Source organism: Haliotis cracherodii, unplaced genomic scaffold (assembly GCF_022045235.1).
Source record: "Haliotis cracherodii isolate W230 unplaced genomic scaffold, xgHalCrac1.p SCAF_11, whole genome shotgun sequence".
NCBI classification, from domain to species: domain Eukaryota; kingdom Metazoa; phylum Mollusca; class Gastropoda; order Lepetellida; family Haliotidae; genus Haliotis; species Haliotis cracherodii.
In genome coordinates this window covers 21,234,769-21,495,100 of record NW_027266266.1, presented here as the reverse complement: position 1 = coordinate 21,495,100, position 260,332 = coordinate 21,234,769, and the positions used below count along the sequence as shown (strand labels likewise).

The 260,332-nt window shown below is 40.0% G+C and overlaps 9 protein-coding genes and 1 pseudogene across 10 annotated transcripts; 4 read left to right on the top strand and 6 right to left on the bottom strand.

Annotated features, from left to right (window-relative positions):
* Positions 1 to 3,110: 3,110 nt before the first annotated feature.
* Positions 3,111 to 46,273, top strand: LOC139456329 (NADPH--cytochrome P450 reductase-like). The gene is made up of 15 exons (XM_071237967.1): positions 3,111 to 3,239; positions 20,472 to 20,638; positions 22,095 to 22,149; positions 25,447 to 25,575; positions 28,666 to 28,815; positions 29,610 to 29,734; positions 30,611 to 30,700; positions 32,234 to 32,332; positions 32,594 to 32,710; positions 34,229 to 34,347; positions 35,532 to 35,713; positions 36,415 to 36,564; positions 37,744 to 38,008; positions 38,512 to 38,740; positions 40,572 to 46,273. Exons 2-15 carry the CDS (start codon positions 20,508 to 20,510, stop codon positions 40,714 to 40,716), a joined length of 1,986 nt encoding a protein of 661 aa, XP_071094068.1. The 5' UTR covers positions 3,111 to 3,239; positions 20,472 to 20,507; the 3' UTR covers positions 40,717 to 46,273.
* A 3,762-nt stretch (positions 46,274 to 50,035) lies between these two features.
* On the top strand, positions 50,036 to 66,300 carry LOC139454935 (fucolectin-like). The gene is made up of 4 exons (XM_071236533.1): positions 50,036 to 50,087; positions 51,961 to 52,176; positions 53,119 to 53,349; positions 66,074 to 66,300. Exons 1-4 carry the CDS (start codon positions 50,036 to 50,038, stop codon positions 66,298 to 66,300), a joined length of 726 nt encoding a protein of 241 aa, XP_071092634.1.
* Positions 66,301 to 73,564: 7,264 nt separating this feature from the next.
* On the bottom strand, positions 73,565 to 77,305 carry LOC139455566 (gustatory receptor for sugar taste 61a-like). The gene is made up of 4 exons (XM_071237117.1): positions 76,331 to 77,305; positions 75,581 to 75,649; positions 74,586 to 74,675; positions 73,565 to 73,666 (listed from the first exon to the last, which is right to left on the bottom strand). The coding sequence occupies exons 1-4, from the start codon at positions 77,303 to 77,305 to the stop codon at positions 73,565 to 73,567; spliced, it is 1,236 nt and encodes a 411-aa protein (XP_071093218.1).
* Positions 77,306 to 82,355: 5,050 nt separating this feature from the next.
* Positions 82,356 to 83,387, bottom strand: LOC139454934 (uncharacterized). Its single transcript, XM_071236532.1, has one exon. It carries the CDS (start codon positions 83,385 to 83,387, stop codon positions 82,356 to 82,358), a length of 1,032 nt encoding a protein of 343 aa, XP_071092633.1.
* A 16,549-nt stretch (positions 83,388 to 99,936) lies between these two features.
* LOC139454933 (uncharacterized) lies at positions 99,937 to 100,950 on the bottom strand. The gene has a single exon (XM_071236531.1). The coding sequence runs from the start codon at positions 100,948 to 100,950 to the stop codon at positions 99,937 to 99,939; it is 1,014 nt and encodes a 337-aa protein (XP_071092632.1).
* Positions 100,951 to 105,874: 4,924 nt separating this feature from the next.
* LOC139454932 (uncharacterized) lies at positions 105,875 to 141,609 on the bottom strand (annotated as a pseudogene).
* On the top strand, positions 132,226 to 157,640 carry LOC139456327 (potassium voltage-gated channel protein Shaw-like). Of its 2 annotated transcripts, none has more exons than XM_071237965.1 (4): positions 132,226 to 132,398; positions 143,504 to 143,550; positions 144,670 to 145,499; positions 155,557 to 157,640. In XM_071237965.1, the coding sequence occupies exons 3-4, from the start codon at positions 145,059 to 145,061 to the stop codon at positions 156,454 to 156,456; spliced, it is 1,341 nt and encodes a 446-aa protein (XP_071094066.1). In that variant the 5' UTR covers positions 132,226 to 132,398; positions 143,504 to 143,550; positions 144,670 to 145,058; the 3' UTR covers positions 156,457 to 157,640. The 2 variants fall into 2 exon arrangements, with proteins under 2 accessions (XP_071094066.1, XP_071094067.1); XM_071237966.1 differs by having other exon boundaries at positions 132,226 to 132,402.
* A 5,341-nt stretch (positions 157,641 to 162,981) lies between these two features.
* LOC139454931 (excitatory amino acid transporter-like) lies at positions 162,982 to 188,261 on the bottom strand. The gene is made up of 9 exons (XM_071236530.1): positions 188,187 to 188,261; positions 173,112 to 173,316; positions 170,270 to 170,480; positions 168,494 to 168,690; positions 167,475 to 167,601; positions 166,673 to 166,906; positions 164,970 to 165,164; positions 164,298 to 164,432; positions 162,982 to 163,153 (listed from the first exon to the last, which is right to left on the bottom strand). The coding sequence occupies exons 1-9, from the start codon at positions 188,259 to 188,261 to the stop codon at positions 162,982 to 162,984; spliced, it is 1,551 nt and encodes a 516-aa protein (XP_071092631.1).
* A 2,707-nt stretch (positions 188,262 to 190,968) lies between these two features.
* On the bottom strand, positions 190,969 to 199,414 carry LOC139455565 (potassium voltage-gated channel protein Shaw-like). Its single transcript, XM_071237116.1, has 2 exons — positions 198,857 to 199,414; positions 190,969 to 191,929 (listed from the first exon to the last, which is right to left on the bottom strand). Exons 1-2 carry the CDS (start codon positions 199,307 to 199,309, stop codon positions 191,078 to 191,080), a joined length of 1,305 nt encoding a protein of 434 aa, XP_071093217.1. The 5' UTR covers positions 199,310 to 199,414; the 3' UTR covers positions 190,969 to 191,077.
* A 42,745-nt stretch (positions 199,415 to 242,159) lies between these two features.
* LOC139454930 (uncharacterized) lies at positions 242,160 to 250,652 on the top strand. Its single transcript, XM_071236529.1, has 2 exons — positions 242,160 to 242,177; positions 246,171 to 250,652. The coding sequence occupies exons 1-2, from the start codon at positions 242,160 to 242,162 to the stop codon at positions 246,885 to 246,887; spliced, it is 735 nt and encodes a 244-aa protein (XP_071092630.1). The 3' UTR covers positions 246,888 to 250,652.
* The last annotated feature ends 9,680 nt before the right edge of the window (positions 250,653 to 260,332 follow it).

Here is a 260,332-nt window from a genome sequence, read left to right as displayed (position 1 = left end):
TTTCCGACTGCAAGCGTATGTCGCACACGGGCCCGGCCAGGCCATTTAATGTGTTTCCGAAAAGGGGAAAAGTGAGTTTGTGCAACCCAGGAGGGGGGCTTTAGGGGTTGCTTATATAGTAATTTTGAAATTTTGAGATTTGGAAAGAATGCCAAGAGTGGGTGGGGGACGAACTAAGGGAGCTGTGTGAGTTGGGTGGTTATTTAATAAGGTAGTTTTGGTTTTAATATTTTATTTGGGGTTTAAATGCGACTAATTAGTCCTGTTTTTATTAGGTATATGCCTAAGGCTTTGAATTTTTCTAATTTATTTTGTGGATTTAGGATTGATTCTAGTGTAAGTCCGGTTTTAAGATTTAGGGTGGCCTGTAGTGTTGTTCGGTGTGTTTCGTAGTGTGTGCAGTGACAGACCCCGTGTATGTTACACACCACCTTTATAGTGACAAGTCCATAGCTTTTATGAAACAACGACTTGTGTGTAAACAAAATATTTTAACGGGTCGAATGTAAACTGAGGAGCAGAAGAATGTATACCGAGTTTGTTTTTATGACACTGAGAATGCATGGGAAGAGCAGTTGTTAGTTTTATTGTGTCTATTTCGTCATCCCTCATTCCTGCGACAGTCTGTAAAAGTATTCTGTGGCTTGGTTTCAATGAAAGTAGTATCTTAAAAAAATACATGTAGATGTATTCTTTGAGTGCACAGGCCTAAGTGCCAGTACAATTCAACTTTTTATTCAGTTGTAATCAATTGTAGATCTTGAATGACATTGTGTCTGCGTGTGCGCGTGTGTGTGTGTGTGTGCGCGCGCGCTTGTAATCAATTGTAGGTCTTGAATTACATTATTGATTTGATTGTCATCAATTGTGCATTACGAATTACATTATTGATAGCCATCATTTGAACGTCTTTAAAACATTATTTATACATGCTTGTGATCAATTGTACGTCTCGAATAATATTATTTGTTAAACAACACCCCTTAAAAGTTGTTCACTGGGATTTACGGTACAAAGTACCCAGTTTTAACCCATGACTGTACAGTCTTCTGTGCACAGATACGCCGAATGTGACTGACCCCTAAACGGTTGGTGGCTGTTAACACAGGAATACCTGTACGAGAATCTGTACTTTACAAAGAAAGTTATCCCAAATATAATATTTGGAACATTTGACCACTTTCTAAATGGCATTGTGTGTTCATACCTGGCCCGCTGTTGAGTCGTCGTTTTTCTTCCACAGACATAGCCTGTGTGTATGACACAACGAACGTTAGATTATCAAAATTTGGGAGAACGGAGTCAACCACGGTTATCATATTTCTTGCAGCCAGGGTTGGGGTGGCTATAGATTCAACCTGACAGTCACTGTCAGTTAGGACGTGTTAATCAAGGGTAACTTGGGACAGTACGAATAAAACGAATAAAATGCAACCACGGGTCAGACAACATGGCTGCAAGGAGAGATAACAAGAGACGTGTACTCCAGTAACAATCTAGACAGGTCAACGGGTGTTCCATTTGTTTGACAAAGCTGCCACTGTATACCTTCACTATTTAATGTATGTAAAACAACACGGACATTCTTAATAACGCGTAGAACGGTAAACTGAGCTGAAGACGGGTTTTGAAAGCGAACGGGTGCATGCACTGTCATGGACCTGACGAACTGGGAAATATATGTTTGGGTTCAGGTGAGGTGAAATGGGGTTTAACGTCACGTCCAAGATTCATAGATTCTATTTTATGGTCTCTGGATAAATATAGCAACACTATCTGGAATTAGGTGAATATTGTAACACCCTATTGTTTACAGTGTACACAGCCTGTATTAATTGTTATGTGGTTTTACAAACTATTTCATTCATTAACTGTTGTATCAACTGACGTCACACACATACACACATACTTGCTTTGTAGGGGTGGGGTGGTCGGGGTTTGGGAACAATTTATCTGTATCCAGCAAACTATTTATTTACTGAGCACTATCAAACATTCAGTTTGTTAACTTTCTGGTACTCACGGGGGAAAACAATAACAAACGCAACAACCAGTCCCGGGGAATTGCTTTAGATCAGTGCCCCTTCAACTCAAAGATTTTGAATTTTGGGTATCATCAACAAAACACAATATTCATTTTATTTCACAACAAACTATTTATTTGGGGCATATTTCTAAATAAACTATTCATTTACAATCCCAGCGTTACACAAATACACAGAATTAAGGTATCTGAATATGTAAATAGTGAAATAAACACCATGCAGCTTTTACATACAGTTGCACATAGGTTATCGTTCAATAACCCTTACTTATAAAAACATTACTTTGCAATTGGCTTTGTCAACATTTCGCAAGGTTCCCGGCTAACGCACTGAAGCTATAAAAGGGTATTCACTCCCGCGACAGGCCATCAACAGTGATACCGTAAATATCACCGAAATAACCCACTAACTTGTGTGCATATATATTTAGGAGGTAAACATAATACTGTGTTTTCAATGTAGAGCTAGGTTACCTGTATATTTAACCGCGCTAAATTGAATTTGGAACCGAGCGCGTATGTTTATCTCCTAAATATCACTCATTATATCACTGAAAGCTGTATAATCCAAACAACCGATGTACCTCTGACAAGTGTAAAATGACACGGCTCCCATGATTCTCCCATGGCCGAAAGCTATGAATACACGATGCCATTTAGAATGTTGTCAAATATGTAACAAATGCAATATTTGAGATAACACTTTCTTAGTAAGGTACAGATTCTAGTCCTTTTTGGTAGCTTTCGGCCATGGGAGCCGTGCCAATTTACACTTGTCAGAGGGGTAGACAACGTACGTGATCTAGACTACCATGCATGCAGTTAGCTGAATCCCCCCCCCCCCCAAAAAAAAAAAGAGTCCTAGAATTTGTACTTCATTAAGAAAATGTTATCCCAAATATTTATAAAGTACAGTGAAAAGTGCAAACATAACCACGCTAGCAGTCCGACACATCTGTACCCATTTGAGCATGTAAAATCACACAGCTGATAAAAATAATCCGTGTCCACGAATATACAATGAATGGTCCCTTGTCAACAAAATCTTGTCATGTGACGTCACAGGGTCATTTAGCAGGTGCTCTGGTAAGAGCAACTCGGTTAAAGTTTTCATCAGACATGCGTCATAGATGTATATAGACCACACCGATTTTGACTACTACCATCGTTCAGTCACAACGTTTCAATCAAGAAGGTATGTATGCAGTGTTAAATTCGTTTCATTGCAATTGATCTCCATTTTTACTATCGCCTACTTCTGGTGACCTAGTCTAGTGCTTGTGAAATAGAACTCATCGTTTGCCTACGTGACTGAATGGCTTCTCTAAATCACTTGGGGAAATTTGTTTCTCACGGGTTGTAATAGTGTAACTTGCAAAAAGACGTGAACCCGAAATGCATTGAAGATCATTGTCAACATTCAGAACAGCTGATGTATGGCTTTGGGATAGCCTTGTTAATCGTTATTCGTTAACCAAGTTTCATCCGGTTGACATTAGGCCTAACAGCTGAGTCGTAAAAAAACAGAATATAGGACTGTTATGAAACATGTTATGTCCGATCTCATTGATGAATATGAATGACAGAAATTATAGAAAATCCTATATATAATACGATTATCAGGTATTATTATTTAGCTAATCACTTTCACCCTCCACTAAAAGTATAAAAACTTTATCAGTACAACCGTTACGTCTAGCAGTAGTAATGACTTTACTATTTGATGCATACTTGACCGCTACCAGACTACATAAACTGGAAACTAGAAGAAATGCTAGATTCATGACAAACTGAAGCATAGTCCTACAACACAAACTCGCTTTGTGCTTAAGCTTTCTTGGGTCATTGACCCATGAGATCCATATGACTATTGTTGTATCCAGTGTCCTACAACCTCTTGTATTTGTTAACACAGGCTCTTTGACCCTTAGTTTTCTGACACCACACGCTTCTCTTTCACAGGGAGCCATGTCATATCTAAATATATGTGGTACGCTTCATATTTTGGCATGGCTTCGTCATTGATAATAGACTCAGCTTATCTCACCAAGATCCTCTGTTTCACATTCACATGCTTCCTGTTCTAATGTTAGAACTGGGATGGATAATTGTGACATGGCATGTTACTTCACGTTAAATATTATGACATAATTTGTCCATACAGACCGGTCAGACAACTTGTATGGTGTTGACAAGGACATGCCAGACTAGCCAAACAGGTAGCTAGAATATTTTAAGAGTGATGATGATGATGATGATAGGAATTTCAGTATCATGATATTTCTGGAATATTGCTAAAAGCGGCGTTACACCATACTCACTCACTGTCCCTGACCCATATTATTTTCGCTTGCACACAGCCCTTACTATAATGCTATAGCCGACGAAGCAATTGTCTAGATTTTCCGGAGGTTCTGTATCTTTTATCCCACTGGAGCTCCTTTTCAAATTTTAATAAAGTTCTTTGTTTCTATCAAAATTTTAGATTTTCAGAGACTAATCTTTAATCTACATGTCACCCCTACAGAGCCATAACAATGGTTCTAACTAAAAATAGGGTATGTATTGAGAAATTTGGTAATTCCAGTTTGGTGATTAAAGCTCACATTTTCTGCTGACTTAGAGCCAAATATTGGCATCAGAGCATGTCTGTATAAATGTCTCTAAACGCATTAATAATACAGTAAACTACGTTATAACGAACACGCTTGTAACAAACTGATGGATATACAAACTTATTTTATAGTCCCAGCCATTTCTTGTATATATGCTGTATACACGCTTATACTGAACTACGGTTATTACGAACTAAATTTAGTGATCCCTTTGAGTTCGTTATAACCATAGTTTACTGTAAGTTGAATGTTGTATCAGATGAATGCGATTGATAATAATGATTAATAGGGATGGGTATTTAAAGTGTATCACAATATTTTGCAATACACATGCATGTTGCTGTATGCATCACAATATATTGTACAATTCTACATTTGGAATTCAAAAATGATCTAAAACATCAATGTTGAATTTCATAAATGGAACAAAACAAGATGCTGGTACAATATAATGTTTTCTCGTTCAATAATTACGTAGACCTCTTGGGGCCCCTGGATGCACGCTCCGGGGCATTAAAGGTATATGGTAAGTGTATGACATGAAACACATATAATAAAATTGCCCGATATTCTGTGCTTGAAAAAATGATATTGTGATACCTATTGTGGGAAGGGTGTTCGGGTAGCCTTGTGGTTAAAGCGTTCGCTCGTCGCGCCGAAGACCAGGGTTCGATTCCCGACATGGGTACAATGTGTGAAGCCCATTTCTGGTGTCCCCCGCCGTGATATTGCTGGAATATTGCTGAAAGCGGCATAAAACCATACTCACTCACTCACCTATTGTGGGAAGAAGGAACCTCAGTTTACGACTGTTACAATTCACTCGTGTATTCGGTGAATCAAACCGTATCCTTTCATGAATTGAATTTGTTATTCTTAGCCACTAGAATCAAATACTTATGAATATGCAAGCATGTGCATTTACATTAAAATACCCATAAGAACATATATTATGTGCATAGATTTCTTCAAAAGACAACACGCTTATGCTATTTACTTTGACAGTATTGTGGTAACTGGTCATTGTCGCATTTGAGCAGTTACTAGTACCTGGATAAGTGCAGTATAAAATTGTATAATATATTAATTAACAAAACATGTCAAATACTTTAGGTTCTTATTGCTTCACTGAATATAACATTAAAATGTATCAGCTGCTGATTTGTTATTGTATTTCGTGAATTAATATTCATATTCATTACCCTATATTCATGATACGAATCGTATTCGCCACATAGTGTATTCGTTACAGCCTCTTATATTTTACTAACTTATCAACAACTGAGGCTACAAATCATCTTGTGAGATCACTGGTACTATCTAGAAGTGACTATGGTAATAGTCTACTTATCAACATCCGACAGGGTCTCTGCTACAGCACATGGAAAATGCAGCTCCAATTGGGTGGTCAGGGTCAGTGGCTTTCAGAGCTCCAGATACCTTTTTGAGCAATTGAGTTTTTACTCTAGGGTTTCTGCTTTTTTTGGGTTATTACATTCTTCATTGGGTAACCAATAATTTTTCACTCATCTAATCATCACTCTATTGGGTTTTTCCCAAAATTAATGAAAATTTTAAGATTTAAAAAAATGAAATAATAATTCGCTCATAATTGTGTTTCGGAAATTAGGTCCTTTGTATGCATGCTGAAAAAGGTTCATTGGGTATTTACGCAAGCTGTTTTTATACATTTGAGTTTTTCATTAAATGCATGCGTTTCTGTATGCAAGTTAATTGAAAGTAAGTTTTATAATATTTTGGGGTGGGGGTATTTTACGCAAATAGAGTCAAGTCTCGTTAATCCGACACTAGTTAATCCGACAATCGGCTTTACCCGACACTAATGATGGGAACCGATTAAATCAGTGCTATTTAGACCCGTTAATCCGACAGTCTCGCACTCCGACACACCTAATTTGCAACGAACTACCGAAATCACTCATTCATCAGTCTGGTTAATCCGACACAGTTATCAGCGTACTCCGTGGTCATCTGCCTGCGTGTACATAGCGCGTGTTTTGATGCGAGACGAATCGGCTGGTAGCTGCATATTACAACGGCTGCAGAGATAAACTTGCTTAACAATGAACAATTAATGCTTTAAACAAAGAAAACAGGATAATTCACATGCTTAGATAACCTCAATCTTATTAAAATCAGATACAAGTTCTCGCTATCGATGAGGACATCCCGTTACAGGTCACATCAGAACAACCTTTTGCGAACTATGACCTACCAATGAAATGACCAACAGGAAGTCTACGTTAGCCACTTATAAAGCAGCTTTCTTAAGCTTTGGGTACCAGTTGCGACTTCCATTCCAGACTATGCTTTTTAAAGTATTTTGAATCGGTCAACAGTCCGTAACAGTTGTTTTGTGTTAAACTTTAGAGGTTGCATGATTAGAAAACATATTCCACCAACAATGTAACATAACAATATGAATGTGTATTGTATATTTTTTATTATGTGTTTGAATCCTTTTCTATCATGTAGTTGTCAGATTTTCGATCTCGAACGTTGATACTACTTAATTTTATTTATCCGTTAATCCAACATAATCATATGCAACCGGGGCGGTCGGGTAGCCTAGTGGTTAAAGCGTTCGCTCGTCACGCCGAAGACCCGGGTTCGAATCCTGACACGGGTACAATGTGTGAAGCCCATTTCTGGTGTCCCCCGCCGTGATATTGCTGGAATATTGCTAAAAGCGGCGTAAAACCAAACTCACTCACTCACTCATATGCAACCATCGATGTCTGATTAACGGACTTGACTGTATGCTGCTTATCTGTAGCTCTGAGGTTTGGTACCCTGTTGCAGCAAGGATTAGATTTAAGACACTAACATGAACCAACAGCTCATAACGTGGATTGGCCACAGCCCATTTCACAGACCTGGTTCAGAAGTACAGCCCCACCAGGAGTCTGCGATCTGTTGATAAGATGTTACAAATGTTACTATATATCATTGTATTTGCTCTGGAATAGAAATGACTATTCAAGTGATACTACATTAGAATGTCATGCATGCTGATGTGTACATGATGTAACCATGGAAACCTGTTCACGGCGTCATGGCACTGCATGTTCTTTTGTGGTGGCAGACAGGAGTAGCAGAAGGCAGGTTGATCAATAGTCATATCCTACCTAGCCTCCAGTCTATATATGAAAATGTGCCCCTTGCTCCCATTACATGAAAAATGACATCTGCACATATTGGAGTTTTGAGTCACATCATGTTCACCATGATCTGAGTGTGGTTATTTCATTTACACAAGTGGATCAAGTTATGACATTTGCCAATCATGTACAACAGCATCTTTGTTCTCGGTAACCTTGTGAAAAAATCTTATGATTACAAGCAAACACTGGTTACCTACTTTGGGAAAATGTCCTGGGCCCTGTTCCACAAAGCGATCTTAGAGCTAAGACTGTTGTTGGTCTCTGTGTAAGTATGGGAGATACGATCATCTTTGCACTAAGATGGCGCAAGCCTTTGTTAAAGTATGGGAGTTATTTCATCTTAAATCTAAGACTCCTGCAAGTCTATGTGAAAGTATTGGAATTGCAATTGTCGTTGGAGTTGGAGTGTTGGAGTTATGATCATCTTAGCGCTAAGACTGACGCAAGTCTATATGAAAGTATGGGAGTTACGATTGTCTTAGTGCTAAGACTGCTGCAAACCTATGTGAAAGTATGGGAGTTACGATCGTCTTAGTGCTAAGACTGCCACAAGTCTATATGAAAGTATGGGAGTTACGATCGTCTTAGTGCTAAGACTGCCGCAGGCCTATGTGAAAGTATGGGAGTTACGATTGTCTTAGTGCTAGGACTGCTGGAAACCTATGTGAAAGTATAAGAGTTACGATCGATCATCTTAGTGCCAAGACTGCCGCAGATCTATGTGAAAGTATGGGAGTTACGATTGTCTTAGTGCTAAGACTGCTGCAAACCAAGTGAAAGTATTAGAGTTACGATCGATCGTCTTAGTGCCAAGACTGCCGCAGGTCTATGTGAAAGTATGGGAGTTACGATTGTCTTAGCGCTATGATCACTTTGTATAACAGGGCCAGTACAGTGACAGGAATCATGGTGAATATGCAACACTGCTCATCCATTTCATGTGTTCAAGGGATCATGTCACTTCATTTGAAACCTGTACATCTCATTTGAATATGCCTTATTTTGACCTTCCTGCCCATTGATTTCCTGGAGGTTAGATCACATGTCATCATGATCAAGCAGGCGAGACCAGTGAAGATTCCGGGGAAGAATAGGTCTTCAGCAACCCATGCTTGCCGTAGAAGGCGACTATGCTTGTCGTAAAAGGTGACTAACGGGATCGGGTGGTCAGGCTCGCTGACTTGGTTGATGCATGTCATCATATCCCAATTGCGTGGATCGATGCTCATGATGTCAATCACTGGATTGTCAGGTCCAGACGTTATTATTTACAAACCAGTGTCATGTAGCTGAAACAACAAACAAACAAACAAAATCAAGCAGGCGAAGTTCAGTTGGTGAAGAAAGCAAACCATTTTATTCAATCTGTCTTTGCGTTATCGTTTGCTGATTAGTTTCAAAAGTTCAAATGCATTTTGGGTTAGGAATTATTAATTTGGTGATGCATTAATTAAATGAATTACAGTATTTATTTTGTTGATATTAGGGGTGACTAATGGAGGCTTTGTTTCACAACTATCGATAGGATTGTCATGATTAAGTTCACAAACAAGATAGACACAATTTTTATGGATAACAACTTCTTAATACTGGGAAAAGCAGTATTAAAGGAGTTGTTATCCATAAAAATTGTGTCTATCTTGTCATCCGTCAACTTCTAAGTCATGCCTATCAAACAATTTAAGTTCACAAAATCTTTATATCATTAAAATATGCCCCAAAATAAAAATAAATCACAACACACCATATTTCTTGACCTATTTATCTCAGATACATTAACGCCAGGGCTTGGTATTGAAACAGATAAAAGAGATTGATAATCATTAACGAAATATCCATTAGTTATCAATAAATATTGGAGAAGTTACTTTGGGCAAATATACTAAAAATAAGTCCGAAAGAAATCAACAATACTTCACGCCACTGGTGAGTGGTGACACAATTATGCATGGATTACTTTTTGGACATTTATGATATAACAAAAACAGATGCTCTCCGTCTTTGGCAAATGACCTGATAAACAATAACAAGACGGTTTCGGTACACTTTAACTATATATCATCACTAAAGTTTATGTAAGATATTATTGATGACACAATTTCCATTTCGATGATTGTGAATATTTGTTCCCATCAACGATTATCAATCTCTTTAAGTCAGCTCTAATTATCTCATCTTTCCGAAGGAAGGGAGTTAACTGACTATAAAAGTCAAGTTTCCACCCTTGCCAAACTAGGTTTGTATAATGGAGTTACATTTTGGCTGGACTAATGAGTCTATGTATAATCCAATCAAAATCGCTCAACGAAATCGAAATCTGGTTCGTAAACTGTCGTACAGATTCAGGTCGATTACAGGATTTGCAAAGCATGTGCACCGCCAACTCGCTGTCAACAGATATTTTCCAGATTGTTTCATGTTTTTAATCAAGGTGCTTGCATGATTTGATGCACTTTGCTATGTAAGACCCGTTTTATTGCAATATAGATCTTGATTATCGATCAGATCATCTTGACTTGGCTCCGCCATTTTGTTTGAAATAAATGCCAGTAATACAAGAGGTGGAATCTGATTTATCCACAGGAGAGACATAGAAGGGACATAACTCTTAATAGACACTGGTGGCACTACGATTGAGCCCAGGAATTCCAGCCTAGTTCGACAAGGGTGGAAACTGGACTTATATAAAGTCAGTCAACTCTCTTGCCTCGGGAAGATATTATCTCTACAGCAGTGATTATGCATAAACGTGCCACACGTGGGTCATAAACTGATGCCCACTTGAAGCTACCTTGCTAAAAACCATGGAAACAACATTATAAGCAGAACTATTTACAAACAAGGCCAACTCAATACTTTGGACCCAAGGGAGTAAATATACGGTATGTAGAATAGTCAAAGATAACTATCAGTACCGAATTTGAATGATTACGTCTGGAACCATGATATTGTAATCCCCATTCTAGTTCTGTAGTTATGGCTTACTAATCCTCTTTGTTACCATGGTTACAGATTTATCAGGTTGAGATATACATATAACTTTTTGAATCATTGATGCACCACTCATTCAGAGCCTCATCCTGTTGTACAAAATGAACTGAAGTGAGGTACGTTTCTAATCGTTTTCTAACTGATCATTGTCATTCCGACTATTTCATGTGCTCGTGTCAAGGCTTAAACTGTTACGGGTAAATGTTTTCTTGTGCGCGATGCCATTAACACCTATTAACTTGTAGCTTCATGAAAGCAGTTATTTCAGGCACAGTGCTTTTGTTATTCTCAGCTCTGTGCTGTTGTTGACAGATCTTTGTGATTTACAAATTGTCAATATACAGCTCACACAGATATAGTTTTGGACTACACACAATTAGAATAAACGAGAGATCATAAAATGGAGGCAGCATTAATGTTTTACCTATTTCCTCGGTTATTGTGTGTCATTAATGAGTCTGTTGACATGGATTGACAGTGTGTGTTCTGTGTGATACACGACCTGGTGGTGTTGCAATTACTCAAGCTGGTTTTCTCTTGACCAAATACAATTATTAAACACGCATTTACACAGAAACAATGACAAGTGAGACACTAATTGGTTATTGGAGACAACTGTTACCGTGGCAGACTGATGTGGCTTTCTGTTGGTCCATGATGAGATTTGATGGCTGTGGGACACTGGGTGGAATGTTCATTGAAGATGGAAATGCAGTGAAACAGTATGATTAATCCGATATTTTATTCCGGTACGATACCTGTCACAGACAATTGTGTCAGATGAACCCTTGAGCAAACTTTGGTCTAAATAAAGGATGAGTGGGGTCTTGAGCCAATCAGATAATATTCACTTAGCAATATTCCAGCTATATGACGGCGGTCTGTAAACAATTGAGTCCGGACCAGACAATCCAGTGATTGACATCATGAACATCAATCCACGCAATTGGGTTGATGACATGAATCAACCAAGTCAGGGAGTCTGACCAACCGATCCCGTTAATCGCCTTTTACGACAAGCATAGTCACCTTTTACTGCAAGCATGTGTGGTTGAAGACCTATTCTACCCCGAATCGTCACGGGGGACCGGCATGGGTTGCTGAAGACCAATTCCACCCAGGATCTTCCTGGGTACATGGACATGGACAAACCCTCTCAGTATCAGTGCCAGTTTATTCATACATCATGTGTCGGGCTATGTTATCATGGTTATCCTTGCCAAAGGTGTACAATGGCTTCCTCTACAAAAGCTGCAATTCTATGACCACACAGTATGAGCCCAGACCATCCATTATCGTGAATATAACACCTCTTAGAGGAGTATAAGTATGCATAGGAACTATCATATAACCCAGACTTCCCATGGGCCTGTCGTTGTACACGACAGAGTTGGTGATGTGTGCCAATACATTCTGACATGCCTCAGTGCCCAGCAGATAAGATTTAGCAATAGGTATGTCACTTGGCGAAGCATGTACTTCCCTTTGTATACATATTGAGACTACTTCACGAGTGTCTGTCAGATAACATTTATCTTACGAGTTGTTTCGAAACGTATCTAACAAATGAAAGCAATATGCCAGCTATGTGATGGCCGTCTGTACATAGTCAGGACCAGACAATCCAGTGATTGACGTCAAGAGTCTGAAAACAATTTTTTAATGTCCTCTTCGACAAGCTTGTGTTGGTGAAGTCCAATTCTAACCCACATCTTCACCGGGAAACACTCTAAAACCAAAACATTTTGACACAGACATAGGTGAATTCTGCAGAAGCACACAAAAATATAAAATGAATTACAATCATGAAAGTAGTTTGTCATAATCTGACCTTAGGTCTGGGGCTGGGACAAGTCCAAATTTACAACCCGGGTACCCAACCCCCCTATTACCTGAACCTACCAGGGTACCCTGTAGGTCTCAAGAGATAGGTCCAAATGTCTGACTGGGAATACTTTGACCATAGCCCTTGCAAAATGTATTTAGACACTCGTATAAAAGGATCTGCATAGACTGAAGTTAACTGAAGTTTTATCTTTATGCAAACATATTAAGTCAGAAGGAATACAAACATTCTAGAGTTATCGATACCTTTTGTCATTAAACAATATATCACATGATTAACCACGGGTCTGAGTAGTCCTGTGGGTACCAGGATCCTACTCAGTACCCACCCGACCTGACTACCCGAGTTACCCGTCCCAGCCTTACTAAGGTCATCACCATGGAACAGCCAATCACCGACCTGGAATTCAGTCTCACACACGTTTGATACCAGTTACCTCAAATGGGTTTTTCATCCACATGTGTTTAAGAAAGAAGAATAAATAACCGAAGAAAAACTAGTTGAAGTTTGAGCCATTGATGAGCATTTCGTGTACACAATTGGACGAATGATGTAATTTATGAATACATTCTGACATTAACACGCTAACAGACTGTACCAAACTTGCTGTACCACAAAGATCTAGATAAGATGTTGGCGTTGTGTTAGCAAACAAACTTTATAGGACAGCATCTGGATAATCAGCCACCTTGGGACTATGAGAAGTGAGGGGCGGTCGGGTAGCCTAGTGGTTAAAGCTCGTCATGCCGAAGACCCGGGTTCGATTCCCGACATGGGTACAATGTGTGAAGCCCATTTCTTGTGTCCCCCGCTGTGATATTGCTGGAATATTGCTAAAAGCGGCGTAAAACCATACTCACTCACTCACTCACTATGAGAAGTGATGACAATAGGATGTGCAAGTTGTTAACTGACGAGTAAAATGTCATAATTGTGCTGCAGAGGCACACAGGGAAAAGGTCATCACATGGTAATCTTTTATGTAGGTTAATTTGTTTAGGCTAGCATGAACTCAAGTTACACCGAGGCTGCAAACAGTGGCAAAAGAGCCCTCAGTAATGTACATATTAACATACTATAGTGCCGTTGTTCAAAACAACCTTAGCACTTCCGCTGTCGTAAGTCTATGTTAAGGTATGGGAGTTACGATCACCTTAAGGCTACCATCTCTTCATACAACGGCACCCTGGGCTAGACACCATTGGTCATATTTATGTAGTCTGCTGCTCATTTAGGACAAGTGGCTCGTACAAAATAACTAGATTTTGGGCGAAAACAACTAGTCACAATGGTCACTTGCTAGATTTTCACTATTCTTGGACTATTTGACTAGAGGCAGCGTTTAGCCCTTGCTAGATTTTACGTTTCTTGGACTATCGGACTAAGAGGCCATGTTTAGCCCTTGCTAGATTTTACGTTTCTTGGACTATCGGACTAAGAGGCCATGTTTAGCCCTTGCTAGATTTTACGTTTCTTGGACTATTGGACTAAGAGGCCGTGTTTAGCCCTTGCTAGATTTTCACTATTTTTTGACTATCTGACTAGAGGCTTGTGGGTTTCACCGAAGTGGTAAACGTCTGAGACCTGCATCACCTTGGGCTTTCTTCCCACATATATGTGATATAACTGGAATAATGTTAAAAGCGGCGTAAAACCTCACTCACTCACTCACTCACTCACTAAAAGCAGACATGATATGCTTCATGTATGAATGTATACTGGGATAGTTTAACAATTTGCACATGCTTGATCATATTGATACGTTAGTCATATTAAATCAATTGTTCTTTTTGGTTACATAAGATAAATAAATAGTGATAATTCTTCAACAGTATAATTTGTCTGTTCTTGGTACAGATTGTGCATTTCTTATAGGGAAATGGTATCGTTTTCAATCTTCCCATTCACACAGGTGCTCTATAAGGCAGACATGTATACAGGCACCATCTCAGCTTACTGGGTACCCATTCCCATTACAGTGAACAGAGGCATATTTTGAACAAATTCATTTGCCTAAAAAGACACAACGTTTAAGGTATCATGTTTCAGTGTGGCGTGGGGCCAAAGCCCTAGAATGTAATGGGAGTCAAATACCGTCACCCATCTACTTTCCTCGACCAACATTGCTGAATTCAGCCTAGTTTGTGACCTGTGTGCAGTGCACAGGTGCCTGTGCCGTCTGTGAGACACCGCCTGTATCTGTTCTTACTGTTCACAGCTACAAGGCTTTGTGGACAGATCATAATGCGGTACTGTGTTTACTGTCTCCAAGGCATTCACATTCTTATCATGGAGACAAGGAATAGTGTTTGGACTGAATACTAGCAATAATTCTGCAACAACTGCTTGTGAACTGATATCATGGTGACATGACATGGACGAGCGTTTGACTGACTGCAATCAAATTCTTTAACAGTTGCACATATACCAATATCATCGTGACATGACACGGAAGAGTGTTTAGATTACATGCAAGGAACACTTATACAACACTAGACTGACAATTAGTCCCAGAAATAATGATATCTTATTTAAAAATATATATCTGCAAAATGAAATAAATAATCCAAAAGGAGCCCAGAACAATCCTTAATTTCAGGAGCTGAGTTAATCTAGACTTGCCAAATCATTGTAGACTTGAGTTGGACTCCTTTTTTAATTTTTTTCTTTCGGGTCTGGGATACATTCTAATAATTTTTTAATTTGATGTTTACACAATATGCGGCTTTCCCATTGGACGAGAGGTTGGTCACATGACAGCGAAATTGACGTTCATAAGTGTATGAACGACACAATTTGATGTTCATACGTTTTTCACGAGACAGTGTTCTTGAAATGACGTAAACACTGATGGACTAAAGATGTTGTTCATCCATAGAACTCGTCTTACAGCACTGACGGACTACTTCCACATTCCTGGGGAAACCCCTGGGAATTCCCTAGCACGAAAACATACATTAACATTATTTCTGATCATTTAGAACCTTTAATCTTGGTTTCAGAATTTTAGTATAAATTGAGAAATGTAAGAGAGCTTGACTGCATGATTCTTCATGAATTTCCTTGCTACGGCCCATCCTAATGAACAAACGAAAAAATGCACATCCAAACATTGTCAGTATCGATTCGATCTGTGTCTAGGCTGACAGTGATTGTCTCCAGCAATCTACGAATTTACCTTTGTGTCTGTTTGACGCATCTTTAATCACCTTTCAATAATCAGTCAGTTGATCAATGATGACTAACACATGTCACCGCCACAGGTTCATTAACAACTTCGGAAATCCTCCCGTCACGTTTATCATGTCGGCCATTTTGACGTCTTGTACTTGATGTAAATGTATTACGACGCGCTGTCATTGTGACTGACTTACTGAGGTAGTTCATTACAGACCTTTCTCATCTAATGGGGATATTATATGAACACATGTGTTGCATAAGATGTTTCTGAAGAGCAAGTTCTGCATCCATACGCTCATGTGACCTCTATTTTTGGGGAACTATTTTATTCCGCGATATAGCTGGTTGTTGTTTGGCTGTCAGTGTAAACATGAAGTCACACGTACTAAATAATAAAATTGTGTTTAGATCTTGGCCTACATCCTTTGAGGTAAGAAATTGTGATAAAAAATTATAAGAATTGACCTTCACTTTGTGTGAGTTTATTGGAGTATGAACCTTCATAGAGTGAGGGCCAAACATTGTATGAACGTTGTCGCAAGTACAGTTTGGCCCTCACTCTGTGAAGGTTCATACTCCAATGACCTCACACAAAGTGAAGGTCAATTCTTAAATACAACACCTGCACATGGATGTATATCATGGCATAGGCGAATAACCAATGAGTTATAAGGAAATACAGATTAACTGCCAACAGAAATTTTCATTTTGTGATTTACATGTTTGAACACAAATCAAAAATCCTTTTTTTTCATCAAACAAAACTTTTAGATTACCGTATTCGACGTAATAAGCTCTAAAAATTAGAAATAGGGGGTTCTTATTAGAATATTATAATGGTGAGAAAAAAACCCATTGAGTTGAAAGATTGTAAATTTTGTAGTTAATGCTGACAGCCTAAAATGATACAAAATAAAAGTATATGCGTATCATACACGACAGATATATTTTCCAGAATTTAATTGCCCATAATTAAGGGTGCATATAACACACAATGCATATTATACACGTATAAATAAGTCTTGTGTACATTGATCAATCAGAAGAGGTGCTATTTGGGATTGTTCACTATCCAATATATTAGCAAATATCGCCGTGGGCACTTATCATGCTTATTACGTCAAATACAGTATTTGATTATTAAACAACTTTAGGGTTGGCTCATTTGGTAAAAAAGAAAATAAAGGCCATTACAGTAAATAAATAAGTTGTTATCCATAAATTGCCTCTACTTTGTCATCCATCAACTTCAAAGTAATGCCTATCAAACAATTTAATAATGACTAATGATTTACTTATTTTTAGCAATGCAAAGTTGGTTAGATTCATTGTGTTTATTATGTTTATATAAGTCTGAAAAAATGAAAACGTGTCAATTTATAGTTCATCACCTAATGGTGTTGTTGGTTGGAGGACTGTCAACATGTTGCCCTTATGACAGCCATCCTGCTGCTGTGATGGACCTGAGCATCTGGACCATTATGTGTGTGTGTTAACAAACTCAGCATGAAGGATCACATACAATGGACACTGCTCCATATATCCGACACCAGATGGTGCTGGTGACTGAACTTCATCAGCAGCAATATCATTTACCTGTTAAGTGTTAGAGCTTACTCATTTGGCTGATGACTGTTTGAGACAACAGGTAAAAGGGCATATTTCACCAATGCTTCAGTGACGTTTTTGAGACTTTGAATATTTACTAACATGCAGGCCTCAAAGTTTAAATTTTTACCGGTAGCCATATGGCAACAAGTATTTTTTTTCAGGTAGCCAGTGGTAAAATCAAGAGGTCAAGCCAATATTGTAGGTAGCCAAAAGCATTTGAAATTATCTTTATCAAATAACTATTATAATATGTACAAGTTACACTAGTCTTGAAATTGTATCTTAATGGAAACTGTACTTGAATTTTGTTTCTTGTGACTTGAACAATGATGCAATTTATGTTACTATAGATTATATAGGTATATCCTCGCTTATCAAAATGGGCATTGTCAACTAAAATTAAGTACTACATGGTAATTACATTAATTTTTCTGTATTTTGGTTCATTATCGACTTTAGAAGGAATTATTTGAGAGAACAATTATTAGCAGGCATGTTGTCCAACATCAGCTGTTATTTATTTTTCTGTCTACAGATGTGTAGCAATAGAATTAAGTCGCCACAAGATATTTTTCTAGGTAGTCATTTGGCTACCTCAGAATTTTAGACAGTAGACAAACTGAAATTTAGGTCGCATTGGCGGACGTTTTAGTCGCAACTCTGAGGCCTGACGTGTGATGAGTATTTCTGTTTGTGTTTGGGTATTCAATATATTTTTACTCCCTTTGGTTCAGTCTTTTAGGTATTCATAAATATTTCTTCTTATATAATTCTTCTTAAGATGTAACTCTCAGCTGAGTCTGTTCATATGCTGCCCAAAGTGTGTCACATGTTCCTATATAAAGCTCACAAGCATGATCTTCAGCAACCCATGTTCTTCATAAGAGGCGACTAATGGGAATGGGTGGTCAGCCTTGCTGACTTGGTTGATGCATGTCATTGTGTCCCAGTTGCGTTGATCGATGCTGTTGTTGTTTATCACTGGATTGTCTGGTCCACTCGATTATTTACTGACCTGACATTGCTGGAACATCGCTGAATGCCATGTTGAACAACAAACAAACAAAATAACGCTCACAACTGCGATGAGACTGTATTATCCCAAGGGAAATTAATATTGCACAGTTGATTAGCGCTACAATGTGAAAAGGATAACGTATGATATTAATATATGTACATAAGAAAATAAGACACTTACTGATACATTGTATAACCACAGGTAGAACGTGATGATCCCCATTTGTGTCATCTTTTGATGAGATGGGATGCCAGGGTATGTTTGTTTGTTTGTTTGTTTTGATGTTTAACGCTGCACTCAGCAATAATCCAGCTATAAGACGACAGCCTGTAAAAAATTGAGTCTGGACCAGACAATCCAGTGATTGACATCATGAGCATCGATTAGCCATTGATTAACACAAACTGAGCAATGGCACACACATGCACACAAGATAAAAGTTATGGATGTTTAACATATCAGTGAAATTCACAAACATGGGTATGGTTAGGGCTTGGACGATACATCAACTGTGCGATCCAATCTCATATATATCACAGTACCTTGCACACGATACAATACGTATCGGGATACTTGCATGTGCTCTTATCTGTGGTGCGTAACCCATCTTTTTCACAGACAGGATTGACAAATACCTGCCACACTAATGATTAACAGTTGGCAGTGTCAGGTTTGGTGCAATGGTCAAAATGTTTTACGTTTTTACTACTCATTTTCACTAGTAATTAGTGTTTTGTGTAACGCTTAGTTTAAGAAAACATTTTAGGTAAAAATCAATACTTTTTACTTAGTGTGCGACTTTGACGATATTTATATCGAACAGTACCAAATCACGATCCACCGATGCATCAGTGTATCATCCAACCACCAGGTGGTGCAGGCAAACCCAGAAGCATGATCAGTTCAAACCAGGCTTCGAACCCACAATCATAGGTTTCTTGCACACCTAAGCAACACAACTGCAACTTGTGTAACTACTGGAATGTATTTTGTTGGCTATGTGGTGAGCTCACAGGATACTGTGTAACTCCTAGAGTTGTGTTGCTGATGTATAGAGTATATGTGGCTTTTCTTGTGAAGCCCAGACCACATTAATTACGTGTTTTACTGGAAATGGTTATATTGATGTTCCAATGTAAGAGGGGAAAAACCAGTGAATGAATTTGTTCAAGAGCTCGAGGGAAACAATCTTGAATTCTTAAAATATGCAGTTTAGAATTTATGTTTATCACAAGTTTAAGTTTTATATTAAGTGGTTCGTGTTTTACCTATTCTGACATTCTTAATGATTGCTTTGTCACGATCACAGCAAGACAGGTCGCACACAGTGTTGTCATCGGTCATGACAATGTGTACTCATTACCAGTGTTGTGGCTTTGGGCTAAAAAAACCACACAATCTGATTGGCTGTTGGTGGAGAATTTGGCAAGGGTTATTATGTATGAGGTTTTTATATCAATTACAGAAATGAATTACTTGAAATACTAAAACTTTCGGCAATTCGAAATACTTGTTTCCAGCAGGATCAAATCATGTTGTTGTTTTTTTTTAATTTAAAAAAAAGTATAGTCTTGAAAACAAATAAATAATTTGATATGGCCCAAATAATATTTATGTCATCAAGTCATTTAATAAATTTGATATTTTTATGAAGTTGGCTCATTTAAAATGAAACAGCTGAAATACATATGCAATATCTTGAATGGACTGTAAGATGTCACTTGACGGTTGTAGTGGCAGAGATACTATGCTGGTTGCATGGAACTCTGGGTAGGATAGTGAATGTAGTCCGGACTAGGACAAGCAGACACACAGACACGCACGCAGGTAGCACACACGCACGCACGCAGGCATGCACACACACACGCATGCATGCACATCACTATGTGAGTGTAATAATCTTCAATGTGACTACAAACCCCAGTTATCAGGGTGTCATGCTAGTAACTGTGGCAACTGATAATGACTTCCTTCCTTGCAGGTAATATCCTCGTGTGACCCAGGCTGACACACCAACATGGGCGATGGCACTTTGTTCTCCACTATGGACCTCTTCATCCTATCGGCTGCAGGGGGAATTGCAATCTATTGGTTCTTTTTTCGAAAAAAGAAAGAAGAGGCACCAACATTTAAACGTCTCACAGTTGTGTAAGTATATTTTTATCAAGATTTCATCATGTTCAGATTGACTTGAAATTTAATCCATGATTCCATCGTTCCTGTTGTTTCCCTCTATCCATTCATCTGTCTGTGGCTGTCTCTCATAAATCTCGTCTCCGTCTGTCCCTTCATGCCTTCATTGCCATTCACCTGCCAATGCCTTGCACTCAATTGGTCATTTCATATTGGTGGGGCATATGAATATTTCATGCTTGTAATTATTAGTATGATTTTTTTGGAGGGGGGGGGGCTATCTTTTCTTCTCTGTTCAATTAATCTGTTCATCATCCATCTGTTCATCCATCTATCCTCCATCTATCATCCGTCCATTATCTGTCTATCATCCATCTGTTCATCCATTTATCATCCATCATCCATCTGTTCATCCATCTATCATCCATGTTTTCATCATCCATTACCTTGTCTCATTCCATCAATCCATCAACCTTATTGTTTGTCTCCATCATCCATCTCTCCATAAGTGTTTTCATCCATCTACCTTGTCCACCTCCATCCATCTGTCCGTCTACCGATTTTGTCCACCTCCATCCATCTGTCCGTCTACCGATTTTTACCTAAAATAACGGTAAAATGAATATTTTGGCATTGTTAGATTGCCTAAGTGAAAATTTCAGTCATTTTACACATTCACTGATTCTACACATTGACTGTAACATACATACTAAAAAATGGCATCAGCTCATCTTTGTAAATGCTTAGAAGTCTGGAACTGGACAAGAGCCTTACACTTGCCAGTTATTGTTACACCGCGATTCACTGTTGCGTCCCTTGGGCATGTTGGGAACGCCAGAAACCTATGATTGTAGGTTCGAATCTCGGTTTCCCCGATTAGGTTTCTAGGTTTGTCAGCACAATACCCGTGCTTGTGGGTTTCACCGAAGTGGTAAACATCTGAGACCTGCATCACTTTGGGCATTCCTCTCACATGATGGTGACACGCCGCAATATAACTGGAATACTGTTTAACGCGGCGTTAAACCCAACTCACTCACTGTACAATTCTGAGACTTGGACTTGCTGGATCTCAGGAAGGTGTCTTGATTGGCCAAGGTCTGGAGGAAATATGTTCAGACAGGAAGTACATTGCAATAGTGTGTTATGAGTTTGGCAGCTTTGAGGATATGGGGGTGAAGGAAGAGCTGTCTGTTTTTACTATTTTCTCGAAAATATGAGTCACTATGGGCAATTACAGAGAAAAATATTTGTGAAGTTGCATTGAATAACATATGCTGCAATGTCTGACAAGTGTGAAGTTGGAGAAAATGGTAGGTGTTTATGTCACAGATTGGTCAGACATGTTTTATTAACAGATGGCTATACTGGTTGATCATTGACGATGCTAGTCATCAATGGTATAACATGTCTCTCTATGTGTTTATATGTCTTGGTATGTGAACTATGACATGACTAATTGTTATTTCAGGCCTCAAGCCAAAAATACTCCAGATCCCAGCTTTATTAATAAGATGAAAAATACAGTAAGTGATAATCTCTGCAGTGTGTCTTTGTTAGTTGGAGCATTGATGGCCAGGCGGTCGTGTGGCCTAGTGGTTACAGCGCTCGCTCGTCACACTGAAGACCCAGGTTCGATTCCCAACATGGGAACAACGTGTGAAGCCGATTTCTGGTGTACCCCGCTGTGATATTGCTGAAATATTGCTCAAAGTGGCATAAAACCAAACTGACTCACTCGCTCATATTCGTGGTCTGTCAGTTCATGATTCACCAAAAGTCACTAAAGGGATCAAGTGCTAGATTTTGGCACAAGCAACCTAAGATTTTCATACATGGGACTAAATGTATCAGTTGGTCAGGCTCAGTGTCATGAAACAAGAATATGTAAATCATGAAACAGAACATATGTAAACCATGAAACAGAACATATGTAAACCATGAAGAAGAAATATGTAAATCATGAAACAGGAAATGTGTCAGCCATGAAACAGGAAATGTGTAAATCATGAAACAGAACATATGTAAACCATGAAACAGAACATATGTAAACCATGAAACAGAACATATGTAAACCATGAAACAGGACATATGTAAACCATCAAACAGAACATATGTAAACCATCAAACAGAACATATGTAAACCATCAAACAGAACATATGTGAATCATGAAACAGAACATATGTTACCCATGAAACAGGACATATGTGAACCATGAAACAGAACATATGAAAGCCATGAAACAGGACATATGTAAACCATTAAACAGAACATATGAAAATCCTGAAACAGGAAATGTGTCACCTATGAAACAGGAAATGTGTAAATCATGAAACAGAACATATGTAAACCATGAACCAGAACATATGTAAACCATGGAACAGAACATATGTAAACCATGGAACAGAACATATGTAATCCATGAAACAGAACATATGTGACCTTGGTAAGGTTGAGGATGAAGCTGGTCCTTGGTTTAAGAACCAGGACAGACATTTATGTTATATACTTGAAACATTTGTGGGATTCTTTTATGTCATTAGTGCCCTGATGTTTCGTAAGCACCGGCAGCACAAGGTGAAATGCAAATGCATGACATTAAGCTTCCTCATTAACCAGTAGAGGACGTAACGTGTACACGAGACTGTCTGTACAACCGTGGATTTCTGCATGTTGCACAAAAATGTCTCTACAAGTGTTATGTATGAAAATAATAAAACAAAATTAAGTTAACACAATAAAAAAGTCCTTGTTTGGCACATGCATTAATGCATATCCTGTGTAAATGTATTCATCTAATCTTAATTGAGGTACAGCTTTATTCATTAGAAAAACATATAACATGTACCATGGATATATCGAAGGGTAAGATGTGTTAATATACAGGGTGACATTGTTGATGAATTGACTTGTTTTGGGTGCATCGAGTGTTAGAATATGAAATATTCTGTGTACTCATCAAGAAAAACTTGCTGTTTTGAGTTTTCAACCTTCAGTATCTAATCCAAGGTTGAAGAAGTGCAAATACTACATGACAAGAACATGCAAGTCATAGTCTCTTGAAAAACCTTGGATTTCACGTATTGGAGAACACCCACGGTATGTAAGCTAGACTGAAGTTGGACTGTTTGCGTAATAGATCTCACATAGCCAGTTCGGCATGTTTTTCTTGCCCCACTTAACATTGAGTTTAAAAAATAGGTCAGCTTCTGTTGGAGAGTGTTCATAGATTTCAACTGTATATTGTTGGGAATAGAATAAGGTTCATCTCCTTACAGCCAGATTTCAGTTGTATATTGTGGGAAATATAATAGGGATCACTTTTTTACAACTAGATTTCTGTTGTATATTGTGGGAAATATACTAGGGATCACTTTGTTACAACTAGATTTCTGTTGTATATTGTGGGAATTATACTAGGGATCACTTTCTTACAACTAGATTTCTGTTGTATATTGTGGAAATGAACTAGGGATCACTTTCTTACAACTAGATTTCAGTTGTATATTGTGGGAAATAAACTAGGGATCACTTTGTTATAACTAGATTTCAGTTGTATATTGTGGGAAATATACTAGGGATCACTTTCTTACAACTAGATTTCAGTTGTATATTGTGGGAAATATACTAGGTATCACTTTGTTATGACTAGATTTCAGTTGTGTATTGTGGGAAATAAACTAAGGATCACTTCCTAACTTCCTAACTAAGTACCTGTAGATTTCATGATGCAATATTAAATTTTGAACCAAATATATTGCCTTCGACATACATTTTCTTATAAATGTAAGCATCAACCGTCATGAAGCCGTTACATTGACTGCTTCAATCAGAAACAAGTATTTTCCAAACTGGTAAAATTCAGTTTAGAATTAGTATCTCATGGGTTTTACAAAGTCTAAGGAAATGGGTATCATCAAACGTTTGAATTTGTAGAATTTCACTTGAAAGTGTGACAGAGATATCGGCTGGAACAATTGTATTGTGTTTTAAATGCCCTGTTTGATCATCCTGTGACATGATAATGGCAGCAGATTGTCTATTTGCATGACTAAGTATTCTCTAAATACACTGTGAACTGTGTTATGAATATATGCAACCCTTAAATAGCAAATATGATAACTGGATATTGGAAACTTATTCTATTATGACGCAAAAGAAGCTTGATTAAAGATAGCAAACAGATAAAAACTTCAACACAAAAATGTACAATTTGCAAAGAAACTCGATGTAACAAGTATATTTATGTACAACTTGTGGACAGAGATCAAGTATTAAGTTTAAAGCCTGACATCAATACATCACGGGTTTGTTCACCATGTTTCTCTATCACCAATGAATACATATAGCTACTTGCGGTGTTATCGCTATGTTTAACTAACAAATCAACTTGTAGGGGTTGGACGATACACCAGTGCACTTCCCGATACAAATATAGGTCACAATCACTCACTAAGTAAAATATATCGATTGTTACCTTAAATGTTTGCTTTGATAACTGTGACACTAAACAACACTAATCAGAAGTGAATATGTGAATATTTTCATCCATTGTGCCATATTTGACTTGTCGTAAGAGGCGACTAACGGGATCGAGTGGTCAGGCTCTCTGACTTGGTTGATGCATGTTATCGATCCTAATTGCATGGATTGATGTTCATGATATCAATCACTGTATTGTCTGGTCCAGATTCGATTATTTACAGACCGCCATCAAATAGCTGGAATATTGCCAAGTGCGGGGTTAAACAACAAACAAACAAACCTTAAACTTGTTTTGTTATAACTGGGACATGGCCAAAGATTCAACTTCATATTTCAGAACCGCAATGTGGTGGTATTTTACGGTTCTCAAACAGGCACAGGCGAGGAGTTTGCCAATCGTCTTGCGAAGGATGCGAGCCGGTACGGGATGAAGGGCATGGTGGCCGACCCTGAGGAGTGCGAGATGGCAAGTTTTGTTTTTTCATTTTGTTTTCTGGTAATGGTAATATATATTTGTGGTAACATTACCTTACCACTGTCACAAAAACATGCTATATCTTATTGCATCATACTATGAGCGAAAGGCGAGGATAATAATCCACAGAGTATAACACAAACTCTTTATAGCTGACCCACATAGAAAGTTAATGCAAAAATGGCGTAAATGAAGTCTTCGCATTGTATGTGTATATTTGTGTATAAGGAGAGATACCTGGGGTATATTTGTGTATAAGGAGAGGTACCTGGGGTATATTTGTGTATAAGGAGAGGTACCTGGGGTATAAATGTGTATGAGAGATACCTGGGGTATATTTGTGTATAAGGAGAGGTACCTGGGGTATATTTGTGTATAAGGAGAGGTACCTGGGGTATAAATGTGTATGAGAGGTACCTAAGGTATATTTGTGTATGAGAGGTACCTGGGGTATATTTGTGTATAAGGAGAGGTACCTGGGGTATATTTGTGTATGAAAGGTACCTGGGGTATACTTATGTATTAGAAGAGGTACCTGGGGTATATTTGTGTATAAGGAGAGGTACCTGGGGTATATTTGTGTATAAGGAGAGGTACCTGGGATACACTTATGTATTAGAAGAGGTACCTGGGGTATATTTGTGTATAAGGAGAGGTACCTGGGGTATATTTGTGTATAAGGAGAGGTACCTGGGGTATATTTGTGTATGAGAGGTACCTGGGGTATATTTGTGTATAAGGAGAGGTACCTGGGGTATATTTGTGTATGAGAGGTACCTGGGGTATATTTGTGTATAAGGAGAGGTACCTGGGGTATATTTGTGTATGAAAGGTACCTGGGGTATACTTATGTATTAGAAGAGGTACCTGGGGTATATTTGTGTATAAGGAGAGGTACCTGGGGTATATTTGTGTATAAGGAGAGGTACCTGGGATACACTTATGTATTAGAAGAGGTACCTGGGGTATATTTGTGTATAAGGAGAGGTACCTGGGGTATATTTGTGTATAAGGAGAGGTACCTGGGGTATACTTATGTATTAGAAGAGGTACCTGTGGTATGTTTGTGTATGAGAGGTACCTGGGGTATATTTGTGTATAATGAGAGGTACTTAGGGTATATTTGTGTATTAGAAGAGGTACCTGGGGTATGTTTGGGGTCCCGTATATCGCTGTGTATAAGGCGAGTTTTTCTTACCTAGAACTGTAGAAGTAGGGGGCTTTCAAGATGGGTCGTCTTATACATAGGGTTGAAGAGTTTTGATTTTTTTTTATTCCAATACAAAGACATTACTGTGAGCATGTAACACCGGAAATACCATGCCAACAAATCTGTCCTGAAGTACGCAAACTAATCATGTAATTACACTGTCTGGTTATAAAAAGAGTTCCTTATATATCTGGACTTATGTCTGTAATCTTTTTTATTAATTTTATTCAAAATTTCTTTTAATATTGTTTATATTCATTTCGGCGAAATCATGTGTGAAGTAATTGGAAGATCGCACAACTCACCGTTATTTACAGCAACCACGGTCATATTACTGCAATTGAGGCCTTGAAATGAACTTTAGTGGATAGAGAATGGATATAAATATATCATAAATACCATACTTTGACACGCTGAAAGTAATATTTGTTGCAGTTTGACTATTATATGCCATCATAAAGTTTTTACTATCGCGAACGTGGGAGCATCTATCATGTCTATGGTTATTGGTCAAATTGTTCCATTCGGAAAGTGGCGATATCCTCAAAGGGGGTTGAAGTAGCGTAAATTTTTTGTCCCCCTAAGAGGATATGTAAGTCCACATCATTCAAAGTACATTTATTCTTACCTCGGTTTTAAAACGTAGTATATTTGTTTCTTTTAATGGTTGGCTCAAATTGCATACCATTACCAGCAGCTGAAGGGTTGGTGTAAATCCTACTGGGGAGCCGTGCAGGTAGCAAAAGTAATATAAGTCCCCTCGGTCCCTTGTAAGGTGGCCTAACTTTGGTTGCTGGTGATCTATAGCCCATTTTTATATTGTCTTGTTGATTTTGATGTATTGTTTTATCTGTTCTCAACTAGTTTTACAATTGAACCTGTGATATTCTAGTTATCTTACTGTCCATCGTTGACAGCTTTTTATTAAATCAGATTGTAATTATTATGACTGTTTCGTCGCGATATGGCTGCAATACTGCTGATGTGACGATAATTTTCACTCACTCACTCACTCCATTCGGAAAAAATATCCAGCAATAGCCATCAGCTGTACTAAAGTGCTTAGCTTATGGTAATTAATTTATTTGAAATAAATATAGTAAAATACTACTAAAATAACATGATACTGGAATAAATTATTCATATATTAAAATAATAGTTTCAGATACAATTCTTTCAATAATTGTATCAAAGTTCTTTGAAGTTATTACTGGCTAATTATTAACCGATCACCGGTAGATTCCGAGAAACATGTGTACAGTTGATTGCTACTTCCGGCTTACGAGAAAATACACACGGTAATCTTATTCTCTGCATATATAACAATGCCTATCAGAATAGGAAATACAATTTATTCGGTAAATCATCATGTCTAGTGTATTTTTATCTCAACTTTTAAATTTGTATTGACCAAGTTTAATCGTTATGATCTGTTCGATTCCCTGAATTTGCTGAAGGGATATGATGTATATTTTTTCTGCAGTAGACAAACATGTTTTTATTGCAAATGTAGGGATTGTGTGTGCCCTGGTGACGAGCTTCATTCTGATTCGCTTTATAGACGGGGTACATAAATTAGAATCAATTTTAAAGGCTTCTACGGGGGGGGGGGGGGTCGTCTTATACGTAGGGTCGCTTTGTAGACGGCGATATGGTACCTATGGTATGTTTGTTTACACAGAAAGCTACCTGGGGTATATTTTTGTATACAGAAAGGTACCTATGCCAACCTTGACCCAAGACAAGTGCACTGGGTATTTGTGTGTATTCCTGGATACAGAAACAGTAAAGAGACATAAAAACAAGGTAAAACCAAAGACATTCAGAAACAAATGTGACGTTTCATTGAGTTTTGCACTGGAACATTTCAGGAGGACTTGACACGGCTGAATGAGATTGAAAACTCCATGGTCATATTCTGCATGGCAACTTATGGTGAAGGTGATCCCACAGACAATGCCCAGGAGTTCTATGACTGGCTACAGAGTGGTGATGCTGAGCTTCAGGGTATAAAGTACGCTGTAAGTATACAAGGTCAACAGTGCCAAGGCCAGATTCATCCTCGATACCTCACTGGCTTACACTAGTTTCCTCATCCATGAGAACATATGTCGTTACCATGTGTGTTTGTGATCTATCTCTCATTTTAGTCGGGTAATTAATCGAGACTGTGTATCAGCGTGATCGCTATCGGATGTCAAATGATCCTTATTCGGTGCATGAACTTAATGCAAACCGTACCATTGCCTGACACTGAAGCAGTGTGTGGAGTAGAGGCATAAGGATTGTCACACGTTGCATTAGAAATATTTACCAATGTAATCTGAGTTCTCATTGTAGAAAGACTCGCTGGAACCAGGCAGTGGCTTCATTTGTTGGTTAAAAATAGGGACAGACGTCTCCGTGGTCTATTGGTAGAGCGTCCGCCTGGAGAGCGGAAGGTCTGGGGTTCGATCCCTGGCCGCGTCATTCCAAAACACGTTAAAAGATGGTACTTGTTGTTACCCTGTTTGGCTCTTAGCATTAAGGGGCTAAAACAAGGACCGGTCGAGCCGAGTAGCCAAGTTACCAGTCCCAGTCCTAACAGAAACAGTACTTTTAAAAAAACATCTATTTCCCCACTTCTTATGTTTCATTCTCTGGAACAGCCTCTTCGTGTAGTGACAAGTAACTGTTTAATGGCGTTTACAGGTAGCAGGACAGAGATACGGTTACCCAGCTATGGTCGCAGTTCATATTGAAATATAGCAGTCGGAATCATGTTTATGTCAGCAGTAAAGTGTCCCAGCCAGTAATCTTCCATTCTGTGTTGCAGGTGTTTGCGCTGGGGAACAAGACGTACGAGCACTACAACGAAATGGGGCGCTATGTGGACACTAGACTGGAGGAGCTCGGGGGCATCCGAATCTTTGAACACGGAGAGGGGGACGATGATGCCAAGTAAGTTGGTAATGGAGGAGGTCCAGTTTGAAATTTACCCACACTGTGGACATTCTGGGAACCTATGTCTTTCGTTTTGAGTGACCCTGTGAAGTTTCTGGGTTAGAATTGGTCCCCAACAACCTATGGTGGTCTTAAGAGGTGACCCTGGGGGGATTCTGGGTTAGAATTGGTCCCAAGCCACTTATGCTGGTCTAAAGAGGTGAGTCAAGGATCGGGTGATCAGACTTGCTGACTTGGTCAATTGTGTGTCATCACACCCTGGATCGTTGTTCGGGGGCACGGGTAGCCCAGTCGTCTAAGGCGCCGCGATTCGCTTGGCAGAGTTGCGTCCCCTTGGCACGCCAGAAACCTATGATTGTGGGTTCGAATCCCGGTTCGCCCCGATTATGTTTCTAGGTTTGTCAGCACCATAACCGTGCTCGTGGGTTTCACCAAAGTGGTAAACATCTGAGACCTGCATCACTTCGGGCTTTCCTCCCACATTAAGCTGACACGCCGGCATATAAGTGGAATACTGTTAAAAGCAGCGTTAAACCCAATTCACTCACTCACTGGATCGTTGTTCACAATATCAATCACTTGATTGTCTGGAAAATTTGTAAAAAGGCATAGGGGTCCAATAGTTGACTGGTGTAGCAAGCTTCACTTAATTGCCAAGAATTTTACTGATGTCTGACTCTTTATCATGTTTCTATTGATCAAATCAACAATTGACACTCTGAACTAAACTCTACGTCTACAGTTTATTTCCTTTTAATGATTCAAACAGCCATACTTTTTTGTGTCCCCCCAAATTTGTGATGTAGATTATTTGCGTGCATTCCTACATGCATCCAGTCAAACCCTGTTTTACAATTCACGTACTGTTGACAGCATTGAGGAAGACTTTGTGACTTGGCGTGAGAAGTTCTGGCCAGCTGTGTGTGAACACTTCGGTGTGCAGCCTACGGGAGATGATGTCAGGTTGGTTGGCAACAAATATCCATGCGACTGACAGTAAAACCAGATTCTACACTCTTTGTTGAAATAGGGCAAGTTGTGGCCACTTGATTAGTTCTTGAATGTGCAACACTAAGAATGGGAATTATGTGGCCAGAATGGTGGTTGGAATCGGACCTGACTGTGAATGTGTGGCTCATGTTCAGCTCTGAGCTGTGGATAGAATGGGGATTGTGTGGCTCATGTTCAGCTCTGAGCTGTGGATAAAATGGGGATTGTGTGGCACATATTCAGCTCTGAGCTGTGGATAGAATGGGAATTGTGTGGCACATGTTCAGCTCTGAGCTGTGGATAGAATGGGGATTGTGTGGCACATGATTAGCTCTGAGCTGTGGATAAAATGGGAATTGTATGGCTCATGTTCAGCTCTGAGCTGTGGATAAAATGGGGATTGGGTGGCACATATTCAGCTCTGAGCTGTGGATAGAATGGGGATTGTGTGGCACATGTTCAGCTCTGAGCTGTGGATAAAATGGGAATTGTATGGCTCATGTTCAGCTCTGAGCTGTGGATAGAATGGGGATTGTGTGGCACATGTTCAGCTCTGAGCTGTGGATAAAATGGGAATTGTATGGCTCATGTTCAGCTCTGAGCTGTGGATAGAATGGGGATTGTGTGGCACATGTTCAGCTCTGAGCTGTGGATAGAATGGGGATTGTGTGGCACATGTTCAGCTCTGAGCTGTGGATAGAATAGGGATTGTGTGGCACATGATTAGCTCTGAGCTGTGGATAAAATGGGAATTGTATGGCTCATGTTCAGCTCTGAGCTGTGGATAAAATGGGGATTGTGTGGCACATATTCAGCTCTGAGCTGTGGATAGAATGGGGATTGTGTGGCACATGTTCAGCTCTGAGCTGTGGATAAAATGGGAATTGTATGGCTCATGTTCAGCTCTGAGCTGTGGATAGAATGGGGATTGTGTGGCACATGTTCAGCTCTGAGCTGTGGATAAAATGGGAATTGTATGGCTCATGTTCAGCTCTGAGCTGTGGATAGAATGGGGATTGTGTGGCACATGTTCAGCTCTGAGCTGTGGATAGAATGGGGATTGTGTGGCACATATTCAGCTCTGAGCTGTGGATAGAATGGGGATTGTGTGGCACATGATTAGCTCTGAGCTGTGGATAAAATGGGAATTGTATGGCTCATGTTCAGCTCTGAGCTGTGGATAAAATGGGGATTGTGTGGCACATATTCAGCTCTGAGCTGTGGATAGAATGGGGATTGTGTGGCACATGTTCAGCTCTGAGCTGTGGATAGAATGGGGATTGTGTGGCAACAATGGCTGCTGAGGGAGGCCTACTAACATTTAGACTTTGCTGCTAAACAACTCTTTGCACCAGCAAACTGTTACTAAAACAAGCCTGGCTTACTCATTCACTGATTCAATGATATTTTCCTGCTCGATCCTTATATCTGAACTTTTAACATGTTGAATCCCAAGTCAACCTACTTGTAACGTCATGTCAATGTGATATTTGTTGTGTTTCACAGTGTTCGACAGTATGCATTGAAGGAACACGAAGATCTGCCTAAAGAGAAGATCTTCTCGGGAGAAATTACCAGATTGAATTCCTTTAACCTGCAGAAACCGTAAGTGTCAATCATCTTGGGTTATCTCCCCTGATCTAATTCAATAAGACAATTAATATTATAGATCAGGACTGGCACCATCAACCAATCAATTCTAGACTTGCACTGTTTATTTTTCCTTTACAACTCAACTGTTATTTTTCAAAACTATTGTGAACACACTGGCAGATGTCTGTTTGCACTGCTGTGAACTATCTCGTTACAAGAGTAATCCCCCTTTGGTCATACTGTTTGATAAATCTGAGATTGTGTTTGTTTCAGGCCATTTGATGCCAAGAATCCATTCCTAGCACCTATTATAGTCAACAGGGAGCTCCACAAGGGCGGAGGACGGTCGTGTATGCACATTGAAATCGATATCACTGGATCCAGGATCAGGTCAGTGTTAATTAAGTTCTGTACAAAATATGTGAAATAAATTGCTATGACGCAATTATTTTCAGAAATGTACAATTATGCATCAAAAACTATAAAGTCTCCAATAGTGTTACACCCAATGTTGTCTTTTAAGCTTGGTATCTATATTTCCTTACTGATGTGTATGTACTCATTGAATACAGGCATTGCGACATTACTGGTATAATTCCTGCGCAATTAATGCTCTCCTCTGTTCGAGGTCCTTCTGATCATGTGAGTTGTGCACTGTGCTGTGACTAGTGTCTGCTGTTGTGCTTGTATAGTGTAAGAGAGGCTTGTATATACAACTCTGTCATAAATATTCTTCCCATGCATGAAGTAGTCAATAATAGACAAAAGATCCCTCTCTCATTTGCTGGAAAAAAACATAAAGACTCACTGACAAAAGAAACGTGAATACTAGATTGGTATATTAGATTGGTTCGATGCACAAACGAACATACTGTTATGTTGTGTGAAGCGACGCTCATGAACGTATTGGGGGCACGGGTGGCCCAGTCGTCTAAGGCGCAGCGATTCGCTGTGCAGAGTTGGGTCCCTTGGGCATGCCAGAAACCTATGGTTGTGGGTTCGAATCCAGGTTCGCCCCGATTATGTTTCTAGGTATGTCAGCACCATACCCGTGCTCGTGGGTTTCACTGAAGTGGTGACACGCCGTGATATAACTGAAATACTGTTAAAAGCGGCATTAAACCCAACTCACTCACTCACTCACTCATGAACGCATCACATGTGATGTCATAGACTCGAGATGCACTAATTATCTCGTGCAGGATTAATGTGAAAAGTTTGGAAATCATGTCCAACATATCATGATAAGAATAAAGACACTTGAGTGATTTTAAGTCATTAAGTGGTACACATTGAAAACATCTCTTCTTACCGTACAAATTTATCTAAATGTTTCCATGGTTCGCGTTTCTTTGGCGATGTTTCAATGTTGCGAAAATGAAGTGTGAGGTCACATGATAGCTTGTTTAATCCTACTAAAGAGGCAGGTCAGTTTAATCTCTGCAGCAAACAGCACAAAAAACACAATGTTTGTACATGCAAGTGAAATTGTTTTAATGCCCACTCATTGAATACCCAAATTAAAATGCTGTGAGAATTTCATGAGAGCAGTTGGTCACGGGTGGCCCAGTCGTCTAAGAGGCCACGATTCGCTGTGTAGAGTTTCGTTACCTATGATTGTGGGTTTGAATCCCGGTTCGCCCCTATTATGTTTCTAGGTTTGTCAGCACCATACCCGTGCTCGTGGGTTTAACTGAAGTGGTAAACATCTAAGACCTACATCACTTCGGGCTTTCCTCCCACATTAAGCTGATACGCCGCAATATAACTGGAATACTGTTAAAAGCAGCGTTAAACCCAACTCACTCACTTATGCGAGCAAATACTCCATTGCTCCAAAAGTTATCTGGAGTAGTCTCCCTTGTTTAATGGAGAGTTCCATGCAATGTCAACCTTCTTACTTTGTAGGTATGAGTCCGGAGACCATGTGGCTGTGTATCCCATCAATGACCCTGAGCTGGTAGAAGCTATAGGCAAGAGGCTGAATGTTGATCTGGATCAAGTCATCACTCTCACAAATGTTGATGGTAAGGGAACCTCGTGAGACCTTGTTGTAGACAGAAACAAGATGTCATGGTTGTGGTGTGTGACGGGACGGGACGATTCACTGATGGGTGGGTCACTGCATCATGCCACTCGAAGCTTCGAGACTACACAGAGTTTGAGTTTCCTTGTATTAGAGTGCCAATGGTATGGTTAAATTGTAAAGGCGGTGGTCATGTAGCCAAGTGGTTAAAGCGTTCGATCGTCACGGCTAAGACCTGGGTTTGATTCCCGACTTGGGTACAATGTGTGAAGCCCATTTCTAGTGTCCCACACCATTATATTATTGGAATATTGCTAAAAGTGGCATAAAACCATACTCGCTCACTCTATTAAATCCTGAAAGGTCCTCATAAAAATCCTCTTTTTAAATTGGCTCATGATGCATATTATATGCAGCTAGTGATAAATGTTCCCAAGCAAAAGTAGGTGATTCAAAATGAATATACAAACACACTTAATACACAGAATGATTCATTAAATATACCTAGAGATTCAGAAATTGAAAAAATTGTTATCAGTCTCATTTAAGGGAAGGAGGCAAACGTGTACATTACAATGGTGTATTATTAAGCTCATGTTGAAGTGACATTCACTGAGTATGGAGATCGAAAAGTATTCTTTTTGGCACACTGAAATTCCAAAGAGTACACGAGAAAATCTTTGCAGGTGCACATTTAAAAAAAATATTTTGTCCCAGGATGTAGGTTCTCGTTTTTATGTCATTAGCCCATGTCTACTATACACTTCCCTGAGGGGGTTTGGGTGGCCCCGTCCTCTTCAGTTTACTAATGTATTTCACCAAAGTGGTAAATGACATCAGGCTTTCCTCCCTCAACAAGCAATCATATAACTGAAATACTGTTCAAAGCTGCACTAAGTCAGACACACTCACTACACCGTGAAGATCCATCTTCAGCAGCCCATGCTTGTCGTAAGAGGCAACTACCGGGATTGGGTGATCAGGCTCACTGACTTGGTTGATGCATGTCATCCCATCCCAGTTGCGTTGATTAATGCTCGTGACGTCAATGATTAGATTATCTGGCCCAGACTCAATTATTTACAGGTTGTCAGCATTTAGCTGAGGGCAGGGTTCAACTACTAAAAAAACTTACTCGTTTAAGCACTCTGACCCTCATAACCCTGACTTACTTTTGTGTTTCAGAGGAGGCCAGCAAGAAGCACCCATTCCCCTGCCCCTGCTCATATCGTACTGCCTTGTCCCACTACCTCGATATCATCAGCCCCCCTCGTACTCACGTCCTACGTGAGCTCTCTGAATACGCAGAAGATGAGAAAGATAAGGCTTTCTTGCAGAAAATGCTGGCACCTACATCAGAAGGCAAGGTAATAATGAAGAATTGAGTGTATTTGTTTCGTATAATACTTTGGTGACATAATGCCATTTGTTAAGGGAGAGGTAAGAGTTGTCTTCCTTCAAAATGGAGGAAAATGGCTGTCATGTTTTGACTAATTTTTCACATATTGGTTTTAATATATTGTTTTCTGATTTTTTTGCCCTCACATATGAACAAGGCAAAATAAAGAAAAGTGCATCTGTATTGTATTTATTTTTAGTTGGCATAAAACCTTTGGGCAGGAGTGACCTCACCAGTAAAACTTTAGGCTTACACCTTCAGTTTTACTGATCAGCCACTGCATCCCTCAGGTTTTTTACTATGTCAACCAAAACCCAAACTTTGTTTTTTTCAAAGATATGTCTTAAAACAATAATAGTCTTGGTTCTCAGGCACCGCCTACATCATCATAAAGTCTGCCGCACTCTTAGTTTTTATTTCCATTTTTTTTTAAAATCTTTAAATATCCTTCCTTCCCCCCACAAGGAAAGAATACACCGCCTGCCCTGCACTCTATTTTCAAAAGCCATTGCCTGAGAACCAGTTCTGTTATTTTTTTTAAGCCTTAATTTGGTATTTTATTTACATAGCACAGTGGCCACGCTGGGATCCCATTTAATGCCATTGATCCCCAAAATTTTATGCAGAGAGTCTCCAGTACGGTGCTACATGGCATTGCTCTTGTTCCAGGCCCTCTACAGTGAGTGGGTCCAGAAGGACCATCGATCCATACTGGCCATCTTGGAAGATCTACCATCCCTCAAGCCTCCCATAGACCACATATGTGAACTGTTGCCACGGTTACAATCCCGTTTCTACTCCATCTCATCCTCACCAAAGGTAAGGATGTGTAGTGTTTCATGAGTGAGTGAGTTGGGTTTAATGCTGCTTGTAACAGTATTCCAGTTATATCGCGGCATGTCAGCTTAATGTGGGAGGAAAGCCCGAAGTGATGCAGGCCTCAGATGTTTACCGCTTTGGTGAAACCCACGAGCACGGGTATGGTGCTGACAAACAGTTGGGGTGACTAGTGATTTGAACCAACAGTCATAGTTTCCTGGCGTGACCAAGAAATGTAACTCTGAACAGCCAATGGCAGTGCCTTAGACAACTGGGCCACCAGTGCCCAGTGTTTTATGGAGATATTGTGGCTGAGAGCTGTGCAGCTAGAAGGATTTGATTTAGGCAGTGATATCATCAGGCTGAATTGACTTATACTAGTTATAGTATGGTAACTTGAAGTGCAAACAGAACTAAATTTTGACAAGCAAGGAACATCATGTCAAACATTGTGTTGACATGGTTTCTGCAGAGGGATTTGTAAGACTGCAATTTACCCAGAAGTCAGTACATACAGAACTAGATTGTGAAACACCCTCATCATGCTCTTGGGGAGGTCGGGTAGCCTAGTGGTTAAAGTGTTCGCTCATCACGCCGAAGACCCAGGTTCGATTCCCAACATTGGTACAATGTGTGACGCCCATTTCTGGTGTCACCAGCAGTGATATTGCTGGACTATTCCTAAAAGCGGCGTAAAACCATACTCACTCACTCACCCATCTTGTTCCTATATCAGCACAGTGAGAAGCCCATGTCTCATGTTCAGGTCATATGTTATTTGAGGCCTTCCAGTCTTCAGGTCACACTTGATGGCTTCCTTTCTGTCTCCGTGGTCTCGTGGTAGAGCGGAAGGTCGGGGTTCGATCCCCCGCCTCGTCATACCAAAAGACGTAATGATATGGTACTTGTTCTCACCCAGCTTGGCGCTCTGCATTTAGGGGCTAAAACAAGGACTGGTCGGTATACTGTGTCTGAGCGTGGTATTCATGTTAAACTGCGACTTGGTATCTCAGTCGGCACTATAAATCAACCTCAGTCAGGACTAGTACAAGCAGCCACACTGACACTCATGCGTATACGTCGCTATATAATTTAAACCCCATTTCATCTCACCTGATGGCTTCCTTTACATGTATTATTATGCCCAAGTAAATACCATGTCAACAATGTCTGTGCCAGGTTCACCCACAGAGTATACACATCACCGCTGTACTAGTAGAATACACCACCAAAGCAGGACGCTTGACAAAGGGCGTGGCCACAAACTGGCTGGCCAAGAAGCACCCAACCGAGACCCTCAAACCCACCGTCCCTGTCTATGTCCGGAAGTCCCAGTTCCGACTCCCCTTCAAGCCCAGCACGCCCGTCATCATGATCGGACCGGGAACTGGAGTAGCTCCGTTCCGAGGATTTATACAGGAAAGGAACTTCTTGAAGCAGGAGGGTGAGTCCTCATTGGAAGGCGTTGTCCATCTCATCGTGGAGCATCACTGACTTTTATCTCACATGAATTTTCAGGCTGGTCATCCAGCTATATGTCTGTCTTTCTGTTGAAAACATTTTCATCACTCTTGAAACAACAGAGTTTATGGAGCTCAAGGACTGTCTCTTAAAAGTGCTCACAGAATTCTGATCAAACTTTAAACATGACCCCCATGGCAGCCATATGAGATGATTACTGTACTCTTTAAAACAGATGTAATTTGATTTTGTATCTTTGATACTCTTAACACAGTGAGAGCACTCAGTCCTCGGATTATGCTCACCAGTTCGAAGATTCTTGCCCTTCATCTCCTGCCTCAAAGTTCCAGAGAAAACTGGAAGGGCAAGGGCAAGTAACTCCGATTTGGTGAGCGTTGTAAGAGGTGCTTTTGACTGAATGTTTTCACTCTGTGAAAAGGATTGTATTTTGGACAGTGGATTACCACATGTTTTCTGGTGCTGCAGGTAAGCCGGTTGGGGACACCATCTTGTATTTCGGCTGTCGCTATCAGGCCCAGGACTTCATCTATGAGGAGGAGCTGAAGGACTACAAAGCCAAGGGAAGTCTGAGCAAGATCTACACGGCATTCTCCCGGGACCAAGAGAAGAAGGTCTACGTCCAGAACCTTATAGAGCAGAACATGGCGGAGTTCTGGGAGGTTTTAGAGAATGGAGGTCACGTGTACGTGTGTGGGTGAGTACATACCAATGTGGGAGTCACATGTGTAAGGTCAGGGGTCAGGGGTGGTTCTAAGCATTTATGTTTTCAAAATCTTCAGAACTTTGCATGGCTAATCCCAACAATGGTGTCGTGAAACACACAAAAATATGATTCAGTTTCATGCATGGCTGCCTTGGTGACCATATTGGATTTTCCGTATATTATTACCTTTCTCAGTCACAAATGGAAAGCAATAGAAATGCCATACAGATATAAACAGAATATATCCTTCACATTATCAATGCGTAAATCTGAAAGATCTCTTTTCCTGTGTCAGCGGGCATCTTATCATCAGCTATTTGAAAGAAATTGGTTTGTATGATAATTTTTAAATATGGATGTGAATGATTAAATGCTTTTTTTATATTTGGTGTGATGCTATTATCAACTGAATTTATTGAAGGCTCTGTCCAGGAGGTTAAAGTATTGTAAAATTATTGTCCCCACTGTGTGTCACGTAATCCTATCATAATCGGTGTAACTATCATCAACAAGTGTTTTTAAGCCAACTCATTGCTGAGTATTTTTTAATATTGGCACCACCAGTGGCTAAAGTGATGACGTAAATCCTGCTGGGATATCATGCAGGAAGCCGAGGTACTGTAAGTCCCCATGATCCACAGCGAGGTGGCCTAGCTTTGGTTACTGGTGGCCAATAGCCTGTGTTTTAAAACTGTATACCTCATATTGTTATGCACAAATATGTTTCATAAATTGTTTTGAAATATTACTTTGCATAGATTACTCGATTGTGAATACATTAACTTGGTCTCGTCGCTATATGGCTGAAATAATGCCGATGCGACTCACTCACAAATGTAGCATGTATGCAAGACGTACACAGGTGCAGTCCGCTGTACTCTGTGAAGCGCATGGTGCTAATTAACACAATCACCATGACAGGCCGAGTCAAGTGCAGCCCCGGCAAGCATGGTTTAAGCATCCCGTCAAATGCCCCAAGTGTAATAGTTATTGTCAATCATAAATAATCAGGAATTTCCCGATCACAGATCACATGATTTCATCCTTTGCGCTAAAAAGATTACTAACGATGCACCTTGTAGTCTACAAGCAGTTTTATGTAGTAAAAATTTACGGTCATAACAAACTCTCTGCAGCGAACTTACAGATACATCAAACTGATATCTGATCACCGACAAACCCATCTACCACTTATCAGTGACGTGTATAGCAAACTAAGAAATTTCACTCAGTGTCAAGTGTCACTGACAATTGCGGAGAATCAACACAATCAGTGGTGACAGATCAACCTTGTTAAACTTAGGTGAATGTTATGAAACATTATCAATTGAATGCTATGAAGTGGTCACTGCTAATACAAGCCAACATTGCGTTTTGTTTTATCCAAGACGGCAGATGTTTCCGAGCGAAAGTGTATATATAACGAACAACGGATAAAACAAACTGATTTCTCTGGTCCCTTGTAGTTCGTTATATCCATGTTCTACTGTATTTGGAAATGAAGCCGTATCATTTACACACTTTATACTGGAGGGGTGGTCAGGTAGCCTAGTGGTCAAAGCATTCGCTCACCACGCCGAAGACCCGGGTTCGATTCCCCATGGGTACAATGTATGAAGCCCATTTCTGGTGTCCCCGGGCATGATATTGCTGGAATTTTGCTAAAAACGGGCTAAAACCATACTCACTCACTCACTCCTATCATTGGACCCCATTTGATATCTCTACTTATTCAAATACGTCATTTTATTATGTTTTTGTTTCCCCCAAAATAAGCTTTTTCCTATACTCTCTCTCAAGTGACTGTATTTCATGTTGGCAGTGATGCGAGGAACATGGCAAGAGAGGTTCATGGCTTACTAGAGAAGATCATCATCGAGAAGGGCAACAAGGATAAAGCTGGTGCTGCAGATTACATCAAGAAATTACAATCCAAGGGCCGCTACTCCTGTGATGTATGGAGTTGAACCGTTCGACAACATACCTACTTCAGTTTGATCAATGCAAGTTCCAATCCAAAGCACCATCATCACGAGTGGAATCATGTTGTCTCGTACCTAGTCGGACCACAGAGTTTATGGAGATTGGGACGTTTCCATGGTTGCTGACCCAATTTCGTTACCAAAAATGATTCAGGCTTATTAGATTAAAATTTTGTTTCTCATGAACTGCTGCCCATAAAATAACCACTGACCCATTTCTTATTATATTTCTAAGCCTTGTTCAGGGACAATTAATTTCTAAGTCAAATTTCGTTTTTGCACCAGAATCCAACTTTTTGCACTAACATTTCAAATTAGTAGCCATGGTTACCCTGACCTCAGGCACTGTCCTTCTATTCACTGCAGGCAGTAAGGGGCTTAACTAAAGAGGCTGCGTTGGATAGTAGAATCAAGTTTACCATGTGTTTACTTTTATGGATTTCTGACATGAGTCCAGAACAAAAACATTTTGACAATGAAATGCTGTTGTCAGATTTTAGATTTATAATATTTATAAGGACCCAAACAAGGCAAAGATTTTTAATTTTTTTTATCACCTGTTGAACTAAATCCAACTTTAAGATGATTTCATAAATCCTGTACAATGCATTTTATCTAATTTATTGTTTTGACCTAAGAACCAAAGGTTACACTCCTGAATTCCGTAAAAAATAAGTCTGACCTGATAAATAATTATTTATTTAAAGAATCTTTCCTACCCAGTCAGTGTTGATAAAAGTCATGAGAAACAGGAATGTTATTTTAACTGGCCTAAAGATTCATCAAATAAAAAAATCACTTTGGTGGTACTATGTTCTAGAAACTGATGTACTCTATATTTTATAAGATTTTGCTCACAAAGCAATGAAGCCTAAGTAATGATTACTCAGTGTTGCTGAAAATATATTTATTAAAGCCAGACAAAATATCATTTCTTGTTAAACATTATGACTCATATTGCTCACAAAGCAATGAAGCATAAATAACAATTTCTCACAATGTTGCTTAAAATGTATTTATTAAAGCCAGACAAATTATTTTTCCTTGTTAAACATTTTGACAAAGATTACATTTTGTATTTAATAGATAGAAACCTGCTGTTAGTGTAGTGTCATTTATGTTGTTATAGTTATTTTCTGCAGAGTAGCACAGTTGCCGAGTGGCTATGACACCATTATTCATTATGCAGAGTTGCCTCCCATAGAAGTGAAAGGATCTGCTGATTTGACCTGCTTATATTCCATGGTCTTTCAGCAAAACTAACATCCTTGTGCTAATGGGTTTCAGCAAAGGGGTAAACATCTACAAGCTGTGTCATCTGTGGCCTTCCTCCCACAACAAGCTGATACACTTGGATATGACTGAAATACTGATCAAACTGGCATTCAAATTGAGCTCACTCACTCTTCTTTTCAGAATGAATTAACTGTTGTTGTTAAAATATATAGACCAGGATTCAGCCTAGCCATGGGGAAAAATATTTGAATAATATTTAATAGATATTTATTTCCTTAAAACCTTCCTCAATGGTCGATATGAACACAAAATTTGACCCTTCTATATTTAGTTAGAGAATAATTGTAAAAAGGATTAGTCATGGTATGTGAAAATAAATATTTTTAATTTATCTATTTTGTCATTTATCATTTTGGTGAAATGGTACAAGAATGTTTAAAGATTTATAGTGTTTACATTAATGCAAACACTGCTTGGAAATATGCAATAAAACGCTTAAGTAGTGAGTGAGTGAGTTTCTTTTATGCTGTTTGTAGCATTATTCCATCCATATCACGCTGGGGTGACACCAGAATTTGAATTATTGTACCCATGTGGGGATTCGAACCTTTGCCCCCGTTACACAAAGTAATCTTTACACTACAATTGTTGAAAATCTATGTTCAAGTATTGGAGTTAGCGCTAAGATCGCTTTGTGGAATGGATTCCCTCCCCATCCCAGTCAAGGTTGAAGATTCTCACACACCATGATTCCACTACTTGAGGCCATTTACATGGAACATTTACACATATAGCATCTTGTATTTCTGTAGTTTTTTATTCTGAAACATATGCTCATATTATGATTGAATGTCAGGGACAGACTTTACAAACTGTTGTTCAGGCAAATTTATGTGAGTATTTTGTGTACTGACAAACATTAGAACATGCAATTTTCTGGTTTCTATGGACCTAGCAAGAAGGCTGTCCTGTCTATTGAAATATGAAATTGGCATGTCTAAATATGTTATGTCCTGCATACACTGTCTTTGATTAAACACATTTGATAACAAGGTGATATACCGTACCAACCGTTATAAGCACCCTGGGCGCTTATTTAAAATATACATGTTATTAAATAAGTTAAACTTGTTGCCAGTGGTCAAACAGTACTGAACAAAATTAATTCAAACATCAGTGAAACTAACATGTTTTCGATAATAATTAATAGGTAATTATATACACATTCTATGCTGCTGTCTTCTTTTAAAAAAGCCGTAATATATTCAAAATTATATGGACTGTCAAGTTGTTCAATGATGCTTATTGGAACAAGGTGTTTAATAGAGTTAATACGGCATTGATATTGCACTACAGTAGCCAAAGCAAGTAACCAATGCCATGTTTTGTAAGTTAATTTTTTACCCTTTCTGGTGCTTTTCCATGGTATGCCTTAAGGTTTAAAAAAATAAAAGAATTGGTTCTCGGACAATGTTTTTTTTGAAAGTATAGTACATGCGGTCAGTGTCTATTTTTCATTATTTTTTTTGCTTGTTCAAACTAGTATGTAACCAAATAAACAGTTATGTAACCAAAGAAACAGTACAATCAACCTGGGAAAGGGTCTCCCTACATCTATGTATTCCTTGAGTAAAATGCTGGAATACAGTATTTGACTCATGTTGGATTTTGAATATTTTAGTATTTTTTTGTTTTTGTGTGGCAAACTTTATGATAATGCAGGGAGTCCCTGAGAACCAAGACTTATTTTTTTTAGCCTTAGTAACATATTTTCCATGTAATTCTTCAATCAAAGAATCTGTGTTCCTTGTTTCAAATGAGGAATTAAGTGCTGTTTGGAAAAAGAATTTGGTTTAAGACCAATTATTGTGAATTTCTAAAGGATAGTGGGGCACGGGTGGCCAAGTCGTCTAAGGCACCGTGATTTGCTGTGCAGAGTTGTGTCCCTTGGGCACGCTAGAAACCTATGATTGTGAGTTCGAATCCCCGTTTACCCTGATTATATTTCTAGGGTTGTCAGCACCTGTGAATGTAGTTTCTTTTTTCATTAGGTTTATACAGACACACACACACACACACACACACACACACACACACACACACACACACACAATGAATCCATTCATTCAGTGGCACTGTCATAAGACAAGTATATTTTGTACAAACAGTTGTAAATATACTTTTTGATGTTTCTCTGGTTGTTATGGTTACCCATGGCACCTGTGTGCTCATCTGTACTCTGTAAGAATGTGTATATTTTGAGCTATTTCATAAACTGAGCATGTTTTATTTGTACTGACACTAGGTTGTCAGGTGATAGACATCTGTGATGTAGATAGTAGATTTTAGGGCCCACGATTAAAACGGTCAGTCCTCATGTGGACTTTGTATGTTTATTGAAAATATAGTATTGGATTCCAAAGATTATATAGTCAAGACTGTACAATCATATGGTAGATCTTTATGATGTTAATCTTCATATTTCTTTGTTTAGCATAGTTTTATGTTTAGACAAGATCAATTATATTACTTGTTTCACAGCTGAAAAATATAAAATTCTTGAACTGGAAAAAATCATGTCATGAAATCTTTTTATTTCAAAATTTGCAGGTATACCAGTAATTGACATCCTTATTGTCTGGCTGACTTTGGCAAAAACTTCATTTAAAGTGAAAGGTTAACACTGTGCCCCTCAAATAAGGAACCACAAAAGCTGGGTTTTTATTATGCACAAGAAAATATGATAACAGGCAGACTGATTTTAAAAAAATCTTAAAATTGTTTGAATTTATTTTTTGTACTTTTCAGGCTCATGCTTTCAGCTATTTAACAAAATTAAATAAAAATCTGTAAAACAAGTAATTACATTGGTTTTTGTTATTTTTATGTAATGGTGATTTTTTTTTCTGAGTGCAGCTCCAAACAAACTACCTGTGACAGTGTTATAGCGTCTAGTGGCAGATTTCTGTCAGATTGTGTGGTATAACCAGAAGTGAATGAGTGAGCATATAATGTGGCATCAGCATTATTTCAGCAATATAGCGACCATACCAGAAAGAATGGGACATTGCTCATACTATCAATCACTGTTTTTTTTCTATCCAAATAGCTGTATTATTGCTGATCAACTGAAATTCAAACATTACTCTACTTTGCTGATGGAGTCCCAAAATGCTGAAGATTGATAGTGAGTTTCCAACCAATCTGATTAAAATCACACCTTCTTTACTCTGGTAGGATACCTCTCTGTGTGGAAGTCTGACATCCTCTCCATTGGAGGTTGCATCAGGTGAACTTTCCCGAACCAGGTAATGAAGCATTCAGAAATGCATATATTTTTTCTGTATCGAAAAGGAATATGATCGGGGAGTTTCGAATGCAAAAACATAAAGCCATGCTTTCATTATTGTGGATATATATTCTGCCATTTCGGATATATCGAGGTGGTAAGGAAATGAAATCGTTTTAGATAAACTGACATGTGATTGGCTTAGGATCCCACACATCTTTCATTAAGATTGGGAGGTCAAAGTTCGATCAGGATTCAGCTGATACAATCTTTATGCAGGTGTCGTCAGATCTTATGCAGAGAGGTATAGTATCAAAGTAAACGATTGTCAACTCGGCTTATGGCAAGACTCAAGATTATAGAAGCCATGACAAAGTATTGCTCATATGTCACTCTTAGCCTCATCGTATGGCATGGCAGCAGCACGGCTCTTCGGCGTCAGGCATCAAACACTTTTATTCAAATTGTGTTAGTGGTGAAGTATTTTGCAGTCAGATTTTGCAGTTTGTTTCGTAACAGGCAGGTAAAGATTTTGCAGTTTGTTTCGTAACAGGCAGGCAACGCCAGCCGGTTGGATATGGGGCCTGTTTTGTAAAACAATGAAAATAGTACATTTTGATAATGATACAGAATTCAATCACGAATCGATGCATGGGCTGGCATATCATGTATCGTATCGCCAAGTATCAGTTTGAAATGCGTCAATAAGTGTTTGAATTGTGACGCCTCTATGCCAAGTTTTCTCCAAGATATTTTACACGAGCATAATGGAAAATTGTTCTAATTTTTGCTCCTTTGTGTTCAGTTGTTTGATTCAATGTCACAATTTACGAAAACATTTTATTAGGGGTATTATTCATATGGAAGACGAAAGCTGCTTTATGTCAACCAAGAAATATTTTAAAGCCACAATCATGGAAGGGATTTTTAAAATCCTTTTATCATGAGTTAATGTTTTGTTTCATCCTTTTGCACTGGCAATATGATTATGTAATGACTAAAAAAATAAAGTTTAGATGTCCTAAGAAGCTGTTGTTATTTGTCAGTTATTCCTTTAAGTCACCTCCCTGAGGGATTCTTGGATAGAATAGTTTCCAAGCAACCTGTGTTGTGTCGTAAGGTGTAACAAAATAGATCGGATGGTCAGCCTCAGCATCTCAGTCATTGTACCCTGCTGGCATGGATCGTTGTTCACAGTATCAATCCCTGGATTGTCTGGTCCAGACTTCACTCTCAAATAGCTGGAATGCTCCCGATTGCGACGTTAAACAACATTGATTGATTGATTGAGTATTGTTTTACGCCGCTTTTAGCAATATCAAGGCGGGGGACACCAGAAATGGGCTTCACACATTGTACCCATGTCGGGAATCGAACCCGAGTCTTCGGCGTGACGAGCGAACGCCTTAACCGCATGGCTACCCGACCGCCCCTAAACAACAAACACCCATGATTGATATTGTTGTAACTGGCTTTGGGATTCCCAAGGGAACCTTCAGCAGCCACTTACGTATTGCCGCTCCGTGTACCCGCACAGACTCTTCAAAGTCAGCGTCTGTTACTAGTTCATCCCGGTCACCATACGGATCCCGCACAGGGTCAGCCAGCCACAAGCCCACTGTTTCACGAGCTTTCCAGTAGCACACCAGATACTAACCTTATAGAAGATAGTCAGTACCAAGCCGACCGTTCTTGAGCCATTGACCCTTATAATTCCGGAAGCTTTGTCGCCTTCGGACGATGACACGCTTGAAGACCAAGACTCCATAACAGCTATGACAACCAAGGATATGTCATTGTCCCTCCTCCCCCCACAACAACCCCTTCTACCCTGTGTGCCATGTATGACGGCCCTATGCCAACCGGAGATACAGGATACATCTCATACTCATGTCTGACCAGAGGGCGAGAGTTAAGGATAGCAGCTCTGGATCGACAACATGATCAGGATCGACTGACACTGTGAGTAACCAAACATCTTTGAAACAAAACACTGTAAGTAAATAAAGGGAACACTCTTTCATCTTTTCCCCTCTGTCGCCCTGTGTAAAATGAGAACTTTGAAACAACACACTGTATTTAGCCTGCAGACAAACTCATTCATCTTTTTTGAGACCGTAGAATATACTTTTTTCAAATGTGAGCGAGTTTGGTTTAATGCATCAGTATTATCAAGGTATGTCGAATGGAAAAACAGGCTGACCAATGCAAGAACAGAGATGATTTGCCAAAATCATAGATATGCGTATGTAATTTGTCGAATTTGCACACCAAAAAACAAAATACACAAAACAGCTTGCTGTGTCCATTATGAAACGACCAAACAAGGACATGCATTCCTTGCACGTTTCTAGACAAGAAGGATGACTTCAACTTTTGAATAGTCAGCTTTCCCTTTGTGTGGAGCAGTATTCCAGTAGCTCCAGCCTTTGGTATGTACATTTCATAACTTTCGAGTTGTTGAATCAGGTTTACAGCATCCAGGGCAGTGTACAGATTCTGAATATATACTAAACCGCAAAAGAAACGTAACCATGGATAGATATATGAAAAACCTTATTTGTCCAAACACTGTGAACATACTTTGAGACATATAAAAAAGATGAAACTTGGCAAAACTGATCATCAAGGTTGAAATAAAATTGTCAAATGTTCTTAAAGTGAAACACAACACTAGTCTCTGAGAAAATAGCATCACAAGTCAGTATCTCGTGTGTCCGCCATGTGCATTGATGACTGCCGTGCAACGTCGATACACGGAATGGATGAGGCGGTTGATGAAGGCCATAGGCACTTGAGCCAACATTCTGAGCTGCAGCTGTCGGCCTTGGTCGGACGTCATTCAGCCGTCTTTGAATCTCGTCCCACAGGTGCTCAATGGGATTTAGATCGGGACTGAGGGCAGGCTACTGCATGGTTCTGATGCCATTCTGCTGGAGGAAGTCTCTTGTTGCTCTCGCAGTGTGGTCACTGGCGTTATCATGCTGAAGCTCGTGGTTTGGTGCGACGTGCCAAATGAGGTATGGCGTGTGGTCTCAAGACTTGATCAATGTACCGAGCTGCTGCGACACCATTGTCTCTCCCCGGACCGATGTTCTGGAAGACCACAGGGCCGACCCTCTGTGCAAGACCAATTCCACCCAACACCATGATGCTCGGACCACCCCACGAGTCTCTCTCAACAACACAAGCATCCCAATAACGTTCCCCACGGCGTCGCCAGACTCTTTCTCTGCCATCTGCTGTTGAGATACAGTAACGGCTCTCGTCTGAGAAGAGGACACTTCTCCACTGCTGGTGGCGCCAATGCTGGTCCTGTGTTGCACACTGAAGACGGTCCCGGCCATGACGTGGTGTCAGAATGGGTCCTCGGTGTGGCCTGTGACAGTGGAGGTGTCTGCTCGTCAATCGTCGCCGCACGGTGTACCCACTAATGTGTCGCTGGTGTACCCACTAATGAGTGGTGACTACGTGGTCGGTCATCTGTAGTGTTGGTGACTGGTACCGTTGCTGGAGCCTGTATATGGTCCTTAAGTGGCCTTGAAATGCATTGGCTACTTCCCGGGCGGTTTGTCCAGCTTGCAATCGTCCAAGGGCTTGGTGTCGCATGTGGTAGCAATTCAATAACGAATGAATGTTATCCGATCTGGGTGGATTTTTATAGGGCAAGAAATGGGGAACGCATGTGCATTTCAATTTGCACGGAACTCACGTCGGGTAACCATGGCCGTTGCCGTGATGCGTTTGGGCGATCGGTTTTATTGTCATCTGCTTTGGGGGTTTTTATCATCAAATTTCATATTTCCGGACAAGGTAATTTTAGAAACTTTGACAAATATTACCAAGATATTTAAATGACAACTTTTTCTGCAAAATTACTTGGGGTGACGTTTCTTTTGCGGTTCAGTATAGTCCTACTTCTTGTAAATGCAACGATTGTAAACGGCGAGTACACCAATATCATGATATACATACACTTTATCTATCTATTATCTATCTACATGCACACTTTGCCTCATCCTTCAAACAAACATTCAAAACAACACACATTTTACAGGTTTGGTGCACGTGAACTTGATGATCAAGGCCGTCGTGGTCGCCGAGTCTGACCACCCGATCCACTATCACCTACTCACTCTAAGTTTTACTGCACCTAGGCATCTCCTCTAGTCTTGCTGTTGGCAAAACTACAAGATCTTTATCATATACTGGAACAACTGAAAGGGTTGCAATTAGCAATAACAATGATCTTACATGTAAGTGCCACTTTACCTTACAATTTCTTTAGGACACAGCATCATTTAATGCACCTTATGTATGCCTGAAAAATGATTTATATATTGTCGCAATAATGAACGAATACAGGACATCCATGAACAAAACAGATGTGGCTTTCACGAAGCAAATTGATACGTTCTTTATGGTTCCAGAAACACATTAGTCAGATTTCTGAAACAAATGTTAATCGTTAACCCCAGAAAATGACATGTCTCGAGTATTCATTTTGGCGTAACAGGCAAGTTTGTAGCGACTATTATATGAATGGATATGGATATTTCAATGGTTCTCCCAACATATTTACTCGAGTACTTAATGCTAGATATAATTCTGAAGGCACTTAAATCATGACGCTGCACTCCCTCTACTTATATATGAGTACGAAAATGGCTAAGGGAAATTATTTTCTGAGAGCCAGATTGGACCACTCTGCTATCAGTGCTACAGTGTGAAAATAAGTGTTAACAATTTTGTTATGAAGTTATGAAGTCTCCGCAGAGGATGTTTCTTCTGGATATAGTTCTACTTCTTGTAAATGCAACGATTGTAAACGGTGAGTACGCCAATATCATGATATATACTACTCAAAATAAGTTAAGGATCACCCGATTCTTTTACATTACAATGATAAATCTGTCATGGCATGACATATTAAATATAGTAACATGAAAGAATCGGGAGGTCCTTAACTTCTTTTGAGTAGTATACATCCACTTTATCTATTATCTATCCAAAATTGACAATTAATTTAAAAATCTAACGGAAGAGGATTCTAGTGAACATGTGGTGGGTATTTCATGAAGTTTGCCTCTTTCATTGATAAAATTTGTAACATTTGTATGCATTATTCAACGTTAATTTTACAAAAGTTCTGATGTGATTATTCGTTCTTAGTTCGGTTTTTAAACTGTCATTCAACATTATTGACGTCACTCAGGATCCGGTGGTCGTTGGTTTGAATGTTGGTTTTCACTAGTTATGATCCTTGGCGTGTTAGCACGTACGTGTTGGCTCCATCAAGGGTAAAATGACCAGCATTTGAGCAATCGACCAACGCTTAGTTGACTCGACGTAATATGACTGTTCAAAGAGACATTAAACTGAACTCACTCACTCGCTGTTTTATATAGATCGAGCCATCTGTTTCTAAGCTTAATTTAGCAAAGTTACACCATTTTTATTAAACGATGGCAAAACTGACCTGGATGTTGATGTCAAGGTTTTATTATTAGATATTGTATTCATGTTTTACATGAGAATATCAGTCGAATCGCCTGATATTGTATATAAATTGCTTAAAGACTTTGCTCATTTTCTGTACTGTAATATCTGGAATGTCATATAGGGTACTAGAAATTGCACATATGCTGGTGCAACTGATCGGAAGATATTATAAATGTTACACCGCCCAGTTCTTTGTTTATCATTACGTTCAAATAGACACCATAAAGGAGGCTGTGTGTTTGTGTGTGTTAGTGTGTTCTGTGTGTGTGTTCTGTATCTGTGTGTGTATGTGTGTGTTGTGTGTGTGTGTTCTGTGTGTGTTCTGTGTCTGTGTGAGTCAGTATATGTGTGTGTTCTGTGTCTGTGTGTATGTGTTCTGTGTGTGTGCCTGTGTGTGTGTTCTGTATCTGTGTGTATGTGTGTGTTCTGTGTCTGTGTGTGTCAGTATATGTGTGTGTTCTGTGTGTGTGTTCTGTGTCTGTGTGAATGTGTTCTGTGTGTATGTGTTCTGTGTGTGTGTTCTTTCTGTGTGTGTTAGTTCTGTCTCTGTGTGTGTGTCTGTCTCTGTGTGTTCTGTGTATGTGTGCATGTTAGTGTGTGTGTTAGTGTGTGTGTTCAGTGTCTGTGTTAGTGTATGTGTGTGTTCTGTGTCTCTGTGTGTGTTAGTGTATGTGTGTGTTCTGTGTGTGTGTGTTCTGTGTGTGTGTATGTGTTCTGTGTGTGTGTTCTGTGTGTATGTGTTCTGTGTGTGTTCTGTGTATGTGTGTTCTGTGTCTGTGTGTATGTGTTCTGTGTGTGTGTTAATTCTGTCTCTGTGTGTGTGTCTGTCTGTGTGTGTTCTGTGTATGTGTGTGTGTTAGTGTGTGTGTCCAGTGTCTGTGTTAGTGTATGTGTGTGTTCTGTGTCTGTGTGTGTGTTAGTGTATGTGTGTGTTCTGTGTCTGTGTTGTGTCTGTGTGTGTGTTCTCTCTGTGTGTGTTAGTGTGTGTGTGTTAGTTCTGTGTCTCTGTGTGTGTCTGTCTGTGTGTGTTCTGTGTATGTGTGTCTGTGTTAGTGTGTGTGTGTCTGTGTGTGTTCTCAAGCAAGGATATGTTTTCTGAATATCACAGGTTTGAGGAAATTGATGATCAACGCCGTCGTGGTCGTCGAGTCTGACCACCCGATCCACTATCACCTACTCACTCTAAGTTTTACTGCACCTAGGTATCTACTCTAATCTTGCTGTTGGCAAACCTACAAGATCTTCATCATATACTGGAACATCTGGAAGGGCTGTTGATGGTGACATGAACACCGACTTCTTTGACCGTTCCTGCTGGCAGAGTTCCGGTTCAGAGACAGACCCCTACTGGATGGTGGACCTTCAAGCAAACTACTTCCTGGGGCATGTAACGCTGACCAACCGAGGCGATTGTTGCGGTGAGGACATTCAACATACATTTCCTATCTTTGTGTGACAGCTATGATAAATAGGTCCACCAACGCATAATTCTACTGTTGTCAATACCATGTGTAGCAGTATATGTGTGCATCGCTGAAATATGTGACAACAATGGCTGACACAATGGAGTTGATAGGGTAGTGACTGACCCAAGTAAACTAGTGAGTGAGTTTGGTTTTACGCCGCTTTTAGCAATATTCCAGCAATATCAAGGCGGGGGACACCAGAAATGGGCTTCACACATTGAACACATGTCGGGAATCGAACCCGGGTCTTCGGCGTGACAAGCGAACGCCTTAACCACTAGGCTACCCGACCGCCCCCCAGATGTTATGACAAGAGCTGACAAGAATCTTTGAAGAGATATACAGCCTTACAGGTGACGAGCACTAAACCACTAGGTCACGAGGGCATAGGGGTCTGTTAGGTATCATATCAAAGCGACGGTAATAAGATCGGAAATAACATCCAATAAGATGTAATAAGAGACCTACCAGAGACTAACCACAGATATAACGTTTTGTTTGTTTGTTTGTTGTTTTACCTATGACTATGACTTGGAAAATATCTGTTGACAACGAGTTGACGGTGGACATACATTGTAAATTCTGCAATCGACTGAAGTCCAGCCAAAATGTAGCTCCATAATACCGGCCAAATTCGGCAAGGGTGGAAACTGGACTTTTATAGTCTCGGGAGGATGTACAAGGAGGGTAATGAAGGCGTTACACGCTGTGAAGGCACCTGTTGAGAATCCAACCAGGGGAGATAACTCACATCTAAAATACACGTACACGTCTAAAACCTCCATCACTCCGCGCATTCCTCCGACATCAAACTCACACGCCATGATATCACTGGAATACTGTTCAGATGTGTTACCCCCCAATCACTGACTTCTTCACATTTCATTTTGTCAGGAGAGCGACTTCATGACTTGAAGATTGAAGTATTTGCGGAGGACCCAGTGGAGTTTCCAACCACCCCTTCTACCCTGTGTGCAATGTATGAGGGACCCATGCCAACCGGGGCCACAGAAAACATATCTTGCTCATGTCTGACCTATGGGCGATATTTAAGGATAGAAGGTCAGAATCGACAGAATCCTGACGATCGACTAACCCTGTGTGAGGTGGAGACCTACAGTCAGTGTAAGTACCCTAAGGTCAGGTGAGGTGAAATTGGGTTTAACGTCGCGTCCAAGATTATTGCACATATATAGCGACGTGCCTGTACGTGTGTGTGTTTGTGTGGCTGCTTGTACTAGTCCGGACTGATGCCGATTTATAGTGCTAGCCCACTGACATACCATGCCGCAGCTTAACATGAATACCCCACTCAGACACAGTATACTGACTCCGAGCCGACCAGTCCTTGTTTTAGACCCTTAATGCCGAGCGCCAGACAGGGTAACAACAAGTACCATCTTTTAACGTCTTTTGGTATGATGCGGCCGGGAGTACCCTAAGGACACACTCTGTCATCTTTTTCGGAGGGTCTGGCATTATATTTTTATTGAAAGTGATAGAATTTAGTTTAATGGCGAGTTGGAGAGCATGAGTAATGTTGTGGCATATCATTTGGAAGAAATGGCCAACCAATGCAAAAAACACCACAGATTTGTCCAGATAATAAATATACGTATGTATTTTTTCGAATTGCAAATTTGCATACCAAAAACACAAATAAGCGGAAATATACTTTGAAGCCGCACACACAACTACTTGCCGTGTCCTTTATGAGACGACTGGGATAACCAAGGACATGAGTTCCTCTGTGACGGTTTACTGTTTGTACCTTCTCGCGAACTACCTGATTATCACTATTTCATGTGTTTCTTAAAGTGATGTGTATGGTGACCGAGAGGGGACATCGCTTTTTCGCTCTATCGCTTTCTCTCTTTATCGCTCTATCGCGGTTAGGAAATATCCCCTCTTGACAACTATAGGGTCTGCATGTGCTATCTGCTGCAATTGGGAGGGAATGTTGAACTTTTCTCACTATTTACTTAAAAAATTATTTAACTGTACAGACGTATGTGATTTTAAAACAATCCAAATGTAATTGAGTTTTCGTAAAATGTAATTGATTAATTTACGGCCCTATTTAGTTGTATGAGACCATCACGCCGAAAGCGCGTGGAAGATCATGGCAATACGCTCTAAATAAATCAGGTTAAAATCGAAGTATATACTTTTTTTAAAAGAAGTTAAGAAGACTAAGGTTCCTTTTGACATTTGATATATGATCAACTTGAATTGTGTCTCTTGTCTTGTGCAAATCTACAAGTATATGTACTTGCATATAGTAATTTGATAAACACCGCTGTGAGTGAGAATGATTTTACGTCACATTTAACAATAATCCAGCAATATCACAGTGAGGAACACCAGAAATGGGCTTCAAACATTGTACCCATGTGGGGAACCGAACTGGGTCTTTGGCTTGACGAGCGAACGCTTTAACCACTAGGCTACCCCACTGCCCCCATTGCTGTGGCGTTGTCACAGTTGATATGGGTACTTGTGTAAACTACACATATGGAGAGACATACTAATTAGTGTGGCCACATAGCTACCACAATATGACAACAATATGACGTGCATTATGATTATCTATAACATATGTTAAATCAGCTATCATTGTAATATTTTATGTATATCTTAAGTATAGTTTTGTCACAATTATGTACGTGTGTGTGTTTGACTCATTGTCTGTGTACAAATGTAGGAGGGCTAACTAACTCACATCAGAACGCACAATTGTTAACCATACAGTTTAAAACAATAGATAGAGAATTGTTACATAAATATGTATATTCCCTCTTGAGCCTATAAAATAATCGGATATCTAGTCTCCCCTGGCGGGAAAGTTAAACTCCATTTTACAAGCACTTTAGAATTAAATTTCATTCCCGATTGTTTAATCGAAAGGAATTATGAGTAACGAGTTGTTTTTAAATCATATGTGTGTGTGTGTGTGTGTGTGTGTGTGTGTGTGTGTGTGTGTGTGTGTGTGTGTGTGTGTGTGTGTGTGTGTGTGTGTGTGTGTGTGTGTGTGTGTGTGTGTGTGTGTGTGTGTGTGTGTGTGAAAATATGAACAGCGACTATTCTGTTGTAGTCTGTGAATCCTGCTTATTTACTACACTATAAGAAAATATACATGTGTGGATTCAAACTAAACGAGATAACATTATGTACATGTATTTGTAACATATTTATCTGCTACAAGATGTTGAAAAAATCTAGTTATAAGAGGCAAAATAGCGGTGATAATTATAGGAATGGGTCACTGAATATCAACAAAAACCGTTTTAATGTACGGCATTATGGGAAATATCGTTTTCTCGCTCTATCGCTTTTTCTAATGACTTACCATAGTCATATGAAAGAATCGGGCGTTCTTTAACTTCTTTTGAATAGTATGTACTGTAAATCTTGAAATTAACGTTTGAGTTAATTTTAAGTGCAAAAAATGAGAGTCGACTTAATTAATTAAACTTTGCATTTATGTCTCAGAAATGACTGTCCATAAGACACTGCACACTTTGAATAGCGGAAATACCAACTTGACTTTAAAACCAATCAACTATCTATTTCCACATAACGGTTTACTGAGAACAATATGTCATTCAAACACTAGAAATTACATAATTGACATCCGGTAGTATTCCCATTGCTGGGGTGAGGACTTCCTGTTTGATGACATCTACTCCGCAAACAGAATAAACATTGATATAACCTAGTGTTGTTTTTAGGAAAACGCTATTGTTTTTAGGAAGTACACTACACAGCGCTAAAAAGCGGTGTTATTTGTTGATTGTTTTGATAACTAGGCCTGGGGGCGGGGGCCCAATAAAACTCCTAAATAGGGCCATAAATCAATCAGAAACCTTTTAAGCAGAAATCCGTGGATTGTTATAAAAGCACCTACGTCTGTACTGTTAAATTATGTTTAAGTAGATAGTGAGGAAATTTCAACATTCCGTCCATATGTATAATTTGAAATGTGACTGGAAAAATGTCAGATCTCTTTTATGATCAAAACCCACCTCAGCCTTCGCCCACTGAGGTCAGGTTTAACAGTTCATTCATGTTGTTTTATGTATATACTTTTTATCGTACAGAAACACATAACATATGCGACCCCTATAGTGGCCAAGAGGGAATATTGCTAAACCGCGAGAAAGCGATGTCCCCTCTCGGCCACCATAGATTCGAGATATACTCGGAATTGTACAATCGACCGCCTTTTTGACGTCCTCTTTTCAAATACGTGGTCTCGTTAGGACACACCAAGCTTTGTGTGGTAATAGTTCTGTATTTTTGGCCTTCAGCGTGACGAGCGAACGCTTCAACCACTTGGCCACCCCATTTTCTCACTATTTACTTAAAAAATTATTTAACTGTACAGACGTATGTGATTTTAAAACAATCCAAATGTAATTGAGTTTTCGTAAAATGTAATTGATTAATTTACGGCCCTATTTAGTTGTATGAGACCATCACGCCGAAAGCGCGTGGAAGATCATGGCAATACGCTCTAAATAAATCAGGTTAAAATCGAAGTATATACTTTTTTTAAAAGAAGTTAAGAAGACTAAGGTTCCTTTTGACATTTGATATATGATCAACTTGAATTGTGTCTCTTGTCTTGTGCAAATCTACAAGTATATGTACTTGCATATAGTAATTTGATAAACACCGCTGTGAGTGAGAATGATTTTACGTCACATTTAACAATAATCCAGCAATATCACAGTGAGGAACACCAGAAATGGGCTTCAAACATTGTACCCATGTGGGGAACCGAACTGGGTCTTTGGCTTGACGAGCGAACGCTTTAACCACTAGGCTACCCCACTGCCCCCATTGCTGTGGCGTTGTCACAGTTGATATGGGTACTTGTGTAAACTACACATATGGAGAGACATACTAATTAGTGTGGCCACATAGCTACCACAATATGACAACAATATGACGTGCATTATGATTATCTATAACATATGTTAAATCAGCTATCATTGTAATATTTTATGTATATCTTAAGTATAGTTTTGTCACAATTATGTACGTGTGTGTGTTTGACTCATTGTCTGTGTACAAATGTAGGAGGGCTAACTAACTCACATCAGAACGCACAATTGTTAACCATACAGTTTAAAACAATAGATAGAGAATTGTTACATAAATATGTATATTCCCTCTTGAGCCTATAAAATAATCGGATATCTAGTCTCCCCTGGCGGGAAAGTTAAACTCCATTTTACAAGCACTTTAGAATTAAATTTCATTCCCGATTGTTTAATCGAAAGGAATTATGAGTAACGAGTTGTTTTTAAATCATGTGTGTGTGTGTGTGTGTGTGTGTGTGTGTGTGTGTGTGTGTGTGTGTGTGTGTGTGTGTGTGTGTGTGTGTGTGTGTGTGTGTGTGTGTGTGTGTGTGTGTGTGTGTGTGTGTGTGTGTGTGAAAATATGAACAGCGACTATTCTGTTGTAGTCTGTGAATCCTGCTTATTTACTACACTATAAGAAAATATACATGTGTGGATTCAAACTAAACGAGATAACATTATGTACATGTATTTGTAACATATTTATCTGCTACAAGATGTTGAAAAAATCTAGTTATAAGAGGCAAAATAGCGGTGATAATTATAGGAATGGATCACTGAATATCAACAAAAACCGTTTTAATGTACGGCATTATGGGAAATATCGTTTTCTCGCTCTATCGCTTTTTCTAATGACTTACCATAGTCATATGAAAGAATCGGGCGTTCTTTAACTTCTTTTGAATAGTATGTACTGTAAATCTTGAAATTAACGTTTGAGTTAATTTTAAGTGCAAAAAATGAGAGTCGACTTAATTAATTAAACTTTGCATTTATGTCTCAGAAATGACTGTCCATAAGACACTGCACACTTTGAATAGCGGAAATACCAACTTGACTTTAAAACCAATCAACTATCTATTTCCACATAACGGTTTACTGAGAACAATATGTCATTCAAACACTAGAAATTACATAATTGACATCCGGTAGTATTCCCATTGCTGGGGTGAGGACTTCCAGTTTGATGACATCTACTCCGCAAACAGAATAAACATTGATATAACCTAGTGTTGTTTTTAGGAAAACGCTATTGTTTTTAGGAAGTACACTACACAGCGCTAAAAAGCGGTGTTATTTGTTGATTGTTTTGATAACTAGGCCTGGGGGCGGGGGCCCAATAAAACTCCTAAATAGGGCCATAAATCAATCAGAAACCTTTTAAGCAGAAATCCGTGGATTGTTATAAAAGCACCTACGTCTGTACTGTTAAATTATGTTTAAGTAGATAGTGAGGAAATTTCAACATTCCGTCCATATGTATAATTTGAAATGTGACTGGAAAAATGTCAGATCTCTTTTATGATCAAAACCCACCTCAGCCTTCGCCCACTGAGGTCAGGTTTAACAGTTCATTCATGTTGTTTTATGTATATACTTTTTATCGTACAGAAACACATAACATATGCGACCCCTATAGTGGCCAAGAGGGAATATTGCTAAACCGCGAGAAAGCGATGTCCCCTCTCGGCCACCATAGATTCGAGATATACTCGGAATTGTACAATCGACCGCCTTTTTGACGTCCTCTTTTCAAATACGTGGTCTCGTTAGGACACACCAAGCTTTGTGTGGTAATAGTTCTGTATTTTTGGCCTTCAGCGTGACGAGCGAACGCTTCAACCACTTGGCCACCCCATTTTCTCACTATTTACTTAAAAAATTATTTAACTGTACAGACGTATGTGATTTTAAAACAATCCAAATGTAATTGAGTTTTCGTAAAATGTAATTGATTAATTTACGGCCCTATTTAGTTGTATGAGACCATCACGCCGAAAGCGCGTGGAAGATCATGGCAATACGCTCTAAATAAATCAGGTTAAAATCGAAGTATATACTTTTTTTAAAAGAAGTTAAGAAGACTAAGGTTCCTTTTGACATTTGATATATGATCAACTTGAATTGTGTCTCTTGTCTTGTGCAAATCTACAAGTATATGTACTTGCATATAGTAATTTGATAAACACCGCTGTGAGTGAGAATGATTTTACGTCACATTTAACAATAATCCAGCAATATCACAGTGAGGAACACCAGAAATGGGCTTCAAACATTGTACCCATGTGGGGAACCGAACTGGGTCTTTGGCTTGACGAGCGAACGCTTTAACCACTAGGCTACCCCACTGCCCCCATTGCTGTGGCGTTGTCACAGTTGATATGGGTACTTGTGTAAACTACACATATGGAGAGACATACTAATTAGTGTGGCCACATAGCTACCACAATATGACAACAATATGACGTGCATTATGATTATCTATAACATATGTTAAATCAGCTATCATTGTAATATTTTATGTATATCTTAAGTATAGTTTTGTCACAATTATGTACGTGTGTGTGTTTGACTCATTGTCTGTGTACAAATGTAGGAGGGCTAACTAACTCACATCAGAACGCACAATTGTTAACCATACAGTTTAAAACAATAGATAGAGAATTGTTACATAAATATGTATATTCCCTCTTGAGCCTATAAAATAATCGGATATCTAGTCTCCCCTGGCGGGAAAGTTAAACTCCATTTTACAAGCACTTTAGAATTAAATTTCATTCCCGATTGTTTAATCGAAAGGAATTATGAGTAACGAGTTGTTTTTAAATCATATGTGTGTGTGTGTGTGTGTGTGTGTGTGTGTGTGTGTGTGTGTGTGTGTGTGTGTGTGTGTGTGTGTGTGTGTGTGTGAAAATATGAACAGCGACTATTCTGTTGTAGTCTGTGAATCCTGCTTATTTACTACACTATAAGAAAATATACATGTGTGGATTCAAACTAAACGAGATAACATTATGTACATGTATTTGTAACATATTTATCTGCTACAAGATGTTGAAAAAATCTAGTTATAAGAGGCAAAATAGCGGTGATAATTATAGGAATGGATCACTGAATATCAACAAAAACCGTTTTAATGTACGGCATTATGGGAAATATCGTTTTCTCGCTCTATCGCTTTTTCTAATGACTTACCATAGTCATATGAAAGAATCGGGCGTTCTTTAACTTCTTTTGAATAGTATGTACTGTAAATCTTGAAATTAACGTTTGAGTTAATTTTAAGTGCAAAAAATGAGAGTCGACTTAATTAATTAAACTTTGCATTTATGTCTCAGAAATGACTGTCCATAAGACACTGCACACTTTGAATAGCGGAAATACCAACTTGACTTTAAAACCAATCAACTATCTATTTCCACATAACGGTTTACTGAGAACAATATGTCATTCAAACACTAGAAATTACATAATTGACATCCGGTAGTATTCCCATTGCTGGGGTGAGGACTTCCAGTTTGATGACATCTACTCCGCAAACAGAATAAACATTGATATAACCTAGTGTTGTTTTTAGGAAAACGCTATTGTTTTTAGGAAGTACACTACACAGCGCTAAAAAGCGGTGTTATTTGTTGATTGTTTTGATAACTAGGCCTGGGGGCGGGGGCCCAATAAAACTCCTAAATAGGGCCATAAATCAATCAGAAACCTTTTAAGCAGAAATCCGTGGATTGTTATAAAAGCACCTACGTCTGTACTGTTAAATTATGTTTAAGTAGATAGTGAGGAAATTTCAACATTCCGTCCATATGTATAATTTGAAATGTGACTGGAAAAATGTCAGATCTCTTTTATGATCAAAACCCACCTCAGCCTTCGCCCACTGAGGTCAGGTTTAACAGTTCATTCATGTTGTTTTATGTATATACTTTTTATCGTACAGAAACACATAACATATGCGACCCCTATAGTGGCCAAGAGGGAATATTGCTAAACCGCGAGAAAGCGATGTCCCCTCTCGGCCACCATAGATTCGAGATATACTCGGAATTGTACAATCGACCGCCTTTTTGACGTCCTCTTTTCAAATACGTGGTCTCGTTAGGACACACCAAGCTTTGTGTGGTAATAGTTCTGTATTTTTGGCCTTCAGCGTGACGAGCGAACGCTTCAACCACTTGGCCACCCCATTTTCTCACTATTTACTTAAAAAATTATTTAACTGTACAGACGTATGTGATTTTAAAACAATCCAAATGTAATTGAGTTTTCGTAAAATGTAATTGATTAATTTACGGCCCTATTTAGTTGTATGAGACCATCACGCCGAAAGCGCGTGGAAGATCATGGCAATACGCTCTAAATAAATCAGGTTAAAATCGAAGTATATACTTTTTTTAAAAGAAGTTAAGAAGACTAAGGTTCCTTTTGACATTTGATATATGATCAACTTGAATTGTGTCTCTTGTCTTGTGCAAATCTACAAGTATATGTACTTGCATATAGTAATTTGATAAACACCGCTGTGAGTGAGAATGATTTTACGTCACATTTAACAATAATCCAGCAATATCACAGTGAGGAACACCAGAAATGGGCTTCAAACATTGTACCCATGTGGGGAACCGAACTGGGTCTTTGGCTTGACGAGCGAACGCTTTAACCACTAGGCTACCCCACTGCCCCCATTGCTGTGGCGTTGTCACAGTTGATATGGGTACTTGTGTAAACTACACATATGGAGAGACATACTAATTAGTGTGGCCACATAGCTACCACAATATGACAACAATATGACGTGCATTATGATTATCTATAACATATGTTAAATCAGCTATCATTGTAATATTTTATGTATATCTTAAGTATAGTTTTGTCACAATTATGTACGTGTGTGTGTTTGACTCATTGTCTGTGTACAAATGTAGGAGGGCTAACTAACTCACATCAGAACGCACAATTGTTAACCATACAGTTTAAAACAATAGATAGAGAATTGTTACATAAATATGTATATTCCCTCTTGAGCCTATAAAATAATCGGATATCTAGTCTCCCCTGGCGGGAAAGTTAAACTCCATTTTACAAGCACTTTAGAATTAAATTTCATTCCCGATTGTTTAATCGAAAGGAATTATGAGTAACGAGTTGTTTTTAAATCATATGTGTGTGTGTGTGTGTGTGTGTGTGTGTGTGTGTGTGTGTGTGTGTGTGTGTGTGTGTGTGTGTGTGTGTGTGTGAAAATATGAACAGCGACTATTCTGTTGTAGTCTGTGAATCCTGCTTATTTACTACACTATAAGAAAATATACATGTGTGGATTCAAACTAAACGAGATAACATTATGTACATGTATTTGTAACATATTTATCTGCTACAAGATGTTGAAAAAATCTAGTTATAAGAGGCAAAATAGCGGTGATAATTATAGGAATGGATCACTGAATATCAACAAAAACCGTTTTAATGTACGGCATTATGGGAAATATCGTTTTCTCGCTCTATCGCTTTTTCTAATGACTTACCATAGTCATATGAAAGAATCGGGCGTTCTTTAACTTCTTTTGAATAGTATGTACTGTAAATCTTGAAATTAACGTTTGAGTTAATTTTAAGTGCAAAAAATGAGAGTCGACTTAATTAATTAAACTTTGCATTTATGTCTCAGAAATGACTGTCCATAAGACACTGCACACTTTGAATAGCGGAAATACCAACTTGACTTTAAAACCAATCAACTATCTATTTCCACATAACGGTTTACTGAGAACAATATGTCATTCAAACACTAGAAATTACATAATTGACATCCGGTAGTATTCCCATTGCTGGGGTGAGGACTTCCAGTTTGATGACATCTACTCCGCAAACAGAATAAACATTGATATAACCTAGTGTTGTTTTTAGGAAAACGCTATTGTTTTTAGGAAGTACACTACACAGCGCTAAAAAGCGGTGTTATTTGTTGATTGTTTTGATAACTAGGCCTGGGGGCGGGGGCCCAATAAAACTCCTAAATAGGGCCATAAATCAATCAGAAACCTTTTAAGCAGAAATCCGTGGATTGTTATAAAAGCACCTACGTCTGTACTGTTAAATTATGTTTAAGTAGATAGTGAGGAAATTTCAACATTCCGTCCATATGTATAATTTGAAATGTGACTGGAAAAATGTCAGATCTCTTTTATGATCAAAACCCACCTCAGCCTTCGCCCACTGAGGTCAGGTTTAACAGTTCATTCATGTTGTTTTATGTATATACTTTTTATCGTACAGAAACACATAACATATGCGACCCCTATAGTGGCCAAGAGGGAATATTGCTAAACCGCGAGAAAGCGATGTCCCCTCTCGGCCACCATAGATTCGAGATATACTCGGAATTGTACAATCGACCGCCTTTTTGACGTCCTCTTTTCAAATACGTGGTCTCGTTAGGACACACCAAGCTTTGTGTGGTAATAGTTCTGTATTTTTGGCCTTCAGCGTGACGAGCGAACGCTTCAACCACTTGGCCACCCCATTTTCTCACTATTTACTTAAAAAATTATTTAACTGTACAGACGTATGTGATTTTAAAACAATCCAAATGTAATTGAGTTTTCGTAAAATGTAATTGATTAATTTACGGCCCTATTTAGTTGTATGAGACCATCACGCCGAAAGCGCGTGGAAGATCATGGCAATACGCTCTAAATAAATCAGGTTAAAATCGAAGTATATACTTTTTTTAAAAGAAGTTAAGAAGACTAAGGTTCCTTTTGACATTTGATATATGATCAACTTGAATTGTGTCTCTTGTCTTGTGCAAATCTACAAGTATATGTACTTGCATATAGTAATTTGATAAACACCGCTGTGAGTGAGAATGATTTTACGTCACATTTAACAATAATCCAGCAATATCACAGTGAGGAACACCAGAAATGGGCTTCAAACATTGTACCCATGTGGGGAACCGAACTGGGTCTTTGGCTTGACGAGCGAACGCTTTAACCACTAGGCTACCCCACTGCCCCCATTGCTGTGGCGTTGTCACAGTTGATATGGGTACTTGTGTAAACTACACATATGGAGAGACATACTAATTAGTGTGGCCACATAGCTACCACAATATGACAACAATATGACGTGCATTATGATTATCTATAACATATGTTAAATCAGCTATCATTGTAATATTTTATGTATATCTTAAGTATAGTTTTGTCACAATTATGTACGTGTGTGTGTTTGACTCATTGTCTGTGTACAAATGTAGGAGGGCTAACTAACTCACATCAGAACGCACAATTGTTAACCATACAGTTTAAAACAATAGATAGAGAATTGTTACATAAATATGTATATTCCCTCTTGAGCCTATAAAATAATCGGATATCTAGTCTCCCCTGGCGGGAAAGTTAAACTCCATTTTACAAGCACTTTAGAATTAAATTTCATTCCCGATTGTTTAATCGAAAGGAATTATGAGTAACGAGTTGTTTTTAAATCATATGTGTGTGTGTGTGTGTGTGTGTGTGTGTGTGTGTGTGTGTGTGTGTGTGTGTGTGTGTGTGTGAAAATATGAACAGCGACTATTCTGTTGTAGTCTGTGAATCCTGCTTATTTACTACACTATAAGAAAATATACATGTGTGGATTCAAACTAAACGAGATAACATTATGTACATGTATTTGTAACATATTTATCTGCTACAAGATGTTGAAAAAATCTAGTTATAAGAGGCAAAATAGCGGTGATAATTATAGGAATGGATCACTGAATATCAACAAAAACCGTTTTAATGTACGGCATTATGGGAAATATCGTTTTCTCGCTCTATCGCTTTTTCTAATGACTTACCATAGTCATATGAAAGAATCGGGCGTTCTTTAACTTCTTTTGAATAGTATGTACTGTAAATCTTGAAATTAACGTTTGAGTTAATTTTAAGTGCAAAAAATGAGAGTCGACTTAATTAATTAAACTTTGCATTTATGTCTCAGAAATGACTGTCCATAAGACACTGCACACTTTGAATAGCGGAAATACCAACTTGACTTTAAAACCAATCAACTATCTATTTCCACATAACGGTTTACTGAGAACAATATGTCATTCAAACACTAGAAATTACATAATTGACATCCGGTAGTATTCCCATTGCTGGGGTGAGGACTTCCAGTTTGATGACATCTACTCCGCAAACAGAATAAACATTGATATAACCTAGTGTTGTTTTTAGGAAAACGCTATTGTTTTTAGGAAGTACACTACACAGCGCTAAAAAGCGGTGTTATTTGTTGATTGTTTTGATAACTAGGCCTGGGGGCGGGGGCCCAATAAAACTCCTAAATAGGGCCATAAATCAATCAGAAACCTTTTAAGCAGAAATCCGTGGATTGTTATAAAAGCACCTACGTCTGTACTGTTAAATTATGTTTAAGTAGATAGTGAGGAAATTTCAACATTCCGTCCATATGTATAATTTGAAATGTGACTGGAAAAATGTCAGATCTCTTTTATGATCAAAACCCACCTCAGCCTTCGCCCACTGAGGTCAGGTTTAACAGTTCATTCATGTTGTTTTATGTATATACTTTTTATCGTACAGAAACACATAACATATGCGACCCCTATAGTGGCCAAGAGGGAATATTGCTAAACCGCGAGAAAGCGATGTCCCCTCTCGGCCACCATAGATTCGAGATATACTCGGAATTGTACAATCGACCGCCTTTTTGACGTCCTCTTTTCAAATACGTGGTCTCGTTAGGACACACCAAGCTTTGTGTGGTAATAGTTCTGTATTTTTGGCCTTCAGCGTGACGAGCGAACGCTTCAACCACTTGGCCACCCCATTGCTCCCTAAGTTGTTAGACACTATATGATTCTAGTCCAACTCGTCGAAGAACAAACCAGCTTATACCATGACATCATTCTCTGATTCTTCTCATGATTAAAACAGTAAAACACCCATTTGCCATCTTCACAGGCTTCTCGACTATATTCCGCCGTATTGTGGGGACCAGGTTTGTCGGAGATGTCTACCAAACCGACCTCACATCTACCGTGGCGTGTGCCAAAGTCTGCGCCTACAACGGCACCTGCGTCGGCTTCAACTTTCACCACGACAGCCTCATATGTGAGCTAAGAGTCGGCGACGGGGAAGCATTAGATGTACCAGGCTGGTCTCACTTCGTGTGGGACAGTTGTGCTTAAATCATCATGACAGGTGCCACCGGTGGGGCAGGATGCGCTCACCTTTTCGCGAACACCTGGTGTCCTCACTGTTTGATGGTGGTTCATAAACACATGCCCATGCTATGGTCGGAATCGTACAGTCGACTCTACTTTTAGCAGAGATTTCTATTGAATATGAAAAAGGTTTTGTCGCTTTTATTATCATGATAAGGAACCAGCCTTGGCTTTATGCATTGAAATGGATGTTTTAGCAGGTAACACGAGACAGGTTCATACCACTTATGCAAAAAAGCGTAATAAATGTATCTGTTATTATATCTAATGCAAACATTATCTCGAGTTTCACAATTTTAGTGTATTGGGTCCAATATGGCTGCTGCTGTCGAGAACTTAGTAAGGGATTCAGTCACCATTGGCTAAAGTGTTTCCGATAAGACTTAAACAGAATGACTGACATCGTTCCCTATAATAATAATAATAACTTTACAACAGCTGGTTATATATAAGATTATATGTAAGATAGTGCTAAACATAAACATACTAAATGCACAAATGAAATATATGGAGCCAATACAAGTGGTGTCTATGAAATAAGATATAGCAGTTTTCCATTACTACATGCATAAAATTAAGCTACGCGAATCTTTTGCTTTTGACAATGAAATCGTGAACTGATTTAAGAATAGTCATGTTTGTAGAACTGCTAACTGAACTACTGACATGTAATATCGTTTTTAAATCATACCCATGTGTGTAGAAATACATAGTGTTTCTGATATTATGGTATTTTTGACAGGTATAGAAAAAGTGAATTGCGTCTTCAAAGTGATACCCACAAGTGCAATCTGATATGTCTGATACATGTCGTCTAAACTTATCAGCGTTAAGCTCACTGCAGCCGAGCCTAAGGCGACAGTGGGCAATTTGGCTTGATCTATGACCGTATTTTAGGTCAAAATTATTAATAATAAACGATATCTTTATCGACATTACATCATCTACAAATGAGTTTCATTTTTTCAAATATCTTTTCTTTTGTTGTATTGCTTAGACATCCACATGATACACTTCTATCTGACCTACTATTTAAGGTTATCGTGAACTCAAATAAATTCATATACTCTTGTTCACCTTGTTTGTGTCTACTTTTACCATACGCTGATGCAATATTTGATCCATAAGCTGGGTTGTGAACAAAAAGTGTTGAACAATCAAACACACGTAAATGACGTTTTCAAGGGAAGGCGTGCCTCGACTTATCATAGTGGGCTTTCTAACGTTTTGTTGTATTTGGATGCATCAGTTTTAGTTTGCTCTTGAGTGATGCAATTTGCGGTCATAATTAACTGATCGTTTATGTTTTGTCTTTTGTGAAGAGGATATACCCAACTGCTGCTCTGCTCTTTCAATAGTCAACTTTCCCTTTGTCGAGCAATATTCCAGCAGCTAGCATTTGGTGTCTACATTTCACACTTTTTGAGGTACAATCGTGCATGCTATTTCCACGAAAATTTCAAAGAGCGCCATACGACTCTTGCCCACATATTGTTTGATCAGGGTTACAGCATGAAAAGGCAATTGTAAAACTTTCAACAACTTTATGATAGACGTGTGGAAGACAATTCCAAATTTGAAGCATCAGTGGCCAGATTTATGTCCGGTGCAACTTCTTGTTTTGACTTTGACTATATGTTCAGGCGAACACTTGATTTGCCGTTGCATGTGTTTATGACAGGTGCCCCGGTGGGGCAGAACACCTGGTATTATCAGTAATTGATAGTGATTGATAAACACATGTGAATGATGTTCAGAATCGCACATTGGTCTCTGCTTTTAGCAGAGGTTTATTGTTGTAGAAAGAGTTTTGTCACTTTTATTTACATGTTGTGTTGAGAACACTTCAATATTTTTTATGTAGTTTACACGATGTACTGCTATTCCATGACCGCGAAACTGACGTTCATAAGCGCTTACAAGACACAATTAGACGTTCATACGTTTTCCACGAGACTGTATTCTTGAAATGACGTAAACACTTACGGAATACTTCCACATTCCTGGGGAAGCTCCTGGGAATTCCCCAATTCAAATAAATACAGAAGCTTTATTTCCGATCATTTAGACCCTTTCTTGAGCTGAGCAGTTTTAGCATACATTGAGAAAAGTCAGAGTTCAACTGCATGCTCGTTCACAAATATCCTCGCTACGATCCAAAACAAAACAAAACGAAGAAATGCACATACAACCTATCGTAGTATCGACTCGACGGTGTCTAGACTCAAGTTTCCGTTTGTATCTAGTTGACACATATCAACGATCGAGTAATTGAACAATGATGACGTACACTTGTAATCACCCCAGGTTTATCAACAACTTCGGAAATCTCTCCCATCACTTTTATCGTGTCGCCCATTTTAACGTCCTGCACTTGATATATGATATATTTCGACTTACGTACTGAAATAGTTCTTCATGGACCCTTCCCATCTAATGATGATATTACATGAATGTATTTGTTGTAAACATGCTACAACAGATGTCAGTGTAGAGCAACTTGAGCATACACATGCTTATGTCACCTCTCCTTTTGAGGAACTATTATATTCCGCGACACAGCTGGTTGTTTTGTGGCTGGCATTGTGAACATAACGTCAGTAAAGTTACACGAATTAAATAAAATTGTGTGTAGATCTACATCCTTCACGCTATAAAAAAAATAATATAAAAATATAAGAATTGAAGTTAACAGTTACAGGTGTACAGAGACACTTTTCGAACGTCCTTGCCTCAGGACATATTCTACATGTGCACCAGTGTGGGGCAAGGCCAAAACCCTAGAGGTCCGGGGTTCGATCCCCAGCCGCGTCATACCAAAAGACATTAAAAGATGGCAGTAGTTGTTACCCTGTCTGGCGTCCGGCATTAAGGGACTAAAACAAGGACTGGTCGGCATCAGTCCGGACTAGTACAAGCAGCCACACACAAACACACACATACACGTGCATGCACGTCGCTATATAAGTGCAATAATCTTGGACGCAACGTTAAACCCCATTTCACCTCACCTCACCGAAGCCCTAGAACCTCTGAAGTCACTGATACAACTTTTCCCAGCGCCCAACATTGCTTAACTTCAACTGATTTGTGATGTGTCCACCACAAATGGAAGGAACCCCTCAATAAAGAGAGGACATTAACCAACATTAACCAACTGACCACACCTGACCGCTCTGTCCGAATTCTGGGAACTGATTCACCTTTGGAAAGCCTCATGGTTTTGGTATTCCACAGCTGGAATATTTTTTATGCATTGTAAAAGTATTTATGCCTGAATTATTGTTGGATGAAACCTATTACATATAATAACCATTCTTGTTTTAAAAGAACAAAATTTCAATAATGCCTTCTAGTTTATTATACCTTGATGTGTACACTACACTGTATATCTGTTGAAGAACTCACTGAATTACTATTGTTAAATCAAAAGCATCAGCTGAAGCATAACCTTTTTTCAGAAAAAAACATATATATTTTCATTTGTTCGCATTGGGCCATGGAAAGGGAAAATATCATCAGTAGCTGCATCATCTCAATGAGTTCAAGTATTTCACAGAACATGAGAATAAAAACGGAACTCGCCAACAGGGTCATAATGAAACAGTCACTGGTTGTACATACGCCCACAACTGAGAACGATAATAGGTTTGTCTTGTAAATAGATGCAATCGCGTCTCTTAAAGCAACCAATTAAAGTATTCCGGTATGAAAAGAAAAAATATATAATGACGGACCTTTAATAGAATATGTTTGCTGTGTTTGGGTCTTTATTAGAGATGCATCAGTACCATGAATAAAGTGAAAACCTTTTACAATTATCAAAGCTTTTAGCGCATGTGTGTAACACGCGACACACTGAAAAGGACCCACAAAGTTATGACAATGACATTACAACAGAGAATCTCCCGCTTAGTGAGACTTTAATGCACCTGAAGGTGTTCTCTGCAATGTGTGTGAATTGAGATCGAGACTAATGGCGTGTGCTACCGATAGAGCAGGGCATGCTTACACATATAATACTTTAGCGAACGCCTGATGTCAACACTGATGTTCAGTGGTCCATTCATATAATTGTCACATTTTTTTCATCACGCCACATGAATCCGTTTCAACGGATAATACAGACACGTTATACTTTTGCATTGACATTGTATTTTAACATGCCCTGATATCCTTATGAATATAGACAGGCTTGACATGCATTGTTTTGTTGAAATAAAATTCGACATTGATGAAGTGATTGCCGTCGAATATTTTGTAGTTTAGTCACATCCAAGATTCTAGAAATCATTTAAGCGATCAGGAACCATTAAAAGATATTTATCATAACTTATTGATATTGAACCCCTAAAAATGACTTTTCATTGTAGAGCAAACTGTTACGTATAAGAGTGCCATATTGATTGGATACCTTAACGCTGGAACTAAAGATAAACCAGACCATACTTCCTTGATGAACATGATCAGCTAATTATCTAGGAAATCCAGTAACGAGATACTCACAGGATAGGTCAAGTAAACAGCAATGGAAACACACTACTAGCATTGTGCAAAAGTAACAACATGTATTTTGTAATTGCAATGATAGGGCACGATAAACTGGCGAACGTGCTTCCTGTAAAGACGCTAGTGTTATAGACTATGTGGGTTGCATCTAGAGATGTAATCAAGTCAGTTTCTGAATTCCAGATAAATGAGTTTCAGCCTTTGTCTTTAGATGTAGTCTATCTATAAATAGAGCAAGATATGATGATTTGTCATCACAAGAACATGGATAAAGCATTTTGCCATTCTTATTACACAAATGCAATCATTATGTCAGAAACTGTTGTACATGAGGTTGTCAACGAGTTATATAAAAGCGACAAAAACCTCTCCATTTTCATAAGAAATATCTGCCAAAAGCAAAGACGAGTTACGATTCTGTCTATGTCATGAACATGTGTCTACAAATCACTATCAAATAGTGATGATACCAGGTGTTCGCGAAAAGCTGAGCTGTGGGGCACCCATCACAAACACATGCAAAGGAAATGCAAACGTTCATCTGAAAACACACACGGGTACATATGGTACAAGTCAAAGTAAGGGATTGCATCGGACATCATTTTAGTCACTGATGCATCAAATTTGGAAATGTCATCCACATGTCTACCATAAATCATTATAAAGCTTTACTGATACCTTGAATGTTGCGACCTTGATCAATCAACTTCTGAGCAAGAGTTGTATGACGCTCTTTGAAGTATTGAAAGAAAGAGCATGTTTGACTGTATCTCAAACGTGTAAATATCAGAAAAGGTATAAAGGCTGGAGCCTCAGGAATATTGCCCAACGTAAAGGGTTGGTTGGTTGGTTTGTTGTTTAACGCCGCACTCAGCAATATTCCAGCTATATGACGGCGGTCTGTGTAAATAATCGAGTCTGGACCAGACAATCCAGTGATTGATATCAAGAGCATCGATCCAAGTAATTTGGATCGATGACATGCATCAAGCAAGTCAGCGAGCCTGACCACCCGATCCCGTTAGTCGCCTCTTACGACAAGTATAGTTATCTTTTACAGCAAGCATGGGTTGCTGAAGACCTATTCTACCCCGGATCTTCACGGATATCAGCATATAATAAACATGAATAAATTGATAATAGGATTCATCAGTGAAGTATAGTGAAACGCTCAGATATAAAAATAAACATAGAAATAGTATGCAAACAAAATTCGAAAAACCATTTAGCGGAGATAATAAATCTTTCTGGAAATACTTAGAGGAAGTCAAACTGGCAGCAAGAAGGGCAAGAAGAAGATTATATGATTTGTCCATTGGTCAACTTAAATCATGTGATGCATTAGTTGTAAACATTTCACTGTATGGTTCAGAGTGAGTGAATATGGTTTTACGCCGCTTTTAGCAATATTCCAGCAATAACACGGCGGAGGACACCAAAAATGGGCATCATACATTGTACCCATGTCGGGAATCGAACCCGGGTCTTCGGCGTGACGAGCGAACGCTTTAACCGCTAGGCTACCCGACCGCCCCGTATGGTTCAGAAGTATGGGGTTGTGAAAATATGCCAATAATTGAAATGGTCATACCTCATTTTAAAGGTAATTTCTCAACCTGTAAGAAATTACTGTCCCATGGTTATACATGTCTGCCTGACCATTTCGTTCAGAAAGGACATTCGGATGTAGAGGGGTAATCGACAGCAACATTCTATGAATTAATCCAAAACACAGGAACCTGCTAAAATTTAGAACGTTGCGTCATCGACTACCAATTGAGAAAGAAAGAGGGAATAAAATATATATCGATGAACGTTTCTGTACCTTAGGTAATCGTAATGACCTTGGTGATGAATATTGTTTTTTCTATGTGTCGTTTTTAACGACATTAGAAATTCTTATATACCAGCATATTGTAGACAAAAACATCTCTGTTTGTAAAATGAAACTTGCTAATTTTAGCAGAATAATTATTGTACCAAATGTGAAATAATCGCCATCAAAAACAAATATTCTACTCTGTGAACCTCAACATAATATGTACATGTTCGGGAGTTGAATATTGTTCTGTTCTAATCTGTTCAATCCTATTATTATAGATACCCTGGACCCATTCGCCAGATGGAATGACATAGGGTTTCCAATTAGCCGCCAAATCAAACTACACTATCCTATGATGAATAAATTGCGTCCTTGGGCACGCTAGAAACCTTTGATTGTGGATTCGAATCCCACTTCGCCCCTATGTTTCTAGGTTTGTCAGCACCATGCCCGTGCTCGTGGCTTTCACTAAAGCGGTAAAAGTCTAAGACCTGCATACCTCGGGCTTTCCTCTCACATTAAGCTGACACGCCTTGATACAACTGGAATACTGTTTAAAGCGGCGTTAAACCCAACTAACTCATGGTCAAAACAAGCGACGAAACCTTGCCTCGTCTTGCTGCGTACTGTTTCAAAGACAATAGCATGAAACCTTCCTTCTCCTGTTCCCGCGTAGACTCGATTAATATGAGTTTCAGGTTTGTCTTGTTAAAGATGGATTACTTTCAGACCTCCATCACATCGCGGGTATATTGTTGAGTGAGTTAAACAACAAACACACTATAACGGATGAGCAAACATTTGTTTAATGGATAATCAAGTTATGTGAGCTACAAGGCCTTTGCTTAAGTCATGTGGCACAATAAAACCAAATCCTCATCGTACAGATGGCGTGCCTCAGTCCGTGACGTTCCTCACCAGGTTGGGAGGACACAGAGGAGCGTCTGTCGGTCTGAACTGTACAACCACGATGATATACGTTGCCAGAGTCCCTACAATCTGGAACACACACGTTTTGTTTGTTTCAAGCCCACTCAGCACAATTCTAGCTATATGACGGTGGCCTATAAATAATCGTTTGAATTGGTCCCCAGAAACCCATGCTGGTCGTAAGAGGCGACCAAATGGAAAGGGTGGTCAGGCTCAGCGACATGATTGGTTGCGTTACGTGTCATTCTACCCGACAGCTTTGATCGTTGCTCAGCAGGCATCGGAGTGTCTGGACCGGGCTCGATTATTGACAGGCCGCCGGCATATAACTGGAATATTGCGGCGTTATAAAACAATCTCATTAAAATCAGATCTTAGTTCTCGCTACCGCTAAACAAAGACCTGAGGACATCCCATTACGGGTCACGTCAGACCGACCTTGTGCGAACTTTGACCGACCAATGGAATGACCAATCAGAAGGCAGTTTTCTCGTTCTTTACGGCACTAATTTCAACTTGGTGACTACGTTTCGAAACATATTTTGACAAATTCTCGATTAAAAATTTGAAACCTGAAAAAAAAGAACATTCTGGATTGGTTACAGCTGGTCTAGATTGTATGGATTCAGTCATTAAACCCGTAACTATCGTTCGGAGTTAAAGTTTTCGAGGTTGCATGATTAGAAATAACATTCCGACTGTCACTTTCATAATCTGGTAAGCGATGCTCTGATTGGTCGGATGAAAGGTCGTTCTGACGTGACCCGTAATGGGATGTCCTCAGATCTTTATTTCGCGGTAGCGAGAACTGAGGTCTGATTTTAATGAGATTGCGTTATAAACAGGTCAAACATACACAAAAACATTATATTTTCATTGGAGTAATATAGTGCAGTTGACATTTACCCAATGGCTACCCACACTCAATCACCTATTGATGAGACATTCTGCTCCCCTTAATAGTTATATACGATGGAACTAAACTCACCCCAAGTAGTGTTGGCATAGTGATGGCGAGGAGGCCGTAGACGTTGTAGCCGATAGTTTCCCCAGTAAGTCTGGTCACGAACAGATCAAGCTGTGCATGGAGAACAAAGTGATCGAGTGTAGACATTCAGGTATTAGTCATTGAATATTGTTAAAACATCTTACATCAGAGAACCCGATATGTTCTTGTAATGAACGTTGCGATATATTTAAATTATATAAGATCATACAAAAATCTTTGATTATCCGGTGCATTATCCATTCTATTTTCATAACTACCTTTGACCCATTCATAGCATCGTTTCGGAAGTGACATCACCATCTCCATCTCAGACATGGCACAAAATTTCCATCGCTCAAGCGAGGTATGTGATTGGGCGGCTATTCGAATCGAGTTCAAAACAAAGGTATGGGGATGAATAGCTTCAGGGCATTTGTCGTTACAGAATGAAGATATAATACATCGGAGGTGAGGTGAAACGGGGTACAATGTCGCCTCCAAGATTATTGCACTAATATAGCGACGTGCATGCACGTGTGCATGTGTGTGCGAGGCTGCTTGCACTAGTTCGGAGTGATGCCGTTTTATAGTGCTAGCCCACTGAGATATCATGCGCAGAATACCCCAACCAGACACAGTATACTGACTCCGAGCCGACAAGTCCTTGTTTTAGCCCCTTAAACACCAGACAGGGTAACAACAAGTACCATTATTCTAACGTCTTTTGGAATGGCGGGGCGGGGATCGAACCCCGGACCTTCTGCTCCCCGGGCGGACGCTCTACATCTAGACCACTGAGGCGGTCTAATACATTGGATATAATACATGACATGACGCCCGCCACATTTGTGAAACCCAAAGGACACAATCGGAGTGATTCTTAGACTAGTGGATCCTGGTTCGGCAAAGCGACACAACAGTGGCTTGGATGAAATGTGTACCCAGTTATTGAAAACTAACATGTGTGTTTGTAACGAAATTAAATAAATGCTTACAGTTTGTCGTCCTCTTTCAGAAATAATCCCTTTCCTCACTTTCCATATATATCTCAGGGGATCATGAGCCTGGAAAAAAGTAAATCAGTAAGAGAAATACATAAATCTCGTGTCATCAGTGCTGTGTCATACTGATTTAAAGGAACGGGTGTCCGAATTGTTATCCCCTCTAGCTATACGAAGGTGGTCTCTAAATAAACGAGTTTGGACAAGACAATCCAGTGATTGACACAACTAGCATCGATCTACGCTATTAGAATCAACCTAACCACGAGCCTCACCACCCGATCCTTCAGTCGCCTCTTACGACAACCATGGGTGGCTGAATACCAATTCTAACCCGAATCCCGAATCGTACATAGTGAATCATTTAATGGTTCATATATTATTTCGTAACAATACTTATATACTATGGGCCAAAAATAACTGACACAAACGTAATACACAGTAATGTATTGTCATTTTAACTGCTGTGTGTCTATAAATTGTAACGATAATAGTACAAAGATATATTAAATGATAAGCATAATTTAAATATACTCTTAAAATACATAACAAATCTTTAAACATATCTTTGTCTTCCAAAGAAACACTAGTTCACTCTACATCTCAAAAACAAAAGAGTGAATGAGTAAGTTGGGTTTAACGCCGCTTTTAATAGTATTCCAGTTATATCGCGGCGTATCAGCCTAATTAAAACATGATCAGATTCTTTTGTTTTTAGTACATTTGTGAGTTGCTTAACATTACCTTTGAACTGACTAACGCCTCATAGAACACTTTAACGCCGACAAAGGTAAGCGCCATCGTTACTATACAAGACAAGAAAATCAGTTCCGGTTCTGTCAACGGTTTAGACATGGCATAATACAGAAACAGACAGTTTGTGGGTACAGCTAAAAATATTATAACAAAGCTGTAGTGACACATACAGTCATTCGTCACATTCAACACATCCACTAAGAATTCGTGATGCTCAACAAGAACTTCGAATTCCTTTTCTATATTCTCAGCACTGGACATGGATAAATCCTTGAACTTCTTAGCAAGAGCCTGGAATTCCTGTAGCAGAAAGGTGGTGAAAATCACACATACGAGAAAGTGTCCTTGCCATTGTATATGGCCCATAAAGCTAAAAATGGCATTTAAAGTGAATCCAAAGTATTTCCAGTTGTCAGGGAGATTACACGAAGGATACACGTCACATAGAATAGCCTTGTTGTGTCTGTAAAGGATCATTTGAACTGGACCAAACACCACACTATTTACCAATGTGAGTGAAATCATTATTCTAAGCCTTTTTAATCTGTTAGAGGTAACAAAATTCGACTTGTACTTTTCCTTATACAGGTTGAACACCTGTTCCAGCTCCATCAGGGCTTTTGGCATTTTGACCAAACCCACAAAGCTGAGGTAGATGTCAGCTACGCATATCATTAGAAAACCAATGAGTCCCGTTGTGTTTTCTGATTTCGTGAAGCGATCGTATATTGCGATAGAATACAGTGGAATGTGTACTAGGTATACAACGAAAATGAGAATTGCAACCTTCTTCTTCCACCTTATTGTGTTGTTACCTTCTCCACAGAACATTCCCCCTAAGCAAAACACTGTTCGAACATACTGGAAGAGAGAGGCTGTGAACTTGGACTTCTGATTGGTATTGTCTTTAGGATCACTGGTATTGTCCGTAGAATCATCACTTGGCTCAACTTGTATAAACATGTTGCAGGGTAACAGTTCGGTATAGGAGTAATCACTACAAGATCACGCCAAACGTTAATGTATACTGGGAAGGAATGTTTTATCCCAAGCTCGAAGGTCGGTGAATATATATCATCCTACTGTATGTCGCTCGTCTTCTTTGCGTGTTTACAGCTTCACCCGTGAGAGTTGCTAGGGCTTTGGTCCAGTCCCACAATGAAGCTCGTTACTTGTGTTGACTCCTTGGGAGGGTGACTTATGCGTCTGTTCTCCTAGCAGTGAATGGGTACACGGTGTGGGGAGATAGCAATGTGACTGTTCACCCGCCGGCGCCCAATCGACAGTGGTAATAATACCATGCAGCGCCACTGAGCAGCTATCGAGTAAAATGCATTATATTATATTTGCCCATTCCATTACACTGTTCCCATTAGCAATATTGCTTGTTTGATTGATCAATGCTGTCAACGAATTAGAACCAACGTTTGTTACCAGGACGTCATGTATTGGTAATGGAGGAAACTATGTCCTAATGTTTGATCCATGTAAACAGTCAGTGAAACCGTTTGTTATCTGTAGGTTACGTGCAATATAAAACGCAGTATGTACGGTTGAAACATTATGCTCCAGCAATACAAATTAGATCTCGTGACGGGGGCGATGAAAGGGGGATGTCTGTCTCTTGATAGGCTGACTAGACTGAAATGTTTATTGTTTGGGTAGTTTTGCCAAATGGCAGATGCCGCGATCCGAAAACACATTGAGTTGTTGGTTTGGATTTGTTGAAAGAATGCCGAATCTCAAATTGTAGACATTTGCCGCTCGGTGAAACCAACAAAAACTCGTTAGGTGCAGAGAGACCAAGGATCCTTCGAACTGTTGACCAGCGACCTTTAGTGACATTAATTACATAGCAGAATTCAATGCTTTTCTGTTAATGGATAACGATGAATGTTTCTGTACATCCGTCATGGGATTATGCATAAAATGATTAGCTATTTATTTGATATAATATAGCATCCACCACATGTCTACTTTCGTGTTATCTTTCAAATTACATTTTACATTTGTTTAATTTCAATACTATATTAATTTGTTTAATTTTACAAACATTTTAAAAAGTTGCATTGACAAAAACTATACTCTGTGTTGCCGACATCTATACAAAATTAATACCAAAAATGAATTGGTCATTTCTGCATGGCCTGGGATTGATTTAAATGGAAAGTATGAAGTGCTGCGGAAATTTGGTGAAAAGATGGAAAAATCGTATAAACATAACCAGTTGAGAGTCTAGAGCCGAAACACACCAACCTGACATGCACGTACCACATTACTTGTTGGGCTGTGAAAACGTTGGGTTTTCATCTGCATGCCATCGGAATGTTTTTGCGACATGGGGAAATATTCATGTCTAATTATATTCTTCAATTTTTACTTTTTAACGGCGCCGGTGAAGCCCGGGTCAAAATACACCATATATTAGTGACATATAGATCTATGTTAGGAAATGCATAGAGAAATATTATAGTTTATTACTCGCCCGTGAAGAGATCAACTATTTATTTACAATACACCGTTATTAAACAGTGTTAGATAACAACTCCTGCGGACGGGACTTTTTTTTACATCAGTTGGTAATTCGAACGGGGCTGTTGGTAACACTTTGCAACTTCAACTTCAAGGCTATTTTTCACAAAACACCTGAGATCAATAGAAACACTAGCATGCATCTAACATTTGTATTGTTGATATATTTTACTTGAATTTGTCAAGACAGTGAGGTTCTGCAGTTGCCTATCGCAGGACTCGCGACAAAAATACATTTGAAATAGAGAGAGTATATGGACTATCGCATTCCATAGAAGAAATGCAAGCGTCGTGCCATTATCAAGGTTCAGATCATCACTGATAAACAAAACAACGATGTCAAAAGAACATCACAATCGGCATCGCCTCGTCTACTTACGACCTTGAATTTTGTGTTATAATAGTTTATGAGCGTAGAGCACCTTGTACCAAGTACCATGTCAACCCATGCAATCTTGTGTCGTGAATCTTTAGTGCTCCGATATCGAAATGATGGTGAACCTTAACGGTCCTTAGATACGTTTGGAAATACACTCATTGTAATAGAAACGGCAGCTAACGAGGACTCGTTTAGTTATCTAAACGTCTCATATCACTGACATGACATTTAAACGTGATGCCCTACAGATATGGTTACACTATACTTTAAAATGATGAATGACAACATTACAAATATTTAGGTACCCAAAACGTTAATTCAACCAATTAGTTATCAAATACTACTAGTCACTGAAGTGGACGGAATTTACCTTTAGGAATTTTCGTGCAAGAATTTGCTGTTAGTTAACAATATTCCCATCGCTTTCGCTTTGGAACGTCTGTCAACCATATATGAAAGGAACCCTTGACAAAGAGAGGACAGGAAACATTTAATCCCTACCGACCACCATGTCCGAATTCTCGGAACTGACTCACTGCTGGAAACCCGCTTGCCTATTGTATTCCACAGCTAGAATATTTCTATATGTATTGTAAAAGTTCTTCTATTTGAATTATTGTTGGATTACACCTATTATCTACACGACTCTCTGTCTTGCGGTTTAGTTGGTGTTTTAATTCGCGGGATCATTCCGTTCTCAAAAGCATTGAATTTCTCGAAACCATTCTTCGTTTTAAAAGAAAACATTTCAATTGTGTCTTCTAGTTTATTATACCCTGATGTGTACACTACACACATCTATACTAAAATGTGTTGAAGAACTTACTGCGTGGCTATTGTCACATCCAAAGCATTGGCTAAAGCATACCATTGTTTCAAACATAACATAAAAACCCATGAATTTCCATCTTTTCTCATTGGGCAATGAAACTTCTTAAAAAGCAAAACATCAGCAGCAGCTGTATCATCTCAATAAATTCAAGTAATAAATCTAACTTGACAGTTAGAAGGGTACTTGCTAACACTCTCTTGATGTAACAGGTATTGATTTCACATCGGTTCGCAATAGAGTCAAATAAGAACGGCAGTATGTTTGTATTACAGATGCACCCCCAATACTTTTGTGTCCCTGAACGCAATCCAACAAAGTTTTCCGGTATTAAAAGAAGAAAATCATTTCAGCGATCAGGAGTCATTAATCGTTATTTATCAGAACTTTATAGAAACAAAACCACATAATGACTATACGTTATGGATCAAGTAGGTCAAGTAAACAGTCGTAGATCTTTCTGGAAATACTGAGAGAAGCTGAAACTGGGAGCAAGTTTCCTACCATGGGGGATTTATACGACCACTTCAAGAAGATTAGCCATGATAAGGATCTTAACTTTGACAGCAATACCTTGGAATTGCATTTCGTAAAACATGTAACTTCGTGAACACCAAAAAGACACAGCGTGAAAAGGGTGTGGAAGCTGTGCTATGGGTAAGAAGCAGATCTGTCAATTTGTTGTCAACTTATGTCCATACCACATTTTAAAGACAATTTCTCAACATTTTAGAAAGTACCACCTTGAATATGAAACTTTTATAAACATGAATCAATGCTTACACCAGGGTAATCACATGTCCTCGGGAAAATATCACAGGGAAGTCTACCAAATTAGCTTTCTTTGTTTATAATTCATAACGAAAACACTTGTACAACACTACCAATAAATGGATGCGGTTTATTAAGAACATGTGTGACCTAACTGGCAACACAATATCTGTGCTGATAAAACCTTTCCATCTTTAAAATGGCTGGAATACCACATTCATTCCTGTCTACATGACCAGTTCATTCAGAAATGGAATTCAGAGGTAGAGAGATAATAGAAAACGATTCTATAAATTATTGCAAAACAAATGTAACTTGAACCTGCTAAAATTTTAAACTTCGTGTCATCGACTAAGATTGAGAAAGGAAGATGGAATATAATACATATCGATGAACGTTTCTGTACCTGATGTGATCGTAATGACAGTGGTGATGACTATTTATTTGTTTCTATATGACGATTTTTTAGGAATTCTTACATACCTGCATATTTTAGACAAACGCATCTCTGTTTGTAAAATGAAAGCTGCTATTTTCAGCAGAATAATAATTGTAACAAAATTTAAAATAATCTCCATCAAAAACAAATATTCAACTCTGTAAACCTCAATATAATATGTACATAGTCTGGAGTGGAATAATGTTCTGTTCTAGTCTGTTCCATTCTATTATGATATACACCCTGGACCCATTCGCCACCATAGCTTCTTTGATGTCCAGATGGAATGACACGGGTTTACAATTAGCCGCCAAATTAAACTCCACAGTTCTTTCATGACTGAATTGCCTCTCCTGGCCACCCTAGAAACCTATCCCTCTTCGCCCCTATTATATTTCTAGGTTTGTCAGCACTATACATGTGCTCGTAGGTTTCATTAAAGTGGTAAACGTCTAAGACCTGCATCACTTCGGGCTTTCCTCCGACATTAAGCTGACACCCCGTGATATAACTGTTGATATAACTGGAATAATGTCAAAAGCAATGTCACATCCAACTCACTCACACAAAGGCAAATAGCATAAAACCATCATTCTCGTGTCTCAGTTCCCAAGAAAATATTATATTACATTTGAAACTCGTACATATTGTTTGTTTGTTGCTTAACTCCGCACTCAGCAATATTCCAGCAAAATGATCACCCGATCCCGTTAGTCCACTCTTACGACAAGAATTGTTGTTGAAGACCAATTCTAACCCGGGTATTCACGGGTTTCATACATATTGAATCATTTAATGGTACATATATCATTTCGTAACCATACGTATATACTCTGGGGCAAAAGTAACTGGCACAAACGTAATACACGTTAAAACATTTTTTTTCATTCGACCTGTTGTGTGTCTATAATTGGCAATGATAATAGTACGAAAATAAACAAATTGATAGGCATAATTTAAACATACTCTTTACATCCATAACAAATCTTGAAAAAGGCCCATCTATCTTCAAAAGAAACACAAGTGCACTCAAGAGTAGTTTTGAGCATGTGTGTATGACAATTCATATTATGATCAGTTTCTTTAGTTTTGAGTATATGTTTGCATTGCTTAACCTTACCTTTGAATTGACTAACGCTTCAATGAACACTTTAACGCCGACAAATGTAACTTGCATCACCATTCCAAAACACAAGAAAATCAGTTCCGGTTCTGTCAACGGTTTAGACATTGCAGCATACAGAAACAGACAGTTTGTGGGTACAACTAAAAATATTGTAACAAAGCTGTAGTGACGCATGCAGTCATTCGTCTCATTCAACACATCCACTAAGCATTCGTGATGCTCAACAAGAACTTCGAATTCCTTTTCTATATTCTCAGCACTGGACATGGATAAATCCTTGAACTTCTTAGCAAGAGCCTCGAATTCCTGCAGGAGAAAGGTGGTGAAAATCACACATACGAGAAAGTGTCCTTGCCATTGCATTAGTCCCGTTAAGTTGAAAAAAGCATTCAAAGTGAATCCAAAGTATTTCCAGTTGTCAGGGAGATTACACGAAGGATACACGTCACATAGAATAGTCTTGTTGTGTCTGTAAAGGAACATATGAACTGGACCAAACACCACACTATTTACTAATGTGAGTGAAATCATTATTCTAAGCCTCTTTAATCTGTTAGAGGTAACAAAATTCGACTTGTACTTTTCCTTATACAGGTTGAACACCTGTTCCAGCTTCAATAAGTCTTTTGGCATTTTGACCAAACATGCAAAGCTGAGGTAGATGTCAGCTACGCATATCATTAGAAAACCAATGAGTCTCGTTGTGTGTTCTGATTTCGTGAAGCGATCGTATATTGCGATAGAATACAGTGGAATGTGTACTAGGTATACAACGAAAATGAGTATTGCAACCTTCTTCTTCCACCTTCTTGTGTTGTTACCTTCTCCACAGAACATTCCTCCTAAGCAAAGGACTGTTCGAACATACTGGAAGAGAGAAGCTGTGAACTTGGACTTCTGATTGGTTTTGTCTTTAGGATCACTGGTATTGTCCCTAGAATCATCACTTGGCTCAACTTGTATAAACATGTTGCAGGGTAACAGTTCAGTAAAGAAGGAGGTAATCACCACAAGATCACGCCAAACGTTAATGTATACTGGGAAGATATGTTTAATCCACAGCTTGAAGGTCGATGAATATATATCATACTACTACATGTCATTCGTCTTCTTTGCGTGTTTACAGCTTGACTCGGGAGGGTTTCTAGGGCTTTGATCCTGCCCCACAATGAAGTAGGTTATATGTGGTGTCTTCTTAGGCAAGTGACTTAAGCATCTGTTCACCTAGCAGTGAATGGGTACACGGTGTGGGGAGATAGCAATGTGACTGTTAACCTGCTGGCGCCTAACTGACAGTGGTAACAATAGCGTGTAGCGCCACTGACCAGCTATCAAGTATAAGGGCTGATGCTTTATAAATGCGTTTTATTATATTTGCTCCTGTTCGTGGACAGGGAGTTTGTTATGTGATTATCGATGGTAAATATGAAGCAGCTCCATCATTGACAAGCCCTCTGTTGAATGGAGAACATCAAGGCTTGTCAACAAATGATACACTGTCCCCATCAGCATCATTGTTGGTTGATTGATCAATGCCATCAACGAATTAGAACCTTTGCTTGTCACCAGGGAGGCGTGTCGTGGTAATAGAGGAGGCTTTGTCCTGACGTTTGATTTATTTCTACAGCAAGAGAAAAGGTTTATTATCTGTAGGTTACTTGAAATCTGAAACGCTGTATGTACGGTTAAAATTACAAAACCCGTCGGTGCTTCCCCCCTATCGTGCTCCTCCAAATACAAACCGGATGTTTACACGTGGTAACCTGGCAACTAGGCCGGAAGTGTAGGGATGGCAAGGCTTGAATGACTTGTGCCAGGACGTAGCGAGCTCACACCATGTGACACTTGAACCACCCAGAACTCTAGATAAACTGGTATGTTATGAACATGTTTCATCTAATGTTTTTAGCCATCATATTCCTTTTAAAAATAACCAGGTTGAACTCGACAGTAAAGACTCAATTGCCATAAAATCCACGAGTCGTGCACTTGAACTACCACGTGGCTCACATGGTTTACATGATGGAGAGTCTAGTCCAGCGAAAGTTGCTCAGTGGAAAATGACAATTCAGAATTATTTGTTAATAAATTTGGACAAATTAGTGTTATCAACATAAATGTGTACGGTCTGAGAAAACGACTTAATTATCCAGAGTTTTTGGAACTTGTAAATATGTTTAACTTTGTTGCTCTTCAAGAAACCAAAACAGATACACTCGATGATATTGAAATTGATGGTTTTTGAAACACAGGGGCCTGGGCGACAGGCGTTCGGGAGGTATAGGCCTTGCAGTTAAACATTGTTTCTCTAAATATGTCACTATATTAGATTTTGAATCGGATTACATACTATGTTTTAAACTATCTAAGTAAGCCTTCAATAGGAATGATGACCTTTTAATTGGTATTGTGTATCTTCAAGCTGAAGGTTCTAAGTACGCCACTACAGACATGTTTGATCAATTAGAATAAGCACTATTATATATGTACTCTCACACTGAAACTGTCATCCTTACAGGAGATTTTAATGCTCGTACTGGAACACTGTGTGAATATGTCTGTCTAGATAAACATTTGTTAGAGGAATTAGATATTCATACTGAAGAAATGTCAGATGACTTTGATCCTGGATCTGTTCTAGATGAACTCGGACTTCCACGTCATCGATACTCGAACGATAGTAACAAAATTAAAAATTATGGTTACAAACTGATTGATATCTTTTAAAAATTTAATATGTTTATTTGCAATGGAAGAATGGACAAAGACGCAAAATCCGGAAAGGTTACCTGTAAGGATACAAGTACTGTTGACTATGTCATATGTTCCAACAGGTGCCTGTCATATTTTAAGAGCTTTGAAATTGTTGATTTTTCTCCCCTATACTCAGATGTACATTGCCTAAAGGTTTTTCGTTATCAAGTATGAATAGCAGAATGTATGGTAATGTACCTAAATCATCTACCAGTAAACCTGTAACAATTTCTACAAAACCCAAAAGATATGACTCATCAAAAACAAACCAATACAGGAACAATATTAATGTTATGCAGATACAAGATGTAAGCACATTATTAGATAAAGTGGTTGATGACACTACGAAGGCAAATGAATGAATAAATAACGCAACTGTTATCTTCTCTGATACTCTTACAAATGCAGCGATAAATACATTTGGCATACGCTCTTCCCCCTCATATAATTATACTGGCAATGATAAGAAACATAAAGTTAACAAACCTTGGTTCGGAAAAGAATGTACTCTGAAACGTAGACACTACCAGAAAGCTAGGAGAAAATATCGAAGACATAGGAATCAAGAAAACCATATCTACTTTAGTCATGCAGCTCAGGAGTATAAGAAATGTATGAACAAATATATGAAAAGATATAAATGTAAATTAGCCGTTGAAATTAGAGATTGGCAGAAGAAGAACCCAAGGGACTACTGGAAACTACTGCGTAAACGTAAGCGTGCGCATAATGACTCACCCCCTGGTGTTAATGAACTATATGAATACTTTAAGAATATAAACGCACAAGAGTATGATGATACAGTTCCTGAAGATATTAATAATACACACTTACCCCTAGATTGCTCAGTTCTTAATGTTGCCATAACACAACAAGAAATTAGTGAATCAGTATCACAACTGAAAAGAAATAAAGCATCAGGTGAAGACTTTGTAGAAAACGAATATATAATTGACTCAATAGATTTATTTCTCCCATTTTTAGTGAAACTTTTTAATGTCGTACTTGACACAGGTGAAGTTCCCGACTCATGGTTAATTGGGGTCATTAAACCTATCTATAAAGGTAAAGGTGACTCGTGTGATCCTAGTTCGTATAGACCCATTACTATTTTGAGCTGTCTGGGAAAACTTTTTACAAGTATACTTACCTGTAGATTATCCAGATTTTTAAACATTAACTCTTTATTATCCCTTGCCAAGCCGGTTTTCGTAAAGATTACTCAACAGTTGATAACATGTTTGTTCTTAATTCAGTTATAGAATTCCTAAAACACAACAAACAGAAATTGTACTGTGCATTCATTGACTTTTCCAAAGCTTTTGACAACGTTTGGAGAGTTGGACTTTGGTCAAAAATGTTAACTTATGGTATCCAAGGAAAATTCTTTACATTAGTACAAAATATGTATTCCAATATTAAATCCTGTATCGAGTTTAATCATGAAAAATCTGCGTTTTTCCCAAGTTTTTCGGGGGTCCGATAGGGAGAAAACCTTTGTTTTCTATCTTTATAAATGATTTAGAATCCTGGCTAAAAACATTTGATTGTAATGGTGTTGATATATCCAGCAAACATGATTTGAATTTAGTTTGTCTACAACTACTAGTTCTGTTATATGCAGACGATACAGTGCTATTTGCTACTTCAGCGTCAGCCCTGCAGAGGTCCCAGGATTATTTTCATGTATATTGTCAGAAATGGAAACTAACTGTAAATAGTGACAAAACTAAAATTGTTATTTTTGGAAGTGGTAAGTGTAGAGCAAACAAGCTATCATTTACTTTGGCAAAGAAGAAATTGAAATAGTTGATAATTATAAATATCTAGGTTTTAACTTTCACAAAAATAGAAAATTGACATTTGATATAAGTGTTCTGGCCACGCAAGCTAAGAAATGTACGTTATTGTTATTGAAAATGGCAAGAAACAATGATTTACCACTTGACTGCGTATTTAAATCATTCGATTTAATGATTTTACCCATTATGTTATATGGCTCTGAATTTTGGGGACATGTTAAAATAGATATACTTGAAAATATACATACAAAGTTTTTAAAATTAGCCTCTAGCAAAGTTTATAAATGTTATCTTCTCTGGAATATCAAAGCTAAGATAATAGACATGCTTATTATATCTACCACTGTTTACCTACAATATTTTGTTTTAGTCCGCCGCCATTTTGACTGCTTGTATATAATGATTGACATGTAAAATGTACTTTAATACCACCATGCGTGGTTCTCTGGAGAATAAAGTGAAGTGAAAACGTTGTGCTCCAACAACACAAATTAGATTGCGTGACGGGGGTGATGAAAGGGGGTTGTCTGTCTTTTGATAGGCTGACTAGAATGGAATAGTTGTAGTTTTGGTAGTTTTCCCAATGGCAGATGTCGCGCTGCGAAAAAACAGTGAGTTGCTGGGTTGGGTTTAACCACCTTATGAACAGTATTTTTTTACCCCTTGGGGAAACCAACAAACACTTGTATTGTGCAGACAGACCACGGATCATTCGAACCGTCGACCAGCGACATATAGTGACATTAAGTACATAGCAGAATTCAATGATTTTCTTTTTATGGATCAATGATAAATGTTTCTGTACATTCGTCATGGGCCTACACATAAAATGATTAGCTATTTATTTTATTGGACATCGTAAAGTATCCACTGCATGTTTAACACCTTTTCTGCCGTGTTTTTGTTCAAATTTTATTTTACATTTGTTTAATTAAAGAGACATCTATTGATTATAAATGATAAATATTGGGAACGTTTTTAAACGTTGCATTTACAAGAAATAGAATGTATTCAATAGAATCATGCTTGGTAACATTAACAAGCGAAATCGTTGCCCGGTGACATGCGCGCACCAGGTATGTTGGTCTGTTGTTTAACGCGGCATTCAGCTTCGGCACACTCAGTAATATTCCAAATAAATGACGGCGATCTGACCACTCGATAGGTTTAGTCGCCTCCTACAAGTAAGTCAAGTATAAGTTGTTTCTTACCCGGAATCTCCACTCGTTTACGCCAGAATCACACAGACTCTAACGTCATGATTTAAGTGCCTTTCCGGCGCGTGGGGATTGCGGGTAAGACCAATGCTTGTCGAAGGAGGCAACAATATGGATCAGGCGGTCAGGCTCGGTTAGTTGCGTGTCATCGTACCCCTGTACACGTCAGTATGTTTATAACATATGTGAAGTCGTTCAAGTCGTTGGAAAGCGAAGGCGAAGTGAAAAGGTAAAGTGAAAAGTACAAAATATGTGTCCCTGCCACTCTTTTCCTGTTCAGTACTCTGAAACAAGATATATCTAAACATTTGGGTGTATTTAAACGGAATAGTTTTGGTCATGGGGGAATATTTATGTCCAATATATTCTTCTGTTTTTACTGTAACAGCGCCTGTCCAAAATACACCGTACTTAAGTGACTCATAGATGTAAATTAATAAATGCATAGAGGAATATTAAAGTTTATTACTCCCCCCGTGAAAAGATCAACCTACACCTGCAGACGGGACTATATTTTACATCAGTTGGTCATTCGAACGGGGGCGTTGGTAGCACTTTGCAACTGTACTCAGGAACTTCTACTCTACTCCAAGACGGATAATCTGCTCCCTATTGACACTATTATTTTTCACAAAACACCAGAGATCAATAGACACACTATGCACGCATCTAACATTTGTATTATTGACATATTGTACTGGAATTTGTCAGGTCCCTGAGTTTCAGCAGTTGCCTATCGCAGGACAAATACATTTGAGGTGACTCTTACTGTCCACAGTAGAAGTGCAAGCATCGTGACATTATCAAGGTTCAGAGAATCACTGATAAACAAAACAACGAAGTCGAAAGATCATCACAATCGTCCTCGCCGCGTCTACTTACGATCTTTGTGTTGGTCATGAGAGTAACGTCCGTCCCCTTGTACCAAGTGGACAGTCGTAGACATGTCCTCATGTCAACCGATGCAATCTTGTATCGTGAATCTTTAGTGCTCCGATATCGAAACGGTATTAACGGTAATTACAACCAGTTTTATAACATATAAACCATCTGATGAATCGTACGAATCTCAAAGCCAACATGACGTGACTGAATAAGTCGTCTCGCAGGCTCTACCCACGGATCACCTTCATGAAACGAGTTTGAAGTTACATCTCCCGTTGAATGCAATTGTTTCTAACTTAGCGATGTTTGTTGATATATACAAAAATTAACATTCAGCATTTTATGACCTCTTGCAATAAATCTTGGAGAAAGCTTCGCACTTTATTGCAGGCTGCACCTTGGGAGACTGCAAATATTGTATTCAGATAATATGCCAAGTTTATGTGAGCAATAAATAAATAAACTCGTGTATTTCAAAACGTATACATTTTGAAATACGGCCATTGTAATCAAAACGGCATCTAACGAGGACTCGTTTAGTAATCAATACGTGATTTACATGACAGTTTAAACGTGATGTCCTACATATATGATTACACTATACTTTATAATGCCAACATTACAAATATGAAGCTACCAGAACGTTAAGTCAACCAATAAGTTATCAAATACAAGTAGTCACTGAAGTAGACAGAGGATACCTGTCGGAATTTTCGTGCAAGAAGTGTCTGTGAATTAAAATCTTCCCATCTCCCTCACTCGCTTATGAACGTATGTCCACCAAATATTAAAGGAAACCACGACAAAGAGAGAAAGGGAAGATTTGACCTCAACCGACCACCATGTCCGAATTCAGGAAACTGACCCACCGTTGAGGGCTGCCCTAAGCTATTATTATAATGACTTATATTTGGCAACTTGAATTACCAGCAAGCAGTAGCAGCAGAGCTATGGGCAACTATGTTGCCAGCAGCAAAAACTAAGTTTCTGCTGAAAATCAGACATGAATTAAGTTAAGCCTAAAGGTTCCCATCTACTGGTGATTAAGTAAGTATTTACATTTGTAGCCCACACGAACCACGCCCACCTATAACATTTATTGAATAAATAAGCAATGTATATAGTTTGCCCTGTGCCATATATGTACACAAGATTGTTTAGAGAGAATATGAATGTGTGAAGCTAGGGGGAGGGTGGGTGGGAGCCAAAAGTTGAGAATTGCTGTCCAAAAACTGGGTACAGAAAATTTTGACAGAACTAACGGACGATGGTGATGACGCAAGAGAAAGTTTGATGACGTCATAGGAAGTAGAATTATGACATATGTGGCGGAGATTGGAAGAGGAAATGATGTAACGGGGGTAAACAAAGAGGTGCATTATGGTTTCAATTAACCATTTAGTGAGAATCACTAAATGAAATTAATCTAGGAATACCTGTAACGAGATAGTCACAGGATAGGTCAAGCAAACAGTCGTAAATCTTTCTGGAAATACTGAGAGCAGCTGAAACTGGGAGCAAATTACAATGGGGGACTTGGAATTGCATTTTGTAAAATATGTAACGTCGTGAACACCAAAAAGACTCTAAATAAGCTTTCTGGAAATACAAAGAGAAGTTCAAAGGGGAACAAATTATAATTACCTCCAGTGGGGTACTTCAACGACCACTTCAAGAAGATTAGCCGTGATAAGTATCCTACCTTGACTGCTCATACCTTGGAATTGCATTTTGTAAAACATTGTGAAAACCAAAACGACACACTGTGAAAAGGGTATGGAATCTGTGCACTATGTGCAAGAAGCAGATTTTATAATTTGTCAATTTGTTGTCAACTTATCTCCATACTTTAATTGAAAGACATTTTCTCAACATTTAAGAACGTACCACCTTGAATATACCTTTATATACATGAATCAATGGTTGTTTATAATTCTTTAAACACTTATACAACACTACCAATAAATGGATGTGCTTTATTAAAAACTTTTTCGACCTATGCATCTGTTCTCCCAGCAGTGAATGGGTACAGGGTGTGGGGAGATGGCAATGTGACTGTTAACCTGCCAGCGCCCAATTGACAGTGGTAATAATACCGTGTAGCGCCACTGATTAGCTATGAAGTTGAAAGGCGGGTGCTTTATAAATGCATTATATTACATTTGCCCAGTCCATTACTTTGTTCCCATCATTGCTTGTTTAATTGATCAATGCTGTCGGCGAATAGGGGGTGTAAGTAGGTCACGGGACTACGCGAGACATAGCGTTATTTAGTACTTCCGGTGACAAACAACGTCTCGCGGCAATGGCGACAGCAGTGTCACGTTGGACAGGGCCCGGCGAATCATATTTGGAACACGCAGGTGTGACTTAGAAAAACATGACACTGTCACAGGCATTAAAACACTCGAGATGGGGAACATGAATAGCAAGTGTTGGCTTGTAAAAGCAGTTGCAGTGTTGTCAAGACGTCCTATGGTCGATGTGAAACTGGCCGCTACCCATTCATAAATATTGAGGTAAGTTTTTTGCACACTTCTGATAAGTTGGTATACTTGTCAGTGTTGATAAGGCAATACTGGTCGGTTCATGGTTCATCATCACACGTACAATGGTGATGGCGTTGTAAAATGAGCATAAACATTCGTTCTGAAGGTATTTCAATATGCTCTCGGTTTATGCACCATACAATGTTATGGCAAATTTCCATTACATCTATCCTTAACCTTTTCCAATAATAAATGTTCAGCTCTGATAAGGAACGTCACAGAATTATATTTGTAGGTCCAGGGGAGATGACACAAACTATAGTCATATTTAAAGAAGGCCTATCATGTGCATGTTGGCAATGCAAATTTTGTCAATACTTAATGTTGTGCAAGGAGACTTATGGGGGTGCCTGTGTAAATAAATAAGGATATGTGCCAATATCACGATGATAGTGTTATGTGCACTGAAAAATCAGGTTTTATTCACACACAAAAAATATTAATCTAATTTGTAAATAATGATGATTAAATCCTTGCAGTGTTTGTTTTTAAGATCTCTGAAAAGTGACCTCACTTAAATGTATTCTGTATGATGTGAATAGACTTGATCATTACAACCCCATTTAGCATTTGTTTATCATATTCAGTTGAAGGTACAATGTACATGCTTAATTTATTAAGTATATCTTGATGTGGGCATTGTAAGAAATGACTGGTATTTTAGAAGTTTATATTATATGATCTCATAAGTGTTATTCATCTTTTGCAGTTGGGCCATATTTCCATGTTTGAGGGGAGAAAGATTTCCTCATCTGACCCACGAGTAGATGCATATGGATCACCAGAATTACCTTGATGCCAAACATAACTACACCTCAAGAGCATCTCGGACTATAACATATTTTTTGGAATATTTTGTGGTCAAGCATTGCATTGCCTATGAAAGAACAATTCTTGTTGTGTATACAGGTGTAAACATATTAAAGTTCTATCTGAAGTACTGGTTCTGTAAATGATGTCTGTGACCAACAGAATACACCATATACACTGGACACTTTCTGGAACAGGACCTACTTGTCATCAACATGGTGTTGCAGAACATCTTGGGACTCTCCAGTCCAGTGTGAATCTAGATACTGACACCAGTAACAGTGCATGCTGGCACATTTATTTGTTCAGGTTTGGCATTTGGGAATATTTGCCATGAATGTTTAATACTTGTGACCTTGGAATAAAATTACTGAATAGATCTGAAGCTTATTTATTGTTTTTTGTCTGGGATAATGCCATACAAAAAAAGGTTTTTTAATATTTCTGGTATCAGCCATGATACTGAATTGATATTGAAAATAATATCATAACAATGCACATGGAATGTTTATGGGTCAAGAGTTTCCAAAAAAATACAACAGATGCTCACCAATGAAATTTTAACTTAACCAATGGCATGGCAGTTGTTGCTTTGTGAAATGAATTCTTTGTTGAAATATCAACATGTCTTGTTTTTGCATCGCTGTTTTAGGGTCCAGCATGCAAATTACACTGTTTCATAGAACAATAGCCAATAAACATTGACATTTCTTGACCAGATCTTAAAACAGATTGGTCCAAATGGATAGCGAAAAATGTGAAATGTCAGTTACCTCATTTGTTTGACTTGGATTTTGAGCAGAATATTTGAAATACACAAATATATGAAAAATAGGTGCAATTGTTTCTATCTCTGCATCAAGTCAATATGGTTGCACTAAATTTGTGTTCATCAGTGTTGATTGAGTGATAAGGTGAATGTATTAATGTTTTGGACTTGTGGCAATTTTCTTTACTTGGTTCAATTGAGCCTCACAACCAGAAATATTAATTTAAAAAACCCTACCGTTCATCACAATTAATCCTGCTATCAATCACAGTCTGCAGTGTCATAACAATTATATTGCTGACAAGGTGTAACACTTTTATTTCTTCCCTCAGAATAACATTACACTTCATATGATAGTAAGAATCTTTCTTAATGTAGGACATGTCATTGGTGATCGCCTACACAATTCAGTGTATTTGTCTTGCATTTTGGCCACTTCTGACTTGAAGTTGCTGTGTGCTGGATGCTGCTTCGACTTTTGGTTGCTGTACAGCAGAAATTCACTCCTGCATAACCAAGAAAAAAAACATTCATGTTCTGCAACAACATAGAGCTAGACATCAAGTACATACACAGTGTAAAATTACCATTGTCCAACACCAGTTCTATTCATCACCGGACTTAACAAATAATGTTTACACAATTTGAAAAATAGGTATATCACTGTGAATATTCATATGGAATACTAACAGCAAATAAATGTTGCACAAACCTGAAACCACCTAAGACTAAGAGGTCTTCAACTGAATTTCGCAAGTAAATTAAAAAAAAAATTTTGACTGACACAATTTCATTATGCCCATAATATTGGATATATTCGAATGGAATTCGAAATCAAGGGATATGTGTGTTTTACAGGTTAGGGTTTGATATATTTATTTCAAATACTAAATTATAGTCATCGATATAATGTATTGATTTGGTTTCATGGTTATTTGATTAACTATTGACTGATTTGTGACACTATAATTTTGTTTATGTTTATAATAGAAGTTTCACATATATTCTTTTTTTGTGCATGTTGAGAGGACATTTATTTAATTAGCGTAATTATTTTTGGGATTAATATATATATTGGCAGGGCCATGAAAATCTTTTTGGCCTGCAGTAATGAGACTCATTCATCCAAAATAGGTAACTAAACTTTTAATTATTTCAATAAACCATTTTTGAGTGTGTGTGTGTGTGTGTGTGTGTGTGTGTGTGTGTGTGTGTGTGTGTGTGTGTGTGTGTGTGTGTGTGTGTGTGTGTGTGTCTTCCTTAATTTTTGTCATCCTTTACATTTAGATGAGAGTAAAACTTTAGTTCAAGCCTACCAAAGTGCAAATAATAATAACTCTGCATGTTATCATAACTATTCACATTAAATATACAAACTAATTTTGATAATTACACAACAATTTATGCATATGCTTTATACATTGCATAAACCCTCCTTCATAAAAAAACATATTTTGAAAATAAGTTTCTCATCAAAGCTAACAAATGCCATAATGGAAAATTATTTACTTTATTAAAGGTGAGTGACAGAGCAAATATATATATATGACCAAATATAATGCATTTTTAAATTTAAGTTTCAAACATATGACTGGTTTATTAAATACTATAAATACTAAAAAAATAAATTAATAGAATATCCTAAAATATATGTCACGTTTAAAAATATGTTCATGCCATAAATTTTCCAAATTTCATCCCCCAAATCTTGCCTAATAATTTAATACCTATTCAAACTGTCAAAGGCACGGCTTCCTTGACACTGCTCATGCTGTCAGATACCAGAATACCATGGTAAGTTGGGTAATGTGGCCTACCTATTAGTAGTTACATCTTCATAAATAATATAACATCAGAGAAACATGTAACACATCCTCCGTAATCATAAAACACTGTCCACTGAGACTATAAATACGCGTCTGAACGATAGTACCGCACTGGTTGTTAAAATTATTTTAAAGGTAAAGAAAAGAACACATACCTTTACGAACGGTCCTATGGTTGTCAGTTGTCAATCAGGAACCAATAAACCTTGCAGGAATGACAAATAACCGATCATATTATACCGAAATAAGTAAACTTTTACGACTGTCAACAGCGGTGACAACCATGCATGGTAGTATACTTGGTCCCGTCTACAGAGTTAGCTTTGGCGGTCGCGCATTTCGAAAGCAGAACTAGTTCATGAATATTGGCATGTCACCGGAAATGCTAGTACCGGAAGTAGCGCTTCGCGAGACTTATGGGCCCTATTAGAACCAACGTTTGTCACCAGGACGTCAAGTCTTGGTAATGGAGGAAACAATGTCCTTATGTTTAATTCATGTAAACAGCCAGAGAAAGCGTTTATAATCTGTAGGTTACTTGCAATCTAAAACGCCGTATGTACGTTTAAACCACGAGGCTCGAGCAATACAAATAAGATCTCGTGACGGGGCTGATGAAAGGGGGATGTCTGTCTCTTGATAGGCTGACTAGACTGAAATGTCTATTGTTTGGGTAGTTTTCCCAGTGGCTGATGCCTAGATCCGAAAACACATTGAGTTGCTGGTTTGGATTTAAACTCTTCTTGAGCAGTATTTCGTTGACATCACGGTGACTAAGATCAATGTTGAAAGAATGCCGAACGTTGGGTTTTCATTTGCATGCCATCACAATCTAATAGCAAGTGAACTGCGAAAATATGCCACGACTGACGGAAGTCCAACGCAAAAACGCCATCGACCGATTGCAAACAGGAGAATCATCAGCTGTAGCCAGGTATTTCCACATAGCACCAAGCACCATTACAAGACTGGAACCGTTATCATATACACGGGACAACACGTGACCTTCCAAGGTCCGGTCGACCACCGTGACGTATCACTACTAGTGCACAGGTCAGATTCAAACAGCTACGTCAAATAAGTGAAAGACCCACCACGACCACCTCAACAACTAAGCCAATACCATTATTGCGTCAGATATCAGCCCAGACATTGAGGAAACGTTTACGCGCTGAAGGTATTCGCGCGAGACGCCAAGTTTGAGGTGTCATTTTGACGCACATGGATTGTCAACTGCGAGGTCAGTGGTGTCAAGGTCACAGAGTATGGCTACAACTGCGATTGAGACAAGTTTGGTTTAGTGACGAGTCACGTTTAGTACTTCGCCGTGCAGATGCTAGACGTGTATACAGGCGGGAACGAAACTCCATACAGGAAGACTAAATTTTTGGTGGCGGTAGTGTGATGATGTGGGGAACCATATCCTACATATCGCGAAGGCGAAGTGAAAAGGTAAAGTGAAAGGTACAAAATATGTGCCCCTGCCACTGTTAATTTGACTCGTTCGTCTTTTCCTGTTCAGTTCTCTAAAACAAAATACATCGAAACATTTGGGTGTATTTTAACGGAATGTTTTATCGACATGGGGAAATATTCATATCCAGTATATTCTTCAATTTTTACTTTTTAACAGCGCCGGTGAAGCCCGGTGCAAAATACACAATATATAGGTGACACATAGATGTATGTTAGGAAATCCATACAGAAATATTATAGTATTATAACTATTTATTTACAATACACCGTTATTAAACAGTGTTAAATAACAACACCTGCGGACGGGACTATTGTTTACATCAGTTGGTCATGCGAACAGAGGTGTTGGTAGCACTTTGCAACTTCTTCTCCAAGACGGATAATCTTTCGTGCTCCGATATCGAAATGATGGTGGACCTTAACGGTAATTACAATCAATTGTATAAAAGATAAACTGCTGACTCGTATTAAATCACATAGCCAACATAACGTGATTAAATAAGTCGATCGTCTACAATTACTCATTGTAATAAAAACGGCACCTAACGAGTACTCATTTAGTTATCTATACGTCTAATATCACTGACATGACATTTAAACGTGATGCCCTACAGATATGGTTATACTATACTTTAAAATGATGAATGAAGACATTACAAATATTTAGGTATCCAGAAAGTTAACTCAACCAATTAGTTATCAAATACTAGTAGTTACCGAAGTGGACGGAATATACCGTTAGGAACTTTCGTGCAAGAATTTGCTGTTAGTTAACAATCTTCCCATCTCTTTCGCTTATGAACGTCTGTCAACCATATATGAAAGGAACCCTTGACAAAGAGAGGACAGGAAATATTGGATCCCACCCGCCCATCATGTCCGAATTCTGTGAACTGACTCACTGCTGAAAACCCGCTTGCCTATTGTATTCCACAGCTAGAATATTTCTATGTGTACTGTAAAAGTACTTATGTCTGAATTATTGTTGGATTAAACCTATTATCTTCACTACTCTCTGTCTTGCGGTTTAGTTGGTGTTTTAATTCGCGGGATCATCCCGTTCACAAAACCATTGAATTTCTTCGTTTTAAAAGAAAACAATCCCTTTTGTCTTCTAGTTTATTATACCCGGACGTGTACACTATACACATCAATGAGGAAATGTGCTGAAGAACTTACTGCGTGGCTATTGTCACATCCAAAGCATTGGCTGAAGCATACCATTGTTTCAAACATAACATAAAAACCCATGAATTGCCATCGTTGGGCAATGAAACTTCTGAAAAAGCAAAACATCCGCAGCAGCTGTATCATCTCAATAAATTCAAGAAATAAATCAAACTTGACAGTTAGAAGGGTACTTGCTAACACTCTCTTGATGTAACAGGTATTGATTTCACATCGGTTCGCAATAGAGTCAAATATAAACGGCAGTATGTTTGTATTACAGATGCACCCACAATATTTTCGCGTCCCTGAAAGCAATCCAACAAAGTGTACCGGTATTAAAAGAAGAAAATCATTTCAGCGATCATGAGTCATTAATCGTTATTTATCAGAACTTTTTGATAGAAACAAAACCGCATAATGACTATTCGTTATGGATCAAACTCTTAAATCAAACTCTATAATCTGACTAAAGAGACTATGTAACCCCACCCACGAGAGATCACTCTACTCTTGATATGATTGAAAATGATGATATCAGCTATTAAATGGATAACAGTGTTATATTGATTGGAGAACTTAAGATACTTAACGCTAGAACTAAAGATAGACCAGACCACATTTCCTTGAAAGACTATGATAGATGATATGACTTACCTGAGGATATACTCTGCGAACTCACCAGCTAATTAATCTAGGAACGCACCACGTGATAGGTCAAGTAAACAGTCGTAGATCTTTCTGGAAATACTGAGAGAAGCTGAAACTGGGAGCAAGTTTCCTCCCATGGGGGATTTATACGACCACTTCAAGAAGATTAGCCATGATAAGGATCTTAACTTTGACAGCAATACCTTGGAATTGCATTTTGTAATGTGCAAGAAGCAGATTTTATTATTTGTTGTCAACTTATGTCCATACCACATTTTAAAGACAATTTCTCAACCTTTAAGAAAGTACCCCTTTCAATATGAAACCTTTATATACATGAATGAATGATTACACCAGGGTAATAACATATACTCTGGGGAAAATATCTCTGGAAAGGCCATCAACGTATCTTTCTGTGTTTATAATTCATACCTCAAACACTTATACAACACTACTAATAAATGGATGTGCTTGATCAAGAACATTTGTGGACCTAACTGGCAACACTTCATATATCTGTGCTGATAAAACCTTTCCATCTTTAGAATGGCTTGAATACCACATTAATTCCTGTCTACATGACCAGTTCATTCAGAAATGGAATTCAGAGGTAGAGAGGTAATAGAAAACGATTCTATAAATTATTGCAAAACACATGTAACTTGAACCTACTAGAATTTAAAACTTCGTGTCATCGACTAAGACTGAGAAAAGGAAGATGGAATTAAATGCATATCGATGAACGTTTCTGTACCTGATGTAATCGTAATGACCTTGGTGATGACTATTTATTTGTTTCTATGTGACGATTTTAACGACAATAGGAATTCTAACATACCTGCATATTTGAGACAAACGCATCTATGTAAAATGAAAGTTGCTATTTTCAGCAGAATAATAATTGTAACAAATTTAAAATAATCTCCATCAAAAACAAATATTCAACTCTGTAAACCTCAACATAATATGTATATAGTCTGGAGTGGAATAATGTTCTGTTCTAATCTCACCCATTCTATTATGATATACACCCTGGACCAATTCGCCATGATAGCTTCTTTGATGTCCAGATGGAATGACACAGGTTTACATTTAACCGCTAAATTAAACTCCACAGTTCTTTCATGGTTGAATTGCGTCTCCCGGCCACCCTAGAAACCTATGATTGTGGCTTCGAGTCCCTCTTCACCTCGATATGTATCTAGGTTCGTCAGCACTATACATGTGCTCGTAGGTTTCATTACAGTGGTAAACGTCTAATACCTGCACCACTTCGGGCTTTCCTCCCACATTAAGCTGACACCCCGTGGTTTAACTGTTGATATAACTGGAATAATGTTAAAAGACAATGTTTGCGCATGCGTGGGTAGCAAGCGGTCGTGATCATGTCGCTCATCAAAATTCGTTTGTGACAAAGTCTACACCAAGTTATAAACAACAACAAAGAAGTAACAAGTATCGAATATCAGTGAGTACACACTTATTCTGATAAAATAACGAAGAAAATCGTGTGGAACGTTTTGTAATACGACTGTGTCAGAGTGAACCATAGTCAGAGTGTGAAGCACGGACTGCACGCGCAATATGGGTGTTTGTGTTGAACAGTTGAGGGTCAAAATTGGCTGATCAGTTTCTTTAGTTTTGAGTATATGTGTGCATTGCTTAACCTTACCTTAGAACTGACTAACGCTTCAATGAACACTTTAACCCCAACAAAGGTAAGTGCCATCGTCATTCCACAACACAAGAAAATCAGTTCGGGTTCTGTCAACGATTTAGACATGGCAGCATACAGAAACAGACAGTTTATGGGTACAGCTAAAAATATTGTAACAAAGCTATAGTGACGCATGCAGTCATTCGTCTCATTCAACACATCCACTAAGCATTCGTGATGCTCAACCAGATCTTCGAATTTCCTTTCTATATTCTCGACACTGGTCATGGATAACTCCTTGAACTTCTTAGCAAGAGCCTCGAATTCCTGTAGCAGAAAGGTTGTGAAAATCACACATACGAGAAAGTGTCCTTGCCATTGTATTTGTCCCGTGAAGTTAAAAATGGCATTTAAAGTGAATCCAAAGTATTTCCAGTTGTCAGGGAGATTACACGAAGGATATACGTCACATAGAATAGCCTGGTTGTGTCTGTAAAGGAACATATGAACTGGACCAAACACAACACTATTTACGAACGTGAACGAAATCATTATTCTAAGCCTTTTTAATCTGTTTGAGGTAACTAAATTCGACTTGTACTTTTCCTTATACAGGTTGAACACCTTTTCCAGCTCCATCAAGTCTTTTGGCATTTTGACCAAACATGCAAAGCTGAGGTAGATGTCAGCTACGCATATCACTAGAAAACCAAAGAGTCTTGTTGTGTGTTCTGATTTCGTGAAGCGATCGTATATTGCGATGGAATACAGTGGAATGTGTACTAGGTATACAACGAAAATGAGTATTGCAACCTTCTTCTTCCACCTTCTTGTGTTGTTACCTTCTCCACAGAACATTCCTCCTAAGCAAAGGACTGTTCGAACATACTGGAAGAGAGAGGCTGTGAACTTGGACTTCTGATTGCTATTGTCCCTAGAATCATCACTTGGCTCAACTTGTATAAACATGTTGCAGGGTAACAGTTCGGTATAGGAGTAATCACTACAAGATCACGCCAAACAGCAATGTATACTGATAAGGTATGTTTTATCCACAGCTTGAAGGTCGATGAATACATATCATCCTACCATATGTCATTCGTCTTCTTTGCGTGTTTGTAGCTTGACTCGTGAGAGTTGCTAGGGCTTTGATCCTGTCCCACAATGAAGCACGTTATATGCGATGTCTTCTTAGGCAAGCGACTTGAGCATCTGTTCTCCTAGCAGTGAATGGGACACGGTGTGGTGAGATATTAATGTCACAGTTAACCTGTTGGCGCCCAATTGACAGTGGTAATAATACCGCATAGCGCCACTGAGCAGCTATCAAGTAGAAGGTCAGACGCTTTATAAATGCATTATATTATATCTGCTCCTGTTCGTGGACAGGGAGTTTGGACAGTGGTAATCAATGGTAAAGATAAAACGGATACATCATTGACAAGCCCTCTATTGAAAGGAGATCAACAACCGATACACTGTCCCCATCAGCATCATTATTGGTTGATTGATCAATGCCATCAACGAATTAAAACCTATGTTTGTCACCAGGGAGGCATGTCGTGGTAATAGAGGAGGCTTTGTCCTGACGTTTGATTTATGTGTACAGCCAGAGAAAAGGTTTATTATCTGTAGGTGACTTGAAATCTGAAACGCCGTATGTACTGTTAAAACATTATGCTCCAGCAATACAAATTAGATCTCGTGACGGGGGTGATAAAAGGGGGAATAGCTGTCTCTTGATAGAATGACTAGAATGGAATAGTTGTAGTTTTGGTAGTTTTCCCAATGGCAGATGCCTCGATGCGAAAACACAGTGAGTTGCTGGGTGGGGTTTAACCACCTTTTGAACAGTATTTCATTAATATGACGGCGACTCAGATATATGTTGAGAGAACACCGACAGTTAAGAACGGCAGTATGTTTGCATTACAAACAGATGCACCCCCAGTGTTTTCGCGTCCCTGAAAGCAATCCAACAAAGTGTACCGGTGTTAAAAGAAGAGAATCAACTAAGCGATCAAGGGCCATTAAATGGTATTTATCAGATTTTATTGATATAAGAAATACCAAACAATGACTATACATTATGGATCAAACTCTTATATCAAACTGTTAAATCAAACTATTTAGTCTGACTTTTGTGACGATGTAACCCCCACCCCCGAAGGATCACTCTACTTTTGATATTATTGAAGATGATTTTATCAGCTATCAAATAGATAAGAGTGTCATATTCAACGCTAAAACTAAAGATAAATTAGACATTTCCTTAAATGACTATGATGGATAATATGACGTGGTGATATACGCTGCGAACTTGGTGAACATAATCAGCTAATTAATCTAGGAATACCTGTAACGAGATAGTCCTAGGATAGGTCAAGTAAACAGTCGTAAATCTTTCTGGAAATACTGAGAGCAGCTGAAACTGGGAGCAAGTCACAATGGAGGACTTATAGGACCACTTCAAGGAGATTAGCCATGATAAGGATCTTAACTTTAACAGCCGTACCTTGGAATTGCATTTTGTAAAACATGTAACTTTGTGAACACCAAAACGACCCAGTGTGAAAAGGGTATAGAAGCTGTGCATTATGTGCAAGAAGCAGATTTGTCAATTTGTTGTCAACTTATGTCCACACCACATTTTAAAGACAATTTCTCAACCTTTAACAAAGTACCCCTTTAAATATGAAACCTTTATATACATGAATCAGTATTTACACCAGGGTAATAACATATATTCTGGGGGAAATATCCCAGGAAAGACCACCTATCTTTCTTTGTTTATAATTCATGACTCAAATAGGTGTGTTTTATTAAGAACACTTGTGACCTAACTGGCATCAATTCTTACATGACATTTATACCTGTCTACAGTTCATTTAGAAATGGCATTCAGATGTAGAGAGGTAATCAAACAAGATTCTATAAATTATTCCAAATGGTTTTAAATTTTCAAAATCTAAAACAAACTATACATTTTTGTAGAAAATATAAACCCCACAAAGATCCAGAATTAATTTTAGATAACACTCCCATTAAAGTTGTAAAGGAAGCCAAATTCTTAGGTCTAATTTTCGACCTTCATTTGACTTTTCTTCCCCACATTAAATACCAATTCAAAGTGGGGAGGGGATAAAAAAAATTCCTCCAACTATATCGACCACTTATCCGCTCTAAACTTGATTATGGCTCCATCATATATGGTGGGGCTTGTAAGAGCAATTTAAAATTACTTGATACTATTCATCGCCAGGGCCTGAGGCTTTGCCTTGGAGCCTTCAGAACATCTCCTATTCATAGTTTGTATGTAAATCTTGACTCTATAGCCCCCACTCAGCTATTGTCATCTCCACCATGGCAGTTTGTAAAACCAGAAGTGAATCTTACATTAACTAAACTAAGGAAATCCGAGACCAATCAACTAATATATCAACAAGAATATAATCAATTAATACGTGTTTACAGTACCTACAAATCTATCTTTACAGAAGGATCCAAGGATGGTGAGGCAGTTGCCAGCGCCACTGTCATTGGATCCAGAACTATATCATCCAGAATACCAGATAACCGTTCAATTTTTACAACCGAATCAAGGGCCATATTAACAGTACTAGAATACATAAGTAAATAATCAAAACATAAACAATTTATTATATTTTCCTACTCTCTTTTCTGTCTTCAGGCAATTGCAAATCAGTCTTCAAAACATCCACATTTAATCGAAATTTTTGAATTATCTAATCAACTTGCTACTGGCCAATACGACATCGTTTTTTCCTGGCTACTAAGCCATGTTGACATCATTGGTAACACAATTGCTGATACTGCTGCTAAAGCAGCACTCAACAAATCTGTGACACAACTTCTGATTCCATACAGTGATTACAAGCCCGTTATTGGATCATATATCCGGGATCTGATACAAAGGAAGTGGGACACCCAAGTTGGTATCAATAAATTACACGACATTAAACCAAATATTGGTTACACTTACTTGGGTTGTCAGTCCAGATTTGAAGAGGTCATTTTACGACGATGTCGTATTGGCCATTCTCGTTACACCCATGGATATTTGTTGAAAGGTGAAGATCCTCCATTTTGTGTCCCTTGTGATGAAAGAATCACGGTAAAGCATGTCCTGCTTGATTGTGTTGATTTTTCCATCACAAGGGATACTTATTTCAAATCATCATCTATTAAGGATCTTTTTAATAGAATAAGTTCTCATTTAATTATTGCTTTTTTAAAAGATATTGAACTCATTGATAAATTTTTAATTGTGTAGATAGGTATATGTTATAATATTGGTAGTGTATAATTTGTAACTAAGATGGTTAGTGGCTGTATCCTCAAAGGGGTTGAAGTAGAATAAAATGATTGTCCCCCTGAGAGGTTATGTAAGACCACATCCTTCGAAGTGCCTTTATTCATGCCACAGTTTTAAACGTAGAATCTTTGTTATTTTAATTGATGGCTAAAATATGTATCATCGCCAGCAGCTAAAGGGATGGTGTAAATCCTGCTGGGAAGTCGTGCAGGTAGCAGAAGTATTGTAAGTCCCCACGGTCCCTGGTATGGTGGCCTAACTTTGGTTGCTGGTGATCTATAGCCCATTTGTATATTGTATTGTGGAATGATAATATATTCTTTTAAATATTCTAAACTAGTTTTAAAATCGAAACTGTGATACTCTAGTTATTTTACTGTCCACCGTTGACAGCTTTTTATTTAATCTCGATATAATTATTACAACTGTCTCGTCACGATATGGCTGAAATACTGCCGATGTGACGTTAAATTTTATTCACTCACTCACTATAAATTATTCCAAAACACAGGTAACTTGAACCTGCTAAAAAATTTAACTTCGCGCCATCGACTAAAATTGAGAAAGGAAGATGGAATAAAATACATATCGATAATCGTTTCTGTACCTGTGGTAATCGTAATGACCTTGGTGATGAATATTTATTTGTTTCTATGTGACTATTTTGACGCTATTAGGAATTCTTACACACCTGCATATTTTAGACAAACGCATTTCTGTTTGTGAAATGAAAGTTGCTAATTTCAGCAGAATAATAATTGTAACAAATTTGAAATATTCACCATCAAAAACAAATATTCAACACTGTAAACCTCAACATAATATGATAGTATATGGAGTGGAATAATGTTCTGTTCTAATCTGTCCCATTCTAATATGATATACACCCTGGACCCATTGGCCTCCATAGCTTCTTAGATGTCCATATGGAATCGCACGGGTTTACAATTAGCCGCTAAATCAAACTCCACAGTTCTTTCATGATTGAATTGTGTCTCCTGGGCACCCAAGAAACCTGTGATTGTGGCTTCGAATCCCTCTTCATCCCGATATATTTCTAGGTTTGTCAGCACTGTACATGTGCTCGTGGGTTTCATTAAAGTGCTAAACGTCTAAGACCTGCATAGCTTTGGGCTTTCCTCCCACATTAAGCTGACACGCCGTGATATAACTGTTGATATAACTGGAATAATGTTAAAAGCGGCGTCGCACCCAATTCACTCACTGATGTTTGAAACAAGCGCTTATGTCATCTGGACGCCTCGTCTTGCTGCGCATTGTTTCAAAGACAAATAGTAGAAGTTCCCAACAATGTTTCCAGCAAAACATAACCTTCCATAGCAGTCTTGAGTCGAATAAATATATTGCGGATTACTCGATTAAAATGAGTTTCAAGTTTGTCTTTAAAAAGGTCTCCATCATATAGCTGGAATATACTTGAATGAGATAAACAACAAACAAACTATAACGCATGCGCAAACATTTATTTAATGGATAATAAAGGCTTAGGTCACGTGGCTCAATTCAACCGAATCCTCATAGAACAGGTAGTATGTCTCAGTCCGTGACGTTCCTCACCAGGTTGGGATGACACAGAGGTGCGTCTGTCGGTCTGAACTGTACAACCACGATGATATACGTTGCCAGAGTCCCTACAATCTGGAACACACACATTTTGTTTGTTTCACGCCCACTCAGCAATATTCTAGCTATATGACGGTGGTGATTCGGCATTAGAATTGGTCCCCAGCAATATACAAGCGACCAAATGGATCGGGTGGTCAGGCTTGGTGACTTGATTCATTGCACGCCATCGTACCCGACGGCGAGGATCGTTGCTTATCAAGAATCGAAGGGCCTGGCTCAGACTTGATCATAACCAGCCCCCGTCATATATCTAGAATATTGCGGCGTTAATCAACAAACAGACAAAACATATACACATGTATTTTTTCATTAGAGTAATATACTGCATATTCAGCTGTGGAAATGTACCCAATGACTACCCACACTCGATCACCTATTGACGGACTGGAACGAAAATCACCCCAAGTAGTGTTGGCATGGTGATGTTGAGAAGGCCGTAGACGTTGTAGCCGATAGTTTCCCCTGTATGTCTGGCCACGAACAGATCAAACTGTACACGGAAAACACAAGTGATCGAGTGAAGAAATTCGGGTAATAGTCACTGTCCTTTCTGTTATGATCAATACCTTTGTTCCATTCGTTATCATAGCAGCGTTTCGGAAGTGACTTCACCATCTCCATCTATAACATTGCACTTAATTTCTCTCGCTCAAGGGAGTTATTTGATTGGACGGCTGTTTAAAACAGGCTCAAAACAAAGGTATGGTAATGAATGGGTTCAGGGTATTTATCATCACTGTAATGAGATATAATACATTGGATAATTGAGGATGCACAGGTCACAAAGCGATACAACAGTGGCTCAGATCACATGTGCACCCAGTTATTGGTTTAGCATTGACAACCTACATGTACGGCTGTAACGCAATAAAAGAACAAGCGTTTTGTGTCAGATTGGTTATTCCCAAAGCAAGAGCGACGGGAAATTCTGACTTACATTTTGTGCATCCAGTCGATACAAAGAAAATATAACATTGTTTTCATCATCCTCACTTCAGGATTGGCTGTTGTGATTAGTAGTTCTTCGTGATGAAAGCTGAAATACACCGGTTAATCGGATATCGAGAACAATACGTATATACTCTGGGGCAAAAATAATACACACAAGCGTCATACACGTTGTGCTGTGTATCTATAATTGACACTGAAAATAGTACGACCATATATTAATTGATAGGCATAATTTAAACATACACTTTAAATCCATAACAAATCTTTAAAAATGCCCTTGTCACCCATCTTCAAAAGAAATATCAGTGCACTCAAGAGTAGTTTTGACAATTAATATCATGATCGGTTCCTTTTGTTTTGAGTATACTTGTGCAATGCTTAACATTACCTTTGAACTGACTAACGCTTCAATGAACACTTTAACCCCGACAAAGGTAAGTGCCATCGTTACTATACAACACAAGAAAATCAGTTCTAGTTCTGTCAAAGGTTTAGACATGGCAGCATACAGACAGAAACAGACAGTTTATTGGTACAGCTAAAAATATTGTAACAAAGCTATAGTGACGCATGCAGTCATTCGTCTCATTCAACACATCCACTAAGCATTCGTGATGCTCAACCAGATCTTCGAATTTCCTTTCTATATTCTCGGCACAAGACATGGATAAATCCTTGAACTTCTTAGGGCCTCGAATTCCAGAAGTTGAAAGGTGGTGAAAATCACACATTCGAAAAAGTTTCCTTGCCATTGTATTAGTCTCGTTAAGTTAAGAATGGCATTTAAAGTGAATCCAAAGGATTTCCAGTAGTCAGGGAGATTACACGAAGGATACACGTCACATAGAATAGCCTGGTTGTGTCTGTAAAGGAACATTTGAACTGGACCAAACACCACACAATTTACGAACGTGAACGAAATCATTATTCTAAGCCTTTTTAACCTGTTAGAGGTAACAAAATTCGACTTGTACTTTTCCTCGTACAGGTTGAACACCTATTCCAGATCCATTAAGTCTTTTGGCATTTTGACCAAACATGCAAAGCACAGGTAGATGTCAGCTACGCATATCACTAGAAAACCAAAGAGTCTCGTTGTGTGTTCTGATTTCGTGAAGCGGTCGTATATTGAATGGGTACCCAGTATGTGAGATGGCAATGTGACTGTTAACCCTCTAGCGCCCAATAGGTAGCATGGGTTGTATACTCTCCAAGGTTGTGAGAATGAAATTCGTGTGTACACTAACAAATTGCCAGGGGTAATTATACGATGTAGCGCCACTTAGCAGCTATCAAGTAGAGAGACAGGCGCTTTATACATGCATTATATTAAACTTGCTCCTGCTCGTGGACTGTGGGTTTGTAATGTGATGATCCATGGTACAGATGCAGACAAGCCCTCTTCTAAATGGAAGTCACGAAGCGTTGTCAACAACTCACCCATTCTGCTAAATTGTTCCCATCAGAGGCATTGCTTGTTTAACTGATCAATGCCATCTACGAATCAGAACCTTTGTTTGTCACCGGGGAGTCATGCCGTAGTGATGGAGGAAGCTTTGTCCTAATGTTTGATTATGTATACAGTCAGACAAAGTGTACATTATATGTAGGTGGCTTAAAATCTAAAGGGGGCACGAGTGGCCACGTCTAAAGCGCCGCCTTTAGATTTGCAGAGTTGCGTCCCTTTGGCACACCAGAAACCTATGAATGTGGGTTCGAATCCCAGTTCACCCCGAATATGTTTCTAGGTTTGTCAGCACCATATCCGTGCTCGTGGTTTTCACCGAAGTTTAATCGTCTCAGACTTGCATGACTCCGGGCTTTCCTCCCAAATTAAGCTGACATACAGTGATGTAACAGGAATACTGTTAAAAGTGGCGCTAAACCCAACTTACTCACTCATTAAAATCTAAAATGTACGTTTACACCATTACGCTCCAGCTTTTGAAATAAGATCTCGTAACGGTCGCGATGAAAGGGGGATGTCTGTCTCTTGATAGGCTGACTAGACTGAAATGTTTATTGTTTGGGTAGTTTTCCCAGTGGCAGATGCCTAGATGCAAAAACACATTGAGCTGCTGGGTCGACTTTAACTCCCTTTGAACAGTGTTTCGTTAATATCATGGCGAGTCAGATCAGTGTGGAAAGAATGCCGAATTTCAGATTGGTGAAACCAACATGAAAGTGTTTGGCCCTGTACCACAAAGCGATCGTAGTGCTAAGATGATTGTAACTCCCTAGACTTACAACAGTCGTAGCTCTACGATCGCTTTGGGTAACGGGTCCCTAACCATAATCAAGGCAAAGTTGAAATTTTACAATGACGTCATCATATATACCACGTCATTAAATTTAGAACGCATGTTCAAATTTTCAGAAATGACGTCATGATAGAACAATGTCTAATCGTGAAATAAACCAAGCTTCGTTCTTCATTGTTCTTTGCGATTTATCGCGTAGCTAGCTGACACATCACTATGCAGCACGCTCATAAACATCGCTCTAACTTGTACACGAGGGGTGCACGTGGCCTTCCAATAACTACTCTAATGACTATCTATACATTAACCGACGCAAAAGCCTCAGAGTAAACATGCCTCGGTTTTTATCACGAAACAATGACACGTCTGTCCAGAGCAAGACAATAATAGGATACCGGATTTACATTAAACCTACAATAAACAACAGGAGTGTTAAGAAAAAATCCATAAATCCCACACAAGGTATTCATTAAAACACCACAGGGTGTATACATTTCAGGTGTGGTGCGAGAAGATATAAAAAAGTCTATCGATTATCTGGTACACGTGTTTACCTGTATTGTGCCTGCGCTGTTTGTGGCCGTTGCCGGCTAGATTACAGTTCCTTCGAAATCGTTTGTGCTGAAAGTTTCGTTTCATTTTTTCCTTCTAGTTCCTTTTTTTAGGGGTGGTGGGGTGGTGGGGTGGTGTTAAGCTTCATGTCGCTTGAAGACCCAGGTTCGATTCCTCACATGAGTACAAAGTGTGAACCCATATCGTTGTGTACGGCGCCTGGAAATTGGCTTGGATATTTCCAGAAGCGGTATAGAACCACATTAATTCACTCACTCACACACACTAACTTATCAAAGGCATGGCTCCACGAAGTCATATTTTTGATTGTGTATCTCTTTTTTGAAAGAAGCAACTTTGAATCACGTGTCCAATTTGCTTGGTAGTAGGCGATGGACACCCGACACCTGTCTTGTACTTGATAACTGACCAACAAGGAATATGTTGTGTAATTACATACACCTTGGCTATCTCTTATTACATGATTTTTATGGGGGCACGGGTGGCCCAGTCGTCTAAGGCGCCGCGATTCGCTATGCAGAGTTGCGTCCCTTGGGCACGACAGAAACCTATGATTATGGGTTCGGATCCCGGTTCGCCCCAATTATGTTTCTAGGTTTGTCAGCACCATGCCCGTGCTCGTGGGTTTCACCGAAGTGGTAAACGTCTGAGACCTGCATCGCTTCGGGCTTTCCTCCCATATTAAGATGACAGGCCGTGATATAACTGGAATACTGTTAAAAGAGGCGTTAAAGCTAACTCACTCACTCACTACATGATTTTTATAAAGGAAGAGGTATTAGAATGAGAGTTGTCTTGTTTCCCAATCCCAGTTACCAGTCGAAATGAAAATGTGTTTAAACCACACCTGTCACTCTCCAACATGTATAGACGCGTGAATATCCGGGGTAGAATTGTCGTATGAGGCGACTGAAGGGATCGTGTGGTCAGGCTCGCTGATATAATTGATGCATGTCATCGTATCCCAGTTGCGTATATAGATGCTCATGATGTCAATCACTGGATTATCTGGTCCAGACTCGATTGTTTAAAGTCAGCCGTCATATAGCTGGAAAGTTGCTGAGTGTGGCGTTAAACAACAAACAAACATATATTATCTCGGGAGTAGGGGATTGCATTAATGTTCAAAACTTTGACCAGAAAACAAACTTTAGATTTGTGCTTTAATTATGAAAGTCCTTTCACTCCTGGAGGTTCAGAACAATTCAAGATTTACGATGATAGTAATTTGTCATTCTGACGATACAATGAGTTTGAAGTCACTCTGACCAGTAGTTCAGTTACATACCACCTGTCGCAGCTTTATCATTTTTATCTTTTGTCTTGTCCAGAAAGGTTTACTGCGTATTTCTGTACACTGACGGCGTAGGGCCGCTGGTTTGTCTCGTCCAGACATGATATGTACATAAGACCAGACCTGATATATACATAAGACCAGACCTGATATATACAGGAGACCAGACTTGATATGTACAGGAGACCAGACTTGATATGTACAGGAGACCAGACTTGATATGTGCAGGAGACCAGACTTCATATATACAGGAGACCAGACTTGATATGTACATGAGACCAGACTTGATATGTACATAAGACCAGACCTGATATATACAGGAGACCAGACTTGATATGTACAGGAGACCAGACTTGATATGTACAGGAGACCAGACTTCATATGTACAGGAGACCAGACTTCATATGTACATGAGACCAGACTTCATATGTACATGAGACCAGACTGGGTATGTACAAGAGAGACCAGACTTGATATGTACATGAGACCAGACTTGATATGTACATGAGACCAGACTTGATATGTACACGAGACCACACATGATATGTACAAGAGACCAGACTTGATATGTACACGAGACCAGACTTGGTATGTACATGAGACCAGACTTGATATGTACATGAGACCAGACTTGATATGTACATGAGACCAGACTTGATATGTACATGAGACCAGACTTGGTATGTACAAGAGACCAGACTCGATATGTACACGAGACCAGACTTGGTATGTACATGAGACCAGACTTGATATGTACACTACTGCCTAAAATTCATTCCCCTAACACGCGTTGAGAACGCGTGTAACACGCAAGTGACACGGGTGCTCAACGGGTTGCACACGGGGTGAGCACCCGTTGGACACGGGTGTGCAACGGGTGTGCGTTGCGTGTGCAACCCGTTGCACACGCGTGTGCCACGCGTGTAACACGGGACCGGGTTCCAGTTGAAGTTGACAAATGTATCAAATGAATAGTGAGATAAAACAAAACAGTCAGATGTGAAATTTGAGTTAATGAGCGGCCATTGAGCTGTGCTCACCAGACCGTAAATACAAGGTCGGCCCATCTTAATTAGTGTTCGGTTGCTAGACTTTTATGGCATGAACCATTCCACTAGGGTCCAGTCTAGCCATTGTGGCTAGCCGACAGTAGAACAGTAGTGAATTTAGATGCGAGTTTATTGCAAGGGGAACCCACGTGTTGACACGATTGTCGCGGGTTGGTAAATGTTCGCCATTAATAAAATGATTGTTTGTGGATTGCGAACGTATTCATTTGCCCACACGAGTCATTCCATTTGATTGCAAATATAACGTTTTTCGTTCGCCAAATTTATGCTTTAGACAGTACAATTATGATATAGCCGTCACCACTACTAATGTCTCATTATTTCACGTAGGAATATGTCCCATTTCCCCACACCCCACTTTCTGTGTTGTATTTTGAAAGAATAAATAAAAGAAGGTTTTGTGTGGGACACTTTTATACTAATTATAAGAGGATGTTGTAAATGAATATGAACAGCCATGCTGTCTGACAGTTGATAGAATTTGAGATCTTCACAATCACCGGGTGTGACCATGTTGACAGAATCTCGTTAGGGTTTGTGATTTTTACATTTGCCCAATGACCATGGTGAGTATTGCTGGGGATACCAAACGTAACAGTTTATTATTAGAGGTTGTGAGTACCTATACCACGTAGATAGGATATCTTTAGGATTTTAATCCTTCTTTGAGAGGCATTTAGAAGTTGGAGTACTATGTTAGGAGAAGATTTATGGGTGACTTTAATCCTTTCTTTCTCTGTGGGCAATCCTTTCATGTTGATTGGAGGAAGTCACTCAACCAGGTCATGACAGGTCGTGAGTTTACTCACTAACTACTGTGAGCGTTTTTGGCATGACATCTTTTCTTGTATAAACATAGAAACGATGCTCACTCACTCACTGTTAATCTTCTGCAGTTTGCTGGCAAAGTGGGGATAAACCTCAGTGTCAAAGACGATCAAATTTAGTTCGAATCCTTGTTTATATGTGACATCTCCCAAATGGGGACATTTTCATAAACTTGGCAAGTGATGATGAATTTTAATATTAATATTATTATAGTTTATGAAATTGTTAATAAAACTTTAATAAAATTGTGCTTCACTCTCACGAAAAATATATTGTCTGTGAGTAAATTTATATGTCACGTTACATCGGCATTTTTCAGTGATATTGGGACTACATGAAACATGGCTGGTTTTACATTTCTGATACAGGTGCTTGACTGACTGAGTAGTTCATGATCAATAAGATATGTTTAAATCAGTCAAGTTTGCAACAATAGATGAATAAGTTGATACATTTGGACCGCAGTTACCGATTACCAACTTAAGACATAGAGACAGGGAGGAGATATATAACCAAACCTATGATCCTGTTGAGACAGTTGACAGTTAGAACGTTGGATTAAATGACAGTAACTAATTTGAACATTCCCCAGTTATATCATAAAATACATCATAACTCATAACAGTCCGAGAGACAGCTTCCAGACTTATACTAGTATTGAAGGGACAATAGCTTTTGACAGTTTAAAAGTAAACTCACCTTAAGGTGCTTGGCAAGTCAAAACTTACCTCCCTGTATATGTTTTTTAGGTTTGACAGCAACTATGCTTGTAGATTTCATAGATAGACATGATTGGTTAGCTAGATGTTATTACAATAAGCGAAAATGTCTTAAAAGTCCACAGTTTGTTTAAAAGTACAAAAAGTGTGTTATAGATCTATCAACGTTTTCTTTTATTGAACATAATATTTGCACTATATTGCTGTAAGCTGTAAATAATCTAGCCTCCCCATGTACGTAACTTACATATATTTATGTATGACCAGAACAGCAAATAAAGTTCTGGTAGATAGGTACCTCGGAGATTTAACGTGCGCTTTCCGACTTTAGCCTATCTCGCACACGGGGAAGCACTTATACTATTAGGGTAAAAAAGCGTAATGATTAAATAAAGAAGTGCAAACACCCCCCCACACCAAAAAAAAAATAAAAAAATTTAGTCCTTGTAGTAGTCTCTTGGTCAGCTTCTCATCCTGAGGGTCGGGATTCTGGTAGAGACTCTTGGCAAGGAGGGCGGCGGTATTGGCGACGAAGTGGTTTGAGGTCGGTACGCCACTACTCTGGAAGAAGTTGTACAAGTCTGTGTAGTTTGTGATGTCTTACTCGATGTCCTGTCCCCCCTTCTTGTGCACCATGACGAAAGGGACTGCTTGTTTGGCGTAGAGATATTCCTTTGGGGTGTTGATCTGGTCAACCTTGAGATCCGGCCGGGGCTTGTAGTGGTTGATCGGAATGTCTGATTTTTCCACTAGTAAATAAAGTTCTTTGGTATGACCTCTTTTATCCCTGCTGACGTTATCCTAATGTTCATTTTTAGTCTGCCTCACCAAGCGTAAGAAAGCATTGTACATGATAAACCACACTGATGCAATTTTCTATATATATATTTGTAGATATGAAGCATTCTAGTTAATTGTGGATACACTGGGCAGACAGAATTGTGTTTATTTCCAGGCCATCCTGATCGTCGTTTACTACTATAAGGTGTATGGTTGGAGGCAAGATCAAAGGCGCCGCACAGCATTTATTAGATAACAGACGGGGTCGTCCGTTTCGCTTTGAACAACCACCCCACCTGTCTGTTGGAGTTATATAATCAGTGCGCAAATAGCTGTGTCAAGTCCACTGCCGGGCTGATGCGGTGTCAGTGTCAGCGATGAACATGAATGCCCAAATCATAGACCTGTAGCACTCACAAGTTGCTTAGCCAAAATATTTGAAAAGTGTATATTCAATTCTCTGATAACAGCAAATATAACCTTAGAAAAAGATTCAACATACAAACAATCAAATGTAGAACACAGACCTATGCTTATTATCATTTCTTCTGGATATGATCAACCTGCGGAACCCTCTATCCGATGAAGTAACTAATGCTCGCTCATTAAAAGAAATCAAATCCTTAATTAATCGTTCTGATGCAATTATTAATATTTTTTACTTCAAATATTTTCATAGATCATGCCAAATTGTCCACTGTCGCCTTAGGCTCGGCTGCAGTGACTTAAACGCTGATAAGTTTAGACGACATGTATCAGACATACCAGACTGCACTTGTGGATATCACCTTGAAGATGCAATTCACTTTTTCTATAACTGTTAAAAAATACGATAATATCAGAAACACTGTGTATTTCTACACACATGGGTATGGTCTAAAAAGGATATTACGTGGCAGTAGTTAAGCAGTTCTACAAACATGACTCTTCTTAAATCAGTTCATGACATCATTGTCAAAAGCAAAAGGTTTGAGTAGCTTAATTTTATGCATGTAGTAAAGGAAAACTGCATTACCTTATTTCACAGACACCACTTGCTTCAGTGTACTGGCTTCGTGTATTTCATTTGTGCGTTTTGTATGTTTATGTTCATCACTCTCTTATATATATATATCCAGCTGTTGTTAAGTTGTTACCTGGAGAGGTATTACATAAGCAAGTTTTGCTTGTTTACCGATCCAGATTTCTTTTGAAATAAAAAATACGTTTAAGCCAACACAGCTAACCCTAAAACACATGATTGTAAACTATTCAAAAAGGAGCACTAATCTCTGGCTTCTTCTCGGGTGTCGAACTCAAACTCAAACTCATTTATTCTTAGAATAACATGACATACAATTATCTACAATTTTTATTATGTACAATTTAACAAAAATAATAAAAATAGGATACGTGGACACTAATACAATTTACCAATTGTATTGTACACATTGTTAAGGAATTTAGATAGGCCTTTTAGATTTCTTACACTGTTAGTGGTCATAATTTTCTTAAATGTTTGGAAACTTAAGATATTGCTTATTTAAGAGTTCATATCGCCGTTGGTGTAAAGCTTCACATCGGAATGAATAATGCAATTCATCTCCCACAGCGATAGAATCACAGAGTGGACACTGGCTGTCTTCCCTGGGAATGTTCAGCCATCGACCAGTTTCAACTGGTAATCCTTGGTTAGAAAGTTCTGAATTTTAGTATTGGGAGAAATATTGATTTTAAGAGCAGTAGATATTTCGCAAATGAAGGTTGATTCTTCAGGTAATACGACCTTTGGATTTCCGCTTGGGCTTACTAGCTGCCGTGAGTCAATTTGCTCGTTAACGCAACCGAGCGTGACAAGAGACTGGGCTACCAGTCTGCAAGGACAGCTAAATAAACTTACGCATTTTTGAAAACTGATTGGTTACCCGTGATCTATGAAGATTTCAACAAAGGGCGCATGGTAATTAATTTCTTCAGCCTAAACAAACAGACAAATAACGGCGAAAGCTCATCGGGTGTCGTTATTTGGAAATACCCCTGATTGTTACAGTTTGATAATAAAAAAAGTATCCCTGAGTGAAAGCATTTGCGGATTTCGGATTGCGTGGATGATACAATTACTACTCCCTTGTTGTCATCCACATTTTCAGGTATAACCCTACACTTCTGTATTTGTCGTAATTCACTTGCTGCTCAGTTAATGAATTTATATTATGTATACTCAGTTGTAGCACCACTCAGATTACCGGATAAAGGTTCAAATTTGGTCTTTCTTGTACCTGGGGTAATTATTTAATCTAAATCCAGGTTTGAAGTGAGGTGGAATGTGAATTATGCACGTGGCAGCCCAGCAAGAGATGTATGATCAGTTGATTTACTTTTTTTGTAAATCAACTGATCATTCCCAGACATCAAAGGATCAACAGGAAATACGTTGATTGATTAATTACTGTTATCTTGCACAGTGGATATGTCAAAAGTAAGTGTTTACATGTGAAGGTAGGGTTACTAAACCTAGGGAATACACTCATATCATGGCGTGAAGTACAGATGTAAAAACAACATACTTTGTTCAAAGGGTAACCGATAATACACTGACTGGTTGTTCATTGTTATCTAACTCAATGTATGTTTTTAAGAACCGTGGACATTATAAAAATAGTTGTCACGTGGGCTTTCTCAGCTAACTTGGCACCTATGTGAAACAACTGAAACAAACTAAGTGATCAGTTAAGAAACAGACACGGGTTATAATATTCGATACATTTAAATAACGTTTAAAAACGATATATTTAAATATTTTAATATATTTCATATATATTCCAAATATTGTTTCCAAATAATTATTATTAAAGTATTTGATTCTCACATAGACATTTGACATCGAATAAGTATTTTTGTACAGCTGCAGACGCAATGGATATTGTTCCTTTATGTTGATATCCCCGGATACATTATAACTTTGGTAGGTTGTAATAATGATATTTGCATTTTGTTTTCATTCATTCGCTGCAGCTTTGAACAGAATCATTCTTGTTCCTTTCCGTTTGGTTGGGAAGTTTTTCTATGCGCGATAGACGTTGTTTTCACAAGTATTTTCTTTTGTAAGCGTGTATATGTTACAGTCAATGTGTAAAATATGATTCACTCAGGCAATTTATTAAATATCTAAATATTTCAGTCATTTTACAAATTGACTGAATAATCCATTCATTTATTTAACCGACTGACTAAAAATGATAAAGACGACCAAAAGAGCTTAAACACATCACAATATATTAATTATGCTAAGAAAAGAAGCCAAACAATACAGAACTGTACTTGGTGATGATATTAAACATAAACAAATATTTGGAATTCGTTATCATATCAATAAAGATGGACATATTTTTCAGTTAATTTGTAAAATAAACTGAATATTTAGGCGTTTAATACATTTCCTTAGTGAAATCTGTTTACATTTTGAATGTAAACATATACACACGGTAAAATAAGCAATGTGCAGATGAAATATTTACTTTGTGTTGCAAGTCAAAATAGTGTACACGAAGATCGCACAATTACCAAGCAAGTGACTTATGAAAACTGCATCACCATTACCGATGCTCCCCACAAATATACCTACATTTCAAAAACTGTATTTCATTTTTGTTGATCAGTGTGACCATATGTCCTTCTACTTTCAATAAAAATGCGCTTACGAATGGCGAGCACAGGTCGCGAACAAGTCTAGATTTCTGCTATATCATCCGGGTACTCACTGAGAAAATACAGTAATGCACAGGTAACAACTACTCCCGCGGAATTGCTTTAGATCAGTGCTCTTTTGTACGTTGAAATACTATATATTGTGGATGCCAAAATGATGTATCAAGGATCAAGTAGAAGATACATTGACCGTTGCACTGGGAGTTTATTCAACAGACCGTGAAAATAACACTGCTGTATCTTATTATTTATTTTAGATGACGCAGTCAAAGCTCACTTCTGGCGGCCATTATCGAACGGCCAGCTAAAACACCACCCCGCGCTTACGTCTACAGGTCTCTTCCTGTAGTACGGTAATTAGTATTCTCTCCCTCAAGTGTATCCTCAATGATATAACCCACCCTCATTAATTACATGCTGCTCTTTTCCAGCCTCACGGCTATGGAGCTGTGATAAAGAGTCCAAGTCATCATAAAGTAATTAGGGTCCAATAAAAACAATGCGCCGCCAAACCTCATACATATTATCACTGAAAGTCGTACTACAGGCGGTTAATGTCAAATCACAATAAAAGCATTTCAATTGCAATAACATGTTCCAGGACCATGTATTCTCTTAACACCATCGGATTTAGAAGCAATGGTCGTATAAAACAAAACACATCTATTTGATCACAACAGTATTCATGTTATTCCCACAAAATCACATAAAGAAAGGAGACATAAGCAAATACATGTGCATTATCATTTTTCGTCAGGATAACAACATCTTCTCTCCTTGTTACCACCTCCAGGTTCAGCTTAAGACGGGTCCTCCTTTGGTCAAAAGTTTGTTCCCCCTCTAATGAGTGTGTCACGCGTTGCACACGAGTGGCGGACGGGGTGCACACCCGTGTGCAACGCGTTGCACACGGGTATCACACGCGTGACCAACCCGATGCACACTGGTTGCGTAACGCGTTGCCCATGTGTGTAAGGGGAATGAACTTCTAGGCAGTAGTGTACTAGAGAGACCAGACTTGGTATGTACATGAGAGACCAGACTTGGTATGTACAAGAGACCAGACTTGATATGTACATGAGACCAGACTTGATATGTACATGAGACCAGACTTGATATGTATAAGAGACCAGACTTGATATGTACATGAAACCAGACTTGATATGTACAAGAGAGACCAGACTTCATATGTACATGAGACCAGACTTCATATGTACATGAGACCAGACTTGGTATATACATGAGACCAGACCTGATATGTACAAGAGACCAGACTTGGTATGTGCAGGAGACCAGACTTCGTATGTACATGAGACCAATATTGGTATGAACATGAGACTTGGTATGTACATGAGACCAGACTTGATATGTACATGAGACAAGACTTGATATGTACATGAGACTAGGCTTGGTATGTACAAGAGAGACCAGACTTGATATGTACAAGAGACCAGACTTGATATGTACATGAAACCAGACTTGATATGTACAGGAGAGACCAGACTTGATATGTACATGAGACCAGACTTGGTATGTACAAGAGAGACCAGACTTGGTATGTACATGAAACCAGACTTGATATGTACAGGAGAGACCAGACTTGATACGTACATGAAACCAGACTTGATATGTACATGAAACCAGACTCGATATGTACAGGAGAGACCAGACTTGGTATGTACAAGAGAGACCAGACTTGATATGTACAAGAGAGACCAGACTTGGTATGTACAAGAGAGACCAGACTTGGTATGTACAAGAGAGACCAGACTTGATATGTACATGAAACCAGACTTGATATGTACAGGAGAGAACAGACTTGATATGTACATGAGACCAATATTGGTATGTACATGAGACCAGACTTGGTATGTACAAGAGAGACCAGACTTGGTAAGTGACACGCAAGTGACACGGGTGCTCAACGGGTTGCACACGGGGTGAGCACCCGTTGGACACGGGTGTGCAACGGGTGTGCGTCGCGTGTGCAACCCGTTGCACACGCGTGTGCCACGCGTGTAACACGGGACCGGGTTCCAGTTGAAGTTGACAAATGTATCAAATGAATAGTGAGATAAATCAAAACAGTCAGATGTGAAATTTGAGTTAATGAGCGGCCATTGAGCTGTGCTCACCAGACCGTAAATACAAGGTCGGCCCATCTTAATTAGTGTTCGGTTGCTAGACTTTTATGGCATGAACCATTCCACTAGGGTCCAGTCTAGCCATTGTGGCTAGCCGACAGTAGAACAGTAGTGAATTTAGATGCGAGTTTATTGCAAGGGGAACCCACGTGTTGACACGATTGTCGCGGGTTGGTAAATGTTCGCCATTAATAAAATGATTGTTTGTGGATTGCGAACGTATTCATTTGCCCACACGAGTCATTCCATTTGATTGCAAATATAACGTTTTTCGTTCGCCAAATTTATGCTTTAGACAGTACAATTATGATATAGCCGTCACCACTACTAATGTCTCATTATTTCACGTAGGAATATGTCCCATTTCCCCACACCCCACTTTCTGTGTTGTATTTTGAAAGAATAAATAAAAGAAGGTTTTGTGTGGGACACTTTTATACTAATTATAAGAGGATGTTGTAAATGAATATTAACAGCCATGCTGTCTGACAGTTGATAGAATTTGAGATCTTCACAATCACCGGGTGTGACCATGTTGACAGAATCTCGTTAGGGTTTGTGATTTTTACATTTGCCCAATGACCATGGTGAGTATTGCTGGGGATACCAAACGTAACAGTTTATTATTAGAGGTTGTGAGTACCTATACCACGTAGATAGGATATCTTTAGGATTTTAATCCTTCTTTGAGAGGCATTTAGAAGTTGGAGTACTATGTTAGGAGAAGATTTATGGGTGACTTTAATCCTTTCTTTCTCTGTGGGCAATCCTTTCATGTTGATTGGAGGAAGTCACTCAACCAGGTCATGACAGGTCGTGAGTTTACTCACTAACTACTGTGAGCGTTTTTGGCATGACATCTTTTCTTGTATAAACATAGAAACGATGCTCACTCACTCACTGTTAATCTTCTGCAGTTTGCTGGCAAAGTGGGGATAAACCTCAGTGTCAAAGACGATCAAATTTAGTTCGAATCCTTGTTTATATGTGACATCTCCCAAATGGGGACATTTTCATAAACTTGGCAAGTGATGATGAATTTTAATATTAATATTATTATAGTTTATGAAATTGTTAATAAAACTTTAATAAAATTGTGCTTCACTCTCACGAAAAATATATTGTCTGTGAGTAAATTTATATGTCACGTTACATCGGCATTTTTCAGTGATATTGGGACTACATGAAACATGGCTGGTTTTACATTTCTGATACAGGTGCTTGACTGACTGAGTAGTTCATGATCAATAAGATATGTTTAAATCAGTCAAGTTTGCAACAATAGATGAATAAGTTGATACATTTGGACCGCAGTTACCGATTACCAACTTAAGACATAGAGACAGGGAGGAGATATATAACCAAACCTATGATCCTGTTGAGACAGTTGACAGTTAGAACGTTGGATTAAATGACAGTAACTAATTTGAACATTCCCCAGTTATATCATAAAATACATCATAACTCATAACAGTCCGAGAGACAGCTTCCAGACTTATACTAGTATTGAAGGGACAATAGCTTTTGACAGTTTAAAAGTAAACTCACCTTAAGGTGCTTGGCAAGTCAAAACTTACCTCCCTGTATATGTTTTTTAGGTTTGACAGCAACTATGCTTGTAGATTTCATAGATAGACATGATTGGTTAGCTAGATGTTATTACAATAAGCGAAAATGTCTTAAAAGTCCACAGTTTGTTTAAAAGTACAAAAAGTGTGTTATAGATCTATCAACGTTTTCTTTTATTGAACATAATATTTGCACTATATTGCTGTAAGCTGTAAATAATCTAGCCTCCCCATGTACGTAACTTACATATATTTATGTATGACCAGAACAGCAAATAAAGTTCTGGTAGATAGGTACCTCGGAGATTTAACGTGCGCTTTCCGACTTTAGCCTATCTCGCACACGGGGAAGCACTTATACTATTAGGGTAAAAAAGCGTAATGATTAAATAAAGAAGTGCAAACACCCCCCCACACCAAAAAAAAAATAAAAAAATTTAGTCCTTGTAGTAGTCTCTTGGTCAGCTTCTCATCCTGAGGGTCGGGATTCTGGTAGAGACTCTTGGCAAGGAGGGCGGCGGTATTGGCGACGAAGTGGTTTGAGGTCGGTACGCCACTACTCTGGAAGAAGTTGTACAAGTCTGTGTAGTTTGTGATGTCTTACTCGATGTCCTGTCCCCCCTTCTTGTGCACCATGACGAAAGGGACTCCTTGTTTGGCGTAGAGATATTCCTTTGGGGTGTTGATCTGGTCAACCTTGAGATCCGGCCGGGGCTTGTAGTGGTTGATCGGAATGTCTGATTTTTCCACTAGTAAATAAAGTTCTTTGGTATGACCTCTTTTATCCCTGCTGACGTTATCCTAATGTTCATTTTTAGTCTGCCTCACCAAGCGTAAGAAAGCATTGTACATGATAAACCACACTGATGCAATTTTCTATATATATATTTGTAGATATGAAGCATTCTAGTTAATTGTGGATACACTGGGCAGACAGAATTGTGTTTATTTCCAGGCCATCCTGATCGTCGTTTACTACTATAAGGTGTATGGTTGGAGGCAAGATCAAAGGCGCCGCACAGCATTTATTAGATAACAGACGGGGTCGTCCGTTTCGCTTTGAACAACCACCCCACCTGTCTGTTGGAGTTATATAATCAGTGCGCAAATAGCTGTGTCAAGTCCACTGCCGGGCTGATGCGGTGTCAGTGTCAGCGATGAACATGAATGCCCAAATCATAGACCTGTAGCACTCACAAGTTGCTTAGCCAAAATATTTGAAAAGTGTATATTCAATTCTCTGATAACAGCAAATATAACCTTAGAAAAAGATTCAACATACAAACAATCAAATGTAGAACACAGACCTATGCTTATTATCATTTCTTCTGGATATGATCAACCTGCGGAACCCTCTATCCGATGAAGTAACTAATGCTCGCTCATTAAAAGAAATCAAATCCTTAATTAATCGTTCTGATGCAATTATTAATATTTTTTACTTCAAATATTTTCATAGATCATGCCAAATTGTCCACTGTCGCCTTAGGCTCGGCTGCAGTGACTTAAACGCTGATAAGTTTAGACGACATGTATCAGACATACCAGACTGCACTTGTGGATATCACCTTGAAGATGCAATTCACTTTTTCTATAACTGTTAAAAAATACGATAATATCAGAAACACTGTGTATTTCTACACACATGGGTATGGTCTAAAAAGGATATTACGTGGCAGTAGTTAAGCAGTTCTACAAACATGACTCTTCTTAAATCAGTTCATGACATCATTGTCAAAAGCAAAAGGTTTGAGTAGCTTAATTTTATGCATGTAGTAAAGGAAAACTGCATTACCTTATTTCACAGACACCACTTGCTTCAGTGTACTGGCTTCGTGTATTTCATTTGTGCGTTTTGTATGTTTATGTTCATCACTCTCTTATATATATATATCCAGCTGTTGTTAAGTTGTTACCTGGAGAGGTATTACATAAGCAAGTTTTGCTTGTTTACCGATCCAGATTTCTTTTGAAATAAAAAATACGTTTAAGCCAACACAGCTAACCCTAAAACACATGATTGTAAACTATTCAAAAAGGAGCACTAATCTCTGGCTTCTTCTCGGGTGTCGAACTCAAACTCAAACTCATTTATTCTTAGAATAACATGACATACAATTATCTACAATTTTTATTATGTACAATTTAACAAAAATAATAAAAATAGGATACGTGGACACTAATACAATTTACCAATTGTATTGTACACATTGTTAAGGAATTTAGATAGGCCTTTTAGATTTCTTACACTGTTAGTGGTCATAATTTTCTTAAATGTTTGGAAACTTAAGATATTGCTTATTTAAGAGTTCATATCGCCGTTGGTGTAAAGCTTCACATCGGAATGAATAATGCAATTCATCTCCCACAGCGATAGAATCACAGAGTGGACACTGGCTGTCTTCCCTGGGAATGTTCAGCCATCGACCAGTTTCAACTGGTAATCCTTGGTTAGAAAGTTCTGAATTTTAGTATTGGGAGAAATATTGATTTTAAGAGCAGTAGATATTTCGCAAATGAAGGTTGATTCTTCAGGTAATACGACCTTTGGATTTCCGCTTGGGCTTACTAGCTGCCGTGAGTCAATTTGCTCGTTAACGCAACCGAGCGTGACAAGAGACTGGGCTACCAGTCTGCAAGGACAGCTAAATAAACTTACGCATTTTTGAAAACTGATTGGTTACCCGTGATCTATGAAGATTTCAACAAAGGGCGCATGGTAATTAATTTCTTCAGCCTAAACAAACAGACAAATAACGGCGAAAGCTCATCGGGTGTCGTTATTTGGAAATACCCCTGATTGTTACAGTTTGATAATAAAAAAAGTATCCCTGAGTGAAAGCATTTGCGGATTTCGGATTGCGTGGATGATACAATTACTACTCCCTTGTTGTCATCCACATTTTCAGGTATAACCCTACACTTCTGTATTTGTCGTAATTCACTTGCTGCTCAGTTAATGAATTTATATTATGTATACTCAGTTGTAGCACCACTCAGATTACCGGATAAAGGTTCAAATTTGGTCTTTCTTGTACCTGGGGTAATTATTTAATCTAAATCCAGGTTTGAAGTGAGGTGGAATGTGAATTATGCACGTGGCAGCCCAGCAAGAGATGTATGATCAGTTGATTTACTTTTTTTGTAAATCAACTGATCATTCCCAGACATCAAAGGATCAACAGGAAATACGTTGATTGATTAATTACTGTTATCTTGCACAGTGGATATGTCAAAAGTAAGTGTTTACATGTGAAGGTAGGGTTACTAAACCTAGGGAATACACTCATATCATGGCGTGAAGTACAGATGTAAAAACAACATACTTTGTTCAAAGGGTAACCGATAATACACTGACTGGTTGTTCATTGTTATCTAACTCAATGTATGTTTTTAAGAACCGTGGACATTATAAAAATAGTTGTCACGTGGGCTTTCTCAGCTAACTTGGCACCTATGTGAAACAACTGAAACAAACTAAGTGATCAGTTAAGAAACAGACACGGGTTATAATATTCGATACATTTAAATAACGTTTAAAAACGATATATTTAAATATTTTAATATATTTCATATATATTCCAAATATTGTTTCCAAATAATTATTATTAAAGTATTTGATTCTCACATAGACATTTGACATCGAATAAGTATTTTTGTACAGCTGCAGACGCAATGGATATTGTTCCTTTATGTTGATATCCCCGGATACATTATAACTTTGGTAGGTTGTAATAATGATATTTGCATTTTGTTTTCATTCATTCGCTGCAGCTTTGAACAGAATCATTCTTGTTCCTTTCCGTTTGGTTGGGAAGTTTTTCTATGCGCGATAGACGTTGTTTTCACAAGTATTTTCTTTTGTAAGCGTGTATATGTTACAGTCAATGTGTAAAATATGATTCACTCAGGCAATTTATTAAATATCTAAATATTTCAGTCATTTTACAAATTGACTGAATAATCCATTCATTTATTTAACCGACTGACTAAAAATGATAAAGACGACCAAAAGAGCTTAAACACATCACAATATATTAATTATGCTAAGAAAAGAAGCCAAACAATACAGAACTGTACTTGGTGATGATATTAAACATAAACAAATATTTGGAATTCGTTATCATATCAATAAAGATGGACATATTTTTCAGTTAATTTGTAAAATAAACTGAATATTTAGGCGTTTAATACATTTCCTTAGTGAAATATGTTTACATTTTGAATGTAAACATATACACACGGTAAAATAAGCAATGTGCAGATGAAATATTTACTTTGTGTTGCAAGTCAAAATAGTGTACACGAAGATCGCACAATTACCAAGCAAGTGACTTATGAAAACTGCATCACCATTACCGATGCTCCCCACAAATATACCTACATTTCAAAAACTGTATTTCATTTTTGTTGATCAGTGTGACCATATGTCCTTCTACTTTCAATAAAAATGCGCTTACGAATGGCGAGCACAGGTCGCGAACAAGTCTAGATTTCTGCTATATCATCCGGGTACTCACTGAGAAAATACAGTAATGCACAGGTAACAACTACTCCCGCGGAATTGCTTTAGATCAGTGCTCTTTTGTACGTTGAAATACTATATATTGTGGATGCCAAAATGATGTATCAAGGATCAAGTAGAAGATACATTGACCGTTGCACTGGGAGTTTATTCAACAGACCGTGAAAATAACACTGCTGTATCTTATTATTTATTTTAGATGACGCAGTCAAAGCTCACTTCTGGCGGCCATTATCGAACGGCCAGCTAAAACACCACCCCGCGCTTACGTCTACAGGTCTCTTCCTGTAGTACGGTAATTAGTATTCTCTCCCTCAAGTGTATCCTCAATGATATAACCCACCCTCATTAATTACATGCTGCTCTTTTCCAGCCTCACGGCTATGGAGCTGTGATAAAGAGTCCAAGTCATCATAAAGTAATTAGGGTCCAATAAAAACAATGCGCCGCCAAACCTCATACATATTATCACTGAAAGTCGTACTACAGGCGGTTAATGTCAAATCACAATAAAAGCATTTCAATTGCAATAACATGTTCCAGGACCATGTATTCTCTTAACACCATCGGATTTAGAAGCAATGGTCGTATAAAACAAAACACATCTATTTGATCACAACAGTATTCATGTTATTCCCATAAAATCACATAAAGAAAGGAGACATAAGCAAATACATGTGCATTATCATTTTTCGTCAGGATAACAACATCTTCTCTCCTTGTTACCACCTCCAGGTTCAGCTTAAGACGGGTCCTCCTTTGGTCAAAAGTTTGTTCCCCCTCTAATGAGTGTGTCACGCGTTGCACACGAGTGGCGGACGGGGTGCACACCCGTGTGCAACGCGTTGCACACGGGTATCACACGCGTGACCAACCCGATGCACACTGGTTGCGTAACGCGTTGCCCATGTGTGTAAGGGGAATGAACTTCTAGGCAGTAGTGTACTAGAGAGACCAGACTTGGTATGTACATGAGAGACCAGACTTGGTATGTACAAGAGACCAGACTTGATATGTACATGAGACCAGACTTGATATGTACATGAGACCAGACTTGATATGTATAAGAGACCAGACTTGATATGTACATGAAACCAGACTTGATATGTACAAGAGAGACCAGACTTCATATGTACATGAGACCAGACTTCATATGTACATGAGACCAGACTTGGTATATACATGAGACCAGACCTGATATGTACAAGAGACCAGACTTGGTATGTGCAGGAGACCAGACTTCGTATGTACATGAGACCAATATTGGTATGAACATGAGACTTGGTATGTACATGAGACCAGACTTGATATGTACATGAGACAAGACTTGATATGTACATGAGACTAGGCTTGGTATGTACAAGAGAGACCAGACTTGATATGTACAAGAGACCAGACTTGATATGTACATGAAACCAGACTTGATATGTACAGGAGAGACCAGACTTGATATGTACATGAGACCAGACTTGGTATGTACAAGAGAGACCAGACTTGGTATGTACATGAAACCAGACTTGATATGTACAGGAGAGACCAGACTTGATACGTACATGAAACCAGACTTGATATGTACATGAAACCAGACTCGATATGTACAGGAGAGACCAGACTTGGTATGTACAAGAGAGACCAGACTTGATATGTACAAGAGAGACCAGACTTGGTATGTACAAGAGAGACCAGACTTGGTATGTACAAGAGAGACCAGACTTGATATGTACATGAAACCAGACTTGATATGTACAGGAGAGAACAGACTTGATATGTACATGAGACCAATATTGGTATGTACATGAGACCAGACTTGGTATGTACAAGAGAGACCAGACTTGGTATTTACAAGAGACCAGACTTGGTATGTACAAGAGACCAGACTTGATATATACACGAGACCAGACTTGGTATTAACATGAGACCAGACTTGGTATTTTACATGAGAGACAAGACTTGATATGTACATGAGATCAGACTTGGTATTAACATGAGACCAGACTTGGTATGTCCAAGAGACCAGACTTCATATGTACATGAGACCAGACTTGGTATGTACATGAGACCAGACTTCATATGTACATGAGACCAGACTTGGTGTGTACAGGCCGCCAAAATACAGCTGACATATTTGTGACAATAAAGTAAACAATAAAAAAAAAAAAAAATCTGACAAAAAGGATGTATTGGTAACTACATATTGGTAATATACATGGTTAAAGTGCTGAAAATATGTTTCCATGTTTTGAGAAAAGCTGTCCAGTTCGCCTGCGAGCCTACGCCTGTGTTGACACCTGTAGACTATACACTTTCGCATGCACCAGTTAACACATGTATGGACATTCATGAATATGCATATATCTACATCCCATTAGGGATTGACATTTGATATTTCCGAGGGGAGGGGAGGGGGGCTAGGATTTTGTACCGAGATTAGACATAATTTATATCGCACCAGATATTTTTTTCTATACTACTATATGTATATGTCTATAAGCCTGAATTGCTTAGTTACAAAAAAACACCATGTAACAATGTAAATTTCAACAGTCTGAAACATAATTATTTGTTTCGAGATTTTTCGGGGTCAATTTATATTTTTCTATAAAATTCCGGGGACCCCCAGAATATCAAATGCTCGGTCCTTTACGTGTAGAGAAATTTCCTACATGCTCGGGTTTAAAGAAATCAATAGAAAGTGTAAGTATAAACATGTATGTTTGTACATTGACTTTATATTCAAGTGACACATAGTGTAGTGGTGTATAGATTCGGCAAGCGGAGGTAAGCTTAACTCACCCACTCACTTCATCCAGACTGGATATCAAGTTACTCCTTTAACCATAAGTGTAAATAGGTTACCATGATGAGTACAGGCATGGCACGTGTACATTTACGTTTATATATCGATTTGCACACATTTACGTATTAGACGAGGGCTTAGGGACTGGTCATTTATTAGGGAATGGTTATGAAAGGGCGGCGGTCTTGGTCCTAGGACTGTATCATATTTTCTGACCCCTCATTTTATGTAATATGTTTTTTCTACCCCCAGTACATGCAACATTCATAACATGTGAAAATAGAACTGTGTCATTATTTCATGCTGCAACCTACATGTACCACCCACACCCCACACACCCACACACCCACACCCCACACACCCACACCCAACACACCCACACCCCCACACCCCACACCCCCACACCCCACACACCCACACCCCACACACCCACACAGCCACACACCCACACCCCACACACCCACACACCCACACCCCACACACCCACACCCCACACACCCACACCCCACACACCCACACACCCACACCCCACACACCCACACACCCACACACCCCACACACCCACACCCCACACACCCACACACCCACACCCCACACACCCACACCCCACACACCCACACCCCACACACCCACACCCCCACACACCCACACCCCACACACCCACACCCCACACACCCACACACCCACACCCCACACACCCACACCCCACACACCCACACACCCACACACCCACACACCCACACCCCACACACCCACACCCCACACACCCACACACCCACACCCCACACACCCACACCCCACACACCCACACCCCACACACCCACACACCCACACACCCACACACCCTGTGTGGGTCATTTTTCCCATTTTTGGAGAGTCCCCACTTTCGCTGTGATATTTTCCAGGCATGGGCTGCAAATCATAAACTATTTGACAAATCTATATATCAGTGTATTCCTTGCTCATTAGGTACGTACACTTTATTAAATCCAAAGAGAACTTTAAATAGGGATTCAGGATAAAACAATCGTTACGGGTTTTGGAAAACAAAATGGCCGCCCTACGAAACAGCAGCCTCTTTTTGTATATACACATGTACGTATTAAACGAGGGTTTGGCGACTGGTCATTTGTTTAGAGGGTTGGGTGGGAAAGGTCGGGAGTATTGGTCTTAGGACTATATCATATTTTGCTGATCCCTCATTACGTGTTTTGGATAATATGAGGGTCGCCCTACGGAACAGCTGTCTCTTTTTGCATACTCCAGCGGTTAGGGTTCTTTGAAAACATTCCTTGTTCCTAATACGATAAGAATATAAAATATTAATTGGCAATGTAACAGGCTGGTTGGTTTGTATCTTAAGTGTCAAGTTGGACTTGCCTCGCGTCCAATTAACGTTTTAATGCCAAACATAACAACCCCTGCCAAATGGCATTTAACAGTTGTGGGGAACTGGCCATTAAATAACAGTTAGCACAGTACGATATTACACAAGTATGGACTCCTAGAAGGGACATTTTCACATTGTCGCATTTTCGCATTTGCGGCCTTACACAACCAAGCAAACAGTGACAACATTAACTAGTGCGACAGGGGCGTATGCTTTCATGGAGGTTGGACATACGAAGTGTTAACAAAACCATGTCCTTGAACATCGAATCCTAAAATCGTGGAACCCTATGCTATTTCATTAAACTGTTTACTTTTCATTCTTAATGGTAGTTCATTGTGTTTTTTTAGGATTGCATTTAACAAAATGAATTTACTTTTGATTTATTTTGTTATGAAGGATGAGTGAGTGAGTATGGATTTACGCCGCTTTTAGCAATATTCCAGCAATATCACGGCGGGGGACACCAGAAATGGGCTTCACACTTTGTACCCATGTGGGGAATCGAACCCGGGTCTACGGCGTGACGAGCGAACGCTTTAACCACTAGGCGACCCGACCGCCCCTATGAAGGATGAGTGAGGCTTGATCCCCAAAACGCGACCAAGAATGGACTCCGATTCTTCAATAGAGTATTGACCCAGGATGTCATCCTCGTGAGTGATCGATCACCCAACCACGGGTCTAACCTTATACTCATATTCCAGCTATATGACGACGGTCTGTAAATAATCGAGTCTCTACATGACAATCCAGTGATTGACATCATGAGCATCCTTACAGGCAATTGAGAGACGATGATATGCAGTCAACCAAGTCACCCAGCCTGACCACCCGATCCATTTGGTCGTCTTTTAAGACAAGCATTGGTTGCTTGGGACCTATATTCTTGCATGGAATAATTTTTACGGGGTTCGTGTTGCTTAGGGGGCGGTGGGGTAGCCAAGTGGTTAAAGCGTTCGGTTGTCATGCTGAAGACCCAGGTTCGATTCCCTACATGGGCTTAATGTATGAAGCCCATTTCTGGTGTCCCCCGCCGTGGTATTGCTGGAATATTGCTAAAAGCGGTGTAAAACCACCATCACTCACTTGCTAAGAGTGAGTGAGTAAAGTTTTAGCAATATTCCAGCAATATTAAAGCGGGAGACACCAGAAATGGGCTCCATTGTACCCATGTGGGAAATCGAACCCAGGTCAAGGCGTGATGAGCGAACGCTTTAACCACTAGGCTACCCTACCGCCCCTCCTGTTGCTACGAGAAGGATGGTGATGTTTGTGGGGCTACCTTTGTAGCGCTATCTTTGGAGGAAAAAAACTCTTCACTTTTATTTAACAGAACCCCTTGTCTGCTCCCCAAGACCATACATGCAGTTGGGTAGCCTTGTGGTTAAAGCGATAGCTTGTCACGTTGAAGGCGGTTCGATTCCTCACATAGCTCAGAAGTGTAAAATCCATTCCGCCATGACATGCTGAAAAAACAGCATGGTTCATTATTCAGATATACAATAAAAATCTCTTTTATTACCCAAGTTTTCCAGAGCAAGTAAGAACCTCATTTGCATATCAAAGGCATACGTATTACAGCTGGCAAAATTATCCATGAAAAAAGGTCACGTGATGTAGCAGATGTTGTAACCTAGATTTGCTGTGTTTGTCAAACGGTGTATATATGGTTGTATTGTCAGCTGCGAACATAACATTGCAGTCTGTCCGTTGGAGGTGTTCAGAAGGGTATGCCACTGTCTGACACGTGGAGGTATGGTAACTGAGCATTATCCTAGAGGATCGGAGTCTCTGTTTACTGAGGACGAGTGAACAAGAACAGCGACAAGGTCAACCGTAGAACAGTAGGTATCATACTCTTCGATATACATCACTGAAGTCTCTGATGGCGTTTGTGTTATTGAATACCCCTTTCTCCTTCGCCTCCACTCTGTCTCTTTCTCTGTCTCTCGTTTTGTCATTCTTCCCACATACCCACTCCCCCACCCACCCACCCCCACCTCACACACACACACCTTCGACCTACTTCTGTTTCACCCTGCCTCTTGTCTCTCCTGTCTCTGACTCCGTCCTCTCTTTCCGTAAATAAATTCTCCTTTATCCTTCCCTACACTCTGTCTCTCTCTGTCTCTCTCTCTGTCTGTCTGTCTGTCTGTCTGTCTGTCTGTCAAACTGAAAAGCAGACGAATTTTGAAGAATACTGTGGACAGTATTTGCCTCTCCTCAAATTAACATTTAAATGTTAGCATTACAATTTTAAGGCAGAAGTCGTATTAAACATTGTGTTCAGGGAGGTGAATGTGAAAGCGTCGCGTTCACTTGAGGGAGTGAATTAAATTTTAACGTCACATCGACATTATTTCAGCTATATAGCGACGAGAACAAATTGACATAAACAACTGATTCATGAATACAAAGCTCTCTCTCTCACTCTCTCGCTCTGTCTCTCTCACTCACTCGCTCTGTCTCTCTCTCTCTCTCGCTCTCTCTCCCCTCTCTCTCTCACTCGCTCTGTCTCTCTCTCGCTCTCTCTCCCCCTTCCTCTCTTTCTCTCATATGAAACCACTGCACCACTTGTATATTGAAGTAGTTTGTGTAATATAGTGAAACAGGATAATATGTAATATACATGTAACGTCATCACACCTTTTTTATGTCAGGCAGTGGGTTATTTCGGTATGCCCGTGTCTATCTATGTGTAACGGATAACGCATACGAACAGTATAGTGTTGTGTCAGTTGGTTAGTGGGCGTTGATAACGTTACCGAAATCCTTGTCAGTGTTGTGTCAGATGGTTCGTGGGCGTTGACCCCGTTGAGGAAGACCTTTTGTCAGTGTTGTGTCAGACGGTAGGAAAACCTTATATCAAATACTGGGAGCAAATACTAGTGAGTGCAACAGTAATAGTAGGAGTTTTAGGAGTAATATCATGGGTCGTAGGAGTAGTAGTAGTAGTAGTAGTAGTAGCAGTAGTGGTCATAGAGGTAGTAGCAGCAGTATTGGGGTCGGCGAGGCAAAAGAAAACCTTTTGTCAGTGTTGTGTCAGACGGTAGGAAAAGCTTATATCAAATACTAGGAACGTAGTTGAAGCAGTAGTAAGTGCAATAGTAATAGTAGGAGTTGTAGGAGTAATAGCATAGGTCGTAGGAGTAGTAGTAGTATTAACAGTAGGGGGTCGTAGAGGTAGTAGCAGCAGTAGTAGGGGTAGTAGCACCATTGTGTATATTCTAATCCACAATCCATAACTAAGGCGCCGCATTTCGCTGTGCAGAGTTATGTCTCTTTGAGGTGAGGTGAGGTGAGGTGAAATGGGGTTTAACGTCACGTCCAAGATTATTGCACTTATATAGCGACGTGCATGCACGTGTGTGTGTTCGTCTGGATGCTTGTACTAGTCCGGACTGATGCCGATTTATAGTGCTAGCCCACTGAGATACCATGCCGCAGTTTAACATGAATACCCCACTCAGACACAGTATACTGACTCCGAGCCGACCAGTCCTTGTTTTAGCCCCTTAATGCCGAGCGCCAGACAGGGTAACAACAAGTACAATCTTTTAACGTCTTTTGGTATGACGCGGCCGGGGATCGAACCCCGGACCTTCTGCTCTCCGGGCGGACGCTCTACCACTAGACCACGGAGACGGTCATGTCTCTTTGAGCTCGTCAGAAACCTATGATCATGGGTTGGAATCCCGGTTCGCCGGGTTGGATTATGTTTCTTGGATTGTCAGCACCATACCTGTGCTTGTGGGTTTTACCGTTTGACACCTGCATCACTTTGGGCTTTCCTCCGTCATAAAGCTGACACGCCGTGGTAATAACTGAAATGGTGTCCAAAGCGTCGTTAAACCAAACCCACTCACTGTCCATAATATAATGCAACCCCGTTAATCCGTACAGGCACATTCATGTGAAATCGTCCCGATTTACACCTTTCCAAATTATCGAATCATTGGTCCACAGTAGTGTCCCTTTTATTGTATGTACATGTTCCAAACATTAATCATGTGGATTGCGGGGTTTTCGGGCAAACACGATTATATTCTGGCAGACCATCATGGTACGTTTTAATGTGGACTATATGTCTATGTACATCCCTGTCCTTGTTACTGATATGGTTGATACAAGTACATTACTATCGATTACACGTGTGTGTGTGTGTGTGTGTGTGTGTGTGTGTGTGTGTGTGTGTGTGTGTGTGTGTGTGTGTGTGTGTGTGTGTGTGTGTGTTCGGAGATATCCGATATTTAAGCTCTAGCCCACTGAGAAACCATGCCCCAGTTTAACATGAACACGCCACTCAGACCAGTCCTTGTTTTAGCCCCTTAATGCAGAGTGCCAGGCAGGGTGACAACAAGTCTCATCTTTTTAACGTCATCTGGTATGACGAAAGCTCTACCTCTAGACTACGGATGCGGTCATGATTACGTACGTGTTACTATTGACAAGTAGAGATTGCTGCCGAGCATCAACTGTTCCCCGCCATATAATGTCATATGCAGAGGAAAGAAATGTAAGCAATGGGAGGAGAGGATTGGTGTAAAGTTCAAATTGTTTGTTGTTGACGTAGTTATGATTGGAAAGCACCATAAAAGAAACAGTGTCTTTAAATGGTCAGCACAAGGAAAACCAAAACAAGAAAACACATAACTGGGCCGAACTTGGCAGGCAGAACTTGGTGTATACCCAATTTTAGTACCAATGATAATTTTTTTAAATTGATTACAAGTCCTCTATAGATAGCACTTCAAATGTGGTGGACATCTAAGACCTGCATCACATCGGATTTTCCTCCCACATCAAGCTGACACACCGTGATATAAGTGGAATACTATTCAAAGCGGCGTTAAACAAAACTCACTGACTATCTCATTACCCTTGGGTACGGTTCCGTTTGGTTAACTAGGTGTTGTTACTTCCGGTTTAGCCAATGTTTAGAAGAATGTTACTATGTTCAACTCAAACATCGTGGATTTATCATGCAACCGTCATATGTTTATGAAGGCAATTGCAAACTACAGAACTAGACCAACCTGTTGATTGCCTATGTATCCAGAAGCAAAGAACATATATGGGTGTATAATCTCTGCCGGAATATAACAAAAACTGTCAAAACAATAAACCATGCAGAACTCTAAACAGCCGCATGAAACGGTACATTACATACAGTGAACTACTTGAAACAATACTGTGCTCAACTCCGCATTGCAAGCACCACACATATCATTATAAAGACAACTAATTACAAAATCCTCACATCAAAACCGGTTGTTTTACATGTGTTGTTTATTGAACAAAGTCATACTTTATAAAGCCTGGTATTTAATCGTCTTGAACAATAAGTTGCAATAGCAGTGTGAAGGGAGAAAGCTTGAGGGCGCGTTACAGGCTTGACCTGAATTCCTACCTGGAACCTGTCTTGCTGACTGCGCCATACTACGCCTATAACACAAAGAGATAATCCCTCGATGCGCAAAGTTTATTCTTTATTCAAAATATAGACCGTTAACTTTAGAGAAATGAGACGTATTTCCCCTAAAAAAATTAGCTATTTTAAAAACAAAATGAACAAATTGCATGGATTATCTACATTGCGAAACATGACTAAGTCACAGAATACGACGGGAGATTGGTTAAAACATGTCCATGTCACTCTCATTTTATTTTAAAAACTCAAAATGTGTTTAGAGAAACCAAAATGGCGCTCTCCTGCAGTCAAAAACAAATTAACCTTAATACTTAACCCAATGCAAATTGTATTGACACAGTTCTTCTTTTAAACAGTATCACATCATACAAATACCTATGCTCATACATGCAGAAGCTATTATAAGTTATCATAATATATATATTGTACGGGCATTTGATAATGGCTTTCATGTGACATAGTCTGTTGTTGAAAATAACCGTCAGCTGCGACAGCTGTCATTTCATCACTGATTGTCATTGATCCACAATGGAAACATTGTGCATCTTGACATATGGATGAAAACTATTCATATATTTGCCTTGATAATTGTAATATGAGCCAAAATACATTATGCATATTAAGATAAAGCGATATAAATATATTTTTAAATATTCACAATATTCTCCGTTTTTATCTGTTTTAAATATGTTTGGCTAGACTTGAAAATGTCCTCCACATCGTCATGTCTACCACAACACTCCCCGACAGCCCACCGCGGCTCCGAAAGCAGAAAACCTGATCAAGCACGACCCGAGCAAGAATACTCTGATGCACTTTAAAATCTTCGTAGAAAGAGCACGCTCGATTGTATATGCAAAGTTGTGAAATTTAGACGTACATATGACATTTGCTTTCATTTTTAGCAAATTGTCCTGAACCTTGAAGATAGGGATGTAACTATGTATGTGCATACCACATGGCCAATGACCCATAGAATGGCATTTTCCGTATGTTTGTCGTGAGGGATAGTAGTATATGGAGTGCAGTGCTTTGACATAATCAACATGGTTGTTATTCTGAGATTGCAAAACTTGAAGCAGATCCCTTGCGTTATTGAGAGACCGATGGTACTAAGTCTGCTTGTCTCAAATACTTTCTGTAAATATAAAGAAAGCACTTCCTTCATTGTATCAGGACCACGGTTAATCTTTAAGATTTGGATTTTGGTGCACTGGATCTCTCTTTTTACCGATTTTATGGTTCTTTGGAACCGAGTAGAGAAGAGGAATGGAGATGCCATCAGGGGGTAAAGTTACGCCAGAGGTTGATAGTACTGATTGGTGGGTTGGCAGATCTGTTTCTAAGTTCATATACTGGCCTTATGTGAGGCATGATTTGATATGTCACTTATAAAACAGTCTTTGATCAAACAAGTATTGTAGTGATGCTTTACATATAGTAGTTGTATTAGTAGAGGTATTGTCAGTGGGAACAACTATAAACGTTTCAGAGTTTAGATGGCTTCTGGTTGGGATAGAATTATTTTTTTCCAATTCTGCTTCCTCATTTTCAGTTTGTGCATTCTGCCAATGACAACATGACGCACTGACTTAATCCTGTTAGAAAGACATTCAAGGGGTTTGTCGTCTCATTTGGCCCACGTCTTGGCATACGCTTCGACAGCATTCATAATGATTTTAGAGTTGGGATCCCAATTGGTAGCAGGCTATTTACGATATTTTTTACCTGTCCTATGTGATAAAATGACCAGCAGGTGGGTAGTTGGTTTCGTGGCAGCCACATGTGGTGGAGTTTACATCATGCACTGCGACGTCCACGTTCCGCAAGACGTTTCTGTAACTGAACGAGTTGGATGAAATCGTATTCGCATAAGAAAATGAAACTGTTGGTGGTTCCTGATATTTCAAATATTATGCGACATCTAGGGAATCTGAGTTTTGTCAAAGAATGCTTCCTAAGTTTAAAGCATTCCCTTGTTTGCAAACTAGGGAACATGCGTTCCTTTCTCATTTAGTGGAATCCGTTTCTGGTTTGGTTAAAGGAATATCAAGAACTACACTCTCCAGCCAATATTGTAGGTCCAACCATCAGACAACATTGCTGAAGTGTCTTTCAACGACACAGAGTTCATACTTGGTGCAGTGCCCAAATGGTTGCTGACGGAGTGGAAACAAATCTTCCGAATCAATTGCACCAGTTGTCTTTCATCTTTTCTTGTCGTTTCATGTTTCTTGCTTGCGGCAGCGTCTTCGGGATGCAGGACTCCAAACATTGACATGTGAGTTCATTTGTTAGAGAGAGTGTCAAAGTCTTTTATTTTCTGCTAATTGTGATTATGTTTCGAGTATCTGATATAAACAATGTTGATCCTTGATTAAAAGAAACACCCCACGCCGATTAAAAGCTATCAACCATCTCACCGAGCCTGAACACCAAACCATATTTTAGCGTCGCCCACGACAAGCATAGGTTACTGGGAACAGTTTCTAAACCGGAATATCCACAGGGAGATGAAATAACCTTTATGTATTCTAAAGAGCATATTCATGAATGTGAAAGATATAAATTACTTTGCGTGTCTGCGGAATCAAAGTGTTTACAAGAACGGGTCTTAGTTGTTGATATTGTCGTGTAGAGTCATGTCCCTGGATCATCTTAAATTCTTCTTTGGGGCGGTCGGGTAGCCAAGTGGTTAAAGTGTTCGCTCGTCACGCCGAAGACCCGGGTTCGATTCCACAAATTGGTATAATTTGTGAAGCCCATTTCAGGTGTCCCTGCCGTGATATTGCTGGAATATTTCTAAAAGCGGCGCAAAACCATACTCACTCAATCACTCACTCACTCTTAAATTCTTCAAATCATTTTTAGCTTTGCGCGTAGAAATCATGAACGATACACACTCACGACCTGTGCAACTTCGGGTTTTTTCCCAGTTTTAACTCACAAGCTTAGGTCTACCTGAACTACTGTTCAAACGATGACAAATCTAAGTCAGTAACTGCAAAGTTCTTTTTTCTAGCAAGTTTAGTCATTACTAGTGACAAAACTATTTTATATTTGCGGTAAAGGCTCATTTATTATTATTTATCGCAGGACATAATGATGTCCTGAAAATAATCTGCGTCTTCTGATTTCAGAGAAAACAATCTTTATCTTGAATGAGCCACAAGAAGTATTTTGTCCCTAACAATAGTTCCAGGACCCTTCCCTCCCTCGAATTTTAAATGGTCGTCCCCTGAGTGGGCAAAAGAAGAATTATTTAAAGTCCCCTGAGTGGGGAAAAGAAGACTCATTTAAAGTCCCCTGTTTATAATGATATCTTGTATGTTACTTCATTGATCGTGTGACAGCTCCAGTACTCTTCCCTCCCTTCTCCCTCAATTATTAAATGGTCGTCCCTTGAGTGGGCAAAAGAAGAACCATTTGAAGCGTCCTCTTGATGATGATAAATTGTATATTACTTCATTGATTGTGTGAAACCTACCTCATTATTAGCGAACACCTGGTTTCATCGTTGTATATAATTTCACAATGGGATAACATTCATGACGTTTCGCCAGTGATACTAATCAGGCTATCTCTAATACACTGATGTTGTAATTGAATTTATTCAATTATTTTTTTAAAATCATTCAAATGCTACATTAATGATACATTTACTGTATAATATATAACTATGATTTGCCACATCGCTTCAATGTACTGTTTTGTGAGGCAAAGGATGGTAATTGGAATTGATTTATTAACTGATAAGGATGAAGGTTCAATCTGCCCAAACCACGCATAGTACGATCAACATTTAGCTTGACGCTTTGACCTAAATATATGGTCATTCTTTCTCTGCACTGAATTTCCAAATTTAAAAAGAAAAAGAAATTTATTTCTAGATCTACCACATGTGTCTCGGTCTCACAGATTAAGCAAACTCCTTAAAATGACAATTGCGTAGGTCGATGCTCATGATGTCAATCACTGGATTGTCTGGTCCAGACTCGATAATTTACAGACCGCCGTCATATACCTGGAATATTGCCGAGTGCAGCGTTAAACAACAAACAAAACAAAACACTTAAAATGATCAAGGAGGGGCTTTCTTCACGTTCATAGAAAGTAGTTATGGGGAAATAATGCCATGTGGATTTTCAAAACATTTTGCAAGCTCATAAAAAGAACCAAGAACCAACCACTTTATACACCACTATCCCACACGGCAAAGTTAGTTAAAACGTAATTCCTTCATCCCTGGGACATTTGTCACTACAAGTGGTTACCATGGTTAAATCACTATTTTCAATGATCGGGACGATGTCAAAAATGAAACCAAATGCCGATGGATAAGGATACGATCACATTTTCGCGAACACCTGGTATTATCACTATTTGATGGTGATTCATTAACACATGTGTCGCTATATTGCTGAAGTAATGCTGATACGACGCTGAATTTAAACTCACACACTCATTAACACATGGTCATGACAGTCGGAATCGTACAATGGACGTTGCCTTTAGCAGAGGTGAGGTGAGGTGAAATGGGGTTTAACGTCGCGTCCAAGATTATTGCACTTATACAGCGACGTGTATGTACGTGTGTGTGTTTGTGTGGCTGCTTGTACTAGTCCGGACTGATGCCGATTTGTAGTGCTAGCTCACTGAGATACCATGCCGCAGTTTAACATGAATACCCCACTCAGACACAGTATACTGACTCCGAGCCGACCAGTCCTTGTTTAGCCCCTTAATGCCAAGCGTCAGAAAGTATAACAACAAGTACCATCTTTTAACGTATTTTGGTATGACGCGGCCGGGGATCGAACCCCGGACCTTCCGCTCTCGGGGGCGGACGCTCTACCACTAGACCACGGAGGCGGTCCCTTTAGCAGAAATGTCTTATGATTCAGGAGAGGGTTGTGTCGCTTTGATTGTGCATGCAGTAAAAACCTCGTTTACTCGAACCCTGTAAACCCGATAGTTCAGGACGAAGTAGCTTTATTGAAACTGCTGTCTATAAACCACACAAGCACTATTTCGACATACCGAAAACGCGATGCTTCAATGTCCATAACAATGTAAGTTTCAGATATAAAAAAACGCTGAGCAAACCCCAATGCCTGAAAGGCCTACAGTAACACGTGTCGGAAACACGTCACAGTTTATTCCCTATCTCCACTCTACACAACTAATAGTTCTGTGTATACAAAACTAGTGACGCTAACAAAAACTAAAAAGTGGTCGATGGCGCCCTATATAAATATCTATACTAATGAAAAAAAAATATTCTGCGTCACCAACATAATATTTGGTCGTTCGTTTGATTTATCATTACAAATTCAATTACAGAACCTCTACCTGGTAACAGGAGCCAGAGCAACACGCCCTAAAAGAGGGGTGGAATAACAACTCAATTATGAATATCAATATCGGTTGTGACCACCATTTGCATATATACAAGTGAGGCAGCGGCGACGCATTGAAAACATGAGATGATTGAAAAAATGTCAACCAAAGCTTGGTCAAATTAAGCTAGCTTTACTGACTTGTTTCGACGCCTGTCGTGGCAGCGCTTCCATCTCATCCCTGACGTGTTCTAGGGGGAGAGGTTTGGAGAAACAGTCGACCATGATAGTGCAACAATGGTACACTGCCTCAAAAAGTATGTTACAACACGTGCACCATGTGGGCGGGCATTATCCTGCTGCAAAGTGACTTCACGTCAATGCATTTGCACAAAGAGAAGAACATGATCACGAACGATGTCGCCCCGTCAGCGTACGCCTTTTTAAACTGCCATTTGCAGTCAGATGTGTTTTCCCATGAGTTGTGATGTTAACCCATACCATAACACTTCCACTCAACGTTGGGTAACGCAAGTGTCGCCAAATCGTTCGCTGGACGCCTGTAGACCATTGCAAGACTACCAGAGCAGTCCAAGTTAAGCCTGTAGACCATTGCAAGACTACAAGAGCTGTCCAAGTTAAGCCTGTAGACCATTGCAAGACTACAAGAGCTGTCCAAGTTAAGCCTGTAGACCATTGCAAGACTATCAGAGCTGTCCAGGTGAAGCCTGTAGACCATTGCAAGACTATCAGAGCTGTCCAAGTGAAGCCTGTAGACCCTTGCAAGACTATTAGAGCTGTCCAGGTGAAGCCTGTAGACCATTGCAAGACTATCAGAGCTGTCCAGGTGAAGCCTGTAGACCCTTGCAAGACTAATTAGAGCTGTCCAAGTGAAGCCCCTAGACCCTTGCAAGACTATCAGAGCTGTCCAAGTGGAGCCTGTAGACCCTTGCACGACTATCAGAGCTGTCCAGGTGGAGCCTGTAGACCCTTGCAAGACTATTAGAGCTGTCCAAGTGAAGCCTGTAGACCCTTGCAAGACTATTAGAGCTGTCCAAGTGAAGCCTGTAGACCCTTGCAAGACTATTAGAGCTGTCCAAGTGAAGCCCGTAGACCCTTGTACGACTATCAGAGCTGTCCAAGTGAAGCCCGTAGACCCTTGTACGACTATCAGAGCTGTCCAGGTGAAGCCTGTAGATCCTTGCAAGACTATCAGAGCTATCCAGGCGAAGCCTGTAGACCCTTCCAAGACTATTAGAGCTATCCAGGTGAAGCCTGTAGACCCTTGCAAGACTATCAGAGCTGTCCAGGTAAAGCCTGTAGACCCTTGCTAGACTACCAGAGCTGTCCAAGTGAAGCCTGTAGACCATTGCAATACTACCAGAGCTGTCCAAGGAAGCCTGTAGACCCTTGCAAGACTATCAGAGCTGTCTAGGTGAAACATATGAAACAGTATACTGTCAGTCTTATCTTCCGAAGCCTCAGATGTTTCGATGAACATAAAAAATGTCTGGCAATTTCTTTTTGCGCTATTCCTCTTCCTGCAGCATACCCACGGCGCGCAGACGTTGATTTTACATCTACCCGTGGTGTTGTGTAAACGTTTTTTTTCCGGACAAACAAACGTATTTTATTAGGACCTGATAGCTTAACAATCATTGTGTTATTTCACATTTTAAGATACGTGTGTGAGTATCATGCCCCCAACAAAGACGCAAACATTCAAATTGTGCGCCGTGCATTAAGATACACGTGTAAACTGTGAATCACGACCTTAAAGTCGAGGAGGTATCTTCATGAATATGTAATGAAAGATGTTTTATTTAATTACGGAATAAATTTATTTTTTATTGAACTTTATATTAAACACAGTTATTTTTTTCCCGTCAGTATAAATTGAATAATGCCAAAGAGCTTTGAAGTTTATTGATGAAAATCACTCTGATGGATCGCGCTTACCATGTTTAATCAACATTTTTTAACATATTTTGTGTGGATCAAATGTGTCTTAAAAACATGTTCGCAGTGAGGTAAAACGGTTGCTTAATTTAAATGATTTTTTTTTTCAGTAATGCTTTATTTCGTAACAGATGTACCTGTATCCATTTATGTTTTGTCTTTAGTTATTCCCTTTTTTCCTTTCACGGCATCAATTCCATCTGATCAACTTTCTTTTCAGACACGTGCGTTATATGAAAGAGTTTCCAGACAAAGTAGAAGTGAAAGGTAAGGTTTTGGTTTCAAGAAAAAATTACAAATTTGGAAAATTATGGAAGAATATTAAGAAAAATTGAACATTTCCGTACAAAAAAAGTAAATATAACACGTACACGCCAGAAAATAACCAGTCTCGAGTATCCACCGAAACTGGTTCCATTGCGCATTAAAAGCAAAATAGGAGAGAACATAATATGAAGGGATCCCTGACAAGAAGTAATGACACCAGTTGTTCGCGAAAAGGGTCATTACGAAAAATATGTTGATGATTTCTGGTGCCGAAATTAAACAACGCTATTTACCTTTGTCCTTTATTTTGAAGCTAACACAGTGCTTTTCGTCAGTTTAAAATAAACCTTATCAATGATGTTATGCGCAACTTAAGATCTATACATACGAATTAATGGAACATACTCGTATATATTTAATATGAAATCAGTCTTGAAGGTACCGATTAAAAAATATTGTAACAATAAGACAAGGAAGAAGAAACATTTCGTATTCACTAATGTCAAGATTATTAAAAGTACTGATTAAATATAACGTATATAATAAAAAGAAGCAGATAAAATGTGAAGAAGAAACATTTCGTATTAACTAGTGTCAAGATTATTCAAAATACTGATTAAAAAATAACGTATATAATAAAAAGAAGCAGATAAAATGTGAAGAAGAAACATTTCGTATTAACTAGTGTCAAGATTATTAAAAATACTGATTAAAAAATAACATATATAATAAAAAGAAGCAGAAAAAATGTGAAGAACCATTTCGTATTAACTGGTGTCCAGATTATTGAAGTTACTGATAAAAACATAAAATATTAATACAAAAATTAATATAAAATTCCTGACTCATCAGTACTGAGTAATATATCTTTGTAAATAAATATATGTTCTCAACAATATTATTTGGAGTGTGAGGTTTCTTCACTAAAGAATTCGTACTTACTGGGATTTCACTGTGTAGAAATAAACGCTGTTGTTTACGCGAAACAGCTGCAATACCCCTTACATACTTTCCCACTGCCACACCGTTGTTAACAAGAACGTTTATGTACATACAATATTGTTCAAATATCAACTCTCATTGATGTTAGACCCTAATGTTTATTTTCGTTCCTTACAGGCGCAAGGACTGTGGCAAGTATCGACACACTTAAACTAATCATCTGCCAACATGTGGAGCATTTAATTGATTCCTCATTTTCTTGAACAATCAATCATTTGTGCAATTAACTATGTAGCGCTGACTACAGTTATATACGGTGGGAGGTTCTCGTCGCCTAGATGGCATATTTGGATCGGTTTCTCAGACCATCGAAATCTTTTCAGACTTGGGAAAGGTTGGAAGAACAGTGCTGCGCTCTGATGTTAATGAACACGTAACAGAAGCTTATCGTTGTACATCATCGCACATAAGTTCTAGACTCAAAACACGTTGAAACGCCTGTATGTTAAATGCGGATGTTCAATAAGCATGTAATCCATGACTCATCCAGTCTTTGTTGATCAGCGATGGATACAGTGAACATAAACGTATCGGGGAAAAAATTCACAATCCGAAAAAGCGTTCTGCTACGGTTTCCACAGACAAAGCTTGGACGTTTGACCGAGAAATGGCCGGAATACAACCCCGAAGAAAACGAGTACTTTTTCGACAGAAACCCCAAAGTGATGCTGTCAATTTTCGACCTCTACCGCACAGGGGAACTGCATCTTCCTAAAAATGTTTGCAGTTTTACTGTGAAAACTGAACTGGATTTTTGGCAGATTGACGAATCGTTGATATCGGAGTGCTGCTGGAAGATGTATACAACGACACTTAAAGCCAAGGCTGTGATTGACGTGATAGAGAAGTCCCTGAACGAACACCCCTTCGTCAACAGAGAGGAACTGTCGACGAGGCAGCACCTTTGGATGACCATGGAGTTTCCACAGCATTCCATAGTTTCTAAGGTAACGTTTATGCTATATTAGTGGGGCAGACCGACTGAATATATTGTTTAACTATCTGACTGATAATACCTGCTCGATTATAAATGTTACTGACAGAACATAACATGACCACATATTAGTGGACCAGACAGAGTGCAATATATTAACTATCTGACTGATAACACCTGCTCTATTATAATTTTTACTGACAGAAGATAAGAGGACAATATATTAGTGGATCAGACAGAATGCAATATATTGTTTAACTATCTGACTGATAATACCTGCTCTATTAAAAATTTTACTGATAGAACATAACATGACCATATATTAGTGAATGAGACAGAATGCAATATATTGCTGATCACTGATAATATAATACTGCTCATTTATAAAGTTTATAATGGCTATGAGCCACATGTCTAGACGTTCAATTTGTTTGATGTTTAATCCGCACTCAGCATTATTCTTGCTATATGACAGCTGGCTTGTATAATGGAGCCTGTACCAGGCAATCCAGAGTTTGATATTTGTTATTTACAAGCCTCCGTCACATAACTTGGCATATCGTTATGTGAGGGTCAAATAAGTTGTATTATTTTGTTCAAAATATTTGAAATACACATCATATTTGGCAATATATATATATATTATTTTCATTTCAATCATTTCATCAGTGTTTTATAATGTTAATGTAAATAAACGAACATACAAATAGACAAGCAATCTTGTAGCGCTACCTGTAGATATAGTAAAAAAAATAATCAGTACTCCTGATCGTATTATGATATGAAATCTAGCATGCAGATTTAATTACTTCGGCTGGATAGCTATGTTTTATTAAAACTCCCCAATATCGAATGTAGTCCTATTTTTATCTTGAATTGTTATACCAAGGACAGGTGGTGATGTATGTTCATCAATCTTTTAGATATAGCCTTGGCATTCACAACTCTAAGTCTATTTTACCCAGTGCAAAAACAGCTGATGATCACACATGTGCGTGCTATACACTGTGTAGTGTAGAATCGACCACACCGTGAATAATCTTTAAACGAGACATCTGGCTCATTTGTCAAAATATGAATTTGTATGTAACGTCATTTTATATTTGATTGCAAATGAACATAGAACATGGCCTTAATGGTCGGGCAGGTACATCCTCCTACCTTGCTGATAAGATGTGGAAGTCATTGATGGGCAGGCAGGTACATTCTCCTCCCTTGTTGGTAAGATGTGGAAGTCATTGATGGGCGGGCAGGTACACCCCCCTTCCTTGTTGGTAAGATGTTGAAGTCATTGGTGGGCGGGCAGGTACATCCTCCTCCCTTGTTGGTAACACGTGAATGGCCTTGATGGGCGGGCACGTACATTCACCTCCCTTATTGGTAACACGTGAATGGCCTTTATGGGTGGGCACGTATATTCTCCTCCCTTGTTGGTAACACGTGAATGGCCTTGATGGGTGGGCACGTACATTCACCTCTCCTTGTTGGTAACATGTGGAAGTCATTGATGGGCGGGCAGGTACATTCTCCTCCCTTGTTGGCAACACGTGAATGGCTTTTATGGGCGTGCGGGTACATTCACCTCCCTTGTTGGTAACATGTGGAAGTCATTGATGGGTGGGCACGTACATTCTCCTCCCTTGCTGGTAACACGTGGATGGCCTTGACGGGCGGGCACGTACTTCCTCCTCCATCGTTGGTAACGCGTGAATGGCCGTGATGGGCGTTCAGGTACATTCTCCTCCCTTGTTGGTAACACATGGATGGCCTTGATGAAGGTGGTCATGCAGACATTAACTTCCTTGTCAGTAATACAAGGATCATAAGGTGGTCATGCAGGCTTAAACTCCCCTATCAGTAACACAAGGATCATGAGGTGGACATGCAGGCATAAACTCCCCTATCAGTAACACAAGGATCATGAGGTGGGCATGCAGGCATAAACTCCCCTATCAGTAACACAAGGATTGTGAGGTGGGCATGCAGGTATAAACTCCCCTATCGGTAACACAAGGATTGTGAGGTGGGCATGCAGGCGTAAACTCCCATGTCAGTAACACAAGGATCGTGAGGTGGGCATGCAAGCTTAAACTCCCATGTCAGTAACACAAGGATCATGAGGTGGTCATGCAAGCTTAAACTCCCTTGTTAGTAACACAAGGATCATGAGGTGGGCATGCAAGTATAAACTCCCCTATCAGTAACACAAGGATCATGAGGTGGGCATGCAGGCATAAACTCCCCTATCAGTAACACAATGATCGTGAGGTGGGCATGCAGGCATAAACTCCCTTGTCAGTAACACAAGGATCATGAGGTGGACATGAAGGCATAAACTCCCCTATCAGTAACACAATGATCGTGAGGTGGGCATGCAGGCATAAACTCCCCTATCAGTAACACAAGGATTGTGAGGTGGGCATGCAGGCATAAACTCCCCTATCAGTAACACAAGGATCATGAGGTGGGCATGCAGGCATAAACTCCCCTGTCAGTAACACAAGGATCGTGAGGTGGGCATGCAGGCTTAAACTCCCATGTCAGTAACACAAGGATCATGAGGTGGTCATGCAAGCTTAAACTCCCTTGTTAGTAACACAAGGATCATGAGGTGGGCATGCAGGTATTAACTCCCCTATCAGTAACACAAGGATCATGAGGTGGGCATGCAGGTATAAACTCCCTTGTCAGTAACACAAGGATCATGATGTGGGCATGCAGGCATAAACTCCCCTATCAATAACACAATGATCGTGAGGTGGGCATGCAGGCATAAACTCCCCTATCGGTAACACAAGGATCATGTTTTGGCCATGCAGGCTTAAACTCCCTTGTTAGTAACACAAGGACCATGAGGTGGGCATGCAGGCATAAACCCCCTTGTTAGTAACACAATGATCATGAGGATGGCATGCAAGCTTAAACTCCCTTGTTAGTAACACAAGGATCATGAGGTGGGCATGCAGGCATAAACCCCCTTGTCAGTAACACAATGATCATGAGGTGGGCATGCAGGCATAAACTTCTCTGTCAGTAACACAAGGATCATGAGGTGGGCATGCAGGCATAAACTTCCCTGTCAGTAACACAAGGATCATGAGGTGGGCATGCAGGCATAAACCCCCTTGTCAGTAACACAAGGATCATGAGGTGGTCATGCAGGCATAAACTCCCTTGTCAGTAACACAAGGAATATGGGGTGGGCATGCAGGCATAAACTCACTTGTTAGTAACACAAGGATCATGAGGTGGGCATACAGGCATAAAGCCCCTTGTCAGTAACACAAGGATCATGAGGTGGGCATGCAGGCATAAACTCACTTGTTAGTAACACAAGAATCATGAGGTGGGCATACAGGCATAAAGCCCCTTGTCAGTAACACAAGGATCATGAGGTGGTCATGCAGGCATAAACTCCCTTGTCAGTAACACAAGGAATATGGGGTGGGCATGCAGGCATAAACTCACTTGTTAGTAACACAATGATCATGAGGTGGGCATACAGGCATAAAGCCCCTTGTCAGTAACACAAGGATCATGAGGTGGGCATGCAGGCATAAACTTCTCTGTCAGTAACACAAGGATCATGAGGTGGGCATTCAGGCATAAACTTCCCTGTCAGTAACACAAGGATCATGAGGTGGGCATGCAGGCATAAACTCCCTTGTCAGTAACACAAGGATCATGAGGTGGGCATGCAGGCATAAACTCCCTTGTTAGTAACACAATGATCATGAGGTGGGCATGCAGGCATACACTCCCTTGTCAGTAACACAAGGATCATGAGGTGGGCATGCAGGCATAAACTCCCTTGTCAGTAACGCAAGGAATATGGGGTGGGCATGCAGGCATAAACTCACTTGTTAGTAACACAAGGATCATGAGGTGGGCAGGCAAGCATAAACTTCCCTGTCAATAACACAAGGGTCATGAGGTGGGCATGCAGGCATAAACTCCCCTGTCAGTAAATAACAGCGACAAACCCCTTTACAAATCCATAAGAAATTTCTGCCAAAAGCAGACTGAGTCGCTGTTACGATTCCGACCATATCATAAGCATGTGTTTATGAAACAACATCAAATAGTGTTGATACCAGGTGTTCTCGAAAAGGTGAGCGTATCCTGCCCCACCTGTAGCACCCGTCACAAACACATGCAAAGACAGTCAATTGTTCCCCTAACAAAACACATGAACATATGGTAAAGTCAAAATAGGGAATTGGAACAGACATCATATTTGTGACTGATGCGTCAAATGTGGAAATGTCCTCCACATGTCTACCATCAAACTTGTGAAAACTTAAAGGTTTTAACCTTGATCAAACTACTTCTGAGCAAGAGTTGTATGACGCTTTTTGAAATCTTGGTGGAAAAAGCATGCTCGGTTGTACCGTTAAAGTTTTGAAATGTAGACACCATGGGCTGGAGCTGCCGGAATATTGCTTGACATGAAGGGGAACTTGACTATTGGAAAGTTGAAGTCATACCTCTTGTTATACAGTCATGTCGAGAGTCTTTGGTCACTGAATCTTTATCCACAGATCAAAAAATGAAACAGATGCAGCGGTCTCACTGGTCTACTGCCCATGGATCATAAGAATTTGGCAAGCTGGCCCCAAAACACATTAATAATGAGAAGATTCCAATGATGGCAACACAAAGATCATGATGTATGTGTGTGTGAGTGTGAGTGTGTGTGAGTGTGTGTGAGTGCGTGTGTGTGTGAGTGTGTGTGAGAGAGTGTGTGTGAGAGTGTGTGTGTGTGAGAGAGAGAGAGAGAGAGAGAGAGAGAGAGAGTGTGTGTGTGTGTGTGTGTGTGTGTGTGTGTGTGTGTGTGTGTGTGTGTGTGTGTGTGTTGGCGGGAGGAGGGGGGGGGGGGCGAAGTGGTTTGTGGGTTTTAATCCAAAACAATTCAATAAATTGACCCCGTTAATTCTTGAAACAAATACTTATGCTTAACACAACAACACACCCACACACCCACACACCCATGCACACACCCGAATATCAAATGCTCGGTCCCCAAACGACGGCGAATGTCCTGTAGTCACAGTTCACGCTCTTTGCACCATCCCCTCACAGTGGGCGAATTTAATCTGCTATTTATCATAATTACATATCGTCAAGATATCCATATTAATTTGTGATATTATTAAATATTAACATAGAAATATGTTTATGTACGTATAGCTAACACAACGGGATGTTATGTTGATGTGACAGATGTTATCTTTAATAACAGAAGATATTTGTAAACGTCCATGGTAGATGAATGATAACTAATTAATAAAATGTCAATTAATCTTTTCATTATCATCATCATCATCATCATCATCATCATCATCATCATCATAATAATAATAATAATAATAATTCTCCGAAAGGTTCTGGGTGGGTTTGTCCAGGCAGTGCTTCCTGGGAGTTATGATGGCCTTCGTGTAGGCAGTCACTAGGGCAAAAATGGGGCCATATGAGAATGCATCCGACATAACTTTGGTAACTTGGGCTGGGTAAACGTCAAAATCACATCGTTCGTAGTATTCAATGCTGACCAAGGATTACACCGTCGAACGCTATTGATATCAGAATAACATATACTGTTAATATTTAATTTTTAACCGTTAAGTTGATCATAATCCTTTAATTTTGAGATGAATATATCAAGAACAGTTGACTGATGCACTTAATTACTAACATGACCATTTGAAAAATATATATGAACAATATCAATAAAACATAATGTAAATATCGTTATGACGTCATCGCAATGATGATGTAATGCATGATGTCATACTCGATTGTTCATTCTATCTTGTCAAATATGACCTGACGCAGTTGAACAGATAACAAGGGCATCTCTGTGCTCGGATGAAGTGCGTATATAACACTATGACCTATCTCTGCCGGGAGAACACAGACATTAGATTGAGCAGCTGTGACCAGGTATACATTGATAAGTCCGTAACAACAATGCCGTTTACTGAATATAATGATTATAGAAATAAGTTTGAAGTGCACTGCACAGTACTGAGTTACAGCAGTTTCACGTCTACCAACTGAAGTAAGATTCATTACAACAGAACACAAATGCAACCAAAATGACTACAATAGCAGCCCGTGGTGACCTCGGGTAACGATATAGGCCACCGGCAACCTATGCAGGTCGTAAGAGTCGGCCAAATGGATCGGTGGTGATTCTCTGTGACTTGTTTGATGGCATTGTATACCAAGTGTGGGGGGCGATGTTCATGATATCAATCACTGGTCCAGACTCGATGTTATACATACCACCGTCATGTCGCTGGAATTTTGCCAACAATGGCTGAACCCGACTGGTGTAGATGCTTTTCTCCTGGTGGTGTGAAAAAATATAATGCTTGTCCGACAGTTCATTCTTCAATTTCGTCTTCGTCTTCTTTCAATCTATTGTTATATTATCTACAAGGTAAAAAAAACACATGATACATATCTGTCAGTGTCAATAAAAAGATCACGATACATTCATTGACAACTGACATCGAGAGAAGGCTACACAAAACATAAACATGAGAAAATGTACTCATCGCTCGGCGGATAAAGCTAGATTCAAAAACAGTAGAGTCATTTCTAGAAATGGACATTGAGCTATGCCATTTCGGAATGTACACATCATTAAGGGATTGTGCAAAACGGCGTAAAAATGATCTGACATGTCTGTGTATTGTGACTTAACATAACCATATCAATATTTGTACAGCAAATATTTAAATTTTGAAGGCCAATTCTTTTTCATGGCTGGCATACCAAAGCGTCAATTTACATTTTCTTCGATATCTTGTACATCGTATTATTAATATTTCGACACAGTATTTATTTTGTCTCAGATAACTTGATAGCTTGATATATGAATTGGAAGCCTTCCACATTCACTATATACCACTATATTCGGTGTGTTAGGTATGACGCCCAAAACCTTTTTACATGACAATGAGTAAACCTTTTTACTTCGTGAATCATCAACGAAACTCATCAAACATTATCAGAACTTTTATTGAATTCGACATATAAATATGTGTCATCAGTTTGACTTAATATAAATTTGAAATATTACTGTCGTGTATTGGATTGCGACATAAATATTTTCCCTTGTTGCAGTTAGCTGTTACTTGATAACCTTGAATGGGTCCAAATGTTTACACAAAAACATAGTGTGTTAAGTATTTGTAAATGAAAGGTCAAAGTGCCATGCGATTAACTCTTGTGAAATACTGCTGGGAACAGCTGATCAATCATAATTAATTGTCCAATTGCAGAAAGTTGCCCTCGTTAGTAGTAGACCGAATTTAATGTGCTGGGATTTCCTGTGTGTTATGCAATCAGGAACAGTGATTGATTCACAAACACTTAGCACAGTGCAGTAATAACGTCAGTACCTTAGGTGCAATGACACGCATACTTCAGCCACAAGGAACGAAAAAACAAGATACAAATACAGAAAACGCACACTCGCAACTGACTGAAAAGATACAGCGATGCTAACGGGTGTTCGCGAATCTGTTGAGCATGGTGTATCCTAACGCTATTGTGATGCGTGAACGTGTCCTGCCCTAACGCTAACGTCATATGTGATGATGCCCTACCCTGACGCTAACGTCAAGGGTTAAGGTCATTGTTAAGATTCACTTGACTTAACGAAAGATTTTATCTCATTCATTAAATCAAGTTTGAAACAATCCAAATTATATCGTCTTATGTAGCGTTGTTAATCACGTACGTATATAATGCAGTACTTGAATTGAAACTTAAGGTGGCATTACATATCAAGGATGGGCACATGCAGTGATACCTCGCTATTCCGTATGTTACCGTTCCAAGTAAAATTATCCGTATAAGCAAACCTCTGAATAGACGAGGTATTGATGCTTAGTTTGTTTGCTTGGTTGTTGTTTAACGCCATACTCAGCAATATTACAGCTATATGACGGCGGTCTCTAGAAAATCGAGTTTGGACCAGACAATCGAGAGATTGATATCGCGAGCATCAATCAATGCAATTGTGAGGCGATGACAGGCATCAACCTAGTCAGCGAGCCTGACCACCCGATCCCGTTATTCGCCTTTTACGACAAGCATAGTGGCCTTTTACAGCAAGTATGGGTTGCTGAAGACCTATTCTACCACGGATCATCACGGGCTAAGCCATGCTGCTTTAAATATATATGAATATTCCCAAAAAGCTCTGGAAGGCAGGTTCTCCGGATTACCGAGGTTTCACTATACACGTGTTGGGATTTAACCGGTACGCTTTACTTTTTGAAAAAGTTGATTAAAATGGAATGATTACTGATAATGAGTACGAGGGTTTATAGAACATGGATGGGTAACCAATCCCAACTCTCATTTCTGACCAGGAGATTTACACCCTGTGGGATGTATCGGTGCTTACGTCATCGATCACGGGTTTTGTCTGGTACAGATTACAAAGGTTTACATTATACGACTGTCATATTGTCGCGTACAACGAAATCCAATACGCAAGCATCCATGCCCAGTCTGTATTTGTTTTTACAGCATTGATCACTATTTATTTTTAGTTCACGCTATATTGCTTTATCGACCACTGATAGCTTATATATGTCCCTGGCGTGTTATATATCTACAGCCAGAGGAAATACTGACTCACTAATGCAATTTGTTCTCGTCGCAAGGTAACAAGTTCTTGTGTTGAGTTTATGTGGTTGAAGGTTAGATAACATCCAGTGTTTTTGTGCGATGTCATGTCTGTTTAGTCGCTCACGCCCATGGAGACTTGAAACATATGACAGACCCGTGAAGATTCCGGGGTAGAATAGGTCTTCAGCAACCCATGCATATGCTTGTCGTAAAAGGCGACAAACGGGATTGGGTGGTGAGGCTCGCTGACTTGGTTGATGCATGTCATCGATCCCAATTGCGTGGATCGATGCTCATGATGTCAGTCACTGGATTGTCTGGTCTCGATTATTCACAGTCTTCCGTTATATAGCTGGAATATTGCTGAGTGCAAACAGACAATAAAACATATGACAGCTTTTCAACCCCCAAAGGGCGTCTAGACTCGGACCATGTGACAGTCCCAGCAAGCTTGACTTAAATCCTTCATACACAACATTGTCAGCTTGCTCAACTTTTAAAAATCATTTAACGTAAAATGTAGAATAGTGAAGAATATTACATGGAATTTTCACTGAAATAGTCCTGCAATATGACGACTTGTATTGAGGCTGGGCCATACAATCCAGTGATAATATATTATGAGCAATGGTGCACACCGTCGGGGAACGGCACAACGCTGTTAACAACGTCGCCAAACCTAACCACACGATCCATTTAAGTCAGTGCCAGTGGGTGAGGTGTGAAAACTCCATGTAAAGGTTATAGTATCGCGCATTTGTTTGCATTTCGTTAATTTCTTTGAATGTATACCATAAAATGTCCGGCCTTTCACGACGAAACGCTGATTGAAAATATTAGCTGTGAGCAACGTTTGTCTTTCCATGAAATGTGTATAACATGTCCGGGCTCTTAAAGACCCGTGAAGATCCGGAGTAGAATAGGTCTTCAGTAACCCATGCTTGCTGTAAAAGGCGACTATGCTTGTCGTAAGAGGCGCCTAACGGGATCGAGTGGTCAGGCTCGCTGACTAGGTTGATGCATGTCATCGATCACAGTTATGTGGATCGATGCTCATGATATTAATCACTGGACTGTCTGATCAAGACTCGATTATTTACTGACCGCCGTCATATAGCTGGAATATTTCTGAGTGCAGCGTTAATTTAGTCCTTAAATTGAAATGGTCCCATGAGTATTGACCATTTTCCCTCTTTAATCAGTTGTGAAATGATCCACTCTTCATACGAGATACTGAAAACCCCCAAAGATATTGTGGAACGTTTCGAAGAGGCGAGGAGACAAAGCGTACACTCGTTTACATCACTTTACTTAATTTATGGAAATGATGTAAAGATCGTTATTTCCATGTTCTTTACAAGCTTGAAAATATTGTTTTTGTCCTCCAGTAAATATATATAATCCTCGTGTATCTCCAGATATGGTTTACCATCTACATGCTCTTCGTATCAATGGTCGTGATCATCGCCTGTCTGTACACCATACCACAGCTTCGGGAGCCTTTGAGGAAAGAGGATTCCCATCTTGCATCCGGCTCCATCCTAGACATGCTGCTGAAGTCCGAGATGAAAGGCACCATCTACAGGCTGGATCTTGCCTGCCTCGTTTTCTTTACTGTGGAACTGCTCACCAAGTTTACCATCTGTCCCGAAAAGAAACGATTTTTTAGTTTTGGTTTAAATAATCTGGATGTAACATTGACATTAATTATGTGGACTGCGGTCGTTTTGGATCACATTCCTATAGTTGAGCACGTACATATTGCCCATACTGTTTTACGGGCCATGTTCTGTCTTAACGTTTTGCGTATATTCCACCTTGGAAAGTCGTCGAATGTTATGAAATTGTTGATATTCACACTGAAGGCGAGCTTAAGTGCGTTTGGTCTGCTTTTGGTGACATTAACGATGGCCGTGGTTATATATGCCACTCTTGCTTACTTTGCAGAGGTAGCTACCAAAGCAGACACATTCAGCAACATTCCAATTGCAATATGGTGGACTGTCGTTACCATGACGACGGTTGGTTATGGAGACATTTGCCCACAATCCTGGGCCGGATATGTGGTGGGTGTTATTTGCTCTTTGTCCGGAATTTTACTTATTGCAATGCCCATTGCCATCATCGCGTCCAATTTTGATGCTTTCTATTCCAACATGCCAGCTGCCGAACAGCGAATTCGAAGAAAATGTCTCAAGGAGATCGAGGATGAAAGGTTGAAATTAAGTTACAATAGTGGCGCGGGTCCCCAAACATTACCGCTGAAAACAGACCAGTATTATCAACCGACTTATGTTCCAACTGATGATGAATTATAAATCTTGGTATCTCTTCTGGTAATTCTTCTGCAGTTAGAGGCGCGGGGGCGGAGTAATTAGAGCCTGGGACCTTTTTTTTATCTCACTTGCATCTTCAGGAATATTTGGAATATTATGGACCATTTAGTTAATTTAGAAACCTGTGAAGATCCGGGGTAGAATTGGTCTTCAGCAACCCATGCTTGTCGTAAAAGGCGACTATGCTTGTCGTAAGAGGCGACGAACGGGATCGGGTCATCAGGCTCGCTGACTTGGTTGATACATGTCATCGTATCCCAATTGCGTGGATGGGTGTTCATGATGTCAATCACTGGATTGTCTGGTCCAGATTCGATTATTTACAGACCGCCGTCATATAGCTGGAATAGTGATGAGCGCGGCGTTAAACAACAAACAAACAAACAAACAAAAATAGTTATATAGTTATAGTTATATACAAGAGTGGGTGAGCTTAATTTAACGCCACTTTAAACAGTGTTCCAGTTATACTGCAGCGTGTCAGCTTGATGTGGGAGGAAAGCCCTAATATATGCCGATCGTAGACGTTTACCTCTTTGGTGAAACCCACGAGCAAGGGTATGGTGCTGACAAACCTTGACACATAATCAGGGCGAGCCTGGATGATAGGGTTCTGGCGTGCCCAAGGGACGCAGCTCGAATTGCACAGGGAATTGTGGCGCCTTTGACGACTGGGCAACCCGTGCCCCCTGACATAAATGCGTCAACGAGAATACATCAAGAACATTTACATTAGAGACTTTAACACATCAAACACACGGAACTTACCATTGCTACATGAATATTTGCCTGAGCAGTAGAGCCCATTTTCAATCATTATTTTGCGCTGTGAGAGCAACATGGGGATGTAAACGTGAAAACTCGGAAGTTTCAGCTTAAATTATTTTTTGAGCAGTATTTTTAAACATTGGGGCCTTCCATGCCGAGTTACCGTCTCATCTACGCCCAGCCTTTGGTCTCGAGAGGTTGAACAAAGAAGCGTTTACTATAAACGGGAAGACATTATGGAACAAGTCGCTAATCTCTGATATTTTTTATTTCCTTTTACATGATTTGTTCTTGAAAATAATGGAACAAGCTAATTATGCCGCATGTTTCACAAAAAGAAGATTACTCAGTGGGTGCACGCACGCACGCACGCACGCACGCACGCACGCACGCACGCACGCACAAACGCGCGAACGCGCGCGCACGAAATGGTCAGCCCTCAAATATATGATTTTGAATCCAAAGAAAAACAGATGCAGCCACCCTCATTTGCACAAATATTGTCACTTACAAGGTTGAGGTACAAAGAATTATTTGGTCAGAAAAGCCCATTATCGAATCACAGGTGTATGTATAGTTCGGAGCACGGTGTCAGTGTCGCAGCATCAGCACGTTATACACGCTGTAGTACATAACACGTGTAACCCTTCATATTCATTGTACATTTATGCATGTTTACTAAACAGAGTGTACGCACGTGTATACTACACATTGACATATTCCACAGTGGACGTGTGAGTGAGTTGGGTTTAACGCCGCTTTTAACATTATTACAGTTATTTCGCGGCGTTTCAGCTTAATGTGGGAGGAAAGCCCGAAGTGATGCAGGTCTCAGACGTTTACCACTTTGCCGAAACCCACGAGCACGGGTATGGTGCTGACAAACCTAGAAACATAATCTGGCCGAATCGGGATTCGAACCCACAATCATAAGTTTCTGGCGCGCCCAATGGACGCAACTCTGCACAGTGAATTGCGGCGCCTTTGACGACTCGGCTACCCGTGCCTAAATGGGGTCTTCAGACTCGGCGGTAACAAAAGAAACATACCTTCCTGATGTTTACCGTATGGGAATACCGTAAACCATCAGCTAAAAAACAACGCCTTTGGTTGGTTGAACTGATACACAATGGCCCCAGTCATCTGGAGCTAACGAAGTTTGCCGTCATCATTTCCAATTATGGGAAAGCCAAGCGATTCAACCGCTCTACTAAATACACTTAGTATATGTGGTGTGGTAAAAAATCGGCATCTAATAAAAAGATAGTGCTTTGCATGATATTGTATATTATGAAGTCGTCTTTGTTGGCCATGTTTGTTGCAATAATTACTATCAGTTCACAGTTTTGTGACATTTCCTCAGTTAATTTTGCATATATACTGAGCAAATATAATTAGGGATCATGAATATTTTTTGCGATATTTTTTAGAAAAACTGTGTGTTCAGTCTTCACCACAAACAATATCCCCCAAAATGTTCATGATCCCCTTCTTTCTTGTTCAGTATAGTTATTAGCCATAACATAGTCTTCCGCTCATCGTGTATATAGATGAAACGAATCATGGTCACACGTATTTATATGATCCATGTTGTAACGTCAAGTTTTCAAGTTAACGAGCATGCTATTATTTGTCCATTGTTCATAAGCGAATTTCATTTTGTTATGAATTACAGATCGTTGTGTGGTGCATGCGCTGTGGTCACATTGTTGTATCTATGTAAGAAAATATATGCTGTTAGAAGAAAAAGTATAGTTCGTGTATGCGGTTGTTTTTTACTAGAACATATTCGTTATTTATTTAACGATTACTCGAACAATCGGTGTATCGCACTTGTTCTTGGTCCAATGAGTTGGTGGTTGAGTTCTGTAGGTAGAGACACGTGAAGATTCCAGGGTGGAATGGGTCTTCATGCTTGCCGTAAAAGATGACTATGCTTGTCGTAAAAGGCGACTCACGGGATCGGGTTGTCAGGCTCACTGACTTGGTTGACGCATGTCAACGATCCCAATTGCGTGGATCGATGCTCATGATATTAATCACTGGATTGTCTGGTCCAGACTCGATTATTTACAGACCGCCGTCATACAGTTGGAATATTGCTGAGTGCGGCGTTAAACAACAAACCAACCAAGACTTTCTTGATTCTTGACTTTTACAAAGGTTTAACCTCAGAAGTAAAAGATGAACTATTAAAAAAAAGAGATTAATTATATTGGCCTTCGATTTCCCATTTTACAAGTAGACATATAACTACAGATTATTTTACGTCCGATTCTGTAACTTTTACATTTATGTATGGGATAAAACCCCGCGGTTATTCTTGGTATTGCAAAATGTCGAGGGAAAGTAAGACGGGGTCTTGCTCCCGAGACTCTCTTCTCGAAGGCGTACAGTAACAGGAATAACCAAGGAGTGCATCATCCAGATTATATTACTACATAGACAAGTAACGCGGAAATATGTAAAACATATAAAATATGAAATATGTGTCAAATATCGATCAAATATAAACAGTTTGTGCATCAAGTCACATTATTACAGTAGCTTCGGTATGTTTTCTTCCTGGACTGTAACTTGTAACAGTATAATGGAAAACAATCATCACAATTCACAGGGCGTTTTCTCTTTTGGGTTTAGTTTACCCGGTGCCATATATCATTTTACCATGACATTTTAAAATCGTCAATTCTGATTGGTCCGCAATAAGTATCGAATCTACATTAGACAATGATTCTGCCTGCATCAACGCCAAAGAAAGTATTTATTTGAAAAGAAAAGCGCTTGGTGGAACACATTATATGTAGTTTGGTGAAAGTGTTAAAATGTGTTTTTTGAGCAATTATTGCCCATACAATTATTGATAATTTTCAAAAATGGGATAAATCAGTTTTTGCCTCGGTTATAAATCATGACATTATGTATCTAAAAATCTAGGGTAAAAAATAATTTGCAATAAACCTATCAGTGGCATTTAGACAAACATTATGATTTGGGAGCAAAAAGGTCCAAAATGGCCCAAACACTACCAACTACTATCAGATGACCTGGACTACCCCTGCCCACAACGTTGTGATGTAGAACCTTGTGATGCAGGCTACATAAACAAAAAATAGACACAATAAATGCAATGTCATAAACATCAGATCTCAAACTCATAATAGCTGTGTATAAGGTGGCGTCGGGTCATTAGAGCGCCCACACTGACAGAAGGATGTGTTGGTTTTTGAGCCAATCAGACGTCGGCTTTCTAAAGCTATTTGGTTTCATTTCTCTACCATCTTGACTACAGTGACCGAGTCGTGTCATATGTTACGGAAAGATGCGAGTGGTGACGAATGACACCTCGATTCGGACATTTTGATTAGAACAAATGAAAACCCAGACACAATACATATTCCTTCTATCCCTTTTGTGTGTATATTCCATGGCGCTAAGAAATGACGAGATGCGTTAATTGAATATGCCTGTTTGAATGATGTTCTCACTCGTACTGAGAAATTAGAAATCTCGACGCTGATTGGTTGATTAGAAAGTTCATCTAACGCGACCTCTCATGAAGGTTCCCCAGATCTTAACGCAGGAAGGTATCGCATGTGTCCGATTTTAATGACACTGCGCACAATACCCCGTGGGTACGGAATTAATCCTTTTTTCTTTCTTTTTTGGTTTGTCGTTTAACGTCGCACTCAGCAATATTCCATCTATATGACGGCGGTCTGTAAATAATCGAGTCTGGACCAGACAATCCAGTGATTTACATCATAAACATCTATCCACGCAATTGGGATACGATGAGATTCTGGCACGTGGGTCAATAAAATACAGCAAATGAACGTTCGTATGTTGTGTGTTTATTCATTTTAAGTTAGATATGATGAGGTTTTTTACACTATCTGTGAAAGTACAATCGAGAATGCTCTTTCTACGATGGTTTCAAACATACGAGGTCTCCGCAAAGCCTTTATGGCAGACACGTGGATCACATTTCCAAATGTGACGCATCAGTAACAAAAATTCCCTATTTTGACTTGTACCAAACGTTCCTGCGTTTTTCCCGTTGAACGCTTAACTTGTCTTTGCAGGATACGCTCACCTATTCACGAACACCTGGTAACGTAACTATTTGATTGTGATTCATAAACACCCGCTCATGGTACTGTCAATCGTACATTCTACTATGAATTTGGAAAATACTCGATTTTGAATGGTCAGTCAGAGGTATTAATCACAATAAACCCCCTCTGATTGAAACAACCGATTTGACGGCTGCATCACCGCAGAAGCTAATATTCTTAGAATAGTACATCTTTTTCAGTCATTGTCGGCAGGCATATTTAAATAATTATGTGTACAATTACAAACACATTTAGTGCAGAAAACACGATACAAATGTGCAAAGAGAATGTATTTCGAGTTTGGAGGACGACAGAGAGCTTGCTATTTGGCGCTTTTCATATCTTTTGCGTCACAATGAGCGATATGACGTCGCAATAGTGGCGTCCTGTGTAGAACAAAAATCTTTGCAAGACTTGCTCAGTTCTCTTTATGGGGGTGCCATCCTCATATCAGCTTACGAAGTTGCCGTGCTACATGCTTTCAGTGCCTGTCATAAGTTTGCGTGAAGTATTACGGTGTAAACAATCTGCTTGGGTATATAGATCGCCATATTTTCTTTAAAGGCTGTTGTGCGCTGATTCCGTAAATTCTGATCGACATCCCACTCAAAACACTGGACACAACCCATGCCGCTCCACTCAATATATTTGCTAACACCAAAGAGTTCGCGTTTTGTTTAGTCATGGTAGAATGGAGATAAACATTCTGTCTTTTCAGGGTAGAGTTAGGTTATCTGTACATTTAACCGCGCTGAATGGAATTTGGAACCGAACGCGCAGCGTTCTTATCTCCTAAAAGGACTCTGGTTTTAGAAGAGATTTCTTATGATGATGGAAATTGTTCTTGTTGCTTTTATTTACAGTAAACAGGGTATTGTACATTGTCATGTAGACACTACTTCGAGTCGTTTGTTTGTTTTGTTTGTAGTTCACCGCCGCACTCAGCAATATTCCAACTGTATGACGGCGGTCTGTAAATAATCGAGTCTGGACCAGACAATCCAGTGATTTACATCATGAGCATCGATCCACGCAATTGGGATACGATGACATGCATCAACCAAGTCAGCGAGCCTGACCACCCGATCCCGTTAGTCGCCTCTTACGACAAGCATAGTCGCCTTTTACAGCAAACATGGGTTGCTGAAGATCTTCACTGGTCCCGTCGAGTTGTACGGCAGCGGGAATCAATGCATATTTGTTCAAGTATCACTTGTCACCGACTCGATTGAAATATAACTGTTGTCTATTAAAAATATATCTATTGAGTGTGGCGTTAAACAACAAACAAACAAACAAACGAACGAACAAGAACCAGCACCATCAGGAAACAGTCACACGCTTGTTGTCTGACCAGAAAAACCTATTCTCCGTATAGATCAAGATTAGAATTGGTCTTCATCAACCCACCATTGTCGTAAGAGGCGTCAGGTGGTTAGGCTCGGTGACTTGGTTGATACATGTCATCATATTCCAATCAATGGGGTGTTTGGTCCAGACTCGGGTATACCAACCATGTCAGCTACCCTGACCACCCGATCCCGTTAGTCTCCTCTTACGAGAAGCATGGGTTCCCGAAGACCAGCTCTAAACCCGATCTTAACTGAAACTGGAGCAGGGCCTACAGGAATACTATTTCATTCTCATTCATGATCACATCCCCTTCTGAATCTTCATCCTGCTCCTCTCTTTTATTGACCTGTGATTTTGCAAAAGCATTTTTTGTGAAGTGGGAGACAAAGCCAACTGCCAGACAGTCCCCGGCCACGTTCACCGAGGTCCGGAATCGATCGCTGTAACAGAAGATACCGAGTGAGTAGGTTCTATGCAACAGGTGAGGTGAAATGGGGTTTAACGTCGCGTCCAAGATTATTGCAATTATATAGCGACGTGCATGTACGTGTGTGTGTTTGTGTGGCTGCTTGTACTAGTCCGGACTGATGCCGATTTATAGTGCTAGCTCACTGAGATACCATGCCGCAGTTTAACATGAATACCCCACTCAGACAGAGTATACTGACTCCGAGCCGACCAGTCCTTGTTTTAGCCCCTTAATGCCGAGCGCCAGACAGGGTAACAACAAGTACCATCTTTTAACGTCTTTTGGTATGACGCGGTCGGGGATCGAACCCCGAACCCGGACCTTCCGCTCTCCGGGCGGACGCTCTACCACTAGACCACGGAGGCGGTCTCTATACAACAGTTCACATTACTTCCTCTTTTGTATCAGTTGAGGTGAAAGGAAAGCCTAATATTGTAGTTAGTTCCCACTTCAGCATGGAGTTCTTCTGGCAGACCAAGGGTCATGACCCCTGATCTCATTATACGCTATAGTTGAGGATACATTTGATGTTGAAAAATGTTCCATAAAATTTAAACATCGACGTTTTGCATTAACGCTAGCTCGCTCCCTCCCTCCCTCCCTCCCTCCCTCCCTCACTCACTCACTCACTCACTCACTATCGGGCAGCATGAGCCCACACCACACCAGGTTAAAATGGACACCTGTCTCATTTGGTTGCTGGTGGCTAGAAGCAAGTGAATTGGTTCGTTTGATGCAGCTTGATGAAGGAGGAAAGTCTGAAGTGATGCACTTCTTTGGTGAAATCCACGAGATATACATGTAGTCCTCACTAACCGACATTCATAAGCATGGCGAATCTGCGATTCGAACACACAGTCATAGGTTTCTGGGACACATAAGGGGCGCAACTCTGCACAGTGAATTGCGCGTTAGACGACTGGACCACCCGTGTTTAAATATTGATGTCATTGTTATGCTAAACTATATCTTTGTAGTTGATAGAATATATTACCGTCGGATGGAATGAGGATATGATTTTATATTCAAATTTTATTTCGTCTCTTTATGGCTGAAAAATTGTCAATATGTCACCAGATATAATCTCACACAATTACACTTAATAATGGACTTACGTTAACCAGTCAATTGTGAGCAAGTAAGAGATCCCCCTGTCGGGAAGTCCGACAGCATTCAGAATCAGCAGCAGAGCGGTGATGCCTGTCCCTGGAACCCCAGCTGATCCGATACTGCCCAGGATAGCTGTTAAACTGAGAGCACAGAAGCTATGACAGTTGGCCTGTGTCAAAATTACCTTATGCCAAATGCTACTTTCATAATTCCATATTGGTTTTGTTTTGCTCCTCGTTTAAACCTGCGTTTGAAATGTATGATTTCAAAACACGAAAAATTCATGTTATGGCTATGATAACGCTATAAAATGCCCAGGGGTGGTGGGGTAGCCTAGTGGTTGAAGCGTTCGCTCGTCACGCCAAAGACCCTGGTTCGATTCCCCACAGGGAACAATGTGTGAAACCCATATCTAGTGTCCCCCGCCGTGATATTGCTGGTATATTGCTAAAAGCGGCGTAAAATCATTAGCACTAACTCGCTATAAAATAACTATAGATATGGCTGTGGTATGACCCTGATTTAACCCTGGTTAAACCCCAATTTAACCCTGATATGGCTATATGACTATATTTATTGTTATGAAATGATGTGCCTGTTTTTTCCTAAGTGCGAGCTCTTAGATGGAAGTTTGAGTAACGTGCAATGAATTTGCAAAAAACGAAACATAAATCTACCTTATAATAATTATATTGGTCATCGAAAGGCTGATGCCATTGTACTGAGCGATAAACATTGGCGCACAGACACAATAGACTGCGCCAGCATCCATGTTGACTGTAGCCCCTATAGGAAGGACAAACTTGGTGATGCTGTTGGACACTTTCAACTTCTTCTCCATACACTTTATTGTCACTGGCAGTGCAGCGGAGCTTGGAACAGAAGATCTTTCAATCAACTCTTTTTCAACTTTTGCAGACCTGTTATTACTTGTTACTTTTTGTATCTTTACAAATTATTGTAAGAAATTATTGCATAGCAACTCTGCCAGGCATCATATACATACTAGTATGTAATACAGACATCATACAGACATGATACAGTCACCATTCAGACATCATACAGACACGATACAGTCACCATTCGGACATCATACAGACACGATACAGTCTCCATTCAGACATCATACATACACGATACAGTAACCATTCAGACATCCTACAGACACGATACATTCACTATTCAGACATCATACATACACGATACAGTCACTATTCAGACATCATACAGACACGATACAGTCACCATTCAGACATCATACAGACACGATACAGTCACCATTCAGACATCATACAGACACGATACGGTCACCATTCAGACATCATACAGACACGATACAGTCTCCATTCAGAATACAGACAAAAAATACAATAAAGACATAATACAGACATCATACAGACACGATACAGTCACTATTCAGACATAATACAGACATGATACAGTCACTATTCAGACATCATACAGACACGATACAGTCACCATTCAGACATCATACAGACACGATACAGTCTCCATTCAGACATCATACAGATATGATACAGTCTCCATTCAGACGTCATTCAGACACGATACAGTCACCATTCAGACATTATACAGACACGATACAGTCACCTTTCAGACATCATACAGACACGATACAGTCTCCATCATACAGACATAAAAATACAACAAAGACATAATACAGATATTATACAGACACAATACAGTCTCCATTCAGACATCATACAGACATAAAAATACAACAAAGACATAATACAGACATCATACAGACACGATACAGTCACTATTCAGACATCATATAGACAGGATACAGTCACCATTCAGACATACAGACAGGATACAGTCACTATTCAGACATCATACAGACATAAAAATACAGTAAAGACATAATACACGCGTCATACTGAAACCATACAAACACAATACATACATCAGTCAGACACCATACAAACATTATTCAGACACCGTACAATAGACAGACAACATACTAACACCATACATCAGTCAGACACTATACAAACATTATTCAGACACCATACAATAGACAGACAACATACAAACACCATACATACATCAGGCAGACACCATACAGACATCATACAGAAACCATACAAACATAATACAGTCTTCAAACAAACATTATACAGTCTTCAAACAAACATTATACAGACACCATTCATACTTTATGCAGACACCACACATACGTCACAAAGACAAGGTAATCGAACCCAATGCTATCGATATGTGGAAGTCCAAATCTCTATGTAATGACACCAAACCATACAATACATTTATCTACACATGTTCATTTGACAAACCCAACCAAAGTGAAATCCGCGAACACACAGTGTTGAATAGGACGACAGCCTAGTTCTAATACCTTGACCCTGTTGCAAAGGCTGTAATAAGAGCTTGTCCAGCCGCCCCTAGCACACGAAACGGGTTACTCCTGGTGATCATCAAATACAGAGAAGGCGTAGCAAGTAAGGAATGGATCAGCAGTCCTGCTAATTCAGTGATTATGTAGAGGACCAACACCTCGCCCGTCTCTCTCAGGCTGTCTGAAGACAACAACTGTCCTGTAATCAACGACATTATGCCGAACGGGGAGAACCTGTAAAGGACAACGGAGACATTACCACTTTAAGAACATGGCGCATGGTGTCGATGGCATAATGTATTGATTTGAGAACATGATGTTAAGCGTTGAGAACATGTACTGATGTAAGGACATGGTGTATGGTGTTGAGGAGATGGCCTGTGATGTCGATGGCATAATGGATGGAGATGAGAGTATAATTTTAAGCGTTGAGAACAAGTACTGGGTTATGGACATGTATTATATGGTGTTGAGAACATGGCGCGTGATGTCGATGGAATAATGTATGGAGTTGAGAACATGATGTTAAGCGTTGAGAACAAGGATTGGGTTATGGACATGTATTATATGGTGTTGAGAACATGGCGCGTGATGTCGATGGAATAATGTATGGAGTTGAGAACATGATGTTAAGCGTTGAGAACATGTATTGTGTTCAGGACATGTATGGTGTTGAGGAGATGGTGTGTGATGTGGATGGCATCATGTATGGAGTTGAGAACATGATGTTAAGCGTTGAGAACATGTTACTTCAGCTAGACTCACATGTAGGGATGCTTTCACGATTGACCATGCAACTCACCACATAGCTAGTTGCACCATGTGGAGGGTGATAGTGTTGATGGCATTGAAGAACCGTAGTACAACGGACCCATGCTTGCCTAATCTGCTGAGAAATACTCCAAACACCGCACAGTATGTCAATATACCTGTAACACGAATACAAATAAACAATAGCGACAAAAGTATTTCCAAAAATCATAATTATAAATTGTCAATGCAAGGGAATAACCAATCTAGATTATCCGCCGAAACAGATTCCATTTGGCGCAAAGGGCGAAATAGTTATGAATATAATATGAATGGGCCACTGTAAATCAGTGATGACACCAGGTGTTCGCAAAAGGGTAAGCATGTCCTGTCCTACCGGAAGCACCCGCCATTCGCACAATTTACATTCCAGTACTCCTGCCATACGACTTTGGTCTGTAAGAAATCTCTGCTAAAATCAAATGTTTATGAATCACGATGAGTGATATTAACAAGTGTTCGCGTGGCAAAGTGTTTACATGAAAAAGACTCGGGAACATTTGGCTCATCATTTTTTGTCACTCATGCGTCTTTTTTTTTAATGTCCTCTAAATGTCTACCATATGCATAAAGCTGTAACGTTTTACAAAGGTTGAAATGTTGTAACCGAGAACAGCTTTTGATCAAGAATCGTATGACGCCTTATAACTGTTTCAGTTCAGAACAAAACGCAATCGACATGTCCAGAGTGGGTAAATATTCCAAAAATCTTATACACTCTTTTAGTTGATGTATGTCGTGTTTTGTGCCCAAAATGTATTGTCACATACACTTTCAATATTGTAGTAACCGCAAATCTGCACGTTATAACCAATAATTGTATGTATCGACAGTGATTGAGAAAGCAGTGTTGTTTTTTAAATACCTTCTCAAGCGTTGTGGCCGTCAAATCGGCTGTTTTAATCATCTGCGATTTTGGTGATTTACAACCTGTGACTGACTGACCAGAATCGAGTATTGAAATTAATTCCGGAAAGAGGTCTCACTGAACATCACTGAAACAGAGCTTACCAACAATATTAACACCCCCTACAGAAACGGTCTTCTTCAGCAGCAACGGGTCGTTTCTTGTGATGTTGAATTCCTGATTAACTCCACCGTTGTCATTTGAACTTATATTGATTAGTTCTAATCTTTTATCTCCATCGGTCGTAATGGTTCTGGTGTGTTGAATGGCGGCACCAATAATGTTGTCAGGGAAGACGTTTCTGCAATGTTAATAACTGTATTATTTTTTGTTTACTTTGTTAAAAGCAAATCTGAAATGAGCTTTGATGTGTTTTAACAAATGGACTTTGTCATGCCTATTACACTACAAAGCACACCAGCGTGTTGGTAATATCCGAGGTTATAAAGCTTCTTGTTAGCCACAGAAAATGCGACTTCATTTATCAACACATCCTATGCCTACTGCTGGAACTGTTAATGTTTACTTATCCGCCCTTGATTCGCATGCGCTAAGCGGCAGATTTTAAGGTGATTATAACTTCCGGTGCGTATATGATCCAGTCGCTTGCGAACATTTCCTATTGTCACTGTTGAAATAGCATAGACAATGGTGTTAATTCAAGCATTGTAACCGTTCACCGAGAATTCTACATGCCATCTTCTAAGCTTGATGATTTAGCTTGTTTTACAAATACTGTCTTTAAAACTAACGTACAGAAATACGATTTATAATGCCAAATGAAACATGTGTTTCAACGTGGCCAAAACCGTCTATCATAAGCTATCTAGCCGTCGCGCATTAATGTATTATTGATGGAAATGTATATCTAGTACCTCATAGATATGGTGAATTTTATACATCCATATTTTACACAGATGTTTTGTAACGTTCATGTGAAGAATACTGTATATACTAGTCTTTGGCCGTGTACATTTGTATATGTTTTGACCTGTTTATATTGTAGCTGTACCTATGGTTAGACTTAAATAAGCGATCTGTCTTTTTGTCTTCCAAAAATACAGATTAAAACAACACAATGGTCCAGTACACAGCCAAGCCATGTTACATCTCATTGAATTTAAATTTTAAATATATTTTTCTTATCTTGTGTTTTGCTTTTACCAGATAATAGATACACATACACACTTTACTGTTCCAACTTCTAAATGCCTCTTTTCCAGTGATTGATGTTGGTATGGAGAATTATGGTTCGATGCCAGCAAATATCGCTATCAGGATGGTCATAATATTGTTATTTTTGTACATTTATCCAACCTATGAGAATGTATATATGTATTAACACAACACGGGTCATCCAATGAAGGGGCCCTGAAAAATTGATGTAAAGAATAAAATGGTTGTTATTCATGAACAAGTGCTATGTATTCATAATCTGTTATGTTTCGTCTATACACGCCGGAAGTAGGAGGAGACAAGTCTGTCGATTTTTCATTTGGGGTTTCTAATAGGCCCACATGGAACACGTGCATCCATACATGCCAATATTTGAATACCAATTATCATATCTGATGAGAATATTCAAATTAACTATATTTCTTAGAGGAACAAACTTTATTACACGTATGTTCAAATGTGAATAACACTACCTGTCAGTATGTCAGGCGAGAGATTCCGAAGATCCTAAAAGGTTAATTGTGGAAATATCTGAAAATCTAGATATTTTTCAGTCCCCCCGAACGCATTCGGTTCAACAGCAAAACCGACGAGACAACTGACATGGCAACATTTTTACAATAAATACATTTCCTTTTTATACTCACCGACTGCCACCTTTTTTCTGAACAAATCATTTAATGAAATGAATATGCGCAACATACCTTATGGCATCCAAAACCATGTCAGTTCCAGAAGTTCTTGCTTCTTCTGCATAAGAAATGTCTGCTGTGATAGTACGAGAGTTACTTCCTGGTTTGATGGCAAGTACCAGCGCTAGTGATATCACCAGAGCGACAACAGTAGTAGCCATATAGTACACCAAAGCCAGCAGGCCCATCCTTCCAGCAACAGCTCCCTTCAAGTTCCCTAGGCCTAACAGATAAACACAAAGCTATGTGTCACAGATGACGTTAAGTTATGTGTCCCTACATCACCCCTACCACCACACCAACGACTACAGCGAGGACTGTGATGATCAGGAGAATGTTACCACGTATGAACGATAAGAGCTTCATCTACAACAAAACAGATGACGTTGAGCGTGAGCGAGGGAGTGTGAACAGTATACAAGTTATAAATGTACCTAGGCATGTCTGCTTTATGCAGAAGAAAAGCCAGAAGCGATGCAGGCCTCAGACGTTTACCACTTGGTGAAACCCACGAGCATGGGTATGATGCTGACAAAACTAGATACATAAATGCACTATTTAGCAATAGTCCACCATGGATGGAGTCAATAATGGGTTTCATACATTGTACCAATAAGAGGTGAGGTGAGGTGAAATGGGGTTTAACGTCGCGTCCAAGATGTGCATGTACGTGTGTGTGTTTGTGTGGCTGCTTGTACTAGTCCGGACTGATGCCGATTTATTGTGCTAGCTCACTGAGATACCATGCCGCAGTTTAACATGAATATTCCACTCAGACACAGTATACTGACTCCGAGCCGACCAGTCCTTGTTGATGACGTTAAGTTATGTGTCATCACTCTCCTATGTGTGTGTGCGTGCGTGCGTGCGTGCGTGTGTGTATGTGTGTGTGTGTGTGTGTGCGCGCGCGCGCGCGTGTGTGTGTGTGCGTGTGCGTGTGTGTGTGTGTGGTGGTTGGGGGTAGGTGGGTTAGGCTTTGCATGGAGGCTACAGCCTCAAAACTAGATGTGGGGGCACGGGTGGCCCAGTCGGATAAGGCGCCGCGATTCGCTGTGCAGAGTTGCGTCTATTGGGCACGCCAGAAACCTATCATTGTGGGTTCGAATCCCGGTTCGCCCCGATTATGTTTCCAGGTTTGTCAGCGCCATACCCGTGCTCGTGGGTTTCACCGAAGTGGTAAACGTCTGAGACTTGCACCACTTCGGGCTTTCCTCCCACATTAAGCTGTCACGCCGCGATATAACTGGAATACTGTTAAAAGCGGCGTTAAACCCAACTCACTCACTCAAAATTAGATGTCTTTGCAATTAATACTATCAGCCTAAATATGTTTTGCTATTTAAACACCGGGGAACAATTTATTTTCTCTGTGGGAGACGATTTCTCCTTTGTTTCAACAATCTGAAGCATAAATAGTTTTAAGCATTATCTGTATCAATTTTAATTTCGAAAATATCGCAGCCATCGTAATGTGAACATCACGACAGTCTGGTCGCAAGAGGTGATGAAATGGATAGAGTGGTCAGGATTGGTAATTTGGTTGATTACATGTCATCATATCACAATTGCCTGGATTGATGTTCATGATGTCAATCATTGGGTTTGAATGGTTCAGACTCGATTATATACAGACCCTTTCCGTATTCATAAGAAATCTCTGACAAAACATCGTCGATTGTACGATTCCGACTATATTATGAGCATGTGTTTATGAATCACTTTCAAACAGTGATGATACCTGTATCCTGCCTCGCCGGTGGCACCCGTCACAAACACATGCAAAGGCAAGTCAATTGTTTACCTGAAAAAAAGCCACGGAAACACGTTGTCAAGTCAAAATAGGAAGTTACATCGGACACAGTGACATTTTTTGGTCAATTTGGAAAAGCCTTGAATGTTGTAACCTTGATCAAACAACGTTTGAGCAAAAGACGTAAAACGCTCTTTGAAATCTTTGTAGAAAGAGCATGCTCGACTGTACCTCAAAAGTTGTTAAATGTAGACACCAAAGGTTGGAGCTGCAGGAATATTGTCCGTCATAAAGTCACCCCTATTGTCATACAGTCTACGTCTCTGCATTTGCACAAAGGGTAGAACATGATTTCAGATGATGTCGTCCCAGTAGTGTACGCCAATCAAATTTACATTAACAATGATTCGAAATATCCGCCTCCCGATATTGCGAATGGAGGCAAAATTGGGCATATAGCTGGATGTTGGGGCCGGATGTTGTGTTCCATCAACCAGTTGTGTACGGTTCTGCCACTAATTTGTGTCTGCCAAGGACTGAGTGTTGCCCTGCTGTAGATAACGTCGTCTCCAAGGAGATGATATTGTGTTTTGATGAACATTAAAATCTCTGGCGTTTTGCGCCATTCCTGTTTGCAGCATACCCATGTCACATAGACTTTGATTTCCAGCAAGTCGTGGCATTGCGTAAGTATTATTTACGGTTAGACAAAAGTCTTTTTATGAGCACATGATAACTAAACAATCAATTCACATTAAAAAAACACGTGTGTGAGTATCATGCTCCTAACAAACACGAAAGTATCCAAATTGTTTGCCGTGCTTTTCAGAATAAATTTATTTTTATTGAACTTTATATGAAGCATTGTTATTTTGTTTCCATTAGTACGTGAAGGGTATTCGCCTCGATTCACCTGGACACTCTTGAAACGGTTTGAGATCTTTTAATAAGTAGCATTGGTTGTGGTAATCTATAGCTTGGAATCTACCTTCAAAGTAGTTTATATCAATTTTGATTCTATTGGTTTTGCCATATCCGACTTCACAATTTGGGACCAACAAAGCTTTGTTTGTATCCTCATTCAATAGTCGCCATATCTATTACCTGTAATCATACTGGCCATTATCAAAGGTAACATCAGCAGCCTCAGCATCCGCAGGAACAGCTCCCCTGGAAATTTCACAAGGCGGATGGCTTCTTCCGACGGGGCGAGCTGTCGACACATCACCCCTACCACCACACCAACGACTACAGCGAGGACTGTGATGATCAGGAGAATGTTACCACGTATGAACGATAAGAGCTTCATCTACAACAAAACAGATGACGTTGAGCGTGAGCGAGGGAGTGTGAACAGTATACAAGTTATAAATGTACCTAGGCATGTCTGCTTTATGCAGAAGAAAAGCCAGAAGCGATGCAGGCCTCAGACGTTTACCACTTGGTGAAACCCACGAGCATGGGTATGATGCTGACAAAACTAGATACATAAATGCACTATTTAGCAATAGTCCACCATGGATGGAGTCAATAATGGGTTTCATACATTGTACCAATAAGAGGTGAGGTGAGGTGAAATGGGGTTTAACGTCGCGTCCAAGATGTGCATGTACGTGTGTGTGTTTGTGTGGCTGCTTGTACTAGTCCGGACTGATGCCGATTTATTGTGCTAGCTCACTGAGATACCATGCCGCAGTTTAACATGAATATTCCACTCAGACACAGTATACTGACTCCGAGCCGACCAGTCCTTGTTTTAGCTCCTTAATGCCGAGCGCCAGACAGGGTAACAACAAGTACCATCTTATAACGTCTTTTGGTATGAAGCGGTCGGGGATCAAACCCCGGACCTTCCGCTCTCCAGGCGGACGCTCTACCACTAGACCACGGAGGCGGTCTGTACCAATAAGAGGAATTGAATGTGGGTCTTTCCCGTGTCGAAAGAAAAAGGTTATTAAGTATCCTACAAGCCCTAACGTTGTTTATGAAAAATGATTCAATATTGCCTGGCTGACATCCGGCTCTCGTTTGACAAAATCTTCAATCGGGTCCATTTAATTTGACATATCAGTTGGTACTCGTTTCCAATTTGGCCCAAAAATGGTACCACTTTGTCCTCATTGGATGATGTCGAAACGCTACCTTGTCATTAATCTTTTGATTTCGCAGCCACCCTATTAGGGCCCTTGATTAATCATGGAAAATCATCATATGCATCAGGGTATCAACCTAAAATTAAGAATATGATAATTCATTGTCAATTATTCCTTATATATATTTCAGGTATCTTCAAGTTATGTCTATATTTGCCAACAGGATGGCGACCCGTGAAGATCTAGAAACATAATCGGGGCGAACCGGGATTCCAACCTATAATTATAATTAGGTTTCTAGCGTGCCCAAGGGACGCAACTCTGCACAGCGACTCGCGGTGCCTTAGACGACTGGGCCACCCATGCCCCCTTGGTAAAATCACTTAAGTAAGGTAACCTGGAGGGATTCAGTAGACATGGGGTGCTGTTCCACCTTAATTAATTAATTTGTAGTGTCACCCGCCGTGATGTTGCCGGAATATTGTTAAAGGTGGCGTAAAATCTTATCGACTCACTGTACTAAACATATTTAGAACAAGATCCGGGGTAGAATAGATTTTCAGCAACCCATGCTTGCCGTAGAAGGCACACACAGTGAGACCAGTGAAACCAGTGAAACCAGTGAAACCAGTGAGACCAGTGAAACCAGTGAGACCAGTGAGACCAGTGAAACCAGTGAAACTAGTGAGACCAGTGAAACAAGTGAGACCAGTGAAACCAGTGAGACCAGTGAGACCAGTGAAACCAGTGAGACCAGTGAAATTAGTGAGACCAGTGAAACTAGTGAGACCAGTGAAACCAGTGAGACCAGTGAGACCAGTGAAACCAGTGAGACCAGTGAAACCAGTGAGACCAGTGAAACCGCTCCATCATATTTAGATATATGAATATGCATAAAGATAAACAGTGCCAAAAAAATGAATGACAAGATCGATAACTTCAACTTAAAAAAGCCCTTTATGTCGAGTAATAGTAAAGTAGGCCAGCGTTGGGAATTTACTTTTCACAACTTATCAGGTAAAATCGGCAGTGCTCTTTCAAAGAGCTTCATGCGACTCCTGCTCAAAAGTTGCCGAAACAGTGAGTGAGTGAGTGAGTTTGGTTTTACGCCGCTTTTAGCAATATTCCAGCAATATCATGGCGGGGGAAACCAGAAACGGGCTTCACATATTGGACCCATGTCGGGAATCGAACCCGGGTCTTCTGCGTGACGAGCGAACGCTTTAGCCACTAGGCTACCCGATCGCCTCTGTTAGATCAGGGTTACAGCATTCACTGGCTTAGTAAGGTTTGAAGACGTTTATGGTTAACACGTGGACAAAATTAGTACTACAGTACACTACGGATATAACGAACACGCTTATAACGAACTGACCGATATAACGAACTATTTTTTAGTCCAGGCCATTTGATGTATATGCTGTATATGTGCTTATAACGAACCACGGTTATAACGAACTAAAATTAGTGGTCCATTTGAGTTCGTTATAACCGTAGTTTACTGTACGTCATAAACACCTGAGTCCTTTGTTATAAATTCTGAAAGTCACCAGAATAGTATCTTTGCAATCTATATGAAGGCAAACATAATGTAATGTTGGAACAGAACTCATCTCCTTTCCACTTGAAGACAGTAATGAACAGGTGAGCAGGTATTAAAAATAAAAATGGGTAAGTGTGTGGTGTTTATGATGATGATTACATATGATTCTACGACGTGTAGACGTGAAGACTGACCCTACCTCCACGCTTCACGGCGTGGTATATGCCCGTGATGTTGAAAGGCACATCATCAGAAGCGTTAGAAGGAAATTGAAAAAGGAGTGCACACTATACCCACGTCAAGAACAAAATAAACTGTATTTTTGTTTACAAGACTGTAATCTGACGCTTGCAGCCTGTAACAGGGGGGCCCTTGAGTTCAAATTACGTCAGTTGGCTGACTTGACCTGCGAGCAATGATCCTTACACTGAGCTTTTTTATCCAAACAATTTGTGAACAAGAGTAATTTGGTAGGTTTTTTTTATAGGGTTTTGTCGCTTTTATTCACTGTGGTGATGTTCAAATGACACCAACGATACAGCTTCTTAGAATGTACAACGTTAAATGCTGATATACAAGTAGATATACATAAGAAAGAATCAATGTGTGTCAAGTCAGCATATATGGGTAGTGTGGGTGTTGGTGCACCAGAACACCTAGTCTAACCCTAGCTAATTATTCTAAGATAAGGCTTGTTCTCACAATCTCAGTGAGTGAGTGAGTTGTGTTTAACGCCGCTTTTAACAGTATTCCAGTTATAGCGCGGCGTGTCAGCTTTATGTGGGAGGAAAGCTCACTCTGACACAGTCGTATTACAAAACGTTCCATACTATTTTCTTCGTTATTTTATCAGAATAAGTGTGTACTCACTGATATTCGATACTTGTTACTTCTTTGTTGTTGTTTATAACTTGGTGTAGACCTTGTCACAGACGAATTTTGATGAGCGACATGATCACGACCGCTTGCTACCCACGCATGCGCAAACATTGTCTTTTAACATTATTCCAGTTATATCAACAGTTATACCACGGGGTGTCAGCTTAATGTGGGAGGAAAGCCCGAAGTGATGCAGGTCTCAGACGTTTACCACTTCGGTGAAACCCACGAGCACGGGTATGGTGCTGACATACCTAGAAACATAGTCGGGGCGTACCGGGATTCGAACCCACAATCATAGGCTTCTGGCATGCCCAAGGGGCGCAACTCTGCACAAGCGGCGCCTTAGACGACTGGGCCACCCGTGCCCCTAACATTAGACTAAGTATAGTAGAACGTCATCGTGCGAATCGTAGCTGTGTATCAGCAACAATTCTAATGTAGTAGTGCCGTAGTTACCCATGCTTGACGTAAGAGTAAATATAGTATGGACCTTTCGGTGAATAAACAACATTTACTCACTTACCTTCAAAGTATTCCCGAAAAATAACGCTCTTTGCATATTCGCGAGATCATTTAAACAATTCAAAACAAGCGTGGCTATTACCAACCATTTCACGTCTTAACAGCTAATACATATGACTATATTAACTGACACTAGTCTGTATATATGTAGATGGTATGTCAACGCAACTCATTTCACACTGATATGCTACAGGCCTCATTGGTTGAGGCCACTGCAATCAGACAATGGGTTGCTCTGACAGGTCGCTATGACAGGTTAATGGATAATTGCTATTTCCAAACTAATGTTTGGCAAAGTAGATATGAAAAACATTAATAACTTTCACTTTACTACAGACTTGTTTTGCAGCCTATGTGACAAAAAAGTGGAATATTGTTGTCTGCGACGTAAAATAAAACAACGTCTATGTGCAGAACACACAGCAACACACATGAATTATTGTTTTTATTTTAGTGGTACAATTCATGTCACGTACATAATCAGAATTGCTGGGTAGAGGACGACGAGGTCTTGTTGGAAGTGGGACACACAATCTAGTGCACAATAACTAAATAAAATAAAATGTTAAGTACACTTGCTATGCCACAGAACACTTTTCATCAAGAGATGCGGGCCTGAAAGAGACGAAAAGACATTAGATAACGTTGCAGTTGTACTGGCGGTTTCTAGATGGTGAGACCCTTGAAGATCCGGAAAAAAATAGGTCTTCAGCAACCCATGCTTGTCGTAAAAGGCGCCTATGCTTGTAAGAGGCGACTAACGGGATCGGGTGGTCAGACTCGCTGATTTGGTTGATGCATGTCATCGATCCCAATTGCGTGGATCGATGCTCATGATGTCAATTACTTGATTGTATGGCATGGGTGGCTGAAGATATTCTAACCCGGATCTTCACGGGTCCAGAGACTTAAGAAATGTATATCGAAGTGTATGATACCTACTGTTCTACGGTTGACCTTGTCGCTGTTCTTGTTCACTCGTCCTCAGTAAACAGAGACTCCGATCCTCTAGGATAATGCTCAGTTACCATACCGCCATGTGTCAGACAGTGGCATACCCTTCTGAACACCTTCAACTGACAGAGTACACAGTTATGTTCACAGTTGCTATTAAACATGACAATAGAACTATAGTCTCATATCGCAGACACGTCAACGCTTCAAAATGCAGCCGTGTTCTGCGTGGGCGATGAAGAACACCCTTGTAAAATAAAGACTCTCTCTTCATGTCATTTAGGAATTTATTCAATACATTTAAAACTTTTCACAGTAGATAAGATTACAGAAAATGGCAATTCATACAGTTTTAGTTTACTGTACAACAGGATTAAGGAACTGCATCTGCTCACTGATCAATTACTGATTGTTTTGTATCTTATTTACCTCAAATAAACTTTGTGTAAACAATATTCACAACATTCAAACAAAAACATATTTAGACAGGTGATGCAAGTCTAATTGACAACATCTGCCGCAACACGTCACCTTTTTCATGGCTAATTATGCCTGCTGTTATTTGCATGATATTCAAATGAGGTCCTTTCATTTCTGGACAGCTTGGGGAATAAAGAGATGTTTATTGAATTTCTGAATAATACACCGTGCCGTTTTATGCATTCAAAGTGCCCCTGGGAGTCGGCATACTTGATGTGGTAGTTACGCATGAAATTTGGAGATGTGTTGATCAGTATTGCTGACGATGTCAGCAGATTGTGTTCATAGGTGAATGTATTAGTGACTATGTTTCACGCTGTTCCGCTCTAGTCCAGCCATGTCATGGAGGAATGGATCTCACACTTCTGATTGGTTGGTTGGCTTGTTGTTTAACGCCGCTATATGATGGCGGTACGTAAATAATCGTGTCTGGACCAGACAATCCAGTGATTGATATCATGAGCCAAGTCAAAACATACCACTTCTTTTCGTCTCGTGACGTACTTTTTCAGAACGAAATGGGAGAGTCCATGTTATAGGGGTGTTTAGACAGTAAATCCAAGCTGTTCATTTTCGAAACATTTCTGGAATATCGACTCACCAATCAGCTTAATGAATATAAGACCAAATCATTTTCTGTTGTAAAATGACAAATCTATATAAAAAAAGTAATTGAAGCATGAGTCGAGGGTACTCGAGACATATAATATTTCAAAACAGGAAATATGTTCGAAACTAGAGGTAATGCAGAAACAATGGCAATATATTTGCCCCATATTAGATTTCCAAAGCACAATTTAAACTTAGGGAGAAGAACTGTTTCAATCAAAACCCTGATTGTGATTAAAACTGAGATAACCAAATTGCCCTCCGAGCGACTGTCCACTATTATACAATGGAGAAATCCCTTTACTAAACGTATTTCTGCATAGGTCGTTGCTGGTGATGCATTAAAATGTAACTGAACTGTTTGAGAGTTGCCATGTTTATCGACCACGACTAAGTATTCTTTACTGACAGTCTGCAGCATAAATTGACAAGGTGTATTCCTCACCAAGCCACACTCACCTGCTCCTTGGTGATGATATGTATAAAGTGAAATGTGTAAAAACTATTTTAAAAGACATGTTACTGATAGCCTTATGATACCCTTAACTTCATAGGGGCAAAATATTGACTAAATAATTGCTATAATGGTTTGCCGTGTCAGATTATATCATTTATAATGTCACAACTGAAATCCCATTTGTACACTTTCATATTCACTGCATGTGTAAACATGTTACATGTACAGGAAATTTTAAGAAAGGGTGTCTCAAATATTACCTGAAACAATGTCACATTCAATAGCACTAAACAAAAAAAGCATTTTCATTTGAAGAGCATTGTACCCTTCACAAAACGTGTTTTAACCAGTATTCGAATTATAGTGGAATGTTTATGAAATAAGATGATAGACATACAAAAATGTGTATAACCTTCACACATATAAAAAAACTGATTTGTTTCATTTGCTAATATTCTGCATTATTTTGAAATATGTTTCAGTTCAAATTAAGTTTATCACCCTATGGTAGATTGTTTATCCTATCATTAAAGGGAACATCCGTTCTAAAAGCTAGTATTAGCACATATATGCACTTCATGCCAGATCTAGGAGTCCATCCTACTCAGTTTGTCTATTCTTGTTGGTACATGACCGCCCATTATGACCCTGCCCTTGACACAAACTACATTTTATCTTCATCGCACTTCTCCTAAAACTCTGTGAAGAAACCATTCTGTTTAGTTTTGTTTTAGCATAACCTGCTTCAATGCTTCTCTGCTCCTGTGACATCTTGAGCGGAAGAACCACGAGGTAACACTGTCATTTAACTTTTCAAAGCCTTGCTGTGAAAAGCATTTCAGATTTCCATGAAGTCTTATCATATCACAGACATGGTATGCTAAGATATGCATGTAAGGCTTCACGTCTTTAGTTTGGTAAACCATCACAAGTGTTCGTACCCATTGCTTGCACCTTTCATAAAGTGAGACGACTTCAGACTCATCGAAAGAACCCTGCCCAAGAATGGAGTGGATAGATGAGAATTCACTCCACAGAAAGCTGATTTATTTCACTTTGGGATGATTAGTAAAGAAAATCTGTAATGACAATACGCTGGGAAATCCTTTTATGCTCTGGTCCGTTAAAATCACGGAAAATTAATATTCCCGAAGCTTTATCATTCTTAAAATGAAATTCGACACCAAGACCATACACAAGTCTTTCAAATCTGGAGACATTGCAACACCTATCTCTGTTGTACACACTATTACACCTTTGCACATTGTCCAAAACTCTCAACTCTGTGATAAGATGGTTTACCAATTGATCGGATATGCGCAAAAACAAGTGAAGCAAATCTGGAACTCTTCTAGTGATGGGAATAAAGTCATACAGGGGAGGATGAACACAGTTAAAGTTATGTGACTTTCTTGTGGCCATCATAGATATTTCCTGTACAGTTAGTTCATGCTCCCTGAGAAATGTCACTAACTGACCACTGCATAGTGGTGTCATATCGGTCTTTTGATGGACATTTACACCACACACAACCATAGTTGCAAGCACATGATGATATTCCTGAGACCATGTTCAGAAACTTAAGATCACCACCTAGAAAAAATGTCACCTGAAATATTTGACCAAGAACACCTACATGGTCTAATTTTCTGGCTTCATCGACGATTTCTGTCAGTGCAACTGAAACATTCTGGTACGTTTCTTTCTCTGAAAATACAGCGAGTAAGAAATTGCAATTAACAGATAGACAGTTTTCCTCCTCAAGTATGGTGAACCCGAAATTTATTAATTTCATTCTCCTGCCAAGTTCAGTACCATCACCAGCTTAACATGCAGATGTTTACTTTTAAGAAGCTACTCTTTAGCCCCTGTTGTCAAAATGTTTGAAACACATTTACCTAATGTATCTTTCAGGGATTGCTGTACACCAAAACTAGGATCTGGAGTGTTAACTATTTTGAAAGTATTGTTGTATTCTTTTATCTTTTGAGACAAAACATGTGACCTTGGTAAAAACATTATTGTCATTGATAACTCATGATTTTCTTTGTTTGAAATATTTTGCTTATCTTTGATATGCAAAAGTCTATCTAAATTGGTGTCCATATTTTCCATAAAACTGGTAACGTTGTTTTCAGTTAAAGAAACTAAACACTTTTGACCATCTGTCCTTTGTGCCTGTACTGTTAATGGGTCTAGTTCATAAATGTTCATGAAAGTCCAGGCCTTTTTACAGTCTTCTAAGCAAGTGTTTTCGTTTTTAATGCTGTGATCTGGACAAAGTGTTTTTGTTGGACGACACTTTCAGTATTCGATACTTCTTCCCATCCATATTTTGGGGCTTTGTAGACAACTTTCGATTTTTTGTTTTAAGAGACATTTAGAAAACATTGATGGCAAACAGTGTTCAGAAACAACAACTTTGAGATCACAGAATTCATTTTCCCAGATTACAAGTAGGTGTTTAAATTGTTTTCCACCCTCTCTCTTATTCTTATCATGCTTTGATACTAGTTTCTTTAAGTAAGACTGTAGGACAGGTGATACTTTGTCAAACAAAACAAATGAGCTATCAAGATGATGTTTGTTGCAGACGAAACCAATGACCCCATCACATATTTATACTGAAGCTGTACCCTGTAGGTGTAAGCCTCTTGTATTCTTCTATTAGTTTTAGTTTTGATAGTCTTAAGGTTATAATTAGTATATCCCCTTCACCCCCTAGAGGCATGAGTGGACTTCCCTTTGGGCATTTGGAGTTGCTAACAAATATCAAAATGATCAAAGCAAAAAATGAATAGTTCATATTTGAGCTCTGTCACATGTTCCAAGTTTAGTTCCAGTTCCAGACATATTTTGAAATATCATGAATATCAGGGCAGGGTCTTCAAGACAGGCTACATCTACAACACTACCCCCAGTGTACACCTCAGAAGGTTGATATCCATCCTGTTCCCTTTCTCCCTCACAAACTGCATGAAGAAGATAAATCCGCGATGTACCAGTTTTCGTTTCATGTCAGTTGTGTACTCTTCACGGGGTTTTCTTTCATAGAATCCAAAGCGGACAGTGTCCCTGTTGATATAGCTGAAGTCACCAGCTGGGTTTATGATCATGTACCACCAGTCCTGTCCGAAGAGGATGTCTGGTGAGTGTACATCCAGGAAGGTGAATTCACTCCTGTACAGTTGTCCAGTCTTCGATTGAAGTGTCTTTGTTGACAGTTCCAACAGAGAGCTAGCAACCTCTGGGGATGAAAAAGGAAAGCGGATGAAAACCAAAGAATCTACACCACGTGAGCATGTGAGGTTGTCCTTAGTTGAGTTCAAAAGTTGAAATACGAAAATGTCCTGTATGCCTGTCTTCTCTAGGCTTGACCTTGTTACAATGTTTGAGTCCTCAACCCATTGGTCATACTTGGAGGGCCAGCCAATGTAGTGAACTTTGTACTTGGTTACTGATCCTTCTTGTTTGCTCTCTATTATTCTGACATCAAAGGGCTGGGTTTTATCTTTGGTTGTGAGGTAGCAAGGGACTGGCCTTCATAGTTAGATCTGTATGAAAGTCCAGGCTTTCGTCGACGCAATGTTAGAGGCATCCTGTCTGATAAAAGACATTTCATCAGGCACAATGAAACTCAGGTCAAATGTGTTTGGTGAGAAAATGTTAGAATATTCATGTTATTTCAGCACACAGTGACACACCTTATTCTGTCGGGAAAATAGGTGTATTGGATCCTTAACAGTTGCGGGATGGTACAATACAAATTAATGAACGGAGATTGATATTGTGAATTTCTTTTTTAATCTAAAATCTATATAAAAATGTGTGTGCGATCAACCAAAATTGAGGAGTGAGTGATCATATGTTGAAATATTCGCGGTGATAGTATTCAAACTGGTTGTCATAGTAATCTAGATAGAATTCCAGTTTCTGTTCAACAAGATGTTAGCGTATCAAAAATATATCGTTGCAACAAACTGAATTACTTGATATCGTTGTTTCAAAACAAACACGTGAACCCATATAAGGTAAACAAACGGGAGTAATGTCGTAATGAAAATTACCTCCATTCCCTAAATTACACCCCCCATAGGGAACAGAGTGAATTTGTCCAAAATGTTCTCTACCGCTCGCATCGAACATTTCAAGTGTATTTTCTCATTAACTGCTTGTTATTAACGTGTGTTCTTGTCGTGAATATAATCTTGATTATTATCCCCCGACACGAAGTGGAAGGGGGAAATAGGAAAGGGTGCCGTCCGTCCGTCCGGCCGTCCTTCGATCCGTCCGTCACATTTCGTTTCCGGAGCAGATCTTGAAAACCGTACCATATTTCTTCACCAAACTTGGCACATAGATAGATCTAGTGGTGAACTGGTGCCTTTTGATAGTTTGGGATTTAAAAAAAAATTATTTTTCGAGTTTCCATGGCAACGTCTTTGATTTAGACTGATAATGGCGGTAGTCCTCGTTTCCGGAGCAGATCTTGAAAACCGTACCATATTTCTTAACCAAATTTAGCACAAAGATAGATCTAGTGGTGCACTGGTGCCTTTTGAAAGTTTGGGAATTTTTAAAAACAATATTTTTCGAGTTTCCATGGCAACGACTTTGATTTAGACTGAAAATGGCGGTAGTCCTCTTTTCCGGAGTAGATCTTATAAAACGTACTATATTTCTTTACAAAAAGGCTTTACATAGTTCACAGGAGCTAATGCATTGCACACACCCGGCATGTCATATTGGCGGGGGATGTGAGTATTTCATGCTTGTTGTATATTGTAATGTGTAAAGTGCATACAGGGAAATTATAACGTATACCCACCATACAACACCACAACGTCCTCTCAGTGTTGACGGTGACTGAAGCGTCTTCTCCTCAGGATCGAAGACGAGGCTTTGTTATTCTAATGGGAAAATGTATCGCTTACTTTGTGTAGACGGTTTGGTGTAAATAGCCGTTCACGGCGCGTTTTTACAACCAATTGCAACAAGCGTTGAATTTGACGTTTGTCGATTAATATAAACTGGTTTTCAAACGTAGCCACTCTCAATGACCATGAATCAAGGATTTTATTAACGCCTCCCAACACGCACATTATCATCTTACTTATCAGGAAGACGTAAGTCTTTGCGCTACAAAATATGCAATTACGACACGAACATTTCTTAAAATGTTCTCTCATCTTTAAATATACTTTTGTTCGTAGAATTAGAACTTATTTTCAGCCGTACTGGTACAGTTTAACTGACAGTAAATCTCAATTACCCGAGAGAGAAACTATGTTCTTATGCGACCATGCCATGTTTATATATTGAAAAGAGACTTATGTTTCGGTTTGTCGATCCACGCAATTGGGATCGATGACATGCATCAACCAAGTCAGCGAGCCTGACCACCCGATCCCGTTAGTCGCCTTTTACGATCACTGGATTGTCTGGTCCAGACTCGATTATTTACAGACCGCCGTCATGTAGCTGGAATGTTGCTGAGTGCGGCGTTTTACAACACACCAACCAACAAACCAACCAACCAGCCTGGTGACATCTTTACTTTTCAGCGATTCATTCATATAATTTTCATCGCTGTTTTAGCTTTTGCGTACGATGGAATCTGTTTCAGTGGATAATCGAGACTGGTTCTTCTCTGGCGTTGACGTTTAATTTTCATTTCATTTCATTTCTAAAATACTTTAAAAATATATATTTTACCATTAATGAAACCAGTTTGGAGTCTCATAATTTAGAGGAGAAAATACAACAATATATCACCGAGGCGTTGACCTTGACCTTACACTACAGTTGTCAACATGGAAATCAATCATTATTGTATCGATGAATGCATGCGTCTGGAGACTATTCAAACAGAAATAATGGCGTTCCGGGTGAATGATAGTAGATCCCAAGGGGGTTATATTGATCAAAGAGCCAGTATATGTATTGATCCATCAAATCTAAACATGCAGATCGTAGCTGATCGTACTGATGGCACAAATGTATTGATTGGGATTAAAATGAGTCTCCAGAACATGTCTGTCAACTGAAAAGGGGAGACGGTGGTCACGGTCAGTGACTTGGCTGATTGTTGTCATGGTAACCCGATGTCGTGGGACGTTGGTCACGTTGTCCACTGTTTACTAGTGAGACGTTGATTCGATTATGTACATGCATAAAACATACTTGAAACAACAATAAACAATCCTGTTCTTGAAAACATGGTATCATTTCTCGATCATAGATAGATAGACAGATAGATCTATACTGTTGCATAATAAAATACATGTATGGTCCACTCCGTACGGAGTTATAAGAGATATTCTTCTAAAATGTATTCACATATTTAGTATATATGATAAAAACAGAAGCTGACTAGCAGCTGTATAAACCACTCTTCCGTTTTTTTGTTATATGTCAATGCAGGATTTGGCGGTAAGAGGAAATGTAGTATTATCTGACAAAATATAGGCTGTTTTCTGGACATCACACATGTTGATAAAACTTGAATTCAAATCGTGGCATTACGTCACTCAACACGACACACAGAGCAATTTAAAATGGCACGGCATTCATCTTCAGCAACATTCAAACACTGAAAACACGTTCTGTCTTTTGACGGTTTGGGCTATCGACTAATCTGCCCAAGTTTCTACAGTGATATATTAGAGTGCTTCACATTCCTTTCAGCCCCGCGATGGATGATATACAAGTAGATATACATAAGAAAGAATCAATGTGTTGCAAATCAGAATATATGGGTAGTGTGGGTGTTGGTGAACCAGAACACCTAGTCTAACCCTAGCTAATCTAAGATAAGGCTTGTTCTCACAATCTCAGTGAGTGAGTGAGTTTTGTTTAAGGCCGCTTTTAACAGTATTCCAGTTATATCACGGCGTGTCAGCTTAATGTGGGAGGAAAGCCCGAAGTGATGCCGGTCTCAGACGTTTACCACTTCGGTGAAACCCACGGGCACGGGTATGGTGCTGACAAACCTAGAAACATAATCGGGGCGAACCGGGATTCGAACCCACAACCATAGATTTCTGGCGTGCCCAAGGGACGCAACTCTGCACAGCGAATCGCGGCGCCTTAGACGACTGGGCCACCCGTGACCCCTTCGCGATGGACTATAAACTTCAACTTGAGAATCTGATAAACAACAGAACAGAACTTTATTTACTCTGAACTAGTGCCGATTTTATAGTGCTAGCCCAGTGGTTAAAGCGTTCGCTCGTCACGCCGAAGATCAGGGTTCGATTCCCGACATGGTTACAATGTGTGAAGCCCATTTCTGGTGTCCCCCGACGTGATATTGCTGGAATATTGCTAAAAAAAGGCGTAAAACCATACTCACTCACTCACTCAGGCAGATATGCGGTTCGCTCCGATTATGTTTCTAGGTGTGTCAGCACCATAGCCGTGCTCATGGCATTTCACCTCATAAATAACACCTAAAAAACAGCTACCCTAATGGGACGGGTTATTTGCATTGTCAGCTCTTTATGGCATATTGTCCTTTGGTGGGAATATCAATTTTAAGATGTTTTCCCTGTACAAACAATCCACGAGTAGGTAGCAAATATGAATCGTGTCTGTCTGATTTTTATTTTGATAATTTTTTTTTTATTTTTTTTTAAGTAGACATACATGTAGATGGATCTGACACAAAGCTGTGTTTTACCTGCTAATGTATCAAAATGCTTTTTCATCACGTCGCGTTCCGGATCCGGCGTCGGTAAGCATTAATCATATTGATGTTTGTAGTCTGGCGCTTGTAGATTGGTTGGTTGGTTTCTTGTTTAACGCCGAACTCAGCACTATTCCAGCTATATGACGGCGGTCTGTAAATAATCGAGTCTGGACCGGACAATCCAGTGATTGATATCACGAGCACCCGCCCACGCAAATTGGGATCGACGACATGCATCAACCAAGTCAGCGAACTTGATATTGTAAGCCAAGATACATTATTGTACATTATTGTGATCGGCAGTATAAGGTGACAGATTGACAACGACTGGTATATTAAGGTGTACTGCACATGTATTAGAGTAGATAGGCATCATGAAAGTAATTGGATAGTGTACGAATACGGAACTTTCACAAAACAAAGCGCACATACAACGCTTTGAACATTCGATAGCCCGGTCCGATCCGATCACGTTAGTCGCCTCTTACGACAAGCACAGTCGCCTTTTACGGCAAGCATGGGTTGCTTAAGACCTATTCTACCCCGGATCTCCACGGGCCGGCGCTAGTAGATATACATTTCTTCTGTTGCAGGTTATACACTAATATATAGTTAATAACAATACTTAACCTCTCAATGTGTTGGATAGACTACAAAAAAGCTTATGATTCTGTACCTCACGAACGGATTTTGAAGTCGTTTGAATGTTTTGACCTCACAGGGCAACTACTTGTTTTATTCATGATCAATGAATTGCTGATCAACTCAACTTGAGATGTATTCGCATGGGCAGGAACCCATTTCTATTAGAAGAGGAATATTTCAGGGCGATTCTTTTAGTCCTTTGCTTCTCCGTTTGTCACTAAATCCCTTAAGATTTTTGTTCAGCAAAGAGGAAGGTTGTCACCCTGGACCTCCTCAGCACAGACCACCAACACACTTTACTCACCTCCTTTACATGGATGACCTTGAGCTTATTGCCAATGGAGAATCCACACTCCATAAACAGATTCTCCTTGTCCATTCCTTTTCTAATTATATCGGCATGTCCTTTGGATTCGACAAATGCAACATTATTCATCTGAAACGTGGCAAGGTAGAATTGGGAGGGTCAGTCAGTTTACTTGGAGGGGGAGGTAATGACCATCTCGTGGAAGGTCAGGCCTATACGTACTTAGGGATGCATATTAGGGACAAACTCCAGGATGCCCATATTAAGGACAAACTTCGGACAGAGTACAATGCAGACTTAAGCAAATCTGAACGCACGCAACACGAAGAATCATGTCCGACAATGTAGATCCCACCACCCCAGCTCTTCCCTCAATCGTTTATATTTACCAATCATAAAGCGAGGGCGTGGTTTGATTAACCTGGAGGCTCTTCGTGATAGAATTGTATTGTGCACCTTTGCACACATTTATTTGTCTGATGATCCTCTTGTGAAGCATGTCAAGACTCGTGATTTGAACAAGGCATTACATAGTTTTCTTAAACGAGCCAAGTATATGGGACATAATCTCAATGTCAGTGTTGATTTTGTTGATGGTTCTGTACTGCTGGAGGAACAAAAATGAGTGTCAACCATGACTGAGTTTCAAGGAGAGACTATCTGAACGATCACTGCATCGAGTTTATGTGCCGTGTGTTGAGATGATCAGCAACCCCGCAGAGTCCTTCGCTAAGATAAAGTCGACTGGCCTGAAAAGTGAAACAGAAGGCTTTCTGTTTGCTGTTTAGGACCAGTAGCTTCCCACTCGAAACCGTCTGTGTGTAATTTTGCATCAAAATGTAAATATGAAATGTAGAATACGCAATGAATTTAATGAGACTGCCCAACACATTCTCGGTGGATTCCCAGCTTGGGCACAAACACAGTATCTGAAGCGAAATGATGGAGTGGCTCAATCATTTTATTACCGTCTTCGCCATGCTTGTGGTTTTGACACAGAGGTCCATCCATGGTACGAACCAGAATATGAAGAGGGCGTCATGGAAAATTATAAGTACAAAATTCTTTGGAATAGGTCCGTTTACATCCTCAGACCATCCAGGTCAACAAAACTAATCTTGTCCTTTTTGATAAATTCGATGAAATCATTTATATCTTTGACATTTCCGTCTCTTTCGACACTAATGTTATTGACAAGATTCAGGAAAAACATGGCAAATATGCAGATCTCACTTTAGGAATTTCACTCTTACATCCCATGTACCAAGTTCTCCGACTCTCCATAGTTCTCGGTGCCTTAGGTTTGGTACCTCCCAATCTGTTGACTGACATTGGGAGAGTACCCGGGTTTGTTGCCAGGAATAGAGCCCTTCGGACAATCTGGGTGATCCAGAAGGCTGCAGTGTTGGGAAGTCTTCACATTCTCCGAAAAGTTCTCGGTGGGTTCGACTTGTCAGCCCTTCTGGTCAGCGTGTAGAGGGGGCAAGGGCTCTGAGCTGACGATAAGCCTAACCGGCCTGACTTTGCCAGCATAACCAAAACCCTTTTTGCTCCATATTTTATTGAAATCTGTACATCATCATCATCATAACAATAATAATAATAATAATAAGGCATAAATCAGGCTACTATCATGATGCTGAATATTCCAGATGCAGTCTCACCTTGTTAAGGTATCAGATATCATTTCAGGTGGCGATCTACTGTCTGTTCCCAGCACTCCTGTTATCGGTAATATTGTCTTAAATATATATTTAAAAAATAATGAACAAATAATCGCAAAATACACAAACCTTTGGCATCTTATCTTTGAAAATCAACATATTTCGGGGTTTTCGGCATAAATTTACATTTCAAACCTGATAGGGGTCATGTCGTTGCAAATTCATTTCTTACCCAGTCTTAATTGAACCAATATGTTTTTGCACAAAACTACCCAGCCACATATTACTTTTAACAAACTGTCGCAGGAATGACTGATGGTTAAACAGACGTAATCAAATTTAACAACAGTTTTTTTCTTCAGTTTTCAGTTAACGATCTCGGTATACTTTCCTTTTTCCTTCAGGCTGTGTGATAGGACAACCCAGTGGTTAAAACTTTGGTTCGTCACGACGAAACCCTTCATGGGTACAATTAGTGAAGCTCAGTTGGGGGCGCAGCCAAGATATTGCTAGAATATTGCTTTCGGCATAAAACCATACTAACCCACTCCCAAAGAGTTCTGCCATACCTGTGACTTGTATTGCTCATGTGCACAATTTCTCCTTATAGAACATAAACAACAGGCATTTTTTATCTTCTATTTCATTTTTGTTGGTTAGTTTGTTGTTTAACGCCACACTCAGCAATATTCAAGCTATATGACGGCGGTCTGTAAATAGTCTAGTCTGGACCAGACAATCCAGTGATTGATATCATGAGCATCGATCCATGCAATTGGTTGGTTGGTTTGTTGGTTAACGCCGCACTCAGCAATATTCCAGCTATATGACGTTGGTCTGTAAATAATCGAGTCTGGACCAGACAATCAAGTGATTAATGTCATGAGCATCGATCCACGCAATTGGGATCGATGACACGCATCAACCAAGTCAGCGAGCCTGACTACCCTATCCCGTTATTCGACTTTTACGACAAGCATAGTCACCTTTTACGGCAAGCACGGGTTGCTGAAGACCTATTCTACCCCGGAATCTTCACGGGTCCCACGCAGTTGGGATCGATGACATGTGACAACCAAGTCAGCGAGCCTGACCACCCGATCCTGTCAGTCGCCTTTTACGACAAGCATAAAAAATGAATACTTACTTACAACATCCATAAACAGTCGTTAACTTTAATAAACAGAGCTTTCTTTAATAACAGGGTTAACATGTTAACTTTGATCAACATGGGTTAACTTTGACAGCAGAACACGGATCAGGAGGTCGCTTCTGTTTCTTCAACCGCTGTTGACGTTGTTGGTTTCGCTTGTAGAAGTCATTGAAATTAGCAGCGATTACGGCAATGGGCATCGGAATGACAAGAATTCCGAGCAGAGAACAGACCGACCCCACCAGGTAACCACACACCCCAGAGGGCACATAGTCCCCATATCCTACCGTTGTCATAGTAACCACTGCCCACCAGATTGATATTGGTATGGTGTCGAAGTCATTGTTTTCAAATTCGCAATAATATTGTATAGATCCAAGAACTGTCGCAATAATCGTGAAGCAGGACATCAACAGGATTAGTTCCGATTTGCTACGGTTGATGGCCAAAAATATCACTTTCAGTCCGGTAAACCGCTCAGAAAGCCGTAAAAAGCGAAAGAGCCGGAAGATATACAAACTCCGTAGTACTACATACAAAACGAACATGTCATAGGTTTTGGGAACGAATCCATGCGAAAATCCAATCTCGCTAAGGAACACACTCCATCCACCTGAAATCGAAACAATGTCAACCCAGGTGAGGAACCTCTTCATGAACTTCCGTTTCTGTGCGCATGACAGGAAGTGAAGGATGAGCTCTACGGTAAAGATGCAGAGGCAAATGACATCAATGACATAAACGTAATCGTAGACCTTCGTAAACATCAGCAGTTCAATCTTTAAATTATTTCCACTTCGGAACTTTCGATATGAACTGTTGGAAGAAGCACCCGGAAGAAACTCCCGGAATTCAAACATGGTTTCCAGACAATAGATGATAGCAGACACAGCCACAAGGAGCATAAAGACAGTGTTCCATATCTGAAATTATAATTGGGAAATGTTGAGTGTCAAGTTAGTTTGAGTGAGTGAGTGAGTTGGGTTAACGCCGCTTTTAACATTATTCCAGTTATATCGTGGCGTGTCAGCTTAATGTGGGAGGAAAGCCCGAAGTGATGCAGGTCTCAGACATTTACCACTTCGGTGAAACCCACGAGCACGGGTATGGTGCTGACAAACCTAGAAACATAATTGGGGCGAACCGGGATTCGAACCCACAATCATAGGTTTCTGGCGTGTCCAAGGGACGCAACTCTGCACAGCGAATCGCGGCGCCTTAGACGACTGGGCCACCCGTTCCCCCCCAAGTTAGTTTGAGCAATGAGTAAAGCATTTTTGGATTTCCATTATTTTAAATAGTCTGAAAGAGTACGAGTGAGATATCTGTCACGATTCTCCCATGTTTCGATGCAACGACAACATGTCCCACAATGGAAGTATAGCATCGGGGGGCGTGATATACACAACAAATACTATACAATAATATACCTTTACAAATGAGGAACCAACCATTTGATATTCTGTAAAAAAAATCAATTATGCTCTAGACTGTTGAAAAAAAAGAAATTACAAAAACTGCAGTGTACAATAAATAATAGTAAACATTATAAATGATAATTATGAGAAATGTTTAAAAATATGTAAATCATGTTTGCATTCAGAACTGATCACATTCAAACAACTCCAGATAATGCATCAGATAACGGTTTCTTTGCCTTTCATATGCTTTATGTCTAAATCAAATTCTTGGAAAGGCAAGCTTCAGCACATTAGGCGTTGCTTTTTGTTCTTCATTTTATGCACAAATGTCGCTAGCATCTACTCCCAATTTGAAAGATTTTTCAACATTGTGTGCTTGGAGAACAGGAGAATTCATGAGAATGGCGTTAATTTTCTCAAAACAAATTTCACCTTTTGGCCCAGCAAATGTGTGAGGGGCAACCACAGGTGAGAAAGGTTGACAAATTTTACTGTAGTGACCAGCCATACCCAGAAATGTCATAAGTTCCTTTTTGTTTTGTGAACTTGGAATTTTGATGCAGCTTCCACCTATACTTGTATGGGCTTTAGCTGACCTTGTCCTATGACATGACCTATAAACTGCACATTTGCCTGTGCACTTTTCACTTAATTCCGTCAACTTCCGTGAGTCTCTCAAAGAAGGCACGGATCCTCTCCATGTTTATCCCACTCCATGGAATGATTGATAACTTCGACACCCTCAACATTATCCATAATGTCATTGATGAGAAGCTGGATGGGGGCTGGAGCGTTCTTGACCCCAAGTGGCATCCCTTTGATTTGATAAAGTCCATCTGGAGTCACAAAAGCTGATACCCGCTTGGCACGTTCAGTCAGTGGAGCCTTAAATTTTTTGAAAAGGGGGGGGGGGTGCACAATTAAGATCTATTTATTGTCTTTGGTGGTAATCTATACAGAAATAAAGATTTTTTTCGAAATAAAAAGAGGGGTGCGCACCCACCACCCCCAACTATCGCAAAGATAATAATCCGACCGTATGAAACAGGATAAATCTAAACTTTGTCACACACGATTCCAAGGCTTATAAAATCTGTGTCATATATGAACAGCATTGACGATGATTGCATACACGAAATCACATTTAAACACCTCTGTGTTCATAGTCAGTTAATTTAATGCTCTTTTACTTCAAGACCTGCGCAATATATGCAAATTTGGTGGCCAAATGGTACCTACACATGGACAAATTGCTGACCATTCAATTTTATGGGTATACACATATAGCTAATTTGGCTATATGAACAATCATAATTTTCTGATAATGTTTGACAATCAATGTGCACGTAATACCCAAAAATAGTTTAATGTTAAATGTTTGCTAAGAGGCTTTATCGTGGTTCTCAGTCCAAAATCATTGTGGGTAAATTGTGACGAGCCATTTTCTCGTGTCCCCCAGCAGTGGTATTCCTTGGTTATTGCTAAAAGCAAAACTCACTCACACAATTGTTTCCAGAAAGAAACAATTTTTTCATTTAATGTAACGGGAATAGCTGATTTTACCGTATGAACAAGCCTCTCATTGTAGAATCCGTTATTGTGTGACAATTTGATGTGCATGTAATACTAAATACTATTTTAAATGTCCAGGGCCCACTTGCACAAAACGATCTTAGCGCTAAGACAATTGTAAACCTATGTTAAAGTATAGGAGTTAAGATCATCTTACCGCTAAGATCGCTTTGCGCAAGTGGGCCCTGGACCCGTGAAGATCCGGGATAGAATAGGTCTTCAGCAACCCATGCTTGCCGTAAAAGCGACTAACGGGATCGTGTGTTCAGGCTCGCTGACTTGGTTGATGCTGTCATCGATCCCAAGTGGGTGGATCGATGCTCATGATATTAATCACTTGATTGTCTGGTCCAGACTCGATTATTTACAGACCGCCGTCATATAGCTGGATTAATTGCTGAGTAAAACAACAAACAAACCAACCAACCAACCAGGAAACATTCCCTGTCGGACGATGTTTACGGGAAAAGAAAAAAATACTAGTACAATAAATGCTTCTTGTATCCGGAAATCCTGTTTCCTGTTTCCGGATCCTGACAATGATTTTCAATTACCAACAGTGAAATTACACACTAGTGTGTCCCACTTAACGTACAGTGACCTCGCTTGATGATGCCTGGTTCGTATTTACCACCTGGCATCACCATGAAAGGCAAGGGCACCATGTGATCACTGTGTGTTATTTAGTCTCATTCGTTAATTGGGCAGGCATTGTCCGCAGACACTGAGGTGAGGTTTGAGATGCAATCGGGTCGAGTGTCTGCGCAGTACATGGTATCACAATCAACATATGAGCCAACCTGCTAAGCGGAAACGAAATTGAGTGACAGTTTGGAAAAGAAAGACATCTGTCGGTGTACGAATACGAATACGAATCCTAAAACTAACCTTGATATTTTGAATAAACGCTTTGGAAACCAGTATGGACATCTAGTGTTCGTATATTCAACAAACAAACTCGCACACACACAGCTCTGAACCTTCCATAATGGTCCTCAAAGTTTTTAGCTGTTGCACCTCTTATCGACTTTCAGGAGGGTGTGGTCTGGTTGACCTGGTTGATGCCCCGATTGAGTGGCTCGCATTATCAATCACTGGTTCGTCTAGTTAGGTCTTGAATATTTACAGGCCGTCGTCACATAGCTAGAATATCTCTGAGTGCGAGTTGACCAACAAACCAAATTTAATTTCCAATGCTCGTTGAAATTTAAATTAAGAAAATAAAGTTACATAAAATTACAATTGCAATCGTATCAGCTATTATTAGACATATAACTGCGTACAACAAAACGTTGCGTCAAATACTACAGTTAGCTTTGGTAAAGTAGACATCAAACTGAATAAATTCAGTGGGAATAGTCTCTTACAGACAAGATCAAAGAAACGGCTAAAAAAATCGTTATAACATTAAGTATTTATATATATATTAATCATTTCTGTATGTTTTACATACTTATAGCTACCTTTTATTGTAAAATATGTAAGTGACCGACCATTTTGCCTGCCACAAAAGAATTACTTAGTTGTAATGTGTTTTACTTAAAAATATATCTGATGTTAAATCTAATCTCCATACAAAATCCGGTGTGGTTGGATGTGCCGAAGCCACTAATGGAGATCCCCTCCTGGCTGATCTGTTTCCTTATATATACATTTGAAACAATCTCATTAAATCAGATCTTAGTTCTCGCTACCGCTAAACAAAGATCGGAGGACATCCCATTACGGGTCACGTCAGACCAACCTTGCGCGAACTTTGACCGACCAATGGAAAGACCAATCAGAAGGCAGCTTTCTCGTGCTTTGCGGCACTAATTTCTAATTGGTGACTACGCTTCGAAACATATTTTGACAAATTCTCGATTACAAGTTTGAAACCTAAACAAAAGAACATTTTGGCATGGTTAATAGATGGTCTAGATTGTATGGATTCAGTCGTTAAACCCGTAACTATCGTTCGGAATACCCCGTGTTAAAGTTTTCGAGGTTGCATGATTAGAAATCTCATTCCGACTGTCACTTTGATAATCTGGTAAGCGTCGCTCTGATTGGTCGGATGAAAGGTCGTTCTCACGTGACCGCTAATGGGATGTCTTCATACTACTAAGGTCTGATTTTAATGAGATTGCATTTGAATCGGAATATCCGCTCGGGTTGGCAAAATCAAAACAAGAGAATTTGGCCAAGCTTAATTTAAGCTTCAGATATAGCGATGATTTGCTATAGTTTAAATATGGTCAAATAGCTCATTTCCTGCAACTGATTTACCAGCCTAAACTAGAAAAGACATAAAATAGACCATCTGTTTCATATTTAGAACTATGCATAAAGATTCCTATTTGAGAAAATACTATCTACAAGACTGAATGTCTAGATATGTGTTTCAATAGTCAATTTTCTCTTTATGTCGAGCAATATTCCAGCAGACCAATCTTTGGTGTCTACATTTCACAACTTATGAGGTTCAAACCAGCATGCTCTGCTTTCGAAGATTTCAAAGATTTTCAACCAAATTATTTAAGTACAAAGGAGTCTTTCAAAGTATAGTCCATGTTACAATTGCGAAGAACGGTGCTCATGATGTCAATCACTGGATTGTCTGTTCAACGTTCGATTATTCGGTAAAAGATGGTACTTGTTGGCTAAATCAAGGACTGGTCGGCACGAAGTATTCTGTGTCTGATTGGGGTATTCATGTTAAACTGCGGCATGGTATCTCAGCGGGCGAGCACCATAAAATCGGCATCAGTCCGGGCTAGTACAAGCAGCCACACAAACACACAGACACGTGCATGCACGTCGCTATATAGTGCAATAATCTTGAACGCGTACTACCAAAATGATATTTACTTTTCTGTTCCAGATTACTAGACGAGAAATATAAAAAAAGTAAAAATACATACAGGAAATTTGTTTTCCTTGTCAAATAACGATGATAGCATGAAGTGAGGTGAGTTGAGGTGAAACGGCGTCCAAGATTATTGCACTTATGTGTATGTGTGTGTGGCTGCTTGTACTAGTCCGGACTGAGGCCGATTTATAGTGCACTGAGATACCATGCCGCAGTTTAACATGAATACCCCACTCAGACACAGTATACTGACTCCGAGCCGACCAGTCCTTGTTTTAGCCCCTTAATGCCGAGTGCCAGACAGGGTAACAACAAGTACCATCTTTTAACGTCTTTTGGTATGACGCGGCTGGGGATCGAACCCCGGACCTTCCGCTCTCCGGGCGGACGCTCTACCATTAGACCACGGAGGCGGTCGATAGCATGAAGTTATCTCATCTTGTGATCTGACAAAATTAATATTTTCATGAGTGATACAGCCACAAGTCAAAATATTAACTTTAGTAAACCACAAGATGAGATAAACATTTTATTTGACCAAAAAGCTTAGTCTTATTCATATTATATTTTCTTTTTGATCTACATGACCTTACTAAAAAAACATAGTGTCAATGAGGTAGACTGACTGTAGGTCTGACAAAACGAGATATATCACCTGATTTTAATAATCTTATTGTTTTCACTTTTGCGAAAATATGTTTTCAACATGGTCAGACTAAACAAAGTATTTCATGATTAAATACATAATACAAATATCAAAACCTGTTTCATCAAAACAAGTGTGAATTTCCGTGTGGTATTGATATAAAGAACTGTAGTACACTCTGTCATTAAATTGATGTATCTGTTGTGTTTACACAGAATATACTGTTTGAGTTTATTTCAGCTATATAGAGTTACCCCTTCTGAAGATTTATTTTGACACACGAGTTCTTAATGGAATTAATTCCATTTACATCGTAATATGTTTGGATGAAAATCACAGTGGAAAAGGTTTTGTCAACTTGACTCATTGCAAAACGATAGTGCGTGGTGCAACAAACACCACAATGAAACGTGAAATAAACAGGATCATCGATCTGGAGTTCGCCAAGCCGCGCGATGACAGAGCAAATTGGCAAAATACACGGACGTGTTACATGTTATGCAGTTCATTTAAGGTACAAAACTTCTGTCATTGAATATGCTATCAAATTGTACCAATATGCCGGCGAGGTTATGATAAAATAATCTATTTCGGAAATACATATCTCGAAATGCACGTTTCGATTCACATCCGGGATCCCGACAGCAAAATGGGAATACCAGTGTATTATCGAACTGGTAAACGTCTGAGACTTGCATCACTTCGAGCTTTCCTCCCACATTTCCTCCCGATATAACTGGAATACTGTTAAAAGCGGCGTTAAACCCAACTCACTCACTCACCCGCCCTGAATGGTGTACATGTGTGTAATATATCTGATGTAAGCGGAGCACGGGGTGGCAAATATTTACCCTGATAATGTTTCTAGGTTTGACATTATGATTATTATAACACTGTTGTTTGTTTGTTGTATAATGCCCCACTCAGCAAGGTTCCAGTTGTATGACGGCGGTCTGTAAATAATCGAATCTGGACCAGACAATCCAGTGATTGATATCATGAGCATCGATTCACGCAGTTGTGATACGATGACATGCATCAACCAAGTCAGCGGGCCTGACCACCCGATCCTGTCCCCTCTTATGACAAGCATTGGTTGCTGAAGACCTATTCTAACCCGGATCTTCACGGGTGCCAGTGACTGATATTATGAGCAACGATACCATGTAATTAACCAAGTCACCGAGCCACCAGATCCATACAGCCGCCTCTCACGACTTACATACTGGGAGGCCAATTCTTACCCGAAGTCCAAAGAAAAATGTAAAATGATCATCACGTTCACAAATCGAATACACATATTGAATACACAACAATATTAAAAAACAACTCTGATATCCAACTCCTAACAACAGCTGACCTTTGCAATCCTTGAATAGTTTGGTTGGTCAAGGCATTTCCAAAGCCGATCCCTGACTTTTCCGCAAGGTGACCCTGTGTCCTCTTTGGGCGACTTATCAAAGTTGGCAGCCAAATCCTTGTTGATCTCCTCGCCTTGGTCCACTTGGAACATAATGAGCCAACAACACTCGGAGATCTGATTCTCAGGAATCTCCCAAAAATCCAGTTCCCGTCGTATGGCATTCCCACATATGTTGGACGGGAGGTGAAGCTCGGATGTCCTATACATGTTGAGAATACAGCTGAACACATCAGGGTCTCTGTCGAAATAATACTCATCTGTAGTCCCGTCATAGTACTGACACGCTGGACTTATTTGACCGAGCTTGGTTTCAGGAAATCTTGACAGAACCTCAGCTGACGTGGTAAAATACAGACCCCCGACGCACAATTTAATACGCTCTTTGGTCATGACTTATCTTTAATATAAAACGTCAACACCAGAACATAGAATCAGTCCCAATTATCTGCCGAAACAGATTCCCCGGGGGTAAGGCAATGTCACCTGACTGAGGGATTCGTCTTGATGCCGTAGGACCAGAAAGGCGAATGACTAGATAAGAACAACAGCAGTAGAGTTGCTGGGGATATTGTAGAGTATTGATTCTATAGATATGTGCATTGCCACGATGGTCGCATTGGTTACGGGTATCGATTTGTTCGGCTTTTTGTTGAAGGCTCTTGCGTGTCAAGGGCGTACCTTTAATTTCAAACACTTACTTTAAGTCCATTAATATTTAATATAAGTGGTCTGTTCCAGTCAACAAAGTGCGTCTGGAAGCGTGGGGAAACAATGAAGTATTTCTGTAATGTTTTGTTAACATCTGAGAGGAAGTGTTTGGATGTTGGTAATACAACGGAAGCTGATGTAAATAGCATCTTCCCTTTGATGTAAGATGTAAGAAGTTCTCTGTTTAGTGATAGAGCAGCAACTGCGGAGACACAAAGAAACGTCTTCACTCGCCATGCGTATTATATTCACATTTATAGACGAAACATGGCAAGGGCCCGTGAATATCCGGGCTATAGAATTGGTCTTCAGAAACCTATCCGAATCGAGAGGTCAGGCTCGCTGACGGATGTCATTGTATCGCGGTGTCCTCCCATTAGTCATACAGCCCATTCGTCATACGGGTTAAAACAACATATGGTATGGTTGACTGCACCAACAACTACCTTTGTAATACCCACAATTAAAGTGGCATGATCCAAGAAACACAAAATTAAAACTTTTAATACTCTTTAAGTGCTCCTCGGCATAGCATATATATTCAATATAGCGCATATCATCATCAATGACCTATAATCTTATATGAAATATATACATATTAAATAATCACATTACAAAATCACTGTAAGTTAAATGGTCATTAACGCAGGATCACATATTAACATTTTGAGTTTGCAGTTTCACATTTAGTGGTCAGTTGGATACAGATGACCAGCAGCATCCAGAAACTGAACACAGTTTTTCTGACCTTCTTGGAGTTGGTCCCACAATCTGATGAGTCGGTTTTCCTTCTCACGATACACTCGCTTTCTGCCTTGGGGAGCAGCACCAAAGTCAATTTGACGCATCTTGGCAGATTCAGACTTCTCAATCTGCTTGATAAGTTCAACAAAACGATAAATGTCTGGATGATGATGTGGCAGAGACTTGTTTAGTCGGTAGTGGAGGCCTTCCAGATTATTGTTCGTGCGAGGTCCAATGTTTCGGTGGTGATTCCATAGAGGGATGGGGAATCTAGCATCATCATCAACCCAAGTTGTTACAATATAATCATTAACTCTCTGAGCGTTGTCTAGTTCTTGCGTATCGTCCATGGCGTCGACCCAGGCATCTTGGACGTCAGCTTCCGGTAACAGAGCCAGGGATGATGCTGTACGTCGCCTAGAAGTAACATATTCCACTTCAATCAATCCTGCCATGATAACAAGAGTGATATGCTAGAGTCTAAAACATAGACACTTTTATGTACTAGTTTGTGTTTTTGTAACTCAGTAAATAGTTTGAGATGAATCCTGTACTTGTTCCTCAAATATCATAGGTATTTATTTAAACTAATCCCAAGCTTTCTAATTAGTGGACTAATCCATTTTGACCAAAGGGTATATGCCTATTGTTGTTTTAACTAATCCCTCATTTGCTGTATGGGGGCACGGGTGGCCCAGTCGTCTAAGGCGCCGCGATTCGCTGTGCAGAGTTGCGTCCCTTGGGCACGCCAGAAACCTATGATTGTGGGTTCGAATCCCGGTTCGCCCCGATTATGTTTCTAGGTTTGTCAGCACCATACCCGTGCTCGTGGGTTTCACCGAAGTGGTAAACGTCTAAGACCTGCATCACTTCGGGCTTTCCTCCCACATTAAGCTGACACGCCGCGATATAACTGGAATACTGTTAAAAGCGGCGTTAAACCCAACTCACTCACTCACTCACTCATTTGCTGTATAACTATTGGGAGTATGACAAATGGGCGTATGACTAATGGGACATGACCAAATGCGTAGATAGATACTCATTATATCAATCACTGAATACTCTGGTCCAGACTCGATTATTTAGAGGCCGCCGTCATACACTACATTTCAAAAGTAACTTCCCCTATTTTCGCGAACATTTCGCGAAACTTTCCCGCCACTATTGCGGCACTAACGCAGAATTATTGCGAAGCTTTTCCTTGTACATTCTCAACATAGTCTCTATGACGTTAACGACCAGGTTTTCTTTAAATTATATAGACCCGTGAAGATTCCGGGGTAGAAAAGGTCTTCAGCAACCCATGCTTTCCGTAAAAGGTGACTATGCTTGTCGTAAAAGGTGACTATGCTTGTCGTAAAAGGCGACTAACGGGATCGGGTGGTCAGGCTCGCTGACTTGGTTGATGTATGTCATCGATCCCAATTGCTTGGATCGATGCTCATGATATTAATCACTGGATTGTCTTGTCCAGACTCGATTATTTACAGACCGCCGTCATATAGCTGGAATATTGCTGAGTGCGGCGTTAAACTACAAACTAAACCAAAATCTTTAAATTATAAAGTGGTATATTGGTAGATATAACACTAGTCTGTAAATGTAAACACATTTGATGATTTGATGATGCAAAAGTGAGTTTAAAGTTGATTTTGACAGCCCGGGCCAACCCGGCCGTACACAAGCCAAACACTTCTGATAGCAACCATTTTTAAAATGTAGAGGAAAAAGTGCTTCACTTTGAACACCGTGTTTTCTTAAACTACCGCAATATGACACACTAAAGTGGTATACAGGTAGATATAATAGTAGTCTGTAGATGTAAACACACTTGAAGATACATCTGTGAGTTTAAAGTTGATTTTGGCAGCCCGGGCCAAGTCGGACCCAACACATATCAAACACTTCTGATACAGGCTATGTTTTGAATTTAGAAGGAAAAGAACTTCAAGGTGTTTTCTTTAACTACCGCAATATGAGATCCTAAAGTGGTATATACTCGTAGGTAGATATAATAATAGTCTATAGATGTAAAGTATGTTTAGTAACTGTAGAAATGCTTTGACAGTTATCAACACGTATCAGTCCTATGACATTCGCGAATATCCATTTCCAGAAGACATCTTGAGTTGGTCTAACATGAATTAGTAAAGTTTAATTAGGTATGCCCAACATGTTAATTAATGGAAGAAGAGTAGTCAAAACACTGTCATTCCCTGCCCAGGACATCACACCCCTACACGCTATGGTCGGTGAGAAACCTTCTCATCAAAGAAAACACGCAATCAAGACACTGGCTTTTCTACGAGAACTCCCAGTATGTAGTCATAATTATCAAGATAGACACAATTTCATGGATAACAACTTCTTTAATACTGTGAAAAGCGACGTTGTTGTCACGGTATAAGGATCTATACCGAAACGTCGCTTTTCACAGTTTTAAAGAAGTTGTTATCCATAAAATTGTTTCTATCTTGTCATCCGTCAACTTCTAAGTAATGCCTATCAAACAACATAATTATCAGTTTATTACATTGTTGAAGATGTATTTTGATTCAAACTCAATTAATTGACCAAAACTATACGTTTGTGGACATTTGAGATCTGCATAGATAGGCACGTTTCGTTTTAATATTCTGCAATCCATTTTTAGTATTACCGTATTTGTCTGACGCTCGGCATTAGGGGCTAAAACAAGTTCTGGTCGGCTCGGAGTCAGTATACTGTGTCTGAGTGGGGTATTCATGTTAAACTGCGGCATGGTATCTCAGGGGGCTAGCACTATAAACCGGCAACAGTCCGGACTAGTACAAGCAGCCACACAAACACACACGTGCATGCACGTCGCTATATAAGTGCAATAATCTTGGTAAAACCCAATTTCACCTCACCGCACCTCACCTCACCTCACCTCACCTCACCTCACCTTCGATCTGCGGCATTTGTCTGGCAAGTGCATGTACATAGTCTGGGTGCATTTATATAGGTATAACCTGCCTTCAAGGAACTGCTACCTCGCGAAGAGCCTCGAACAAGGGAGTTTGTCCCGGAAGTGAGGTAGGGAAGTAACTGTAATTCCTGGTTGTTGCATGCCACACAACAAACTACTCACTTAAGCTCTTGACATTTTACGAGCGCTTAACTATGCGTGTCACTAACACTCATCCGAAATAAACCTACCATGATTTTACTGCCACATAAAAAAAGATTGCGGATGTGACGTTCTAATCTAACTCACAAATATGAATATAAGAGAGGTCCAACCATGTTAAGTATACATAATTCTGTTCGTAATCAGGTTGATCGCATAAGTGAGGTGGAACTCGTTTTGTGTTGACATTGCAAATGGAAATTGTACGTTTAACGCAAGCCAGCGAGAATCGTTGATCCTCAAACAATACAAAGTAATGTTTAACCCCGTGAGATTCCCGGTAAGTGAGTGAGTGAGTTGGGTTTAACGCCGCTTTTAACAGTATTCCAGTTATAGCGCGGCGTGTCAGCTTAATGTGGGAGGAAAGCCTGAAGTGATGCAGGTCTTAGACGTTTACCACTTCGGTGAAACCCACGAGCACGGGTATTCCCGGTAAGACTAAGCAACAAATTCTGATGGTAAGCGGCGACTAAATGGCCCGGGTGGTCAGGCTCGGTGACTTGGTTGATAGTGTGTCAACGTGCTCTGTGTCGGTCGTTGTTCATGACGTTAATCACTGGATCGTCTTGCCCAGACTCGATTATTTACAGGACGTAGCGAAAAAATACACCCATGTTTGAAGGTGGATCAAATGAAACAAACACGAATTGGTCATTCGATGGTGATGCATTTGATACGAGTATAGGTGTGTTTAGGACCTTAAGTTGGCAGTGTTTTCGGTTGCTGTTTTCAGCCTTGTAACGCTTTGACCACGTTTGTAATGATTTGTCAGTTCAAGTACTCAAGTGTACTCTTTCTTTTGCCCGTCATTGTAGCTGGAAAAAATTATGACGGTGATGTTAAACCACATGTACTCACTCGTATACAGCCATGAGTGAGTGAGTTGGGTTTAACGCCGCTTTTAACATCACTCCAGTTATATCGAGGCGTGTCAGCTTAATGTGGGAGGAAAGCCTGAAGTGATGCAGGTCTCAGACGTTTACCACTTTGGTGAAACCCACGAACACGGGTATGGTGCGGACAAACCTAGAAACATAATTTGGGCGAACCGGGATTCGAACCCACAATCATAGGTTTCTGGCGTCCCCAACTCTGCACAGCGAAACGCGGCGCCTTAGACGACTGGGCCACCCGTGCCCCCTATACAGCCATGTCACAAAACCAGTAATACCACTGCGTTACATGAATTATATATGAATGAAATAATTAATTAAAGATGATATAATTGATCGGGTGAAAACAACGTCAATGGTAAGATCCCTATTATATCATGATCATGTGTTTATGAATTACTATCAAATAGTGATGACACCAGGTGTTCGCAACAAGATGAGCGTATCCTGCACCACAGGTTGCACCCTGAACAAACACATGCAAAGGCTCTGTATATATGGTACAAGACAAACCGGGTACAAGGGACCGGGTGCTACTGACGGGGCAGCACGTGCGAATACCCGGTGTCATCATCACTGATTTTCAGTGATCCATTCATATTATCTTCACCGCTGCTTCTTTTTAAGCCCAGTGAAAATTGTTTCGGCGGATATCGACACCGGTTATTCTTTGGTCTTGACGTTCTATATTCAGGGACCTGTGAAGGTCCGGGGTAGAATAGGCCTTCAGCAACCCATGCTTGCCGTAAAAGGCGACTATGCTTGTCGTGAGAGGCGACTATTCGGATCGGGTGGTCAGGCTCGCTGACTTGGTTGACGCATGTTATCGTATCCCAATTGCGTGGATCGATGCTCATGATATCAATCACTGGATTGTCCGGTCCAGACTCGATTATTTACAGACCGCTGTCATATAGCTGGAATATTGCTGAGTGCGGCGTTAAACAACAAACGAACAAACTATATTCAGGTTTAAGTGTCAAAGTGGATAAACTGTTGACGTAGGGCAGCAAGACTTTGGATTGCAGCTGGGGGGCACAGAATGGATTGATAATACTGATGCATGTTTTTGGCAGATTCCTTCCTCAGTTAATATACTGGCCTTATACGCGACATTATTTGATCTGCCACTTATACCAAGTTCCTTGATCAAACACTTAATCTAGTGACGCTTACGTATAATTACGGTGATGTTATTTGTGTACTTGTTAGTAGAAAAAAGTTGGTTGGTTGGTTGGTTTGTTGTTTAACTCCACACTCACCAATATTCCAGCTATATGACGGCGGTCTGTAAATAATCGAGTCTGGGCCAGACAACCCACTGATGAATATCATAAGCATCGATCCACGCAATTTGGATCGATGACATGTATCAACCAAGTCAGCGAGCCTGACCACCCGATAGGAAAACGTACACACTTTTTATGTGAAGCAGCCAGACTTTGAAAGACAGAATGGGTTTATTCCAATGGTGATTCCTCTTTTTCCGTTAGTGTACTCTGTCAATGACAACATCGTACTGAATTTAGACCTTACTGTTGATATATCGACCCGGTAAGCTAGTTCATACCTGTATTTACACACCACTTAAAGCGGTCGTTTTTATTTGATTACGTCCTGATAAGTGTAATGCCTCGCCTACAGATATACGGACGACGAATCACACGGGTGAATTGTATTAGTCAATAATAAAGCCATTATAGTTAGTGGTTTCACCTTACAAAACATCCACGATTTTTGCATTTAGAATGGGGAGTGAGTGAGTGAGTATGGGTTTACGCCCTTTTTAGCAATATTCCAGCAATATCACGGCGGGGGACACCAGAAATGGGCTTCACACATTGTACCCATGTCGGGAATCGAACCCGGGTCTTCGGCGTGACGAGCGAAGGCTTCAACCACGAGGCTACCCGACCTCCCCCATTTAGAATGGAATCTCATCACAAGATCATAATAAATATGTTTGCACCGTAGAATTGATTCAGTATGCAGGGTCAACATAGGTCTACAATGTTTGCTATGAAGTTAATTTTGAGGTCTTCATACAGATATGTTACTAGTGGCATGCAAGAGGTGATCCGTAAATTACGACCCTTTGTAAATATAGGTTCCTTCCCATGGTCGACGTAACTTGTTGCTGAGAACCTTCTTACGACTTGGTTCGTGCAACCATGCGAGTGTCCTCATGATCCGATTTGTCTTTTCTGATCTTCTGGGGCGCGCCGCGATTCGCTGTGCAGAGTTGCGTCCCTTGTGCACGCCAGAAACCTATGATTGTGGGTTCGAATCCCGGTTCGCCCCGATTATGTTTCTAGGTTTGTCAGCACCATACCCGTGCTCGTGGGTTTCACCGAAGTGGTAAACGTCTGAGACCTGCATCACTTCGGGCTTTCCTCCCACATTAAGCTGACACGCCGTGATATAACGTGAATACTGTTAAAAGTAGCGTTAAACCCAACTCACTCACTCACTCTGATCTTCTGTTTGAGCAATGTCCAGATTCCTTCTCAAAGGCATCATGTACGCTGACCTTGGTTTTGTCTGCAATGTGTTGTACATCCAAGGTGTTGGTTCAAAGATGTTTGTTTGTTGTTTAACTCCACACTCACCAATATTCCAGCTACATGACGGCGGTCTGTAAATATTTGAGTCTGGACCAGACAATCCAGTGATTGACAACATGAGCATCGATCCACGCAATTGGGGTGAAATGGGGTTTAACGTCGCGTCACAGATTATTGCACTTATATAGCGACGTGCATGTACGTGTGTGTGTGTGTGTGTGTGTGTGTGTGTATGTGTGTGACTGCTTGTACTTGTCCGGACTGATGCCGATTTATAGTGCTAGCCCACTGAGATACCATGCCGCAGTTTAACATGAATACCCCACTCAGACACAGTATACTGACTCCGAGCCGACCAGTCCTTGTTTTAGCCCCTTAATGCCGAGCGCCAGACAGGGTAACAACAAGTACCATCTTTAAACGTCTTTTGGTATGACGCGGCCGGGGATTGAACCCCGGACCTTCCGTTCTCCGGGCGGACGCTCTACCACTAGACCACGGAGGCGGTCCCATGCAATTGGGATACGATAATATGCATCAACCAAGTCAGCGAGCCTGACCATCCCCTGTCGATTTCATGGCCCATCATCAACATTGTAGGGTGCTCGGTATACACTTCGGTATGCCTTCATCATTACCAGTCTTTCTGATCCTCTGCCACATACTTACTGAACATATCATGAATTGTCCTGTTCAGTCTTTCTAGTGCTCTATCACATTGTGGGTGATATGAAGCCGTTCTTGTTTTTGTGTGACAGTTCGTACATATGGATGATAATTTCACAAATTCACATTCATAAATATGCGTGCTATTGTCTCTGCTTTGTTATCAGGAATCGCAAATGCTTCGGAGTACTGATTGAAATAATCGGTCACTTCAAACATGTACTTATTTCCTTGCGCTATTGTAGGTAATGGGCCCATGAAATCAATGGCTGCAGGATCAAGTGGAGTCCGTTTGCCCAGTGGTGCTTTCTGTTTCTTTGATTGATTTTTCTGTGTTTGACAAAGCGTACACTCAGTGGCCAGTACTCCTTATGCTTGACCCTTCGTAACGTCTTTGCAGATCTGGGGGCACGGGTGGCCCAGTCGTCTTAGGCGCCGTGATTCGCTGTGCAGAGTTGCGTCCCTTGGGCACGCCAGAAACCTATGATTGTGGGTTCGAATCCCGGTTCGCCCCGATTATGTTTCTAGGTTTGTCAGCACCATACCCGTGCTCGTGGGTTTCACCGAAGTGGTAAACGTCTGAGACCTGCATCACTTCGGGCTTTCCTCCCACATGAAGCTGACACGCTGTTAAAAGCGGCGTTAAACCCAACTCACTCACTCACTCACTCACTCACTCACTCACTCACTCACTCACTCTTTGCAGATCTCAAGTCACCGCTTGTTACTGAGCTGTGTAGATTTTGCAAATATGCCTACATGTCACGATAATCTTCATAAGTAAATCTGTCAAACCACCCAGCATCTTGGGTCAAGGTTGCTCTTCTACCTCCTTATTAAGGTCACATTCTTGCATGGTATGCGTGACAATCCATCTGCATTCGAATGCTTCCTTTCCAGAAGATGTTCGATGTTGAAATCGTGTTGAGAGAGCATTGTCTACCACCCACATTTAAGACATTTTGGCAATTTTATCTCTGGGCACTCCCACCTCTTGGTTTCGGGTATGATTTCCGAGGCACATTTTTCAATGCATTTGCAAATTCCTGAAGTGATTCTCCATCAAATTGTTTTCTTATAAAAAGCTTGAAAACGTTCTGGTCTATAGTGTTCAGATAAACACTTCTTCAAACACTGTTTCAAAGCATTCCAGTCACTCTTCTCTGTATCATCCTTGCTGTACAAGGTTGCAGCATTCAAGGCCTTGGTGAAGCTTTCAAAAGATTTAGACCCGTGAAGATCCGGGGTAGAATAGGTCTTCAGCAACCCATGCTTGTCGTAAAGGGCGACTATGCTTGTCGTAAAAGGCGACGAACGGGATCGGGTGGTCAGGCTCGCTGACTTGGTTGATACATGTCATCGATCCCAATTGCGTGGATCGATGCTCATGATATTAATCACTGGATTGTCTGGTCAAGACTCGATTATTTACTGACCCCCGTCATATAGCTGGATATATTTATCAAATCCGTATTTGAATAAGTTGAAGCATGTACCGAGCTCTTCACTAATCTGAAAAGTTACATAATAGAAATAAAAGTGTTTCATTTGTGACAGCAGATAGTTCAGCTATAAATTAATATCCCCAACGTTTCCTAACCAACTACTGAAGCACCTAGACGATTGTTCAATCGCTGTACATTGTAACTAATACATCCTGACTTAATGTGAAAATCAGAAATATTTTAATGTTGATTCTTTTCTTTCCGTTTTTCATTCAGCGTTACAATATCATACGCAGTGATAATCAAATGGGTTGTACACCCAGCATCGTGAAGTTATATTAATTTTTATCTCATTGTGTAGATTTAGTTCCAAAAGTCGGTCAAGATCCGCTGGTTCGACCACAATCGCCCCATCCTCGATTTTGTTTTTAGTGAGTGAGTGAGTTAAGATTTAACGTCACATCGGCAGTATTTCAGCCATATCGTGACGAGAAGTACATTAATAATACATAGACTTTGTTTTTAAGGGCACGGGGGCGGTCGGGTACCCTAGTGGTTAAAGTGTTCGCTCGTCACGCCGAAGGCAAGGGTTCGATTCCCAACATGGGTACAATGTGTGAAGCCCATTTCTGGTGTCTCCCGCCGTGATATTGCTGGAATATTGCTAAACGCGGCGGAAAACAATAGTCACTCACTCACTCACTTTAAGGGCGCGGGTTGCCCATTCGTCTTTGGTGCCACATTTCGTTGTGCAGAGTTGCGTCCCTTGCGCACGCCAGAAACCTATGATCATGGCTTCGAATCCCGGTAGACCTCATTAAGTTTCTAGGTTTGTCAGCACCATACCGTACTCGTTGGTTACTCCAAAGTGGCAAACATCTAAGACCTGCGTCACATTGGCCCTTCCTTATAAATCAAGCTGACACGCTATGATATAACTGAAATAGTTACAAAGCAGCGTAAAATCCACCCCATTCAACCACAGTGTTGCTCTAGTTACCCAAGCCTAGATGGTAGGACAAGCGTAGTGGTGATTTCAATCACTTTACGTGATAAATCGATTATGATGTTTGTTTGTTGTTTGTTGTTTAACGCCACACTCAGCAATATCCCCTCTATAATGGCGGTCTGCAAATAATCGTGTCTGGACCAGACAATCCAGTGATTGACATCATGAGCATCGATCCACGCAACTTGGATTGATGACATGCATCAACCAAGTTAGCAAGCCTGACAACCCGATCCCGTTAGTCGCCTCTTACGACAAGGGGTGGTCGGGTAGCCTAATGGTTAAAGCGTTTAAGGGTTTCGATTCCCGACAAGGGTACAATGTGTGAAGCCCATTTCTAGTGTCCCCCCGCCGTGATACTGCCTGAATATTTGTAAAAGCGGTGTAAAACCATACTCACTCTTACGGCAAGCATGGGTTGCTGAACTCCTATTCTACCCCGGATCTTCACGGGTCCTGTTATAATAATTACATGTGATGGATTTGCAGCATCAGTCAGGAAGCAATATCATTCACTTTATTTTGCATCATGATAAGCCTCATCTAGTTACAATTGAATATGACAGCGGCGGTCCTATCTATTGTAACAGGGCTTCAAACACATTACCATCACTGATTAATCCAAAGGTAAACTTAGAGCCTTTTATGAGCATGCATTAGCATGGTGTGTTTTGTCATAAAGTAGGATCAGATCAATATGTTACCATGGTCGCCATGACAACATGACATGCCGATAGTATTTTGATGGACGGCGATCTCTTTGTTATATATGCCGAGCAATATCAACGAAACACATTTACAAATACCAATGTCCTCTGATCTGACTATCTAGCCTTATAATCACGTATTCTACTCTCCTTCGACAAATAGTCAACAGAACTCGATTCGTCTGAAAGCATCTACATAAACGTCGACATGGCGACGGTTTGTATAACAGACTTGAATTTCCCTACATGTATATCATTAAGCCCGAGGAACGCATCACGAATGGTTAAAATTTAACACAGATTGGACGCAAACAGTTTTCTTGTTCTTCAGTAACGCTTTTCGACTCGGTTTCAACCTTTAGTTCAAGGATGAATACCATCACCATCAACGTCGGAGGAACGTTGTTCCAAACATCGTTGTCAACTTTGAAACAGGTCCCGGATACTTTACTATCTAATGAATGCCTCCTAGCTCAGAACCTCCTGCCTGAGAAGCAGATGTACTTCTTCGACAGAGATCCCCTGATGTTTCACTACATCCTTAACTTCTACAGAATGGGGGAGCTTCACCTGCCACCAGGAGCCTGCAGCTCTTCCATCAAGAAGGAGCTCCAGTTTTGGTGCATCCCTGAGAAACATGTATCAGAGTGCTGCTGGAAGGTACTTTACAAGGTCCAGAACGACAAGGAAGTCCTCGAGAAGCTCAATGATGTGTTCCGTGATGAGCTGTCGGACTACTGTGTGTCCAAGAGCATCTCTGGTCAGCCAAGGGTCAGACACGCTATCTGGATGTTCTTGGAGTACCCAGGATGTTCTTTGGCAGCCAGAGTAAGTACTGTTTATGTTGTATGTTTGTTTCATTTTTATATTACATCATGTTTTACTTGGGGCGGCCGGGTAGCCTAGTGGTTTAAGTGTTTTTCTCGTCACGCCGAAGACCCGGGCTCGATTCTCATTTCTGGTGTCCCCCGCCATGATATTGCTGGAATATTGTTAAAAGTGCCGTAAAACCATACTCACTCATGTTTTTCTTGAAATTGTAGTGTTGATCTCATATTTCAGGATGAAGAAATGAAACTTTGTTTATAGACAGCAACTTCTGTATTGTTTGTAACGATAATTCACGTCTTATGAAGGGGCAAGAAGTAGGCCTGAAATGTAAGAACTATAAAGAAGTTGTTATCCTTTCGTGTCTTCATGTTCTTCCAACCTGTATATGCCTAGTATCAAAGACATATTTAAGGATCATTTTTCAGGTATGACCAAATCATCATCATCATCATTATGATGATGATGATGATGATGTAATTTCACATACAAGTTTTCATTGACTTTATATAACGTTTAAGGGGAATTTGTCAGTGTTATTTACTGCGCCTACGTCGTGAATAGCCATAAACTATCCGTAGGCCACGTTGTAATTTCCCATTCCTATATGTGTTATCTTCATATACGTAGACGGTAGACGTAGTGAATAGACAAGTTTTGATAAAGACCCTTGTTAGACCAAAGAATCTGCACAGTTCAAGAAATGAAAAGAAGTTATCAGATATGTTCATATTAATGACAATTTCGTTCATGTCAGCAATTTTGGAAGCACACCAAACTAGATGTGTGGGTAAGGCTTAAAGTGTCACATATGCTGATTGATATGCTTGAGGTTTTATGGAGACTTTTCTGTTATATATTAAGTCCGTAACCAGAGCTGATTTTATAAATAAAAGCAACACAACCCTTTCCATATATCAAGGCATAAATGAAGTCCAAAGTTCTAGTGAAAATCATATTTAGTCATTGACTTGTCAATAGTTACATTGTGGAGTCGGGTTAAGTTCGAAATAGCTGGAATTTTCACTCATTTCAGTCATATTTTTGCTCGTGGACATATCAGAAATCCAAAACAAGTTTTAAAAAGGAAAAGTCCAGTTAACATTTTAACACAAGGCTGATATTACATTTATGTAAAATAAATTAAAACCAGATGTCCTAGAAAATCTGTGTTACATTTATGTAAATGAAACTATATCATAACTGAAACTGTCTGTCTTGTTCTGTTTCAGATGTGGGAAGTGTTCTTCTTCACGCTCATATGCATCTCGACCATGGTGTTTCTGTTCGAAAGCACGGAATCCTTCCGGGAACGAGATGTTGACATGTTAGCCAAATGCAACATCACAGTGATGAAAAACGGAACATTTTTAGTACCTTTTCCTATAACGAAGGGAGAGGCGAACTATTTCGCTACTAGACCTTTTGTCATTTTGTCTTGCATCGATCTAGGTCTGGTGGTGATATTTACAATCGAATTTGCAGCTCGATTCCTTACATGTCCGCGAAAGTGTGTCTTCCTCAGGAGCACCCTCAACCTAATTGACCTGCTGTTTCTATTGAGTAAGTGGCCTTCTTGTTTCATGGAAAGGTATTCTTGTGTGCTAACCCCAACCAATATGTTAGTGTACGTCATTCTGAAGGGACTAACCTTTACCAGAATAGTCCGACTATTCCGTATTGGAAGGTCATGTCAAGGGTTCAAGGTCATGTTGGTGGCAATAAAGGCCAGCTCGGTTGAACTCTTTCTCATGGTTGGTAGTTTCAGCTGTGTGACTCTATTGTTCGCAGTTCTGGTGTATCTTAGTGAATTGCACGAGGCTACCTTCTCAAATATTCCGGTGGCGTGGTGGTGGGCGGTGGTGACCATGACGACGGTGGGGTATGGCGATATCTATCCTGTCACTCCTATAGGTCAAGTGATAGCGTCGATGTGTGCTGTGACAGGGTTGGTGGTTCTCACCTTACCTATTGCTGTCATTGGTACAAATTTCTCGGAATACTATAACATTAACCGAGAAAGAGTTTTGTATGGAGGAAAGCAATGTGGGCGCAAATTGGCTGAGGTTCACCAGAAAATGGGAAGTTTCTTACCCAGGAATAAGGTACAGCACATTAAAGTGACCAAGTTTTGAAGGAACAGATCGAAGACAAGACACATTTACTTATATATTTTCAAGTGACGGTGTTTCCTTTGCCTTCTACGCCCGATGGAATTTGTCTCGGTGGATAATCGAAACTGGTTATCCTCTCGCCTTGACTTCATACAACCTAAGCTGCCTGTTAGACACTGGAAGTTTTGTATTCACGTTTCAAGGGACAATGGGTAGCCAAGGTGTTAAAGTGTTCGCTCATCATGACGAAGGCCTGAGTTTGATTCTCCACATGTAGTTCAGGCAATCTAGGCCATTTTTTCACTCAACTTGGAACAAATTACGACAGAATTTATTTGACCACAATTAATTTCTACAAGGTCCCGAAAACAACATACTGAAAGTCCCAAGCAATCCCAGTTTGGGAAATATGTCTAAGTTGCAAATTCTAATATGGCCACCAATTATCAATATATCTTCCAAAGTTCAGATGAGGTTCAGTGTTTTGGTGAAAAAGCAGGTGAACTACTGAACGTTTTCGACTACTGACAAATCTGCAATGGCCGTCAAGTTAAATGTGTGTTAACACTGTTGAATTTTTTAACTCTAAAACAGTGTACTAGGACTTATATACATATAACTTGCCACACTATCTCATTGAAGTAAAGTTAACACTTTTGGATAGAAACTCCGTCACCAGAGCCCCCTGGTGGCCTTAGACGACTGGGCCACCCGAGCCCCTGGATGTAAGGAGGAAGGACTGGATAGCTTAAGGCACAAGTGATTTTGTGAGAAGGTGACAAAGAACCTACCACATGTAAGCCACCAACTCTGTCGCCAACCTCTGCAGCCACAATAAACCACAGCCCCCACGTCAACTACCAGATACTGGAGTGGAATGGGTTCAATATGAATCCATTAGAGTGGGAATGGCACAGGATACATGAACGTTGCTTCCCAATACAGACAGATCAGTCTGCAACACCTTCAGCACTCCTTGACATCATCTGCTGTAATTGCAGATGAGACTGTAAAACAAGAAGAAGCACTTGCCGGAAATACGGTCTCATTTAAGTGTTGTGAGGGGGGAATGCCATGGTACAAGCTGATGATGACAAATCGTTGAGACTTACGAGATGTAATGACCTTGCGACGTATATCTACATCATTCACCATGACAACTTTGCCACTATTCGCGTAATAATGTTCATGAATTCATGAATCATGAAACAAACAAACGTTATAATGTTCATGAATCGCACAATCATAAAACGGAATGAGAACTGGATAAAAAGTTTCAGATTTACATTCAAATACTGGTATTTCGTGGTTTTATCGTATTTCCACTAATGAACTACAAGGGGGATAACTCTTTGACTTCTTGTGAAACAACTGGTTTGGGGTAAATTCTGAGAAGATCTCATATAGGACATACTTGTTTCCAACAAATATTTACATGAATGAAAACGAATCTTGTTATCGCGTTTATTGTCATGTCAGTAAGTAGATTCAGACAATAACGATCAACATTGATATCTAAACTCGCCAAAACTCCTCATTTAAGAGATACATATTGGTATTTGGTACTTGCAAATGATTAAGTATTTCTACATGCATCCTGGGTCTGTTTACCCCATTGTAGAAGTTCAAATCACTCAAATACGTCATCAGAGACCAACTGTATATTGATATTCTATGTCTAGCCATCAAACTAGTGGCGGCCATCTTGGAATGTTGGGCCACTACGGGGCTCTGGTGACGGATTTTCTATCCAAAAGTGTTAACTATACTTCAGTGAGTTTGTGTGGCAAGTTATATGTATATAAGTCCTCCCAAACTCTTTTAGAGTTAAAAGATTCAACAGTGTAATTACACATTTAGGAAACTTGTCGGCCATCTTGAATTTTTTGCAGATTTATCAATGGTCGAAAACGTTCAGTAGTTGTGAATATCTCTTTAGAAACGTAATATGGCTATATCGCCATACATCACATGCTTTTTATATCAAAACATTGAACCTCATCTGAAATATGGAGATGTATTGATAATTGGTGGCCATATTGGATTATGCAAATTAGACAAATTCCCATACTGTGATTGCTTGGGACTTTTAGTATGTTGTTTTCGGGACCTTGTAGAAATGCACTGTGGTGAAATAAATTCTGTTGCAATCGGCTTCACACATTTGACCCATGCTGAAAATCGAACTGGGTCTTTCGGTGTGTCGAGAAAACACTTAAACCACTAGGCTATCCCCAACTCCACTCAGATTCCCAATAATGTAAGAAGGAACTGTTGTCAAAACCGATAAAACGAATAATTGTATCGAACTTGATTGTCTGTTGATTTCAAGCTCATGAACGAGAGAAACTATTAGTTAAGTTAGACATGGAGATCGTGACGTCACTTTCACGAAGCTGTGGTGGCGAATGAATCCAGGGTATTCATCATAATAGAATGGAGAAATAACACCCTGTATAATAGAGGATGGACAATTAGAATTAGATAATAGAGGATGCAGTCACTGATGCTTCCGGGTAATGGATATATCAAACATCCGGTCTAGTCAACTCATACACCCACTCTCTCAGTCACAGAATCCAACGCACCCAATCCCACCGACTCTCTCACTCACAGAATCCCACGCACCCAATCCCACCGACTCTCTCAGTCACAGAATCCCACGCACCAAATCCCACGCACCCAATCCCACGCACCCAATCCCACCCACTCTCTCACTCACAGAATCCCACGCACCTAATCCCACCCACTCCCTCACTGACGGAATCCATCGCACCTAATCCCACCCACTCTCTCACTCACAAAATCCCACGCACCCGATCCCACCCACTCTCTCACTCACAGAATCCCACGCACCCAATCCCACCCACTCTCTCACTCACGGAATCCATCGCACCAATCCCACCCACTCCCTCACTCACAGAATCACACGCACCCAATCCCTCCCACTCTCTCACTCACGGAATCCAACGCACCAACCCCACCCACTCGCTCTCTCACTCACTTCTACACGCGTCGATTTAAACCAAATGGTCACATAACATTTATGTAGACATCCTAGAGATCTAATATATCCAGCGTTCTGTCCGGAGAGCGGAGAGTCAGGGTTCGATCCCCTTACCGCGTTGCAAAAAGACGTTGGAGGATGGCACTTGTCGTTGCCTGTCTGACGCTCGGCATTAAGGATCCAAAACAAGGACTGGTCGGCTCGGAGTCAGTATAGTGTGTCTGGTGAGGTTTCCATGTTAAACTGCGGTATGGTATCTCAGTGGACTGGAACTATAAAACCGGCATTAGTCCGGACTAGTACAAGCAGCCAAACAGTCGTGCATGCACGTCCCGTTATTAATGCAACACTGAACACGACGAAAACCCATTTTCATCTCATCACCTCTAATCCTATTAGTATCCCCTTGTCACATTATAATAGCAGAACACGGAATCAGAATCCCATGAGCTTGAAATCAGATACCGTTTTATACATGTGACAACAGTTGCCTGTTCTGGTCCCATGGGTCAGGATGACAATGCCGATTTATTGTACACCATCACTAACAGTTAATGTAACTTTGCTACCCCATCGACTTTGATCATTGTTATTCGTTTTCCGGACTCTTGTACCTAGACAAGCTCCCTTTCGTTTGTGTAGATGACATGTGCATATATTTGTTGCTTGTATAATTGTGTTATTTTGTGTAGATGACATATGCATATATTGTTGAATTATTATTGTGTCCTTTTGTGTAGATGACATATGTATATATTTGTTGCTTGTATAATTGTATCTTTTTGTGTAGATACTACATATGGATATATTTGTTGCTTGTATAATTGTGTCTTTTTGTGTAGATACTACATAAGAATATATTTGTTGCTTGTATAATTGTTTCTTTTTGTGTAGATACTATATATGCATATATTCATTGCCTGTATGAAATTGTGTGGGTTTGATGTTTGACGTCGCACTCAGTAATAGTCAAGCTTGTGTGACTGCGGTCAGTAAATTTGCAAATGCCAATAATCACTAATCAGACTATGTAACCTTATCACCATGTATTCTCTCCTTCGACAAACAGTCCTGTTCGACATAACGTGATGGCGACTATTTATGTAACAAACTTAAATGTTTCGATATCTACATCATTAAGCCGAAAGAGCACACAAGTTTCGTGTTCTTCAGTTTGACCTTGGGATAATTGATGAATATCATCACTATCAACGTCGGAGGAACGTTGTTCCAAACTACCTTGTCCACTCTGAAACAGGTCCAAGACACTTTACTTCTAATGCCTCCTAGCTCAGAACCTCCTGCCTGAGAAGCAGATGTACTTCTTCGACAGAGATCCCCTGATGTTTCACTACATCCTTAACTTCTACAGAATGGGGGAGCTTCATCTGCCACCAGGAGCCTGCAGCTCTTCCATCAAGAAGGAGCTCCAGTTTTGGTGCATCCCTGAGAAACATGTATCAGAGTGCTGCTGGAAGGTACTTTACAAGGTCCAGAACGACAAGGAAGTCCTCGAGAAGCTTAATGATGTGTTTTGTGATGAGCTGTCGGACTACTGTGTGTCCAAGAGCATCTCTGGTCAGCCAAGGGTCAGACACGCTATCTGGATGTTCTTGGAGTACCCAGGATGTTCTTTGGCAGCCAGAGTAAGTAATTATAACGCAGCATGTTTGTTTTATATTTGTATAATATCATATTTACTTGTTGAGGTAGAAGATGTGTTAATCTTATATATTTGGGGATGAAGAAATGAACAACTTTGTTATGAATAACAAGTGACTTGTAACGACGATCACGGCTGGTGAAGAGAAAAAAGATAATTTATTCCAGATACAAATGGAGAAAACAAACAATTAAAGTGTTTGCTAGTCACGCCAGATGTCCTGGAAAATCTGTGTTGAGAAAATAGAGTTGTGTTCGGCTATTCCTTTTGCCAAAAAGTGTAGGGTTTTCTAAGATTGTTACATTCATGTAAAAGAAACTATATCATTATTTAAACTGTCTGTCTTGTTCTGTTTCAGATGTGGGAAGTGTTCTTCTTCACATACATATGCATCTCGACCATGATGTTTCTGTTCGAAAGCACGGATTCCTTCAGGGAGCGAGATGTCGACATTTTAACCAAATGCAACATCGCAAGGATTGTAACAAAGTCACGTGTAAGAACACGCATATCCCCGGTGTTATGATCATTCCATTGGCTGCCTATTGCTAAAGAGAGTTGACTTCAAGTTGCTAACCCTACGCACAAGTGTGCAAATAGAACAGCTCCATATTTTGTCAATTACCTTGTCCATGTGCACCACGCATGTAGGAACTTGCGTTCTGGTGTCACTCACACATGGAAACTAAAATCTTTTGGTGCCCGAACTTTTCAAGCATCTGCTACAAAAAAAATGGAATGATCTTCCAATTGATTTCAGATTAGCCCAATCACTTGTCAAGACTAAAACATTTTTGTTTGTTAATTCAGCCATTTAACTCTTGTATACATATGTATGTGTTGTCAGCGCTTTGAGCGTGTTTTGTTGAGTGAATATTAGCGCATTATAAGAATTCTTATTAATTAATCACATTGATTATTAACGTAACATTGTCAGCAGTACCTTTTAATATGACAAAGGGAGAGGCGAACTATTTCGCCACTAGACCTTTTGTCATTTTGTCTTACATCGATCTAGGTCTGGTGGTGATATCTGCAATCGAATTTGCAGCTCGATTCATTACATGTCCTCCAAAGTGTGACTTCCTCAGGAGCACCCTCAACCTAATTGACCTGCTGTTTCTGTTGAGTAAGTGGCCTTCCTGTTACATGGAAAAGCACTCTTGTGCACTAACCCAAATCAATAAGTTAGAGTACTTCATTCTGAAGGGACTAACCTTTACCAGAATAGTCCGACTATTCCGTATTGGAAGGCCATGTCAAGGGTTCAAGGTCATGTTGGTGGCAATCAAGGCCAGCTCGATTGAACTCTTTCCTATGGTTAGTAGTTTCAGCTGTTTGACTCAAGATGCAGTTTAGACCTTAGGAGGTTTGTATTTACGCTACCAGCGACGGTGGGTTGCCTAGTTGGTAAAGTGTTCGCTCGTCACTCCGAAGGCCCGAGTTCGATTCTCCACATTTTGGCTGTCCCATTTCTGGTGATAGAATATTGGTAGAATATATACTCACTCCTGCCACCAAGTTAGCATTCACTGCTGGGATAGCAGAGGAAAATTCCGAACAAAATCAATTGACAAAGGAGACACATTGGGTTTTTTCTCACTGTATCTGATTTGTGCTACTATAGGAACACATGTCGCAATTTAAAAGAATAGTATCGAGGAGATGTGCACATTGGCAGACAACACTTTTATTGTCTCGATATGTTAATGCAGTGAGTGATGAGTCTTTAGCAATACTCCAGCAATATCACGGCGGAGAACTAGAGAAATGTGCCTCACTCGTTTTACCAATGTTGAGAATCGAACCCGGGCCTACTCTGTGCCGAGAAAACGATAAAACCGAACTAAGTGATTGCTAGGTTAGTGACAGGACAAATGAAGATATTGACGTCACGAAAGCGAAGCTGTGGTGGCAAATGGGTCTAGGTTATTTCTAATGATGATGATGATGATGATGATGATAATGATGATATGTAATATATATTGCGCATATTTTCACACCACACAGAGGCATGCTCAAAAAGCTATTATTGCCCTGGTTCATTCAACAATCATTCTCAGCTCCCTGGGGAGTTTACATCCCACGCTACCTCTTAGGCGCTAGAAGGTTAACAACCACATTGCCATCTCATAAAATCGAGGATGCAGATAGTCATTCGGGTGGACAGAGCAGTGATCTAATATATCCAGCGTCTGCCCCGAGAGCGGAAGGTCGCTGGTTAAATCCCCTGATAGTGTCAAATTAAAAATAACAAAAACATTTTTTGCAATTATTAGAAATATCTGCTTAAAGCAGAGTTCATTGTACGATCAGGAGAATGTGTTCATGAATCACTATCAAATAGTGATGATAACAGGTGTTCCCGAAAAGACGTTAAAAGATGGTACCCTGCTTGACGCTCGGTATTAAGGTGATAAGGCAAGGACTCGTTGGTTTGAAGTCAGTATAGTGTGTCTGAGAGGAGTACCAATGTTACACTGTGGCATGTTATCTGAGTGGACTGGAACCATAAATCCGGCATTGGCCCAGACCAGTACAAGAACCCCTCCACACACACATGTACATGCAAATCGCTGTATGAGTGAAATAATCTTAAACGAGACGTTAAACCCCATTTCAGCTCACCACTTATATCAGTTATCAGGTCAGACGTTACCACTCCCGTACAGCAACCTAACGATTAGCATAGCACCTCTACAACGGAATCTGCGCTTTGCCAGTTTGACTAGCGTTTGCATGCGACATTATATAGCCGTTCTGGTTCCATGGGCCACAATGACAATGTCGATGTATTGTGCACCATTAATAACAGTTTATGTAAATGTGCTATCGGATCGCCTCGTGTTCTATCGTATTCGTTGACCGTACCCTTTTACAGAGGCAAGCTACTTTTTGTTTGTGTAGATGACATATGCATATATTCATTGCTTGTATAATTGTGTATTCTTGTGTAGATACTACATATGCATGTGTTCATAGCTTGTAGAACTGTGTCTTCTTGTGTAGATGGCATATGCATATATTCATTGCTTGTATAACTGTGTCTTCTTGTGTAGATACTACATATGCATGTGTTCATTGCTTGTATAACTGTGTCTTCTTGTGTAGATACTACATATGCATATATTCATTGCTTTTATAACTGTGTCTTCTTGTGTAGATACTATATATGCATGTATTCATTGCTTGTATAACTGTGTCTTCTTGTGTAGATGACATATGCATATATTCATTGCTTGTATAACTGTGTCTTCTTGAGTAGATACTACATATGCATGTTTTCATTGCTTGTATAACTGTGTCTTCTTGTGTAGATACTACATATGCATATATTCATTGCTTTTATAACTGTGTCTTCTTGTGTAGATACTATATATGCATGTATTCATTGCTTGTATAACTGTGTCTTCTTGTGTAGATGACATATGCATATATTCATTGCTTGTATAACTGTGTCTTCTTGTGTAGATACTACATATACATGTTTTCATTGCTTGTATAACTGTGTCTTCTTGTGTAGATACTACATATGCATATATTCATTGCTTGTATAATTGTGTATTCTTGTGCAGATACTACATATGCATGTTTTCATTGCTTGTATAACTGTGTCTTCTTGTGTAGATACTACATATGCATATATTCATTGCTTGTATAACTGTGTCTTCTTGTGTAGATACTACATATGCATGTATTCATTGCTTGTATAACTGTGTCTTCTTGTGTAGATACTACATATGCATGTGTTCATTGCTTGTATAACTGTGTCTTCTTGTGTAGATGACATATGCATATATTCATTGCTTGTATAACTGTGTCTTCTTGTGTAGATACTACATATGCATGTGTTCATTGCTTGTATAACTGTGTCTTCTTGTGTAGATACTACATATACATGTGTTCATTGCTTGTATAACTGTGTCTTCTTGTGTAGATACTACATATGCATATGTTCATTGCTTGTATAACTGTGTCTTCTTGTGTAGATACTACATATGCATGTGTTCATTGCTTGTATAATTGTGTCTTCTTGTGTAGATACTACATATGCATGTGTTCATTGCTTGTATAACTGTGTCTTCTTGTGTAGATACTACATATGCATGTGTTCATTGCTTGTATAACTGTGTCTTCTTGTGTAGATACTACATATGAATATATTTGTAGATACTACATGTACATCCATATCATCTTAACGCTTAATGCTTATGTACAAGTTTAGTTTCTCCATACTTATGTACAGTTTCAGTTTCTCCATGCTTATGTACAGTTTTAGTTTCTCCATGCGTATGTACAGCTTTAGTTTCTCCATGCTTATGTACAGTTTTAGTTTCTCCATGCTTATGTACAGTTTTAGTTTCTCCATGCTTATGTACAGTTTTAGTTTCTCCATGCTTATGTACAGCTTTAGTTTCTCCATGCTTATGTACAGTTTTAGTTTTTCCACGCTCATGTAGAGTTTTTGTTTCTCCATGCTTATGTATATTCATATATTCATCATCTTAACTATTTAATCGTATGTGTGAGTGAGTGAGTTAATGCTTTACGTCACATCGGCAATATTTCAGCCATATCGTGACGTTTATCGTATGTACAATGATGGTATCATGCTTCTGTACAAGTATAGTTTTTTATTACTTTATGTTTATATATAGTTGTAACACATTTATGCCTGTACACATGTATGCCTATGTACGTTTATGGCCTCTTAATGCTTCATGCGTATGTATAGTTATAGTATCTTTTAAAACGCATATGTTCAGGTATAGTATCTACATGCTAATATACAGTTTTATATACTTCAGTGTAAAAGAGTGATGTTTTCGAACTTCAGAAACGTTATATGTTCATTGCAGTGAACATTACACTTAATATTTCACTGCAGTGAACATAACACTTGATATTTCACTGCAGTGAACATAACACTTGATATTTCATTGCAGTGAACATTACACTTTATATTTCATTGCAGTGAACATTACACTTAATATTTCATTGCAGTGAACATTACACTTAATATTTCATTGCAGTGAACATTACACTTAATATTTCATTGCAGTGAACATTACACTTAATATTTCATTGCAGTGAACATTACACTTAATATTTCATTGCAGTGAACATAACACTTAATATTTCATTGCAGTGAACATTACACTTAATATTTCATTGCAGTGAACATTACACTTAATATTTCATTGCAGTGAACATAACACTTAATATTTCTCTGCTGTGAACATAACACTTTGACGGAACTATTGTCATAAATGAGCTGCTCCCTGTAAATTGCCTCCCTTTATCGTAAGTGTCTAGCCCGTACACGTCTTTTTTCACCCCACTCCCACATTGACAAGGCAAAATGATGGTCAATTATGGCGTTAATATCGCTTCTGGGCGTTTGTTATTTTCTCGAAAATGTTTCGTTATAAACTGTAAATTTCTCATTAAACTCGTCAATCGAGACTTTGTTTTTCGCAAAGTGCCATTTTTGTTACTTGACCAGTGTGTATTCTTTCGCTTCTAGCAGCGTTCTCGTAGTTTCAAGAATATTTTTTTGTTTTTTGCAGTTGAAACATGAGAATTTTTTTATGTTTATGTACGGTTATATATATTTACTGCTTAATGTATATGCATGTATAACATCTTACTCCTTAATCCTTAATCTTCATATACATTGACAATGCTTAGGTGCAGTTACTTACTACTTAATGTATATGCATGTATAACATCTTACTCCTTAATCTTCATAAACATTGACAATGCTTACGTACAGTTACTTATTGCTTAATCAGGTGTACAATTTCTATTCCAAAGGGGGTTGATTGATAAGTTCAAAGTCTAACATGGAAGGAATTGCGTAATAATGAATTTTTTTGGCGAACATTACATGATGACATAGAGACATATAAAAACTCAGTTGAGCCAATTGTTTTCGCTGTGAAAATAACAGGGGTCTGGGACCTTAGGAAAATGGACAAACTTGAGGAATGTGCAGTGACTAGCGAAAACACGCCATCCATGAGGCTTTGAGTACGCCAGGGGCGTCAGTTGAACCAGACAGCGCCAGATTTCTAGTTCAGTAGGCATTTTCCAGGAGAGAGTACATTCTATTATAACAGAAGCTTTGGCAATGAAGAAAGTATCAACTCTATGGGTTCCAAAGCTTCTGACATATGATAAAAAAAACCGCACCAGGCACCACATGTCTCGTGATAATCTAGCTCTGTTTGAAGCTGATCCAGAACGGTTCTTGCAACGATTTGTGACTATGGATGAAACCTCAGACTGGGTATCCCGTTTCAAGCCTGAGTCCAGAGAATAATCAAAGTAGTGGAAACATTTGACAGCACAGCCACCAAAGAAGGCAAAGACTGTCCCATCAGCTGGAAAAGGTTATGGCCTCAGTGTTCTGGGATGCCAATGGTGTCATCATGGTGGACTATCTTCCAAAGATAGCCACCAAAGAAGGCAAAGACTGACCCATCAGCTGGAAAAGGTTATGGCCTCAGTGTTCTGGGATGCCGATGGTTTCATCATGGTGGACTATCTTCCAAAAGGCCAGACAATACACAGAGCATATTACGCTGTACTTTTGGGGGCATAACGGGATGAAATTATCGCTTAGAGACGTGGGAGGCTGAGAAAAGGTGTACTGTTCTATCAGGACAATGCGCCAGTGCACAAATAAATTCCGTGGCTACAATCCACGAGTGTGACTTTGAACTCCTTCAGCACCAATCGTATTCTCCTGAACTGGCTCAGTCCCATACTTGAAGAACGCTCCGGCCGTGACACATTTCGAGTCGAACGATGACGTCAAAGCAGCTGTGGAGAACCTTTTGGGCATCCAAGAGAAGTCCCACGAAACTGGGATAAAATCCCTCCAAAATCGTTGGCAGCGTGTATCAATGTGGAAGGGGTTTACGTTGAAAAATAAATCAATTTAATCTCTTAAGGTCAACTCTTTCTTATCAATCACCCATCGTACATTGCTTCATTTTCAAAGTAAGTTTTCAAATCTGTTGGTTTTTTCACTTCATCTTATAGAGATATTTTAAAGGTATACTGGGAAATGTAACGTCATCACCAGTTTGGAGAAGGTACTGGTGGCCCAATCTCCTAAGCCATGACAATTTGCTGTACAGATGTGTGTCCTGGTGTGCCAGAAACTGGTTCTCCCTCGTTATGGTTCCTGATTTGACGGCGCCATACCTGTGCTCGTGGGTAATAAGCCTCTCGATCTCATTAAAGTCAGACACCTCCACAGATGTTTGTGTCAAGTGAACCCTGAGCGAACATTGGCCGCCCAATCAAAATGAAGGATACGTGGATTATTGAGCCAATCAGATGTCAGCTTTCTAAAACGATTCGGCTTCGTTTCTTTACCACCACGTTTCGGAAATTCTGATTCTAGAGGCCGAAGTGGGGAACGTTACCGAGATTCTGTACCTGAAGATGAAAGCACGTGTATGTTATGGATCAACATAATTTACTTATCAGAGAGTCCAAAGTGACCCAGAATCCGATATTTATCAAAAATCTTCAAATATGTCGATTTGTTATCAAAGCCATAGTTGTCATTCAGGTCAAAATACGGCAATATTTTAATGTCTTTGATTATATTTTCTGTACAATGAAATTATCCTTCTTATAGAGAACAAATTGTCGAGTTATTACAGAAACGTGAAAGATGGAAGAAAAAGTAAAAGAATATGTTAGGGTATCTAGGACAACAGACACCTACAATGGTAGTCGAACTGCGTCCTACATCATTACTCGTTACGTGGAAAACATCACTATCTTGTTTGTGGAAGTATACAGATTCAAATAAACGAATATGTGGATGACTAATTGTCCCTCATTGTTAAGGGCGTCCAGTAACACGTTTATTGATGTTGCCCTCATCTAAAAAAATTCTTCATCAAATCTTCAGGTGTGAGTATAGAGCATAATCCTAGCAAATACTTAATTTGGTTTAGCTCAGGACAAGGTATGACAAGGGTCATTTGTGAAATGAGCGAACGTTTAGAAATTGTCATGATGTTCGTAGCTGTGTTCATGCGAATATAAATTAGACTTTGTTCTTTTGGACAATTGCATGTTAGGCGCTTTTAACAACAAACGTTTATGCACAATAAAGATGCTTTATCCATAACAATACTCCATTTCGTGTTTACACCCAACGTCTAATAAATGCCTAGATGACTCGCATACATTACCTTGTACCCACTCTCCTATAATGTCCCTAAAGTCCTTCTTAGCTGAGACCGCCTCCGTGGTCTAGTGGTAGAGCGTCCGCCCGGAAAGCTCGGAAAGCGGAAGGTCCGGGGTCCGGGGTTCGATCCCGGGCCGAGTCATACCAAAATACTTTTAAAGATGGTACTTGTTGTTACCCTGTCTGACGCTCGGAATTAAGGGGCTAACTGGTCTGCTCGGAGTCGGGACTAGTACACGCAACCACACACACGCATACATGTGCATGCACTTCGCTATATAAGTGGACGCGACGTTAAACCCCATTTCACCTCACATCACCTTCTTAACTGAATAACGGCAATCGTATCACAACTGGCTCCACCATGGATATATATATATATCACAGATATATGTATCTGATTATAACTAGCTCCATCTGTATGGGTGTATATAACATGTATCCCCACCCTGCCATTCACCCGATGAAGGATCCGTTAAGATCCGCGTTAAACCTGGTCTTCAGCAACCCATGCTTGCCGGGATCGAGTGGTCAGATTTGGTAGATGCATGTCATCGTATCCCAATACATCAAGTGTGACGGGCGAACGCTTTAACCACAAAGCTGCGACAACCCTCACATTTCCTGTGGAGGTCTAGTTGTGTAATTATTTACCTGGGTGAAATAGAGACATTGTTTATGTGTAATGAACTGACTTCATCAACATCAACAAATTGAGCTGGATAGCAATTGTGTTTTGATCGATTATAACGATTTCAATCAAATCTCCTTGACAACCAATTGGCTCCCATTTAGCATACGCTATGGTATCGCCGTTGATGTGTGTATGACATGCGGTATTTCCGTCATCGTCTTCTTTGTTTCCTCTACTTTCTTCCAGCTCCATGACGGCGACCGACATATAATCGTGTCTGGACTAGACAATCCAGTGATTCCGATTATTTGCCTCCGTGGTCTAGTTGTAGAGCGTCTATACTGTCTGGCGCTCGGTATTAAGGGGCAAAAACAAGGACTTGGTCGGATCGGAGTCACTCGGAGTCTGAATGGGGTATCTACCGGGTATGTTAAACTGTGGCATGGTATCTCAGTGGGTTAGCACTATAAAATCGGCATTAGTTCGGACTAGTAAAAGCACACACACACACACACACGCACATACACAAGCACGCGCTTCATCTCACCAATACCGTCGGGGTACACTTCAGTGAACCTGACCACACGTTCAATTGACTGTACAATGGTGGTCCTAGAAGACGTATTCTATCCAGGATCTTAATGTAAGATCCACTAGATATCGAACCCTTGCTTGAAGTTCTAGGTATTGCAAATACCTCATGTTCAGTCACGTTACAGATGCTTACATATCTCACCAGGGGGCACGGGTGGCCCAGTCGTCTAAGGCGCCGCGATTCGCTGTGCAGAGTTGCGTTCCTTTGGCACGCCAGAAACCTATGATTGTGGCTTCGAATCCCGGTTCGCCCCGATTATGTTTCTAGGTTTGTCAGCACCATACCCGTGCTCGTGGGTTCCACCGAAGTGGTAAACGCCTGCATCACTTCGGGCTTTCCTCCCACATTAAGCTGACACGCCGCGATATAACTGGAACACTGTTATAAGCGGTGTTAAACCCAACTCAATCGCACTCACTCACATATCTCACCTGGGACTTGAAACACGAACGAATTCACCCCTTTTACAAATACATTGGTAAAAAAAAATCTTATATTTTTCATGTCCAATCATATGATATAGATATTTACAGACCAGTAATGATATTTTGACATTATGAATACGAAGGATATATTTGTATTGTCAAGTTGTTAAAGATCAAATGAAGAGATTAAAGCCTACCGATATTTAACGGTTTTCGGTGTGTGTTTAGTTCTGGTCGATGAATTATGTATATTACCAACCTATACCCCCTGCATGTAATATCAAATAACAAGGGCGGAACACTACCGCATATTCAGAACCCCGTGAAAGATATATTACAGCAGATAGAGATTCAATGTAATCACTGTATTAAACAAGCAAAACACGTGTTTTATTGGACCCGCTCATGTCTCATCACGCTCGTACAGCAGGCGCTGTTTAAAGAGACTCCTCAGAAAACTAATTCCCACAACACAGATAACACTACAACCCCACCGATATCGTATTAACCCTAAATCCACCATGGTTCCATTCTACTAAGTGATCTCAGCGCTACGACTATCGAAAGCCTGCGTTAACCAGATATCATATACCTCGTATATGACCTCTGAGTTAACGTTTTGCTGATACGAGCATCTGAGCGCTAGGATCGCATAATGGAACGGCCCAGGAGAGGCAACCTTCGCTAAGAAACCGACCATTTTAGATTTTGAGTGAGTGAGTATGGTTTTACGCCGCTTTTGGCAATATTCCAGCAATATCACGGCGGGGGACACCGGAAATGGGCTTCACACATTGTACCCATGTCGGGAATCGAACCCGGGTCTTCGGCGTGACGAGCGAACGCCTTAACCACTAGGCTACCCGACCGCCCCTTTCAGATTTTGATGGGGTATGGGAGGTTGGCTTAGTGTCTTTATAACGGTAGGTCGAGACTAGAGGAATTTTATATTTATTTTAAAAAAAAGCTTAAATCAGTAAGCTTTGATGCAATCCCTGTTATATGGTATATTATATTAGTATTACAAAATAATAAGGCGATATTCTTGCGAGAGGCGGGGGATGAGTTTTAAAAAATGCTGACAAGAATAGTTTTGCCTCAGGTCTAACCTCTAAAAAGTAATTGCTCAATTATACAGCTATTCCTTTCAGAAAAACGTGTCTTGCTGCATTGGACCCGGGAAGATCCGGATTATTTCGTCTTCTGCATCCCAGAGGCGACTAACGGGATCGGGTGGTCAGGCTCGCTGACTTCGTTGATGCATGTCATCGATCCCAATTGCGTGGATCGATGCTCATGATGTCAATCACTGAATTGTCTGGTCCAAACTCGATTATTTACAGACCGCCGTCATAAAGCTGCTATTGCTGAGTGTGTCGTTAAACAAACAAACAAACAAACAAACTTGAAGCAGTGACCCATCCCCATCCTCCAAAACAAACTCCAGCATCAGGTCTCGGGTTAATTACAAAATAATATCACTGAATTTTGATACATGCAAAATGCGAGATCGTTGCTTGTACATGAGTTAAATGTTATCAATACGTTCCTGTTACACTCGCAAGGGTTAATTTGAACAGGTCATGTTAAGTGTTTTTTATCTCCCACAACCTGGCCTACTGGCTACGTCAGTCAACATGGCCAACGGCTGCTACCAACCCGAGAAGTATGTTTGCACCTACCATATGTTTATTCCGGTAAGATATTTGTTTGCTTCTCTTTCATTATTCATAATCCTAAACATTCATAATTATGTATCTAAAATACAGGACTCTCTGGACCGTGGACATTCATTTCAATGTATTCTGAATACAGGAAATAATTTTCATGATCCACCAGTCACATATATTTCCTTTATATTTTGATTTGAATTAAAAAAATATCTCCCCAATCATAAAACTTGTGTCTTCGTTTATAAAGTTGAAAGATTTTCCAAACCATGATTTAAGTTCAACCTTGTTAGTCCGGAATATTCACTTTCCGGACAATTACTAAAAGACAGTTATATGTAATAACAAAAGGCATTACTCGTGTTACCAATGTGACGATATACTCAGGTTCGTTGTAATCCAGATATTTGTTGATAATGACGATTTCACTGGAAACAGTATCGTCCGGCTTAACGGGGTGTCCGTGTAACTCACTTGATTAAAATTGTCTACCTTAAATAATGAAGGTTCCAGTTGAGATTTGAAGCATAATTAAATAAAACATTTAATAGACACAAGGTTACATGGGGTAAAAAACCTTAAGATTACACGGACGTTCATAAAGTGGATTTGTAACAGTAAATTAAAGCAACGGTCGTTGTGAGTGAAATCGTAATGAAATACATATTGAAACATGCTAAGTTGGTTGTTCATTTAATAAATAATACCAACTGTTGTTATCTAATGTTTAACCTTCTAAACTTGTCGCACTTGACAGGCAAGAACTGAGCGATGCGCCAATAAACGACCTTTGTGTGTCCGTAGTAGACTTGCTGCCTGGCTTGTGAATTATTACAATAGCTTTCCACTATGACTTCGTAATATCTGCGTTTATTTAATCATATTTCAAAACAAGTCTAGATAATAAAAATATAAATTAGAGAAAATGGAAATTTATTGTTTAATATCAGATTTCATAGACTATATGTTCCTCTATATAATTATGTGTTTGTTTGTTGCTCATCGCCGCACTCAGCAATATCCCAGCTATATGACGGCGATCTGTAAATAATCGAGTCTGGACCAGAAAATCCAGTGATTGACGTCATGAGCATCGATCCACGCAATTGGGATCGATGACATACATCAACCAAGTTATCCAGCCTGACCACCTGATCCTGTTAGTCGCCTCTTACGGCAAGTGACCTATTCTTACCCGATCTTCACTGGGCCTAAATATTTATTAGCGGTAGTCATAAGTCATTGATAGGAAAGAAAACACGTATTTATTATCACGGCACACTCTGTACATATAGTTCATAAAATGTGTCATGGATACGTTATCGAACATACACAAGGCAAGTCTGTATAGGTTTATGAGACACGTATAAAAAATAGCACCTACATGCATCAACACAGATAAGACTGACATAGCTAATCTAATCTATGCGTGCGTGTGTGTGTGTGTGTGTGTGTGTGTGTGCGTGCCCGCGACTAACGGGATCGGGTGGTCACGCTCGGCTTATGCATGTCATCGATTATACAGCTGGAATATTGGTGAGTGCGACGTTAAACAACAAAACAACTAACCAACCAACCAACCAACCAACCAATATATATATATATATATACACACACACACACACACACACACACACACAGAGAGAGAGAGAGAGAGAGAGAGAGAGAGAGAGAGAGAGAGAGAGAGAGAGAGGGGTTTCGTTCTCATAATTGGTTTTGTTTTCATAATATAAATATATTCCACAGTCATTGTGCAGGACTACTGCCAGACTAGTGGCTCCTTCATTGATACAGTTGATGCATGTACATAGCATAATGATAAACTAACAACACAGAGATAGTGGTGATGGCGTTACAGTGTATGCCGATAGTGGTGATGGCGTTAAAGTGTATGCCTGGAATTAGTAAGTACAGTTTACCGCTATTTACTTTCCTTCGTTCAAGATATATTCATATAACACATGTTACAGCTGATGTTGGCGCCCGGTGTAAACATGACTCGATGTTGAGTTGTGATCGTTTATTCAGATGTATTTCATGTGGTCATGGAGTCATTTAGTCCTGGCCCGGAAAAAATGTTGATCAAACATCATATATTATACTTTAATATCACAAGTGGCTTCTCGTCACAAACAAATGTATTGTATCTTACAACAACACACGTAACATGTTATACAAAGTAATGAGTTAGTCACTACACCAAGGGAGGTAATGAACACACGTAACTTGTCATACAAAGTAATGAGTTAGTCACTACACCAAGGGAGGTAATGAACACACGTAACTTGTCATACAAAGTAATGAGTTAGTCACTACACCAAGGGAGGTAATGAACACTTTACGTAACCAAGGGAGATGATTTACCCCAAATAACATGTTTTGCCAAATTAAAGCAGTATTTGCAAATATATCTAACATAGACATCACTCCACAAGTTACATAACTTACAATTATAGAAATATCTTGTAACCCTCAAAGGTTACATATCAAGTGTACATAAACAAAATATATTTATACATGATAATGAAGCTTACTTATTAGGGGGATTGAGCCATATCACACCACGTTGTAATCATTAAATGTAGACATGTTTTGCCTGCAAATCGCAAACACCATGTGAAAACACCAAGTTCTACCCAATGACGTTAAGTTAGATGTATACAAACCAACACTAAAATGCTGTGAAAATTTTCTTTGCTGCACATATACATGTATATTGTACTATTCTTTCCTTTTGGCGTATCGTGGTTGGTTGCTAGACAACGGTTCGGCACCCAAATAGCCACACAGCTACTTACTACGCCAACTGTTAGTCAACAAATTTCAACTGATATCACTTAAAAAAACAATAACTGAGAGATGCGCTCATATAAGACCTTTCTACGGCGGTGTGTGGGGGGAGGGGGCGAAGGGGTGTGTGTGTGTGACTGCGGAATATCTGGATGATCAACTAAAAACTCACAAACTCAACCACATTTACATAGTCAGCCAAACACACACACTCAACTAAACCCTCACATGTTCAATCACCCTCGCATACCCAACCATACACACAGACACTCAACCACACACTCACACACTCAAACAAACTCTCACGTACTCAGCCAAACATTCACATACTCAACCAAACACTCACACACTCAACCAAACACTCACATACTCAACCAAACACTCACATACTCAACAACAAAATCACATACTCAACCAGACACTCACATACTCAACCAAACACTCACATACTCAACCAAACACTCACATACTCAACAAGACACTCTCATACTCAACCACCCACTCAACCAAACACTCACATACTCAACCAGACACTCACATACTCAACCACACACTCAACCAAACACTCACATACTCAACCAGACACTCACATACTCAACCAACACTCACATACTCAACCAGACACTCACATACTCAACAAGACACTCACATACTCAACAAGACACGCACATACTCAACCAGACACTCACATACTCAACCAACACTCACATACTCAACCAGACACTCACATACTCAACAAGACACTCACATACTCAACAAGACACGCACATACTCAACCAGACACTCACATACTCAACCAGACACTCGACCAGACACCCAACCACACACACAGACACTCACAAACTCAACCAAACACTCAACCACACACACACAGAGACACTCACACACTCAACCACACATAGACACTCACACACTCAACCACACACAGACACTCACATACTCAACCACACACACAGACACTCACACACTCAACCAAACACTCACACACTCAACCAATCACTCACACACTCAACCAGACACTCACATACCCAACCAAACACTCACACACTCAACCAGACACTCACACACTCAACCACACACTCACATACTCAACCAGACACTAACATACACAACCAGACACTCACATACTCAACCAGACACTCACATACTTAACCAGACACTCACATACTCAACAAGACACTCACATACTCAATAAGACACTCACATACTCAACAGGACACGCACATACTCAACCAGACACTCACATACTCAACCAGACACTCGACCAGACACCCAACCACACACACAGACACTCACAAACTCAACCAAACACTCAACCACACACACACAGAGACACTCACACACTCAACCACACATAGACACTCACACACTCAACCACACACAGACAATCACACACTCAACCACACACTCACACATTCAACCACACACTCACACTCACAAACTCAACCAAACACTGAACCACACACAGACACTCACACACTCAACCACAAAATCACATACTCAACCAAATACTCAAATGTTCAACCACTCTCCCATACCCAACCACACACTCGCATACTCAACCAGACACTCACATACTCAACCAAACACTCACATACTCAACCAGACACTCACATACTCAACCAGACACTCAACCAAACACGCAACCACACACACAGACACTCACAAACTCAACCAAAAACTCAACCACACACACACAGAGACACTCACACACTCAACCACACATAGACACTCACACACTCAACCACACACAGACACTCACATACTCAACCACACACACAGACAATCACACACTCAACCACACACTCACACATTCAACCACACACTCACACTCACAAACTCAACCAAACACTGAACCACACACAGACACTCACACACTCAACCACAAAATCACATACTCAACCAAATACTCAAATGTTCAACCACTCTCCCATACCCAACCACACACTCGCATACTCAACCAGACACTCACATACTCAACCAAACACTCACATACTCAACCAGACACTCACATACTCAACCAGACACTCAACCAAACACGCAACCACACACACAGACACTCACAAACTCAACCAAAAACTCACACTCACAAACTCAACCAAACAGTCAACCACACACACAGACACTCACACATTCAACCACACACTCAACCACACACAGAGACATTCAACCACACACTCACACACTAAACCAAACACTCAACCACACACACATACATTCAACCACACACTCACACACTCATGATCAACCACACACCCAGACATTCAACCACACACTCACACCCAAACAAACAATCAACCAGACACACACAGACACTCACACATTCAACCACACACTCAACCACACACACAGACATTCAACCACACACTCACACACTAAACCACACACTCACATCCCCCCCCCCCCCCCCCCCCCCCACTCAACCAGACACTCTATATCACTACATCACACACTATACCCACCACACACACAACCAGTCACCGACCCAACATCTCACTGAACGCTCTTTCAAATACCAAAGTCAAGCCCTTTTATGTTCAGCCAAATATGAAATCGTATTGGCATTCTTCCTAACCACGTGCGCGTGTCCAGATCGCCGTTCACCCAGCAACTACTTCCACCTTTTGCTTCACAGCACATACAAGTAGATGAGACCGAGATGTACAGCGACATACATGGTCGTGTCTGCGCCAACCTGTCGGACTGTCCTCACCTGCTGCAATACACAAACACGTTGCCTAAGTTTGCTCTGAAGTTTAACTAAACATACTGCACCCTCTCCCCACTACGTATATGCGCGGCGGCACATGTACCGAGTGAGTTGTCGTCTAAAGGCTTTTGAGAAATGTGTTTGGATTTACGTCGAAATTTGACAATTTCTTTCGGATGAGATCTTTGTATGTATGGTTAGGGCTGTGTCGTCAAAGGGTTTTTCACAGCTGGCAGACTCACACTGCCAGGGAAGGATGGTGGTGTTAATATGTCTGTACTTTGTCCATTAGAGAGAATAAGTATTAATCGGAGAGGATGCAAATGCGTCTGTGCATACGTGTGTGGCTTTGTAGTGTGTGTGTTTGTCTGTCTCTGTCTGTCTGTCTGTCTGTCTGTGTCTGTGTCTGCTTGTGCGTGTGCGTGTATGTATGACTTTGTGTATGTGTTTGTTTGTGTGTGTGTATGTATGTGTATGTGTGTATATGTGTGTCTCTGTGTGTGCGTGTATGTATATGTATGTTTGTGTGTGTATGTGTTTGTGTGTATCTCTGTGTTTGCGTGTGTCTGTGTGTATGTGTTTTGTGTGTGTGTGTGTGTGTGTGTGTGTGTGTGTGTGTGTGTGTGTGTGTGTGTGTGTGTGTGTGTGTGTGTGTGTGTGTGTGTGTGTGTGTGTGTGTGTGTGTGTTATGGTGTGTGCCTCTGTGTGCATGTGATGTGTATATGTCTGTCTGTCTGTGTGTGGTGTGTGTCGGTGTGAGTATGTTTGTGTGACTGGGTATGTATGTATGTGTATTTGTTTGTATGTGCGTTTGCTTGTATGTGTCTGTGTGTGTGTCTGTCTGTATGTGCGTGTATCTGTGTGTGTATGTATGTGTATTTGTATATGTGTTTGTTTGTGTATGTGTCTATCTGTATGTATGTCTGTGTGTATCTATGTCTGAGTGTGCATGTGTCTTTTAGAATCTCTCAGTGTATGTGTCTGTGTGTCCATTTTATCACTATTATTTATTATCATTATTCTAATTATCACTATTCGTTTGGGGTTGTTTTTCATATTGTGGGATGTTTATTTTGTGTTACATCCATTTATTTACATTTCGGTCATGTTTACCTTTGCACACGGGGACATACAGTTAGGTACCAGGTGGCACCAACAGAATGACACATTTTTCTTCCGCGGCAGCATATTGCCAATTAACACACAGGCGGCACACCTACATCACTACTTTCATATGTGCATACACCATGCACATTATTCAGCCTATACACAGGTGCAGCATCTAACAGGCAGATGAATGTGTACACGTCACAAGCGGATATAACGCGATCACGGTTCAGGACAGTGGTGGTTGAAGCCAGCATAACCCAGGGTAGTGAGACAAGGTCGTTGTATAATACTGAGACAAACTTTTCCTGTTTCTCATGACCCGTCAGGCTATAAAATTGCCCTGTTTTCATATTTATGAGCAGTGTTGCGGAACGACTTTAATCAAATTTTCGACTTTCGTTATTTAATCGTGTTCCGACGTTTTCTGACGTCATTGGGACATTAAAAGATGGTACTTGTTGTTACCCTGCCTGGAACTCGGCGTTAAGGGGCCAAAACAAGGACTTGTCGGCTCGGAGTCAGTATTCTGTGTCTGAGAGGGGTATTCATGTTAGACTGCGGCATGGTGTCCATGAAGGCTAGCACAAAAAAATCGGCATTAGTCCGGACTAGGCAAGCACACACACACACACACACACACACACACACACACACACACACACACACAGCATGCACATCGCTATATAAGTGACGCGACGTTAAACCTCCTCTACCTTACCTCACCTGATATACAAAATTACAGCTAAATTACTGCCGAATCTACACACGGGTAACGACGAATGTGAAATATAAACACTCACGGTAACGACAGCCATGATTAAATCACACTTAAAATCGTTTTCTAATGTAAAGTAGAGAAGTATCAACAACAAGCTTTCTGTATCGTGAGTTTCTACTCCCATCTCATCTACACAACGACCACCAAAAGCCACCAAACTCGTAAATACCCCATATACTTTATATACACACACCACATAAACATACATAGGGATTTGCGTCCCCTGAACGGATGAGCGAATCGAAAGAATCATCCACGAAAATATTCCCATCAAAGGACAAACCTGACATGTCCTAACTCGACAAACGACATTTATTAAATAGCAAGGAAAACACGCTAATTATCCCCAACCTCCCTGTTAAGACATGGGCCGCCAAGCACACTCGATACAATGGTACTGTACCATACAGCCTTGAGTGTCACCATCATGGCTTGGCCATTAACCCGTAACTATGAAGCCCTGTCTAGGAAACCCTGCCTGGGTTGACTGAATGAAACTCTCTTTGCTCGCTATGGAGGGTGAAACATCATGTTACGGAGCCCTAGAATGAGTCATCCTCCTGGTAGAGAAGACCCCCGCCGAGACAAGGTGTATGACATGTTAGCCGGGTGTCTCGGATTTAGAGCATCTCAAGCATAGGATTTACGTGGATAAGTATCAAGTGTAACGGTTGTATGTTAAGGCAAAACTTTTATATGTGTTTGCTATTCAGCCCATTAGAAAGTAGGACAGGTAGTCCGGCTTTTTAAACCATATTATTTCTTTGACAAATTGTAATATGCAGAAAGACAAAAGTACGGAAAGCCTTTTAGGGTCATTTGTTTTGGGTTTTTTTGTTTTCAAAAAATTATTTTTTTCAACTGATTATCTTGAAATTTCAACATAGCATCTTGAAATTTCTACTTAGCATCTTGAAATTTTAAATAAGTATCTTGAAATTTCAATTTAGTATCTTGAAATTTCAAGTTATAATCTTAAACTTAAACTTAATATCTTGAAATTTCAAGATCATTATCTTGAAATTTCAACTAAGTATCTTGAAATTTCACGTTAGTATCGTGAAATTTCAAGACAAAAATATAGAATTAATAGCCCCAAAAGGCTTTCGTACATATGTATTGCACGTTTTCAAATGGATATTGTGACACGTTTATCTTCAGTGATGCGTAACAAATAGATAGAGTCAGTGATCGAGTGAGTGAGTGGGTTGGTGGGTGGGTTTGGATGAGTGAGTGAGTGGGGACTGTGGAGAAACAAGGACTGGTAGGCTTGGGGTATTCTTATCCAAACAGGCGGCCACGTTGCTATCACAACTGTTCAGAAGGGTTTTCTATATTTAAAAGCTCTGTTCAGCTCAAATATTATTTGAATTGATTTTTAACAGAGCAGATGCATGTAAATTAAAAAGTACAGCCTTTTCGCAAAACAAACTCGTTCATGTCTTTATATCAACATCTCGTCACGATGTGGTGCCCGCGTCTCGCCGCAACTGTTCATTCGCGCATGTCCAATAAACATGAAACTTTCAAAGCTAATGCTTCAAGCTTAGAGCAAATACAGAACGTACTAATGTACATGTTTAAAACTTTATTTCTAAGACAGTTACTGATATGGAATGAACAAATAAACACTGAACCTGCCCTACAGGTATGACTGCACGGAAGCATGCCGAGCCACGTCTGGCCCACGTTTTATGGTGTTCTACAGCACTAACGGCTTCTTCGACATTTCTGGGGCGGTCGAGTAGCCCGGTAGATAAAGCGTTAGCTCGTCACGCTGAAGACCCGGGTTCGATTCCCGACATGGGTACAATGTGTGAAGCCCATTTCTGGTTTCCCCCGCCGTGATATTGCTGGAATATTGCTAAAAGCGGCATTAAACCATACTCACTCACTCACTCTTCGACATTTCTAAAAGGCGTTCCTTGCAAAACTTGAGTGTGCTAAAATACGGCTGACTGTTAATAATTGGGTGCGGAAAACCAGTGGCTGAAAGCATGAACACCTAAATAAGGGAACGATGCAGACACCTGGGTGATTGATTTAGTGACTCAGTGGGTGAGTGAGTGAGTATGGTTTTACGCCGCTTTTAGCAATATTCCAGCAACATCACGGCGGGGGACACCACAAATGGGCTTCACACATTGTACCCATGTCGGGAATCGAACCCGGCCTTCGGCGTGACGAGCGAACGCTTTAACCACTAGGCTACCCGACCGCCCCTGAGTGTGTGAGAATGGGCTTCGCATATTGAACCAGTGTGGGGATTGAGTGAGTGAGTGGTTTAGCGATAGAATGAGTGAGTGAGTAAGTGAGTGGATGAGTGAGTGAAATGGGCTTTACATAGTGTACCCATGTGGGGAATCGAACCCGGTCTTTCGGCGTGACGAGCGAATGCTTTAACCAGTAGGCTACCCGACCGCCCCGACAAGCAAAGGGAAATGAAAACCAGTTCTTCACACGAGTCCACATCAGGTGTCAGTATGAGAGAACGTAGGAAGGTGAACGAGTGAGTGATTGTGCAAAGTGATTTACGATCACTAGTGGATTGATTTAACGTCGCTTTGTTAACTATTTGATAGCTTATCAGCTAAATGAGGAAGGAAATCGTGACGCGAACACCTGGTTTCGTCACCGATTTTTAGTGTTCCATTTATATAATTTTCACCCCTATTTGCCTTTTACGCCCAGTGGGACTGTCTCGGTGGATAATAGAGACTGGTTATTCTCTGGCGTTGACGTTTTATATTTAGACGTTAGAACATGGATCTCGGGTGTAATTCTGCACAACGAACCACACTCATCCATGGCTTCGAAAGCTCCCGAAGGCACTGGTTGTGTATTAGCCGTGACAATTTAGCTGACAAGCCGTGAAATACATTTTATAGCCGCAATGAAACCCAGCTCACTTACTCAAATGGGCGCGGTGGGGTAGCCCAATGGTTAAAGCGTTCGCTCACCATGCAGAAGGCCCGGGTTCGATTCCCCACATGGGCACAATGTGTGAAGCCCATTTCTGGTGTCCCCCGCCATGATATTGCTAGAATAATGCTAAAAGCAGCGTCAAATAGAATTGACTCACTCACTGAGATGGGCTCGGTCTTTTCAGATTTACACCAACTAGTGTCCCCTGGGTCATATTTGTTTTGTTTGTTTGTTTATTTAACGTCGCAAACAGCAATATTCCAGCTATATGACGGCAGTCTGTAAATAATCGAGTTAGAACAAGACAATCCATTGATTGACATCATGAGCATCGATCCCTGCAATTGACATGCATCAACCAAATCAGCGAGCCTGACCACCCGATCCCGTTAGACACCTCTTACGACAAGCATAGACGCATTTTACAGGAAGCATGGGTTGCTGAAGACCTTTTCTACCCCGGATCTTCACGGGTTCCCCTAGTTCACAAGCCGTATCCAGCCATAACACTCAATGGTAAACAAAGTCCAGAGGTCTTTTTATTACAATTATTTACAATTCACAAAGTGTATGGAGAAGTTCTGAAAAACTCACACACTCCATATTGAACCGTTACACTCAACTGAATGCCTGCCCAGACAGGGTTAGAAACCGTGTTGACGACTGTTTACACAAAATTGTCGCTTCAAAAGATTTAATCTTCACAGTGTAAATATATGCACTTTACGAGTCCTGCCTTCGAGCAAATAATCTTTGAACATTTTCTTTGTCATTAATACTGCCAGAGGTGACGCGTGTCCTTGAGAAAGTCTGGATATATGAGCCTTTGAGTTGAAAAAAACCCACATAAATATCATGTAGTGACGAATTGGTAAACATATTAAAGTCTAGGTATATGTGGTTGTGAAATGGAAGACGTGAGGTGAGATTCAATTCAGATGTTACATGCTGGAGATTGCGGGGCCACACACTGAATGATCCAACAGCTGATGTTTTCGGGTTAAATATAGATATCGCCACATGAAATGGAATCACAAATTATAGCGATTACTAATTACGATGTGTGCTCTGATACTTATAAAGTGAAAAGAAGCAATTCCAGGGAAAAGGAATAACTCACTCACTCACTCACTCACTCACTCAGTTACAAGTCATATTCAGCAATCCATGCTTGTCGTAAGAGGCGTCTAACGGGATCGGGTGGTCAGGCTCACTAACTTGGTTGATGCATGTCATCCAAATTGCGCAGATCGATTCTCAAGGTGTCAATCATTGGATTGTCTGGTCCAAACTCGATTATTTACAGACCATCGTCATATAGCTGGATTTTTTTTGCTGAGGGCAGCGTTAAACAACAAATAGGCAATCAAAAACAAAACATTACTAGGATTAGTGCTAAAGCAAAATACAGACTCATTCTCTGACACTACAACAAGTTAGGCTTGTCAGTATCTAGCTGCAATTTCATAAAACGATTTGCTCGCTCACTCAATTCTTTCATCTTGTTTTAAAGATGGTAAACGTTCTTTGATGTCATGGTATCAGATATTAATCATCTTGAAAACATTGAAACCACGTTTATTATAGTTCCGTATGCATCAATGTCAGGTATTAATTTGCTACATGACAAGACCTATGCTAATTCATAATTGCCATATCATGACACGCTGCCACTCAGACTGACACGGGTTGTCCTCAGCACGAGTGCACGTTAACCATCAATCAATCATAAATTGTTTAAATCGTGCCACACCTCACCATTGCTAGGTGTAGCGCATTGCACGTATTTTATTGATCTACTGTAAACTAGGTCGCCACCGTATCCTGGCGATATAATCGATCTCAGGTAAATAACAACCATCTGTCCGCCATTTCTCGACAAGATGCCGGTCAAACAACAGGTAGGTTCCGATCGTGTGCTTGTTGACTGAGAACGCTTTTTCCAATGCACGTGCATGCACGAGATTCACGTAGATCCAGATACCTGTTGAAAGTGACAACAGTGCATGCTTTTCATATTCACATTCACGTGAAGTCTGTGGAGACTGACAGGTGTTATTGACGAGATGTGGTAATTGACTAATTTCGACATTGCAAGGCACAAAATTGTGTCGGGTGGTTGGAAAAATTATTGTTTCTCGTGTGTGTATACGTACATTTAGGATAATGCACCAATCACTAGCACATAGGCTTTATGATAATTGCGACAATTACTCGTTGTTTTAATGAGTTTGCTTTTGACAGTTTTATGTCTATAAACATTTTACCGAGTGCATATATGCCAACAATATTTTATATTTACATATCAGTATTCAATAATTCAATATCAAACCTGTGACGGTTTAACCTGTCAGTGTTTATTTATCAATTCGATCTAATGTCCATGCTACTAACTGTAAACAACATGTAAACCCTTGAAAACATTCCGAAAATTTGTTTTTATATATCATGTACTAACTTCTATAAATGCATTAACAATTAACTGAGGTTAAATTATCGAACATAATCAGCTAAAATATATACTTGGCTTTCACGTATTTAACTTTGATTAAATTGGCAATATTTCCAACTTCAAACAGTGCTTAAAACCCCGTGAAGATCCGTGTCAGAAATGGTCTCCAGCAACCCATGCTTGTCATAAGAGTAATCGGCGACTAACGGGATCGTGTGATCAAGCTCGCTGACTTGGTTGATGCATGTAATCGTATCCCAATTGCGTGGATCGATGCTCTTGATATCAATCACTGGAATGTCTGGTCCAGACTTGATTATTTACAGACCGCCGTCATATAGCTGTACTATTGCTGAGTGCGGCGTTAAACAACAAACAAACAAACATTAAAATGAAAACATCAGTATTGGTTTACTTAAGTACAACAAATGTAATCATAATACAGTGAATACCATTTCCTTATAGTTTGTCAATTTTATACGGGTTGTTTGTTTGTTTGTTGTTTAACGCCGCATTCGGCAATATTCCAGCTATATGGCGACGGCCTGTAAATAATAGATTGTCATGAGCATCGATCCACGCAATTGGGATACGATGACATGCATCAACCAAGTCAGCGCGCCTGACCACCCGATCCCGTTAGTCACCTCTTACGACAAGCATAGTCGCCTTTTACGGCAAGCATGGTGTGCCGAAGACCTATTCTACCCCGGATCTTCACGGGTCCCCATTACATACGGAAAACAGAAGACTATACGCCCCTAGTTACTGTTACATGGATCCATCACGAACATATTCAATCCGCTTTTAGCAACTAAGAATGTTAAACTCATAAATAAATATTGCTACATATTTTGAAAAGACATCTGCCTGTTTAATGTAACATGAATAGGTTATTGAGATATATACACAATGTCCACCAGCCATGTACAAAAACATTGTCATATTTATTGTACTCTTGGCCATGTGGCCTTTGTTAGCGGAAAATAACTTCAACCTAAACATCACGTATTTTATTGACATGAAGTCGATAACATGACGGAAATCGTTTAGGTGAGGTATTTTTTATAAGGTTTAGAGAACGAAACAAACATTGAACAGGTTTCATATAATCAACCTTTCTGATGTGATACTCTAGCGTGATTTAGAAAAAGTTGTTTTCTGAATCAGAGAGTACATTTCCAGTAACTACCCCGTTGTAACGCCCGTGTCCTCGCTTATAACGCCACATGCCATGCAGGTAGTAGGAATTGTTTAGGTACTATCTCAACCTGTTATCGATAGTATTGATCTTCTGTGACAAAAGATGCATTGTAGACGGTGTTTTCGCATTAATAAGCAATATTAGGCTTGTTAAATTAAATTTCTTGTTTCCCTTGGCCCGCCAGCACACAAAATATATTTTATTATTCTAAATAGGTTTAATAATCTATTCAAATTTCGGTTTTGTACCTCCAGTTGCAGGGGGAGTGGCCCAAAGAGGTCACTTGGTACCACAGAATCAAGTTTACCTTTATTGATGTCTAACCGACAAAATAAATGGACTACAAAAATAATATTTCTCTCCTTACCCAGTCAGTTATGAAGAAAGCCTTGAAAAGCTATACTTTTTTAGCAGGCCTCATATTCACATGGCAGCAAACCTGGGCGCGACAAACCAATGGTCGATAGGGTGAGCTTCCTGTGGTATCAGTGCACGTGTCCTAACCATACCGAGCAACCATTGTGGCCACCGGCTCTTTATTTTTTTACTCTGGACTGTGAAGGATACGGAGAAGGGAGTGGGTTATATTGTGGAGTATCTTATGTCTATCCCAGGTCTCTTAGCAAGCCGGGACGCCTATATGTGGTGTAATGGATAGAGTGTCTGTCCGGAGAGTTGAAAGTCGGTGTTTCGATCCCCTTGCGGCGTCAGACAAAACCCGTTAACAGATGTTACTTGTTGTTGCGTCCCGTGAAGATTCCGGGTTAGAATTGGTCGTCAGCAATGCATGCTTGTCGTAAGAGTAATTGTCGACAAACGGAATCAGGTGGTCAGGCTCGCTGACTTGGTTGATGCATGTCATCGCATCCCATTTGCGTAGATCGAAGCTCATGATGTCAATCACTGGATTTTCTGGCCCAGATTCGATTATTTCTGAGCGCGGCGTTAAACAACAAACAAAAACAGAACTTGGTGTTACTTGAAATTCAGGGATATAACAGAACTGGTCGGCTCGGAGTCGTATACTGCACGAGTCTGAGTGGGATATCCAAGTTAATAAACATCGTGGTGTCACAGTTGCAGTCTTGTCCGGTCCAGTGCAGAGCAGGCATACACGTACACGTGAAACAAACGTGAACCCAACTTAAACCACATATCACATCCTAGCAAGTCTAGCTTATTCAAATAGGCTCGTCAAGATGAAATGTATGTTATATATATTTTTATATAGATAGACACTAAATATTTTAAGGACTATATTTAAATCGATAGAGGGACTTAATGGCCCTTTATTCCAACGTGTGGCCAAAATGTCAGTAAATATTTTCGAACGTATTACTGGAGACAAATGATCATTCTCAAAATTATATAAAAATAATTAAATAGCGAGAAAAGTGAGGTTCGGAAGTTTCATTAATGTATTACATAAATGAAAAATAAAAATAAAATAAAAAATGTAACAAAAAAATAATACTTAGAAATTCCTAATTAATTCCCTTCTCATAAGGCATTCATCCCACAGCTTAAAACAAAAATGGCCGTTTGCTTTCGAACTTTATTTCATGTTCCCGTGTTATTAAAATTATTTTAATTAAAGACAGATATCTTGGAACTTGAATACATGAAAATAAGAAATAACATCAGTTCAATTGTGTTGGTGTGTCCACATATTATTGATGAATCCGATACCATCGCAACCCTTGAAGCAGGCCCCAATACCACATAATCACCCATAACCTGAATTGTCATGTTCTTAAAGGCCCATTGATAAAACTCTACACCAGTATCGGACCTAGTTTGAAAAGCATTCACTTGAGTGAATGACACCTAACTTCAAGCGTGGGCCTCGGATTTAGAGGGGTGAACTGGCGAAGCGTCAGATATTGGAGGTACGGTGTTTACATTTGTTTGACAATAGTACACATTATGCACGTACTCTAGTAAATGCGACAGGATATTGACTACCATAAAAGTGACTGTTATCGTTAATAACGGTCGACTGCTTGTTAAATCCAATTACCCCGACCTAGCGACAGTTCAAACAGTCTACAGGACGGCCGACGAAATGTCGTCTGCTTCTGGTAGCGTGTGCTGTGGTGTCGTCTGCTTGTAGGCCAAGTTGGTGACGTTTGCTTTCAATCAATCAATGGTCGTGTTGCCTTGAGCATGTTTTGCTCGAGATTTACTCACGCTGCAGGTAAAAAAACCCGCTAAAGTTATCTTCTTTCTATTCAACAGGCGTTTTCGGAGAGGCGGGTCGTAGGCAAGTCCTATCTGAATGACAATGTCGCTTGGTCGGAGCCTGTGGCTAAAAATAGCCATCTCGGCTCGAGCAGACGAGTTGAGGAGTACAGTGGGAGACGGTCGGTCGCAAATTTAAGGACAGACGCGAAAATGGTCCCTGAACAAATATCCGAAACAGTAGCCGTTGTGAAAGTTCCTAATTACGAAGAGAAGTATGTTGGTAGTGTGCTGGACCTGACTGCCATGAAACGCTACAACGACAAGGTGTGTTTCGAGCCGGCCATGACGCCCGTGCATTTCGCTCAGACTCTTATTTGCTATAAAAACTCGACTCGTAAGAGATTTGTGAGCCGAACATTTTATGAACCAAGAGTAAAGCCGAAACGTTTTGCCGAGACGACGATTGTCTACCCAAAGCATCCGGAGAAGAGTTTTGTGAGTTTTCTGGATTATCACATCGACGAATGTAGGAAGTGGTTTAAAACATGCATGGAGTTTAAGGCCAAGACCTACACGACAACAAAGATAGGTCTGGGATTGAAGAAAGACACGCATGTTAACAAAGTTAACGAAAGCGACAACTCGCCAGGTGCATCACAGGTGTTTATTCCCCGCTTTAACAACGATGGTTCATCGTACGAAAGAAAATTCAAGTTTGCTCTGAAACCAGATATTAACCAAAACACGAATGGACCCATCAACGGATATTGAAACAAGGTGTGTGTAGGTTATAATATTGGATGCTATTATTACGGATACGTGACGAACGCCGTGAAAGTGTGTGAACAAAGGATGACAAGTGTTATTAGTTGTTTGTTAATACGGTATGTGTCAACATGACCTTAGGTCACGAATTCAAACAGTTTTGTTGAGAAATGGATTACCGTTTTTTAAACTCTTCGTCGCCTTTGTTGCCAAAAGTTGATATACCACACCGATATCAAAGAGAGAGTGTTGTGTACATATGAAGAGGATTCTGTCTGTCCGTCACAATGTGGTGGCGTTATGTGTTGGTGGGAGCGTCGATATATGGCTTATTAACATAGCATCAAGGAAGGGGATTTATGTAGCCAGGCAAGACGTTTTCCTCGTAACATTATACTCATCCACCATGAATATTCATATTGTCAAAATTATGCAACACGTTTTTACGTGGATTAACATGAAGTGACATTTACGACACCGCTGTAGACATATATATTTATATCACTTTATATCATGTATATATCGTGTACGGTTGTGACTAGAATTTAGAATTTCTTTGTTTAGTCTTCACACCTCTCTTCATGTACCCGCTGTCTTAAAGCCAGTTAAAATATATTCCTGTTAACCGTGGGTATTTTTTTAAAATTTGACTGGGGGCGGTCGGGTAGCCTAGTGGTTAAGGCGTTCGCTCGTCACGCCAAGGACCCGGGTTCAATTCCCGACATGGGTAAAATGTGTGAAGCCCATTTCAGGTGTCCCCCTCCGTGATATTGCTGGAATATTGCTAAAAGCGGAGTAAAACTAAATTCACTCACTCAAATTTGACGGGGTTTCAAATCTATGAGCGAACCTGCTTCTTTTGTACCAGATGACCTTCTGGCCCGCCCCCGTGGTTCAAGGTTTAAGAAGTCAAAATCAGGTGAAAAAGAAATGGGATTTTTTCCGAACAGTGCTGAAAACATTTTTGGAAAACATATATGGGCAGGTAGGTCATGAGAAATAAGACAATTATTTTGACAAGCCTAACCTTGCGAATGACTAGCATGACGTTTAATTTGCTTCTAATTGCCAAGAGCAGGTCTCCGATGCGTGAAACTTAAACCACAATTCTTAACAAAAATAGGCCCTATGGCAATATAGTTCCAAAAAATCTAATCGTTTTCTTATATAGGTTACTTCACCCACGAGTTGGCAAATCAATCTGTAGCTCTGGTGTTTGTTAAAAATTTTTTAAAAAATCATTTATATATCCTAGTTGCTATTGATAATATACTGCACAGACCCCTTCAAGTTTGTCAAGAGGCTATACGTCGTTTCTATGTACACAGTTGGTTGAAAAGACGATATCGTTTCGGTCTCCTAACGACAGCGCTATGGTGAATGATGTATACAAACTAGTACTCGTTTATTATGACACAACAATGCCTGTAATCTTATTGATTTGAGGTAATCGGTCATGTGTGATTAATACTGGTCTCTAGTGTATTCATAGACTTCCATTATCTCTCGGTGGAAAGATCCAGGTCGACTTGTTGGAGGTGAAGATTCAACCCTCTGGGCTTGAGCCTAATGTAATGGATGCATGTTTACTCATGCATTTAGTTAAAAATGTTCTGCCCCATTGGGAAAGATTTAAACCTTTGACTTTGTCAAAATATTAGATTGATCTCAGTTTTAAATGAACTGCTTTCAAACAAAGATACGACCCTTATCTTTTAGACACAAGTCCGTCTGACCAATGGTCTGTAGTTAGGTCCAAACCCTTCAAATCAACATCCACTCAACCTTTTAGACCAACACCCGTTAAACCAAACCCCTCTCCACCTGTTAGGCCCAAGGGTCACGGGTGGCCCAGTCGTCTAAGGCGCCTGCAGAGTTGTGTCCCTTGGGCACGCCAGAAATCTATGATTAAGGGTTCGAATCCCGTTTCGCCCCGAATATGTTTCTAGGTTTGTCAGCACCATACCCGTGCTCGTTGGTTTCACCAAAGTGCTTAACGTCTAAGACCTGCATCATTTCGGGCTTTCCTCCCACATTAAGCTGACACACCGTGATATAACTGGAATACTGTTAAAAGCGGCGATAAACCCAACTCACTCACTCACTGGTTCCATCCCGTGAGAGCGAGGATGAGTGGGGAGAATGTCACGTTATGTCAAACTTAGGGCACACCACTACAGTCAGAGCAGAGCTTTCAATTCCAAGTTATGCAGTAGGGTGGTGTTTAAAATGTCACGATGTTTGGAATGCCATCCTGTCAGCTTTCTCAAATGTCAAAAGTCTTAAATTTTTTCCCTATTGTTTAATGAAGAGCATATTTGAACATTGTGAAATACGATCGGCACGTGACTCGTCCAGTGGGTGACACAAAGCGGAGCTGTATGAAACAAACAGTGTGGTCAGCAATGTCGAACTGACACTGCAAAGTCATTGATACATGTCCCACGTGTGTACATCATGTTAACGGTATTACACAGGTTACTTCATGTTTGTTTACAAAATTCCCATAAAAATAAAACAAGCCTTAAAACATATATTCTTGTGCTTTCCAAACAGAAATGTGAATGTCGTAATGATATAGGTATGCCATCAGTCAGTGTCACGTGTCACTTGTATTATTCAAACGTCGAGTTGTGTTGAGCTTGCAAATTCAGACAAAGATTACAGTGTACGCCAAGGTATAGAGAACACGTGTTCTAGGGCTTCATTTTCAAATTAATACAGTTGCAGTGTTTATGTCCTCCTCGAGACACGGAGACCTTTCACGTTTACAGATTTCATTTAATGTACATCTGTTTTGAATACCTCTTCCTCCATCTTTCATTCTTTCTCTTCCCCCTGACAACACACTTCCTCCTGTTCCCTTTGAACTTATTTATTCTTCTTTAGTTGAATCTTCTTTGAAGTTGAAACGATAAACTCACAACGTAGATATAACCGTGTCAAAAAAAGGAATGATTTGAAAAAGAATGTGCAAAGGCATGCGATATGTTTGTTCGCTGTGCAAAGTTGCGTCCCTTGGACACGTCAGAAACCTATGATTGTGGGTTCGAATCCCGGTTCGCCCTGATTATATATCTAGATTTGTCAGCACCATACTTGTCTCGTCGGTTTCACCAAAGTGGTAAACGCCTTGTACCTGTATCACTGGATATAACTGGAATAAGATTCAAAAGCGGGGTTAAACCCAACTGACTCACTCACTCACCGCTACTCATGTAATGGATTCGCTACACAACCCGCATTGTCACAATCGGAGCTGTTTTCTTTTGTTTGTTTCTCTCGAGGAGACACGTTTCACAAACCATACCTTCAAATCCCCTTCACGTACTCTCTCTGTGGGAGCTGTTGGGTGGCCTAGTGGTTAAAGCGTTCGCTCGTCACGCCGAAGACCCGGGTTCGATTCCCGACATGGGTACAATTTGTGAAGCCCTTTTCTGGTGTCCGCCGCCTGATATTGCTGGAATATTGCTAAAGGCGGCGTAAAATTATACTCACTCACTTCTATCCGTTCTTCTGTGATATAGTGTGTCTACGTGTCTCGCGGTGTTTAAGAATCTCATATTAACCTCAATTGTAATAACCTTCATTTTAGTGTGATTGACAGGCTGTCATTGACGTGAGTGAATCAGAGCGTGGAGATACATGTCTGAAACTTGTACCTTCAAACTCATGTCAATTTCATAATAACTCATTCATTCTCCGGCCAGCGTATACACACATATCTGAACCTCATTGGTCCTGTTATATATAATAAAGCTTTCACCTTGTACTGTCTGCCACTCTTGTGTTGTTATTTTTAGTTTGTTGTTTAACGCCATACCCAGCAATGTTATCACCGCCTCCGTGGTCTAGTGATAGAGCGTCCACCCGGAGAGCAGAAGGTTCGATCCCCGTCCGCGTCATACCAAATGACGTTAAAGATGGTACCTGTTTTTACCTGTCTGCTCAGCATTAACGGGCTAAATAAAACAAGGACTGGTCGGCTCGGAGTCAGCATACTGTGTCTGAGTGGGGTATTCATGTTAAACTGCGGCATGGTATCTCGGTGGGCTAGCACTATAAAATCGGCACTAGTCTGGACGAGTACAAGCACACGCGCGCACGACGTTAAACCCCATTTCACCTCACCTCACCTCACCTCACCTCACCTCACCTCAGCACTGTTCCATAGAATCGGTCAGTAATAATGAGAGCGGGGTGTCGGTGGTTGATCGCCGGCCGCGTCATACCAAAAGAGGTTAAAACATGTACTTGTTGTTACCCTGCCTGGCGCTCGGTATGAAGGGACTGGCTGGCTCTGATTCAGCATACTGTCTGATAGTGGGCTAGCACTATAAAACCGGTATTAGTCTGGGCATGTACAAGAAGTCACACAAGCAGCACGCACGTCCCTATAGAAGTGTAACAATCTTAAACGCGACGTTAAACTTCATTTCACCTCACCTTTCACCTACCGCTGCTCATAACATCAGCCAACGGTTTGTCGGATCCGGCGGTGTCTGACGTTGCTCATATTATCACTCACTGTTTTGTCTTGTCTGTTTCGATTCATTCCAGGCCGTCGTATAGCTGGAATATTACCGAGTTAATTTTAATATTAAACTAGTTTGACGAAACCGGATGCCATTCGCTGCATACTTTGTCTTATTTGATATAATCGAAGTCTATTATTCATGTACAATCACGGGAATCAAGATTATTATTATCGACTCTTCGCTATATCCGGAGTTGTCGGTGAACGAAGCTGAATTTATGAAAGCATTGCTATATTTGCTTTGTTTTTTTCACGTGCTTTCGTTAATTCAGCCATGCATACATACGATAATTTCTAGCTCAGCAAGTGCATGTTTTACCCGCGGGCGGAATCAAGGAAGAGTCCATCTATTTGACACGTGGTGGCGAGGTTGTAATAGTGACATGTCTGCAACGTAAATGGGACATTCAAATGGACTGATCGGTTATGGACGAACGTGACATATTATTTGTTTGTTTGTTGTTTAAAGCCACACTCAGCAATATTCCAGCTGTATGACGGCAGTCTGTAAACAATCGAGTCTGGACCAGACAATCAAGTGATTGATATCATGAGCATCGATCTACGCAATTGGGATACAATAACATGCGTCAACCAGGTCAGCCAGCCTGACCACCCGATCCCGTTTTACGGCAAGCTCAGAAATCATGTTTCACTTGCTAAAGACAAGTAACATATATGTGGTGCCAGTAGTGAGTGAGTGAGTGAGTAGGGTTTAACGCCACTTTTCACATTATTCCAGTTATATCGCGGCCTGTCAGCTTAATGTGGGAGGAAAGCCCGAAGTGATGCAGGTCTCAGACGTATACCACTTCGGTGAAACCCACGAGCACGGGTATGGTGCTGACAAACCTAGAAACATAATCGGGGTGAACCGGGATTCGAACCCACAATCATAGGTTTCTGGCGTGTCCAGGGGACGCAACTCTGCACAGCGAATCGCGGCGCCTTGGTGCCAGGAAATGTCAAGATCTGAACCGCTGGAATATCGATGATCGCTGATATGTTCACAAATATTCAATTTTTCATTCAGTTATTTTCTCGATCGATATGTTAATTTGTGCATACAGTTATAATCCCAGGTGTGGCAGTTGTCTGTGGAGACTTGTAGGTGTACCAGAAACATATGATTCCAAGATTATGTTTCTAGGTTTGTCAGCACCATACCCGTGCTCGTGGGTTTCACCTAAGTGGTAAACGTCTGCGACCTGCATCACTTCGGGCTTTCCTCCCACATTAAGCTGACACGTCGTGGAACAACTAGAATACTGTTCAAATCGGCATAAATCCCGGGTCGCCCTGATTAAGTTTCTAGATTTGTGAGTACCATACCCGTGTTCGTGCGTTTCACCAAAGTGGCAAACGTCTGAGACGTGCATCACTTCAGCCTTCCCTCCCACATTATGCTGACACGCCGTGATATAACTGGAATACTGTTAAAAGCGGTGTTAAACCCAATTTAATTACCCATTCACTAAACAACTTATCCTAGATAGCCCATCCATCCCTGAAATGCTGTTTAAAGTTTCATTCTATCGTCTATTTAGTGAGAATGGTTTTACGCCGCTTTTAGCAATATTCCAGCATGTCACGGCGGGGGACACCAGAAATGGGCTTCACACATTGTACCCATGTCGGGAATCGAACCCGTGTCCTCGGCGTGACGAGCGAACGCTTTAACCACTAGGCTACCCCACCGCCCCCGTCTAGTGTGTCGTCTAGGGATAAAGCGTGCACGCGTTACACCGAAAACCCAGATTCTATTCCCCACGTGGGTAAATTTGTGAAGCCCATCCAATGTGCCCTCTGTCCTAATAACGTTTACATATACTCACACTGTCATTCTATCTTAGAGACCCGTGAAGATCCATGGTAGAATAGGTCTTCAGCAACCGTCTTCATGCTTGCCGTAACAAAGCGCCTCTGCTTGTCGTAAGAGGCGACTAACGGGATCGGGTGGGCAGGCCCGCTGACTTGGTAGATGCATATCATTGTATTCCAATTGCAGACAGACAGACTGTCTCTCTGTCTGTCTGTCTGTATTCCAATTCCTTAGATCGAGGCTCATGGTGTCAATCACTGGATTGTCTGGTCCTGATTTGATTATTTACAGACCCCCGTCATATAGCTGGAATATTGCGTCGTTAAACAAACAAACAAATTCTATCGTTATAGACATGATAGTTAAATACGTTAGAGCAAAAAGAAACTTCATAGATTTGTCAGTATGCAGATAACAAAGGTATCAATGAGTTTCTACATGTTCCTGTATAAATCAAGATTTTTTATTGATTCAGAAAATAAGACATGGCTTAGTTGTTAACGGTGCTGTATTATTCAGGATTTGTTTCAAATAATCAATGCCCTAATCCAATATGGCGGAAGTCAATAATTAAACGCCACACCACTGACAGCTTGGGCTGATGTACACCTGTGGCGTATGCACGCTCCGTGCAGTCTGTTGCTGGTAGCCATCAGAGTAAATAATATACCAGCCGTGCACGTGGGGGGAGCTGTGGCCATGCAAACGTGTCTGTGTGTCTAACATTTCCCTGGCTGTGCGTGTGTATTTATAACAGTGGAGTATGCAGTGATGAAGGGTGTGTCCGGTGTATTGATGGGTGGTATGTGTGCACGGAGTGTCTGATTCTGTGCAATCTGGTGGTGTGATCGATGCACCGCCCGTGTGCAACGCTGCAATCTGTTCGATGTCTCTAGATGGGTTCAAGCTGATACTGTGGTTACATCTCTGCCTGTTCAGTCTGTAATGACATCTCTGTCTGTTCAGTCTGTTTCTGTAATGACATCTCTGTCTGTTCAGTCTGTTACTGTTATGACATCTCTGCCTGTTCAGTCTGTAATGACATCTCTGTCTGTTCAGTCTGTTACTGTTATGACATCTCTGTCTGTTCAGTCTGTTTCTGTAATGACATCTCTGTCTGTTCAGTCTGTTACTGTGGTTACATCTCTGCCTGTTCAGTCTGTAATGACATCTCTGTCTGTTCAGTCTGTTTCTGTAATGACATCTCTGTCTGTTCAGTCTGTTACTGTTATGACATCTCTGTCTGTTCAGTCTGTTACTGTTATGACATCTCTGTCTGTTCAGTCTGTTACTGTTATGACATCTCTGTCTGTTCAGCCAGTTTCTGTTATGACATCTCTGCCTGTTCAGTCTGTAATGACATCTCTGTCTGTTCAGTCTGTTACTGTTATGACATCTCTGTCTGTTCAGTCTGTTTCTGTAATGACATCTCTGTCTGTTCAGTCTGTTACTGTGGTTACATCTCTGCCTGTTCAGTCTGTAATGACATCTCTGTCTGTTCAGTCTGTTTCTGTAATGACATCTCTGTCTGTTCAGTCTGTTACTGTTATGACATCTCTGTCTGTTCAGTCTGTTATTGTAATGACATCTGTCTGTTCAGTCTGTTACTGTAATGACATCTGTCTGTTCAGTCTGTTACTGTAATGACATCTGTCTGTTCAGTCTGTTATTGTAATGACATCTGTCTGTTCAGTCTGTTACTGTAATGACATCGCTGTCTGTTCAGTCTGTTACTGTAATGACATCTGTCTGTTCAGTCTGTTATTGTAATGACACCTGTCTGTTCAGTCTGTTACTGTAATGACATCTCTGTCTGTTCAGTCTGTTACTGTAATGACATCTGTCTGTTCAGTCTGTTACTGTAATGACATCGCTGTCTGTTCAGTCTGTCACTGTAATGACATCTGTCTGTTCAGTCTGTTATTGTAATGACATCTCTGTCTGTTCAAACTGTTACTGTAATGACATCTGTCTGTTCAGTCTGTTATTGTAATGACATCTCTGTCTGTTCAAACTGTTACTGTAATGACATCTGTCTGTTCAGTCTGTTACTGTAATGACATCTCTGTCTGTTCAAACTGTTACTGTAATGACATCTGTCTGTTCAGTCTGTTATTGTAATGACATCTGTCTGTTCAGTCTGTTACTGTAATGACATCTCTGTCTGTTCAAACTGTTACTGTCATGACATGTTGCCTGTTTTATTTGTTATTGTGATTTTATTTATGTCTTTTCAGTCTGTTACTGTGATGACGACCCTTTACATCCTGGCAATGTGATGAAATGTGTGTGTGTGGTGTGTTGTCGGTGTGTGTATGTATGCATGTGGGACTGCCTGTGTAACTATGTAACTATGTGTGTGTGTGGTGTAAGTGTGTATGTATGGGTTTTTTTTGTGTATGTACGTATGTGTGTGTATGTATGTGTGTCTGTGTGTGATGGTTGTGTAAATGGGTTTTAACGTCTCTTCCAATATTATTGCACTTATACAGCGATGCACATGCACGAGTATGTGTATCTGTGTGTGCAAACTGTGTCTTGTATGACATGCGTCAGCCCTGCAACCGTGTGTTGTCAACCGTTCAGATAACTCTACTAGAGCATTCCGTTACAGAATACCCCTAGTACCCCAGCACGTCGTAAAGAACACAATGAGAATCGGGTGGTCACAATGGGGTCTGACCGCCTCCGTGGTCTAGTGGTAGAGCGTCCGCCCGGAGAGCAGAAGGTCCGGAGTTCGATCCCCGGCCGCGTCATACCAAAAGACGTTTAAAGATGGTTACTTGTTGTTACTGTGTCTGACGCTCGGCATTAAGGGGCTAAAACAAGGACTGGTCGGCTCGGAGTCAGTATACTGTGTCTGAGTGGGGTATTCATGTTAAACTGCGGCATGGTATCTCAGTGAGCTAGCACTATAAATCGGCATCAGTCCGGACTAGTACAAGCAGCCACACACACATACGTGCATGCACGTCGCTATATAAGTGCAATAATCTTGGGCGCGACGTTAAACCCAATTTCACCTCACCTCACCTCACAATGGGGCAACTGTTCGATTGTCAGCCTCTGTACCCCGGCGTTATCACCCCCTAGTTCCCCTGGCCCAGGTCATTTACTGTTCGCTCAGTGGACACGTCCCACAACATGGCGCGTCCCATGACATCTGTCACACCTTCAGCTGATCTATTGTACGCAGTCACCATGCACAGAATACAATTAAGTATAATACCAGCTTTGTAAGAATGCGTGACGAGTACGCCACTCAACGCTCCCGTTAACACCACGAGGTGTTCTAGCAGGTTCTTTCACGTGTTGATCAAAAGAAATGTACACATCGATATACCTATAGCGTGATTGGAAATATTTTATTCAATCGAATGCATTTCATAGGTTATTATAGCCATAGTATTGCATAGGCCACATTCTTGATGTTGAGTCAGTTAGCATTGTTATCGGAGCTGGTGTACGGTGTTGTTGAGCATAGCGCACTGGTCATGGGATCGGCTTTCTCTGTTCTGTTGTGCTGGGTTGTGCTGGGTTGTATGCATTGTTAGAAAGAGGTGAGGTGAAATGGGGTTTAACGTCGCGGCCAAGATTATTGCACTTATATAGCGACGTGCATGTACGTGTGTGTGTTGTACTAGTCCGGACTGATGCCGATTTATAGCGCTAGCTCACTGAGATACCATGCCGCAGTTTAACATGAATACCCCACTCAGACACAGTATACTGACTCCGAGCCGACCAGTCCTTGTTTTAGTCCCTTAATGCCGAGCGCCAGACAATAAGTACTATCTTTTAACGTCTTTTGGTATGACGCGGCCGGGGATAGAACCCCGGACCTTCCGCACTCCGGGCGGACGCTCTACCACTAGACCACGGAGGCGGTCCTTGTTAGAAAGAGATCTTATGACTGTAATTGAGCTTGACAATCCGTGACGTGCGGCGTCGGTTATTACGTAGAAACTTGTCAATAGTAGTATTAGTCTGAGTGGCAACGAAAGATTAACGCATTTTCATTCTCTGACACAAGGCGCATTGATCTAGGGCACTGCAATTCACTGTGCAGAGTTGTAGTCCTTATCCATACCAGGATCCGGTGATCGTTGGTTCGAATACAGATTTTCCCTGACTATGACACACGTATTACTGAAAACATGTTTTGTGTTTTGCTTAATGCCGCAATCGGCGATATTCCAGCAATATATGACACCGACAGGCTGTGAATAATTTATTCTAGACCTGACAATCCAGTGATCGATATTGTAAGCAACCATCCACGCCATTGGGGCCCAAAGACAAGTCACCGAGCCTGTCACCCTATCCCTCTAGTCGCCTCTTACGACAAGCCAAGGTTGCTGGGGACCTATATTCTTACCGCAATTCCAGAGGAGTTTGAAGTAGTAGCAGAAGCACCGGTTAACTCGAAGCCCAATCTCTGAGGTTTGTCCCGTTTAAGACGAGGTTACTTCATGGTCCCCGGGAAATACTTAGCGGTCCAACATAGAACTCTGCTTGTCTCGACCTACGGATAGCTCGACGTATTCGCGACGGACTCACTGAGTTAATGGGTTCACTGTACTACATCTCAATATGACGACACTGAACACTGTTAACAACGCCTCTGTTATGATGTGACCTTATTTTAGAAAGTAAGACATCTTTTGTATTCTCCTTAAACACTTCTTTACAGACCGCCGTCATATAGCTGGAATATTGCTGAGTGCGGCGTCAAACAACAAACAAAAGCATGTCAACGACGGTGTGAACCCTTGCTCACAATGCCAATCGCTGGGTTGTGTGGTCCAGACCCGATTATTTTCAGGTCGCTATCATTCTTATATAAGTTAACGCTTTATCAGAGAGAAAAATATTATACAGTTAACAATGTTTATAACGAACAGGCTTAGAACTAACTGTTTTTTGGTCTCGTCCGTTTGCTTATATATGCTTATAACGAACTACGGTTATAACGAACTAAAATTAGTGGTCCATTTGAGTTCTTTAAAACCGTAGTTCACAGTAATTTTATTGAATTAATTTAACAACAGGGTTCATTATGGCTGTCCGATTCAAGGCCTTTTCAATGCATTTATCGAAATTTAATTAATTTTCAAGTCAGAATCAAATTTAAAGTGTTTTCAAGAGGACTGCCAATTCTGTGACAACCTTCAGATAAGCTGAGGTAGTGAGAGACAAATTGACCACAAGTGTTACTATAGAGACCAACCATTCTCTCCAGACAGACCGGACATGGGAGCAGTTCTAGCAGACCCGGCACAGGGAGGGTGGCACCCTGAAACATCATGGTCAGTTACTGACTGCATCACTAAACACAAAACAGTCAACAACACCATCACATCAGTCATCGGTACCCACACTGTACATGATCAGCAGCCTGTATTAGACAGGTTATGTAGTCAGCTGGTTCACATAGGTCCTAAAATACTTTAATATATGTAGAGTTGGTTGATGGGTTCATTAACGCTACACTGTACATGATCAGCAGCCTGTATTAGACAACGTAATGTAGTCAGCTGGTTCACATAGGTCCTAAAGAACATCAATATATGTAGAGTTGGTTGATGGGTTCTTTAACGCTACACCTGGCAATATTCCAGCTATATGACAGCTACCTCTAAATAAACACGTTATTCTATGTACAACTGACTGCATCACTAAACACAAGACAGTCAACACGTTCCACCATATATCATATCAGTCTGATGATCATTTGAAGAATGTTGTTTGTTTGTTGTTTAACGCCGCACTCAGCAATATTCCAGCTATATGACGGCAGTCTGTAAATAATCGAGTCTGGACCAGACAATCCAGTGATTGACATCATGAGCATCGATTGATGCAATTGGGATACGCATAGTCGCCTGTTACGGATCAATAGATTATGACGGAACATACATATATTAGGTAGGGCTTAACAAAGTTTAGGTTTTGAGGTATTGGTTTTTCATAATAATCAAACCGAAAACACACACTGGATTTTCTACTATGAAACAGATTACTAAATTTATAAATAGTTGCCTTGTTGCGATACTGACCTGATCTGTACAATAGCATGTGGTTATTGAAACGGACACACTGTGAGACAACGTGACGGCATCACATGACGAGTATGGGCTTGTGACAGTGAGTGAGTGAAGTTTTACGCCGTTTTTAGCAATATTCCAGCACTATCACGGCGGGGGACACCAGAAATGGGCTTCACACAGGGTACCCATGTGAGGAAACGAACCGAGTGAACGCTTCAACCACTAGGCTACCCGACCACCCCGGGCTTGTGACAGAGAAGGGAGAGCCGTTCCCTTAATCTTGCATCATGACTGCGAAGAATCTGCATTTAGTGTGATTACAATCAGTCTCCATGAGGATTATAAACCAAGCATATCTAGCTTGCTGCGTGGAAAACAAACCAATTCTATACAGCGGATTCCCACGGGTCATGTAGATAGGATACGTAGCTCGGTCGGTATAAAATACTGAAACACATTGTGTAAACTTGAATATTTAACAGCCCCTGCACAGCTAAGGTTATCGCATTGTCTAGTGATGTAGGACTGTTATAAATGCAGCTTTGGGTTATCGCATTGTCTAGTGATGTAGGACTGTTATAAATGCAGCTTTGGGTTATCGCATTGTCTAGTGATTTAGGACTGTTATAAATGCAGCTTTGGGTTATCGCATTGTCTAGTGATGTAGGACTGTTATAAATGCAGCTTTGGGTTATCGCCTTGTCTACTGATGCAGGAGTGGGTGAGTTGGGTGTAACGCCACTTTTAACAGTATTCCAGTAATATCACGGCGTATCTGTTTAATGTTGGAGAAAAGCCCTAAGTGATGAAGGTTTCAGACGTTTACCACTTCGGTGAAACCCACGAGCACGGGTATGGTGCTGACAAACCTAGAAACATAATCAGGGCGAACCGGGATTCAAACACACATTCAAATGTTTATGACGTGCCCAGGGGACGTAACTCTGCACAGAGAATTTGCGGCGCCTTCGACTGGGCCAGCCGTTGCCCCTACTGATGTAGGACCATTTGAAATAATTTATTACATTATATAACTTTCTCC

Excerpts from the sequence above, each read along its gene's own strand:
- LOC139455566 (XM_071237117.1), bottom strand. The coding sequence starts at position 77,305 with ATGTTTATACAAGTTGAGCCAAGTGATGATTCTACGGACAATACCAGT. Across the intron at positions 74,676-75,580 it reads CTGAAAGAGGACGACAAACT|CTTGATCTGTTCGTGACCAG; the intron begins GTAAGCATTTAT and ends CTCCATGCACAG. Across the intron at positions 73,667-74,585 it reads CTATGCCAACACTACTTGGG|ATTGTAGGGACTCTGGCAAC; the intron begins GTGAGTTTAGTT and ends TGTGTGTTCCAG.
- LOC139454933 (XM_071236531.1), bottom strand. The coding sequence starts at position 100,950 with ATGTTTATACAAGTTGAGCCAAGTGATGATTCTAGGGACAATAGCAAT.
- LOC139454934 (XM_071236532.1), bottom strand. The coding sequence starts at position 83,387 with ATGTTTATACAAGTTGAGCCAAGTGATGATTCTAGGGACAATACCAGT.
- LOC139456327 (XM_071237965.1), top strand. The coding sequence starts at position 145,059 with ATGGATACAGTGAACATAAACGTATCGGGGAAAAAATTCACAATCCGA. Across the intron at positions 145,500-155,556 it reads AGCATTCCATAGTTTCTAAG|ATATGGTTTACCATCTACAT; the intron begins GTAACGTTTATG and ends GTGTATCTCCAG.
- LOC139455565 (XM_071237116.1), bottom strand. The coding sequence starts at position 199,309 with ATGACCAAAGAGCGTATTAAATTGTGCGTCGGGGGTCTGTATTTTACC. Across the intron at positions 191,930-198,856 it reads ACTATTCAAGGATTGCAAAG|ATATGGAACACTGTCTTTAT; the intron begins GTCAGCTGTTGT and ends TTATAATTTCAG.
- LOC139454931 (XM_071236530.1), bottom strand. The coding sequence starts at position 188,261 with ATGGACAAGGAGAATCTGTTTATGGAGTGTGGATTCTCCATTGGCAAT. Across the intron at positions 170,481-173,111 it reads AATGGCCAGTATGATTACAG|GCCTAGGGAACTTGAAGGGA; the intron begins GTAATAGATATG and ends TTTATCTGTTAG. Across the intron at positions 165,165-166,672 it reads GCCTTTGCAACAGGGTCAAG|CTCCGCTGCACTGCCAGTGA; the intron begins GTATTAGAACTA and ends TTCTGTTCCAAG.
- LOC139454935 (XM_071236533.1), top strand. The coding sequence starts at position 50,036 with ATGTTTCTTCTGGATATAGTTCTACTTCTTGTAAATGCAACGATTGTA. Across the intron at positions 50,088-51,960 it reads AAATGCAACGATTGTAAACG|GTATCTACTCTAATCTTGCT; the intron begins GTGAGTACGCCA and ends TACTGCACCTAG. Across the intron at positions 53,350-66,073 it reads GGTGGAGACCTACAGTCAGT|GCTTCTCGACTATATTCCGC; the intron begins GTAAGTACCCTA and ends CCATCTTCACAG.
- LOC139456329 (XM_071237967.1), top strand. The coding sequence starts at position 20,508 with ATGGGCGATGGCACTTTGTTCTCCACTATGGACCTCTTCATCCTATCG. Across the intron at positions 32,333-32,593 it reads TCCTTTAACCTGCAGAAACC|GCCATTTGATGCCAAGAATC; the intron begins GTAAGTGTCAAT and ends TGTTTGTTTCAG. Across the intron at positions 38,009-38,511 it reads GAACTTCTTGAAGCAGGAGG|GTAAGCCGGTTGGGGACACC; the intron begins GTGAGTCCTCAT and ends CTGGTGCTGCAG.